At 43.1% G+C, this 202,290-nt stretch overlaps 2 protein-coding genes across 6 annotated transcripts; one reads left to right on the forward strand and one right to left on the reverse strand.

Moving 5' to 3' along the window:
• Window positions 1–37,919: 37,919 nt before the first annotated feature.
• Window positions 37,920–181,786, forward strand: ETV6 (ETS variant transcription factor 6). Of its 5 annotated transcripts, none has more exons than XM_084537067.1 (9): window positions 37,920–38,182; window positions 84,069–84,195; window positions 108,181–108,312; window positions 141,022–141,186; window positions 144,984–145,118; window positions 149,885–150,427; window positions 170,965–171,107; window positions 173,890–173,990; window positions 177,346–181,786. In XM_084537067.1, the coding sequence occupies exons 1-9, from the start codon at window positions 38,150–38,152 to the stop codon at window positions 177,449–177,451; spliced, it is 1,485 nt and encodes a 494-aa protein (XP_084393193.1). In that variant the 5' UTR covers window positions 37,920–38,149; the 3' UTR covers window positions 177,452–181,786. The 5 variants fall into 5 exon arrangements, with proteins under 5 accessions (XP_084393193.1, XP_084393191.1, XP_084393192.1 ...); XM_084537065.1 differs by having other exon boundaries at window positions 37,924–38,182; window positions 84,066–84,195; XM_084537066.1 differs by having other exon boundaries at window positions 37,924–38,182; window positions 84,066–84,195; window positions 108,184–108,312.
• Window positions 181,787–189,259: 7,473 nt separating this feature from the next.
• On the reverse strand, window positions 189,260–193,569 carry LOC311421061 (uncharacterized protein; the record flags this gene model as incomplete). Its single annotated transcript, XM_084492587.1, has 3 exons — window positions 189,260–190,561; window positions 190,718–190,790; window positions 193,563–193,569. 3 exons carry the CDS (start codon window positions 193,567–193,569, stop codon window positions 189,358–189,360), a joined length of 1,284 nt encoding a protein of 427 aa, XP_084348713.1. The 3' UTR covers window positions 189,260–189,357.
• Window positions 193,570–202,290: the final 8,721 nt, after the last annotated feature.

Raw genomic sequence — 202,290 nt, forward strand, 5'->3', positions numbered from 1 at the left:
TCACCAGAGCTGAGTACAGGGGGACGATCACCTCCCTAGCCCTGCTGGTCACGCTGTTCCTAATACAAGCCAGGATGCCGTTGGCCTTCTTGGCCACCTGAGCACACTGCTGGCTCATATTCAGCCGACTGTCCACCATCACTCCCAGGTCCTTCTCTGCCTGGCAGCTTTCCAACCATTCCTCTCCCAGCCTGTAGCTCTGCTTGGGGTTATTGCGCCCCAGGTGCAGGACCCGGCACTTGGCCTTGTTAAACTTCATGCAGTTGACCTCAGCCCATCGGTCCAGCCTATCCAGATCCTCCTGCAGAGCTTTCCTACCCTCAAGCAGATCGACACACGCACCTAACTTGGTGTCATCTGCGAACTTACTGAGGGTGCACTCGATGCCCTCGTCCAGATCATCGATGAAGATATTAAAGAGGACCGGCCCCAGCACCGAGCCCTGGGGGACGCCACTAGTGACTGGCCTCCAACTGGACTTGGCTCCATTCACCACGACTCTTTGGGCCCGGCTATCCAGCCAGTTTCTAACCCAACGAAGCGTGCGCCAGTCCAAGCCAAGAGCAGCCAGTTTCTTGAGGAGAATGCTGTGGGAGACGGTGTCAAAAGCCTTGCTGAAGTCAAGGTAGACCACATCCACAGCCTTTTCCTCATCCACCCAGCGCGTCACTCTGTCATAGAAGGAGATCAGGTTCGTCAGGCATGACCTGCCTTTCATAAAGCCATGCTGACTGGGCCTGATCGCCTGCTTCCCCTTCAAGTGCTGCATGATGACTCTCAGGAGGATCTGCTCCATGAGCTTTCCTGGCACTGAGGTCAAACTGACAGGCCTGTAGTTTCCTGGGTCTGCCCTCCGGCCCTTCTTGTAGATGGGCGTCACGTTTGCTAGCCGCCAGTCGATTGGGACCTCCCCCGATAGCCAGGACTGTTGATAAATGATGGACAGTGGCTTGGCCAGCTCCTCTGCCAGTTCCCTCAGTACCCTTGGGTGGATCCCATCTGGCCCCATCGACTTGTGCACATCTAAGTGCCGTAGTAGGTCACCAACCAGTTCTTCATGGATAATGAGGGCCACATCCTGCTCCCCATCCCCTTCCACCAGCTCAGGGTACTGGGTATCCAGAGAACATCCGGTATTGCTGCTAAAGACTGAGGCAAAGAAGGCATTGAGCACCTCCGCCTTTTCCTCATCTCTTGTAACTAAGTTTCCCCCCGCATCCAGTAAAGGATGGAGATTCTCCTTAGTCCTCCTTTTTGTGTTGATGTATTTATAGAAACGTTTTTTGTTATCTTTAACGGCAGTAGCCAGATTGAGCTCCAGATGAGCTTTGGCCTTCCTAATTTTGTCCCTGCACAGCCTCGCTACTTCTTTAAAGTCCTCCTTAGTGGCCTGCCCACTTTTCCAAAGCTTATAAACCCTCTTTTTCCTCCTAAGATCAAGCCACAATTCTCTGTTGAGCCAGGCCGGTCTTCTTCCCCGCCAGCTCGTCTTTGGGCACGTGGGAACAGACCGTTCCTGCGCCATTAAGACTTCCCTCTTGAAGAGCGCCCAGCCTTCCTGGACCCCTCTGCCCTTCAGAACCGCCTCCCAAGGGACTCCACCAACTAGTGTCCTGAGCAGCTCAAAGTCAGCCCTCCAAAAGTCCAATACAGCGGTTTTACTGGTCCCCTTCCTGGCCTCGCCAAGAATAGTGAACTCCACCATTGCGTGGTCACTCTGCCCTAGACAGCTCCCGACGATCACGTCCTCCACCAGTCCTTCTCTGTTTGTGAAGAGAAGGTCTAGCGGGGCACCTCCCCTGGTAGGCTCACTAACCAGCTGCGTCAGGAAGCTATCTTCCACGCTCTCCAGAAACCTCCTAGACTGCTTTCTCAGGGCTGTGTTGTGCTTCCAGGATATGTCAGGGAAGTTGAAGTCCCCCACGAGTACAAGAGCTGATGATTTTGCAACCTCTGTCAGCTGCCTGTAGAATTCCTCATCCGTCTCCTCATCCTGGTTCGGCGATCTATAGCAGACCCCGACCAGGACACTAGCCTTGTTGTCCCTGCCGATCCTAACCCAAAGGGACTCGACCTTGTCATTCCCAACCTCGAGTTCTACAACCTCGAAAGACTCTCTAATATAGAGAGCCACACCACCACCCCTTCTATGCTGCCTGTCCCTTCTATAGAGCTTATAGCCAGGCATTGCAGCACTCCAGTCATGAGACTGGTCCCACCACGTCTCCGTGATGGCAACCAAGTCGTAGCCTGCCTGCCGCACGATGGCTTCCAGCTCCTCCTGTTTGTTACCCATGCTGCGTGCATTGGTGTAGATGCACTTCAGCTGGGCCATTGCCTTATCCTCCGGCCTTGCCATTGTTCCCCCTGGCACAGCCCCAACAATCCTAGCCTCAGCCCCATCCCCCTTCCTACCTAGTTTAAAGCCCTCTCAATGAGCCCTGCCAGTTCCTGGCCCAGGATCCTTTTTCCCCTAAAAGATAGGGACCCGTCTGCGGCCATCAGGCCAGGTGCTGAGTAAAGTGCCCCATGATCAAAAAACCCAAGATTTCTGCGTTGGCACCAGCCCCGGAGCCACGTGTTTAACAGGTGGGCTTTCCGTGTCCTCTCTGAACTCCTCCCTGCCACCATAGGGATGGACGAAAACACCACCTGCACTCCCGCTCCATCCACTAACCGACCCAGCCCCCTAAAGTCCCTTTTGATAGCCTTGAGGCTTCTCTCTTCGATGTTATCACTGCCCGCCTGGACTATCAAAAGGGGGTAATAGTCAGAGGGGCGTACTAGGTTAGGAAGCTTCCTGGCAACGTCCCTGACCCTGGCCCCAGGGAGACAGCAGACTTCCCTACGGGTAGGGTCCGGCTGACAAATAGGGCCCTCTGTTCCCCTAAGAATCGAGTCACCAACAACAATAACCCTCCTGTCTTTTTTGGTGGAGGCAGTCCTGAGGCGCGGAGTCGACCTCCTCGCTCCAGGCATCCTCCTGGGAACATTTGCTACCTCTTCCTCACACACCGGCCTCTCAATCTCTAGGGCCTCAAACCTGTTGTGTAAGGGCACCTGGGAAGGTGGGGCCGTTTCTAACATTTCTAAGTTAATCCACTTAGAAATGTGAACTATGTGAGCAGAGGAGTTTCCTGGTTACAGCTTTGGAACAGTGTAACAGCACGAAACGGGGAAATGAAAGCGAAGGACTGCAAGCAGAAAGAAGCTGCAAATACAGCCCTGGCAAGCATGTTCTATTGCTCTGAAATACACTTCAGGAGGGTCTGTGGTCAGTCCTCAGTAAAAGCAAAGAAACTTTACTGGGTGTATTCTGCTTGTTGGAATAATATTTTGCAAACACAAATGCCCAGAGTAGTTGACTTCCTCACCAACTTCTTCAGACAGAACCTGTTTATGTAAAGTAGCACAGCTGGGTGAGACGGCAGGAATTGCTTTATCGAGGTGTCCAGGAACAGCAGTCTTCTCTCAGGGCAGCGAGTGTTTCTAGCTATAAATACAAAGACATTTGCTGAAAGTTAGAAACTATTGAAAAAATGGCTGAGCAGATGTAACCTCTTGCTTCTGCTGAAAATGTACCCCCGTACCTCTTTCTCTCTGTGGTCCTCTACTTCCAGCCAAAATGCCTCCTTGTTTGCTCTGACTCTGGTATTCCTCTGACTCCTCAGTAAATTGAGTCAGCTTTCAGAGACCTGCAACAGGAAAATTGGCTGGTATGAGGGAAGTATGAGTGGAAATGGATGTGTCCAAGCATCAGAACAGTTGAAACAACAGCCTGTGTTGATAACCAGAGATATAGTGCAAGGCAGTAAAACTGAGAAGTAACTTATTTCTCTCAAGCCACAAAGACCCATGCTCTGTAGCATAGACAACTTGCCTGCAGAAGACTCTACAGCCTGTACAGCACATCACATACCATTTATTTTCCTGTCACTACAGCAGGAAGGCAGAATATAGCCTTGGGAACTCAAAATAAAGAAATAGAAAATGATCAAGAGAGTTGCCTGAAGTGTATGGAGGCAGATGTAGCCAGACTGTGAAGCAAAAGGGTGATGCCATAGTAATTGCTTGGTCCTGCTAACTTGGGATTTGGATTTGCCTTCCATTTTCTTTCTGGCTACTGTCCTAGATTAATTCCTAATCTTTGTAGCCATTGATCCCTTTGCCATAGTTAAGGGGAGACAGCAGAGGGGAGCTGTGAACGGAGGAGGAAAGAGGATTTGGGTTTCAGGAAAGGCCCTTTTCATTCTAATGAATGAGAAGAAGAGCAGAGGCTTGCAAGGGGCCCACACTCTGTAGAGTTAAACTGAACAGGATTGTCTGTCGAAGAACAGTAAAGGGAGCAGTGTCCTGGGATCATTGGTATTCACTGTCAATACAGGCCATTCTTTTAACACTTGTTCTGCTGTTTCTTCTGGTGCCTTCACACACACATTTCCATTCATGCTGCATTCATATCAGTATGCATATTTCTGTTTAAAATCTGTATGCTTGTACAACTTTAACATAGAGTCACAGCCAGCCTTATGCATAGAGTTTCTTTTACTTCTGTAGAGAAAAAAAAGTCTCCGAAAATTAAAAATCTGCTAGGAATACGTTCCTGTTATGAAATAAAAAGTCAGAATGCAATCTGCTTTTAAGGAAAGTCATTTCCCCAGCAGAGATTTCAAGGAAGGAACAACCTAAGAGGTGAGGCTGCTGCAGATCCATGTCCCCAGGTCCAACCAGCAGTGAAGCTGAAAATGTATTCCCAGCAAGCATGTGCATGCAGAGCACATGCTTACACCACATCTGTATATATATATATATACAGATATATATATATATACAGATGTAAGCATATATATATATGTAACATATATATATATGTATATGTAAGCATATATATATACAGGGGTGGCCACACAGTTCACAGACAGACTTTCAAAGCACTCACATGAATATAAACAGCACCATAGGCCTTCACCTGCTCCCCTCTCTGGTGAGCAGAATGGAAGTCCACCAGTGGGAACATGCATATGTACAAGGTGGGTCCCTCCAGCAGCTGATCCCAGACACCTGGTCTGCTACATAGCTGCCCCTCAATTTCAGTCTTCCCAGCTGTTGGCACCTGGGCTTATGATATGCCAAGGTCACAGCCCTACTCCAACTGCTGGTACAGATGATCATGTAAACAGGTGGCCAGGACTTTCCAGGTGGGCAGATATCATCATCATATCATTAACATTCCCATCACAACAAACACAGTGCCCTTGTGTATGCCACTTAATAGTACAATGATGTGCGAAAGCTCTGGTGATGGATTGCAGGGCTGTCATTCCCCTCCTTTCCCTCCTCCAAACCATATTCCTTGGTATGCAGCAAAGGGGTTCTGCACCCTTTCAGTCAAAAACCCACACCTCTCAATGTGGCACCCAGTTCCACATGTAGCCCTTGACATTCAGGTGTAGATACCAACACTGATACAAGCACAGACCCATACACTTACCAGGTTAGTAAACGAGCAGTGCAGAGGGACTGTGCAAACACAAATCCAACCACTAAAATGTGTTGTAGCACAGCTCTGGTGACTGCAGGGGCTTCAGAAAAGCAGATTTTGGTCTGCTCAGGTTCTTGCTTGGCAGGATCATATATGAAACTGCTCTGCAGGGAGAAGGAGCCCCAGAGAACTAATCATGAAGCACAACTTCCTCAGAGCCCATGAATGGCTTGTTACAGTGTGCAGAAAGTGGAACAGTCATAACAGAAGGACAGTGTGGATAAAAACTGATCTCCAGGCTAAGCTGAGACACAAAAAGGAAATACACGGAATGTGGAAGCAGGGACAGGCTATCTGGGAGTAATACAAGCATGTAGGAACGTGGATATGCATGCCAAGGCTCAGATGGAGCTGGAACCAGTAAGAGAGGTGAAGAGCATTGGGAAGCGTTTCTTTAGAGACACTGGTAACAAAGGAAGGCTAATCAGCTTAACACAATTTCTGATCATTATGAAAGCTTCCTTGCAAAACCAAACCCTTAGCAGATCTAACCACTCTATCAGACCTGGTAAATATAAGAGACAGGATGTATGTTGGAGCTTTTTCCTGGGGAAAGGAGATTCTCTGTAAGCATTTTTACGCGTGTGCATTTGTAAACAAAATCTAATGGGTAGTTCCTTCTCAATAGACTTGTACTTCTTTTTTTCTGTGGGAATACGGTGATTTAGGAGCATTGCACTTCAATATTGTATCACTAGAGGCATGGTGTTGTCAAAGATCAAACATTTAGATACCTTTGAAAATACACTCTTATTGTGCTCTTGCCTCTGAAGAGCACTTGATGTGAAAACATCTCCAGAACCTATTGTACAAACCTGAAGGTTAACTGCTCTCATTGATCTGTTAGTAGGGACCATATAGCCCCTCTTACATTAAACCACCATATACTTTACTCTCAGTTCAGTGTGACATCTTTAACTGTAGCTTGACATCTTTAACTATTGACTCTGACCTCTGCAGAACTTTCAGCTCATCCTCTAAAACATCACCAGTTTCTGTTTGCACAGCCATTACTGAGAAAAGGCAGGGTATAAGCAAAAGTATCTTCATGCCTTCCCTAGACTAAGCAATCTAATCACACCCTCCATTACACAGTGTTCTTCCTGCAGGGTTTAAAGTAACTGTCAGGGCCCTCACCTCCACCCCATGAAACTGGGCTGCCTGGACTCTGGACCAACACTGATAAGCTCCTGCCTGCCCTTTAACAGAGCTCTCTGAGACAAAGCTAGCAGATGTCTCACCGGGGCTGCCCCCACTTCTCCTGGGAACTGCGTTTAAGCTGAAAGCCATGTCCTCAGCCCTTGCTGGAGCTAGGCTGCAGCTGCAGCACAGCCCTGCCTTTGCCTGGCCACTTACCCACACCCTGCCCCAGATCCACAGGCAGACTTCTGAGCTTGACTTTGGACCCATCTTGTCACCATGGCCCTGCCTGGCAGTCTGGGACTCTTGGCTGTGCCTGGCTGCTGTTGTCAGACCTGCTGTGCCTTGTCTGAGTCCTTGGGGACTATGTGCTGTGCCTGGCTCCCCTCCCCAAGCAGAGCAGCCAGCCCTCACAGCTCATGGGTTGGTAGCCACCAAGTGGGGTGCAGGAGTTGCTGGTGATGGGGCTCCCTCTGCTGCACTGCACTGAGGTGTCAGGGTGGCTGTTCTGCAAGGAGCAGGGAGCAGAGTGTGATAGAGCAGAGCAGTGAGTGATCCCAATTATTCTCTAAAAAGCTTCCTACCCCCCTCTCTCCCATGCCTTGGGACATCTCCTGTTACTGACAGAGCCCTGCCACTACTGCATCACTGTACCTGTGCCAGGCTCCTAGGGCTAGGAGCCATCATTTCAACTGTGGCTGTTCAGTGCTTCCCTAGTGAGAACAAAAGGAATGGTATAACATGCAAAATAAAGTCCAGATGAAAAATCCACCAAAAGAGGAAAGTTTAACCATATGGCCCCGAAGTAACAGGCTTCTCAGATGCTGTGGCAGTCATAACTGCTTTTATTTTTTAGTACTTTTTGTTGTTGTTAATAAAAGAGAGGACTTTGTTTTCAGCAATCTAAGCTTTCCACAGAAGTCAGCATAATGTCATGCAAAGCATGAACTTTTTAGAAAGGTTAGCAGAGCCAGCAAGCACCACAAACACATTTGACATAGTTTTCAGCCACCCTGTGGTTGTACTAGCAGGAAGTCCCAGATTAGAAACCAGGCCAGCCAAGCCTGGCAGTAAACCACCCCAGCCTTTCCCTAGTGTCTGGGGAGTTACGCTCACTCAGAATTAGTTGTAAGAGCCTGCCCCTTTGCCTTGAGGACCATTCCTACAACCTATGCAGAATCCAGAGTCACTGTAGCTGAAACTCTGCTGCGTCAGCAAACACTGTGCAAACTTAAGCCTACTATACATGGGGAAGTCTGCTCAGAAATCTCTGACTTGCTTTTGAACTATTTCCAGTCACTGTTTTTGTTGGCTTCATGGTGGAAGAGAATTTTAATAGCTGCCTTTATGTTGTACTTTGTATGCCAACCAGTCCTTTCATTCATCAGCCTCTCTGGACTAGCAGATCTCTACAAGTTTTCCTACTTCAGAAAGTTTTTGTTGTTGTTGTTGTTGTTGTTTTTTTTTTGTTTGTTTGTTTTGTTTTTTTTGTTTGTTTTTTGTTTTTGTTTTTGTTTTTTTTTTCCCCTGATTATTGCCATTTATAAAATCTGAATTCATTCGCAATCACTGATGATGAGAACTCTTTTCTCTATTGCTCCCACTTTGGGGAATACATGTATTGGAGAAGATTTTCAGGAGGTACTCATGGTGTCCAGGGGATGTATTAGTTATGCAGGCAAGTGACTTTCTACATATTTAACTGGAGTTCTGCCCACAGATTTGAAAGGAAATGACAGACAATGCCACAGCTTATAAACAGTAGTCCTTCGCACGCTTCGTTGGGTTAGAAACTGGCTGGATAGCCGGGCCCAAAGAGTCGTGGTGAATGGAGCCAAGTCCAGTTGGAGGCCAGTCACTAGTGGCGTCCCCCAGGGCTCAGTGCTGGGGCCGGTCCTCTTTAATATCTTCATCGATGATCTGGATGAGGGCATCGAGTGCACCCTCAGTAAGTTCGCAGATGACACCAAGTTAGGTGCGTGTGTCGATCTGCTTGAGGGTAGGAAGGCTCTGCAGGAGGATCTGGATAGGCTGGACCGATGGGCTGAGGTCAACTGCATGAAGTTCAACAAGGCCAAGTGCCGGGTCCTGCACCTGGGGCGCAATAACCCCAAGCAGAGCTACAGGCTGGGAGAGGAATGGTTGGAGAGCTGCCAGGCAGAGAAGGACCTGGGAGTGATGGTTGATAGTCGGCTGAATATGAGCCAGCAGCGTGCTCAGGTGGCCAAGAAGGCCAACAGCATCCTGGCTTGTATGAGGAACAGTGTGGCCAGCAGGGCTAGGGAGGTGATCGTCCCCCTGTACTCAGCTCTGGTGAGGCCGCACCTCGAGTACTGTGTTCAGTTTTGGGCCCCTCGCTACAAGAAGGACATCGAGGTGCTTGAGCGGGTGCAGAGAAGGGCTACGAAGCTGGTGAGGGGCCTGGAGAACAAGTCCTACGAGGAGCGGCTGAGGGAGCTGGGCTTGTTCAGCCTGGAGAAGAGAAGGCTGAGGGGCGACCTTATCGCTCTCTATAGGTACCTCAAGGGAGGCTGTAGCGAGGTGGGGGTTGGTCTGTTCTCCCACGTGCCTGGTGACAGGACGAGGGGGAATGGGCTTAAGTTGAGCCAGGGGAGTTTTAGGTTAGATGTTAGGAAGATCTTCTTTACTGAAAGGGTCGTGAGGCATTGGAACAGGCTGCCCAGGGAAGTGGTAGAGTCACCATCCCTGGAAGTCTTCAAAAGACGTTTAGATGTAGAGCTTAGGGATATGGTTTAGTGGGTACTGCTAGCGTTAGGTCAGAGGTTGGACTTGATGATCTTGAGGTCTCTTCCAACCTAGAAATTCTGTGATTCTGTGATTCTTGTCAGCTGTGTACTATTCCAATCCTCGTCACAGGAAAGCCAGATATGGGCAGAGCTACCAACAGTTGGTAGAACCATCGGTTCTTCAAACAAGCAGATACTGAAGGATACATTCATGCCATCTGATGTAAAGCATCTTTCTTAGTCTGTGATTCAGATGGACACTCTAGGGACTACACAAGGAGCCTGAGAGAGCTGACTGAAACATCAATTTATGTTAATGTAGGCAAATGAAATATATTGATTGGTGTCAAATGAGCTGTTGGATGAAGTTTCCTCCTCATCTCTCCAGCCTCTGCCATCACTGCTTGACTGTATTTTTATTCTACTGTTATTGTTTTGGGGTTTTCACTTTCCTCTTTCATTCAAGACAGAGAAACCACAGAAGGCCAGCAGCAATGGGCATAGCCACATTTATAAACCACACACTAACATTCATGGCCTGACAGCTCTGGGTGCTTTCTATCAGAGAAGGCTGGGATCATTGCTAGAAGGTCAATGCATCTGAGCTAATCTGTGCTGTGAGGGTTGTCTCAGGGAAGAAGTGCTCAGTTCAAATAATATAAATCAAAGTCAGGGTCAAAGGGGTTTATGCATTCATTAATGGCACACATTTAGCCACCAATCAGTGAACTATACATTCAGGGTTAATAATGATGAAACAACAGGTAAGAAACAGTACTAGATACTCATAAAATCTCAGTAACTACCAACTTATTTCTAAATATCCTTCTCATACTAATTTTAAGGTGGTCTAATTGTATGTGCACATGCACACATACACACAGTCATGCAGATACATGTATATGTAAAAATCCTCCCCTCACAGGAAAAACAATTCTCCTTCCACCTTTCTGGGAAGGTTCCCCTGTTTGCACATGTATTGCTCCGACCTCTTGGGTACCCGCACCATATCCTACAACCCACTGGTCACACAGTGGGGAGAAAACACCCCACAAGCTCCCATAAACTTCCAGGTGTGGGTCCCTCTGGCTGGACCCATGCTGTGGCTCTGCTGGCTGGCTGCAGGCTCCTCAGCATCCAACAGGAAGGCTGCTCTGTCTGGCCTAAGCAGGAGTCAAGGTGCCAGCAGGGTGACTTCTGTCAGTGCCTAACCAGCTTTTGACTGTTGATGTTTGTGGTCCAAGGTCTGTCCCCTCCTGTTACAAATTTTCATACTTCTCTTCTTTAAATGCTTTTTCTTTGTTTCTAGAACCTCCTTGAAATTCCCAGATTACTGTTTAATCTGGGTGATGGTCATGTTCCTCTTTAGCATAAGCGATTCTGGGCACCTGCTCTCCAGATAATTTTTGTATTTGATCATATGCATGATATAAATTCATATTTTTATTCTTACAGGTGAGCTTCTTCAGGTTATTTGACAAGGCTGGGCCATGAGCACCCCAAAAGAATCTTGATGTGAACTTTACAACTGCAAATCCTCCAGGTAAGCTTATGTCAGCTGTGAAATATGTTCATCTGATTCGTGTCAGTATGGGACAATGCTAGGGCCACATGGTATGATGAATGTGACCTTCTGTCTTACATACCCTTGTATAATCACAAGTCCAAGAAAAACAGAGTGGTTAATATATATAGTTCTTGCAAAGGAATATTTTAGCAATTTGTGTCAATAGAGAGCTTGAAGGGAAATGTGTTTGTAGGCTTTTCCTTGAAGTCTCTGATATCTGGGGGGGTTTCAGAATAACTGCTAACTATTATGACTATTGCATGGGACACTATGCAAGTCTCTGATACCTGGCCAGGAGATTAAGGAGACGGGGAGAGCTGAAGAACAACTAAAAGACAAAGCTTGCAGGGGACGCTGCACAAGTCTCTGACATACAGCCAAGTTTGACAAAGGAGAAGGACAAGAGGGAGGAAGACTATGAGCCTTCAGCACGAGAGACCCCCAGAGACCCCCAGGGGGACCACTGGAGACTGATACGCATGCTCCAGTAGGAGGGTTTGGATTCCGGAAACTAATTATAATAACCCTGTTTTTTTTAGAAGTAGTAATGAATATGTATTAGCCTAGGAGCATAAAAATCAGCTGCTTGATGTAACTGGGGTGCATCTTGGTGGAGCAGAGACTCCCGGTGCACCCAGCACTGTTTGCTTACCTCTATTCCTTTAATAAATTGTTAACTTTGATTATAGTCTTATTTTGAAGACTGAGCCATTTATTACATCAGCCAAAGGAGACTGTGCTAGTAGAGTTAAAACAAAAAGCATCTTTTTCCAATTCAGGTAGGATTCTCATGGTTGGTGGTAGTGAGAAAAGAGGGAAATTTTTCAGCTCTGGATAACATTTTTCTCAACCCTTCTGAGCAAAGAGATGCCAGGGAAAGCCTTTAAATGAAGGAATGTTAAAAGACCATGCATGTGGAAATAACCTCCAGTCTCCGAGAAGAGTATAGCACAGACACTCCTGGAAATTCATTTAACATGTTGGTTAACTTCTTTGTTAATTACCTGGTTGATGGGAAAAAGCATGCCCTTACCAAGCTCACAGACTCCAGGAGGAGCACTTGCAATGCTAAAAAGTAGGCCTGCCACTCAGAAAGGCAGTTGCTGGTTATTAGTCTGAGCCACATATTCACTCTCCTGGCAAACTCAGGGAGCCAACCACACTCTTTTGATGAACTCAGGGAGAAACATTTATGTCACCAGGCAAACCACTCAACTGTTGGTTGATTTTTATCTAAAACACAGGCCACATTCCAGTCCCCTTTGTGTTTAAAGTTAGGTTCCTTGCAACAGCCATGGTCAGTCACGCCCTGCATTCTCTATTGAGAACATATGTGGCCTTCATGCATGCATCGCCCTTGCTCATCTCCATCAAATCTTCTTCCATTGTAGAGGTTTATTCAGTGAGTCACATTCCTCTCCTTGGGGCTTATTCAATGACACAAACCCAAGGAAGTGATCCTGCCCCTCTACTTGGCACATATGTTACTACATTTGGAGTTCTGTGTCCAGTTTTAGGCTTGCCAGTACAAGAAGGATATTGACACATTGGCATGAAAGTAATGGGAGACCACCAAAAGCTGTGTGAGGCTCTAGTGCATGACATACTAGAAAAGGCTGAGAGAGCTGGGTCTGTCCAACCTGGAGAAGACAGGTCAAACGAGACCTTACTGTGTATTCTATCAGAAGTGTTGAGAGAAATGGTTACACAGAAGGAGCTAGATTCTTACGATGCACAGGGAAAGGACAAGAGGCAACAGATCACAAACAAGAGAGATTCTAATTAGATATGAGAAAAAAAACACCCTCATCCAGTGAGGGTGGTAACACACTAGGACAGATGCCCAGAGAGGCTGTTGGATCTCCATTTTGTAGTCATTCAGAGATTGATTAGGCAAGTTCCTGAACAAAATCCATCTAACCTCAAAGATAGCTCTGCTGTGACCAGGAGGTTGGCTGAACAGTCCTCTAGAGGTCTCCTCCAACCTGAAATATTCTGCAATTCTCTAATAAGGGGAAGAGAAATGATAACAGCTGCCACTCTGTAGTGGAAATTTCAGCTTGAAACCTCAGCTAGTCTACTGTTGTGGTTTAACCCAGCCGGCAGCTAAACACCACACAGCCGTTCGCTCACCCTCCCACCTCCCTCTCTGGGATGGGGGAGAGAAATGGGAAAGTGGAGCCTGTGAGTTGAGATAGAGACAGTTTATTAAGACAGGAAAATAATAATAACAATAATGATGATAATAGTACTAATAATAATGTGTACAAACAAGTGATGCACAATGCAATTGCTCACCACCCACTGACTGATGCCCAGCCTAACCCCAAGCAGTCCGGCCCCCCCACCCTGGCTAGTCACCCCTATATATTGTTCAGCATGACATCAGATGGTATGGAATATCCCTTTGGCTAGTTTGGGTCAGCTGTCCTGGGTCTGTCCCCTCCCAGCTCCTGCTGCACCCCCAGCCTGCATGCTGGCAGGACAGAGTGAGAAGCTAAAACGTCCTTGGCTTGGTGTAAGCACTGCTCTGCAACAATTAAAACATCGGGGTGTTATCAGCACTCTTCTCATCCTAAGCCAAAACATAACACCCTACAATCTATGAAAAGGAAAACTAACTCTTTCCTAACTGAAACCAGAACATCTACTAAAGACTCCAACCTTTCAGTCACAGGAATACAGGTGCATACAGAACAGGACAATGAGAAAGAACATGCTGCTCTCATCTGTAGTATCATGTTCCGTGCTTTGGGAGAAGGACTAATGCTTCTAGTGACAACTATTGCTCTCTGTAATGACACATTGACATCTGGGCCCCACTGTGCTGCATTGTCTCCAGCCTCTTTGTAGCTTTCTATGATCTGCCTTTTTGCAGATACCCTTTTTGGGGGGGGGCTTCCAGGGTGTCTTGCTTTCTTGAAAGAGGACAACCCACCTTGTCTACTGCTCTTCTTATCTATGTATGTATGTATCTATCTATCTTTAAGATTCTGAAGGACAGACAGACTGGCCTCTGTATTCCAATATTCTCATCAGCCAGGTCCCTTATATTTGCATTATCCTAGACTACAATTTCCTCCCTAGTTCTGCACAGGTCAAGACCTTCCAGCCATCAGCTAAAGATGTTTGTTACAGTGCCCAGCATGCTCTGCTATAGTCATTTTTCACAGTTGTTCACTTTCTGTACTGTCAATCTCTACAAACACTAGCTAATAGTTACCAGTTGTTAGCATAAGCCTGAATTCACAAAAGTTAATCGTAGAGCAACGGCAGCATGGAGAGCTTCCTGAGCACCTCAGCCTCTCTTCAGCAATCCCCCTTGCTGCGAGATAGTGGGATGCTAAAAATTTGCAGGAGCTTCTTGCAGCACTTTCGGCTAGATGAAATATTATCATGATTTAGGGCCTGTGGAGTAAGCTAATAATAGATGAAAACAACAAGAATTTAAAGAGAAGGGGAAAAAAAACCTAAGCTAATGAAAATGAAACTAAGCTCCAACCCTAAACAAGTGTTGAGTGGTTGTTTTTTTTGTTTTGTTTTGTTTTGTTTTTTATTAAATCCATAGAAATACCAGTCACAAAGGCTGAAAACTGAGTGAAGAAAAAAACTATTAGGAGTAAGAGGGCAATTCACAGGCTAGATTGTTTGTAACAGACCACTAAATCTCATTGTGATAAATTAGTAGGGGTTTGTTCATTGTCCTTGAGAATTTAAAGAGTCTACTGAGGAGATAAGGTTTCACAACTCACGGCATTGTAGCATGGGGACAAAGCAAGACATCCTGTTTTGCCCCCACCTGAACACAAGCACAACGCATGATCACCGGAGGAAGAACAACGACCCCCAACAACAGACTGCGCAATCTCAGGACAGGTCTCGACAAGTCGACAAGTCGACAGGTCTCGACAAGTCTCGACAAGCCGGAACTTCAATGCTATAAAACAGCGACACTGGAAAGGGGAAGTTGCGTGCCGTGGTGGAGCAGAGACTCCCCAGCCGCCCAGCGCTGTTTTGCTTGTGTCTGCTTACTTGATTAATAAAATAATTTCAATAGACCAGTAAATTGTGTGGTCTAATTTATAACACTCATGCTGACAGTGCAAAGCATACAAGGTTGTCACTTAGGTCTTCCTAATCTCTACTTCCAGCTGTAGGGTTGGCATCTCACATAGCTGTGGTACCAGGCTGCAGCGCCTCTCCTCAGTAGGTGCTTCCTGGCCCTGAGCCCCGAGAAAGGAACAAAACCAAAGCAGTGGCTGGTAGGAGAAAATCTGAAGGGCGTAACGTGCCAGAAAAGGAGGGGGTCAAAGACGGGTCAGAAACTAAATTAGGGACCGACTCTGTGGTGGTGACACAGTAATAAAATTGTTGTGTCACACCTTCCTCACTGTTTGTGGGAGAGAGGGAGAGAGGGTGAGAGGGAGAGGATGCAGTAAAAGCAATCCATCCCAGAGGCACGTCTGCTGGTGAGCTTTTGACCACTAGGTGGGACCCGAACTCTTTTCACCGACTCGCTCACCAGCAGCAGGCAGCTAGTCCTAATTTTAGGTAACGCTGTGGCTCCGGTAGCTGTGTGTCAACACCTGTGCTCAGTAGCACAGGGCTCGTGCAGACACAAAGAGAGCGCCCAAATGCGGGTCAATAATTCATTCGCGCCGCTGAGCAGGGATGCTGAATATTCTATGTGCAAACTGTGGGAATGTGACTGGTTCCTAATGCATGACACTAAAAACGCCAGTGATTTGACAAAGAGCTCTGGGGTGCATATCCTCTATGAAGGAGGACACCAGCACAATTTGGGGGTAAGTCATTTAACATGCCTGTGGCTTGGTTCCACCACCGCTAAAGTGAATTTTGAAACCCTCTGTGTCAAAGTGTGCTGGGTGTCAAGTGTGTTATTCCTGAGATGATTTAATATCCTTGGGAAGGGTACATCCTGCTCATCTGCAGTGGCAGACAGAACTGTGGTTGTCTAGAAACTGCTACTCGGCCACAAATCCTGTGTTCTGCCATCCTCTAGGTTTCTGGGCAGGAGGAAGACGAGACTCCAGGCTTACTTCCCTACAGCCCCCCATATAAACAAGCTAAATAAGAGTTACCTCTCATTTTTAAAAGGCAGATACAGTTTAATTGTTATTAAATAACAACCAGTATTAGAGAGGCCCCAGGTAAGATCAGGTCTCTGTTGTACCATATCTTGTACAAATGCAGAGTAAGAGGAATTCCTTCCCTTAAGCAGATTACAGTCTTCATAGACAAAATGTGCCTGGGGACAAAGAAAGCAAGCAATGCCCTCCTAAAAGCAAACAAGCCATCATTTTACATAAGGGAACATAAAGGGAAAAGAGTAGATCAGCAGCTGGTGTAAAGCTGACACAGCACCATTGATGTTGTGAGTTATAGCAGCCAAGAATATGCCTAAAGTAGGCGAGGCGTCTTTCTTAACATCATATTCAAAGTCTAGCCTGGAGTTGAACCAGATCCTCAGAAGCCTCATCACAGGGCTTCTCTTTTCATGTGCTTGCTTTCCCACTGGCCAGCTCTTGGAAGATCAGCTTGCTCATCTCAGACTGTGGTCCTCAAGGACTCAGCCAGAACATCATTGTATGTGGCTTGTACGAACCTAGCTGGGATTTCGTATAGGCGTACATACCTGGAAGAAAGCCTAGTTCAGTAAAAAGCTATCGGTCATGGTTTTAAAGGAAAGATGGAAGGAATGTAAAAGTCTTGCTATTAAAAATTGCTATTTAAAACTTGCTTAGGCAACTTTTAAAAATAAATGCATATTCTAAGCAATGTTTGATCATTAAATGCTGTGTTTTCTCACTGAATACAGAGTGATATATTGCTGTCTATTCTTTCATCAGTTGAGTTAGGTATGAACTGAATGTATTGCTCCAGATGAATTAGCAGCCTACAAAAGACAATAAAGATTATTTTTTCATTAACTGCATCGGGGTGATATTGTGACTATACTAATAGCAGCCATGTAACACAGAACAATATGGAGATATTTGTTTTCTCAAAACACATGGGAGCTGGAGTGTCCCAAAATATTTTTCAACTTTACCTTCCAAATAAAAAAATGGGTATAACCACCGACTAATCTGAGAAATGTTTATGAGGTATTGAGCAGAAGATTTAAAACAAACAAACAAAACAATTTGCATATACAAACAAAAGACATGCCAAGAAATTGGTGAAATTCAATGAAACACTGAGAATAGAGCAGGAAAGTCTGCTGTAGGAGATTGGTGATCCTTCTGGTATATTGTCCTTTAGAGAAATAAAAGCCAACCATCTTAACAAGTACATATAACCAACTGCAGAGTGCATGCAGGGAAAGCAGTGAAGTTAGACAGCTTAAATGAAATATGTGGATTAATAATGGAACAGTCATAAATTGTAATTTTAAAGTTTTTAGACTGTTTAGTCTTTCAGACTTCCAAAATCATATTGTGCGCTTAACATGAATAGCTTATAGAACCTAAGCTGAAGCCAGTGACATTTCCTTTGGAGGGGTTCAGCTGGGACAGTAAAATTTGAAATAAAACATTACAAGGGTGAATTAGTACCATTCACACACACAAACACGCAAAAAGAAAAAAAAAAAAAGAAAAAAAAAAAAAGGTATGGAAAAAGAAACAGGATGAGTGCCATGCCACCAGAAAGCCAATCCTGATTAACAGACCAATCTAAGACCATTGCATTTCCCAGTGTTGGCATTTCTTCCCACCGGTGTAACGTTTTTAAAGCAATACACAAAACTTGTGCTTTGCAGTGATAGCAATTAGAGGAAAACAGTCAAATGAGGTGCTCAGATTGAGAATAGGTTTAACAATTTTATTTTATTTTTTTTTTTGGGGGGGGGGGTGAAGGGTGGTGTTAGTATTTATTTATTTGTTGTATAGAAGCTTGTTCTGCACATGAATTCTGAATTTTCTGGCTTTAGTCTGTGCTGTTCTCCCCCAGTTTCACAAATGCTAACAAATGGACAACTCCATGCTCCAGCTTTTGGAAAAAAAAAAAAAAAAAAAAAAAAAAAAAAAGCAGTTTGTCTCAGACACTTTCTGCAGTATTCTTGGAAATAAGGACGTAAATGAAATGAAGAGAGCAAATGAATTGTGAAAAATAGTAGGGTTGTTGTAATAGTCTAATGTCTAAAAGTCTCAACATCTAAAAGAGACTGTGGCTGTAAGGAGTAATGGTACATTTTATTAATCTGATAAAAAGTGACATAGCTTTAAAACAACAAGTAACATTTTATCAACTAATTTCTGATCTTCCTAAGAGAGTAAATAATAAATGCTCATTCAGCTCTTTCTTCACAGTCATAAAACTGTGTTTTAGAGTGACCACAGAAATACTATCTTCCAGACTGAGACTACTGACATGCATTCACAGCTTGTGCTTAATTATAAAATCCCTGTGGTCATTGCTGGAGCCAGTTTTCCTAGACTTTGGGCTTGATTATTTTCTGTGATCTGCAGGCATCTGTTTGTTGGAGGACACAAGTCCCTATTAAGAAAGCCTGTTACTGCTGTGCAACATTCACAAGTGATTAAGGCTTTACATTTACTTTAATCCCATCCCAATTATTCTGAAATTGTTCTGTCTTTAGGAAAGAGCAGCTAACTGATACTACATTTCCAAATAATAGTTTAACAAACAACAACAGATTTAAAAATGAGGTGTGTTAGCATGTGTTTCTTCACATGGTCTGTCCTCTTAGGCTTGGGAAGGAATTGGAAATTTCGTGGGGGTTACATACTGCAACTGTGGGATCTCACCAGCATCAAGATGCTACTAGCTCTGGCTCTGAACCCCCACCAAGTGAAAAGATGATGAGTGTTGGCATCAGAAGCAAGATGCAAGAAACAGGGGTGGGATGGTTTAGTTCTGGTGATTCCAACAACAACAACAAAAAGTGTTTTTATTTTTCAGCCTTTGGTTGTGATTATGAGTCAAAATCCACAATACTAGCTGACACAGGCCTCTTACACATTGTAAAGCTCTGTCTGACCGGAGTAGGTCCAGTGACAAAGCTCTGCACACAGGACTGAGTCAGAAGAAGTGTGCAGGGTGGCCATGCTCCCTGGTCTCCATAGCAGGTACAGTTCTTGATGATATAGCTGCAGGACCCCAGAGGGTGATTCAGCTGGTCAGCCATGATGTGTCTACATTAGGGTGACGACAAACTTGTGTAGGAATGTGTGTTAAAACAGACAAAATGCTGAAAGGAAGGAGGAAAAAAATAGATTAGGGTAACATTCACTCTGGATTAAAAAAGCATTGATGTTTTTCAGGCATATGGGAAAGCCAATGCAGTCTAGGGCAGATAAGGTTGTGGCATGAAGTAGGAATCAATGTTTAATTTTTTTTTTTTTATTATTTTTATTTTTTATCTTTCCCACAATTTTCCTTCAGATCTGGTCATCACTTGGACAGGCATGGGACTGTTGGCTGCCCCATGTCATTTATAATGGGACAAAAGATCTGTCTCAGGGACACTAAATTTACTGGTATACGTGTTACCTGAGAGTACCAGGTAAAATTTAGATGCACTAGCTAATTAACCTTACTAGGAGAGACCAGGTAGAATCCGCTGGATATGTATAATATGAATGTCTGGAGTCCTGAGTGAACACAAAGGAAGAGAATAAACCTTTCTCCCATCCCATGAACTGTACTGCCCCTGAGCTCCCTGTGACACTTGCCAGCTTTCCCTGCTCTCAGGCAGAACACACCAGGCTTTCTCCTGGGCTGAAACTTTTTCCTGTGCCATAGACAGGCCAGCAAATTAGCCCCTAGACATCTCTCTTGGCTTTCAGCCCTTTCCAGCTTAGGAGAAACTAACAGATGTGCCCTTTTGCTGTTCTCCTGCTCTGAGCTCATTACAGGTTTCCAGGCAGGGGAAATTAGCAAAGTCTCCTTAGCATCTGCCTTTTCCAGCTGAGGAGGAGCTGCCTGCAGAGAAGCTTTCCAGCCCTGGCTATCTGCTTGTGTTTGGGCACACGTCCTCCATTGCCACTTGTGCCAGCCCCAGCTGTTCCTCCCAGGCGTACAGCCCTAAGTGTTTTCACAGGGGAACTATGCTTGCTTGCTCAGCCCCTTCATGGCATTGATTCAGAGAATGTGAAATAAATTTAGATGAGGAGTCAGAAAACAAACAAACAAAAAATAAATCCTCTAAGACTTTAGTTACATTTCTCTAATGATGTAAAAGAAGCTGTGGATCTGTTGTCAATCAGTGGCCATGGTTATTTATTTTTTCTTAAAGCCTTTTTCTTTTTCTTCTTTTCTTGGGTCCTAGAGCCTGGTAATTACTCGAGAAACACAGCTTTTGTTTTAAAATAAATTAAAATAATTAAAAATAACAGCTGTGGATAGAGTGGATAGAGACCTGGAAATATTCTAACATGCAAAACAAGAAAATTAATGGGGAAAAAAAAAAAGAGGGGGAGGGTAGAAGAGGAGTCAGATTAATTGAATGGGTATGGAGAAGGATGAATAATGGCTAACTGGGCCACATCCTGGGTGGCATGTCCCTGCACCAGGTCACCCGAGGAGGAACACCTCAGTACCGATCCATGCGGTGAGGACCCATGGCAGACCTGGTGACGTGAGGAGGAGGGGAAGCACTGTCCCCTCCACTGGGCCATACACTGGAGGCTGAGCCACCCAGGGAGGAAGGTCCCTTCCTCCTCCCCTCTCCCATGGCCATGGGCTTAGGTCCATTGCTTCTCCTGGCTCCTGCACAGGCAGTAAGTTATGAACCAGTGAATTATGAACACTTGCAGAGGGGAACGGGAGACAGGGAATGGTGGGTTAATTGCAGATCCCTCATTTGGCAAAGCAATGCTATGAAGTAAATCTTGCTGGTGGTGCTGTAGAGCTGGCTGTTTTTAAGCAAGCATCTACATGGGGAGCAAAGGCTTTATCGTTGATCAGCCGTTATTGTGATTGATAATCACAGGGATTGTTAACACTGTTGAACCAACCATGACAGTGCCTTAGAAAAAACTATGTCCTGTATTGTGAGACAATGCCCTTGCAGCTTTTGTTTCCTTGGAATAATTACAAAATTAACAACAAATTCTAGAAAAACTCTTTCCCCAGCAGAATATTACTGGGAACAAATATGATACTGTTATGGTTTCTAATGCAGGGGCAATGAGCTATAGGAAACTCCCACTGAGGATGTAGATGAGCTAACTCATGTTGTGGGGTGGGGTTTGAACCAAGAAAGGATATTAATTTTCTGAAGAATTTGGTCCTTTTGAGCCTCAAACTATTGGAGCTTGGTGCCGGAATTAAATGAAATCCTTACATCCTGTGAAATGCATGAGGGTGTATGAGATGATCACAACAGAGGTAGGAGATGATGAAGTCATTGGAGTTTACTGTAGTTTTATGCTGATATAAATCCTTCTATGCTAAGCCACTGGCCTTATTGCAACAGATGTCGTGGTCCTGTAACTGTTCACACCTCAGGGGGAGCCAGACAGCACTGCTTCTCCTGCTGGATATATTTTTAGTCTTGGAAGAGTGTGGTCCATCTCATCTGCCACAGCAATGTAGAACAAAGGCAAATACACTGTGAACACAAATAGGACAGCTTGGAATATGAGTCTGCATGACATTGACTAACTGTTTAAACTCCTTCTGTAGTAAGTGGAGAGAAAAAGGAACTTCACCTATTCCCCTGTCCTGTTTCAGCTGTCTGCGGTAGGATGAGATGAACTTCCAGTTGCTAATGCAAGATCTTCCCTCTCAATGCCACAAAATCATAGGGGAACAACAGATTTGCACCTGCCAGCTCTATTGATTGCAATGATTTTTTATTTATTTATCTTTTTTTAAATTATTATTTTATTTTTATTTTCTGGGTGTTCATCAGTAAAATTGACAGCAGAATTAAACCCAGTTTGAGGAAGGATGGGACATCTGAATTTGGTATGTTTTTTATGTAGGTTGAATTATGCTTGGCCGTAATGAAGAACTGATCAATACTAGATGTGTCTATAGGTTTAGGAATCATCCAGGTATCAGAACAAACACTTAAGAATATTAATAAGGGAATCAACCATTTAGTTTGTGTGAATTTAAAATTATATAAATAAAAATCTAGAAGGATGAGATCAATGGGGTAAATTTTATATTACAGCAATGATATCTGTACTGGGCTGTTCCTTGCACTGACCCAATGACACTCCATGTGGCTACTTTGGAAACACCAAATGACACACTTTGGCCTTTTTGTGGCAAGTGGAAAGAAATATCCAACAAATTTTAATTAACCAAATTACGTGACGGTCAAGAGAAAGAAGAGATGAAACTCTCATATAAAATTAAATCAAATACCTTGTAATATGACACAGATAAATACTTCACAATTACAGGATGCAACATCAGTGCCCGTAGGGAAATACAGAACAATATATTTCTAATGCCAGACACTCAAGAGACTATTTATTTAAATTGTATAAAGATTTACACCCCACTAATCTCATTATGGACCTTACATAGGAAACATGAATTGAAACACATTACATGATACAATTGGACCTTAAAAGATAATCACATTCATAAGGATCTTCTCCTAAATAAAAGTAGCAGGACGCTTTATTTTGCAACATCTGGATCCAGAAACCAATGCTGTTAGAAAACATTAATGCTGTTGGACTTGTTTAACGAGCAATTTATCTTCCAGGATTTCTTTTTTCTATAGAAAACCATCATTAACACCTGTCAGATCCATATAAACACATTCACCTTTCAAATCACATGACCTGGTTGCATTATAGCTTATGTAGGTTCTGAATTTGTGTCTCTGAGGGTGGTAAATTAAGTGACAATATAAACCTTTTCTCCAAGGCAACGATAATACCCAGCTCACGTGCTGTTTTTTTTTTTTTGTTTTTTTTTTTTGTTTTTTTGTTTTTTCCACAGTATGTGCTCAGCTGCTTTGCTGTTATTCTCATTTAGGTTTAACTCTAATAGCTGTTACAGAGAGGTGAACTCACATGTGCAAAATCTCCCAGCAAGGTATCATACCCCAAGATTTTGTGTTCTCTGAGACTCTGGAAGTAAGGAAGGCACACTGCTGTTAACAACGTGGTAATTCTCACACAGTAGTTCTCAGCACACTGCTGATAACAATGTGGTAATTCTCAGCTGTACGGTCTGACCATCTCCAGCATTGACCAACACCTCCACGCACATTGAACAAATTTATGATCAGCAATGGACGAAATGGCAACTGTGATTTGAAACCAGGCACCTAGTTAAAAATACTGAGGAGCCATTAACATCTTTTTTGTAATCAATCAACCAGCACCATTTGGAGGACAATTGCCCAACTGGGCATTTTACCCACTGTGGCTCACTGCATCCATATAATAATGACTTAAAAAAAATAAAAAAAACAATCGATTTTTCAGACCTCAGGTAACTGTCAACCTTCACTGTGCCACATAAGTGCATATTCTACACAGGCATCCAAATTGCTTCAGCTCCTGGAGCTCAGATCAAAGACTTGTGCTTTCCACATGGTGCAAAGAGGCCAACAAGGTCCTCCCCCACAGATAGGAATGTTTCAGCATAAGCATTGCTGGAACATGAAATATGCACGTGCCTTATCAATCTCTTAATTACTTTATCTACAGAATCAGGGTACGGGTACATCCATCATGTTGTAATCCAGTTAGGGCCTCAGTAAACAGCAAAGTTACTGCTGGGACAACAATAACAATTAATCTAAAGCTCTGACCAGGTTCAAGGACAAGAGACCTGTCAAATCTCATAAGGTGAGAGAGAAAATCATGCTCCTGTTTTATCAGCCTCTCTTGCAGCCTTTGAGGTGCAAGGGCTGCCACTTTTCTGCTTTTTTTATTTTATTTATTTATTTTTTTTTTCAGCTGTGAGCTAGCAACTGCAGACCTGCTGACTAGCCATGCAAGGTCTGTGGGCTCTGGAGTCTGTGCAAGGCAGTTGCAGCCCCACAGGGGGCAGGAAAATGAGAAACCTTCCTTGACACCTCTTCCCCTCCAAAGTAACCTACTGTGGAGGGATTTGGCTCTTGTCCTGTCAGGTGGCTAGGAGCATGGCCTGGGTAATCATAGGCTCAAGAGATCGGATGGCCCACCTCTGGGGCCAGCATACCCATGACTTGCTTGTACATTTATTCCCATTTGTCTCCTTACCTTTGCCTCAGCAAAACCAATATCACATCCATGGGGGAGGGAGGAGGGAGTGTAGGTAGACAGGCCTGTGATTTAAATGACTGATTAGTAACATTAAATTTATTAACAGAGGTCCATTGAATTAGATCTTCTCCTGCACAAAATAGATTAAAATACCTTGACTAGATCAGCTGTTTCAATTGTCCTCCTCTAGAAAAATGACATAAGATTATGGCATTTTCCCTTGTATCTTGTTATCTTGTTCCCAAAGATGAATTTAATTCATATTAGTCCTAGTGCTCAGAAAAATCACCTCTTGTACACCTTGAGAGAGTCTTCACAAATCCATGTAACCTACTCTTTTACAAACAGCTTGAGGTAACCTTTTCCATTTGCTATCACTGAAGCATCTATAAACTGAGGATTTATAGACAGTCTGGATTTTAAAATGCTAAATTATGAAACAAGCTTGTTCTGTATTGCTATATTGCCAAAGAGATTCATTGCTGCACCAACCTGTATGCGTAGTTAAACAGTATTTCACCGTAGGAATACAATAGGACTTTGCTGGTCTTGGTGCCAGCCATTTAGCCTCTGGAAGAAGAAGCAGCATTTTTTCATTAAAAAAAAAAATATATTAAAAAATGGCAGCTAAATATTCTTTTGATGTTCTTTTTTTTTTTTTTTTTTTTTTTTTTCAAAATTCTTCACAACCAATTTAGATCATTAAGTGTTTTTAATTAAAATGAAATCAATAAGTATTTTTAAGTATAGGGATTTTTCCACCTACTTCTTTCCTTTCATCTTTTTTGACAGGGAAAAGAGGTGAACATCTCACAAAAGCCAGCCTCTAATTTTTATTTTCAATTGGAGTGAAACTTTTTTTTTTTTTAATTCCCACTTGAGCATACACACATCCTTCAAAATAGCATTTCTGAAGCAAACTGAATATCTTGTCACTTGTCAAACACTCATGGCATTGACCTTCATAGTTCTAGATGATTTGAGTTCTGTCTCTCACAAACTAGGAAGCAACCTTTCAATCAGCATTTTTATTTTATTTTATTTTATTTTATTTTATTTTATTTTATTTTATTTTATTTTATTTTATTTTATTTTATTTTATTTTATTTTTGTATCATAATATGACATTTGGCATCAAAGAAGACATTTGAAATAGAACCAGCTGGTGACAAGTGTTTCCAGGGAGGAAGCCTGGACTTGTGAATTTCCTCACTTTCCACATTATGGATTTGGTGTCTTCAAACTGCAAAGCATAACAGTTTTTCCCACTCTTTCCCCTATGTGGTGTTGGTCAGACTTGCTGGCTGGTGGGCAGCTAGAAGAATTTGGGGCCTAATAAACCGTTTAGGAGCTAGCCTATTGATTTGGGATCTTTCGAGACAAAAATGTCATAGAAACCACACAAGCTGCTGGGGGAAAAAAAGTGTTATTTCTATTGCAAAGACAGTTGCTGGAAGCTTTCCAGCTTGTAAGGAAACTTGGGAAAGGATTCTCTATGTCTGTGGGACATATGCCTTCATCTGTGGGAAGGCATATCAAGGAGGGACATCTAGGACATGCCCTCTTCACTTCTGGTGTCTGAGTAGGTTATAATGGAAGAGACATCCATCTGTGAAGCAGAAGGCTGTGTTGTTCAGCCTTGTACATGGTTTTACCCACTCAGCTAATGTGAGATTTAGAGTCATAGAGCAAGAGAATCCTATCCCTTATCTTGGTTATAACTAGGTGGTGTAATTTCCACCAAATATAACAACTGTAGCCTAACATCTGTCTCTCAGAAGGTATCCACATCAGCTGAGAAAATAATCACAGCATGGAAAATTTCCCTTTTATCAGAAGTTTTACTGATAAACTTAATCTTCTTCACTGGATGGTTAAGTTGTGATTTATTAACAATTTATTATTATTATTTATTTAGGACATCATATTACCAACATTAGAAAATGGCTTAAGAACCAGTCTTCCCAAAGTCAAGCTATAGTGTAAAGAGACAATACCTTTAATTGCCTCAAATATCATCAACGGAAGACAGATTTTCTGTTGGTCCCCAGAGAGGAATGAAAGGTAAAGCACAGTCTATATAAAATGTTCCTTCACCTTTGAAATGTATTCCTTTTCACAGCCTGCCACAAGCCAGTTTTGAGCATGGAAAGGCATGATGCAAGATGTCTCATTTTGCCATGGCTTTGTCTTCTTCTAGGCAGGTAGCCAGGATCTCTTTTGTGGGTGGACATGAAAAAGGGAAAAATGAGTTCTGATGTGTCAAAAGCTGCAGCTTTGAAAGTTGTTTGTTTTTAATTTTGTGAAGCACATTTCCATAGCAAAAAGAAGGGCCCAGTAGATGTGTTCCTCCTCACCCGAGTTTATAGGTTTTGTTTCTTTGTCTTCTGTTTTTGTTCTTTAAAGAAAATGAGCACTTGGCTCACTTGGTTATGGCAGAAAGGTGGAAGAGAGTAAAAGGAGTGGTTTCTTTTTGAGAAATGTAGAGATGTCACTGGATTCTCTCTTCCCCTTCCCCTTTCCTTTCACCTTCCCCTTTGCCTTTGCCTTCCCCTTCCCCTTTGCCTTTGCCTTCCCCTTCCCCTTTCCCCTTTCCCTTCCCCTTTCCCCTTCGCCTTCCCCTTTCCCCTTCCCCTTCCCTTCCCTTCCCCAAACAAATAAAACCCAATAAACTACAAACAAACAATTAAAAACACTCAAAACAAAAAACACTTCCAGCATGAATTGCTCTACCAATAGAAAGTTCTACATACAGATGTGAATGGCTTATTGGGGCAGCTAAATTCTTACCTGATTGAAATGGCCATTTCTGACATCTTATCGAACCAGGTTCCTTATGGGGTCACAGGGACATGTCAGCATGCTGTCTCTTGGCTCCCTCCTATATGCTTCCATCACAAACCTAATAGCATCTTCAAACAGATTTTGGAGATCAGGTGAGGAATTTGAGTGAAGTACCAGTGAGTGCTACACAGTTTAAGCCCTCTTTACCCATAACACTTCTAGGAAAGGGTGTGCCAACCTGTCACCTGTAAGGAGAGGCTGTGACAAGGAAATAATAAAGAACAATGGATATTTTCACTACTTGAAACACAACGTGGACAGAATGATCCTCCATCACTCCTGAACACTTACAAAGCTAGCAAGATTCTGCAAGAAAACACTTTGTTACCTATGTTCTTCACACTTCCTTGTCCCATAAAGGCTGAAAAAATCATTTGCTTGCCACAAAAGAACATCATGCTAGAACATGCTCTTTGAACTTTGAAGCAACCTTTTTGCTTTTGAGCCTGCTTTTATCTCTATGCTTGCTTTCATTGCATTCTTTCTCGCATAAAATATGAAAAGTTGGGAATTTTTTGGCAAAATAAGCTCAGTGTTCTGACTCAGCACCAGTATGTGAAATGGCTCTCAGATTCCAAGTACTTTGGGCTTTGCTCACAAATTCTTTTTTTACTTCTCCAGTTCTTCCCACCCCATAACTTCTTGCTGTGCTTTGGGAAATGAGCTAGTGGTCTCAGTGCAATTTCAGATGGGCAGAAGCTCCCCCCACTGACAAATATATCTGCAGCAGTCTCAGTGTTGGTAGTATCAGTACAGAGTGACCTGGCTGGACTGCTGCGTAACTTGCCATTTTTATAATTTCAAATCCGTGCAATCAAAACCATTAATAAGCTCATGCTGGCAATACCATATGTAAGAGGTAAGGTGTATGATCTCTGTTTTACAGCTGTGTGGCTGAGGTGCTGAAGGATAAAATCTCTTGGTCAAGGTACCAGGAGAAATGCTATTTCGATCTCAAAATGACCCAGGAGCATCTCATTCCCCAGAAAACATCCTTCAAGCAGGAATCAGCTGCAACTCTAATGTGTATGGTGTCTTCTTAGAAGGCGCCCCCTGCCACGTGTTGCCCCGGCAGAGGAAGAACACATTCAGTTATGTCAACCTTTGCATCCTACAGCCAGATGCAATTCCTCTATAAAAAGAAGCAACCAAAACAGGCGTTGTGTAGAGCCACATCAGAAGGCTTAAATCACCACCTCTCTCTCTATCTCACTGAGTATACTGAAAAGCAGCATTCGTTTCACGGAGATGTACGAGGCAGGTGATCGAGTTCAGGGCACTCCCGCAGACGGAGGGCTGTGTTTTTGAAGGTGGCCAGATGGTGGTAGCACTGCACAGCCGAAATACCACGGCCCTCTACACCAGGAGGAGGGAGAGGTGGGGTGAGGAAGCCTCTTGATTCTCCTGTAAAGCTGAGGAAGAAGAGGTGATGAAGTTGGAATAAATGGTGGAAGCTTCAATACCAAATGAGGGTTACTAATAAAAGGCTTTCTCTCTTATACTGCTCTTTCCTGATTCTTTCAACAGATGCTGAATGGGTTTCTTTCTCTCTCTTACTTTATACTGGAAAATACTTCTTTGCCCTTTTCAAATTAAGACAAAAATATCTGTGGCTTCTTCATTTCTTGTGAGGAAAAGGAGGAAGCAGAGGTGAGGAAGGGTGGCTTTTGAAACTAAGGGGAACTGTTGTTCTGAAGCATCTCACTTTCTCAGGCCCTGAAAACACCGTGTTACTTCAGATGGTGGAGTCACCCAGCAATGCTGGCAGCTATTTTCTGGAGTTCCATGTTTTCAGATGACCCTTCTCCTGGTGTGGCAGCCACAAGCTGTCAGACATGTGGATGTACTCTGTGGCACAAAATGACCACAAACAAACGATCCCACTGGGACAGTGGTCAACTGCAGCTTTCAGCTAAGGATCACAGAGAACTTGGGGAACCTAAGCACACTTTGCATTTTAAAAGTCTTCTGGGCTGTAGGTGTGTCTCCATTTTGTAGGTAAAAATTGTTACCATAATTTTGCTGAAAGGAGGAAAGATGAGGAACTGCAGAAATAACTTGCCTAAGAGCATATACCACACCAAAGCCAGTGTCAGGGCAATTGTGTTGTGTACACACGCATTTGTGTGTGTGTGCTTATATTGGAACATCTGCCTGTTGGTATCCCTTAGCCTGTAGTTTGCAGCACAAATAATCCAAATCTCACAGCCTCTACCTGTCAACTTACTTGGCATTATGTATTCTAGAGCTATGAAAAAGAGATTTGGGCTGTTGACTTTGGTTGTCTTTTTTCTTTTACTCTCTTATTCTGTAATAACTGCGTGTCCCTGCCTGTCCTCCTATTTCACATTGCATTTATTGTAATAGTTTACACCAGAATAATTTGTTGGCCTTGCTGGGTGATCATAGGCAAATTTCGTCACTGCTCTGAGCCCTGGTTCTCCCATAAGCGAAGTGACGGTGCTGACAGTTACCTCACTCAGCAGAGCACTCAGATCTGCAGCTGCTGTGCAAGAGAAGACCATCACATGAGTATAATTGGGCAGGCACTGCAAGGATCCACACTTCGTGGCTTTTCTCTCCCCGTCTCCTAGTGCTGCAGCTTTTAAATGCCACTGTACACATTCTCACCAGAATTTCTCCCCTTCCCATCTTTTTCCACTCTCGTTCCTTCCCCACTTCTCCCCTCAGGCCTCTCAAATGTCATAAAACTCTCTGAGAAATCTACCTTCACCACTGACCTATTTTTCTTCCCCATCGTTTGGTTCTGGTTTGTCAGCTCCATTCCTTTCATAACCACCCATATCTATAGTTACTTTATCACCGTTCCCTTTCCTGAGCCTGGCACTTTTCCACTCCCCTCCTTAGAAATTCCCTCTCCATCGTGACACTTTCTCTAGAAACAGCCGCGGGCTATTTCTAACTTTCCTTCTCTCATCAAAGTGCTTGGGAAATCAGCTTGCTTTCATCTCTCGGCGGGGAGGCTGCAACACTGCTGTGGGTTGCAGACCAGCCTCAGAACCAGGAGCTCCTGACTTCTGATGGAGGCACTGCCACTGACTCACCGCATAGCCCTTGGCAAGCCACTTAACCTCTCTCCTTTCATAGTTTTAAAATAGGAGTGATAATTATTCAGTTACCTCACATGGGTGTTGTAAAAATTTAATTACCACTTGTAAGATGCTATCTAAGAGTGAAATATGTCTTTATCTCTCACACAGTAATTGTGACCACTGAAATCTGCACTTAGTTCAGGCTCTGGCATATAAAATCATCTTCCCTGTGTAGCTGAAGCCTCCCCTGCTTCTGGTTACAAAAGTCCCTGCACCTCTGACAAGGACAAGTTCCCTTTGCTCCAGCCCATTCCCTCCTGGATGCCACACAGGTAGGCTGAAGGTCTCTCTGGTCAAGGTTACCACTCCCATTGCTCCTTCACTTACTCTTTCCATCTCTCTTTCCATCTGGTCCAGCATCTCCTAAGCTAGGACCCTGGCCCTCATCTCCTCTCCACGACCTTTCCTATCCTCATCCATTGTCTCCCTCTTCCCTTTTGCTTTGCTGCCACTTGCAGGGCTTGTCCATGCCACGCTCCCTGTTGCAGTACTTCCTGATTGTCCTCTCAGCCTGTCTCAACCAGCACAACTCAAGACTTGGCTTCAGCTTTCTTGAGGCAGTTGCCACACAGATGGGGCTGTCCAGCAAGGGGCTGCCTGCCCATGAGGACAGGAAGGGGCAGTGGACCAAGTGCAGGTCAAGTGCTGGTGCTGCTGCCACCCCTGATGAACTGTGGGTTGTGTGGGGGCAACAAGCCCAGTGTCTGAGGCCTCTGTCCTCTCACACATTCATACGGAGCCCCTGTGGTCTGTGCAGACAGTGACTGGTCCTCCCGCACCAGTAGCCAAACATGCACTGCTACCTTCCAGCAGTGCTCCCCATGACAGTAGGACCAAGGCTTCTTTCCATGCAAGTAAATGGCACACAAAAAGGGCAATGCTGCAGAGATGGATGTTTCCAAGAGCAACGTCCAGGCCAACATCAAGAGAAAAGGGCTGGGGCCCTCCATAGACACCAGAGATGTGTGCACATCTTATGTGTTGGGCCTGGTAAGGACATGACCTTGGCACTCAGTTTCACCCACCTCTGTGCCTCTTCTCAGTCATCTCCCAACCTAATATTGGGGTCAGCTCAAATTTCCGGTCTTAATTATGCCACTCCCTACACATACCAAAGAAAATGGTGAGTGGCTTAAGCTGATTACCACCTCTTTCCCGTAAAAGGGTGACCTATTTGCTCTGATGGAGATTGAAGAACATGCAGAGACCTGTTAGGGTTACAGTTAACCCTTCTGGATGAAGATTTGCTTTTAGAAATGGAAGACAACTATGTAAATTAAGGCCACCTCTGATCAGGGCAATCTGAATGACCTGCAGTTCAAAGGGAATTCAAAAGGGTTTATTTTTTTGTATTCTTGGCCAAAGTCTTTATCTTTGGTGTATATTTGGCAGTTTCCAAGCTAAAGTTATAAATGAGCATGAAGATGGAAAAAGATCTCCGGGTGGAAACTGTTTGCTGTGCAGCTATGGAGAAGCTACTGCCTATCCATAATGCATGCACTCTAAACTATATACATGTATGTCAGACATGATTTAATAGGCTATAAAATCCTACATTATGATGCCACTGGAACTACTGAAAATAAAAGCAGATAAATCACAATTCAGTGCAACAAGCTGTACTCATTCTGTGTTTTTTGTTGTTGTTGTTTGTTTGTTTTGTTGGTTTTTTTTGTTTGTTTGTTTGTTTTTTCCATTTGCCATGGTTTCTTTCTCTACTTTGCTGAACACACACACTACTCTTTATCAACCTTGAATTTCCTTTTCCTTTTCCTTTTCCTTTTCCTTTTCCTTTTCCTTTTCCTTTTCCTTTTCCTTTTCCTTTTCCTTTTCCTTTTCCTTTTCCTTTTCCTTTTCCTTTTCCTTTTCCTTCTCCTTCTCCTTCTCCTTCTCCTTCTCCTTCTCCTTCTCCTTCTCCTTCTCCTTCTCCTTCTCCTTCTCCTTCCCCTTCTCCTTCCCCTTCTCCTTTCCCTTCTCCTTCTCCTTCACCTTCTCCTGAGCTCACTGAGCTCCACTGCCTCAGAGGGTGCAGGGCTGGGCTCGGCTCTGTTTCCACATAGATGAAAACACAGGGATAATTTATTTATTTATTTATTTTTCAGCAAAGCTGAGCGATTGTTGTAAGTAGATTGACTTGCTAATATAATGCTATTCCTCACATTAGATTATGAGCATAAAATCTACTAGACAATGTTAATCTGGCAGCAAAACAATTTATGTTTTACTTTACTTCTACTGCTAGCAAGATATAGAGTTACAATGACATGGATTACAGAGTATACACCACAATTCAGAATGGGTACGAGCACTGTAATCCTGACACCCTGTGGAGAAAAAGATGTAGAAAAAGGGCAGGAGGAGGGGAACCAGCCTGTGAAAATATTACTAATAGGGGGGATTAGGCTTTGAAGAGTTTTGTTCACCTCTTCAGCTGAGCTAAGTGAACTGGAGAAAGAAAAATCAGCCACAGTACCTGTAAAATGTAAATCAGTTTGGGCTTATCTGACACAGAATGAACTCTATACCTTCAGCTTCTTCTTTTTATTTTTTATTTTATATATATATATATATATTTATTTATTTTTAGAATGCTTTGCAGTAACAGCATACAGCTTGATGGCTTTTCTACTTTAACCTTGAGTTTTGTCATCTATTTTATTGTTCCTGAATTCTCCTGGTATGATTCATGTAATTACATGTGAAAGGGTCAGGCAGAGAAGAAGAGAGTGAGGGAAGAATAAGTAAGGAGGAAAGGAGGAAGGAAGAGAAAAGGGGAGAAAGGAGAAGAGGGAAGAAAGGAGAAGAGAAGAGAAGAGAAGAGAAGAGAAGAGAAGAGAAGAGAAGAGAAGAGAAGAGAAGAGAAGAGAAGAGAAGAGAAGAGAAGAGAAGAGAAGAGAAGAGAAGAGAAGAGAAGAGAAGAGAAGAGAAGAGAAGAAAGACCAAAAAGTTTTCTAGCATTCAAAATTTGGGGAATAAGTTTGAAAATGCACTTTACGAGACAAAATCCAGATGTGAGATAAGAAAATGAAGACATATACAATTTACAATTTTTTTCAAAACAATCTTTCCCTTCAAAATCTTGTGATATTGAGGTGGGAGGCAACTAACTTATTTCAAATTCCTGAAGTTGGCAATACTGACATACACTTCACAGGTTCAGACTACGTGAAAACAAAGCAGGTACAGTTTATGTCTGAAATTTTTTAGCTGGAGACCTAGTGCACTGCAAAACTGTCTTCCTGTTTTTGGTACCCCTTTGTGCTTTACCTCATTTACCAGTGTTTTTATGTCCCCTGTGGAGCCTTGTCTGCTCAAGAAATGAGCCTGTACATGTGGAAATCTTTCTGTGGCATTGAGGGCCTTGGACATGGTTTTGTCTGTGCACGTGTGGGTATGTGACCTGTGTAGTCCTACCACTGCACATCTTCAGGTGATGTCAGATCATATATCTGCACATATCTGCATATATCCACATATCTGCACATATCTGCAGATATCCACATATCTGCAGAGATTTAAATTCCATTTAAATAACCACCCCTGCCAAAGTAGGTCAAACAGGGAGGTTTCACCTACCCTGGTTCCTCTGCTGCTGCGTGCTACTGATTTTCCCTCTTCAGTCTTTCCCCGGTTCCTCTCAGCTGCTTCCCCTTCTTGTCCTGACACTGCAGTGGCAGCCACAGCTCAGGGGCTTTTAGCTGTCTGATTCCCAGGCTCCCTCCTCCAGCTCCCAGAAAGGATCAGGCTCTGCTGGGCTTGCTGATCCTTCTTTATGGCTTCCCCTCCTCCTGTGGCTTGGGAAGGAGAAGAGGAGGCCCTGATGGTCTACATGCCAGCCGTTCTTGGCAAAGGACTTCCCTTTGCCCTTGGGTTTGTGTGAACAACCCAGCAAGGCCACAAGTTCACAGTACCCCTGCCAGTCCCCACCTGCTTGCACCACAGTGAGCAGTTCGGGGAACTGAGCTAGGTGTAAACACACTCATGCATGCATACAAGGACAGACAGGCACACAGACACACACACATATGATATATTCCTTGCACCTTCTCACACTGCTAAAGGGAATTGATGGTGTGGCCAAAGGAGGGTGTGCTACGACCTGCAGCATGGGATGAGGCACTGCTATGGGGTGCTAGTCCTGCAAGCTTTGTTTTGTGGCATTATGCTCTCACCAGTACCCCAGAAGAGGTAGCTGAGGGCTTGGCTTATAACCACCTAGTGGTGCCACAGCCTTGCTCCACAGTGAGATGGTCCCGTGGTTGCACTCAGTTTAACCCAATTTGATATTTCAGGTTAGCTATTGCTGGGCTGTTGTTACTGGAGTTGAGTTGTCTTGGGAGCTCTGTCAGGGCCACTCACTGCCTGTCAGTGTCATAAGTGCTGCAACATCCAAGTACATTCCAGAGGCAGCACTGTCAACATGAGTCTACGCTGTGACTTGTGCAAAGAAATCTGTTCCCCAAATGTAACCATAAGCTCGTCTCTCAGAAGAAGTTGCACTGGTTTGAATATTGAAGAGGAGTTAAATGAGTACAATCTGCAGTCCCTTTTCCCCTTTTTTTGTACCAGAATGTTCATTTTCACAGCAGCAGAAAACTGTTTCTCTTATTTACAGGCACAACATACTGGGTGATTCAAAATAATCCAGTATGTGACAATGTGTGAGGATGGCATGCCTTAGAGCATCAAGCATGTTTAGGGTTATTTTTTACATGTATTGGTTGATGGACGAATAGGTGTCACACCAGGATTTTTGTATTTCAATTTTAACTGTCATGGGTTTCCAAATGGGAAAGCTATATGAATACCTCTGATGGATACAGCATTTCTCACTCTAACACCTCAGACTGAATTTCATGTATATTCCTAAAAAGCCAAGGATTAGAGACTTCTACCACAGGAAACATTAGCCTAGCTGAATCTTGGAAAAAGGACTTGCCTGGGAATACGAAGCAAAAGCTAATCTTACTGCAAATGATGAGAAGCAGTGTGACTGATGCACACTAGGGTCATAAAATGCAATTCAGTTTCAGAAACCAATTTGGGAAGGACAAAAGAATCTTAGTGCTAAATGTGCAACGGCGATCCCTTACCAGAGCACATCTGTGCACCAACTCTCATGGATTTCCTGTTTTTTCCTGAGGATCAAAAACTCTGTTGCACGCTAACATCAATGTATGCCTCAATTGATTTCACATTCTTGGAATTTACTACCGTCTCTAACTGTGTTTTGTTCCTTAAGAGCCTGATCCTGTGCCTAAACCTCTAAGAGTAATCTCTGTTGAGTCACATAAACGTCAGCAGACCCAGCTGCAAGGTCAGGATCTGCAGAGGTGAGTGGCAGAAGGAAACCTGAATATGGGCAAGGCCTTAGCAGAGGGAGTACTGAAGGCACAGCACACTTTTTTCCATCCAAGATAACTTAAATGAGAAAAAAACATCAAGTGGCTCTTTGTGTATGCTCAGTCTTTGGAAGGTGAGAATAAAACTGCTAATAAAACAGGAGCAAAGAAGCAACCACCAAATAAGTGAGTCAGTTAAGGTTCACTGGACAAAGATAAAAGCAAGAAAAAGATAACAGCAGAGACACAGTACAATAAGTTAATGATAACTACGGGCACCAGCAACTAATGGGTGCCTTTGCAAATATAAAGAGGAAAAAAAAAAGTGAACAATGTTCCCTTATTAAGAAATGAGGTGAAATCAGTGATTGTTGCATATGTCTGAGGTACTGTTCTACGCTGCTGAAACTGGAAAAAACAGTACACAAAAGGAGAAATGAAAACCTTGGCTTTCAGCTGGATGTAGGTTCCCAAGTGTCTAGTCTTCTTTGGGAAACAGGTTCCAACATCATTGAGAGACATTTGAGAGAATTAGCCCAGCTGATGAGAAAGTGGATGTAGGATGACATTTGGAGTCTCAGGGCTGTAAAAGAGGCCCAGGTGACAGAATCAGTGGAAGCTGGTCTGCAGATACAATGCTGTGGACTGAAAATTACAAGTCCCACAGAAAGGTTGTTTTGCTTTCTTTTCTGCAGGGCTTGCTCTATTTTCAGGGACAAACTCTAGACTGGAAAGTATGAGCTCCCAAACCCAGATTTCCAGGCCACTATGAGGAGGAAGAACATACTTTGTTTTATGGTTTTCTCTTCTTGCTCTTGCCCCACAACACCTCATCCATCTCCCTTTCCTGGGAGAGCTCTGAGAAAGGCAGGAACTTGGTGTCATCTTACAGGCCAGAATGTGGTTACCTTTTGCCTGAATTAGTATTGCTGCCATCAACGCAAGCAAAAAGTTAGGGAATTTCTGGCTAGGGCGTGTATGAAAGGTGTCTCTGTGGGATCATAAATCCTGCTAAAGGATCCTCCCTGGAGATAAGCTAAGCAGTAGCCTCTTGGTGAGAGGGAAGGAAACTAGCTAGGAGCCTGTTGGAGGTTTAATATAAGCTAATGCACTTCCTTTCTGTGCTGTGCAATGTCCACATGGAACGAATCTAAAGGGGAGCTGACAGCAGAAGCAGCTTTCTCCTCACATTTCCAGAGCAACTGTTCTGCAACCACAAGCCATCCTGCTCACCAGGAGCCTTTGCAGCATCTTCCATCTCCCTACGGCGTACCATCCAGGACCACATAGTCTGAGGTCTCAAGAGATGTAACTAATGGAAGGAACTGCAGGAAATCGGGTCAGGAAAACGGGTAGAACCAGGCTGAGAAGGATTTTGGCCCTCCTCATTCAAAGGAGTCAAGGATGTTCTTGAGTCATTGTAGCGAGTGTCTGGCTAGAATGGTTGAGGCATAGCTGCTTCTGCAGGACCAGCGGGCGGCGTGGCCTGTGCTTCCTCCAGACGTTTGCCCCCCCAGCCATCGCGCTCACCTTCAGCAGAGCAATGGGGAAAGGAGTGCAAGGGCTATAAACATCTCCCGCTGATCTGTGTTGCATTCGAATTGCACGTTCCATTCTGATGAATACTTTGAGGTTGCCGCTCAGGTCTGTAAGTGAGCATTGACATGAGGATTGAGCTCCGTGCGGGCGTGCGAGGAGAGGCTGGACGTGGTGCTTGGGGACACGATTTAGTGGGTGACATTGGTGGAAGGGTGGGTGATGGCCGGACCAGATGATCTCGGGGGCCCTTCCCAGCCTTTATGCTTATTTGTTACGATTACTTGCTCTCTACAGGAGACGCACGGTAACGGGTGACTCAGCGCCCGCGGGGGGGAAACGGGGGAAAAAGGGGACACCGGGAAACAAGTGGGAAAAGGGGGAAAAAAAAAGCAGTGAAAGGGGAAAAGGCGGAAGAGGGGAAGCCCCGCGGGGAGGGGGCGGCGCGCCCGGCACGGGGCAGGCACCTCGGCGTCCCCGAACCGGGGGGGGGCCCGGGCCTGCGCCGCGCCCCGCCCCGCCCCGCCCCGCCCTTCCCGTGCCCGCCGCCGCACTTCCTGATGCGGGCCCTTAAAGGGGCCTTGTCGGCGGCGGCAGAACAAAGGCTGTTGTTGTCCACCGCGCGCCGCGCGCCGCCGGGCCCCTTTAAGGGGCGGGGCCGGCTGCCGGGAACCGACGTCGATTGCGGGGATGCGGAACAGGGCAGCGGCGAGGGGGCGGTGAGGGGGGCGGGGCCGGGCGGTGAGGGGGCGGGGCCGGGCGGGACGCCCGGCCCCGCCCCCTCGCCGCCCGGCCCCGCCCTCCCCGCCCGGGCCCGCACACGCACGCAGAGGCCGGGGGCAGCGGGCAGGGGGCGGGCAGCGATCGGGCGCCCCCCGACGAGGGACGGGGCCGGGGCTCCGGTGGCGGCGCCACCCCCGGGCCGCGCCCGCCGCCGGGCGATGGTGGCGGCGGCGACAGCAACTTCCCGCTGAGGGGCCGGCGGAGAAGCGGAAATTTGGGGGGGGGGGGGGAAGGGGGAAGGCAAAAAAAACACACACACACACACAAAAAAAGAACCGAGAGAACTTCCCCCTACGCCGCGCTGCGCCGCGCTCCGGCTGAAAGATGTCTGAGGCCGCTGCCCAGTGTTGCATCAAGGTAAAAATAATAATAAAAAACAAACCTTCTGTTTTTTTTTTTTTATTATTATTTTTATTTTTTTTCTTTATTTAAATCATTTTTATTATTTGCGGTCAGTGCGGGGCTCCCCCCGTGCTACCCCCCCCGCTGTGTTTACGCACGGAGGGCCCTGCCCCGCGCGTGTTCCTTTCATTATCATTATTCTTAATAATAATAATAACAATATTTTCCCCTTTTCTGCTGTTTTTCCCCCCGCGGCGGCGGGAGGCGGCAGCGGGCGCCCTGCGTGCTCCTTTCCCCCCGCCGCCAACTTCGCGCAAAGTTTTGCTGCCCGGGGACGGGGATGGGATGCGCTCGGCGGCGCTGCCGCGGGGGGGCTGGGGCTTCTATTTTATTTCATTTAAAAATATTTTTCCCTTTCCCCCTGCTTCCTCCCCCTCTTTCCCCTCGCTTTATTCCCTGCCGGTGGCTGTGCCCAGCTCTGGCTGCGGTTCCCGGTGTCAGGAGCGGAGACAATGGGAACAAAACCCGGCTGCCTTTTTTTTTTTTTTCCTTTTCTTTTCCATGTGTGCCCAGGAGCCCGCTGGTGGCAGCCCTTTCCCCTCTCCTTCCCCCGGCCGTGCGCTCCCCGTCCTGCCCGTGGCCGCCAGAGCCTCCAGCGGGGGGCGAGCACCCGGCCGGCTTCGCTGCACGGTGCTTGCCTGCCTGGCTCTATTTTGGGGGTCACGGCGGGTGGCGGCAGCTTGCACTAGAGAGGCACCCAGGTTTGGGGCGGCGTGGGGCCGTGGAACACCCTCTGTGTCCCACAGGCTAAGCAAATCCCGGTAAATACAAAGTGAAACGTAGCTGCTTGGTTGCTTGTTTATTTTTAATTTTCTTTCTCCTTGGTGGATCCTGTGGGAACATGGATTTGTAGGCACGAGAAAGCGAATGTCACACACAAAAAAAGTAGCGGCAGATGAGTTGTGTTTCCTTATTTTAGAAATGGGGCGTTTTGAAAATAGGAGGCTTACTTCTGCTCTTACTAGTAACGCTGCTCCTTCCCTAACCCTAAGGTACATAATAGAGTCTTATCAAAGGTGATTAGCTACCTAGCAGGACAAATACATCTTTTGGAGCCCTGAAACGTTTATATGCCAATTTTTCTTAACGTTTAATTAGGCTTTTCTCTGGAGGTTCTCCAAACCCACCTGGATGCGACCCTGTGCAATATGCTGTAGGTGACCGTGCTTGCCAGGGGTTGGACCAGGTGATCTCCAGAGGTCCCCTCCAACCTCAAACCTTCCGTGACTTCATGTTTACATGTCCTGCTGCCTATTTCAAGTGTTGTGCTGAACTTAGTGCAGTCTGAACTTACTTTGTAGCGTGCGTTTTCTTTATGTGCTGACTCTTGCAGCTGTCTGTGTAGAGAGACAGGAACTACCGTCCAGGTGAAGTACTTCAGAGGGTGTCCTGAGGGCCAGGAAAAGGAGAGTAATTGGAATGGAGGAAAAAGTTGAAAGGGGGACAGAGGAGAAAGCGGGGAGAAGTTTTCTTTGGCTTCTTTCCTGGTGATGATTTTAATAGTTTCAAATATGGGAAGTACAAGCTTTTGGACAGAAACGCGTATTTCAGATGGTAACATTTCTTTACCGAGCTGTTCTGGATAACTTTCCCTTCAGTTTTTCACTCACCCCTGTTTTTTGGGGCGCTTGTTTCAGCCAGCCCATGCGGAAGCTGGTTGCGATCAGCAGCTGGACTGGAGGGGAGTTGTTGAAGCCACGGTGTGACTGTACAAGTAGGATGTGTTATTTCCCAGCGCACCAGTCCAGATTGCGCAGCGCGGGGCAGAGGCGGAGGAGTGAGCAGGAGCCATGCTGTGGTGTGGCTGTGCTGCCCTGAGGAGTAGCCAAGTGTGCTGGGAGAGTGTTGCAGTGCTTCGTTAGGAGCCCGAGCACTGGAAGCGGTGGTGCTGGTGGATGTATTTTGTGTTTTGTTTTGTTTTTTTTTTCTTTTCTTTTTCCCCTCCCCTGACATGGGGCAAGACTGTGTGCAGTAGATTCCACAGCAGCTGGGGTGATGAACCATGGAAAGCTTCGACGAAGGGAGTAAAGGCTAGAGCTCCGTTTATGCCGGGATGCTCCATGCGTGGTCTTCCTATCTACCTTATTAGAGAGGCACTCTAATAAGATTTAGGAAAAGTTTGAGGAGGTGAAATTTCGGTATGTATTTAGCTGCTTGCAATCAGTATAAACTTGCAGTAATATCTCGGTTCATGTCAAGTACTTATCAGTGTGTATGTGCAATTGTATATTGATACGTGTTTGCTTTGCGGCAAGTGTGTGTGTTTACTTGCACTAGCTCTTTCTCCAGGAGAAGCACAGGGCTGACATCCCACTCTTGCCAGCGCTTCGGTGTGTGTGTGCCTTCCTGATGGCAGGCAGCCCTGGGAGCCCTGCTGGCCTGGTGTGGCAGGCAGCAGAGTGTCTTCGTGAAGGGTGTGCAGCTGAGGGAGCAGTCTCTGCTGGCATTCTGGAAATAGCATTTTGGGGCTCAGAGGTTGGCGTGGAGGCAGAGCCCTTGGTGTTGGCTACAACTTCAGGCACTGGCAAGCTCGCTGCTGGGAACTGGTAGGCTTTGGGCTTGTGGCATACTCCAGCCTGGGACAGCCCAAGGGCTGTGACTCCAAAGCGGGCTGAGAAGGGAAATGTAGTCTGGTTGTCATTATTGGATGCCTTTTTTGACCCTGCTGTTGGGATGTTACACCGGTAGCAAACCTGTTCTCTGCTCCTGAGCCTTAGTAGTTAACAGATACATTATCATATATACTGTCACGATGTTCCGCCAGCTCTCCCTACCATATGAGCAAGTGACCCTTACGGCTTTGCCTCTTGTCCTCCAGCCAAGAGAAACGAGGCATGGGGAGAGCACAAACATCTTGACAAAGGCTTATTACACCAGAGCAAAGGCACACAGGAGCTAGGGCTACAAGCTTGGTGCCTGGACACTGATGGTGATTTTTGTGATCAGTTAGGATCCATGTGGTAATGAGGTCTGTCTAAAACCCTACCTGGAGCTTTCTGATTGTAAGGGTCTCTCTTTTTTTTTTTTTTTTTTTTTTTTCTTCCATTGAAATAGTAATACCTTAAGAATATCACTGTGCTATCATATGGGGGCTCAGAACTCAGCAGGCAAATAGAAGGGTCCTGAAAGCCAATAGAAATGTCCCATAATATATGTATAAAGACACATAGTTACTATATCTATAAAATAAACCTGGCACTTTCATTTCCTTAGCCTGATTTACCATGTGACCATACAAACAAGTGTGTTGGCACAAGCGCGGAGTTGTGGGAGAACTAAAACCAGGAATATGCAGGGGATTGGCTGCTTCAGATCCCAGAGACCAGGGCTTCTCCAAGCCCAAACTCCCCTGCATGTGTCTAGCAGACGTTTGAGCTGTGTGCTTTCTGTGGGCAGCACTGAATGTGTGGAGCTTTCCTGTGAGTCAGGTTTCACAACTGGCTCCTGTGTCGCGTTGCCTTTGTGAAGCTGTGTGCTGGTGGATGTGAGCGCTCTCCCTTGCAGTGAGCCCCTGTGATTGCACAGACCCTGCAGGAGTTGGCACAACCCTGTAGCTTGAGGATTCATCTCACCAGTGCTCATTTCAGATTCAAGGATGTACTTTGTAATTGTTTAAAAAAAAAAAAAAAAAGGAATAGGGGGAAAAAAAGACTGCTCATGTAAGCCGAAGGGCAAAGAATCAGCACGGTGGTTGAGCTTTCAACCTTAACTGGCTTCCCCAGATTTTTTTTTTTTTTTTTTAATTTTAAGTAGTGCTTTATGTTTCCTAATATTTCATTAATACCATGATGTTTTTGTGGATAATTCTCTCCCACCGAAAGCTTCCCATGCTAAGCAGGGACTTTTGAGCACCAGGCAGACAGAATCCTGTTACCCTTAACCATGGATGAGTATCTGTTAGCAGGGAGTACACTTCTTAATGTTTATTAGTGAACGTGTGTACCAGGAGGCTGATCCTTCTTGTGTTAGTGTCAATGACAAAACTCCCATTAATTTCAGAGGGTGTAGGACTGAATGGGAGAAGACCAGTTTAGAAGTACGTACGTATTTAACGTCTGATTAATCACTTAACTCCTTGGCACCGGTTAAATTTAATCCCTCTGAAGCCAAATTTTACTAACACAGTCCCAATTAAACACTGGTCATTACTATTCACTGTGTCATTATAGGCAAAGTCAGTTTCCTGGGAGGCAACCCATTAAAGCAGCAGCCCCAATCTGAAATGCCCCAATTAAACAGAGGATACTTTAATGATAATTTACATGTATATTACACCTTGCATCTCAAAGTGCCTTTTGAAGGGAGGTGGCTAAGCAACGCTCTGCTGATAGAAATGGTGATAATCAGGAGGTGAAGCCTCATACGGTTACACAGAAGTAATTGTTCTGCCTTTTAGAAGAGTTATCTGGGTCCTCGAGCGCTTCCCAATGGCAGCTTGCATCCTGAGGTCTTCTGACAAAAGGCTTCCATGTAATCTGTGAGAAGGGAGAGCAAGGTCAACCTGTGGTTTTGGACAGCAGTATGGTTCTGACCTATGCTCCAAAAATTGACTGCTTTTTTTTTTTGCTTTTTTTTTTTTTTTCTTTTAATTGTATGCGTTTGCTTTGGAGTTTTAGTGATTCAGTTCCATCAGCTGGGAATCCCCAGAGCGACAGCAAATCATACGCAAGTGCTTCTGAAACTGTTTGCTTTGGCCTTTGCTTTCCCTATCTGTGAAACAGGCATAAAATAGTAATGAGCTCACCTCCACAGGGTGAGGCTGAACGTTGGGAAACAAATGGTGTTCATCACAGACGCCAGTGGTGGGCAGATCCCATTTGCTCCTGGCTTTTTAGGTTGCACAGTGTGCAGGGAGCAATGGTGGGTTTTGGGGGGCAGCAGCGGTGGTTGTTTTCTGGCTGTTGGTTCTTCTGGCTGGGTTCCCCCACTACCGCTGAGCAGTGGGGGCACAGCATTGCAGCTCAGTCGCATCTGTAGGCACCTCAGGCATTGCTTGGGGAAAGCTGGCAGCACAGAGCGGGCACAGGCATCCTACCGCAGCCAGAGCATCTCTGCTACCTTCCACCATCTCTCCCAGGACTCCCTAAAGTCACATGCAAAGTGGGCTGTGCACATGGCTGTCCCAGGTGATGTTTTTCCTGGAGGAAGAAGGATGTAGCTCTCTGTTAAATTCAGCAGCAGCTCATGTGCAGATGCTGCTCTTGAAGAAGTTGGGGACCATAGGGTTGCTGTCCTAGGACTGCACTTCTGCACATGGCTGTGAAGTTGTAAAGTGTGCTTGTTGATCTCAGGGGTGTGCTGAGGTTCGGCCTGAACAGAAACCAAGCAGGCTACCAAAGCTTCTTGTGCTTCTGACAGCAGAGTTATGGCAATTGATTCTACTATTGGGTTGTTTTTTAGGTCTACAACACCAGCCAAATGTAGGTGATGGTGGTTCTGGTGTTGCTGAGCTGTCTTTAGGCAGTGCTTTATTGGAGCACAGAGGACAGCTATTTGTTTTACCTATTTCTTTAGTAGCATATGGAACTCAAAACTAGGTTATACCGTTGTGTTTCTTTTTTTTTTTTTTTCCACTTCAAAAATTCCGCTGCTGGCTAGAAAATAAATGTAGAAAACTTTAGCTGAAGTTGAACTTGTTTATGGAATACTTGGAACTGCAGTAAATAAAGGATTTTGAATGGAGTTAAGCTTTTCACTGATAGATGGTATTGCTTCTCCACTGTAATAGCACTGAGCTCTAAAGTGAACTGGGCTTAGCAATTAAGGAAAGCTATAAATGATTCTTCATCTAAATGATTTTCCAAAGGTTATTCCTTGTTAAACTGCATGCAGTTTTCTTTGCTTCAATGTTGTCCTTGTATAGTTTGCAAATAGTGTTACCATTAAGACGGTCTGGAGAGAGGATGGGTGTGAAAGAGAGACGGACACTCACAGTGGTATTTATGTTGGTGTTCTGTGGAATGTTTGCACATGGAAATAAATGGCATTGTAAATCGTTTTTAGAATGTGTATAATGCCAAGAGTAACACTGGGCGTGACCGAGAGAGTTAAATGTTAGTACAACCCCGCAAAAATACTTCGAATGTGACAACCATGCTTTACATGTTAAAATATTAACAGCTGGCTAATATTAAATCCAGAGTTTGGATTTTTAATTCTATAATAAAATGCTCTTATAAATAGGTGCTATGAGCGTTTTCTTTTTTTTCCCCAGCTAGCCTGGGTAGGATCTGATCAAGCTTGGAAATTATTTATTTTGAAAATTCTTGAGAGTTTAAGCTGGAAGAAGCCAACTGGCACCCAGTAAGGAGTATCCTTAAAACTGATGGGATGTAGTAGAGAGTGGGATTATTTATATAGTTTGTATTTCAACACACTATGGATGAAGTGATTTTTCCATTATGCTTTCAGTGGGTTCCTCCAAAACATCTATTAACAGAAAGCAGGAGTGTTTTCTAAATTGTATGCGATCTTGTGGAAATCCAGGGGCTTGGAGTTCTACCAGATAAATGAAATGTTTAATAGAAACGCCAGAGATAGTACTGCTAGAATTCAGAGACATATTTATCCACTTTGTAGGGCCACAGTGAGGCATTCAGCATCTGCAAACCACGTTTTCTTTTTATTTTACTCCTTTTTTTCCCCCACCTAAAAGGGACTTCCAGTAAAAGAAGTTTCCATTGTTGGTGGGGCACAGTGAAACTACTGATGTGCTTGGAGGTCAAATGGAGCAAACCCAATATTACAGCACTGGAATGGAGCTCCTTCCTGCAATCTAGGAATTCATCTGAGGTCTGTGTTGGGATTCCTCCCTATGACTGATATAATTCTGCTTTCTTCTGGTGGCGTAGACCAGGACAACTTTTTCACTGTACATTGCCCCTTGAATGGTGTGTTCTTACCTTCATAGCTATCCTGTGCTTAAAATTAAAAGCACATGCAGAAACAAGCCTCCTCCAGCCTGTCCTGGGCCTGAGGTTACAGGTGTGTTAGGATGTGAGCAACCAGAGGCTCCGTGGTGAGGCTCCCGCTCCTCAGTGGAGGCCACTGGAAGGTGGGTCCTCTCCTCCTTGCTGTGCCAGTGAGGAATGGCCTTGGGTGTTTCCAGTGGGCACCACTGAGGTGCCGCTTGAAACCCGCAGAGCCACTAGGGTAGCACTGGCAGGTCATCATCAGCTGTTTCACTGCCTTCTCACCGCGGAGGCTCTGATCCCAGCAGCCTCACCCCAGCCCCAGAGGACCAGCACCCTCCAGGTTGGAGCACTGCCGTGCTTGGTCGGACAGCCTGGCTTAGGCATGTGTGGGTGCCAGGTTGAGGGGTGCAGCTGGGGCTGGGGAGCTGAGGAAATGAAGGGCTGAACTGTTTTCACTGAGGGACAAGGATCTTGTCAAGTCCTTGGGTGCGAGGAAGGGCACCAGTTTATAGGAGCAGGAGCACTGGTAGATGTAAAACATTTTTCTCAGTTGACAGTCCGAGTGGTTGTGTCACTGTCAAATGACTCAAGCAAATGCGATCTCTGGAAGAGAATTTGGGGAAGAGTGTGGGAGCAGCTTCCAGGGGAAGAAGGTTATGGGCTGTAAAATATTTCATGGCATGTCGCCTGAGATATGTGTGTGTTTCAAGTTGCACAGTAAACAGTGGGCTCAGGCACCACGGAGGTAGTGCTTTAGTAAGCTGGGGTCATCTTACGCACTAGCTGAGTCATCAGAGCAGTCCATGACTGACCATGTGCTGGCTGTTATTACCTCCTAACTGGGACAAATTACAACTTCCCTTAAACCTCAAAGCAAGAAGAGAGTGAACTAATAGCACACACAGCCAGCTGAACCATGCTGATGGGCAGTAGCTGGGTTCTGCAGGGTCAGAGAAGTGGACAGAGGGAAGTATTCCTGTTTATTTCCTTTTCCTCTTGGTAGTTTTAGTTTAGGACTGTCTTCTGATAAGCCTTCCAGAACTGGTCTTGCACCTGGAACCTGATTTTAGGAAACAGTTTTGTGGACAAGCGAGAGAGAAAATAGCTCAGGTTTCAACTGGGGGCCAAACAATCAATTAAAACTGTAGTAGGAAAAGAACTGAGAGCAATAGAAACGATCTGCCTATTACGTTTTAAATCCATGCTGCGTATCAGTTCTTGTTACAGCATGTGTTTCTTGGTTATTAAGAGGGCTTGTAGTGGCACCAAAAAACAAACAGGAATGAGTAGTGAAGTTGCAGGAAAGCCCAGGGAAACTTCCATAGGGGGCAAAGCTACATTGCGTACGACTTGCCAAACAACTCAGTTTGGGAAAGGAGACTGCTGAGGGAGGTATAACAGAGGTCTATAAAATCACACAGTAGTAGTGTATGGGGAACAATTACTTCTGATAGTACACAACTAGAGTAGGTAATGAAATTACCAGCCAGCAAGTTTGAAACGAGTACTTTTTCCCTCTGTGTTAAATTATGGAACTCACTGCTGCGGGATGCTGTGGAGGCTAAAAGTATAAATGGATTTGAAAAGCAGGGTAGATGAACACACATGAGAAAGATACCAAGTCTGACAGCCTTTAAGGGGAAAAAATACCTGTCACTACACTGGAGAAAGATTGATTTTTTTCAGTCTGTTAAGCCTTTTCTGAAACAGACTTTGTGTCTCTTAGAGACGAGATCCCAGGCGAGATAGATGTACTCTGATGGTACATAGGCACGTAGATGCTCCGATGTAAAATTTAGTTTGCTGTAAGACTGGTCTCAAGTAGTTATTTGTCTCCTCTGAATTGTTTCCAAAGTCTCCATCTCAGCCCCCAGCTCTTCATTTCAAGAACACTTCTGATTTGGGAAGAGAGCTGAGGAAGATTTTGTCTGTGACTTTGAAGGGTTTGTGAAGTCTAGATTGCTAGGAGTAGCAAGAGATTGGTTTTGTTGCTTTAATTATTCAAATGAAGGAGGGGAAAACCTTCAGGGAATACATGGAAGGGGAATTACAGATCAGCATTAAAAAATGGAAGTTTTCTGTTTTTGAGGGAGGGATACTGTTTACTTCTAGGAGCCAAATGTGGGTTGAACTGTACTTTTCCAAAGGTCTCCCAGTTCCCATTATCACCCATGTGAAATGTGTTCCTGAAGCATTAACTCTTTTCCATGTATGTGACAAATCAAATGGTGTCCCCACTGCAGCCTGCAGGGATTGGCATAAGAGTAGCTGCTTTCGCTACCTGACCAAATGTTGTGAGCAGTGGCTGAACTGTCTCATTTGCAAAGTGCTGTCATATGTACAGTCCTTGCATCAGGCTTGTGCTGCAAGGAGAAAAATTAATTTCCAACATAATTTTTGATTTTGATCCATTTTACATGTGTACTTCTTAGTTCTTTTTCCTAAAGAGAAGCTGATCCACGTTTGTGAAGAGCCATTAAAATGTATTGATGTGCAGCTAAAAATGGCCTGTAACCTAAATTTTGTTCTCCTTTCTGCTAATCTATATGGTGTCCATAAGCATCTGTTTAAGTAATTAGATAGCCTTATACAGACTTAACTAAGACTTACCTTTTTATTAAATGTTTTGATTTTGGAAAATAATGAATGACTTTATTTGATGAACGATCAATTTTTATTTTTTAAAATGCTAGATATGATAGACTGCACATGGCTTTGCAGTGAAATGTAGTTACAAGTGCAACCTTCCCCTAAACACCCCTGGGCGTTAAAAGTAAATATTTTTAAAAATAAAATAAATAAATTGCTACTTCCTTTTCATGTATAATTATCTGGTACATTTTGAGGTAATATATCTAATTGATTAAAAAACAAGATTTTCTTATTAAGCAAATGAAATATCATCTTTTTTTTTTTTTTTAATTACACTGATTGTTTTTTGTCATGCTGATTGAATATTAGTAGATTTTGCTCCCTCACCCTTCATGTTTATTTGTTGACTGGAGGAAGAAAGCAAGCTTTCAATTTCTGCATTTTCCGGGTTTGGGTGAACCAGTCATTGGGATGAAATAATTGACTAAATTGAAAGAAGGAAATATTTTCTCCGTACCCGTTGCTAAAAGGTAGCTTGTCTCTTTGGCAGGCCTAGGCTCTAGGTGGATGGCAATGGGTCCCACTAGTTCAAGTGGCGTGACTTCTGTTCTTTGGGATAGATCCGTACTTCAGATTTACTTTGAAGTTATTTTCTTTATTACAGTTGTGACTGGGTCTCAATAGACTTCTTTAGTTTCACGTATAAATGAAGGGCCTTAGAAAAATTATATGTGTTTAGCCATAATGCCTTGGTGGATTTTGAAAACAGCATTAGTCAGAAGGTCCTTCTGGCCTCTGTAAATTATCTTCTATTGTGATTTTTCATCTAATGCTTTAGTGGTAAGACCAATCATGAGCAATGTAGGTCTGAAGCAGTAGAAGATCAGCAGACGTTAGGGGTATTTCTCCAGTTTAGCATCAACGTTTGGTTTTGCAGACAATGGGGAAAAGCAGCGATAAATGTCAAACAAGCTTCCTGGTTCCAAATTAAACTGAAAAACAAAACAAAACAAAACAAAAAAACACCTAACAAGGCTTTGAAAGAATAGGTTTTAACTTGCATCCCATAGTACAGGTGTCTGTATGCTTTCTAAGGTACTTGAAAAACTCCGTTAGTTCAGTGCCCTCATGCGTGTGGTGTTACAGCCAGTTCCTTATGAGGTGGGGAGCTATGATTGCCCTGCTTCACGAGTAAGGAGCTGAATGGCTTCATGTAGTTTCTTGGTACTTAAAGCTGCAGTAAAATAATGCCATGCTCTCAGAGCACAGTCTCCTTGGGTCCCTTGCCTGCATCCTACCTGGGACTCCCCTGTCGCTCTTTGCTTGGCAGATCACGCAGTGCTCAGGGTGGCCTGCCCCATCACTCATGGTCTCCCTTCCTGTTTACTGGGGTGAGCCCTAAGAGAGGTGGTCCTGCTGCTCCTCCCCAGGTGGCAAAGAGCTGTACTGCCATTGTTTCAGCTAGTCAGAGAGAAGGAGAACTTAAATGTTTGTGAAAGAGAGGGCTACTTTCCTTTGGTCTGGAGTGGATTTTTATAATCCCCTATGGATTTATATTTGAAAAATAGATGTTTTTGTTCAGAATTCATCACTGTGAGCTTTCTGAGACAGTTTTTTTTTGACATAGACTTGAGAGCTCTATAAAAATTGTTCACCTGCAGGTTTTTCTAGATGTATGCTGGTGCTGATGAAAGTCCATGTGAGCAATGCTGTACTTCAGGGTTGGAATTTATGTCTTAATTTCCAACAGAGCTCCCCTCATATGCAGCTCAAAGCCTATCCGCCTTCACAGCTAGACAGACATAAATGCACTCAGCACTGCTGCAAGATGCAAGCTTTGACATGGGGTGGCTCTCCACGCCTGTATAGATAGGTAGCTGAACCGAACACAGATTGGGTACTATACCTGCATTAAGCTATGGGACTGTAACAGTTTTCTGGAGTTAGTGGAGGAAGGAAAACATAAGCCAGGAAAATAGGGTGGGATTGAGAATAAAGGATTTAAGAAGTAAAGGGAATAAGTTTGCTGTGACATCAACTACAAGCAGTTGGGCCCATTGCAAGCTCCCCTGAAAATCATGAAAATTTGCTCTGGAAGGAATTTCTCTCTAGAGACAGAGAAAAGCTGAATTGGCAATGTTTTTTCTTGTCATAGGAGAAATCGATTGTATGAGATCTTCCTATGAACTAGGAAACTAGGAGGATCAAATGGAAGCATCCAATAGTTTTAAACAGAAGAAAGGTGGTTTTTTTTTCGCAATGTACAGTGAGGCTACAAAATTTACTGCCAGAAGTTGCAATGTAGGGCCAAACAGGAGACCATTTTCAAAAGACAGCTCATACTAGATGGATCTATGTGGGACCATTAATTGCAAAGGTAAAGACACAGGCCTTGGCTCAGAAAGCCCTGGACCTGTAGATTGCTGGGGGAGCGTGCAACAGGGTTGTTCTTATGCTCTTTCCCTGAGCATCTCCTACTGGATGTTACTGGAGATCTGGTACTAGCCTATAGAGACCTTTGGTGTGACCAGAACTACTGTTTTTCTGTTTTTGTTTAGGCTTTTCATATTTGGGTGCTGTGCTGATACCTCTGACAAGTGAAAAAACAGTAGTGGAGAAAACCACTCGTGAATCAAGCCTTCTACTCCATTTTTTGCTCTTGTCATGGTGTTTCCTCAGCAGAGGCAACCTGACCATTTGAAATTCATGAGGAGGAGAATGTTCTCCAGATTAGGAAGGACTTCTCAGTGAATGTCATTCTAGAAAACTCTTGGGGATTTTCCTGTCCTTGATTCTCCTCCTGGGCTGTGATGCCATTTGTTGGCATAAAGTACTTTGACCTGTTTTATTTCTGTAGGTTTTTCCCAAGATTTGGCTGACAGAGAATGGAAAAATAATTAGATTCTTAGATCATTCAAATGCTACATGCAGTGTCAGCCACACCTCTTCTGATGGTTGATAAGAGACAAGTGAACACAGTTCTTTGCAAGATGAGGGTATGTTTGTTTGGATGACACAAACATGCCACTGTGTGACTGTGTCGCTGATGAACAGGTGTTATACAATACGGGGACAGCTCCAGCACTTCCATTAATCTGCTCCATCAGCGTGCCTGCAGCCTGCTTTGGAGTGACTATCTTAATTTGGTAGTTCAATCTCTTTGCCTTTCGTTCCCTGACTCTTCTTTTCAAGTTCCTAATAGCTGAGAAAATTGAGGAGGAAGTGTTGTTTACTGAGTGCCTGGACTTCATTTTTTCTACTCATAATGATTAAGAAATGAGTAAGCTGGCAAACAGGATCTTCTCATGGGACCCTATATACATAAAATGTTTTCCATCAGTGCAAGTGAACTGTTTCTCAAACCATTGTTGTCCTGTGCTAATGCGGTTAGCTGGCAATTAAAAAACTAGAAAGGTGAGCTGGCTGAAACAGAAGAAGGAGAAGAAAAGCCCTGCAAATATTTATGTCCTCTACCAAGCCCTGCATCTGGAGTGGTGTGCCACAGCAGACAGGTAACAGAGCAGCTAGCTCTCTTGCAGTACATATGTGCTGTCTGTATGTGCTGCACAACCTTCTTGCCTTAAACTGCCTCCTGAAGTGCTCTCCCCCTGCACCAGCCTGATGGTCCCTACAGGGACAGGCTCCTCCTTGGCTCTTCCAAGCCCTGGCTGTACACAGAACCCAAATGTCTGAAGATGTTATACGCACTACCAATGCACAGAAACAAAAGCAGAAGTTCCCAAAAGTCTCAGGTAGTTGAGGGAATTGTTTTCCCAGTGTTAAACACAAGCAAAAGTGAATTAAAATATGTCCATGTACTACATACCAAGTCACACTTAAGTTTTCCTGCCTCAGTGTGTGAGCACAGTAGTAATATGATCCTGTGACCAAGGAGCATATTATTTGCCCAGGTATTGTTGATGATCTTTAATATCCGACTTCTGATAGCCTAGCTAATTGCACTCAACTTTTTAACTTTTAGTTTTCCTACTCAGCCTTATGCTTTGGGTATCACTGTTGTTCAAGGCATCACAGAACTGGGTGCAGAAACACCAGCTGTGGACAAATGAGCATTTGACTATGCACTCTCAAATGCAACTCTATTTTTAGGCTGGGTGAAGCAGGGCTAAATTTTCTAAGGCCAGCCTTTTTCAGCTTTCAGCCTTCTCCTTTCTCAGATTTCCAAATGGATAGTCTGTTCATTCACGCAACAGTCTCCATGTTGTGTTTTTCTTCAGGTTTGTACCTCAAGTTTTACCTCTCCTTTAACGTCACTGGAGCCCAGCCCTGAAAAGTGGTGGTGACAAGACTAGTGGGAAAACACAGCCCTTGAAGATTGCAAAGTCCGTCCTTTTGTTGTTCAAGTCATTTGAAACAGGAGCTAAATAATATGGCTGGCTTTAAAAAGCAGACATATTCTAATCTGATCTTTTCCAGTGGAAAAAAGGCTAACACAAGTGTTTGATAATCTACATGGCAGTACACAATGGTAAACTGGGATTGGTTTAGACCATTAATGGAAAGTACCTTAACTTTGATTTCTTAATGTTGCGTCAGCTGAAAAGGTAATCATAGCCTTTCTGACTTCCCACTGCTGCTGGCTTGCCTAGCATCTGCCTGAAATGAAAGGGCAGCACGTGGATTTCAGTGTGCAGAAGTAGCAGGCTGCTCGCGTGGCCAGGTCGTTAACTTATTTCCCTCCAGTCCTGGGCCTCGCTGCTTTCCATTGTTCCTTCTGCTGGGTGTGGGCTAGTTAAGTAGGCCTGGAAACCAAGCATTTTTCCAGGCGCAAGTCGTTTGTGCCGAGACACCTGATTCTCTCAGGGCCAACTAGTGTTTAGCCTCCTCTTTTGAGTCTTGAATGTTCTGTCAATTCCCTTTTCAGAGGGTAAGGGCATTCTGTCTAAACTCTGCCACGACTCTTTGTTAGTGTAAAAGTGCACGTAGGAGGTCACAGGCTATCTCAACAGGCTATGCCCTTAAGCTGTTCAGTGAGGGCCTCTATGTAGAACTGTTTTCTTTTGAAGCATAGTAGGATTTGGCACTGTTAGAGGTGAGGCACTTCAAGGCTGTGAAGAAGAGTCCTGCTCAACATGTAATGAGGCAAGTGAAAATTGTGGCTTGGTCAGGGGTCCTGGATCTTCATCCTGCACTGGACCTGCAGGTTCCTGAATTCTTTTGTGGTGTGGCTATATGATACCATCCCTTCCTGCCTCAGGTGGAGTCAGAAAATCATTAAGGTTGGAAAAGACCTCCAGGGTCATTTGGTCCAAACCCCCTCCACCTCCCCCAATATTACCCACTAAACCACGTCCCTAAGCACCATGTCCAACCTTTCCTCGAACACCCCCAGGGACGGTGACTCCACTGCCTCCCTGGGCAACCCATCCCAATACCTGACTGCTCTTCCTGAGAAGAAATGTCTCCAAATTTCGAACCTGAACCTCCCCTGACCCAACTGGAGGCTATTTCCTCTTGTCCTAGACGTAGATGTCCAGATGTCCATAGATGTTCCTGCGAAGGGATATTTGCACATGTCCAGCCTGAGGCTGATGTGAAGCTGGTTGCTTCTGCACAGGCTTTTTACCATTTTTTAAAGGCGCTACAAAAGTGCACCATTGCTATTTTGCTGAAGTAGTTTGATGAGGACCTCAGTGCAGGATAAGGTGATAGCACCCTGGAAGATCTTGTCCCACCTTTTCTCTTTCTTTTCCCTTGGGCTGGCACAAAAGTTTGGGTGGATGTCTGCTGGATAGAGCAAGAGACCAGGATTAAAGTGGACAGCGTGTGCTATCACGAGGCAGAGAGCAGTGTGGAGGTGGGAACGAGCAGCTGGGAACGTGTGGAGGGCAGGGCACGTTTTTTCTGTGGTGTTGTCAGTTGATTTGGGATTAAAGTGCTGATGAAACACAGAGCAAGGCTTTGGCCAGATGTGTGTTACCTGGAATTAGAAACAAAGCTTGTAAAGACTCCCACCTGCTTTCTTTATGAGGACTGTCCCTTCAGGCTAGATAGAGTAGCTCCAGGAAGACTGGTCACTGTTAGCTTTTGGCTGTTAAAACACAGTTCTGTGTTTGCTGAGAAACCAATTCTCCTCTCCTTATGCCAGCAGACACCAAGCATCTGAAACAGCATGGGTTGTTCTTGTAGCGTGAAGGGGAGAGCTGTTGCCTGGAGGTATGAGCGAGCCTTCTGGTATCAGTGTGAGGCCCCACTGCTGTCATCTGCAGGCTTCCAACTGTGCTGTGGCTTGCTTTGCATTTCTGCACGCACCTTGACCATGGTGTTTGGGTGTAATTGTAGGAGAATGCTGCTTTAATACAAGAAAGACGTGCAAGTATCGAGTCTTCAGAGATGGACTGAGAACTCCAAATGCCAGCCCCCCACATGTTATGATTGCAAATTTATGCTGCTCTGTAGTGCTGGTGCTGACAGACAGTCTGGACCTACTTAACCATGTGTCAAAGCGTGAAGCCTCTCTGGGTCAGGGGAGGAAGTTCATCCCATGCGCCTAATCTAGAGGTCATTTCAGAGTTTCAATTATCTATTAAAATTGCGTTCCTGAAACATGCAAACACGGAAATGATACGTTCGTTCAGCTTGTAAACACTGACTCTTCATGATCCACATTCATCACAGCTTTCCTGGGAACTCGATAGATGTCTTGTGTTGGCTTTGGCATGAAAGGAATTTGACATCCGCTCTATAGAAAACGAGGGCAGCTTATAGATTTTGTTTTATTTCTCTTATGTTTTATATGCTGGCCTTGTGACACGGTTATAAAAATATACCAGGCTGGCACGTATACTTTGTTATCCTTGACAGGAAGAATAGGCTTAGGTTAAAGGTACTGTACAGAGATATAGGAGGTTTTAGTTCAGTCCCTGCTCTGCCGCTGCATGCTCTGTGTCCTTGAAATCATTTAGTGTGATTGCCCCTCTATAAAGTGAAATGCCTATCAAAATGCAATCTGATCAAGGGTAGAAACTTCTTGTGCCTCTGTAATATGAACAATTAGTAATGATCTTGCTGTAACCCTTACTGGGATGATTTTTTGACTATAATCCTACATTGTGGGATTATAGTCAGTAAGACAAAGGGTCTAACAGTACCTGGGTATGATTCTTGGTCAGTTCACTTTTTGTGTTTTAAACCTTCTCTTTTGAACTGCCTGAAGACTCACAAAGATACTATTGTATTTGTTCACACGTGAAAGGAGGCCTGAGCCATGGCTAGGATAATAACTTAAAATTTAACAAAAATTATGCTCTGCACATTTTAGTATTAGAACTGCTGAGCATCAGTTTGTATTACCCCAGCACTGGAGATTTGGTTAGATTATAGTAAAACAATTCCTTCCAGCTGGTAGGAGCTTAGATTATCATTGTGGTGAAGACTTGAAAAATTATCCTACCTCTTTGAGAGTTACTTGAAAAACTGAAAAAAAGCCACTTCTGCAGCTAAAGGAGGAGGGAAGTCACTCTTAATAACACAGGTATTTACCAGAGATTAGTGGACAATATTTTAGTGGACCTGATGCCTGTGCTCCAATGACTTAAGAAGTTTTGACTGAAGCCTGTAGTGGTAATTGATCAAGGGATAACTAATAACAGAAAACTTACTGTTAGGCAGTGGCACTGGCTATACTGAAAGCTAGTCAAGAGACAGATTTTATGTTACACAGGTGACATAACTGCTTCTAAATTAATTCATCTTCCAAAGTTCAAACATGGGATGAAAAAAAAAGTCATTGGTTAAGAAAGCTTGGATGTCAGGTCAGATTCCTAGGTATTTGTTAAGGAAATTTGTTGAGGAAATTCAGTTTGTCTATTTATTTTTATTTATTTTGAGTTACTCTTGTACAGAGCAGAATGGAATTCTGAGACAAGACACTGATTCATTCTTCAGCTGTTCTTCCTGACTCAGCTTAAGGAAGTTGACTGAAACATCACCTTTCTCTCAGAAAGCAGACCTGTTTTCTAATAGACAATTTCTCATTAGCTCTGCAGATGATGGCACCAACAGCAACAAAAATAGGAAATTGTGGTACTAAGTAGCTTTTCTAATTTAATTTTTAATGTATGAATTTGAAGGCCAGAGGGCCAGTAGGAAGCCACAAGAGGAGTCCATTGCATCTTTTTAATCAGTGTTTTGCATCCTACCCATGGCACCTGCATGGCAGGCAGATGACAAACCCTCTGTTGTTTTATTTTGTTTGTTTGTTTTGTTTTGTTGTTCTTGCCCCTCAGCCCAGCTAGTTGTGCATATTTCACGTCCAGTCTCAAGTGAGGCTGGTGACCTCCTGAAACTGTGCAGGTGTTGTGTCTCTTGAGCTGGCTTGATGTCTCTGTCCAACAGGCAGCCTGTTTGGGCAAGGGGTGATTCGCTGGCTGTTCCTGCTCTCATACATTGGGCAGCAGCCTTTCTGCCTGATGCTGTTGCTTCTCTGCAGCTACAAGAGGTAGCTTGCTCTCTGCTCACCTGCCTCCTCCCCAGCTCAAGATTTTACAACTTGAAGACCAACAGATCTTAAGGCTGACCTTGACTGGATGAGTCAGCTCTCTTTGATGTGTGTGCACTGTTGATGGGAGAGAAAGAAGGCAGGGACGCACGCTGGCTGTGATACAAGGCTGCTTTATGCTGCCCCACCTCAGTGGATCACATGGAGGCATCTTTTCGTCCCAGACCTCTGAACTTCCTGCAAGTTGGAAAACTAGGCTCACAGACTTTGACAGGTTGGATTTGTATTTTTTTTTTTTTTTCCTCTCAATTCAGGAGGGGGGGCTCCTGTGAAACGTAAAACATTCAGGAGGTCTCTCAGACAAGTATGACATTGATGCAGCAGCTATTGATTACTTGGGTGAGCTGCTATCCACTTGTCTTCCATTCACAGAATCACAGAAGTGTTTGGGTTGGAAGGGACCTCTGAAGTTCATCTAGTTCAAACCCCCTGCCACAGGCAGGGACACCATCTACTAGATCAGGTTGCTCAAAGCCCCCTCCAGCCTGGCCTTCAACATTTCCACTCATTCATCTGGCTGTTATTCTGTTAACAGTTCTTTGTGTGTATTGTGATTGGAAGAAATCTCTGATGTTACATCACTTTCTAGTATATTTACAGTGCTTGTCTGTATTGGTTTTGTCTCTGGTCCTATCTCAGAGAAATGATTCTCTTCTCCTTCTCCTCCCCAATCACTTCGCACCTTTTAAAGGTACCTTGGTGTGGAGGCAGACTGATAGCATTGCAGACTTGTTTGATGTGGATGGAATGAAAACTTGTACCAGGCAGTGAAGAGGTCCAGTGATGAATGATTTTGTTTTCTTTAGCATAGGAAAGAAAGGAAGCCTTATCTAGAAGACCTGGCTATTAACAAATAGCCATTAGCTCTTGGAACACTGTAATTATCAGAGAGAACTCCTAATGATCTGAAAGAGTGTTTTTTTTTTTGTTGTTTTTGTTTTTTTTAAGATGAAGGCAAATGATGTAAAAATGGAAATGCTTGATTTAGAAACATAACATCCATGCTAGCCCTGCTGAATGACTGTGTGTTGCCCTCCGTGCTTCTCTGAAATACATCCTACAAGCACTATTGTCTCACCGGTAGTGCCTGTTAAGGGACAGTGGCTCTGTCCTGGCCGTTGACTTCCAAGGATTACTCCCTTCCTCTTCCTTTTCTATGCTAAAGTAGTAAATTTTTGTCACCATGTTTGAGAACAGGCACTTTCTGAGCCTTCAGACTTCTGATGCACAGAATCTGCATCCCTATTCAGTTATTTGAGCAGCTGGACAGAGGATTTTGGAGCTGCCCCTGCTGCTTATGTTTCTGAGAATCTTTTTTTGTTGGATCCATCCTTGAATTAGAGCACTGCTCAAGCAATGTTATTGTGCAATTACTACTTGGGACCAGTATAGCAGACAAGGAAAGGTGTGTGTATGTGTCTGGGAGGATGTTTTCAGCTCTGTAAGTAATAATCTCCAGCTCTTCGTGGGTCTTTCTTTCTGTCCTTTCCCCTTACCACCAAAGACCATTTCTGCATGTTCTGCTGGGGGGCTGAGGTTTTCTCTGGAAGTTAGGTGCCAATGTGAGCTTTAGCAGGAGGTGGTTGAAGTGCTGGGGGGGAGGTCCTTCTGAGCATCTTCTCTTTCCTGTGGGATATCCCTGTGAAGAACTTCTGGTTCTTAAATGCCTTGAGAAAGGGCAGAAGGATAGGTTCCTGGAAGAGTTTTCATTGCCCACGGGACCCCAGAGGAATTTTGCGTGTGCTTGTAGCCATTTTGTGGTGAGTACAAATGTGCCTTGCTCTGTGCTTCTTGGAACTGTGGCTTGTTTACCACTTACATCTCAAGTAGCGGTGCTGCACGTTTTGGTGTACCGTTCTTGACTCCCACAGTCCTGCAGTTGTGATGGATTTTTGGCCACCTGTGGTTTGAAGCAGTGTTGGTGGGGACTGTGTGCGTGTGTGTAGGAATAGCAGATTAGAAAATGAGAGGTTGGGAAGTTCAAAGAGCTTCCTGAAAGTGTGGGAGTACAGGGCAGAGAAAGGAAGAGAAATCTTTTTGAAGCTATATCAGTTCTTTACACGGACAGGAATAGCAGACAGAGCATTTTGACAGAGTGGCCTGAGGATAAACGTAGTCATGTGGCAAAGCAGTAGCACTGTAAAAATCACCACTGTCCACTAGCAAATCATACTCTTCCAACGTGAGTGTAGTTTTACCAGCATGGCTGTGTCCATGGAGTGCACTTCTAGCATCATAGTAGGTCTGCACATGCCTGTTGTGTATGGGCAGCCCTTCTAAATGATGGAAGAGGTTTGAGGGGGAGCTCAGATCGCATCCCATGACATACATCTCCTGTACCTGGGAGGAGCTCTGAGATAGCTGGGTGTTCTCTTGCAGATCTATAAAGTGTATGGTTTGTCAGGCTGGGTACCGGTCCATCAGTGTTAGCATCCTTCCTCCAGCCTCTGTAAGATAAGAAGGGCGGTACTCCTTGCCTTTAAGCCAGCTATGTCAGGTATTGGATGCGTAGTGTGTTGATGGGACAGTGGAGGCTTGCTTTCTAGTCATGGTAGCAACCAGCACCTGAACTTAAAAGACTTCATTTACCTCACTCTCATTCTGAGCTTCCTTCTCAAGAGTTTTCCTGACTCTTTCTCAGCTACGGATGACAGCCGAAGTTTGTTCCCCATAGGGCGTTAAAATGTTATTAGGGCAAACTGCACTTTTTTTATCCTGTTTTAGATTTTCCAGGCATTCCTACCTCACTGCTACCCTCTCTTGGATGGCCCAGAAATTCTCTGTTGGCTTGTTTAGTTAGCTCCTGCTCCTTTTTTATGCGGCATGTAATCCTCAATACTGCAGTAACAAAGCTGCCTTTCCATATGGCGTAGTCAGAGGGGCAATCCTTCCTTCCCCCTTAAGCAGCTATGTAGCCGCTGAATGACAGAGGTCCACTGTCTGCCTTCTCCAGGTTGTTTGGAAAATGCCTTGACACCACAGGACAGGATAAAGAGCATGGGGTATGAGGGAAGTGATCTGCCGGACAGTAACTGGGGCTTGCATCCACAGTGAAGTGAGGCCCAGTTTTGGTTACATGTTCTCGCCTCTCTTTCCAAAGGTGTTACAAGGCAAATCAGTGTTGTTTCCTCTGCTTTCCTAAGTGGGGAAGTGACAGAGAGGGGAAGGCTTATTTGTATATGCCATCCTGAGATGGGAACAGCGACCTAGTTTGTCCTAGCCCAGTGGACTGGGCATCTGTGTAGCACTTAAGCACATGCTTAATGGTAGACATGGCAATCGTGCCCTTGGAGTTCCTTCTCTCTTCGGAACAGCATGAACAGAGCTGTTTGCTGAGCACAGACTGCAGGGCTGTTTCCACTTATGCCAACCCATTAACATCACCCAAGCTTGTCAGCCAGCACAAAGCTGGATTTGCTGGTGTAAAGGATGTCAACATCTGGCCTGTAGAACCTGCTTTACCAGTAAGGATGCATGAGATGAAGCAGAGAGTCATCTGTACCAGTAAGAAATGTTACCAGTTGGGTTGCAGGAGATGGAGACAAACAAATGTGGCCTTGTGGTTGGCTCATGGATGGAGCTGTCTTGAAAAGAAACTCATGATCCTCCAGGTGGGCTCAGAGCAGTCACACACAGACAGCACAGGGTCACTGAGCAGACGCATCTGTACAGCCATGCTGTGACCCCTGTTAGTCATGCCTTGAGCATTTAAACCATGCAGTGCCTCAGTTTAAAAAAAACAAAAACAAACAAAAAAACAACAACAACAAAAAAAAAACCACAACCTAAGAACACAAACAACAAACCCCAAACCAAACACACTGACTTTTTCCATACATCTGCTTCTCTGTCTTCAAAGACAGCTTCAGTCTTCACAATCATCCTGGCATAACGTGTTTCGTGATGATGCTAAGGGGCAGATTTAGGTTGGCAGGGGAAGCTGCTTTAATGAACTCAGAGGTTTGACAGGCAGCCTAGTATTTGTATGAGCAGCAGTTTATTGTTCCAAAGAAAATTACCTTTTCCAGAATCTCAACTTGGGAGCTGTTTGCAGGATGGTGGGATTTCAGTGCCTAGAAAGAGTGTTACAAGTCCATTTGCTGCTTGAGTTCTTCTCACACATCATGTGAGACATTCTTCATTTTTTACTCTGCAGGCCGATCTCAGTTCAGTATATCCCTCTGGACATTTTGATCATCTTGGGGCCTTTGCCATTGATTTTGGAAGGATGTGATTCAAAGCTTTCACCTGGGTTGGATTTATTCAGTGAGACTGTTTACAAGAGGACAAGTTTTAGTATTGTGCCTCTGGAATATATATACTTTTGTTTCTTTACATCTGTAAATCCAGAATTTTTGTAAGCAGTATAATCATAGCATCAGAATTTAATCCATTCCATTTAGAACCAATGGCAATTTTCATTATTTATTGCCAATGAAATAAATTACTGCTCTTAAATTTGGGATCAAAATGAGTCTCTGTTGTGTGTTACTACTGTGTGCTATGTTATGTGCAATATACATTATATACATCATAAGATGGTATGTGCAATATATGTTGTTCTCTTAGGGGCTGTTCCCTGAGTCCTCTATGTGCTCCTCTTCTGTGCCTCAGTTTTCTGTATTAAAAAAGGAGGAATGCTGCTCTCTTGCCGTACAGTGCTGGGAGGCTTTAAGTGTTTTGCAGTCTGCAAAACACAGCAATTCTCAAACATGCTGTTCCACAGAATGTAAGGACAAAGTGGTAACGGTGACGGACTGATGTTGTCTGAGCTGTTTGAAACATGTGGATAACTTAGTTTCCAGGGAGGAGAAGCAAATTCTGTGAAAGATCGAAGGGGGTGAACTGATGTATAAACTGATGAGTGGAAAAGGAAAGCAAGAATTGATATGTGGAAGGAGAACAGAAATTGATCACTGCCATAAAGGTACTACTGAACTGTTAAGGATCAAGTTAATTTAAACTCTTATAATTTTGTAGGCAGAAGGGTTAAGAATTAGTTAAATAACATGAAGAACATAGTCATATTTTGTTCCTCCCACCCCTCTCTCCTTAAGTAGTTAATAGAAAGCTAAAGCCATAGTACAAAAGGAATATTTTCTCATTTCTCTCTTGTTTTGGGAGATGCATGGGGTAGATGTAACTAGTGGTTCAGAAAGGGATTGATCATCTTTGCAACATCTCAGAAGACCAGGATTAGCAATTAACAGAGACCTGCTGGAGAAAGGAATATACTCACCTCTCTTAGAAACTTGCAATTTGTGATGCAAATTGGGGGGAGCACAGATAACCAATTTTGACATTTGTCCTTAACTCACCCAGGTAATTGCCGTATATTAGGTGTGCATCAGAGAATTTTGCTGAACTTTCATAATCAAATTAGCAGAATTGTGCAAGATGTGTGTGATCAAAGGTTTTATGATTTAGGCCTAGCTCCTGTAAACATCTACTGAGATTTTTATGGACCTGTACGTAGTTTTGGCCAAATACAGATTGAGTCTGTTGATGGTTTGGGGGTGAAATAATTGAAAACTTTTATGTTTACAGTGATGATCGTGGCTAAAAGACTAAAACAACAGCTCTTGATCTGAACATTCCCAAATTTGGAAGTCTGAAATCCACATCTGTTTAGAATTTTTAGATGGAAACATTTTATCCTTGAAAAAAAATCACTGATGCTTAAATAACCATGAAATAAATCCATCAAGAAAGACAAAACATTATATGGAGCGTTTTGTTGTTTTTGTTATTTTTTTAAAGTGAATTAATTGCAGTGCTTGTCATCACATGGTATATTTAATTCACACTACTAATTTCATATTGCTCAAGGTAAAAGAAGGATGGTAGGTGAAAGCAAGGTGTATGTCATGGCTGAACAGGCTTTGAGACTTTCTCTTGGACTGTCTCTCACTAAGAAAGTTAAGGGTTAATAATTTACTCTGGCTGCTCTTGATGTATGGATATAGTCTTCGCACACCAAGAACACAGTTCTACAAATGCACACAACTCCCACTGGGTTTGGTGGGATTACTCAAGTGTCTGAATGCCTCCAGGCTTGCTGCTCAGTTTTGTATGATTATTTCTTTTTAGAGTCCTTTTTAAAAATACACAGGAATTTAGCAATTTCCTTTATACAGTGCCTCAGCCAAAGCCCACTGAAGTCATTGCGAAGGCTCCCACTGTTTTTAACTGGCGTTCAGATCTATCCTGTATTCCTTATGGCCTAGTCTACTGGGTGTGTGGGGTGATGGTGGGATGTTTAACTACCTCAGTTCCTCTAGAATGGCTATCCTGCTGTAATTTAGTTACTGTGGAATAGATTACCCACATTACTAGCAGCATAATTATTCTGGAACAAAAATACTTTGATTCCAGAGTTGTCTCCACATGGGTAGCTACTCTGAAATAAAAAATTGGGCAACAGCTTCATCTGCAACAGTTGTGCTGCTCAGTTGCCTTCTGTAGGCAAAGTGTGTTTTAAACTGAGGTAAAAGGTAGCGATATCAATCCCTTTTTATATCAGCACAGCCCTCCTGCTGTAAAGTTTTGCTGAATTGTAGTTATTCTAGTTAAAAACAAACACAAAGCAAGAGAACAACCCCAAACCCAAATGTAGACAAGCCCTTACTATGGACTCTAGCCAAACTTCTGATCCTGCAATCAGATCTGTGTAGGTGGACCTCTGTGCTTGTTACTTCAGTGGGACTCTTTAAATGTGCAGATAGCCACCTACGCCGATCTGATTGCAGGATTGTGGCCCCATACTAGTAAAAGAGCATAAGTGTTGGTATTGCTTTGGGGGTGAACGCATGGAGAATCTGGGGTGTGACCCAGGCAGTTCAAAGCACTGGAACAATGTTATTTTTGAGATCCCTGAGCAAGGTTACCCACTCTCACATCTCAATGGAGATGTTGATAAACAATCTAGAGGACAAATTTTATCTGTCATTGCATTTTTGCACTAGTACAGAACAAGAAAAATACCCAATAAATTAACTTATACTGCAACATGTTTGGATCCTACAAATGGTCTTGGAACAGACCCCAGGGATGAGATTTTATAGTTTGCATTGTTCGTGCCTGAATCCCATGGATCTAACAAGATCCATAGGCCTAAGCATTTGGGGCTCATTTGTAAAGTTTTTACATTACTCCTTTCTACTTTAGCTGTGCCTTTAACCTCCCTAACTTTTCTATTAATGTGAATACTGGCTAATACACTACACTTGTGCACATGCATGATGTTAATTCCAGATACTTCACAAGCCAGTTTTTAGAAAATAACCTACATGATGATGTGCTAAAGCACCCACTTCAGGAATAAAGCAGGAGCTTAGCAAAGCAACAACAAAAAAAGATGGGGGGATTAAAGTAAAACTTACTTGGTCCCTTCCTTTGTAATACACAAATTCATATATGAGTATGGAACTTGCAGGATGAGAAATAGAAGTGGTATTAAGTGGTATTTCCCATGGAAAATGTCAAAAGAAATTATATTTTTATAGGTTTTCCTTTCTAATTAAAAAACATGTTTTTACATCAATTTTCAGAAGAAACACAGCTTTCCATAAAAGCAAGGACTTAAGTTTGTAAACCACAACAGAAGATCAGCCATTTCTCCATCTGCTCTGATCTCTGCTATGAACATCTGTCGTAAAAACTGTTGAGTGCCCTCAACTGTTATCAATTCAAATAGGTAAGGAAGCTTATCAGCATGTCACAGGACTTGGAGAAATCAGGTTGAAGACTTGGTCAGATGTGATGTTCTGTCTGAAACTAACTTGGTTTGAAGAGATGCTGCCTCAAATGCTTCTTGCCACATTATTTGTTCTTTCCACTTCCAACCCCACTCTTACTCTCTCATGTTTGCCTCTGTAGTTGCTTCCTAATCTGTGAAATTATTTGCTTTTTAAAATTATTGTTAATGTGTTCTAGATAATGGATTTTGTTTTATTTTTAATTAGGAAGTTGACATTTTCTTTAAGTTAAATGGTGAAATTGTTTGGGAGGTTGAGGTTCCCATGTTCCTAACTCAACTCTCCTTCCCCTCCTGCCCCTGGCAGCTGTGTATTTTGAGTGGCTTCAACCTTCCAATTTGGAGAATAGGTTAGGAGGATTTACTTCCCTCTGGTCCCAGGATCCCTTCTGATTTCATGAGCCAGGTTTTTCCTGTATTTAAAGCCTGTTTTCTTAGCGGCATATATATATTGATAAATATGTTAATTAAAAAGGAAAGAACTTTAAGACAGCAAACTAAGTCTATTTTAAAAATAGCAGAGGATCTATTTTTCCATTATAGGGAAATATGGAAAGCAGATGACAGGAATTTTTGGCAGCATGTGTTACTTTATTTGCTGTTGAGGAATGGCTTGTTCTGGTGAGGGTGTGGGGAGGGTCTTGGTTTGCCTGTTGAGGTGCTGCACAGCTGCCCGAGGCCTGTCCTGACCCTTGCTGTGGCCGTGGCTTGAGGTGGGCTGGTGGCTACCTAGGACGGGGTGCTGGGGGGACCGTTCTATCACCATGCTGCTCCCCATCTCTGATCCCATGGGATTGCTGGCCAGAAAGCTGGGGCGCACAGGACCCCCGAGGCAGGGAAACTAGCAGCAGTGCTGCTGGCGGTGCCTCCCGCCGCCCCTCCTGTGGGGCCGACTCTGGGTTAAGTAATGGTGTGGAAAATGCCCTGGGCAGCCTGCATCTCTCCTTTCCTTCAGAAATGGTGGTGTTTTCACCTTGTGGCTCCTCAGAAAGCGGTACTTGCAGTGGCAGCTGCCCATGCTGCAGGCTTACCCTATCTTTGCAAACACACTGATGTGGCATCACCACGCTGTGGTGATGGCAGGAGGGAGCTGGGCTGCTTCCCTTGGCTTTGCTGCTGGCCAGAGAGGTGAACCTGGACACACTTTGCTGTCTTACATGCTGTTTTGAGGGGTGTAAGGTGCTATCTCCTTTGTAAGGCACTGTGAGGACGAAGCAGTGATGTTGCTGGCATCGACATGTTGTGTCTGGCTGGGTGTGTGTGCCTGAAATCTGTTCAGGGATGTTGATACTTAATTTGGTGCAAAAGGGATGTTTTGCTGTGAGCTCCCACTTTCTCATAGCCACAAAGGAAACGAAAGCGCACGGACTGAACCCAGAAGTAATGAGCATGGATGCCAGTTATCCTTCCATCATCTGGGCTTGTAGGGCACCTCCACACAGCCAGCCTGCTCCTGCCCTTGGGCTGTACTGCATGGCACCCCAGCAGCCAGGACAGTGTTGTGGTCTCTCAGCTCTACTAGTGCAGGCTTTGCCTTGCTGTAGTGGTGCCCTGTCTGTGGGCAGCTGCAGATGAAGAGACTCCTCTCCCTTGTAGCCTGAACCATTCTGCAGATTTAAGTTGCAGCTGACACAAAGCATGGCTTAGTTTAGGAGCTGTGCAGCTGAAATACTGTTCCCATCTGCCTATAGGCTGGGTTTCAGAGCTGCAGGTAATTGAAATTATCACCCTGCAGCTTTAATCAGCAGGTAATTCATTGCCATGATGTATTTTCTGATCCCAGCCTTGCTCTAGCTGACCTGCTGCCACTGTTCGCCTGGCTTGATTGGGCAGTTACTGCCTGGGGTCAGGAGGTCTTCCATGCAAAACCAGGTTCCTCTGCCTCCATGGCGATTATGTGTGTACTCTGTATGGTAATGTTAATCACTTTCTATCACAAACTCTGCAACGTCTGTTCAAGCTCAATTTTCATCCCTCTGCTATAACTAGTGAGAAAGTGACTCTTCTTTCTAAAAGGCTAGGGAGAGTAAGGAAAAGAGTTAGAAGCAGAGGGTCTCATCAGTCTGGTGGGGCAAAGTGTCCCTTCTTTCAGGCCCTTTCTTTTATATTAAATTTAACTGTTGATGCAATTGTCAAGGCTTGTGCTCAGCATCATGTAGTCCATAAACCATCCCTGTATCGTGCTGATTTCATGTTTTGCTAGGAAGGATGCTGCACAGGACTTCGAGATAGGATTAAGCAATGAGCATTAGCAGGATGACTGTGCTGAGAGACAGGCTCAGTCTCTTCCAGCTCTGGTGAAGGGAGGTGGCTGTAACCCATCCTGTAACAACAGGTTTTTCCTTGAGCAGCAGAGCTATTCTACTGGGCCAGTTTAGTCACCTCCTGAAATTGTCTGGTGCTGAGCCTTTATTAGGGTTTCTGTAATCAGATGTTTATGGTGTGATAGAAGCAGCTGACAGTGGTTTAAAAGGAAGTATGTTGTAGTATTTCCTCCAAAAGGCCAGCAATGAGAAACTTTGGACAAGATTTTTACTTGACAAAATTCTACTTTGACATAATTGAGGGGGGGGAGAGAAGATTTCTCAGTGGCTTTTCCTTGCAATTGATCCTGTCATGAGAACAATGTCATTTGCCTCTTAAGAATCTGTCTGCCCCTGCTGCTAATCCCCCACCTGAAATCTTAACCTACTCTGAGTGACAGGAGACACACTTCAGCAGCAATGAGCTGCCCAGAGAAATGTGAAGTCATCCCCATGGTAAGGAGATTAAGAAAAGTCAAAGTTTGTTTAATCTATGGTTCAAGTACTTCTAAAGGGACAAAACCATGTCCAAGTTGTCTGGAAGCCTGTGTTCTTCATGAAACTTGAAGAAAACGAGGCCAAAGTTCAGCCCGACTCAGTGGGTTTGCAGTGATGGAAGGAGATTTGTTGCATCACTGTAAGTAAAATTTAACTTGAAAAGCTCGTTTTTATTTTATTTTTTTTTCTCCCAGTTTTATTTTATTTTTTTTTCCCATGGGCTTCAGGGGTCTTTTAATATAACTCTCAACTTCTAAATTCTAGCTGAATGATAGCAACAAAACAGCATGTGACAGCTACTGTTTGTACAGATATCCTTAGAAGTGTTTGCACATCATATGGAATAATGAGGTATGGATTGTTTATACAGACCTGAAGTCTTCTGAAGGCTAAAATGTCATTTTGGTCAATGTTGGTATGGGTGCACCAGGAAATCATAACCTCAGCATAGTACAGTGTGAGGACAGTGAGGCTTCATGTGGCCATACCACTTTGACTTTCAAAGCTTGGTCAGGCTGGGCTGCCCAGCCATCAAAGCTTTTTTTTTCTTTTTTTTTTCCTCCCCTATCTACACCAGTGTGTGTCACACAGGAGTTAGCGTGGACAACCACAGCCTAAGGGGTATGTTCAGAAACTAGCAATGGATGGTCTCTGGGTGCTGATGACTTACTGGCTCTTGGCCGAGGCCTTGTGTTGGTGTGCAAAGCGAACAAAGCCACTGTTTTTTGTGTTCACAGCTTCTGGAACTTTATAGGTAGAAAAAGATGCAAAGAAAAAGATAGGCAAATAGTCGTGTGGCTGCTAATGTTCTTTAATGATACAAATTGCACCTGTAATTCTGTGTCAGGGAACAAAGCGCTTGCACCTGGAATTAACCTCATCACTGAACAGGTTAGCTGCCAGGAGTTTACATGCATGGAAATGGGGAAGAGGGAGCTAAGTATTTTAAATGTATACACAATATAAACACATTTGCACTAGAATTTTTGGAGTTGGGGAGTGTGTTGGTTTTTGTTTTAATGATGCAGATTGTATGATGTAACTGGCACTTGTTTTGTGGGAAAAAAAACAATCTCAAGAGAGGCTGGCCACCAAAGATTTGTCCTCACTGCTCTGAGAGTTCATCTTGTACTTCCAGTTTTTCTTCTGCTGTCTCCTGTTTATATGCATATCCTTCCCTCCACCTAAGCACTGCCTTCTCCTTGAGCTTAAGCAGTTGAAACTCCTCTGTGTTGCCGAAGCTCAAGTTACAGACCTGGTTGAGAGAGATCAGTCGTAGTTACATTAACTCTGCAGCTGCTGATGCAGTCACTGTGCTGCTAGCCAAATGCCTCTGTTTAACCTGGGGGTCACTCTTGCTTGGGCTTGAACCGCTACCCCCCGGTGCAGGACTTTGTGCTGGAGTAGGTACAGAGCACTCGCGCTCTGCCTAATCTACTCTGCAGTAGTGACTGCTGATGGGAGGGTGGTAAGGAGCAGCAATTAAACCCCTGCAGTTGTTTGCTGAACCCTGTGCTTTGGCTGGACTGGAAGTTGCAGTCAAGTATAAATTGAAATTAACTAACAGAGTTGTTTAAAACAAACAAACAAAAAAACAAAAAAAAACAACACAAACTCTTCTTTAAGGATGCCTGCTGTGGGTGATTTTCCTAGGCTGATACACCACGTTCTGAGTGAGACTGACGGCACGTCATATGTTTGTTGCAGCACCTGCAATGTCTCTTCTCATGTGTATAGAGATAAATTGGTTTGAATTAATATAGGAGAACAAAACTCTAGATGTGACCGCCAGCACAGCAATGAGTTTTATCATAAGATTAGCATTGAGTTGTCTCCGTATAAGGAATGGGGCTAGGCTTTGTGTAAGTATTTCAGAAGAAGCTGGTGTTAATGAATCCACACTGACCAAAAGAAATCTACAAATTTAGGTTTAAGCAGAAGAACTAATTTTGATAGGGTGTGTGGGTGTTGTAAAATCCATATCATTTTTTTTTCGGAAAAAAGTCTTGCTTTGTTCATCATATTAGTAGGCACAAACATACTTCAGACAACTACAAATTGAAGAAAGCTCGCAAGTCCTAATGAACAGACACTGAAGTCTGCCTGTCTAGTGCCCTTAGATCTTGTGCTTTCGTAAAGGAAAAGAAAAAATCTTTAATAAAAAATTATTTTAAAAGAATACTGTTTTTTCTGACTTTCACACCTTTCATGGTTATACCTTGAAGGTAATAGTCTTTGCTGCTTCTACAGACCAGAGAGCTCATGGGGTTTCCTGCCATTTGCCCTCCTTGGCACCTCGTGTTTCCTTTCCCTGCCCATTGGTGAGATGTGATTCTCTATTGTGTTCTGTGCTATAGCTAGGGCTGGCAGTGTATCTCATTTTTCTCTTCTTCTGTGTGCAAGGGAATATGTGCCCTTAAATCCTCCCCTCTCAGTAACAGGCTTCCTTATTCTTTCCCCAAACCAGGAGAGGAGCTCTGTATACATCTAAGGATCACTTCTCTTGTGCCAAGATTGTTATATGCATCTCTGTTCTCGCTCTTTTATTTTCTTTTCTCCACAGGGTTGATGCATTTTTTTCAGCTGTTCCGTAATTATGGGCTTAGCTATAGCAAGGGGTATTGTCATGCTGCAACGTATCACAGACTATGTCACCAGCCAGCTATTGCAAGTAATAGGAGCAGGTAGTTCTGCTCACTAAAGATACCAGTATCTCCATTTCCCACTTCTGCACTTTCCAGTGTTCAGCAAAACCTGTAGCTCCCTTTTGTCAGTAGTAACACAAATGCTTACTCACAGTTTTTTTTAAGATTAGTTCGTTTGACATCAAAGATTAAGATCTTGCTTTTATTTTTACAGACTCACAGGTTTAGATGAGTTTCAGCACAGGTCATTACTATAAGTTTCAACACTAAGGTTAAAGTTGCAATGGAGGTATGTAATGATATGTATGTACAGCATGCCTGTATGTGCACACATGCAGGCATGTGTTGAAAGATGGATCTCTGCCTGGGAGCCTGTCCGCTCTGACAATGACACCAACTAATCCAATAAAAAGTTAGAGGTTTCCTTACAAACTCTGCTTTTAAATGTGTTAGTAGTTTCAGCATTTCCAGTGTGGGGCCTTGGATCGTTTCTATTTTTATTGGTAGGATTCCAGTCTGGGTGGGGATAGGAAGAGGGAAAAGCTTTTGGAGAAAGGGAAAAAAGAAATACCTTTTTTGTGGCAGTTCACAAAGTTATGTAATTTTAGCACTGGTCACAGTAGAAGCAGATTAGCACACAGGATACAAGTGGAATAGTTGCTGTTTGCGTGGTGAGCAGTTTGTTGCGTGGACATCATCCTGTCACATCTACAGCATGCACCATGCTAATTCAGACCATGTTCTCGTGGTGCCAAGAAGCGCAGTGGCTATGGGTGGGGTGTCTGTGCCTGAGCCCAGAAGTGGCTCAAAAGATGCACGCTACTGAAAATTCTGCATAGGGATTCTTCATTATGCTTGTGCATGTGCCCTGCTGGGTGCTAGGAGGGAACTGGAGCAGCTCAGACAGCTTACAGCCATAGGGATAGTGTTCCCAGGCGGTGTGTGGGGTCAGGAGGGCTGGTGGTTCTCATCTAAGCCAATTTAATTTGTGTTTCTGGTGTAACTGGAACCTGGTTAGTGTTTTCTTTACTTGCAATTTGTTAAGCAGTGGTGCCTGTTCACTTGTTGTGCAGTGAGCACTCCTAAATTGTTTGTAAATCACTTCGGGATCCTTCTGGCTGGCGGGCGGATTCTGTATAAACATATCATCCGGCCCTGCCGCAGCAGCCTTGCGAAGTCCAAGCCTTTGGGAGCAAAACCACTTGCCAAAGAAGCAGGTATGTCAGTACAAAGTGGCCCACAAGGAGCAGCTGTAAGCTCGAACTTTGCCCATTTGTTTGCTCAAGTTTTTATCTCATCCTTTGTTATACAGCCCAGTGAAAATGAGTATTTACTGTGTCAGTTACACCAGGGCCATCTGAATGACAGGCTCCCTGTGTACTAGGTGGCCTTGTGGGCAAGAGCCACACAATACCCCAGTGCTGGAGGGGAAAGCTGTGCTTTCTCTGCCAGAAAGCTGTGCTTTCTGTGCCATCTGAGAAGATAGGGAACACCTGAGTAAACACTGGGCACCTAGTGCCCTGTAGGTGGAGTGACCAGTTTGATACATTTGATTGATTTTTTTATGCCCAGAGCGTTCTCATCCTGTGGGGGAAATTCTGAGAGTAGAACAAGGCAAGAGTGCTCCAAATGGAAAGCCAGACTTGCATGGCTTCTTTTTTTAATTTTGCTTCAGATTTTTGAATGTGGATAGCAAAATTAATATCAAAATAGAAGTTTCTTCTGAGTCAAAGACCAAATGTTCCACTTGGAAAGTGCAGCAGCACAGTGTGCCACTGCAATCAAGATAAGCTATTTTGAAAAAATATTATTATTTTTTTTTTAATGTAGCAATTGAACTAGCTATTTTTGTTGGAATATTTTGGTTTTTAGCAAGGTTGTGGGTGCTGAGAGAAATGTGAACTGTAAAATTTGTTACCGTTTCTGGTCTTCAGATCTCTGGCAGTGGACTTGCCGTTGAACACTTAAAATGGATGATTAGTGTTTGTGTAGTGCATTGTAGGAGGAAAGGAAGCATACTTCTCCGTGTTTAGGAACTATTTTGTGCTGAAGGTAAGGCAGCCATACCCACATAGACTAGGCAAACCTTGGTTGGGAATTAGACGTATGCACATAAGGAAGTGCCGTGACCCACTATCCCTGGAGCTTGGTGGATGATCAGAAGAGCTGCTTTCCTTCCCTGGCTCTGTGTGACCTTGAGCAACTCACTTGACTGGTCCATGCCTCATTTTCCATTTTAACTGCTGCATACCTTACCTGTTTAGATGTCAAACAGTTAGAAGTAGGACTGCTTCTCACTAGTCAGAGAAACTGCTCTGCTTTGACATAGTCCTTACAAGCATAAACAGCTTTGGTTATTCAAAATAAATTTAGGAAGATTCTAGTTAATTTTTGATTTTCAACTGTATTACCAAGGGTTGATCTTTGGACCTATATAACCAAACTTTTTTCCTTATTTGCTTTCTGTTATTCTGCCTTTCGAAGGACTTTGTGGAAAAGAAAGCAGCATAAAAATCACACAACCGGTTTGGCAGGTCCTGTATAAACAGGAGAAATGCCAGGAAAAGTCGCGCGTCTTTGTTGCCAGCTTGAAAAAAATAAAATAAAAAAAATCCGGTTAATTTTCCCCTAACAAAAACCTCGGCCATTGCTATGTGTGAGTGGGGTTGTGGGGAAGGGTGTGTGGTGGGAAAAGTTGGGGGATGCTGGCTAGAATGAACACGTGTGTCCTCCGATGCTGGGAATGTGCTGGGCAATTGTCCTGGCCAACTTCTTGGTTGTAGGAGCAGAAGCAGTGTTTTGCCGTGATTCTTGTAAGCAGTTTGTTGTGGTTCCCCCTCTCTACCCCATCTCCCCTGACAGTCTCACAGCGCAGCTTGGGTGTTAAACACACCCTGCTTGGTTAGACAGGGGTGATTGGTGCCCTCTGGTTTTTCGCTCTGCCCGTGCCCAAGAAATGCTGTGCTGCTTTCCAAGGCACTTGTGCTGTGACAGTTGGGTCGGGTAAGGAAACCTGCCTTCCGAACGGGATCTGTGCAGTTGCATAACTGGTGGAAGGGTTGGGGTGCCTCTGTCCCGATTCTTGTAGCAGAGGAGGGACGTGTTTCTGGAATGGGCTCACAGCTCTCTTTGGTGTAGATGAGCTCTGCTATGTGCTTGCCAGAAGATTTAGGTCGATGCTTTGGCAAGGAGGAGCATTAAGAAGTCAGAAGTGCTTGTGGAGGTTGAGGGGTATTTAAAATCAATATTAAAATGCAAAATGAAATAATGCCTTCTGAGGGCTTTTACATGATACCTGCATGCCACCTCGCCTGTCTGATTTCCCTGAAGTCAGCTTTTCCCTTCAACTTTGTCCTTCTGTTACCAGAGCAGCAGCATAACTGCAGAAACACGACGCTGCGGGTAGAGTCAGGATGGGAAGTAGGCTACTTCCTGCTACTTCCTGCACCTCTGTTTCCTGATTGTAAAATAGGATTCAAAAGTTTTTCTTCCTCTGGTGCTTTTCCATCTCAACTGTTTTGTCTTTGAGCTCTCGAGGGCTGAGGCTGTCCTTCACTGTGTTTCTTCAGTGCCTTGAACAACAGCAGTGTGGTTTGGTTTGCCTCCAAGTGTTATCGCGGTGTAATGGTCAAGTCAAAAAAGCTGGTTTTAGATCCTGATAGTGTTCTTAGGAGAGAATATTATCTTTTAAGTTGTCAAAGTAGCTTTTTGCTTTGTCCTCTGCTCCTGATGGGCTAATCGCCTAGTCTCCTTGTGTTTGGGTCTCTCCGCTTGTAAAGGTGGGTGTAAGAACACTTCTCTTCATTGCAGGAAAGTGATAATGATGTTATGGGGCCTATGTAGATATAGCATGGCGGTGGGGCCTATAAACAAGCTTTCATATTGAGCCAAAATGGGCCCAGAACTAGCATTTCACTCTTTTTCTTAAAGATGACATCGATTTACAAAATTTCAGTTGGCTTACTTCCCAAGCTTGTCATTTCTGTAGTGAGGCAATATTTGCAGCTCATCAGCAATCTTACGGTAACGGTGGAGGGGATCTCACTGCAGTGCCCGTTCCGGTATGAACCAGCAGCTCTTAGTTGTGAAAACAAGCCAAAGACAACCAGAGAGAAACTTCAACACTTCTCTTTTGCCAGGAGCAGTGTCATAACCAGTGTTTTGAGATTATAAGATGGAATAAAATAATAATTAGAGGAAGAACAAAACAAAAAAAAAATAGCAGAAGAGTAGCTAAATTGATGATTTTGCACTTAGTCATCCCAAGGCTCGACAGGCCTGTGGGCTCAGCATTATCCCACTGCCTCCCTGGCACAACAGAGGTTCACAGGGCTGTGGTAATGCCACAACTTATTTTGTAGAGTGAGTTTTGGAACAGAACTTCCCATCTCCTATCCTTTTCACCATTTTTCTTCAAGCCTCTTCTGTGGAGCATGTTTTGTCTTGCGCCCTGTGGTGCAGCACCTGCTGCCCAGCCCCACACAGCAGCACTGTGCAGCGGGTGATCCACTTCTTGTTCCCCTTTGCAGTGCTGGGAGTGCCCGTGGAATTTACACAGTGTGAGGGCTGTGTGGGATGTACCCTGTCACATGGACAGGTCATACCTGGAAGGCATCCCTTGTTTTCAGAGCAGTTGGGAAAGGATTGCTAATAGCGCTCCTTACACAACAGAATATTCACCCGCTTAGTTCATTACTTATTAGCTCCAGGCAGGGACATTGCAGATTCGTTAATGCTAATGGCCAGATCATTAGAGTGTGCAGCATTAGTGGAGGAGAAAGCATTTAATAAAGAGACATCACTCGACCCTGTCATTGTCCCCGGAATACAGACCATATTGTTAAATTCGGTCCCTGCTCTCATCCTATCACCTCTTCTTAAAAGGATGGCCTGCTAGGAATCTTCAGCTTCTTTTCAAGCCCATGTGCAAGCTCATCTTTTCTTCTTATAAATCAGATATGCTATACCATGCCAGTTGTTTCTTTACAAACATATTTTAAAAATCTCCTTAAAGTTCTGCCAATACTGATGGTTCTGTGCTGGAAAGACCATGTTTTGGAGGAAATAAAAGATCTTGCTATGCCTCAAACTACTTCAGGGTAGTTTGTTTACTTTTTCTAAGTAATGGTTTGTATCTGATGTGTTGATCAAATCACCAGAAGGCTCAGTTTCTTCTAGTGTGCATTCTGGTATTCAGACTGCTGTCTGGAGGGACCTTCAAAAAGCTGTTAAGTAGCTTGCTAAAGAAGTTGTTGAGTAGCTGTTAAAAATAAGATGTTTCTTTTACAGGTTAACCTGTCTGAAGATTTTTTTTCTTTTGATGTAACTCAGCTTCCTTCAGTGATCTCCTGTTGAATCTTAATATTTTAATCTTCCTTCTACAATGTCTTCATGGTATATCTTCCCTTTCTTTTGTTTTTATTTCCTTTTGGCTGATGGGCTGTACCTGTCATAACCCTCTTTGTTTCTGTAGCTCCTTTATTCCTTCCTTCTGACTCTTGTAATAGTTGTCTTTCTTGCATACGTGGATATGTGTGTATGTATGTATATATGTGTGTGTAGATATATGTACATATAGGAAAAAATGCAGCATGAAAAGCCAGCAAATGTGCAGGATGCAATATTCTATGAGAAATCCTGCCAGCTGTTTTTTATATACTCTTTTGTCAGAGTTTCCTTTCTGGTCACACTGATCTAATGTTGTTCACTTTAAAGTAGGTGGCTGGAGTAGGTGAAAGATAGTGGGAGGGAAGGATTGTAATTTGATGTTTCTTCCATATCCAGTTTCTGTACAGCAGACAAGGTCAGTGCAAGTATGGCCCTTTTTAGGAACTCCCTCTGCATTCAGTATGCTGGGGTTCAAATAATCTGAATCAACCTGATATTTTATAGCGGCAAATATCCATCTCCACCTCTTTCTGCACTGGCTTATTAAGAAGATCTTTGAGAATGGGTATTTTATGTGGCTGTCACTCTCTCCCTGGATTCTGTTTGGTTTACCTGAGCACCCGAGTGTGTCTGCTTGTTTTATCACCAGCAGCCCTTATTATAATAGCTCTCCTCTTCCCGGGCTGGGGGAGGAGAGGGAGGACTGGCCTAGATTCCCTCTGGAAAGTTGCCTTTACCTACTTAGAGGTGGCGTTGAACAGGAGGGTATGGCACATTCTCTGCCTGGCTGCCTATGCTGTGTTACTTTTGTACCATTTGAACCTTCAGGAGCAGCAACTGTGAGATGTAGGGTTAGAACCTGTCATGGCACTCTCAGGTTTCTCTAGGTATTTATTTGGTATGTCCTCTTTCTTGGGAAGTCCGAGGTGTAATAAAACGCCGTCATGGATATGAGGTGGTGCAGTGTATGCCACGTGTTTCATTTTGCTGGTGAGGTAAGTTGTAAAGACCTCAACCTTGCAGAGTTAAACTGTAGTTTTGTGGGATAATCATTTGGTGCAATTGTTCTCTGGTCTGAAGTGGTCTTCCAGTGCCAGAAGCCAAGCCTGCAGTCAGGGTTGCTTTCTCAGTGCCCCCAGAAGTTGATAACCTCCTTGAAGAGGACACATTCTCATACGAACCAGGGCAGGCACCTACCTGATCACACACAAACAACTTTTTTTCAATTTGTTATAGTAGCTGATTTTTGGGTGTGCCTGTACTTTTGAGTGATAACAGTTACAAGATAATTATGGCATATCATGATGCAAGTTGTTTTCGAACAGGTACACACACCGTTCACCCTCAGGTTCCAACTGATTTCATGTAGATGTGGGGAGAGAGTAAAATAAAGTGACTGTGCTGGGGAAGGTAAAGATTGAGTGAGATGCCTATGTGGGCTTCACTTCCAGTGGTTTCAATCAGGACCAGAACTGCTGCTTACAGAAAGCTACTGGAGAATGTTGCAGGTACAGATGAGAGCAGAGTCCAGCCATGCAGCAGGATTAAGATAGGCCATTTATTATATTGATGGTATTTTAAAAATGTGTATTTTGCAATGTTGTAGCTGCTCAAGAATTTTGTTTCTATTAATGACTGATGGTTAAAAGAAGCTGACTTTTACATGAATTACTCTCCCCTGGGTTTTCTGCTTGACTGATGGGCATGTGGATAATCCATGGCAGTGAACGACTTGAACTTGTCCATGTGGTGGTTCTGACATGGGGTTTGCGCTATGGAAGTGATCGATATCCACTGTCAAGAAAGATCCTGTTCATAGTAATTGTAGGTTCAGTACAAATGTTGCAGCTTTCCCATATCCTGACAGCTCCCTAATGTAACCAAGTAGAAACACTTGAACTGCCATGCCAGTCCGAAGAAACCACAGGGTAGCTCTGGGATTGTCCATTCCCATAACGTGAGAGAGGGCAGCTCCTTGTACACCATGTTTCCCCTTTGTTTTCCCACCTCAGTTTCATGGCCTCCGGAAATTTTGCACTCAAGTGATGAGTGCATGACTCCCATGATGGGTGTTGAGGCTGTGAGTTCCCACGCGCAGGGGCAGGGTTGTACAACCTCCATATGCTAGAGATGAAGCTCCCCAGCACTCCCTGCTTTACAAATGAGAACACACACACACACAAAAAAAAGGCAGTAAAATCCATGATGCGCAGCTAGCTATCTCAGCCTGGAAAGTCTCTCAATTGCTCTCCCTGCTTCTTACTCACTGTCCACAGCACTTTAAAGCCTCGTGTTTTTGTAGCTCTGCTGTAACCTCTCTCTCAAGCTTTCTGTGGTGCTTTGTGCTAAGAGCATGTGCAAATGGGATCGTGGTCTAGGTGCACAAGGGGTTGCTGTTTGGATCGCAGCAGCTAACTTTCACCATATCTTGGCTGAACAGAGGTCAGCAGCAGATTTTTCAGAGGAATTTGAGATGATAACCGCAGTATGCAAACTTTGTAGTCACACGTGGAAGGGAGCCGGGGAGACCAAAAGGGAGCTGAAGTTTCTTCTTAACATCAGGCAGTTGAATTCAAGGTTGACTTCTGCCTTGAAGTAGCAGGTCAGGTGGGCCAATTGTGAGCTTTGCTGCCTCTCTGTGGAGCCTGGAAGGGTCTCCTGCTTTGACTTGGTAAGGCTTTACTTCCATCTTGGTGTCTGACAAGTCCTCTTGCAGTTATTGAACCAGAATTTGCCATATATATTTTATGATGCCTCCCTTGGATATCTATGGACAACAGTCTTTTTTTTATTCATATGAATGAATAATCTTTTCTCGAATCTTACTAAGCTCTTTGCCTGAGTATTATCTTGTAGTTTTACCTGATGTTATCTTCCTGCAGCCTGTTTCTACCCTCTATTCCACCATATTAGCAGTGACCTTAGTGAAGAGATACTTTTTGAGAATGTGGTTCAGCTAGTTTCTTGCTTCATTTATGCTTGCTCGTTTGAGATAGTTTGAGGTGCTCAGACAATAATAGGACCCTATCGTGGCATTTTCAATAACAAGATTGACCTCCACAAGCTGCCTTTTCACAACACATGAGTGCATTAATATTGCTGCCTGTAAGACTTAGATTTAATTAGAGCAGTGGTTGTAATCATTTTGGGAGAGGCATGAACTTCCCTACTGTCTCCTTTCCTCTTCCCTTTCTTTTTCACCTCTCTGTCTTTTATCTGCTTGAGTGAGGATTGAGATGTGAGGGGGTAGCCATCTCCTGCCCCTGTTCTGGGAGATTCATCAGAGGCAGGCTGAAGGGAGGAGGTGGGGAGGAACTGAACTTCACAAAATCACTAAGGTCACTGAGACAATCTCTGCTCCCTGTGTGCAGGAAATGAGATGTTAATCTTTTCCCAGTGCTGCTTTGCATAAGGTCCATTCCAGAGAGCTGTGTTTGTTTTAATTTCTCTAATTACTGATAGTGTGCTGATTATGCTGCTATAGATTTGACGTGAATTGCTGTATTAATGGGATCAAAAATGAGGAGAAGTCTGCTATGGAAATTAAGGAGATGACAGCAACTGGGGGAAGGGAGGGAAGTGGAGAGTTTAATTCATACCCTGATACTGCAGAGCTCTACCTTTCTTCTGGAGCCTGATCCTTCTTCCCTGGCAGCAGTTAGAGTATGCAAGCTACAACATTGACCAAAATCCCACCATATTTTACTTGTATACCCAGAGCTGTACAGCCTCTTAGGGGCTCCGATTTCCTCCCTCCTCCCTGCGTTAGACCCTGTAACTGTGGGTGGTCTCTTGGACTTTTATATCCAGCTGTAGCATTGCACACAAAACACTGGTGAACACTGCATACGTCTTCCTTCCCTTTCTTCTTCTTCTGACTTTCTTCCTTAATGATGCTTGTTCTCTTGCTATTGACCCCTGTGCTGATCTTTGACAGGTTTGCTGGCATAGCCCTGTTGAGTGCCCAGAAATACAGGGCCCTCTGAGGCTTTCCTGCAAGCAGCTCCTTCCCACCAGCAGCACTCTGCTCCAAGGCCATTTTTTCCTGCTGTCTTACCCAAGGCACCTATGCCTAAGAAGAGCCACAGTAGCAAAGGCAGCCCCCCCGCCCCATAATTCCAGGCTCCCCTCGCTCCTGGTCCCTAGAACCTGTCTTGCTATTTTCCATTTCTAGATATGTTTTTTGAAAGAGGTGGAAGCCCTGGTGATGTGTCCTTGCAGAGCTGAACATCCTCTGTGATTTGGGGTGTATGGTTTTATGTGTAGAGCATTGGCTTCTGTGGTCCAGAGAGCTACAACCATACATTCCAAACCTGGATTTGCACAATCCAAGAGTGTGTTACTTCAGGGTTTTTTTTCAGGGCTTCCCCAGAGTCAAAGAGGGCACCAAAATCTCAGCACACCTGTTAGTGCTACCCTCTCTGAACACATCCCACAGATGAGGAACTGGAGCAAGGTGATAGGATGATACCCAGGCAGCTGGGAGTTCCCCTTTAAAGCAGCGTCCCTGTGAGTAAGAACAGCCTGTGAGGACACAATAGATAATGTTCTGCCCTTTTGCTTCTAATTGTTTGCCCCCCAATAGTTACCACAGCCCAGATTTCTGTATCTCCACCTAGTGGTACCACCCACTTCTCATGGGAAGCTGGAGGAAGCCTTGGCCATTTGGAGTAGCTAGGGTAAGTGGGAAATGCAATGAGATGAGCACAGAGTGCTGGACACACACCAGCAGCCTGGGTGGCAAGTGCATATCAACTTTCTCTCTTGGTTGACTTGCCCTGTGTACTATAATTGCATTAAGTACAGGAATAGGTTTTTATGCAGTTTTAAGTCAGCTGCCTTATATCCAACGTAGGATATTTGCAGACAACATTGACCGTTTTGATTTCCTGGAGGCTGCTGCATAGGTAACACATTTCTTTCCTTTATTAATAAATAAAAAAAATCATTTTGGCATACCATTCAATCCAGCTATTTCAATGTCATATCATTGGGATAACATAGGGGCTTGCTTACCATGCTTTCTTGTGTATTTTATTTTAATTTCTGTGAAAATATATATCTTGTGTGTGTGCCATCAGAGGAGACTCAATAAAGGGACAGGACTGTTAGTGTGCAAGCTGGAGAACTTTTGTAATGAAGGTCACTGTTTCAGAGTTTAGGAGGGGTGTACATTTAGCAAAGGTGTGAAGTTTTTTTAATTGTTATGTCACTCATCCTCAACTGTTAGACTTTTTTTTAGCTATTATTTAAAGGTGACTACAAATTAATTTTGTGATTTGGATATACATGTATATTTAAAACCCAGCAGTATAAACAACTTGGATTCCTAACCAGAGTTTTCTAATTGTTTAGGTTTTGTCTGTAAAGTCAGTTCTTCAATGTGAAATCAGTGTGTAGTAGCTTCAGGAGTCTGGTTAGCTGTGCTGTACACTTCCACTATGTAGTCATGACCAATATAGCTTGTAAGTTACCTTACTTTTTTTAGACAAGATGGTTTGATCTGAGGTTTTCTCAGCACCTGGATATTTAGTGTTCTGTACTTTCCTAATACAAAGAGAACAAAAATGTACCTTGTCTTGGTTCTTAAGCATATATATATCAGTCCCTACTAGATTGGGCAGCTGAAAGCATTCTGTGGTCTCAGCGGTCCTGGGTGGTTGTCTCAGTGGTACTGTTGGAGCACCAGCCACTGGAGCAACCCCTGGAGTAAACTCTGTGAAGACTGACCTCCTGTAATCAAGGTGAGATGTCATGGTGAAACTTCCCTGACTCACTGTGAGCTAAAGAAAGCCTTTCAAAAACTATCACAGCAGGCAAGATGCCATTAGTTTTATCTGCTGTGTTGTGGCTACTGGTGAAATATTAGGGATCTGCTATTTTGAAGTTGTTTGTAGATGCTAGGTGTTTGGGGCTGAGCATTTGATTCCTTGTGGGTTTAAGTGTTTCTAGAGTCCTTTGGCACATGGTGAATCTGGAATGCAGTAATGCCAAACTCTTCCCTAGCACTCATCACCAATAATCTCAAAGGACCACAACAAATGCGTATTGACTTAGCCTCTTTTACTAGTAGACTAAACTGCAGCAAGGATCAAGTACACACAATGAGGTTCATCCTCGTTCTGCTCCCTTTACTACCTATCCTGCCTCCCAGGCTGTTGCTTGAACAACTCTGCCATTGAACCATCTATTCTTTGCCTTAATGCAAAGGGAAATATTTAACTGACTGGTTACGAAACTTTTTCAGAAGTTCTAGTAGCAGAGTATCTGGTTGCATAACCTTAAGAGCATGAGATACCAGCCATATTTTGTTCGATGGATCCTGTAGGAAAAGCACCACTCGGTTGCAGAGTTGTGAAGATAAAAAAAAACATTCTCAAACAATCTGTTTTCACTGGTATGAAGACAAGAGGTATCTTGTGGAAGTGTGACTCTTAAGAGCCTCAAAAAGACTGGAGAAACATGTGTGACCTCATGCATTCACACTCCTGTGTGGGCAGGGTGCTGTGTATGGTTGAAGCACAGAGCTATGGTAGGTTGCAGGCCTGGAATGATGTTTGCAGTTCTGCTTCCAGCCATGTTACTGACTCATGCTGCAAACAGGGATGATGTTAATTTTTTCCACCAGCCCAGTGACTTGACCTCCCTGTGACTTTACTATTCCACACCTTTTGGAAATCTGGCCAGGACAGTTACAAGGGCCACTCTTTCAGGATGCACTTGTTAAGTCTATTGCTCTTGAGAGGCACATGCGGTCTTTTTTCAAGACAGCTTAACTCTGAAATTACTTAGCTCATTTGAGCTTTGCTCTTCCTGTAACTCAGATTGCCCATGTGTCTAATAAAAAGAAAAAGACTTAGCTAATGTCTGCAGATTGCTTTGATATGTGGGTTAAAGGTGCTGGAAAAAATGCAGAATTAGTAAAAGAGGACATTTCAAAGGCACAAATAAGAGTCAGAGAGCTAATTCCCCTTTGTACCTTATAAAATGTTTTTTGCAAATATTACCAATTCACACATTACTGGGGATATCTAAGGTACGTGGAAAAAATAACTGGGACAGAATGAATGAGTCTGCATTTCCACAACTTTTTGTTTTCTGCTGTCCTGTTCTTATGAATACTAGGAAACAATGAATCAAATGCATTTACTTAAAACAGTACATCTCCATGCAGCTGTCTTGGTATTAATCAGGTTACCATATGCCTTTAGGAGGTTAATCAGTGCTGAGGGAAAGGCAGCTTGTACTGCATGCATTACATCTTGTTTTGATACAGCACCTTCTCGGTGTTGAGGGAAATGCATTGGATACTAGATTTAGTTTCGTCTGCTTCGTTTACTTTCCTCCTGCTGTTGGCCAGTGAGCAGGCACTTTGAAGACGCTCAGCACTTGGCTTTGCAGTGGTGATTTGAGTATTTGTGTGAGCATGAAGTGGAACCTGAGGTCGGTCTGCACCCTGTGTTCTCCAGGGGGAAAAGGACTTCAGGTCTCCCATCTGTCCTCTAGTGCCTGTTTGCAGAGGAAAGCATCTGTGTGGCTGTGTTTCAGAAGTGTTCCTCTTTCTATAAATATTCAATAAACAAAATGAGCAGCTGCAGTGTGGTTCGATTATCTGAGCTGTGGATCGCAGCAGGAAATGCTAGGAAGTGGCTGGTCTTGTTGCTAATCACTTGTATGTGCATCACTGATGAGAAGGTGCAAATTGCCAGTGAGGCTGCAGGATGTGCTCTGGGCATGGATCTGGACCTCCCAGGAGTGTGAGGCCTACAGTCAGCCATTTCGGGTCAGTGATTGAACTGGAAGCAGAATGTTTTATAGCTCCACAGGTGTGTCTTTCAACCATGTTCTAGTGAACATCCCTGTTGATGAAGAATACCTAAATTCGTAAGAGCTGATGGACAAAAGTCTAGCCTGAGTGGACAGAGTAAGACACTGAAGGACACTGTGAGAGACTGGAACATAAAAATGAACAATTTGTGGTACAAAGTAGTATGTTGAAAGCCAGCTCTACTGCTATTGCCCTTTGCTGGCAATGAGGGTGCTAATGTTATGTTGTACAGGTGCCTCTATCAGTGTCAGTCCAACTCCATGTTACACAGCCAGGATAATGTTGTAGTTTGTAATGGAAGTGATTACTTTCTCTTACTCCAACAGGGCTTGTCTTTTCCACTTGCCAGAGATCAGGGTGAGGGTAGGGAGTTGTGCCTATACTGTCCTGCAAACACTTGGGAGCAAAAGGAGCTCCTTTTGCTTCTACAGAATGTGGATGTAAATCCACGCTCTTTGCACCGCCATCATTAAACGTTGGTAGCCCAGTTCTGGGGCATAATGATTTTTTTGGTTCTACTGAATTGTGGCTATGTTTATTTACAAAGGGTATGATTTATGTTGTGATTGGAGGTCATGTTTAGAATATGGAAGAGTTTTTTCCCATCAGATCAGATGAAATTTCAGTCTTGAATTTCTTGGCAGACATTTTCAGAAGTAAAAAACAAAACAAACAAACAAAAAACAGTGACAATTATGAACCTAACACAACATTCTCAGATTGTCCTTTAACTCTATTTTTCTATCCTTGCTTAGCTGTTTTCTGTATGCTAATTTATTTGGTTGGAAGATAAACTACTTCAAAGAAAGTGCTAATAACTAGTTTAGGTGAGAAGAAAAAAAAGTGCCACATTACTCTGTGGTAGATAGGGTAGTTTTCAGTGATAGAGTTTGGTTTTCTGCAGCAAAGACAAAACTAATGTCTTTAAAATGCTCTGAAGGTGTAAAGTGTTGAATACTTAACAAACATGCTCAGATCTTTGTTAGCACAAGATTAAGTGTTTTTAGTGCTTTCTGTAGTGGTACGCCTGCACATATAATGTAGTTGCTATCAGATTTTCACTGACATAAAACCCACTCAGGCTCCCCATTTCTGTGTCACTTCCCTTTCCTCCCTGAGCAAATTTCTGAGAAAACCCTTGGAAACTTCTTGGGCCTCCTGAAAATTATAACCGTCGCTGTAAAAGCTGCTCAGTCTCTGGCTGCAGGCTCGGAGCAGGCCGTGGTCCAGCCATGACCCCTGGTGCCGTTTGGCTCCACCACGCACACCCTTTTATCCTTCCTTCTGCTTCCCCCAACCCCTGGCTCGGTTTCACACCTCTGTTCTAAAGTTTACGTTGTCCTCTCTTTTTTTCTACCCCCCCCCCCCCCCCCCCCCGCTTTCTTTTTAACAGCAGGAAAGAATTTCCTACACACCTCCAGCGAGCCCGGTACCAAATCACACCTCCTCGACACCGCTACATGTCCCAGTGCCTCGAGCGATCAGGATGGAGGAAGACACGATCAGACTGCCAGCACACCTGCGTGAGTGTCAGCGTGGAGGCATGCTTTCTTCAACTGAGGAGGGTGTGGGGCAGGGTGAGGGGTTGGTTTTATTTATTTTCATGGAAGAGAAGTGGGGAAGCCGTTAGCTTTAGTCTTTTTTTTTTTTTTTTTTTTTTTTTTAAGCTTTTGCTAGTTTGATTCTCTCTATATTATTTTTAAACAATGGAAATCACTCATTTACAGCGCAAATGTTATTTCCTGTCATCTGCCCCCCACCACTTCTCATCAAAGATTGGGCTGATTTCTCATGACAGGGAAAAACATGGAGGTTTTATTTTGATGGGAAGCACTGTGCATCTGTCCACGTAGTAGGAGTTGCTCAGTGATGTACTGTGGCACGAGATCAGAGTTTCACAAACTGTGACAAGTGTATTTTTAGGCTGTTATGGGTCTCAGTAGTAAACATTCCTGGTGCCCAGACACACTCCTGCTGCACTGACAGAAGCAGTGGGGAAGGAGGAAGAAAGGGCCTAGTTGTGCACAAAAGGATGCTGTGAAGGAGGAAAGGCACATCCCTGACGTTGGAACAAAAGCTGGAGCTGGGGGCGAGGCAAGAGCCAGGCACTTCCTTACTGAAATGATTTAATGTTTGAGGAATAGGAAAGGCCAAGGGCTGTTGGCCAGTGAGAGGTGAATTACAGAAGTAGGGTGGAGATGAGGAAATGTGGAATTTTCCTCTTTAGAGAGGAAATAGTTGTGATGTAAATCGAGAGGTTTTAAGAAAACTTTTTTCAGGTGTCACATTCCTGGGGCAATTGAAAAACAAGCAGTAACAAGGCCAGTAGCAAACTAACTGTGTGTTGCTATCCCACAGACGTCTTTGGAATTTTAGAAAAGGAAGTGGTCTTTGAGGTAGTCTTTCTATTTAAAAAAAAAATATATATATCCATGTTTATCACGAGATGTTCTCATTCCTGTCCTCAGCAATCTTCAGGCACACTCCTTTTCTGGATGCAAGCTGTTCTCCCAGCACTTCAGTAATCCTGTGCTCGCTCACTTGCGGGCCAGTGAGTTGCACTGCCCCAGGATGACTCCTTGCCCACGCTGTTTTCTGCACAGTTGTGATTTTGCCTGCTGTTGCTTCTTGCTCCCTTCTGCCTGTGCTGCAGCGTAGCCCAGGTTGTACTTCTGATGCGCAGGAATGCGAGCTGGCACCGCAGCCTTTCTGCCTGGCTCTGGCCTCAGTCACTATTCCAAAGCTCCCAGAGAATGCCTGCCTGTGCATGTGGCTGCTGGCCTCTTTCCCCAGTCCAGGGAGGAATTGCTGTGGCACTTAGAGTGCATTTTAAAGATTATGTCAAAAATTTAGAGAAAAAAATCAGACACGGAAGCAGTGCTTCTCTCCACTTTGAGCCCCTGAGATTTTTTTTTCCCTTTCATCCCATTAGTTGGTGCTATTTAGTTCTTCATTGGGAGTCACTGCCCTTTCCAAACCTAGGATCATGGCTGGCTTTCAAATTAATTATTGCCTTCCCAACTGGGTTTAGCAGATGCACAAGACAAGAAGGCGGAGACGCTTGTTAGTGAAAGAGGTGGGGCACTCAAGGTGTTTACTACCAGCTTCCTTTCCATCAGCTAGCCGGCATGCTAGGTAAAGTGTGAAGTTTAAAAGGTTTCCTTTCAGTCAAAGCTTGTTTATCTGCTATTTTAGGTGTGATTCAACTTTTGCCTCAATTTTTTTAATTTATTTTTGTTTTGATTGGTATATTTTTAAACTTCCGAGGAGGCTTTCATCCCATTAATACTACCACACCAGTCTGATGTGCTATAGTGTGAAAACATAGAAGATTAATCATTAAGCATCTGTGGAATATGCTTCCACAAAGTCAGTGTGGCAGATAATAAACAATGTGAAGCACGCTTACATAGTCTTACTAGTTATGGTGCATGTCAGTATAGTGTTTTTTAGCTCAGTATGCAATAATTGTCACATTCAGAACCACTGTTTAAAGTATACAGATTCATAGCTGAGCCAGGAGGGACCATTATGCATTTCTAAAATAATTTCTGTTATTACCTGAGTTATAGTAGCATTTAAGTTCAGTAAGGGTTTGAGCATGTTATGCATGTTATGCTGAAAGATTTTTTCTCTCCATGTAAAGACTTAAGTGATGAAGAGGATATAAGGCCTCTACATAAGTTGTTTCAATGCTTAATTATCCTCCCTATTTGCTGCTTTTTTTTTTTTAAGTGCCCTATTTATAGTTTGAATTTGTCAATCTTCAGTTTCAAACTATTAGATCTCATTATCTCCTTTCCTGCTAAATACTGTCAAAAGACTACTCTTGATATAGGTGCTTTTAGATAAAGTCACTTCTTAACCTTTTCTTGGCTAAACTGGATAGGAAGAGAGGTTCTTAAAGCTGTCAATCTTCCTGTACAGCTTCTAGATTTCAAATTATTTTTGTATCATCTCCTGTGAACTGTTTCTCACCTAAGACATCTGTCTTAAAATGAGGACATCAGAGCTCAAGATCATATTCCAGGAGCAGTCTTCCTAATACCAGGTATAGAAAAAGCTAAGTGCCTTCTGGATTTCGGGTTGTGAGGTTCAAGAGTTATTAACATGGGATTTTGCAAATCGTGCACGTACCCCTCTCACTTTTTAGAGATGCCTGAGGCACAGATTTTGATCCAAATCTGAACTACCTTAATAGGGAAAGTAGCGATGTTCTAGTTCAGACTCTGCTACTATGTATGAAGACCAGATCTAGATCCAAAGTCTGAGGGTTTTTTAAACCTGAGTTTTTGTTTGGTTCCATCCTTATTATTATTTTTTGTTGATTAGGTAAAGCACTATATAAAGATTATTAATCTTCTTTAACCCTCGCTCCAATGCAACAGGGAAATGTGGTAAGTTTCTGCAGCCGTGCTCCATGCATGAACCCTCTCTAACTGGTAGTTGGAGAGGGCTCCCCTCATTCTCTATTTCCATGAAATTTTGATGATGTTTACCAAACCAAAGGCAAGAGTTCAGTGTCCTAAACTGTACATGTTCATTTCTGCCAATTTGAAAATTCGAGAGCTGTGCTACAAGTACAACTGTGAAAGTAACAGTTTGCCCAAGCACTGATTTTCACCTTCAGTGACAACGTAGGAGGAGAAGAACAAGAGAAATGTTTCAGATGGACCATGAAACGCACTCCATAGATTCAGACTGTGTTCTGTGCCTTCCTGTTAGAAATTTCCCTTTTTCTAATGTTTAAGAGCAATTTAAAGGTGCTAATAGCCAATACTGTCTGAACAATTACTAGAGTGATTTCTTTTGGTTCTATAAATTATTCCTCACTGTTTGGTGAGCACATAGTTCTTAGCTATGCTGAGCTGACTTGATCCAGAGACTGGAGAAAGGAGAAATGACAAGTTTGGAAGAGTGGAATGCATATCCCTCTTAGCTGCAAGCATACAGAGCACTCCTCCTTGCTCATTGGTCAACACAGATTGAAGTCTACAGAGAAACCCCTTATCCTGGGGTTGATGTGAAAACAGTTTTTTCCGTTCGTACACATCCTTTTCTTTTTTAATTTGCAAGTTTCTTCCCATCTACTACTCCTGTAGTATAGAACTACAGTGTAATCAGCTGTATTAGTTATAAAGCTGTGGAATAGTGAGAATGATTTTCTGATAGTGCAACATTTTCTCTGATACTATACTTTTCTGTAAGAGACTTTTGACCCATACTTGTAAACATAGACATTTGCCTAACATCCACTTCTTATCTATTAAATAAGTATTGGAAGTGTTGTAAATAAACTGTCAGTGGGGAGCTGGAGGCTGTTTTCCTCTATTTTAAGTATGTAGTCAGAATGTACAGTCATTTCCAGTTTGCTCTTTGTCCCTGTTGTGTGTGCTGTGGTAACTTTGCAGCAAACCTGATCTACACCAGACTGCACTGAAGTCAGATAGAGAGAATGTTTGGAAAACGGAGATGTTTACCAAGGACTCCAGAGAAGCAAGTTCATTTATCATACAAGGCTCTGCCCTTGGTGTCTTCTGTGACCTTGGGCATCTTGATTTAGCTTTCTTACTCTAAAATGAAAAAATCGTGGTTGCATAGATTTTTTAGAAGTTGTGAAGATTAATAGAGTGTCTGCCCAGATACTGTGATAATGGAGAATGCTGAGATAGGTGAAAGCTGTGAAACTATTTGCATACCTCGTAACCCCTTAACTCCAAGGAAGCTTACTTCATATTATAATGGAGAGAAAGTTTTCTCTCTCTTGTTTTTGTATTAAAAACTATTGTTTTTTTTTTGTTGTTGTTGTTTGTTTTGTTTTGTTTTGTTTTGTTTTGTTTTTTTTTTTTGTTTGTTTGTTTGTTTTAAAAAAACAAACAAAAAAACCTTTTTTATCTGGTTCAGTGTCATTAGTTATTCTTTTTCTGCTGTGGCCAATACCTTGGGGTAAAAAACTCTTGGAGCTGAATAGAGGGAACTTCATTTAAGTTATGGATATGTCTTAATATGCAATGAGTCAGAGAGAAAACAACCTTTTTTCCTTTTTTTTTTTTTAATATACAGAATAAAAATAAGATGTTTTGCCTTCTCTTCTAGAACAGCAACTGTAATTATGTGCTTAAAGGCTTCATGATTATTTTTTTATGTTCAGAGAGAATGTAAAACTTATTTAAGAAGAGACACAGAAATATCAGTGCTGAAAAAGGACTTGTTGCATGCTCTGATCTGTGTCTTTGCCTGTAGAGCAGCATTCCTCCTTGCACATTTCTGTCAATTTATACAGTCTGATTTTTATCTCTGAAGGGCATCTTCCCTTGGGAATGCATGTGTGTTTGTTTAAGGAGATGGACGTTATCTCACAGGCAAAGATTTCAGTGTTTTCTATTGATACAAACGTGAACAAGAGTTCATTTCTTCCTCTGCACTAATTACTCTTCTTTCTTTAGTGTTGGCATTCTTCATATGCCTGCAGCCCATTGTCATAGCAAGGCACGTTGCACATTCTTTTCTGTACACACGAACCAATTATTCTTGGCAGCAACTAACTTTTCTTGCTCTTGCCTTTCTCTGAACTCCTGACAGCCTGCACTGATATTCAGAGTAAAAAGGCACCCCCAGATGTCACAGTACATGCATCACCTCAAAAGGGAGAACTTTTACATGGGTTATATGGTGTTTGTCATCATCTTCACTCACTTTTTAGGGTGGGGGCTTCGGAGGTGGAGAAAGATGGGAACCAGTTTGTAAAATTCTTTGAGAACTCCTTGTTTCAAATGTAAGCTTGAGTTCTGGTCTTTGGTTTTCCAGTCTGGGATATGTTCCATGCTACAGATGATTTTGATGAACATCAGAGCGTATAGTTCAGGTCATATACAGCTAGTCTGATCATGTGTTTTTGTTTTTTTTTTTTATCTTAACATCTTTGTGTCTGTTGTATCTACTGTCTGTTGCACTGCCTTCATTGAGGAGGACAGAAAGGAAATTCGGTTAATTTTCTGACATGATTTTATTAAGGGCTTTAACTTTTAGTGTGTATTTAATAGGAATCTTCCTGCATGCCTTTTTTTATTGGTATTTGAAACTCTAATTCAGTGGAGAACAGTCTGGTGGCCCTGTGCTGGTTGTACATCTTTGTGACCCTAGCTGTACCACATTCTGCAAAAAGGCCCTCTTTGTCATGGTTAAGTCAGGACATGAGTAGAAGGGCAGGCAAAGTAGTTGAAGGGCTTTCAGTTGGTGGGTACTTTAACCTAAGGCATTTATCAGACCCAAAAACAATTTAAAGAAAGCAAGCAAGAGTTTCTTTTTCCTGATCATACGTTGATGTTTATATGCATCAGTTGTTTTTTAAAGGCACCAGTTTTCTTTTTTTAAGGAAATGCAGGAAACAATTAAGAAGGAGGAGGAAACAGCAACACTGTCAGGGTTGCCAAGGATCCATTTTTTCTGTGTAGTGTCTATTAATTATGTTACTCCTTTTATTAATCCTTTGGCACCTGTTAATTATTCTGCAATTTTGGCTAGCAGCTGGAACAGCCACTTCGAAGCATTAAGCATATTGTTATTTAGTTACTAGAATATTCAGTGCGTTGAACTGAAAGTATGTAGTGAGACGGGAAAAAAAGCCCTTCACCCTAAGCCACATTTAGAGCAGCAAGCAATAAAAATATTTGCTTTGGAAGGATCTTTGTGGAACAAAACTAACTGACGCACATTCAGGGAAAATAAAATAAAAGCTTCATAAGACAAAGGGACTGTGCATGGTAGCCAGAATGTTAGATTAATGACTCTGAGACTAATCCTGGTCCCACTGAAATGAGTGCTATGATTCCCACTGAATCTAACAGGATCTGAACTGGCCTCTTTCTGGGATGATTGGCTTTTTCCATACCCCTTTTTGCTCTTCTCTCACAATATGGCCACTTAAACGTCATTCCTCCCTCTTGCTGTCCTTTATAGGCTTGCCTCTCCCCCTCATCTCCTTTCTGTGTTTTGTTTTATTCTCTCTCTGGGTAGCTTGTACTTTTCTAAGAAATCCCAATCCACTCAAAAAAACAAACAAAACACACATACACCAAAAAAAAAACCAGAATAATTGCACTGTTCACTACCACCTCACTGTTTGGAATGTTTGATCTCTTTCCTGTTGCGTCTTCTTTCACCATGGGCTTTTCTTGCACATTTATATTGTGAGCTACTAAGGGCAGGGTCTATCTGTTCACACTGTTTAACGGTGCTTCCCTTAGTAGATCGTAATTCTTTTGTGGTCTTAAGGCACAATTTGTAACTCATAATAATCTATTGACAGGCTAGCTGGACTGCAGAAACGCTAGCTAGCCATTCTTTCAGCCTCAGTGACAATTATTTTGGTCAGCCCTAGTGAGGTGACTGGGCCTGGCTCCTTCATGACTGTGAATTACATCTAGTTGTTAGGATGAAAAGCATGAACAAGGGAGAGTATTGTTTGATAGCTGGCTGAATATAAGCCAGCAGTGTGCGCAGGTGGCCAAGAAGGCTAACAGCATCCTGGCTTGTATAAGAAGCAGCATGGCCAGCAAGGCTAGGGAAGTGATTGTCCCCCTGTACTCGGCTCTGGTGAGGCCACACCTTGAGTACTGTGTTCAGTTTTGGGCCCCTCGCTACAAGAAGGACATGGAGGTGCTCGAACAAGTCCAGAGAAGGGCAACAAAGCTGGTGAGGGGTCTGGAGAACAAGTTTTACTAGGAGCAGTTAAGGAGTTTGGGTTGTTTAGACTGGAGAAGAGGAAGCTCAGGGGCGACCTTATCGCTCTTTGTAAGTACCTTAAAGGAGGCTGTAGTGAGGTGGAGGTTGGTCTGTTCTCCCATGTGTCTGGTGACAGGACGAGAGGGAATGGGCTAAAGTTGCACCAGGGGAGGTTTAGGTTGGATATTAGGAACTTCTTTACTGAAAGGGTTGTTAGGCATTGGAACGGGCTGTCCAGGGAAGTGGTGGAGTCACCATCCCTGAAGGTCTTTAAAAGGCGTTTAGATGTAGAGCTTAGGGATATGGTTTAGTGGGGACTGTTAGTGTTAGGTCAGAGGTTGGACTCGATGATCTTGAGGTCTCTTCCAACCTAGATGACTCTGTGATTCTGAGAGGTCAGTTATGCCTGTCTCTTGCCTAAAAGGCCAGTTTCTACAGTGGCTTATCTGAATTTAACTCATCTACAGGTTTTCTCTAATATCAGGGACTGTATTTTTGTCTGTATTTTTTGCTTGCTTCAGATCGTACCACTAAAGCAAAGGATGTATGCTAAAGCTTAGCAAAATGTAGTTTATCAATATGGCAGGCCTTTGAACTCTTGGTTGGGTGTGTCATAAAGCACAACCTGCCTCCTGGGTGTTTCTTACAGAGAATCTCCAGCCAACTTTGAAGCAATCATACAGGCCAGTAATTTGGTTGGGTGGGAAGCTCAGTCTCAGATTAACTCTTGCACCATGTCTGAACACAGTACAGATGCAGCCACTCTTCTTGAAAGAACTTGATCCAGAATATGCTGGACTGGGAGGGCTAAACCCTCATTACTGATCCAGCTGTGGAAACTGTGACCTTTGCATCAGGAAAATCCTGGTTTACATTTTTCTGACATGTTTTTTTTTTCATCACCTGTGGAAAACTGAGCCCTATGTCACAAGGTTTACAGCGGGGTGACTCGGGGCCCATTTAGGTGTCACGCCTGATATAAACAGCAGGCGAGCTGAACCCTAAATCTCCTTACCGCTGCCTAGTTACTGTTGACAGAGGCATCCAGATCAAGTGTGAAAAGTGTCCTAGAGGGACAGTGTTGTGAGTTGGCTTCTGCTTCCCGAGAGAGTATTGTGTTGTTTTTTTTGTTTGTTTTTTTTTTAAATTTATATATGCATTTATATATACACATATTTTATTTTTGTGTGTGTATATCATACTGTGTATATATGCACAGACGAAGTTAGTGCAGTGTTTTCTGCAGTGATAATCCCAGTCGAAGTGTGTGGAAGGATAGGATCCTTCCTATCCCAGAGAGAACTTGTAAAGCAGCCCCAAGGTGGGAGGGTGAGACCCATGCTTTGGGGCATATACAGCTTGTGGTGTGGGATTCCCAGTGGTACTAAGCCAGTCTGTTATACTCCTGCAAATCTTCGCTTCAGGGTTTTAAGTCTTCAAAATGTAGACTCACCTCTGCTCAGAGGGGAAAGGGAGCATTGTCACTTTAATGTGGGATTCAAGCTGATCCCTAGTGGAATTCCCCTGGAAAGTGTGGGGAGGAATAAGAAGCAAAAGCAGCAGGACATTTATGGTATTGCTGTGTTTGAAGCATTTTTAGCTTTGTCTTAAAGGGATGCTGTCAAGATCACTGAATCTAAAATTAGATTGCTTTTTCTTTTTCCATCCCAAATGTGTCTATTTATTTTTTTTTCATTTGTGTTATGTTACAAATGCTTCTATGTTAATCTTCTTAAGAACTAAAATTAATGTAAAGAGCCCGATATTCATAATAATGCTGCAGTTAAAGACTGCAAAGACAGTCTTTAAAGCAGTCAAGACTGCTGCAGTTAAAGACACAAGACAGACTGTTTGTAAGTCATGACTAGAAACTCCACAATAACAAACCATTTTGTGTTGAGCACCTTGCAACAAAAAACGGAAATGTGGTTAAAAAAAAATAATAATCAGAAGCAACAGGCCATGCATGCTATGTCCAGTCCTGTAATAATAAACCAGAGCTGAGCCTCTGAACATTGGAAGAGAGCCCCTCTAATGCTGGACAGTGGTGTTCTTCGTCTGTGAGGAGAAACCTACTGCAGATTCAAGGTACATGGGACTAATGTAACGAGATGTGTGTGTACGCGTGCACACACACCAATTATTTGATGTCCTTTTTATTGCATTGGATTTCCTTCTGCACTACTTGTATGTCTTCTTTCCCCTGTGCTGGCGCTCTTTCTGATACTTAACAAGTACAGCCTGATAGAATCCCCATTAAATGCTTGATTTACAACTCCTCATTTTACTGCTGGGGCAGAAGGGCTCAGTGATTTGCATGTTCATTGAAGAAATCTTTTGTAAGATGGTTCTGTCCAGATTTGGAGGCCCAGCCACCAACACCTTAGTATAGAGTCTCTTCTCAAGTCACTTTCCAAATGTATTTGGAGGGGGAAAGCACTTGTGAGTCAGCCAGTTCTCTGCTGTGGATGCTTGTGCACTGTCTGCCTTTTGTGGAATGAATGTGTTTACACAAGAAGTGAACATATTTGTTTGAACTTCGTTTTGTACAGGACTAGCATGCTACTATTGATGAACCAGTGATCTTTGTTCAAGATCTGTGGAGTTGTTTATATATTTAGTAGGAATACAATTAGTGATGCTGGGAGTTACTGAACAGTGACCACTGATGGACTTTCTATGGTCAAAGAACTGGGATGTTTGATCAGCTCCAAATCTTTGCTTATAGATCTTTACACATAAAAATCATACCCTGGGAATAGCCTTGAGCAACCTGCTTTATTTATTACATATGCCTGTGTGATTTTGATCTTTGCATACTTCTATATCCCACTGAGTAAAAGTGTCTGTTCTCCACTGACAGCAGGGTCAAGTAACTCTAGAGCAGTTATTCAGACCAGAAGATGAAACTGTCAAATTAAGCTGTGACAAGTTAAAATTAAGTTAATATCTCCAGTGATTCACCAGCTGTCCTTCCTGCCTCCAGAGGCCACAGGTATAGTGTGGTATGTGTTCAGTGGAGGGACGGTATGAGGGACTCCTCCTATGGAAAAGTGCTCAGTGATGGGTGTAGGTTTGGAGACAATGCAAGTCTTCCTATTTGACAGTTTACTGAGTAGCTGCAGATTCACTGTGCAACTCTTGGAGTTACTTGTAGCCCTGTATTGCACATGCTGCAAAAAGAAATGAAGCTATCTCCTGAGGGCAAACGTACTCTACACATTTCCTACTTGGCCTTTGCCCTGTCTCAGTGCTGTGACATGCAGGAGGTCTGGTACCCCAAAATGGGCTTTTGGCCTCACATATTTCCTGCTGAAAGGAAGAGCAGCGGTTTCACTGGCTTTTGAGAGTGAGAGACAGCTTTTGCCAAAATGATAGATTTTGTTAACACTTTCTTTTGAGGATAGACACTAGGAAATTGCATGTTTCAGATAAAAGTACCGTACTGCTGGTAATGAAATTGCACCGTTTCAAAGTCCTGCAGAAAAGGGTTGTTTTCTTAATTATTAATATGTTCTCAGCATTATTCCTCTTTCAGTTCTACAGAAACATTTTTTTAATGTTCTTCTCAGGTGTCTTGAAGCTTCTTGGCAGAACAGACCTCCCAAATGGGCAGTGACCTGGTCAGAGCACTAACTTTTTTATTTTCAACCCACCAGCAGGAAAAAATAAAAAGAACAATATTTTTGAAGGGAAATTTCCTTTTTGGGTTTTTGTATCTCTGAAAGAATTTCCGATGTAGGCAGACAGTAATTCCCAGCTACATGCTTCCTGATAAGGAAACAGCTCCAATAAATGCAGCTATAAATAGCTACCTTTTTATTTTTTAAAATGTAGAGGGACTTGTTTAGCCTTTCTTTCAAACTGCTGGAAGAATGGGACAGTATAGGAATAGCGTCTTAGATTTGGCACCCACTGGATCTGCAGATCCACAGATGAAGTTTTTAATCTGTATTTATACAATTAATTACATTACATAAAGTTTAGGTGTGTGTTTATTTCTGTTTGTCTTTCTCATGCCATTGTAAAGGAAAAAAATGCTACTTTTTTGTATGATTAACGTAAATTGCGTTTTGCCATCCTCATGAGAAAAAAAAATATTACCTGCTTTAAGCAGAATTCACAAGGGTTTTGCTATAAGCCTGCTTTTTATTGGTTCTCTTTCTATATATAGTTTGTTAAGGTGCCTTGTCATCTCAGAATAGGTAGCATGGTCTTTATCTACACCTTTTTTAAACTACTTTATTTTTTTTTATTTTTTTTTTTTTTAGTATTTTCTATGGACATGCTGTAGCACATTCATAGTAAGGCATAAATTCCCCTTTTTCTAAAAGCAACTTGTTGGGATAAATTTGTTCTGTTAGTGTGTAAGCCTTTCAAATTTTCTATATTACCTCCCTTTCTTATGGTTCTTTTTCATGTATTTTTAATGTTGCAGCTTTTGGTTTTGGACTCTAGCTAAAAATTTCCCTTGCTAGTCCTGTTTTTCTTTGTTCTTTTAAATATTTCTTTTAGCAGTGCCAAACACACAATACTTTCAGAAAAGCAAATAGTTGTTTACCTACACAAAAGTTTGTAGAGATGAGTTAATCTGGTGCAAGCAGTAGAGTGAAAACTTCTTTACAGGCTAGATTTCAGGCCAGCTGTACCCGTTGTTCAGATTGCAATTGAAAATGTATACATGTCCACCAGCATGATTTTTTTATGGAGGAAGAGTCCATGCCATAAATCACCCTCATCAACAGGTAGACCTTAGTGTTGGTTTCCATCCTTGCATCTGCCCACGGGCTGAAGCGTGTCATGTGGCTGCTGATGGGTGGCCATCTCCAGCAGCGCCCTGCAGTGTGTCTGAGGACATGCAGCTTTACAGGCAGCATTGGTGGCTGTGTCCTCTTTTCTCCCTGGTTTCTGTCTCAACTTTCCTCTTGATTTTCTGAGGGGGAGCACAGGTTCCTCCATGGTCAAAGCAACTGGATGGGTATGACTTTCTTGCCAACGGCAGTTAGTTGAAAGATGTGTCCCAGCATGGCAGGGACTGGGTCAACTCACCTCTGTTTTCCTCCTTCCAGCAGTTTTGCAGGATCTTATGTCTTGTGGCCAAATCTTACCCACGAGGGTACCCAGGTCTTGGCCTGCTGGTTGTCCTCAGAGCTGGCATGGATCCCATCAGATTGCACAAGGGTGCAGCTGGTAGAAGATCCCTCCTTGCCCCTGTGTGTTATGTGCTGAAGTGCCACTGCAGGGCTTGCAAGCAGCTTGCACAGTCTCCTGAGCACATCACTTGTAATCTGCTCTCTTTGGAGAATACTTCAAATGTCATTACCTTCTCCCTCCTGTGCACTGGGGCTGCACCCAAAAGGTTGATCTGTGTGTGCAGGTCTTGCCACACCTCCTCAACAGGCCTGTGGAACATGCACAATTAATACGGTATTAATTAATTATGGGGAGAAGTCACTGCTGGCACAAGAACCAAAGCTTCCAGCTTATAAAATGAACGCTTTGATGCTGAGCTTTAAAGAACATTTCCACCAACTCAAGCCAACAGAGAGATGCTGTGAGATTTAAGCCCTCCCTCTTCACAGACTCTAAAGCTCAAAGTCCTGCCGCCCTGGGCTTTGATATCAATAATAGTGATAAAGAAAGGTTCAGGAAGCACAATTGTGGATCTACTCTCCTGAGTAAAAATGCACAAGTACTAGATGAAAACATTGGTACTGAACCAGAAAGGGTTTGTCAAGCCAGCTTAATAGATACTTGCAGGGTGAAAAGAAGTGTGTGACCTTCCGGATCCACTTGTCAATCGGAGTTGTCTTTGCCTTAGCAGCTGCCATAGCTTTATTCAGAATGTTTGTGTAGAAATAAATGTGGAGTTTTGTGCTGTGCTTCTACTTTGAACGGTGGTTGGGGGAAGAGAGGAAGGAACGACTGTGCCACTTTGGTCTTATGCAATACTGAGAATTTCTCCCTTTCCACTTCCTCCTTCTTGGTAGTGCAGAAGGAAGTAGCCCTGGTCCCTGCTGGTCCACAAACCAGTTACTCATTTCAGTTCTGCCACTCGTGTGTGTCCTTGTGTACTTCCTAGTGGGGGAAATCTCCCTTTATGTATTCAAGTTCCTCCTTCCTAGTCTCTCTTCCGTTCTGATTTCTTCCAAGCAATCTGTCTCCTTCAGTTTTTAACCTCCTTGTTGGCTTTCACTTCCTCTCTGTGCTTTAGTGAAGGCTTTTTGTCAGAAAAACACAGATACTTCTTTGTTCCTTTTTTTTTTGTTTGTTTTCCCGTGTCATACTTCTTTGTATATTGCTTCCTTGGAAGCTTCCTTAGTCCTATTACCTCTGGGCTTTTAGCTGCATTACTATGGATAGTCATTACTGTGTTGCTGGGTGTGTAATTGTTTAAGGCACCTTGATCTTCTCACTAGAGATATTTTTTTTTTTTTTTACTGCTCTTTAAATACTAATAACCAGTGGTGACAAATACCATTGTTAAATACATTGAGCTTGTTTCATCACTGCTCTGCAACTTGCTTGGTGGTTTTCACCTGTTGAAAGGGAGCATAGCCAAATCACAGGAGTTGTTCTCTACTTCCACGTTGTATTGTTCTCACAGATGCAATGCATGGTGTGTGGCGGCAGCGAATGGGTCACACACAGTAGAAGTTCAAAATTTGGTTCAGAATCAGAGCCTTGGAGCTCAGCAGAATGCAAATAAGGGCTAGCACTCAATGTCGGTAAGAGCTGCAACATTTACAGTCCTCATCCACTTTTTAGACCCTGTCTCAATTTTAAAATCAGAATGTAAAACAAGCAGGGCGACTGAGGGTGACAGCAAGAGTAGCTGTACTTGTGGTGGGCAGACCTGAAGCAGCTAGATTGGTAAAGAGTCAATATTTGCTGTTGGACCCCTAACATGGCATTATCAGCATGTGCAGTAATGATGGCTGAATCTCAAAGTTTGGCATCTGATTTGCTTCAACAGAACACCTAGAGGTAAATCCAAATGTCTTTCTCTCAAATTGGTTGGATATTTAGTATTGTGGTGAGTCTTCCGTAACCGTGATTTTCTTGTGAGACTTCTGGGAGAATCCAGCATGACCGTGAGAGCACTGCTTCCCACCCTGGGCCTTTCTGGTGCTCTGCTGTTTGCAGTGAGAACATGCATGCACAAAAAAAAAATTCAACCCAGATAAGAGTTAGCAGTCAAAATTCATTTCAAAGATGAGAAGCTTCAATTTTATTTTATTTTTTACGTTGACACATCATGTGTATGTACACATTTGAAATACTTAGATCTGATGGAGAAGAGGCTAGCTCAAGAACTTAGGTTTCATACACAGATTCTATTACTCTTCATTTTTCCCTTGAAGCTGACTAACAGCATGTTATAACCACCTCTTTTAGGCAAAGTTGTAAAATTATTGCTTATGATCAGAAAAAATGAACACAAAAATGGTGGACAGCACCTCTTGGGCTACACACTCTCCCCAGTAGGCTCACAGTGCTGTCCTCCCCATATCTCAGCTGCATGAAGCAGGCTCTGGAGAGTTAGCCTGTATTTGAAACTAGAGGCCCAGGTGAAATGATATATCAATCTATTTTTATGAGATCAGGTGCACAGAGTTGACAGTATCGCATATGGTTTGAAATCTGTTAGATTAGAGTTACAGGTGCAGCCCCGTCAGCTGCATGTAGTACTTTCTTACTGAATGCACTCCATTGGCCACTTCCTAAAGACCGCTAATGTGAAGACTAATTCACAAACAGTCTTGTCACTGCTCTGGAAACTGAAATAATCAAGCATAGCATTGCCAGTCTGTTGAGGGAGGTGATTGTTCTGCTCTACTCTGCACTGGTGCGGCCTCACCTCGAGCACTGTGGGCAGTTCTGGGCACCACAGTACAAAAAGGGCATTAAACTGTTGGAAAGTGTCCAGAGGAGGGTGATGAAGATGGTGAAGGGCCTAGGGAGGAAGACATAGAAGCAGGTCACTGGGCCTGTTTAGTCTGGAAAAGAGGAGGCTGAAGGGAGACCTCATCGCAGTGTACAACTTCCTTATGAGGGGGAGTGGAGGGGCAGGCACTGATCTATTCTCTTTAGTCACCAGTGATAGGACCCATGGGAATGGTGTCAAGCTGTGACAAGGGAGGTTTAGGCTGGACATCAGGAAGAGGTTCTTCCCTGAGAGGGTTTGTTGTGCACTGGAACAGGCTCCCCATTGAAGTAGTCACTGCACCAAGCTTGTCAGAGTTTAAGAAGCATTTGGACTGTGCACTTAGTCACATGGTCTGATTTTTTGGGTAGACCTGTGTGAGTTGGACTTGATGGTACTTACGGGTCCCTTCCAACTCAGGATGTTCTATGAAAGTAAATAAAAGTAGCTTATGGTGACAGTTTTATTCTGAAATTACATGGTCACCACTCTGAAGCATTTTTACAATGGTAAATTGATATAACATTGAAAATGCAAAGGCTGTAAAAATACAGTTAAAGTGGTACAAAACCTGTCTCTTAACCAGCTCTCAATTGCATGAACACTTTATATAATTTGAGTCTGAGGAGAACTGCACTTTAATAGATCCTGACAACTGGAAGAGCATGGACATAATCTTTTTCTGTATGAATAAAAGGCCTAGCATGTCTTTACTGCTTGAAGTTATGGTCATCTACTAAATTAACTGCTCCAAGTGTCACTCAGAATAGGGATGAAAGTAAATTATTCTTATTTTAATAATAGTTCCTCATTTCTTCTTGAGAGACAGCACCTGGTGTTTGTATGGGACCACAGTACAGGGAAATCTCACCCAGAAAGATGTTGGGGCTGTACAGTAGAAAACAGTTAAGGATGTGAGTAGTTCATGACATTTTGATGGGGGTTTACTTTATAACCTGTGAATGTCCCTTGAGTGCAAAGTGAAGCAAAGATATTTGTCAAAAATCAGTCACCAGTCTCAATTTGTTGAGCAACTCTGCATCAATTCCATGATTTTGCACCAAAATTGCTAGGAAGTGGAAGTTCCTTATTGAGTCTCGTGGACTTCTAGAGAGTTTTTTTTAACACCTTGTGTTAGTTCAAACTCAGTCCCATTTAGCACGTGGTCTTATCCACAGTGTCGTTTTTACTGTGATAAGGAACCTAACCACAACACTGTGCTTCCCCAGTTTTCTGCTTCCCAAGAGACTAAAGACAGCACTAGGATAGGATTTTGCATTTTGAGGATAAGATAGTTTTCTAAGTGAATGGGTTGACATGGAGAAAGAATGTTAGTTGCCACATGGCTATGAAATCGCATTTGCTATAAGAAGGTGAAGAGATATTCACAGTTCTTTCCAGAACAACAAATCCAGAGAACTGAGGTAAATCATTGGGTAGCATACATAAAAGATACCTGAATAAGGATGCATTGCTATATGGAGGAAATTGTTGCAGGAAGATACTTAGGTGGCTGAAAGTGTGATTGGATCTAAAAAGAACCAAATAAACCTGTGAAGGGGTGGGTAGGTCATTTGGTCAGTATGTTCTACGCTGTATATATATATTTTATATTTTATTTATGTTTATACTATCCAGACAATGCTCTGGATGCAACCACAGCTCATGATGTCCTTAAAACATGGATTACCAGAGACTGAGATAAGCAATGTGTTATAGAAGAGATTACTTAATGCTTCCTTACAACCACTCCCAAAGACATTTGGCAAAATGGGCCAGTGGTCTTTTCTAGTGTGGCAGTTTTTAAATTTTACCCCATCTCATAACCTTCTCCAGTGGCTTGACAGTAGTGTGGCTGCTATCCAAGCAGATATGTATTCAGTATGCATCTGCTATACCAAAGGGCTCTTGTAGGTGATAACTAACTCACCAGTTAGAGGCTGCGGATAAAAGTTAAGTGAGGGGATTTGCCTTTAAGCAATTCTGACAAAAGTCTCTTTACACAACAGCTGACTGAATCACTGAACATAATGCCAAGGGCAGTGATAGAACAAAAAAAAAGTCATGTAAATTAGCTGGCGAGGGAACAGGGCAAAGCTATCTGGTGAAGGAGGGAATGGGAGAGGAGGACAGGCAGCCACCTGCTGGAGCTTTGGTTTCAAGGACCAGATCTCCCATCAAGTGTTGGAAAAACAAATTTTAAAGTAGAAACTGAGGGGGAAAGGCTGAGAATATTTCTTCCTAGTGTATAGGCCTCCAGTGGACTGTAATCGCTCCCTTAGGTGGTTCTGTCATCCCTAGCACATGCTCTCAGAGGGTTGCTTTCACTTTCCTGTTGTCATCCAGCCCAAGATCCAGTTCAGCATGTGCCCCTTATATGGCCCTGTCTCATCCATATAATGCATAATGTGAAATTCAGTTCTGCTTCCTCTCTTGCCCCAGTTTGGGTTTCTGGGCATAGTCATTAAAAAAAAAAAAAAAGTTATTCAGTATTACTTGTGATTTGACATGGTAAATTGAAAACTTACTGGAAGTCTGGCAGTGCTTCTGATCTATGTCCCCTTTGCTAAGGTGCTTCATAAAATGCCGTATGTTGTTATTCACTCTGGCTTGGATGTTCTTGGCTCTCTCCCACTTAATGATTCACAAGATGTCTGTGAGATTCATTTTTGTAAACGTGGTTTTTCCCCCCTCCTTTCCATCCATATATTCTCCCCCCCCCCTTCCACTTTGCTTGCAAATCTTCACTGCAAAAGTTCACTGAATTAAAAGCAGAGTACGTGTAAGGGCCGGAGTGCAGTCTCTGGGGTGCCGTTGGAAGAGCTCTAAGACACGCTGCAGATTTTCCCCCTGATTTCCAAGTTAGGGGATTGGAGTAGTCTGGGAAGTTTTCCTACAGCATACTGTCCTCTTCCACCACGACTTCACAGCAGTCTCAGCTATGTGTGCATATGTCCTGTGCCTCTTTCTTGAACAGAGAGATTTTTCTCTAGTAAAAGCTCAGAAATGGGTCTCCTCTGAGTGCTGTCTCTGGCGGGGGGGGAGCAGGAGAAAAGTCAAGTGCAGTGGGGGTCTGTGCACACCAGCGCAGAGGCAGAACCTCTGCTCCTGCCACACTGGCTGTGGGGAGAAGCCAGGAGTGTTTGCAGGGCTTGCATGCCAGAGCGTCTTCAAACAGCTCTGCTCAAAGGCATGAGCTGGGCTCGCTTCTGAGGGAAATTTCCTTTTTGGGGAAGTTGCTGCAAAGGAATTTCCTGTGTGGGCAGACAGAGCTTCCTGACTTGAAGGCTTCTTGGAAGGGAAACTGTTTCATAATGAAATGATAAATTAAAGACATACCAGCCTGGTTCACTTCAAAACAGCAATTGAGGGAGCTCAGGCAGTACACCATTACACTCCTGCACAAAATGAAAATAAATTGCATCCTGACAGAATTCTCTGTAGCAGAGCATATCCTTCCCCCCAGCCTTCCTCCCTGTAAGTCTCACTTTCCTCTCCTGCCTCCCCCTTTCCCTTTCCCCTGCTATTTGCTGCTGTCTCTTTTACGACCCCCTCCAACCAACAAGGCAGATGGGTGTGATGTTGGAGATGGTTTATTAAATGGAGGAGACACTCTGCTCCTCCTCCCATGGCTCCAGTTTAAGCCCTGCTGGTGCTGCCAGAGCCCCGGACGTAGGACCAAGAAACTGCAAGTGGCTGCCATGAGCGCTGGGTGCCATGGCTGTGCATGTGATTGTGTAAAGTGAAATTGGGGGTACCGAGGAGTTTAAGTCAGTCCCTATAAAAAGGAATGTCTTGGTGTGATCATGAAAATGACTGGGAGGAGGGTTTGCAGATGTGTTTCCTGTTAAATAAGAGAAAAAAAAGGACCTTTGCTCCATCCCAGCCAAGACACAATGGAGGGAGGGCATCCCCAGAGAGCTCAGGCTGTTATAGCGGAGTTTTCAATAGGCACAAATTGGCTCATGTTATTTTCCTGCTCTGCGCCGTCCTAACGGGTTGAAAAGTGAGAAGGGAAGCACTGGTGGGTTACTGTGCCCTATTGGTTTCCCTAGAGCTGGGAGTTCAGGTGAACCGGGCAAAGAGCTTAGATGAGACTGCTTGGGTTGCTGAACACATTTGGGATGGAGTTAGAGGATATGATTTCAGATGGCATAGGTATGGGGGGAACGCACATACAAAAGTTTCAGTTCGCCCTTTTCTGTCTCAACTACTTCATCTGTAAAATTTATTGATCATCCTGCTAATAATACCTAGTTGTACAAATTCATCCGGTGTGCACTGCTAACAAGTGTAGAATCAGCATTTTCTTTTTCCTCCTTTGAGAGTGGGCCTTTATTCCCTGCCTCCTATTCAGCTGGTAATTAAAACTGCTTTAGTACTTTGCTGTAGCCTCCTGAATTGGTGTGTATTATGTGCCGCCTTCTGGTAAGGAGGCCTTCTCCCTTTTTTCAGTAGTTATTTTAGGATTTTCGAGACATTTGAATCATTGGCAGAACATTGCTTTCTGTTATGATTTTATAGTGAGTGTGTCAGTTTGGGATTTTTTTTTCTCTAAAGTTACAGCTGCTGAAGTCACATGACTGAAAGAATTTGAGATTTTATTTGTATTTTTAAAGCAAGTTGCTGGACTGCATAAAGAAAAGCAAGGAAATGTGATTCACAATACTCAGAAGCCAGCTACGAAGGACACCAAAGAAAAAATATGCATGTGTGAGATCGTATCTGTATGACTTATTTTTTGCATTTTTGTCAGTTTTAACTTATTTTCATTGAAGTCCGGTTGCCTCATTTTCAGATATTTGGGTTTGGTAGTCCTGGAGGTATGGAAGAAACAGAACTCTGCTACTAGTTTAGGAGATTGTCTCATCAATGACGACTTGTAATCATTCCTCATATTGAACAGATATGCAAAGTGTAAAGTTCAAAATGTAGAACTTTGTTCATCATGATTGGCATACTATATATCACATGCATACAATGCATGACAGCATTGTGAAAGCAAATCTAACACCATGCTGTGCTGTGGCCAGGGCTGTCTTACAGCAATTAGAAGACACAGTACTGCTTCTTAAATGAAAGTAAGGAAGGATCCATTCTCGGTAACCTGTACAAAGGATGTGCAGCCACAGAGCTACAGCATATAGGTGTTCCTGGGGCAGGCAGGATTTTGGTGTGTGATAGTAGGCTCTCATATTCATTCAGCTGTAGCATTGAGGCACAGTGGGTTGCAAGCTAAGTTCAGAGAAGAAAAATCCTTACCATCACTTGCATTTTGAGTTGCTCTACTTCCTGACCCAATGAAAATCCTGAATGGTTTTAAAAAGACAGGTTCTGCAGCCGAGATACAGACCAGCAAAGAACAGTATGGACATACCTACTTTGTTTTACATATGTTTTGTAAAATACCTGGTAACTTTTACTTGCAGTGCTGTTGCTTTCAGAAGCAGGTTTGGAATTAGAGGATGGCCTCTCAGAAGCAGCTTCCATGCCAGATACAATACAATGTCTGTTCAGCTTGAAAGGTTTTAGAGGCTAAATTGTTAACATTTGGCTAAAGTGGATGACATACCTTGGATGGGGCCTTGTGTGGGTGGTTTAACAGGCTTACTGCTTGGCCAGTTTCTTACTGTTGATTTTTGAGGCACCCAGAAGTGTAGTAGGCAATCTGACTGCAAAGTGTGGATGAACACCCTGCTCAAGACTTTTACGCTGTCCCCACCTTTGATAGCACTAAAGTAATGATTAAAATCAATATACATCATGCTGTTTACATATGTTGCTCCTCTTTCTGTCCTTGCTAACGTATTTTGTTTGGCTAATCTCCACCTAAAGAAACTTCATTGCAGTTGCAATGCCTGCCTGCCTCTGACTCAGGCTAGAGTAAACTGTTCCTCTCTCTGTACTTGATGCAGCCTCAAACAGTTCTGCGATTTACTACCCCTGCTTCCCAGACTGAGAACTCCTAATCTCTCACCTTTCCCCAAAGAACACAGAACTAGTTTCTGTTGTATTTTTCTTTTTTTTTTTTTTTTTTTTGAGTAAAAACTAAACTGAATTACTTCCAATCTAGTCAGAACTAAAATCTAGGTAATATCCTGCAGTGGCAGCAGCCATGGCCACACCAGGAGGAAATCTGAGTGGGAGCACAATTGTTGAGCTGCATGTAGAACAGAACAGTTCCACTCAGTTGAGTGTTATTTTTTTTTTCTTTCTTTTATAACAGAGATTTACATTGTTAATCAGGTGCCACTCCAAGCTCACTATTCAGCTTAATGATAGTGAGTTCCAGTAAAATGGGGGTGGGAGGACACTTAATTTGTGCTCTTTTTTTTCTTGCTTTAAACACACTCTCTGTTTGTTCTTGGCATGATATCAAAAGAGTGCTGAAAGGAAATGAGGTAGAAAAAGGACATGAAAATCACAACCGCACAACTGATCTCTAAGGGTATTGTTCCTGCTTCCACACGGAAAGCCCAGAGATTCCTAGTAGATGTTCTTGCTGGGTTGGCAGAGGATGGAAATCTTATCTTTCACTTCTGGCAATAGTGGGTCAATAGGGATTTCTCTAATCAGCTAAGAACTAGCAACAGTGGAGTTTAAATAAATTGTAGGTAATTCATCCTATCATAGGAATAGCCGCTACAATGCAAGGTCTTAGAGGACAAAGGAAAGACCGAAGAGATGAGGTAGGATACAACTTATTACCTAAAGCCTCTGCTCTTACTGGTGGCATTCTGTGTCCTTATCTTGAGCTCTGTTCCTCTGTGTAGCATATATTTCTGCTTGAAAGAAGAAAGAAGCTGGAGATGGTGAGGTGTATAATACATGTCCCCACAGTTCATTTCGTTACATGCTTGTCCATTTTGGTGGAGCCTCTATGACTTCCCTTGAGAGACAAGTAAGTCTCACCCATAGGAGAATGGCATTCAGCCTCCACTTTCCTTTGGTCATGTTAAGTTTCCATCCTCTCAATTACACTGACTTGGACTGCTCAAAATCTCTGCTTGCATGGTGTTGATACCAGCTGTGTGCAGGCATTTCTCTTACTACACTGCTTCTCCTACAGTGCTGCATGATACATGTGCAATGTTTTAGAAAACTCAGCAGATCTGGTGTTGGAATAGTTGGGGAAAGAATACCTGGGCTAAAGATCATTTCAAGGTAACCATTCTTCAGATTCTTGTCCTATTCTGGCTTGCAGGCTGTCAGGAGAGTAACTGGTATTTTATCAAGCTGGATCTTGCCCTGATCGTTTGAAATGCTTCCTTTTTCACCTTAATGTAGTTTACCATCACAGATCTATTGCAGCAAGAAATGTTAACAGGAAAGATATGTAAACACTGACTCTGTTTGACTTCCTCTAAATATCTATATGTTTGTGTTGAGGGAGTTATTTGATTAAGAATAAAACAGAGCTTCCCAGGGAGTCCTGGGAGAGCCTAACTTTTAGGTGGGTTCTTCTCCTGGGGATCCAGAGGGAGAGAGAACTGTATGTGCAGCAGTGCTAGTTGGTATGTTGCCCAAGCTGTCACCATGACTGCATTGCAACATGGCATCAGCTCTACACCAGCTGCATTTGCTTCCCATGAGAAAATGGATTCTCATAGAAAACCCTAGGGTTGAAAGTGAAAATTATGACTGTGAGTTTCCTCTCTCACACAGTCCCTGGTTTTAGGAGTTTTCAATACCTAGGCCTGATTGTGTATAAAAATGCTAAATTTATTAACTGCTGATGGACGTAATGGTTTTCTCCAGGAAATCTCTGTCCCAGTATTCGAACAAATGTTACTTTCAAATGACATTTAAGGGAAAGGGTGAAAAAAAGATGCAACTCCCCATGCACCTCGCTTTGTTAAAGTGTGAACAATATAGGGAATTGGTACTCTACTTTTTTTTTTAGTACTGAAGACCTGGATTAAAATTCAATATAAGGCACAGTAAGATGGGCCAAATCAGACTTTTCATAGTCTTCAGTAATTTGTGGTTCTCTCCAATGCTGCTCTTTCCATTATTTTTTTTCCAGGGCAGGTGGCAATCCCTGTATCACTAAGCAAGGCTTATTGACCACAGGTTTACTTTTTCAATTATCTCTCAAGACCTTCTTGGACATAGTTCAAAAGACCCCCTGAAGTAGACACAAAGTAGATTTTGAATAGAAAGTATGTCATTTTCACCGAATATCTGCTCAGTTTGGTGGCCAGGGAATGTATCAGAAGGGCAGGAGTTGTAGCACGCTCACATTGAAGAGTAATCTCAAAAAACAATGCAGATCAAGAGCTGGGATATTTGAAACCCAAATCATCTGAATTTCCCTTGTCCCTTTTACCCGTGTCATAGTTAGACTAATGTGACCATAACAAAATTTTTCCAGGGATGGACAGTTAGCATTCCTGCAGCAGGTGAAGAAAGGTGATCTGTCTCAGTAATTTCGTACAGTTTTTCTCAGGTGTAAGCAAAACAAAGTGGTATTTTTCTTAGGGAAATTTCCTTTCTAAGGAAGTTAGTCATATAAAATTATTATTATTATTATTAAATTCAGTATGAGTCGAGGGAGTGCCCTGATTACACATTTCCTGGAAAAGGCCGTTGGTGACGTACCATTGACTAATGAAAACTTGTCTGTTAGAAGTAGCTCCTTTCTGTTAACTATTTAAAAAGGCAAGGGTATTTCAAAGGCATAGGGCTTAGGTATTTCCTAGTTCTGCTTTTTTTTAACCCATTGTCAGTTGGCCTATTATGTCATTAGCAGCTACAGATTCATGTCCCTGAATACTGAAGTACTCTGATGTAAAGTAATGTAACATTACAAGAACAAAAAAGTAAAATCAAAGCTTGCTTGCCATTCTGTTGCCAGCAGTGAGCCCCTGCAGCTTAATGTCACAGCCTGAAAATCAGCTGGGAAGAGCAGAAGCGCAAAAGAGACACAACAAGCATGACAAGTTCAGTCAGATCTCCTATGAAAATCTGAGTGATCCTTTAAATACCGGTGAGTGGCAACCCTCAAGGAGTTCTGTTAGTCCCTGTGTGTGGGTTAAGGATGGACTTTTATGCCTCATTGAGAAAATATGGGCAGGAAAGAGAAGAGCGGTAGAACTAAACTTCTGTGTTCCATGCTAATGATTCAGTTTTTTTTTAGCATGTGTTAAACCATTGTCCAGGAAATCTGGGAGCAGATGAGCCAGAACTTCTAAATACTGTTTTAGCTGTTATGTCTAAGACTCTGGGAATTGTACTGCTTATGCTCAGAAGAGGATGACTTGTGCCTGTGATTTATTCAACCCAAAATGACCTCCAAGCCTTACTGGAAGTTAACTTGAAAAACAACAACAACAAAAAAATCCCCCCCTCCCTTTACTTCTACCAGAAGAGATTTTTCAGTTTTAAAATCATCATCATGCAACATTTTGAGTTTAACCCCAACAATATCAACATGACAGAATTATGCAAACAAGGAAATTTCCATGGGTTGAATTGCACAATTTCAAGAAAGAATCTCAGCTATTAAGTAAATGTGAGTGCTGAGCCCTTAGCATTGAAGGGCTGTGTACTCTCTGCAGCTGTTGGAGCAGAGAGAATAAATATACTTTTCTTCTTCCGTATTCATTGACTGAACACACAAGTGGGCATGAATAGTACCTGCCTAAGTGTTTGTGTGTGGTGCCAAACCACAGGGATTGTTCTGAGGACTAGTGCATGAGATTTACTGTTCAGTTAAAGAACTAGCATTAAGAGGGAGATGCCAGCAATGCTGCTGTAGGTATTAAAACTGCGTGATGAGATTCTGAAGTGCTTCCTAGCGGATCATTTATTTTATTCTACTTCCATAGGGTTCTGTATGGTCTGTGATGACAGCTAGGTCTAGGACATAATAGCAATTTCCAACTCCACCACACAAACTGTGAAAGGTGCAACATACCCTAACCTATCAAAGATTTGCATTTCAGCTTTCAGCCTCAGGCCAGACTTAAATGACATAGCCTCATATTCTCGCCTTAATCTTCCTCAACGGACTATATATGCTCCTACAAATGGTCTAGAGGCTGTATTGTTTTACTGGTGTTACCACTGCATTACTGTACATCAGGCCCTGTAATGCATGATATGTCTGTAAGGGCAGAATGTCTTACTTGTCTCTCAGTACTATCACTTCCATTATTACAATGGTGCTCAGCAATGAGAGGGTTGAGTCTTACAGAAATTAGGATAATCAAGTGATCAAGTAAGTAAAATCTCAGCACCAACCTCTGACTTTGCATGAATGAAAACCAAAACCAGTAATGTCCATGAACAAATAGATCTGGGGTATGTAAGGTGTATAGCTGTCAGAGGAATGAGATTCTAAGAGCCATTCAGCAGGATTAGTGGCTCAAGCAACCTAAGCAGCTGATGAAGGTGCTTTTAAATAGAATTGTCATAGAGAGGATTCAATTTAGTGATACCTTCTGAAGAGTGGCTTAGAGGTCCCTACTAAACCAATGCCTTGTGGCCTGAAAGCTGTGTTCTTCTCCCACAAATCTGGAGTGCTCTGTGAAGTCTTCCAAGTCGAGATTTATGAAGGTGCCTGGGATGTGTAGAACACCTGAGATTTATTGACTTACCTGTGGTTATCACATGCCTCAGAAACCCTTGTCTCATGCAGACTGTAGGTGTGTATATTAGTAGAAGGGATTAGAGTCAGGACCAAGAAGAAGAGAGAGAGGTGAGATGAGTAAAGTATCACCTGGGGAGTTAAGGAAATAAAGAATAGGATTTTTCTGTGAAGCCAAGAGGTGAGAGTGTAATGGATATACAATATACCTTCAGTCTGCTCTGTGAAAAAGGAAAGGCAGGAATCTAGGGATAAGCTACCTGCATTGGGACAAAACATTGGCGTGCTTGGCATCATGTAACTTGCAAATGGGTGCAAAATGCATTATTTCAGCAGAAGTTGTTGATTTTCTGAAGGCTTAGGCAATGAATATGAATGAATCAATATACTCTTACATTTTATTGGATGATAATCAACTGGTGAGACTCATCAGCAGAATGACGGATGTGGTTTCTTTATCTGACTGTCAAACAGAGAGTTTATGTGTCATTCTTCACTTACGTGAATTTGCCCAAGGCTTGCATTATTGATAAAAAAAACTGTCCCATTTGTTGTGTTTAATGATCTACAGGTTATCAAGCCTTCTGCAATCCTTTACTGGTTGTGACACTATTGCATGATGCTACTCACTTTCTCTACCCAGAAAAAGGTCCTTTGCAAGGATAAACACATTAATACTTAGAAAATATTTTTAAATTTGCTGATGAAAGGTTCTTCTTTCCACTATCTCCAGAGTATTAGAAATAATTCTTTCTGAAGAAGATGGAAGAATAAGGAATATGGGTCAAAAGGCATTGACAATTAGAAGCTTATCTACTAGAGAAGCCTGCCTTTAGTATATAAGATCTGCAACCATTTGAGGAAGGGTAGCTAAATGCAGGAGCATGCCTTTGTACTGTGCAGTGTTGAGAGATACTGGAGCTGCACTATGTCTTATCTCATCACATCTGTGTTTCCAAAGTCCATCCCTAGATGGATGGTAAGTCTGTAGAATACAACAATAACTCGGGAGGGAGCAGAGTAAACAAAACTTGATCCAGGGAGATCTTTTCCTTATTTTTAGTTATCAAGACTTTTAATGTAGCTATACATTGTTGTTGTTGACAGCTTAATTCTTTTCCATTGTCCATTCCCAAAATGGTCACAATAGTCTGATTACACTGCAAAAGATGATGGTGGCATTTTGGAAAATGTTTTGGCTCAATTACTGTAAGCAAGACTTGTTGGTTTGTCGTTTTTTTTTTACTGCTAGCGATGATAGTGGTGAGTGCATACGCTGGGAACTTTAGAAAGAGTAGCTCTGACATTGTTTCCTGTGTGGGGTTTGGTTGCAAATTTCTCTTCAAGCACGTAAAAAACAAATGCAGATTTTGTATTTTCCATAGGGTTTCTGTAGGATGAAAGCCAAACTGATCTAATTCATTTTAGGAGGCACTGATTTGAATGTGTTTGATGTAAAGGTGATTTCAGTCTTACTGATATCATTTCAGAAAGACAAAAGTTGAGCAGATCTGCAGCAATGCAGAACTTGTGTAAAAGGGAAAGGAGATTTAACCTTTGGTATTTGAGACCAGTACCAATATTTATCTTTTGTCTTATTTTAAAAGCCTTGACATGTGTTGCATTTAATTACTTCCCTTTTGTTACTTCACGTTATTGGCAGTTTACTGGTCTGGGTGGTTTCTATCAACTATAGACTTCCAACTATTTACTTTTCAGGTAAATATGAAGATGACTGCTAAATACATAAGCATAAACAGATGGCTGTTAAAAGGAAGTAGCTCTCCCTGAAAAGACAAATTCCTTGACAGTGCCAAAGAGGTGTCTTCAACTTTAGAAGACTGACTCAGACTGGCTTGTGCAGAGCCAGTCTACTTCCAGTCCTCTCTTTTCCATGAGACTTTCTGATATTTCTTAAGGTTGCAGGAAGTTAGGAAATTGTCTGAATCTTCAACTCCTGTGGTCCAGGTTGCCCTGGACCAGGTCCTGCTTCGTTGTATTCCATATTTATTGTGAGAGAAACATGGTATAGAAACTGGAATCTCCTTTACAGAGATACTAAAGAAGATGGATGGGGAATCTCAAACTGCCCGGAAGGAATTGTTCCAGTGAGATGACCCGTGTCCTCTGTTGCAGAACCTTTTATACAGCCACAATCAGGGATGCTGAACATATTCAGCTAAATAAGCTCTGGTTGCAAGAGCTGAAGCTGCCTCTTCAACGGCTTTTTCTGATTCATCATATTCCCTTGTCTCCTCCCATACCCCCAAACGCACTGGGATTCAAATGTGTTTCAGAGATGGTGTTCCTTATGTCTTGGTCTTCCAGTCTGTTTTTGTTGTTGTTTGCTTGTTTTTTTAAAAAAAGTTTCTTATCCTGCCCTACTTACTGGTACAGGCTTTGTTCTCTCAGCACCTCACCACCTCCCTTTCTCCAAAATCCACCAGATAGCCTGCCAGATGAGTTACAAAACCCATGAAATGTACATTATTTCTCATTCCAGTCATGGATCAGTCTAGGGGGAGAAATGAGAGGGAGGGGTGAGAAGGGAGAACAAGCTGGCTCAGGGGAACCTTAATAGATTTGGGTTGAGTCCAAATCACGCTAGCAGTGTTTGTAAATAAACACTTGGATTCAATGGCTTCTGTTAAATGAGTGGATGTTCTCTGTTCAGTCCTCAGTGAAGAACTGTCCGTGCACATCCAGTCCACATCATTAAACCAAGTATAAGTGAAGCCATGAGCTGATAGCTGATCTGCCAGGTCAGGAAGAATTAGAGAGCAAAACAGGTTCTCACAGCTCAGGATGGCCTCTCTGTGCCAGGGCTAACACACGGCCAAGGCAGAGACATGTAATATAGATCTTTTCTGTTCTATGGGATAGAGGTCTTGTTGATCATGCCACTCTTCAGAGCTGGTTCTTCATGATTTCCCACAGCACTGACTTCCCTTCTGATATGGAAGTGATATGGAAAGTGATAAAGAAAATATAACTGCATGGTGCAGCATCAGAGAGGGGAGGGAAGCCAAGAAAAACTCACGTCAGCTGAACAAATTAAAAAATAAGCACAAACTCAGCATTTTGTCAGTCCCTCCGCCTCCTGGCATTTCCTTCATGGTTAGGACTTTAATCATCAGTAAAACAATAACAAAACATGCACAAGGAGTCCAACCATCAACAATCATAATTCTCTTCAACACAGCAAGAAGCTCTTCAACAAATAACCATTAAGAGATTAAGCCTCTTTTATGAATAAATTGTTTGACATGCTGAAGGCAATTTGTTTGACGTTATTTTTGCAGAATTAAGGAATCGAAGACCCTGACAACATGCTAATTGTCTATACCTGGCATAGAGGCAATGTTAAAGCCTTGGTAATACTCCATGCCATTGACAAAATAGCATTCAAAGGGGATCATTTGCTAATGTAGTCCTTGATTTGGCTGCTAATAAAACCACGTGAGTTTGTATGACAATGATGTTCTTCATCCGAAGATCCTCAAATACCATTTTTGCTGAGGGTCTTCCCTTACAGTCCCTGCTGAATAAGGTGTTGGTATTATTATTATTACTGTTGCCCATTTCAGAGAAGGTGGAAGTCAAGGCAGTAATTTCCCCACATAGTGTAAACCAGGGTAATGTGGTGTTATATCTGTAAAATGTCAGTCCTGACCTTCTGTTTCTCTGTTCTTCCCACCTGCACATTGGCTACTGACAAAATTTCTATTTCTTCTCTTCAAATATTCAGACTGAGAGATTCCTCTGTGTTGAACCTAATGCTGGGAGAAAAGAGTGAATTTTACCTGAGTCTTTTCCTTGATCAACCTGCTGTACAACTACTTGAATGTTATGTTTCAAGGGGACAGTATGAAAACTGGAATACGAGATGGGAGTATTTTATGTATTTGCTTCCCTTGCTTTCCAAAATGTTTTTAATCTTAAAAATCATGGAAGCTGAGATCACCCCAAAGAAAGTTAGAATAAACATGACTAGAAAAGACCCCTCAGGAAGATGTCTTAATTTGCTGCTGCTGGGTGATTGTAAAAGCCTTGTGCCTTGTCTCAGCAGCTGAATAGGTATCAATAAAGTACATAGCTCAGAAGAACAAGACAACTTCACTTTCTTAGAAGTGTGATGGAGGATCAAAAGAAGTCAAGTGGCAATAAACTCTGTCAGCAATTTGCTGTACTAGGTATCTGGCCAGCGTCTTCTTTTTTCCTCTAATGTGTACTGCAGGAAACAAACAAACAAAAAACACTGCTACATTGCTTTATTTAGTCAAGATCCTTGTTTTGCTGCATTATAAAAGCATTGTTTGATGCATGGTCTTTGTATGTGGGGGGGCATATTTGAACACGCATCGTTGGCTCTGAATGTTCTGACTTTTGGTGCTAACATTGAGAGAGTACTAACTCTTCCCTTGGAGCTGGATGCATATGCAGACACTGAACACCTAGCCAGCATAGGGGGTGTCCTCTGCTGCTTGTCAAAGGAAGCTCTTCCAAAATCCGGTTCAGAGCTGTGGTGCTGGTCATCGCTTTGCAGTAAACCTCACCCAAGATTTTGTCGCTTAAATGAGGGACTTTATGTTCTTTAACAGTAGAGTTGACCCTTGTGCTTTGGATGCCAAAGTTTCTGGCTTTTACCCTTCCATGTACTATGAGAGAGGCTGTATGCTTACTGCACTAGTATGATTTATGTCTACTTTTTTGTTTAGGTAAGAGTAACAGCTTTTAGGAAGCAAAGAGCAGATAGCTGAGGTGATTACTTTGAGACTGCAGCAAGGAACTTATTCCCAAGTGACTCATCACATGGGGAGAGCCAGTCCCAGGAGAGGCCAGAAGATGGGTGCGTCTCTCCTAAGCTCTCTCAGGACTGCCAGAAAACCGCTGCACTGAGCTCAGGTATTGCTGTGGATGGTAGGGTTCGCTCTATAAAGCACATGCAGTTCCCTGGTAGAATGCTGGTGCGAGCAGAGAAGAAAAAAAGCTATAGGATTTTCCTCCTATCAGGCCTGTTTCCGACTGGTTTTCTTAGCAGGGCACTTTTTCATGCTCAGAGGAGAGCATGAAAATCTCTTAGATTGCTGTGCCCCACTCTGAGAGTGCTTCTTGCAACATAACTCCTGATCACGGGTTTAAGCACATTTAATTACATCTCAGCTTTTGTTCAATTTTTCAGTTCGGGGTCTACTCTTAGAAATGGTTGTGATCGCTAATAATAAGCTTTGACCACTAGTATTTCCCTCCAAACACTGGGATGCTTGTTTTTCTGAAGCAAGAATGAGGCACTGAATGAGGTCATTCTACCAATAACTCTTCTCACTTACTGTCTTATGTTGCATTTATCAGCGGCTGATAAATAAGTGAGAAGGATTTTGTTGTGATGTAGATCACAGCAGGTCTCAAAGTCAGTCAGCAACTCCCTGTCAGTGGGAAGGCACGTAGGGGTTATCAGTATATGCACCTAGTGAAACACCGGTGTTCTCAGTTTATAGCTGGACATGCTGATTGAGTTATTCGGGTCATTCATTGTGTGTATGTCTGCTCTGTCAGCTACTGGTGATTCGCAGAAATTTGTTGTCACCTACTGTGGATTTCAAAAGATGAGTCTTGATCAAATAGCCAGTCATCGTCCTGGCTACCCAATGCTTTTTATCTATACTGTGCCCACGTTGGCAACTGCCGCCATCTCCATGGTACTTTGCACTCTACTCCTCTTTCTTTCTCTGTATTTACTTGTAGATGGGTGTGCTTAAGTATATATTTAAAATTCAGTGCCTTTATGCCTCACTGTCTGAGAATGGGAGAGGAAGATAGGGAGCTGCCAATGAGGAAATAGTGTCTGAAAGGCAGAAGAATGGAAATAGTGAGAAACCAGGCACGTTTTTAGACAGCTGTAATTGGGGGAAACAAAATCCTGTTACAAATCTAAATGTCCCTACAAATCTTGGAACTCCAAATGGAAACTAACCCTGGGTACTTGTATGTGTACCAATGATCTGTATATCAAATTCCAAGTCCTCTGTGGATTGCACTGTGCCCAGGACAGATTTTTCAAAATGCATAAGAGTAATGACTTTTACTGGATGGGCTGTAACACTGGCACTTTCAACATAACAAGTTGTCTGGTCCAGAAAGAAAAATATTCCAGGAAATGGTGCAATTATATATTTAAAGAATAATAAAGATATCACTAAAGCTTCCATGGTATTATTAGATGCTTAGGACAATAAGCAAGCACTGAACTGACTGAAGTTGTCCAACTGACAGTGGTGGGCTGAATCTGTCTCGTAGGACAGTTCTGTCACACTGCTTTCCTTGAAAACATCTTTTGTAGTACCTGCTGTTCTAACTGTCTGGCACTTCTTACTGCACTGAATGGCCCAGTACTTACAGAGCAAGCTACAGCCACTACCCAGATGTGTGAGAGTAGCTGACACCTGGGTGCTGCACCAGTACCTGCACAGTCCATCAGGGGTTGCTTGGTGACTCCCCAAAGAGACTTTGTCAGGTAGCATAGAAAGGTTAGCTATAAAGTCTCCTCATTTACTTGGAGATTTGCTGAATTTCCTTTTTTACTTATTCTTTTTTTTTTTTTTTTTTTTTTTCCAGAGATCTTCTCCAAAACAAATCATCTCTAAAAAAATACTTTTTTTTTCTATTTTCTTTAGAGACTAAAGAAAAAGGTTGGTCTCTGAACCTCCACGTTGAGACTCTCTGATGTTGACCAGCCTGATCTAATGTTTGCGATTAGGACGTAACATTTCTGTTGGTGGCATAGAAACATATCATTTGTTCTATCTCAGTCTCCTAGATATGCTAGCGGCATCCTGGACTGCATTAGGCAAAGGCAATCCTTCCCTGTTGAGACAACATCTAGAGTGCTGTGTCCAGTCTCAGGCTTCCCAGTGCAAGAGACACATGTTCATACTAGAGGATGATGATTAAAAGGCTGCAGCATCTAATATATGAGGAGAGTCTGAGAGAGCTGTTGTTGTTTAGCCTCAAGAAGAGGAGGCTTGGAGGCATCTTACAGTTGTGTGTAAATACCAGATGGGAGAGAATAAAGACAGAGTTAAACTCTTCTAAGTGGAATACAGTAACAATGGGAACAGACTGAAATACAAAATATTCCATTTAAACATAAGAAAAACTTCTTTACTGGAAGGGTGAGCAAATACTGCAGCAGGTTACCTGGAAAGGTCCCAAAGTCTCCACCTTTGGAGATACACAAAACCTGACTGGTTCTGAGCAACCTGCTCTAGCTTACCCTGTTTAAGAATGGTTGGGCTAGATGGTCTCCAGAAGTGCCTTCCAGCCTCATCTATTCTGTGATTCTGTGGTATGTGCAGGCTGATGAACCTTGAGAAAATGAAGGAAACCTCATGCTGTTTGACTGTTATCCGTAGTCTGCTGGGTGGCTAAAATAAACCAAACAAAAGGTGTGGAGATAGGGAGGAGAGGACTGATTGTGACTGTAGTTGCTAATGGAGTGTCAGAATAGTCTGTAATCACAAGCAATTACTAAATTATTTGAAACCCTAGTTTACAAGTTATCATCTATTCCCTTTATTTTCCTAATTCACTGAAGTCCATTCAAAAGTTCTATCTTTTAGATGGGAATGGTGAGCTCTAACTCTGCTATTGCTATTTAAGAAAAATTACAGGTTGAAGTAGTTTAAAATTAGAATCACAGGATAATTCAAGTTAGAAAGGAGCTTGGGAGGTCTCTAATCCAACCTCTTGCTCAAAAAAGTTTCAACTATAAGGTCAGACTTGTAGCTGATGGACATTCCATCAGTGCTTTAGCTCATTTGGTCATTAAAACCTCCAAGAATGGAGACAGCACAGCATGTCTGTGCAGTCTGTTCCAGTGCTTGAGTGTCCTCGTGATAGAAGAGATTTTCCAGTTGGAATTTCTTACTCCAACTTTTTAAGTGATTAAAAGTAATCAATTGCTTAAAACCAGGTGTATTTAACCAGTAACCAGGTGCCTTTTGGTATTTTAAGGAGTGTTTGAGCAAAGTAGAACTCATACTCTCTTGGAACTTCTAGAAGTCCTCCTAGGCTCTTACCTTTGTTTTTGAGTGTGAAAGTGCATCTGAAAATCCTACCCAAAGTGTGCTGGGCTACATGACTTTAGTAATTTACCAGTTTGAAAGTAAAATCTCTTTTCCTTCCAAAACTGTTATCCTTCTTGTGGTTATGAACAGTGCTTTAGGATTTGTAGCGGCTTTGATTACAGGAGGATGTGTCTGGTGAAATATAGCCAAAACATTTCTTTCTGAGGTAAGGTTGTTTAGGAAGCCTTATCATTCTGTTGACATTGCTGATGCTAATAACCGTGAGATAAAATCACAGCTAGGGCCATAAGAAATATAAGTTGGAGTTCCTTTCCCAGTGCCTAACATTTCTGGGAAATTGCATGAATAAAATGTTTCAAAAAGGCAAAGAAAACTTGTGTGTGGATTCTTAAAAGCAGTATGTCTGTGTATATCAAATAGGCCTTATTTATGAATAATGCTTAAGGTACAAAACCTCACAAGTCAGCTCCAGGAGCATATATTTTCCTGTGTGACAGAGGATAATTTGGTCATGATTGTTACACTAACCATAGCTGCCTTTTTTTTTTTCTCTTGTCACTGTTTGCTTTTGCTCTGTCCGTTTCTTGTTGTTCTTAAGAACAGATATTTGCCAAAACAAATGTATGTGAGTGATAAAAGCCAAGAGGAATGTCTGTTGGACCACAGGAAATTTCCTGTGCAGGAAGAGATCTTGGGAACTTCCTGTGGAGCAGAGCATTGTGGGCCTGCTGGCAGAAGTCCCTTTACCGCAGCTGCAATTAACTAGAAGAGGGTGGAAAATAGTATTGCCTTTTGCAGGCATGTAGTTCAAGCTAGGAGTCTGAACTAGACAGTTTAAAAAAATAAATAAATGCATGAGTAAATGTTAAATCAGAGTTGTGGGTTTGCAGATGATTGCTCTCATACCCGAAGAAAGAGCAAATAAGAACGGTGCAGAGTAGTAGGTCGTCTCTACTTGTGCTTCATGCCCACCTTATACAGTGCTGACTAACCTGGTGTACATGGGAGTATCCCAGGGTTTGATGCTGCTAGAAGGAGACCTCTTCAAGATTGGTCTCACACCTGAGAACAAAGTCTATCCTCTGTCCCTGCGTTTTGTAGACCACCAGAGTCTGGCACCTTGTGGGATATATGAGACATTGCTAGTCAGCATGCACTGTCCAGCAGGGTTTTCCCTGGATAATAGCAGGAAATGAGTATAGTTCAGAGGGCAGAAAGAGAAGAGGAGAGAAAGAAAAAGACACCAGCAGCACAAATTTTATGAAAAGGGAAACTAGGCATTCTGGAAACAAATATATTTTTCCTAATGGTACATTTAGAGCATTATTAGATCCTAAATGAGGTAAAGAAAAGACTTTGTCTCAGAGGTTGCAGGGTCCAGCTGCGTTAAATGAAGGCACCTGAAGGTCAGTGGCAGTTTGGTACCAGCTTTCGTATGCTGATTTTACAAACTATCTAGGCATGCCCTGGGGAGGGGATTTTCAAAGCAGCCTATAGAGGAGGTTGGGAACAGGGGATATCAGACCTATTATTAGGTGATGGCAGAGGGAGCTCAATATGGATATTTGGCAGTGTGTCCTAGACTTTAATCCCAATTTAATCTGGGAAGATAAAACCTCTGCCTGTACCTGGTGATTGGCCTCGCTGGAGAAGGTGCCAAAGAAAAAGCTACTGAACTGGTGCCTGAGGTTGTGGTCTGTGCTCTCTCCATCCTTGCTGAAAGTGGCATTAAGGCTGTTAACTCTCTTCAGAGGGATCAAATAGCAGCTGACTCTAACATTTGAACTTTAACCTAATGAGCCAAGCTTGAGCGTAATGGTTTCATCTGGTGATCTCTAAGCCCCAGTATCTCAGGTAGCACAGTTCTTCTCACATAGTTCAGGCCCTGTGACCTGGCGCCCTTGCCCAAGCTGCTTCAGCGGTATTTTTTTGTGTTGTTTTTATCCTTTTTTCTTACAGCTGTATGTGTGTGCACTTCTCTTTTGTACCAAGGAACTCTTTGTTTGCTTACTAAGTGCTTCCCCACAGGAAATTTCCTGTGATGGAAAACGCTGGGGAAACTTCCTGTCAGACGAGATGCTGCCGGGAGCAGATAACAGAGACGCTTGAACCCGCAAACCGCAGCAGCTGAAGAGGCGTTGTCACCTGGCGCTTTCTGCCGGAGGAGGTTGGGCGGCAGGAAGAGCCAGCCACTTTCTTGAGTGATCTGGGGCGATAGGACAGGAGAACCGCTCACTGGAAAACCCACGACTGCTTTTGACTGATGAAATCTTTGCTAAGGCTAGCCACTGCAGTTTGATGTTGTTAAGCCCAAGTCCTGGAAGTTAGAGATTCATTTTGTCACATGGGACTCCTTGTGGGTCAGCCAGGTCAGCATTTCTTAAGCTCTGAAGAAGGTGTGTAGTTAAGCATCCTGTTGCAAGCTGGGTATCAAGTATGGCCTAAAGCTCACAAGTTAAGGGAAAAGACATTGCCACATGGAAGGACTCCACCTTTCAAAAACGTTGCCCATCTGTTACTAACTGCTTTCCTGAAGAGATGGTCCTGCAGCCATACCGTTCTCTAGCCTATGTCTGTCCCTGGCAGTCTGTGAAATACGCATTATCACTTACCGCAATTTGCTCTCTTATTGGTGGAAAAAAAAAAAAAAAAAAGGCCTGGATGTTAAGTAACTATTAATAAAAATGGCACCCTAGGCTCTGGCAGAGATCTCTTGCCATTTTGGGCAAGGGATGTGGCTCAGCAAGGCTGAAGCTTAGTGACTTCTCAGAAAATCTGACCTGTGCAACGGTGGTTTGGTTGGTCCAAAGCTGACAGTCTGAAACTTGCTTGGGGAGAGCATCTTGGTGCAAAGCTCTTTAGCCAAATGCACACAATGCCAATGGATGTCACGTTGCTTATGCAGTTAGTTGGGACCTTGGGGAAAGCTGAGGCTGGTAAAGGTACCTGAAAATAACCTGCATCCTTCCACTACTTTTGCTATTTAACTTCACAGTGCCTCATCTTCCTCAGGTGCTAGTGCTTCTTTCTACCCCCATGCCATCTACTCAGTTAAGATCAGTGGTGGCTGTGTAAGTAGGATGTCAGAGTTGTCAGTCTGTCAACATAGTGGTACACCAGCTCCATAAACAATACTTTTGAGATTCCTTCTTACCAAACCACCCTTGCACAGTATCCTCTGCAAGTCTTTAACTGTTTCCTCTGCCCCTACAATACCTCAGCTCTCCATGCTGTCTGCATCTGTACCATACAATGATTTTTACAGGTTCTTATGATGGTGCTGGTTTCTGATAACTTTCCTTATACCTCCTTTCTGTAGTACTCTCATCTCCATTTGTGGTCAGTTACCTAAGTATTTTTTATATGACAGGGTCTGTTTTTTGCATGTAACTCTTTTATATTGATTTATGCCAGGAACCTATGGCAATTTTACACCAAGAGATGGAAAAGAGAATAGTCTTCCAGACGTTCAGACCTGGATCTTCCTGTTTTTCTCTACAGCTTAACCTCTTTAATCTGATGAATACATTTAATTTGCCTCCTTGCTTTTCTGTTTGTCTTATTTTAGAGATTCATGTTGACATCAAATTAATTTAAACTAAGAAGTCCTGAAGGAACTTCTTAAGGTCCACTTCCCTTGGATGAGAAAAGGTAGATTCTTTAAGCTTTTCATTTTCAGTATGGCAGGGTTTCAATAAAACCTTATTTCAAACAGTAGTAACTGTTTTGGTTTGATTAATACTCATAAATGTATGCAGGCTGGCCAGCCAGTCACCTGGGTTTGTGAGATGGGCCAACTGTCTGTCGTTTCTTCATTGATAGGGAACCCCAAATTGCAAGTGCTGCTTCTCAGCTATTGGGCAGACAAGATCAAGGCACTGTTTCTGTTCTCCTGGTAGAGTAAACAAAGGGCTTTGGGGTTATACATAGCCGCCAGTCCTCATGTTGTGTAACATGCCATGGACTAAAGGCATCCAGGAAAAATGACTAGTTCTTTTTGTGGAGTGAATGTTAGCACCACTTATTATTCAGGTTTCCAGATACTTCCCATGACAAGAATTTATTTTTGATAGTTTTGCAACTTCTCTACTTTTTAGCTGCTGTGGCTGATATTTTTTTTTTTTTTGCCAGGACAGAACAGTAAGTTGGTGTTAAACTCTCAAAAGAACTAAAGTCCTAAGATTTGGAACAGACTTGAAGGAAGAGAGGCTGTCTCTGTTGTTGTTTCCACGTCCCCTTTGATGGGCCCTGCAGATGGGAGAGGAATCTGCCTATTCACAGCCAAAAAGGAGCAAAGCTCAGACTCGGGCAGGGGGAAGAGCCTGGAGCAAGAAGGCTGGTAGATGAGATTAGCATTGGCCACAACCAGAAGTGCAGAGAGAAGGAAGGACCTGAAGTTGAGCTAGGAGGATGGATTTCTTAACCTCACCCTTCCTTTGCTGTCACGGACATCTGCATAACCTGCTGGCAAAATGAGCAGGGGTCATGGCAAGTGTTCCATGTCCTACTGCCAGTGTTGGATCCTGTAACACAAGACAGCATATTGCTGCTGCTGTCAGTGTCCCCCTTAGCAAAAAACGGCAGAGGTCTGTAGGTTGGATCTAAAAGTGATAGATCTTCTGCTGACCCATGCAGGTTTCATTATGATGCCAGGGTGGAATTTCTGAACGTTTTTTTTCTCTCCATTACTGATACTTTAAAAACAAGGGAAAAAATTACACACAATATATATATATACTCTGTGTTACAGATAGTAATATCGTAAAGGCGTGGAAATGTCAAAGTTAACATTGCCTGTATGCACATTGATCTTTTAATTACACAAACTTTGCATATGCATTAACACATACAGCATCTAGTAAAGTGGGAACTCCAGGTTCTGCATGAGCAAGTTTACTAAATACTAATAAAGAGGAAGGAGGGTAAGCATATGGTCAGTGGAGAAGATCACAGGAGAAGTTTATTAAGTCTGAGGGACCCTTGGTCTACTCACTGATGTCTAGTGTGATTAGCATTTTTTCAGCTCGCAGGCTGTCCATAACCATTTCAGCTTTGGTCACTACAGCTGGACTGGAATGGTTGTCTTTGAAGTGTGTGAGAGTTTCCTCCAGGCTGTATTTAGTACCTGTGGGTTTGTTAGGTCAGACGTGGTTTGTGCCAATTCACACAGGAGGCCTGTGGCCAAACTCAGGTTTTTCTGGTCCCTTGACCAGTGTCCTTGAGAGAAGCATCTTCCTTTTGAAGCATTGTGCAGACCTACCTTCCCTTCCATTCATATTCAGTATCCCTGTGGCAAATAACTCAGCTGTTTACATGGGAAAGTAATAGTAGGAAAGTATTTATTATATTTTTAGCAATCTGTAGTGCAATTTAGCAGATGGAGAAAACAGGGAGTAGAGCCAGCTTTCTGCAGATCACAAGTATGTGTTTTGCAGGCTGGAGCTGGAGGATTGGTAAGCTAAACTAACTGAGACAGTGCAAAGGTTGCTGAACATATACATGTGCTATCAGTGCACATGGAAATTCACGCATTAGGAGACCTGAGTTCACTCAAATCACAAGAGGAAGGCTTTCCATTTCCTAACTCCTTTAGGTCATAAGGTGTGTGGTTGGGAGATCTGTATGTTAGGGTGTGTGTTTGTCATGCTGTAGCAGTAATACACATACCTTGCTATGGGGTTTTACAAACTAAGTGTGCTACAGAAAGTCCAGGATAAAGCACCATATTGTTCATTCAAAAAATGTAATTTGGTTTTAATAATTCATAATGCTTAATAATACACTAGGAAATGTTCTGTAATATATTGTATAAACATAATAAAGTCTTGGGGAAATGAGAGTTTACTGCAGCTTGGCTATTAAATATTTTCAGTGAAGTAAAGTGAAACAGCTCAAGGCTGCAAAAAATGATCCAACTGGCAGATTAGTAAACTGAGAATTCACACTGTTAATTTGTAAATACAAATAATGAAGTTCAGAAGTGAAGTCATTAGTAGAGCTTATCTGTCAGTAAACTTTCTTGGCATTAATTTTTAATAGTATAAAAGCATCTGTTTTTGAAACAAAATTCTTCTTAGAAGAGGTCAGTATTATACAAACTTTTATTCCAAAATACTCTAAGTTGGATAAAAAGAGATTTTACCAGTGGTTATCAAAAAGATTCTCATAACGGTTACAGAAGATTTTGCTTACCCCCAAACCTGGCTTGCCCCAAAACTCAAAATAGATTCTACAGTAAACGTTGTGAAATGAAAGCACTGAGAAGTGTTTCTGTTTCAAATGCAACAGATTAATACCAGCCATGAAATAATGCATTTTTTGCCTTTTTATTTTTTCAGTGGATCTGATTTTGTATATTCAAACAAACATCGTTAGAGGCTTACCAGTCTCCCGAGTGCCATGAACTCTTTTTTATTTTTATTTTTTTCTCCCATTTTCCCTCACTTACCATCTGTGGAGACAAAGGTGCTGCTTCCTGTAGTACAAGCTACAGCATTACTCCATTGTTTCTGGTTTGTTTATCTTTCATGAGATGGAGATTTGGGTAAAATACCAATAAACTACATCCTCTTCATAGCTCTACGTAGAGATTACAATCTGGGGAAACTCTCTGTAACTTCTCTCCTGTTTGTGTGCTTTACTAAGCACAGTAGGGTCCTGGTCGGTGACTGCAACTGAGAGACTACAATTAAGCAGAATAGTAATATTGTAAATATATAATAAATATTGTAATATAGTAAAAATTAGGCATATTGAATTAGATGATGAGGGTCATTTGCTTTCTATTAGGGCAGTGCCTTCTGGCCCTTCACATGGACCAGGGCCTCATTGTACGAGCTGCTGTAGTTGGTAAAATAACTGTTCTGTCCTTCTGTACAAATAGGACATCGGTCCCCCTGATTTACAGCTACTGGATATTTGTTAGCTGCTGTGAAAAAGCACGATGCAAGAGCTTGTATAGTTAGTGAGAACTTTGGAATGTGTCAAAATTTCATCATAATCCTTTCCAGAAGAAAGAATATGGAATTAAATATACCATTCTAAAATTCAAAAATATGCATTTAAAAATATGCATTCAAAAATATGCATTTAAAAAAAAATAAATAACCAAGAGTGTAAGGAAAAGCTCACAAGCTTTTTCAATTATTTCATTTAAACGATTGCTATCAGGAGACTTTCATTTAAAAGTAGAAAGATAACTCAAAGCTATTTTAGCTGAATTTGAAAGAAACCTATGTGGATAAAGCAGAATTCTTTTTGCACTAACACTGTAGTTTTCTTTTGTAACATTGTGCAAATAAAAATAGAGTTACCTAACTGGACTGGCTATTTATAAGAAATAAAAAATAAATCTAAAATGTATAACTGAATGAATATAGGGATTAACGACATACAAGCTCTTCCTAGAGTTCTCTGACACAGGAAGAAGTGTCTGAGAACTGATGAAGTGGAGAGAGAAGGAAAAAGAAGAGAAAAAAATATATGCAAAGCCACTTGGGTAGAGTTATGCAAATGACCTTATCAGTGTAACCAAAAGGCTTCTCCATTATGCCCACCAATTAGGAAACAGCAGCTACGGACAAACTCAACTCCCTCTTCCTGAGGAGATGCAGCTTTAGCCTGCAATGTTGGCAACCACACCGTGAAAAGAGATTAAAAATCGTCTCCTCTTTTATGCCTTTTTAAGAGGTTGGCAGAGATGCTAAATGAATCCTGGATGGGGCAAGCACCCTGATGGTATTCTTCTTACGTTTTTTCAATTTCATATGGATTCTAGCATCCCAGAACAGCAAAAGGAACCACTAGGCTTTGACAAGGGTACAGAAATAGTCCTGGATTTCTCTGAAGGCCTCACAGAAATTTCTGTGCTAATGTTTCTCTGTTCAGACACTCACTCTGAAGACAGGAGGGAGGAAACAATTTCTGCTGTGCAGCCCAACTCAACGTCCCTGATCCAGGTGTACTGCTCTCCTTTTGTCATATCCTTTATGATTAAATTCACTCTGAAGCTGAATGGAAGCAAAGAAAAGCACTGGCTAATCTTATGCAGCGTTTTCCAATTAGCAGTGTGTGTCAAGATCTATGAAGTGTTTTGGTAATTAACACAGAAGAAAGACATTATGTTCAAAATCAGGAACATGACCTTCTGATGTTTTGGGAAGCTTTTTTGTCCCTTCTAGTGCCTGATGTACTACCCAATACTGCAGCTAAATAGTCGATATTGCCACTGATTTCCACAGGAGATGTGGACATGCTTTTCAGGACTGAAGGCCAGTGTTTTTAAAACCTTGAGCAGGTATTAACTGGTCACTGATTTAACATTCAGCTGAGTGGAGTAAGCCCATATACTGTCTTGGACTCTTTGGCCTTATTATTGGCCAAATATCCAAACCCATTCCTCTAGGTTTCTTCTTCATTAATAAGTTTTCTAAATATTTTTTTCCTCAAAGCTAGTTTCTATGTGGAGTTTTTAATACCCCTTACAAAGAACAACCTGTTTCCTGGTATCATTTCTCTATGTTAGCAATTGTAGTTACTACAAGGATGCTTTTTAGTAGCAAAGGGGAGGCAGTGAAGCGACTCTTGTTATCTACACCAGCCTTTCTCTTATACACAGAGGCTCACTTATATTTCTGGAAGAGAACAGGAAAACAGAATAATAGTGCTGTGATTTTTTTTCTGTTGTTGTTCAACACACTCCTTGTTTTCTTTCTGATAACACCAAGCTATTTACATGCAAACAAAAGACTCCTCTTGCCGAATCAGCCTCCTCCTCCTTCCTCCTACCTGATTCCGTCAGCAGAGTTGTGAAAGCATGACTGTGACAGCACTAAATGAATAAGGGTGAGGTTGGGCTGACAAAAGAAAGCTCCTCTTCACACAGTGTGCACACCTCAGAGGTAATGGGAGGAAGAGGAAATCTAGAAAAAGTTTAAAATGGGGCATCAACAAAAAAAAAATAATCAAAAAGTCAAAAAAATAATCATACTTTCTTTTGAGAGTTAATCTTAAAGTCAAGTTGTGTTTCAGGACCTAGAAATTAAAAAAATGGGTCAGACTAGGGAAGAGACAAGATTGGACAGGACAAGCCCAAGAGCTGCCCATTCCAGCTGCTTCAGAGGAAGGTATAAGAAAAAAATGCTTTGATTTGCTATGGAATAAACAGCCCACAAATAAATCTTTTTCTGAATTTCCATTGTTTGGTTGTCCAAACACCTGAATAATGAGGGTGTAAATCTTTTTAGAAATTGCATTCATGTTCTCAGAAACTCAACATGGTGTCAAACACGGGGAACTGTGTTTTCTTGAACATACAGTATTTGAGTCCATATGCTCTCTGTTTATTATCTGCCAGAGTGGTGTGAGACATGTAGAGTCTGCAGATTTTTTCAGTGCTTCACGGGAAAATTTTTGGCACTTTGCATTCCCTAATGTCATTTTGTGTGAAATTGCTGAAGGAGACTTAAGCCAACCCCTCCCGCCCCAATTGATACTGTGCCGGTGTCTGCATTTCTGTACCATGCTGTCAGTGCTAAGCCAGTTGACCCCAGTCATGTGAAAAAAATAAAAATCACATTAATAAACAAAGCATTTTGCAGAAGTGTTTTTTCACTTCTAGGTTGTTAAGGAGGAGGCAAAGACCTAGAATATCAACTTGCTTTGCACTGATAACGTGTATGTATTAGCTTGTAGAAATTGTAGAAACAGCCATGAAGGGAAGACTTAGGGCAACCTGATAGGTTAAAAGGTATCCTGTCTTCAAAATGTGGTTCACTATCCTTCCCCGATGTGCTTGTTCGCTTCCTACCCTCTTACTTCTCAAGTCTTTCTTTCTACTCCTTCCACTCCCTGCCATCTCCCTCTCATACAAATGCACACTTTAATCCACAGCCTGAGCAGTTTATAAGCAGTTGAAATTTGTGCTCTGGTTATCAAGAAACTTTCCTTCCTTTGTTCTAATACTGAAGAGCATTTCCAAAAAAATGCTGTTGCTAGTGTGGTTGGCAAAAGCAGCTTTCATGGGTGCTTAACTTGTGACACAGTCTACTAAAGCAGAGAGAGGAGAGGCAAGCAAGCGTTTCTTAGTAGGACAGAAGATACTGCATCAGGGATGGCCAAGTTCAAACAAGTCCAGACACATGATCAGTAGGTCCAAACAGTGGATTTTTTAAAAGATGTTCTCTCTTGTGCAAGGTGGTTGTGAATCAGTCTTCCCAGGAGAACAGAAACTTGAGAAGATTTTGAAGTTATGATACTGAAGAATGAAGCTAAACTGGTTTGGACTTTGTCAACTAAGCAAGTCTTGAAGGATTGGAAGAATAGAAGAGAAATGGCTACCTTATAGTGAGACACCTCTGTTGAATTCCTGACTCCAGTGTGATTGTGAATGTCTGAGTTTTTGTGAATAGGAATTGTGTGAACAGATATACATACAAATCTGGATTTCTGCATCAGATAAGAGATGTAATTTGACAAGCGTCTGTCGTAGAGCTGGTTGGAATTTGCCAAAATAAGGGGAAGAGCTACTATGAAAATTTTAATTAGACAAGTTGATGAAAGAGTATTTCAACTACATTTTCAGAATAACTACTTAGCGAAGAGTGCAATAGTTTCAGTTGGTTTCCAGGGGGACCAGCATTGTCTGTACACCATCGTATTGTTCACTTTGCTTGTACATTCGATCCCTTTCCTATCCTGTCTGTTTACATTGTTATGTCCTCCAGGCAGGGAGTCCTTTTTTAATGTTTTATACTAGTAGGCACAACTGTAAGCAATGTAAAGTAGCTATCAGATGTTACTAAATATTTGCGACAGGTGATATCACTTGATTTTTTCACAATACTTAAATGAAAAAAGATAATTGTGCTATCCCCCACCTTTTCAAAAGAGGGGTCACTGTTAGTGGGATTGAGAGGGGTAACTTTCTCACCCCTCTCTTCTGTCACCAGTCAATCTGACCTCAGTTAGATCCCTGATATGTGCCCAGGGACATTTGCCCCCGTGGTGGAGGCCCTGGGATGCCCAGCTGCATATAACACCCCTCTCAAGAGACAGAGGTCCCCTTTCCCACAGCATATCTGCAGTAGGTTGATGGAGATAGCAAGCACTGGCCATTCCATGTGGGAATGTGAGTATTGAAAGAGGGACAGCACGAGATAGCTTCACTGATGTTGAAGTCAGGTGTCTATACTAGCACAATGGGTTTACAGAGTATTAGGAACAGTGAATTGGTGGTGGTATCAGTTACCTGGTATTACTAGGTATGCAGTCTCTGTCACAGCACCTTTACCTCTGCAAGAAACACAAAAAGCAGGATGAGACAGAGCCTCCTTGTGAATTATCTCATCTATTTGTTTTCATTCAAAGCTTGATCCTCTACTGGAAGTGCGTAGGTAAATTATTTGCCTCTATTGACATTGCAGTAATTTTTCCAGTCCTGGAAGCAAGCCTTTCTCAGTGACATCATCAAGATTAAACTCAAATAATACAGTGATCCCATGCATTTTTCAGTGACTTGGTGTGTTCTTTAGCAATAGTAGTTGAAGCATTTTTTTCCTTCTCTGTCACCACATCCAGCTATTATTCTTTCTGTGGTTTGTCAACCCCTCACCGGTTGTGTTGACCTGTTAGTGCAATCTTGAATGTTAGTGCAATTGTGCTCTTAATCAGTCCAGAAAGCTGATCTAGCAGAATCCAGTGTATGTATATACTTAAAAATGGCTTCTCTCTCTCATCAAGTCCACAGCTTTAGCCCCCTGCCAATTTCACTGGCATATCAGAGCAAGGAGCCAAAGAACAATACTAAGTCAGCGCTGCCACTGAGTTCTGAGTGGTGGCCTGAAAGTAGCTTGTTTGAAGGATGGTGTAGAGAGCATCAGGATAGAAATCATCATCTTCCTTCTGCTTCCTTCATGCCAGACAGAATAACAGAAAGGGGGACTGATATCCCAGTTCAGGAGCATATTTCCCTCAAGCACAGAACTCAAACAAGACACCTTTGAAGCTGGGGGGTGAAAATGAAGCACATACATGTATTTCTCACATCTTCAGCTGTCACTGAGAGATAAACATTACTGCAGTCAGGGTGAGTCTTTCACGCCTAGATGTGTCCAAGAACTTGCCAAAGCCATAGTACCACAGACCTCAGTGTGAACTAGCTACCATGGTGTCAGGGAGAGTGTGCTGAACATGTAGTGGATGCTCAAGCCCTTGTTGTGATTGGGACCTTGGAGAGCTAGTTCAGAGGGTGTCCCAGGGATAACATGCCTCTGACTGCAGTGTGCACATGCCTTCCAGACAGACAGCACAGCAGCCTGCTTCTAATCTGACAAGCTGATGAACTGAGGTCTTGCCTTCCATCCCAATTAATAACATTTGTTGATTTCTGATTGCTTGGAGAGTGTGTTCCAAGTGGCCCCAAATGGAAGATCTGTTTGAACTTCATTAGACTTCCACAGAAATATGGGGGGAGACAGATTTTAGGGGTCCTAATATGAGAAGTTACTGAGTGTGCTAACTTCAGAGAAAGCAGGAGTTAAACCCTGAAGAGGAAGCAATTCTCAAGCTGCAGCAAAGATAATCATGATAATTTATCATCTGATAATCAAAGAGCACACACTTAATTTGTTCTCATTATCAATGTATTTCAAGCACAAGTACCTTAATACAAGAAGCCTTTCTGTGCACAGGTTATACTGGAAGGGTAGAGATAAAGGGCCCCATGCAAATGCAGTGCACTTCTTCTGTATGGGAAATGTGTTGTAGTGCAGTTTGGAGTCCATCTTTGTGGCCTTTGCATCCCCTGGGCATGGAAGAGGACTCCCAGCATCTACAGTTGTTGTTTTAAGCACCTGACCTTTCTCTAGGACAGCAGTGTCATCTTGGAGAAATGACTGACAGTTCGCAAGAGCTGCACAGATTTGGTTCATTAAGGAACCATCAAGAAGTGAAGCTAAATCTGGATGTTTTTAACCATATCAGAGCTCTGGTTTGCAGCATCTTGGGAGCAGAAAATGTCTGCAGCACACTAAGAGCAGGCTTTCACCTGCAACCCCCAAGATACGGTTCAAACCTGAGTACATATAGCGTGCAGTCTCTAGAGCTGTAATTTGCACCATTTCCCCCGGTTCTTTAATATTTAATGTCACCTGAAGGCAAGTCTTTCCATAAAGCACAGAAGAACTAATATGCTGGTGGATCGAAGCAGGCTTTTATAGCCCTCCTGGATTAGGAGTCTGAAGGAGAATGCCTGTATGGACAGAGACAGAGGTCCAAAAGTGAAATTGTTTGAAGTAAATATATGACATGCTCTGACCACATGCTGGTGGTAAAATTTGCTCTACACTGGTTTGCTCAGTGGTTACAGGCAAAGCAAGCCATGGGTCTGGCTGCACTGCCAAACTCTGCGTTCCCAGTAGCAGCACAAATGCAGCTGCACCTCACAAGGCTTGGAGCCCCAGTGCTGAGGAAGCCAACGTGTGTCATCTTGCTGTCACAGCATAGACTGTTCTGTAGCGGAGCTGGCCTCACGTTCCCTGGAAACAGCCTGGAAAAAATACTCTTTGTGTACATTCCCCCCTCCCCAGCTCTTACAATCACAGCTGAGTTAGGAACAAAGTCCCAGCCAAAATTCCTCAAGGGAAAGGGACCCAGCTTCATCAGGATATGAGCCTTTGAGAACAAAATCTCCTTGTGAGAAGAAAGCAGCTTCTTAATACAGGAGGATTACAATGTCTTGCTGTGTTGGTGGTGGTGTTTTGCTGGCATGTGAAACTGAGATTTCAAAACTTTCCACTTGATTCAGCTGTGCAAAAAGGACTTCCTGACCTCTCTTCTGAAATGGTAGAATCACCTGTAGGTTTGCAGCCATTTGGAAGATCAAGGTGGTCTAGCTGATATTAGGTTAAACTGATAAATTGCTGAAAGAACCACCTTAATTTTAGCAGTTGCATTGATGGTAACTAGCAACTATTTCATCCGTTTTTCATATTTTTGTGGAGTGCTGATGGGATACCCAAAATCAGGGCTTTCAGTTCCATCACCAGTAATACTACCAAGCATGGTCATAGCCTTAGCACCCCTCTCCACTGCACAGCAATTGGGCAGCAGGCAAAAGACTTAAGTAAAACCATATGTAGGTCAAGACTAGCAAGATCTATTTATTTCTAATTGCTTACAAATATTTAACACCCCAGCCAGGGATCAAGGCTATATTGTGTTAAAAAAATAATAAATAAATAAAAATTATCAATCCATTATAATACTTTTTTTTGGGGGGGTGGGGGAGGGAGGGGATGGTGTTATTTGAAATTAAAATTACTGTTGCCCAGACACCCTGAGTAAGCTCCACAAGAATTAGGAAGGAAATGTGGGTGTTAACTAATGGTGTAAAGGTGCTTTGTAGTTGTCCAGTTGTAAAGAGGAGCAAAATACAGTTCCTAGATTCAATTCCTACTATAACAGATTTGGTGTATGGGCAGGTGTCCAATTAATTTGTACCTCCCATCTATAAAAGCTATAACAATCTAATTTGTCTGCAGTTGTAAGGCACTATGTAGTGTAAATGTGCAAGTAGTACTAATAGTAGTAATTCATGGATGCAGCAGTGACTGTATTCAGTATAGAAAAATTGAGAAGAGTGCTTAGGTCTGAATTTTGACCTAGATTAAGATGAATTGTTTTGAGACAGTAAAGGTTTTCTGAGAAATAAATGATATATATTTTTTTATAATCTCCTTGATTTTTGCTTGCAAAGCCACTTGCTTCTTGCAGCATGGTCTTTTGAGCTAGCTAACCCATGTCATTGTCAGGGCTCAGCTAGTTTTGTTTGGGATATAGTTTTTGCACATACAAGGAAAAAAAGCAACAGAAGACATTTCTTTCAGCCCCTTTTGGAAGGGAGCAGTAGGAAAGCAATGTCTGCTCTGTGGAAAACAGCCAAGAATTGGTTGAGAAGGAGTCAGGAGTGGATTAGGACTATGACTGGGATCAGATCCAAGCCAACATTTCCCCGTTCCCAATCCCCCTGCCAGCTGTTTCTGTTGCACGAGCTGCTGTGGTAGGAATCCCATGGTCACCTGCCCTCTCCGGCTGTGGTCATGAGAAGAGCAAAGAGAGGGGTCATCTTGGACCCAGGCAAGTTCTTTGCTGCGTGTGGTAACTGCGGTAGTGGGTGCAGTCAGCCGAACAGCATTGCGCTGTCAGCAGCTCACTGACTCACTGTCACGCTCTGGCCTTCCCTGAATGTGGTGCCCAGATGCAAAAAGCCTGCCTTCATCCTCCCCTGGAAGGAGCACTCTTGCTGGGCTTCTAAGAAGGTTTTTGCAAACAGCATGAAAGGAAGCTGGAGCCGTTCTGCACAGTTCTTGAAAACTCTTGGACATGGCTCATAGAACCAGTGCCTAGAAAACAGTCTGGTCTTTTCATCACCCCTTTGGATGCTTGGTTCTTTGGCTGGTAGCTTTTCCCTTCCAGAATTTAGAACAGTGGCCTCTTCAGCATGCATATCAGTACCATTTATCTAGACTGATCTGCCTCAGGAAAGAGGAGGGCATCCTGCATGAATTCTCCGTCCAGGCTGCAAACTGCCTGTGTGCAGCAGGTAGGCTGCTCCTGCATTGTAACATTTTCCGTGGCTGATCCCATATAGGGGCAGCTCACAGAGGAAAGAGCACTAAGTCCTAAGGTCTGCTTTTTCTGCAAGCAAACTCCAGATGATGCAGGTGGAAACAGAAAGGAGTGGGACAGCCACTGTGGCTCAAATACTGACTTCAGTTACAAGAAGTGCAGCACAACTGGCCACGTTAAATGACTGTGGCTGCACTTGAAGCTTTATTCTGACATCAGCTACAACTGTGAGGACTTCAGGAATTGGTCTGCATTGTTCAGGGACTTTTCTGGCTGTTATGGGGGCAGAGGGTCTTAGACATAGCTGAGTAATTTTGCATAGGAGAGTTACTTAATTTACCAACCTGTATCTGTGAAGAAAAGGTTTGGCTATAGAGTGAGAATATGTTCTTCATGTTACATCCTGCAGAGTGTGGCCTTTCCTCTCCCCTTTTGCACTTAAGCTGGCTTCAGACTTGGTGGGGTTTTTGTACCGGTGACTTCATCTGCTGTCATTAATCAGCAAGCTATCTCAACCCAGCAAGCTAATTTCAAGTCCTGCTTGTGCATTTGATCAGCAAATGCAAACTGTGTGTAATGTCAGCAGGTCAGAGAGGTGATGGAACATGGGATTTTCACTTCAGTTCCAGAAAGGGCCATAGTTGCTTCCAGGAAGCTGAGCCTTGGCACTGGGTGTGGGGAATTGAAAAGATTTATTTCCCTGTATGAGAGCTCAGCACTTGATCATTCTAATCAAGCATTTTCCAATCAATATGTTTCTTACAGGCTTTCCAAAGGCTGCATTAGAAAAGCAATTTTATTTATTTTATGACCCTGGAGCCCTAAGGGATTAGGGTGTGTCAACTTTACAAGTCTCTGTACAGACAGTGGGAAAAGAAAGGCTGGGTCATGGGGCACAATGCTAGCAGAATCATCATGGAAGAAATCTGTCCCAGTGCTTCACAAGGCTTGTTTCTGTAGCATGTCTGCCTACACGGGGGCCCCAAAGCAGGCACTCAGCACAAAGCATTGCATCTACTTGTGCTCCATCTCCAATACCCTGTTCAACAGGACAGCAGGAGACATGAGCCTATTCCTTTTATTTCAGATTACTATTGAAAAAAGTTGCTTCACCCTCTGTTCCCAGCATTGTGGGAAGCTTCCCTAAGTCTTGTCATTCTGATTACAGGCAGTTTTATACCTTTTTAAAGGACACGCAAGCCCCACCAGGGTCTCTGTTCTTGCCTGTCACACAAGTGCTCTGTTCCCTATCCAATCACTTTTTTCCTGAACAAGGTCTGTAAAGGCACATTTTCTTCTGCTGCCATCCATCTCCCTTGTACCAGTTTGTACTTGCCTCCCAAATAATTCTCCCTGAGGATTAGCCAGGATTAACCTTTCCCTGTTTTTCTATCTTTGCTTATCTGTGGGCCTCCAAACTACAGCCAGCCTTTTACTGTAGGATGAAGCAATCTCCATGGGCCAGCAGCAGCAACTGGCTACTGAGTCTCTGCTGCATCATCCACATGTGTGCCAGCTCAAGGACACTTATTTAGGCTCTCACCTGCATGGGGATAGCTAAGCATGCCCCAGATGTCTGTCACCTGCTCCCCAGCTCTGAGGAATTAAAAAGAATTCCCCGGGAAGCAGAGTCCTTCATCTTCCTGTCCTTACCATCCATAGTCCAGGTAGGCCTAAAGGGCTGCTGAACGCATTCTGGATGGGAGCCTGGCAGCACTGGTAGCAAAGGGAAAGCACTTGCAGTAGAAGATCAAAAAATGCGGCATAAAATTGCACTCTCAGGAGGACCTCAGCGCCCAGCTCGTGATTTAACTTGGAACTTCCTCCAACGTAATCAGCTCTCAGCTGCTGAACTCACTGCTGCAGCCCAACTCGGGGAGCAGCATCTCACAGTTTGTGCTGCCAGGTTCAGAGCAGGGCCCCTGGCTTACATCAAGCATCAGTGCCTCTGAGCACTAGGGGAACCAGGCAGCAGCAACGACAGCACTGCAGGAATATTGAGCAGGACTCACTCAAAGCTGCTGTGCAGCACTTTGCACTTTCAGTGCGCTTCAGATGTTAACTGGCATGACACCTCTGTGCATTTTGGCACTGTAGCTTTCCAAACAAAGAAATAAGGCAGAAGGATAGGACCTTTAAAAAGTCTCGTTCACAGAGCCTGGGAGAAGGATCTGAATCTAATCATACGCCTTTCTTCCAGACCATGTTGCCTTTGTACAGAAATAAAGAGAAAAACACATACTCATGCCTCTGTCTTGTTTCACATGCACCAGTGTATGCCGAACAACATGTTATGCTTTATGGGTATCATGGAAGAATTTATTCAATTAATAACAACAAAGAGAGCTTCAGTTCCAAAAGAGCTAGTTGGTAGCAGACATTCAAATCTTCTGAGCTTTTCCAGAGTTGTTTTCCCAGTAAAGGTTCAAGCACTGTCCTATAGTTGGAGCCAGGCTGCCTGATGCTGCCAGCGTGAGGATGCATCTGTCCCTGGGTGTTCAGAGATCAGCTGCAGATTTGCATGTGCTGGCTGCTTTGCTGTTTGCCCGACTGTGCTAAGTGGCTTTGGGTGTGGGAGTGAGAACAATTCTATCTGCCCTCCAGAAAGCAGGGATAAAGGAGAGGTCTGTCTTTACCCCCTTCTCGCCTCCTCATCCTGCCTGCCAGGCCGCCAGGTGTAGAGGCTGGAGGGCTGAAGTGGAACAAAAAGATACACGAAACTCACTGTGAGTGCTGTTTCCGTCATGCAGGCTGTAGTGTGGCCGTGTCCTCATTTTGAAACTAAAACGTAACAGCAGCTCTCAGTTATACTGTACATGAGACCTTGCACTGGATTTGCATCTTCAGATTGTTCCAGATGAGTCAAGGTGAAAACAGCCTACATTACATTGCACTTCACGTTTCAGATGTATCTGCTACGTGTGTTGTACATAGCAACTCATACCATAAAATACATAGCTTCTTTTCCAAATGAAAGGAGTTGCTAAACATGAGTGCATCGCAAGGGTTCAAGGTTGGCCACATCTTTCTAAAAAACAAAGTTATAACCCCACCAGGAGTCTGTGGCCTGTTGCAAATATTGCTGGCTGACACTGCAGTTTTGTGTGCCAAAGGCTGGTCCAGGTGGTCAGAGCACTGCATTCCAGCCTCAAAACCTGACCGTGCTTAAGTTTCCTGAGGAGCTCACTGTAAAAACAGGAGTGAAGCCTTTAGAGACCATCAACTTAAACTCCTCTTCAACACACCAGTACATTCTGGTGTGTGTGTGTTCGTGCGTGCATAAATGCTTGAACATATGTAAACGATTTTACTGCCCACTCGAAGAAGAAGGTGTAAATTAACCCATCAGCCCCTCTTCTTTGTACTTGTTTTTGCTCTCCAAGAATGTAAAGGAACAGAGATTTCTTCTGCAGTCCAGATGGTTATCAGCCCGTGCCCCTGGAGTGTGAGAATTGATCACTCTTGGCATTTATAAGCTGACTGGTGTAACAGGTGTTAGAAGCAGGACTTCAGGTGAGGAACAAGCAACAGAAGTAGATCATTTACTAAGACACCAGTATACTACTAAGTGCTCCAACCTGCAGCATTAGAAAGGGGAGCAGGAATTTAGCTCCCTGTTTAATGCATATGAAGCTATCAGATCATAAGTGCATTTGTAAATTACTGTAGTTTACTATACAGGAGATAGTGTGTGGAAGCTGATAGAAAACAAACTAGAAACTGTGCTGGGATCTCTCAGAGACAGATTTTGACAGTGTACGTGGCTCTTTTTAATCTGCTTTCAGTTGGTGAGTTCAAGAACTTTTCGTTAGTGTTTATTTTTACACAGAGATGGAGACTGAAGTTGGGAGCGCTTGCCAGATCTGAACTAGTAGAGCAGTGGCAGAGATGGGAACAGTGCCAGGTTTGACTCCCAAGGCAAAATTCGCCCTCTGCAGTCCGTGGCCACACTGGCTACCGAGGGGCAGGCTGGCAGAGAGGCAGAATCCACTGTGCCTGATCAGCACCTACTGAAAGCAGCAAAGCCTTCCCGCTGATTTGCACAGTCAGTCCACCAGGCAAAACTGCAACCTCATTTTGAAGCACAGCACTCTCTTTGCTCACTTTATTCTGCTTGGTAAATATCTTTGTTAGTTCAAGACAATGCTGTTAGCTTTCACAGAGAAGAAAACTGGAGAGATAAAAGAGCCCATTTTCTTCCACCGTGGGTATGACAATAAAAGAGAAGATGGAGAGGGGAAAATAAAAAACAGCGTCCAAAAAAGAAAAAATAGTATAAGCAGGATTAGTTTTCTTTCATGGAGAGTATAGAAAAGCATTTTCAGGACCTACTGATAGCCATTTATGCTGTGCTGTAAAATCCGTTCAGCTGCAAAGCCAACCCTCTCATGCCCTTGTTTTCACAATACCAACAGCTTCTTTGTAAGAAAGGGCAGAGAAGGTGGCATACAAGTTTAGCAAATGCAGTACTGCACATGAAAGAATTATTTATGAACGACAGTTTCTGAAGCACTTTCGGCAGCACTGGTGTGCACCCTGAGGAAAGCCTCCTGTGACTGAGCTGATTCAGCCTCGCAAAGCAAATGGGCATGCGCTGGGGACAGGCAACTACAGAGGGGTTTGTGGAGAAACCAACTTCCTGGGAAGGTGACATGGCAGGGAGAGAAGGAAATGAGAGAAGTGGCAATCCGTCCAGGGAAAAGCAGATAACATATTTTATAGCACTTCATATCTTCAAAACACAATGCAAGCATTGAATTATGGTATCACCCCATGGGTGGAGAGATCTAGCTCCTCCACCCCCTCACTTTAGCACTAGCCAAACTGAATTAGAACGGCTGCATGCCCATTTTCAGTAACCAGAAGTCAGGCGGTCCTAGGACATAATGCTTTTTGGCCTTATTTTTTTTTTTTTCATGAAGACTCTGTCTCCCGCTCTCACAAGCTACAGAGATGCTGCTGAAACCCAGCAGAGACCTGAAGGGCACTGTGAAGCATTGTGTCTTCTTTCTGAGTTGCCAGCACTGCACACCTGGCTCGGGCTGTTTGGTGTCTGGCACTGATCAATCGAAACTCTGTTAGACATGGTACTTTGAAATTAATTGAACGAATATAAAAATATACTGTCAACCAGCACATAGGAAGTCAGGATTGATGTTTGTACAGGGAGTGATTTATGTATCATGTTGTTATCAGTAAGGGAGCATGCAGATCATGTGAAGTTATCATACAGCTCTGTTCATTGCAGCCTGATTTTCCCAGCAATGTTTTGTTTCTTGCCTCATCTTGTGAAGTGTGCATCAAAACTCCAGCTAGATTTCCACATTACAGCATTCCTTTGGGCAACTTACTGCTTGCATGGCATGGCAAAGGGGGAAGATAGAGGCAGAAGCCATGCATTTCAAACTCTTCTCATATGTTTGTTATACCTTTCACAAGTTGTGGTCTGGCTGCATTGCATTTAACTTCTTTCTGTTTTACCTAGCTACAGTCAGTGTACATCCTGCCCAGCAGTAGACTGGGATCTGCAGTGTGTTTTCTGCAGGAATAAGTTTGACGTTTTAGATGACAGTTTGTATGTCTCTGACTGCACTCCCTTTGAAAGGAACGATCCTACAGAAAACTCTGACCTCAGCTATCAGATCCCAATTCAATATGAGGGGAAAGAATTTAAGTCTTTCGTAAATAAGTAAATGCTACTTCTTATGTCTGTGTGGCACTGTGCTACAGGGGTAGTTGGAAGCTGATGGAAACTCTTGCAGCTGCCATGAAGACATCCCTTCCTCAGATCAGCCCTGCCCCTTTTTCAGGCTCGATCTCAGTGCCTGCTCCAGCTCAGATTCAGTTCTGTGTGCAGCTGAGGTGCTGGGACTTTCCAAAGCCTCTGTCTGGGAATCTGGCATAGCAGCAGAATGCAATTTACTCTTGCTAAAACAGAAAACAGGGTTGCCTATCTGTTAAAGCAGTTAAAAAAAAAAAAAAGGCAAAACAAAACAGTAAAACAGTACAAATCTCCCAGATTTCTTTTAGGACTCAGTAAGACGAGGGTAATCAGATTTCATAGAGTGGTGTGCCAGGAAGGAAATTTTTTCCCATGTGCAGCATACAATCAGCCAGGTGCAATATGAGGAAGGGAGGTTCGTCTTCCTCTGAAGCATAAGGTATTAGCCCCTGCCAGAGGCTGTGTACCAGAGATCTGATCAGATATGGCAAATTTGATGTTCCTATGCACAGTGTGAAGCTTTCATTTCTACGCAACACATTGTAACAAGTTAAACAATGAGTCATCTCACGAGGGGGGAAAAGGAAAGAAAGCTTTTATCTCCCAGTGGATTTGAGATAATCTGTCTATGTAGGTATAAACAGCTCTTAACCGTGATGTCTTCTCTCCAGGAGAAGTAGCTGGTTTTAATCTGGCTGTAAAACAAATCTTGAATTGTCACACTTCCCATACCTCTCTGCCTCAGCCCAATGAAGGTGGCTGGCAAAAGATCTTTGACTTTCATGGTAACTTGGTTGGGCCCCAGTGGCTAAACTCCGGGCTGTATGTGCTGCATGGGCTGTTTGGGGGAAATGGAGTGCCGGCCTCTCCTTGGAGGTCTGGAAAATCTATGCCCAATGCAACACACCTGCTACTTTGCAATAAAGTGCTGTACCACCTTCATATGGTCAGAGCTGCACTGGCGGTACATTACTGCTGTACAGGAGGCACAATATGAAGCAGTACTAAAGGTGCCAGAGCCTCAGCACTTACTTTCCTCTCCAGTGTGGGAATAGGAGCTACGAGCCTAACTGCATCTGTGGGAGGGGTGTGCTGGTCTGAAGGCACCTCTCTGAACAATACCCACTTACACATACACTGTTAGAGACGCTATGTGCAGCAGCCCTTCTTTACAGTCCACACCCATCTACAGGGAAGTACAGCCAGAGGTCTCCTGCATCTGATTGCTCTTTGTTATGCTTGATCTGTTGCTTTATGAGGGGCGTGAAGAGAGGGCACTCCTCTCTTCTAGGAGAGGACACACACCAAGGATGAATGGAGCCAACAGCTTAGCCTCCTGCCTGCTCCACACCTCGGGAGGAGCAGGTTGGGGACAATTCCATCTCACAGTGGGCACTTGGAATTCAGTAATATCCTATAAGCTTTGGGGGATGCTGAGCCAGTTCTTGGTTTTCTGAATGTCCAAAATAAACCGTGATGCCTAAGCTAATAAAGTGATGCACAGTCCAGTGCTTAGTGTAATCCTACATTACCATGGCATCCCTCTCCCACACCTTGCTCAGAGACTTTGCATGTTAGGATGTGGGGAGAAATGGGGTTTCACTGGTATTTGCCTATATTCCCATGCCTTGTCTCAATTTTGTAACACAATCACGGTCTCTTCTGCCGCAGGTTTGCAGCCCGTTTACTGGAGCAGGGATGATGTGGCACAGTGGCTCAGATGGGCAGAGAAGGAGTTTTCCTTGAGGCCAATTGAGAGCAACACTTTTGAGATGAATGGCAAGGCTCTGCTGCTCCTGACCAAAGAGGACTTTCGATACAGGTCTCCTCATTCAGGTGAGGATTTCTTACTGAAGCAATGACTGAAAAGAGAGAAGAAGCTGCAACAGCATCTGGAGAGGGATGGAGGAGGATACAGAGTCATATTTGTTAGGGTGGACAGGGCCAAGGAGGAGAGAAGGGACAGAGCTGCTTGCTTGAATGGGGCAAGGACAAAAAGGAACAATGTGGGAAAGAAATCCAGATACACCTGAGTTATAGGCAAATTTGAATGCAACTCTAAAACCAAAAAATGCAACCTGTTTCTCATTAAAACTCCCTGCAGAACTCCACAGAAAGCAAGCTTCTCTGGCAGCACTTCATGACTTCCAGCTCTTTCCCATAAAGGCTTATCTTTTCATAGATCCAACTACAGCAGTAAGTTAATCAAGTGCTCCAGCCTCTTAAGAAGCCGGTATTAGCATTCTGCCTCACAGTTGGCTTGGCTGATGTGCTGCTAAAAGTGACTGCAAAACTTATCCTTGGGGGACCTTTCCTCTATTTTACAGCCCCTGTGGGCTTTACTTTACTTCACCATATTCTCTCACATGCTGGAGTCTGGCCCAAGGCAGAACACAGGCAGGTGTGTGAATCAATCAGCCAGATTATGTCTTCATATTATTATGTCTTCGAATTATGTCTTCATTTATTCACAAAGAAGATTTACAAATGTGTATGTGGATGGCCCGTATTTATATCCCTTGTGGTCTGTCTGCTCCAGCTTTACAGTCAGAGCAAGCCTCTGCCCTCCTTTGTCGGGGATGTTTAACTGAAAAAGAGTTGTGAGCTTTTCTTGTGACCATACAAGGTACTCCTGTTAAATAAAAAGGTTTGTAATTCAGTCACTGTAGGTTATCAAAGAACTTGGACCAAATGGTTGCAGAACTGCTGTTATGAGGCTTCCTCATAAGGCTCACTCAGCATAGAAGTACAGCTGGTGCTGCTTGGCTCTGGCTGATAAACAAGCAGTGGCACTAATTCTGCGTCAAGCTGCTTGGTGACTCCCTCAAACACACCCCTGCAGCCATCCTCCTGCAGAATCTGCCTCCCAAACTATAGCTTACATTGATTCTATACAAAGTTTTCAAGGCATGTGCTTTAAATGAAGACTAAATTTATATGGAAGGAGATGCCAAACATACATGTCTATCACCACTATAATACATTAGTGAAAACTGATGCCTGGAAACATCCTCTGTTCAATATTGGTACACCATTTTGAATCATTTCATTATAAAATAACCCTGCCTTAAGACAAAAGGAGTACTGAAAGTGAGTAAGGACAGTAAAGGACAGCTTTGTGTGTATCTTGTTTGCTACTCCTCTTATCATCCCAGTGCCTTGCTGCCTACAAGTTATGCCTCGACTCTTCCCTTTGTGTGCTGTGATGACACTTGAAATGAGTAGGATTAAAATGTTTGTAGGCTAGAGATAGAGCATTCCCAGAAAGAGCCTCTAGCTTTTAAATATACTCAGTGCAAAAGTTTAAACTCTTGTTTACCTAAATTTGGGTTTAAATGGCCTCCACCCTCTCTTTTTCTCTGCTCTTTTTCTCTAGGTATTCCCTACTGATAATAAGCATTTCAGAGGATATCTCAGTAAGTCCCTAAAAATGTGAGTGACTATAGGTAAAGGAAGATTACCTCAACATTTCCCAGAAACAAACTACATATTACATATGAATTCGAAAAAAAAATAAAAAATGAAATAATGCATGCCATAGAGCTTTAAGTTTTTCAGGAGTGTAGGTACATAAAAGCTGTATCCTTTCCACTCATGGTTAAACCAGTAGAACAGCATCCACTCCCCCCAGTGGTCCTAGCAATAAAGTGGGCTCACAGCCCCACAGCTGTTCTCCTGTTTAGTGCTGGCGAGGGAAAGGGAGAGAGCAGAGGAGGGAGAGAGTAAGAGACTTCTCACTTTTGTAGCTAGTACAATTGCATCTTTGTGGTGCATAAATATAACTGTTTTATTAGGTAGAAAAAGACTGCCAGCTGTATGAACATCTTCACTAATCTGACAGGCCAAATTGAAAGAGGTACAAATTTGCTACCTTATTGCTTGGAGTGTTACAGCACTAGTTATGATTATGCCACTATTGCATTCAAAGATGCAAATTATGTGGTAAAATCACTTTTTAGACTTTCATGTACTAAACATGGAAAAGGTAACTGGGTTCTCAAGGCTTTGTTTTTAATTAGATATTCAGGTATTACAATCACCTCTTTAAAATGCCCTAAAGTCACTGCTGAGACAGTAAAAGCAGCCAAGATACTAAAAATAGAGGAAGCTGAACTGTGGAAAGCAGGATAGCTTTAACTATTTCATGCTAAGACACCAAACTTCTGTACAATTAGAACATTGGCAGTTTGTAGAGAAAACAACTGAATGGCACACAGTTTACAGTCTCACAGGAAAAATTACTAACCCCACACACACTTGAGAAAACTCCTAGAAAATCCAAGGTTTCCTAGTTGAAACTTCACGGAGTTCCTTTTCAGATAATATGCTTCTTCTGTAACCTATTCCTTTATACTATGAGGTATGACAAACAGAGGAGAGGAGGCAGAATTAAAAGCTGGGCGACTTCCTACGCTGTGTATCTTTTTACTTTGAAATGTGCAACCAGTTACATTACACAAAACGTGTAAGTACCTAGGTATTTCATGTAGATGTTACTGAAAGGAGGGCATCAGTACCAGATGTAATACTTAAGAAGACACAAAGGACGCAGTTAACACATTGGTCTCCTAGATAACTACAATGAAGTGTTCCTCTGAGGAAGGATATAACAATTCTGGTGACAGGGAATGGGAGGAAGAAGCAAGGAACAGTCTGCTTGCACCCCTAAAAGAAACAAGCATTTGGATCAAGTCATGTCAGCTTGGTGTAGTAGAATTTACTGCAGACACTTTTGTGGAAGAGTGATACAATAGCAACTAGCAGACTGTATTTGCCCATCCAGAGCACCAAGTCCTCTGCATTAAGCTCCTTCGTATGCATCATATCCCTCTTCTAATATTGCCTGGTACAGTGAGCCCTATACAGATTCTAATATAAAGAAATAACTAGTTTTGGGACCCCATTTGGGCTTTCCAGAAGTCCATCCTGGGATGCCAAGAATGATGTACAGAAGTTCCTAAAGCAGCTGTAGCACTCAAGTATCTCCAGAAGTTGTCACCACAGCAAGGGAGTTCAGGATTGTTAAATCTTGTCTTTTCAAGCCTCTGAGTTCACCCCAAAGTAACTGATCTCCTAGATTGGAGTAGCCAGTAGCACACTGCCTCAGCACTTGAGGCAACAGTGTTGCATGGAAAGGCTTTACAAAATCTTCTTCCTCCTTGCCTCATGAAGCCTAAATCAGTCAGTAATTAGGGAAAAACACCGCATTTGCTCCCAGCGACTCACTGCATAATCATGGGTTCTGTAGTTAAGAATTATGTGTCCTGAGGTGTCTTAGTTAAAAAACTGAGGCTTTGATGAGAGAAGGCGGGACACTGCTTGTAAAGGTTTGGAACTCCTGGACAGGCAATTATGTAGCCTGAAAAGGCCCTGTATTGAGATTATAAGAGACTCTTCTCACACTCCCATTATTCCACAGTCATACACAGAGGTGTGACACGTGGCTTTTCTTTTTCTTTTTTTCCTTTCAGGGACAAATGTTGCAAAACAGTCAACTGCAGGATTTTACTTCAGGCATGTTTGCATCTGAAAATAGCACCCAGGAGCCATGAATTCATACATCAGATGGCTAAATGAGTCTGCTCAGCAGTATGTAGGTGTTCATTTCCTTTTTCCTGCTGTTTGTCTTTCAGGCGATGTTCTGTATGAACTCCTTCAGAATATCCTGAAGCAAAGGAAAGCTCGTATGCTGTTCCCACCTTTTTTCCACCCTGGGAACTCAATCCATGCTCAGCCAGAGGTCCTATTACACCAGAACCATGATGAAGGTAACTCTGTCTCATTCTTACAGGAGCTATTATTAGAGAGGCCACTTGAGTAAGGCTGTGAGGAATGATGTCATTTTCTTGCTCCAAAGTTACTTAAATAGAGCTACTCTCCTCCCTTTGTCTTGATAGCTGTTAACAATCACCTGGTCTAGGGAGTCTACTATTTATTCTCCATTTATTTTCTATTATTCAGTCCTGCATCCAAAGCCTGCTTAAAAGCTATGCCAAATGTAGTTTAAAGAAACATGCCAGAAAGTTTTATTGACCCCATTCATTTCTCCTCATTCTAAGTTGGGTAGAAAAGGTGCATCATGGACTTTTAGTATCCTGTAGGTGCAACTACATGCAATTGTTCGCAGAGCAGGAGAAAAGGCAACCTCAGAGAGGAACGTCTAACTCAAAGTTACTTCAGGTGACAATCTGTCGGCATGCTATTCCTGGCACTGAGCCCATCCTGTTGTTCAGCTTTTGAAATGATTGAACAATTCATTTTGAAAAAAGTTGTTTTTTGTTTTTTGTTTTTTTTTTTGTTTGTTTGTTTGTTTGTTTTTTGTTTTTTTTTCCTGCAGGTTTTCTTTCATTTTTACCATCAGAAGTATTTGCTTAGTTTATTAGTTAGCCTTCTAGTAGTGTCCACACATACCATGCCTGTCATAGGAGGTGAAGAAAGAATAGATACGTGATTGGGGCGTTGCAGATTTGGGCTTCCTTTATTCAGTATCAGCAGAGATCAAAATATAAGCATGTTTCCTTTAGTGGAAATTTTAGTTTTTATTTTTCTGGAAATAAACACACCAAAGAACTTCCTGGTTATCTCCAAACCCAGAAAAATATAAAGCTTAAGCTTTTCAAGAGGTCCTTTCAATGAAAGCACCAAATAGATTTCTTTTTTTTTAAAAATAGAAAATTAAATATATGAAAAATTAGTGTTTTTCCTTTTTTTAAATAAGGAGGATTAAAAACCAGAATTGGGCTAGGGTATCTCCCTATTCTCTGCTCAGCGGAGAAAAGATACACAAATTGTCTCAGAATTCAACATGGGATTGCAAAACAAGATTCAGAGGCACTGTCAGACCTGTACAAGGAGCCCATAGCCAGCCTGAGCAAGCCAGAATCAAAGGGCACCAGCAAAACTTTGAGGCTAAGCCAAGAGCAGGACAGCAGCAGGTGGGATCAGGACACTCCAAAGCGTTTCCACACAGCTGTGTAAATATTTCAGATTAGAAGGGGGTGCTGCAGGTTAGGATGAGATTGAATTGGCAAAGCTGTGCAGGAGAAAATTGCCTAGTGTTTCAAGATAGGCATTTTGCAGCAGCCATTATAGAAACCTCTATTTTTTTCCTGAAGTTTGACATTCACCCATAGTTTTCACTTTAAATTTCAAACAGAAATACTAGCTGCTCTCTCAGACACCCATGCATTAAAGATACAGAGCAGCTGAACAAAATTGTTGAGTTTCAAACTAGAAAACCCAGAGGATTTCTGGGATGTTGAGTTGGTCTTTCACATGTCACTTAAAACATAAGCCCTTTGAATTCTAGTCCAACTTCTGACAGAGTACAGGATGCTTAAGAAACCATTCTCATTTCTCCTTCATGATATTCTCCTTTGTGACTACTAATAGTACCACTGTATTTTTTGAGAGATACGTATTGTTACTTAAAACTTTCCGTACAATAACAAAAAATAGTTTTTGTTTTGGTACAAGAGGAACTTCAAAACAAACAAAAAAGACCACAGCTTGCCTGCCACATCCTCTGACCAACCAGAAAATCTTTATGCCAAAAATGTATAGGCAGGTGAATTTATTTATGTACTTTGACATTCCTCTTTCTTCCTGTTCCACAAAGTCATGTGGGAGAAACTAGCACAATTAAGTTTACCGTTTTCCCTCAAGGGAATGCAACTTAGTTTAAAAAAATAAATAAATGTGAGAGACAGAGTTAAACCCCGCCTAATTTACAAACTGTCAGGTGTTTGTTTGGCACAATTATGAGTGGTTAAATTTCAGAGATGATTTTTTAGAGTCTGTCCTTATTGCAGTGACCTTTTTTATTTTCCTCTTCTGGCTTTCTTGATAAATTATACAATACATTCATGATTCTGCTTCTAAATGCTTAAAGCATTTAATCTGTCATTAATCCAGAATCATCTGAGTCTGGATCAACATTTACATCTAATGTTTTTTTACTAACTCAAGCAAAGTGAGCTTGACTGAAAGCAGTTGACCTTTGAGAATATCTCCAAGGTGCATTGGCATTGGCTTGGAATCTGCCCTCCAGGCTTCAGTCTCTGGCCCTATAGAGGGATGAGCAATGGAGAGTGAATTATCTGCATCGCCAGTGGTCATTCTGATGCAGCACTGAGTCATTTGATGGGATGCCATACAGGCAGCTTACACTGTCATTCCCTGCACTTCTTTTATGGGTAAGCACAGAGTGCCAGTCTTTGGGACTGCCACTGAAGTGACTGCTCACATCCACAGGGAGTGCAGCCCCACCCGTCCCTGTGTGGATCAGATAGGTCAGCAATTTTCCTGAGCAACGATTTCCCTTTCACAGATTTCCCTTCAAGAAAAGACTGTTGGTTGCTCAGAATGAAGAGCCAGACTGAGGAATTAATCTATTCCTGCAGGAAATGATACACCATATGTGCTCAACTCACAGTCATCAGATGTGTGAAGGAATTAATGTGATGAGGATTTTATTCTGTTCAGGGCCATTTGTGGCAATGGAACTGCTTGGAGCTGAGTTTGAGTTTGGGTTGTTTTGTGGTAAAACACTTTCTCTTGTCCTATCCTGGCTCAGGATCACCATGGTTTGGAATTGGAGAGAGAGGTCTGCTTCTGTCTGGAGTTTGTCAGAGCCAACTAATGTTTGCAAAGAGCTCAGTGGAAAGCACAGCAAGACAATCCTTTCTGTTTTCAAGATAGCTGCTCCCCACAGACACGTCACTTCAAATAAGTAGGACAAACAGTACAGTATTCTGGTATACACTTACAGGCCAGGAATGAGCAGCGTGTATTTAAAAGTACAGTGACAGGAGTGGATAGTCTGCAGAAGATAGGACACTGATCACAACTTGGGGGGAAGGGTATGAATACTTTCTGCTTTCTTTCAGTTGTGGCAAAGATTTTAAGAAATGACTGTCAAAGAGGTAGGTGCAGTCGTAGATTAATTCCTTTCCTTTGATCTTCACATCATTTTGGTTATAACATACTAGCTTGCCACATTGTATTTAAAGCTGTTTGTGTTTAATCGAGAACAATACATGTCTCTGGAGTTTCTTTTCCTCCAGGTATTTCATTGTGAGTACCTTAAATAGCTCTACAAATGTATTTTTCTTGTCTGGGACCTCAAGCATATGAAATAAGTGTTCTGAAGCCATGTAGTATCCACACGAAATTTTAGGTTTTCCTGGAGCCTTCAGTGTCCTTGTTTAGATGAGCAGTCTGTTGAGTAAGGGTAAAAGAGTTAATATGAAGGCTGGTACTGTGTCAATGCCTGGCACCGCATTTTCTCAGGACTAGAGCTTTTCCTGTCCATACCTTTCTCTAGGTACATGTTGATCCTGCTCCTGCTGCCTGCCTGGGTTCCTGGACGGCAGGAGCCCCTGGATTTCCTGCACACCTCTACAGGGTCTTCAACGAGTATCACTGCCTTGGCAAGAAAGCAAGAGAATCGTTCTTTTACAGAGGATTAGAGCAAATGTAGTGAACAAACAGGCAGCCACAAATAGGCAGCTACTTGTTTCAATTGTTGACATGTACCCAGCAGTTTCCTTCTGTTATCATCCAAGGCTTTCAACAAACAGCATTGAAATTTGATCTTTGTTTTTCAGATAAAAACCTGTTAGTCAGTGCTCCCTGGTGGTATTTTCCTCTCTGTCAGTAATTTCCCCAGTCAAAATTGATGGCCTTAGCTAAGCTAAAAGTGTGCACTGTTCATGCCAAACATTTCATTTTGTGAGGGGATTATTAGTGTCTAAAGACAGTAATCCAGATACATGATTTATCCCCCCCTAACTGTTAGGAATCACAGCCAAGGAAGTATGCCCATGCAAAAGTGACACTGGAAGTCATCCTGCTGAAGAAATATAAGAGCTTATGTGGGACAAGGCAGCACAAGCTAACTCCAGCAAGTTGAAAATATCCATATGAAGCTATTAACACTTTTAAAATCAAGGCAGGGATACAATTTAGCTAGCATTTCATGAAGAGCGGCCTACCAGTGAGTTTTCTTGGATAACCCAGTCCATATTTCACACTAAGATTCTGTGCCCTGACCCAAGTCTCTAGCATCCCAAGCTTATCACTCAGTATTTTTCAGGAGACATTTTTCCTTTTTTATCTCTGTCCTCTACCTTGCAGTGCTTATTGTACAGTAACAGGAACCACACACAGAGATGTGAATGACAGGATGAAAGTTCCAAAGCAGTTGTACAGAAATACAGTTAGTAGTCAGATCTTACTTTCTTCACAAGTATTCCAGTCAGCTACTCAAAATGGGATTTCTCTTAACACATTTCCCCAGGAGCTACTCATATGTGGTGGTGGATGGAGATTGTTTTTGTGGTACTGATTTTGTTCAGTATAGTAACAACTATCTACATTTACGTGGTATTTTTCAGTGGATCTGTAAGTCACACAAAAAAAAAACATTTTCCAGCTAATAGCAGTACCCAGTAAACCCAGCTAGTAGTTTAATAGTTAGATCCTACAGCTTGATCACAATATAAACTCTATTTTTTTTTGTTTGTCTCCACAGATAGCTTTGTCCAGAGACCTTCAAGACCATCCACAGAAACAGTCCACCACAATACCCCAACCATTGAACTGTTGCATCGTTCTAGATCACCCATCACCAACAACCACCGTCCATCACCAGACCCCGATCAGTGGCCACTGAAGTCCCCTATGGACAACACTATCCGTCGCCTCTCCCCAGCTGACAGGGTGCCAGGGTCAAGGCATCAGCAAGAGAACAACCACCAGGAGCCCTATCCTCTCTCAGTGTCCCCAGTAGAAAACAACCACTGCCCGCCTCCTCCTGAGGTGCTCCAGAAGCCTTCCAGCCCTCGCCAGGAGAACACCAGGGTCATCCAGCTGATGCCCAGCCCTATCATGCATCCTTTGATACTGAACCCCAGGCACTCCGATTTCAAACCTCCAAGGTTGTCTGAGGATGGGCTGCACAGGGAGGTAAAGCCAATCAACTTGTCCCACCGAGAAGAGTTAGCTTACATGAACCACATCATGGTGTCTGTATCCCCTCCTGAGGACCATGCAATGCCAATTGGAAGAATAGCGGGTAAGTGACATTTTCTAGGCTACACCAAAGTTGACACTCTTCATTCATAACTTAAGATACTGTGTGTTAATAGCTTCTCATTTCCTTTTGCCACGGTGCGACCTCCCTCAGAAATTACTGGCATTCTTCAAGTTTCACCACATCTGTGGTTTAGGCAGTTAAGTATGATTAAACCAGTTTCATGGCAGGTAAGCAAAGATACAGTGACATGCTTGTGACCATGGAATGCATGATTAGTAACAGTGAAACACTTGTGTCCTGACACTTAATGCCTCTTTACCCACTAGCAATCCATTTATTTCCCAAGATACCTATCTCCAAAGGCTTGTCCTACAAAGAGTTTTCCAAGAGTTGCATTCACGCTAGTGTCGAGCCCTATAGAAAGGCAAACACCTTCTGTCGGTTGCCTTTGAGACAATACAGTGTCAAGCCTGCTATGGTAGAGATGGTGGGACTAATGAAAGCTCACCTCAGAGTCCTACCTTGTAGGCTTTCCTGTGCTTCTTACGTTAGGATTGTCCCTTTTTACAGAAACAAGGTTGCCTTTGTCCCACGCAAACCACAGTCATTGTCTCACTTTTGTTATCGTAAATAACTGACATCACAACAGCTGAATCAGGAAGCTGAGGTTACAGATATTTTTTTTTTTGTACTTGAAAGGGAACTGTAAATAGACAGGGAGAGAGGGAAGGGGAATCCAAGCACTTCAGAAATATGCTGAATGCCCCAATAACTAGTTTCTTTTGAGAGATGTAAATACATACCACACCCAAAAATGTTCCATGCATTTATGTCAGCAACAAGCTGAAGTGATACCCAGTTCCTGTGGGGTATTACGTGTGTCCACAGAGGTACATCTTAAAATACCTTGTTCATTTCTGTACTTATATGCCTTAAAATTGTTCCAGATGCAATGCTGCCTCAGTTTCAATGAGGTAAATTTTCTATTTTTTAAAGACTTATCACATTATATCAAAAGGTACATATCTCACCAGCTAGTCACACAACAAGCACAAAAAGGATCATGATCCTTTCACCTAAGAGAGAGATAAGTTATGGAAATTAATCTTTTGTCATTCTTGCTTGGCTGACATTTGTCTCTCTCCTTTTGATTTTTATTACCTATACTAATCTCAGCAAGTTAAGAAATATACTTGATGTTAATGGCAAAGAAGATACCCTACAGGTTTCATTACTGAAGATTTCCTTTCCTTGAAATAATATTGGAAGATCAGGAGGATTATTTGTTTGGTTTCTTTTTTTTAGAAGGAAACATCCTCTAACAATGAAGCCTAGACTAGAAAGAATATAAGGAAAAATATGTTTGTTTTATTGTTGTTTTTAATTTTCAGATTTAAACCCCAGAGTTTTCTTGCATAATTGGGAACCTTTGGTTTCAGTGTACATTGTGCTCTGGTTGCAATGTCACCAGCCCTGTAACTAGTACTCTCACATCCACTCCAACGCTGTGTTGCTTGCAGGGCAACAGTGCCTAATACCATGGATATTTGGGCCTAACATGGTTGCTTAGCAAATATGTATAGTAGTTTAAAGTGTTACACACAGCCTGAGCTGCTTTCACGTGCAGTTTAGTGGCTTTGCTCAGACAAACCAGTAGCATGTCTTAAATAGCTGGTGAAGTATTTCATACCAAAAGACCTGAGGCCTATTTGAGCGTTCATTTCTGATGAGGTCAGTACTTTATGGCCAGAGGTAGGGGGGTTACTTATCTGGCACCTGCTAACACCTTAGATTTCTACTGATAAATTTATATTCTTCCATTGCTACTCCATGCCCAATTAAATTGTAAACACCAACAAGCCTCAGCTCCTGTGAAGACACAAGCTAGTGCTATTCTGGTTGGCTTCTCTTGGATTCTGAACTGTAGCTGGATCCTATAAAAGGCTCACAGCCTATTTAAAGCTTGCCAAACTTAAATTACTACCAAAAATGTAACAGCCCGTTTTTCATACCTGAAGTCAACTTTATCTGTGCTGTTCAATTCAATAGCAGCACCCTTAGGTCCCCTGGAAAGAAAGCACACATCTTTCTACCTGCTTCCTGCCATCTCATAGCCTTCAATTTAGAGGTCTTGACATTAAATGATTTCATTGTATGAACATTTCTTTTGTATGTCAACATAAATCTTTTTTCAAGTAAGTGTCCTTATCTTTACTGACACTGCTATAGATAATATGGAGGCTTTTGACGAACCATGACTTGCCACTTCGATTTAAGAGAAACCATGAGCATTTCAACACTTGGCTCTTACATTGTGAAGATACATCAATACAGTTGTATTGATGAAAAGAGCTTTTTAGAAATTACTGGCATTATTTCCATGTTATGGATGAGGAAGACTGATAGGTAGAGTAATGAAAACACTTACCAATAGTCCAGTTGCAGAGCTAAGTACTTATTTACTTACGTGGGTGAGAAGGGAGCCTGGACTTTCTATTGGCTTAACCATTTGCATGCAGGTGATTGTCATGGGAGACAGTGATGAGAAGGAGCTACCAGGGAAGCCCCATGGGCTGCTGACTAAAACATTGAGCTGAGCTCCAAAACATGTTCTATTCCAAGATCAGATATTTTAAAACATAGAAGGAATTCTTCCTGGACTTAAGGTACCTCACAGCCTCATAAAACTGTTTACTTGTAGATAAGAGTCTGTTTTTAAATGCAGTATGCAATTATTTGGTGCTGAGGAAGAAAGCAATGTTTTTGCTTGGTGCTATCCATGAATACTCTGAGAAAGTCAATCAGTAAAGCTCCAGACTTCCTGTCAGACAAAATAATGACCTCTACAAACAGGTTGGTTAATCTTTCCTACCTTTTTATGTAATATAATTTCTCAAAATATTAATTTTACCAGTAAAGTACTTTCTCTTTTACAGCAAAGAATTTAAAATTGAAGGCCTTATTTTCTTGTGCTCGATGGCCATTTTACACCTTCCTACCAAATAAGAGATATAAAGTATTTTTTTTTGTTACTCACTAAGGTCCCATTTATTATTAATTTGTGGCTAGAGTTGATTTTAAAAAACATGTTTAGCTGTCTTACTAACACAATATGCACAAGTCCTTTCTGTAACTTCGACAGAACTAGAGGACATTTGATTGGGATAATCCAAAGTCAGACTTGTTTCCCCTGTAAACTCACTAGCTAAGATTTAAGCTAACTCACTCAGGCATCAATAGTCATGTAGTTATGACATCGTTCAAAAATAGTACAAGTACCTAAGATGGGAAGTTTAGCATAACTGTGTAACAGACAATTTTCCCACTGGAACTTCTAACTGAAAGCAACAACAGTGTTGGTAGACAGCACCTAACTTGAACTCTAGCAAGCAGGCTCTCTATCTGGTGACTAAAAAAAACCACAGTATATCTTGGTTACCCCAAAATCATCTCAAAGAATTCCACCCCATGGAAAAACACCCCTCTCTCTCTCTCTTTTTTTTTTTTTTTTTTTTTTTTTTAAACTCAGTTGCAGTTTTGATCAAGATTGGTGCTTGAAATTAGCTTTTCTGCAGAATGGAAATTCCACTCCCTATACACCTCTAACCGGGAGGGTTTTGCTATCAAATATTTTAGGTCTTTGATATCTCATAAAAGGTACTTCCCCAAGGTACAAGGATAGGCAAGGGTTGTTGCGTTGGCAGGCTTTCTGAGCGCAGCATGACTGAGGCATGCACAGCACCCGTAGTAGAACTATAGGCACCAGAAACTGTCCTTGCAGCCATGCTGAAGTTCTGCACCTATTGCTTTTCTTGGAACCTCTGTTGTTGACTCCAACCAGGGCTGATTTTAACCACAAAACTATGTGTAGGTGTCAAAAATGTCCATTTTCTAATAGCAAGGTCCACTTTAGCTTACAAGCACAAAGGAAAATGGGTGCTTGGCATAGTCGATCTAACCATAAACCTGTCAGTTACCTAAAGGAAAACACAGGTGTCCCTGCAAGAGGCAGTTAAAGGATTATCCAGCTACAATAGGGTTGGTTTAATCCTAACTTTTATCACATAGAGGTTGGCTTAGGAACATGAGAATTTAATGATATGTTGCAAATTACCTCACTTTTGATTCAGTCACATAAAACTCACTGATACAATTCTAAATTTTATTTTATATTTTTTTATTATTATTTTTTTTTTTTTTTTTTTTTGTGAGGGGAAATGCATTGCCAAGCCGGTTTCTGAGATTTCCAGCTTCCAGTATGTTTCTGTACCAGCTCTCTGGGACTGAACAGCTCATTCATGAATCCAAGCAACCACTGGCAGTGGAAATTTGGGAACACACATTGTGCTACCCCTTTGCTCTGGCACTGCCATTCATCCAGTACAGGTAATAACTGAATGACTGTGCAGGTAGGAAAGGCAAGGTTCCAGAGAGCAATGGTAGGTGTGGCTGGATTCGTCCCAAGAGCTCCATGTCCTGTTGGAGTTGGAACCCAATGAAACCCATGAAGCTCTGGGTTCTCCCTGTGCATGCCTAAGCCAATTTGTACAAGCGGCTTGGAAGGACAAGCATAGCTATAGAGCCCCACCCTGCATATTACTTTTGATTTTGTTCCGCTCTCAGGAGGGAAAAAAAATCCAAAGGCAGGTGAGTGTCTTGTGCCTGCTGTTGTCTATTAGTATGCAGTTCTTATCAGCTGGGTTACCTTAGCAACTAGGCTGTATTTAGCTTTATGAGCTGCCAGATTTGTTTCTTCCCCATTAGCAATGTGAGGAAAAGCCAGGTAACGCTTAAAGTGTATGGAGGCACATTGCCTACTCCTGTGTTGGTTTGGCCTGTAAAACTATTGACTGCTGTCAGAATGAAGACAGGCAAGATTCTTACCCCACCAAAATCATGAAAGAGATCGCCCTCCAGCTCTGCTTCTGACTTGCTGTCCATCTCAGTCCCTCGGTGTGCCACAAGCCCAGAGAGTATAGGGACATAGCATGAAACCCACAGGTTTGTATAAGCGACCTCTCAATATAAATAATTTGATTGCCAAAACTGAAAATGCAGTCCCCTGCCTGTTGAGAGCACATCAGCCATGAATGACTCACGTTCTACTGAAATCTACAAAACAGTGCTTACAATGGGCATAGGCTATGTGCTGGCTCTGAGCATGGGGACATCTTTCACCCCAAAGCTCTTTAAAGACAGTAGTTTTGCAGAGCTGCATGTGGAGAAAGGTTGGAGGAGGAATAGGATCAAGGATTCTCCTCTACCTTTGTTTGAAAAACTTAATCACTTCTTAAAAACTTGTGTAGGAGGGGAAAAGACAAGAGGAGTTAACTGAGTGAATCTTTTACAAACATAATGCTTAAAAAAGCTGTGAATCAACTGATACTTATTTTTTTTACTTTGGAGTTGAGCTGGAAAGCTTCTTTTGAAGAAGGATAAGAAAAACAAATTCATCTGGTTGAGCTACACTAAACACTTAGAGTTTATACATTCTAAGTCACTGCACTTCAAAATACTGCAACTTGGTGATTCCTCCTCAATTTACCCACTAGAACTGGAGTCCCAGCATCTGCATTTACTCTAGATTTGTCAGTGTGAGATTTACAACCATGTCAAGTTGTAGGATGATCTTTTTTTTAACTGGTATCTCAGCAAAATCCTTTGTACAAATGCAGTTACACCACATCAATTTTATTTTTCTTCCTGTACAAAACAGCTATAGAAGCATGGTTGCTATACAATGGCTTATGTTGGGTAGTAGGGAAGGAGGGTGGGAAAGGAGACAAAGAGCAGTTATGCCTGTACAGTAATGGTGGTAAGAAACAAAAACTAAGCATAAAGTAAGAATTAAAAGTTTTGCAGAATCTAATACTATTAGCCCTCACATAAGGGATGCAGCTTCCTGTTCCCTTTGCAGTACAGTAGTATCTATGGGCTCTATTGTGCTGATGTCCCTGCCCCAAAGAATTTACTGTCCAAACAGAGAAGGTAAATATGAAGAAAGGAAGGGCACAGAAAGGTGAAAGGTGTTTTCAAGAGTTCCAGCACTGATCAGAAACAGGAGGGAAGAGAGAACTATACTGTATAGCAGAAAAAATGAATCAGTAAACACCGTCTGACTAGTCCCACACTCAGAATTGTAGGTTAAATTTAATTCCAGATTATAATAACTAGTAACACCTTTTGTTATGCTACAGTGCCTCACATTTGGAGGTTCCAGTTTATTTAAAAAAATATTACCCAACTTAAAAACTGAAACAAGTAAGACCCTGCAGTCTGATAGTCCTGCTTTTATTTTTTGCTACACCTCTCATCATAAGAGCAACCTGAGCTAGCCATAAACTCAATACACCAGGTACATACCTTACTGAGCTATCTGCTCCTGCTTTTGTCTATTGCCTATTATATATGTGATAATAGGCACTTGTACATCAATGTTGCAGTTGTATCTTCTATGTAAAAGCAGAACCTGCCCAAAAGTGTGCCCATCTACTACTAGGAAGTAATTTGAACCTAATTTGGCCTTTCTGGTCTTAATTTTTTTTTGCACTATGGATTGCCTACAGGTGTAAGTCAGTGAGCACAACAGGTATGAGTACTAAAGGCTTGAACCTAATTCGTTCTTACAGTCATTCAGTGGTTGGTAAGTGACTTTAGTCCAGAGTGACAATATTGCTTTGTAAGTAGAAAACTTCTAGAAGACAGTCGCTTGCTTTGGACAGACATATCCACAGAGACCTACCATAGCACTTGATACTGGAAAGAAAGCCAGGTTCCCTGTGTTCATGAGCCCTCAAGCTTACTCTGTAGACAGGGATGTGCATCAGTGTTTGATTCGTTACCATCCCCCTTGCAGAGCTGTATCACGAGTTTCATCGTGGTGAATTCATATCTGAAAATGATAGCTCTCTCCTCCTTTGCAGAGGATGAGGACTGATAAGCCAAGCTGCAGAGGCTTAGCTTTTGTTTTATGCCTCCCTAGAGGTATGCTGTTTTCTTTAAGAAAGCACATATCATTGCTAGTGCTGTATAGGAGTCTACTTACACATGCCAAGACTATCTTCATCCCCCATGAGACATGATCCCAGCCATGGCTAACAACATAATACTGACTGGTGAGCTTTTGTGAAGCATGGCCTTTACTGGGGAGCATCTGTGACAAGACCCACCTCCAGTCTTAGGGTTGTAAGGGTTGGTGGTTCAGTGCTTGCTTTCCAAGTAGCTGACCTCCTTTGTATTAGGGCAACAGATCAGAGCCTTGAAAGAACCTGGGATTCTTGATGTAGGTATGTCCTGTCACTCCCATTTGGATTGACAATGATAATATTACTGGCCTTGTTAAATCACCTGTCCTTGCAGTCATGTACAGTTAGATCTGCAGTATATGCCACATCCATTTTAAGCCCTTAGTGGAAATCCAGACTACTATAAAGAGACTGAAGTATGGATGACAATTAAGTTCATAGAGTTCATTTTCATAGGAGAAGTTTTCATTATAACCTTGAGAGTCATCTTAACGTGGCATTAACAATTAGTTTCAACATGAAAGTGTGCCTTCCCTGCCAGTTTAACTAATGACACTCAAGCAATAGCTGAATGGCAATAACTTGGATAGATAGTTTCAGATTTTCTGTGAGGTGTCTTGCTTTACAGCTGCCTCCATGCTGCACAGTTACAGGAGCAGAAATTGCAGCCAGGGCTTGTTCTGGTCTACTCAGAAGCTAGGATTGACCAAGCTATAGGAATGCTCAGCCATTTAATTTAGTCTCTATCATTCTCATTACTGTACTGTAGTATCTACGTGTCATGGCTAGACAGATGTGATAAGTGGGTAAAGACTACCCTCAGCTTTCATTGAGTTCAGCAGGATGTTAAACACTTTTTTATTGAAAACATTACCTTTATTTTCCCTGTATATTTCACACTTTCTTCAGGCTGGAGTTATGTCAGGTAACATAGTAGTCTATTTTAGTCTAGTAATCTGAACTAGAATCTGAACTAGTCTCTGGCCCATCCATTACATATTCTTTGTGATTCGAGTGCTCTTTTCCACAGTCTCATGAAGGGATATGAACCTTTTGGAGCCTCCTACCCCTCACACATTTTTACTGCCAAAGACAGAGCTTGGCCTCATCTTTCTGTGTTACTTCTACAACTGTTCACGGCATGACAGTCTCAGGTTCCTGTTCTCCTTCTGCCTGGTCTCCCACTCAGCATTTGGGTACAAGACAGAAGCAACATACAACCATTATATTGTGTGATCTGGCAACCTCTTTCTCCAGCCCCAGCTTGAATTTACAGAGCTGAACAAACAGTTGTCTGTCAGGTTTCTTCACATAGAAACATTGGCTTTACTATACCAGTTTACTATTCTGCTTCTAACAGCAGACACCATTCATAGAAAGAAAACCATTTTTCCCTTGGTAACCTGGACACAGATTACCAGATAGCGATGAGCAGGACAGCTTCATCTCAGTATCAATGCTTATCCTATCCCAGTGATCAGAGCCATTTAACCCCTTAGTCATGAGATTCATTTACTACTTTTTTGTAGTTTTGTCTTCTAAAATACATGTAATTAAATAGATATTGAGGATGGATTGCTCAGAACTGTCTCAGCACAGCAGTAATCCTACTGTAGCATTTCTTTCTTTCTTTCTTTCTTTCTTTCTTTCTTTCTTTCTTTCTGTCTTTCTGTCTTTGCTGTCTTTAGCCACAGAAAAGGCTTTCAGCAAACATAAAGAAGATCTGATATGGTCCAGCCATATGTCTTCCCTCTCCTCACCAGCTTTATTTTTCTTTCCTCTCCATTTGTGTGATTAAAGAAAGCTAATAAAGTAGTTCTCACCATACTCATGAAATGACTTACAGTATCAGCCAGTCTGGTGAGCATGATGTACCAGCTTGATAGCCTGAAGGTATTTTTGGCATGTCCAGAAAACTCTGCCTGATGCAGAGTTAGGATGTGGTTGAAATGCAATTGGAACTCATCTCCATGGCAAGCCTAAAACAAGTCAGGACCAGTCTCTTCCAGTTTTTTTTTGTTGTTGTTTGTTTGTTTTGTTTTGGTTTGGTTTTGTTTTTGTTGTTGTTTCCATACAAATGAACAGCCATTAACAGCTTTGTGATTATCTGGTTCTGGCTGCAGTTTAAACAAATCCATATGCCCCAAAGTAGTGTCCTCTTTTCAGAGACTTTCTGACCTCCTTGAACAAGGGGAATGATCACAGACTGTAAGCTGAAAGTCCTCAGGCACCTTCTGTGCCTCTCCCTCTTTCCTCCCTATCCTTGCCCACTCTGCCAGTGTAGTCTTGCCACCTTTGTGCTGGCTTTAGCATTCACCAGATTTTCCTAAAAGCAGATACAGCTCTCAAATGGCAGAAAGCAAGCCAGTGTTTTTTGCAGGGTTTAAGTGAATTAAGTCAGCTCACAAAGAAATTAACAAAATTGGAGCCAGCACAAGGTAAGCAGCAGGAGGAAGGAAGGATAAAATAGAAGGGGTGTTGGGACCTTGTCCTCCCAGCAGCTATGGTCAGCTGAAATTTACCAGGTCATAATTGTGATACTGTGATCAGCACCATGTTAACTATCTTAGCCACACTTCAGGTGTGCTTAGAGAAACTAGAGTACCAGAAGTAGTTCTTGATAAGTTCTGTCCATTAGCATCAGTTGTGAACAGCTGTTTGCATGATGTTTGCCTTGCTGTGAACAAATGCAGTTGAAGCACATATTGCCTTGTAAAAAAAAAAAAAAAAAAAAAAGAGGCTTGAGTTTGGGAAACTTTTAAGCTGGTAGAAATCACAGAACCATTTAAGTCAAATGATATCATGCTGGAGAAATTTTAGGCTAACCTACTCAGCAAGGGGTAAGTCATCAGCTGATGTTAGAGGGGAGTGTGACAAAGTTACTTTGGCATAGTCTCTTTGTGAAGCCATGTTCACTTCCAAGTCAGTCATCAGCTAGATTAAATTCATTCTATATAATGATCTTCAGGGCAAGATGTGGGTGGAACTTAGAACATTTCTGTGGTTAAGAGATGATTTTGGTAGTTGATACGTGAAGAGAGTTAGGTCTACTTCAGTGCCGTGGGCCTCATTTAGGCAACAGGGGTCTCAGATGCAGTGTATGTTTTAGGGAATATTGCATTACAGAAGAATGTTATATTCTGAACAAAAGAGGTCTTTAGCATATATGTGCCTATACTGTTAGCAGTGTTACTACTAACAGTCTAAGGGAGCACATATTTAAGAGTTACCTGACCACTGTAACATCATGTGTGTCTACCTTGGCAAAATGATACCAGAGAAGTCATTTCCTAATGACAGGACAATGATCAAAATATTTGGAACCTAAACCCCATAATGTTGAATTTACAGATCATTATGAGATGGTATTTCAAGTCTAAGGGATATATGTATTACCATCATATAGCCATTAGGAAGTATATATATGTCAGTGTTCCTTTAGTTGTATATTCAGAAGACTCAGCCCATACACTTAAAGGATATTTTAAATGAAGATTTCATAATACATGCCTTCACTCACATAGCATATCTTTAACTGTCACAAGGGATTCTTAACAATACTACAGCCTCCCCTTTTCCTTAACATTGCTGAAGGAGTGCTGTAAACATGGGTAGTAAACAGCTTTTCAGCCAGAAAAAATGAGAAACTGTAAAAGAGAAACTGAGTTTTATCATGCCAAGGAGGAGTGGCTGTGGCTTGTGTGCTTCTGCCGCGTGAAAGGGGGGCTTAAAACTAGGGTGAGGAGGCAAGCTTGCTGCTGTCAGAGGGGTTAACAGTCAGTAATTGCTGTTTATGGGATAGATTTCTTCCTGCTCCTCAAACCCCAACCACTCCTCCTGTCTTCTCTCCCTTGCCCTCTCCAGGACTCTGCAGCTGCCTGTTGTTCGTGTGTCTAGTGTCAACCCTGGCAGCCAAGCAGCTACCAGGGACTGGGTGGGCAGGCAGCCCCCAGGCTTTATTCTAGCTCAGCTGAGTTTGGGACTGTACAATATGTGGCTGTTGCTAGCCCAAGTGTGAAACTGCTGCCTCTTGCACATGTAGGGCAGTGCTTATGGGGGACATTCTGAGAGCCAGCTAATGAATCTATACCTCATCACTACCTTGTGCTTAAGTATAAAAATCCCCCGAGAACCATTAACCATGGGAAGAAAATTGTATCCATGCCTTTCCATATGAAGATATAGCTTGCCCTGATTCCTAGCTAATTGCATAGCTCAGTCTTGCCCAGGAGTACAGCTGGGGATATGGTGGGACGTGGAAATGTCTGCTTTCAGAAGCCCTGCCACATTGCTTGAACAGTTCGCCACCTTCCCACTTTGGCTAGGTTGTTTGATACTGCATCACCTTAAAGCCTCTCAGTCCCAGCTCACTCCTCAGGTAAATTTCTTTAGCTTCAGATTGTATGCATTTCAACGATCTGAGTTCACTTGAACAAGAAGTATGTGTGTGTTAGGGGGGAAATGTTGTTTCCTTGTGCTACAGAGACCTAGCTACTTTCTAAGAAAGCTAAAATAAGCCAAAAGACAGGAAATTGCAGCATGCCCAAACATTTTAGGTACCAGCCCTGACTCAACTCCCTGACTAAATCTCCCACACTTGTAAACTTGCCAGGCTTCGGCAACATCCTTGTGCTTTCTTGCCATAGCTCACTAGCCAACACACACCCTGTGGAGAGTCCTACCATAAAGCTGCTCCTTCAGAGGTCTTCTGACATACAAGGAACTGCTTTGGCTCCCTGGAGGCATTCACAGCATACAGAGTTTCTTCAAACAAATGATTTAAACTTCCAAAGCAACCATCTGCAAACAAGTCCCTTTCTCAGTTTCTCCATCCATCATGAAAAAATATTTAACAGTTTTGACCTTCCTGGAGAATACAACTTCTGTATTGCTCTTAGCAGCCTTCTGTGGGGGCATCCCTGAAGCTCCTTTATAGTATTTGCTAGCACTGCCTTTTCGTAGGTTTTCTTGAATTTCATAGGCTGCAGTCTACCCTACATGGGCTCTAGTATACTCTAAATTCATTACACTGGCAAAGAATCATCAAGTAGTCTTTGACTTTTTATTTTTATTTTTTATTTAACTCTGCAAATCATAGAGAAAGATACCCACTTACAAAAAAAAAAAAAAAAAAAAAGAAAAGATTGCCTTTGTTCACATTCTTAAAGGCCTACCATTTGAAACTTGAATTAAGCCAAACTGATGCAGGTACTCTGCAAAGTGCTTCTGCTGTTTAATCCTTTTTATTTCCTGTTTGCAGTAGCTGGAGACAAAATTTCCATTGTTGATGCATGCCAGCTCATTAACTTATTGCAACTTAGACATATATCTAAATTTGCTGATTGACAAGTGCAGCTTTTGAAGACTAGATTAAAATTCATTGTAGGAGCCAAGCAGAATTTTCAAGAATTTTCAGTTTTCTTGTTGAAGCAAACAGAGATTTTAGAGGCAACCACCCATACTTGGGTGGTTGCTGTTTTGTTATTGTTGTTGTTGTTTTGTTTTGTTCTGTTTTCTTGTTTTTGCAATCCTACCAGCCTACTAAATACCTCTGCAAGTCTGAGCAGCTCAGTCAGTTTAGAATACGGGATGAGGCCCTTGATCACTTGGGACTTTCTTATGAAGATCTCAAGATGCAGATCTGAGTTCTTATTTGAGGAATATTTATATTCAAGCTTAGCCTGAATCTATTCTAAAAATTAAATGAACAACAAAAAACAAATCTGTGCTTGAATGTTACCTCTTCTCAGAGTCTGAAGCTCTGTTGTTAGTCCAATAATTTGCCACCCAGACATCTCAGGTTGATTTTTTTTGTACTTTCTTGGTTTTGTGAAGGGAGGGCAGGGGGTGTGCATGTGGGAAGTAATAACAGCCAATGAAAAATAACCAAAGACATTATGTTAGACTAGAATTTACTTGCTAGTCACACACAGGTGAATGTGCAGCCTTGGCAATGCTCATAGTGTGTACAGTTCCAGTCAATTTTTAAGGATACATCAGGTTCTTTAAACTCTTCCAGGGGCCTCTGTACAGAAGACATGAAGAGTCTGCCATTTCCTTCAGTAAAAGTTGCGTTTATACACTTGGAAATTTTCTGGAGCATAGTTACAGCAATACACTATTGATATAACATTGCACATTGCAAATAATGAGATGAAAGTAAAGTTTTGGGCAAATGATATATCTGCAGAAATGTAAATATTAGTTGCAAGTTACTGTAATCAGAGAACATCTGCCATGGGTTGCATATTCAGGAATATAACAGTCTGACATTCACATGTTTCTGTGGAAGTGCCACGCCTCCCTCTGATGCCAAGGAAGTCTACTACTAGTACTAGAAGTGGTGGCACACTGAAATCCAAATGACTGACTTTGGGACACTGACTCTATACAGCACTCTCATGCTGGGGCCATAAGCCCATCAGCAACCTCACTAACCTCCTAGCACAGTCCTGAAAGCACTAGTCCAGCCACAGACCCACGCATCTTTCCTCTCCCGTCAAATTTCTAATAAATTCATGCCTTGACCAAAAAGTGTCTTCTTTCCTTAATACCAGCTAAGTGAATGTTTTGCAATTTGAAACAGCTTCCAGCAAGACAGACCTCTTAGTGGGGCCGGATCAAGCCCAACACAGGTTTTTAGCCCAGTGTGGAACCTATATGCCTCAGCAGAAGCCAGTTACTCCTATGCTGAAATAAACCGTGGAGCATAGCTATGTGGTCAGCCTTTATAGCTGGTGTAATATTTGGGATCCACACGGAGTGCACTGCTCTGACCTAATACATCTCCTGGCTAAAGCACCATTCCTGCCACCCTCGATGCTTAATCCAACTGCAGTAATTAGTGGAGCAACCTGTTAGCTACCTGCAGAGGTGGAAAGTACCTTTTGGGCACATCTGTGTGGACACCAGTTGGCAGATAAGCTTTGCACATGGTGGCATATTGCCCACTGATGGTTTGCGTGGCCTTGGTGAATGATTCACTGCTGGCCTAAAGAATTGCATCACCTTTACAGTATTTTAATGAAGAACCTGACAGAAAAAAGCATGAGGATCTGTGGGAAAAGCTAATCTAAAATGGCAAATTCAGCACAAACCATTGACTGTGACTTTTCAGGTTTTACTGTTAAAGTTAACAAAGATTACAGAGGAGGAAAAATAAAATCTGGTAGTTTTTGGAATGCAACAGTATTACCAATGGTGATCGTTTGGCAAAATATGCCCTGGGGGAGTCAGAGTCAGTGGAAATGAAGGAGAAGGAAAAGAAAAAATGGTGCTTAAAGATTTTTTTAAAAGATTTCTGCACTAAAAATTGTTTTCTGTACAGCCTTTCAGTGAAAGAGCTCAGGAATGAATTGCACGTGTGTCAGGAAACCACTTATGAAGTCCCTTACTACCATATTACTTGAGCACATCCCATGTTATTAAAAGGTGCAGACCAGTAAAGCAATACAATCTCCTTTGCCTTGTTCTTTACAAAAGAATCTAGAAATATATATATTTATTTATTTATTTATTTATTTATTTATTTATTTATTTATTCTAATGCATGCATGTCAGAGAGATTAAGTGCATGTATGGGAAAAATTACTGGTTGAAAGTTGATTGAAGTCACTTCTGCTCAGCACTACACAAGGGGTTAGAAGCAGCTGTGTTTGGCATTTAATTTTAGCCAGCTACCTGCTTTGTATCTGCAGCCATGGGTAGGTGTCTAGGCTACATATGCAACTTGGGATGAGCATAAGGGGAAAGGAAGGTTTCTCTTCATCCCTGCACAGAGAGGGAGCCAGTCTAGGCCAGTCATTAGGGAATGCAGAAAATTATTTCTCAGGCCCTGTTCTGGTCCTAGCTGCCAGTAGTTTTTTTCAACCAAAAAATTCTGAGTGCCTCCTTCCTTTTACACGCTTCTTCTTGTAGAGGCTGTGGATGAGGTTACCATTGCGGTAGGTTTTAGCTAGCACAGAAATCTGCATTTTTTGCCAGGCATCATCTCTTCAAAACACACTGCTTTGTTCTCCAAGTCTATAGTAAGGGCAGCGGCAAACTAAGCTCTGGGTTTAGAGTTAGTACACATTTCAGAGATAACTCTTACAGTTTGAAAGTGGGAAATACCATCAATAATGTTAATATCCCTAACCACTTCAGGTGCACTCACTGAATGTATTATTCATACTCCTTTTCAAAAAGCATTTCATATTCTCATACTGATGAAGATATCATCCCTGTTGTAACACATATCAAACTGAGACAGACAGGAAAAGAAAGACAGGCTAGCAAAAATTCATTTTAGCACCTAAAAGCTAGATGCCTTTGCTTACCTGTCCTTTAACCAGTGCACAAACTGTGTCTCAGAGACTGGCTTTGCTTTCAAAGTAAAACACAACTACATGTCCATTTGAGGGATCTGGCCATTGCACTGTAAAAAAAAAAAAGTGTTGTTTTTGATAGCAGCAGAACACCTAGCTACCTCTGTGCAACTCATTTTCCATATTTCATAGGTGCCAGTTATTCCGTATACACTGTGGGAATAAAAACGTTGTTTTTGCACAGAGTTACTTTGTTTAGAGGGAAGGAATCTGGTATTGAGATATGCTTGCAGTGATAAGAAAGATTAACAGACAACCTTGTAAAATGATCTGGGTTTGAGAATTGAGCCGGTAACTGTGCACAGACCAAGGTAAGAAATATTAAGGATTGCCTTGGGGTCAGGTGAGACTCTGTGTGATGTGTGATTGAGACATACTTCTGTACGAAGCGAGTGTGGAGTCCTGATCCATGGTTCTGTAGCTCCGCGAGGGACATGGCCAGAGACAGACGTTAGTCAAGTGTGAGATAAGAGAGAGAAAGGAAGAGTCTCGGGAAATCTGGTGTACAGTACCCCTCGCATGGTGAAGTGCTTGGCAGTATACCAGGAATTAAGTTGGCCCAGCAGAAGCTTTGGTGAAAGTACAGGTTGGAGAAAGATACAAAGACGTGTTAAAAAGGGTTGCTGAAGGTGTTAAATGTGTGGTATGTAATGTTTGATAGAACTGTTTGAAGTTGATTGAGCAGGGAAAGAGGATGTAGGCATGATCTAAGTAACAGTCTAGAAGCTTTGGTGTATTTGCTGTGGTGTTTGGTCAGTTTCCCAAGTATCAGGGAGGGACGGAGCGGGGGGTGGAGGGCGACAACCTGCTCCACCAGGGGCTTTTCCAGGGGGCCTAACAACCCTTTCAGTAAAGAAATTCTTCCTAATATCCAACCTAAACCTCCCCTGGTGCGACTTTAGCCCATTCCCCCTTGTCCTGTCACCATGCATGTGGGAGAATAGGGGATACCAAGCTGAGACTAGAGGATATAATGATCACTGGGCAATTATTGTATGCACCCAAGACTAGGACTAACTTTGGCATTTGATGATGAAATTGGGCATTCAAATAGTAAATTGTTAGACTGGAATAACAGTGTTATTAATGGAGTGCTCTCAGGCCCTGAGAGCAAAGATATTTTCACCTCTGACTGGAAAAACCCTGAAATGGGGGCAGAAGCAACAATACAGATGGACACTTTTACCTCAGGGGTTTACAGGGCTACCGATTTTTTTGGGCAAGTTCTAGAACAGATTTTGGAGCATTTCCAACCTCACGAGGAGGTGTTACTATTACAATCTGTGGATGATCTTTTATTGTCAGGACAGGAGAAAACAGTTGTGAAGGAAGCTACTAACAAACTATTCAACTTTCTGGGAAAGCAGGGCTTGGGAATATTGAAAAATAGATTACAATATATAGAAAGAGAAGTCAAGTATTTAAGGCATCTAATGTCTGAGGGAAAACGAAGAATAAATCCAGAGATAATCCAGGGAATTATTAAAAACTAAGAAAAAAATAAAAAGTTTTCAAGAGAAAGGTTTTTTTTAAGGAATCAAGAGCCACGAAGTCTGAATGAAAATGGATACTCCCTGATGGGAGAGAAATGCTGAATAAAGCACCAATGAGGCAAATATTAATCATTTTACATCAAGAGAGTCATAGGGAGGTGCAAGCAATGTGTGATGTTGTGCTAAGAAAGTATGTCTCTGTAGGAATATACACTTCAGTGAAGCAAATATGCAGAGGGTGTACCATATGTCAAAAGGTAAATAAAAAGGTCATCTGTAACACACCTAGAGAGAGATGGGAACCAGGGATTCGACCTTTCCAAAGTATACAGGTAGACTGTACTGTTTTACCTAAAGTAGGGAGACTTAAGTACTTGTTTGTCCTAACTGACCACATGACTGGATGGGTGTAAGCTTTCCCCTTGGTATCTGCCACTGCGAACACTGTGGCTAAGGTATCACTGGAGCAAATAGACCCTAGATATGGGATAGTTGAAAACATTGATTTAGAATAAGGAAGTCATTTCACTTCACAAGTACTGCAAGGGTTAATGCAGGCCTTAGAGACTGAGTGGGATTTTCACATCCCCTGAAACCCCTCCTCTTCTGGAAAGGTGGAGCAAATGAACAAGACATTAAAGAAGCAATTAACTAAATTAGTGTTAGAAACCCAACTTCTTTGGGTAAAATGCTTACCTTTAGCACTCCTCCAGGTTCAAACAGCACCAAGAAAGGATATAGGAATTTCACCATATGAGATGCTGTTCAGATTACCCTATCTGGGCAGAAGGGATGAGATACTACAATTCGAAACAAGAGAGCTCCCTTAAGAACTGTATCCTGGGGTTGTCCTCTTCTTTGTCATCTCTCAGGACCCATGGGTTGTTGCCTCAACCCCTCCTTACCATCAACCAGGAAATTGGGTCCTGATTTGGACCTGGAAGGAATCAAAACTCCGGCCTGAATGGGAAGGACCATTTCAAGTACTACTAACCACTGAAACAGGTGTAAGAACTGCAGAAAAAAGTTGGACACGCTATACTCAAGTGAAAGCATCCATCAACCCTAGTACCTGGGACATTGTTTCTACAGAAGACTTGTTGAAAGTTAAAATCAAAAAGAAAAATCTCATAATAGACTGAGCAAGATAAAAGCTTACAATTGTAAACTAACCTTTTATTTTCACAGGTAACTAATGAGTGTGACTTGTGAGTGAGAGAAAGGACTGGCCTATAGGGAATCAAAGTGCTCCTAAGGTGTTCTAGTAGTAGTGTACATCTTATTCTTTGTATTGATAATTATTTGGAAACCTAAGGGTTAAAAATAATATCAGGGAAAAATCGACTATTGATTTTGTTTCTAGTGATTGTAGTCCTCAGAGAAGGCCTTGGTTAACTGGCAACTTGGAAAAGGCATGACCAGATAATAGCAAAGACGGGATACCCTGACAAAATATGGGTGAATGTGACAGAGGGTTATGTACCACAATTTGTCAGGTTGCTGCTTGTGAGGTGTTACCTTGTGGAGATTTGCCTATCGACAATTGAGTGGAGAGAACAAACGTCTCTGTCCTGAACCTAAGACTAGCGGGATGTTTGAAGGACCCCCTTGCCCATACATTACAATGTATGGTAAATGACCAATCATAAAGGGTGGTCACATACACCCATGTCAACTGTTGGCTTCATGAGGTTAAAAAAGTAAAAAAAAAAAGTAAAAAAAAAATTAAAAGAACATATTTAAAGGAACTATTCAGCCCAATTGTCAGCTTCTACAATGTAATCCAGTAACTATAACAATTAGTCAGGCTGATTGCATTACTAACCATACTTACAGTCTCAGAGCAGATGTAACTGGGAGAGACCCAATAGCCAGGATGAAAATAGCTAAATGGAAACGATCCTCTATTGCTACCAAAGATAGGGAGAAACTTGAGGAGAAAACAGGAGGCCCTCTTTGAAATGCAGCAGTTGTCACAGTTAAAGAAATAAAAGATCTTAGGCAAACGTTTGAGATTGAAACAGGATATGGAGATGTGAATGCCTGGATAGAATGGGTCAAATATACTGTCCAGAGTCACAAGCATAGCAATTGTGTAACAATTGCTATGCTTGTGCCTTGGGACAACCGATTGCCCAGATAGAGCCCTTCCCATGGGGGTGGACCAAGGACTCCCAGGGGATGTGATGTATGATTGCATTGTACCAAGAAAAGACTGCCTGGGGAAATGAGGCCTGTAAGTTTCTCCCTTTGGTAGTTGCATTATCCCCTGCTTAAGAGGACTAGTACAGTGGTTAACTGAAACTGCACTATTGAAACAAATGATCATGGATCCACCACCGTACTCAGATAAGATGATGATATTGAGGAGATGGAAAGCAAAGAAAGTGAAGAAGAGGATGATATCTACCAAATTACATCTTAGAGAAAAGTTTTGCAAAAATCAACAATTTATAAAGAAGAAAAGGGGGGAATAGTGGGAATAAAAGTGTTGGTTTTGCACAGTTACATTGTTTAGAGGAGAGGAATGTGGTATTGAGATATGCTTGCAGTGATAAGAAAGCTTAACAAACAACCCTGTAAAATGCAGACAAACAGAACCCTTAGAGCAATTATGTGGAAATCACTGTATAAGAAAGATCACCACCTCAAAGAGTGTAAAAGTCAAAAGAAATTTGACTTATAACAGGCCAGCAACTGAAAGCCATGTATGTGAAGCACCAGATGGATTGTGAACCTGGATTACCGAGTCAATGGGGAAACAGGGGAGGGTCCCGGTCATTGAGGAAAAAAAAAAGTATATAATCCGTGTTATGGAACTAGTAGGTGCACTTCTGCTTGTGGGATGCCTGCCATTGTAATCGCAAATAAAAATGCTACTTCATTGAGATACTAGCCTATGTTATTGGCTACAGAGTGTTTCTCACAACACACATTGCAAGCAGGAAGTAGGAGCAGCTCAGCTCTTGGCTTCCCCCGTCTCAAGAGACTGCCATGAAACTGAAAAACACTAAACTAAGACCTAAGTATCTGTTAGACCTTTAATTAGCGACCTAAGGAGTGTTTGCCAAGAGGAAATTTGAATTCAATTATCCAAATAGAAAGTATTTAACCTCTCAATAGCACTCAAGTAATTATAATACTTGTGATTTTTTTTTTCCAGGAACCTTAAAAAATAAAAAGCAAATTAAAAAATGGCAGAAGGTGTCAGTTTTATGTCATTTCTAACAGTGAAATCCTCTGTTACAAAGGAAAAATGTAGCATTGTCCATGCCTCAGAACCCTTGAGCTGGCACAGAATTGGGCAACCTCAAGTAGGGAGAGCAGGATGCAGGATTCTTGATTTACACCCTGAAACAGCCTGCAACATTGTCAGGGCTAACTGTGATAGTTTTATGTGTGTCAGTGCAACAGTAAACACAACAAAGATCGGCAGGTCATTTCACACAGCTTATAATTTGATAAAGATGCTCAGTCAGTGTCAGAAGGACCAGGACACATCAGAAAAGACTGTGTATATTCCAGTACATTTTGCAAATATTAGTCAATACCAACCAGGTCATTTGCGTTTCAGATTGCAGTAGCAGTTTCAGCCCTGTTCCCCACTGTGCTTTCACTATAAATCCACCCTGAAGTTCCCAGAATTAATTCCAAAGAAAATCATCAGTATTTTCTTTCTTCTCTCTTCACAGACTGTAGGTTGCTTTGGGATTATGTTTATCAGCTGCTTTCTGACAGCCGGTACGAAAATTTCATCCGATGGGAAGATAAAGAATCCAAAATATTTCGGATAGTGGATCCCAACGGGCTGGCCCGGCTGTGGGGAAACCACAAGGTAAGGGAGTAATGCATTTTTCCTCCTACGGCACATCACCTTTCATAACATAACAAAATTTACTTATAAACAGGGGAGAAAGGAAGGGAAACATGTGCATATAAACTACTCCTGGAAGGTCGTAAGCTTGCATTGTACATACATTAGAAATATAAAGCATCCGGCCTCCAGTACTAAAACTTACTCGTCACATGAAGAACCTGTTGGTTTGGTTTAAAGGCATTTAGTTATAAACACTTCTAATTATAAAATTACAAGGAGCATAAGAATTAACGGTCCTTCTCTCTCAAGGCAAATCATTTATTCCTGAAACCTGATGCTAAGGATGTTCTGGTAAGATGTGGTCTACAAAGAGTTGTGTACTACACCTCAGCAGAAGCTTCCTTTCTGTTCAGATTTCACAAAAGGAGATACTGCTGCCCTGTGACAGACATCAAATGCTGCAGGATTATGTATTTCCTTGTAAGATGTTGCTCTTTGTTCGCTGGAAAGCAGTTACTAATATTTGCAGTATGGGGCTGAGTGTGTACACGTATATCTATCTATATGAGTACAGATACATACTCATATCTATATGTGTATATACATATAAGTATAGACATATTGAGTATATGAGTAGTCAGCATAGATTTACAAAGATTTACCTGAGCAACTTGTACAATGAAATGACTAGCTTGGTGGATGCAGGGAGAACAGTAGATATCAGTTATCTTGACTTAAGAAAGGCTTTTGAGACTGTCTCTCCTGTAATGTCAGGCAAACTAATGAATTATGGACAAGACAAGAATACAGTGAAATAGACTGAAAACTGTCTGAACTGCTAGGCTGAAAGGCTTGTGATCAACAGCACGAAGTCCACTCACTAGTGGTATTATCCCAGGGATTGATTCTGGGGCCATTACTATATAACATGTTCATTAATGATGGGACAGAATGCACCAGCAAGTTTTCAGATGATACAAAACTGGAAGGAGTGGTTGATACACCACAGGGTTGTGCTGCCTTGCAGAGAGACCTGGACATTGTGCAGAAGTGTGTTAATGGAAATCTCATAAAACCTAACAAGGGGAAATGCAGAGTTCCACACCTGGGGAGGAATGACCCTAGGTGTGGAACATTCTTACTAGGAAGGTGATCAGACACTGGAATGGGTTGTCCAGAGAGAGATAGGAGTCTCTATTCTTGGAGATTCTTGGAGATGTTCAAAGCTGGAATGGACACAGATCTGAGCAACCCATTCTAGTCGTCCCTGCTTTGAGTAGAGAGATTGGACTAGATGATCTCCAGAGGTGCCTTCCAACCTTAACCATATTGTTATTCTGTGTATGAGCACACATCTTGATACAGTCAAGATTTTTGTGTGTGACATTAAATCTCTCCTAGAGGTTTTGGGCTGCAGCACTGGGAATGGGATGAAGAGTTCTGTGAATGAAGAGTAGTACTGCCCTTGCCTCACCTACATGCTGATAATTAGGCCCTGTGTTTCTCATGTTGGCTGTCTGAAAGTGAAGCTACTTCAAGACATTAGTCACTTGGGACACACAGTGGCCTTTTAGCATATAAGAAATGGAAAAAAAAAAAAAAACAAAAAAAAAACTATTTCAGGGGGCTTCCCATTGAGCAGAGTCTAGATTTTTCAAAGAAAACATTGTCATTCTTAGTGTTTAATTATCACAGGAGCTCTTCATACTTTAGAGGAGGAGTAGAGGTCAGGGCAAGCAATGGAGGTCTGTTACTAGGAGCTATTTTGGACAGGCAGATCAGTCTCATTTAATAAAGGCAGGTCAACACTATAGACTTCTGCCTGATCTTGGATTGACAGAGATATGCCAAGCCAAACTCTTAACATGAAGGCTCACAGAGCAAAAACATGCTTCTTCTAGTTTGCCTTGTTTTGCCTATGGCAAGGCAGCTTCTTAATACTCATGCAAACATGGTTTTGCCAGTGTAGTTCCCTCTCTGCTGGAGTTTCTTTGCCTGCATGGTAACCAGTGATTCTTGTACCAGAAAAATGGTCATCGTGTAGACATAGCCTGAGGGACTGATCCTGTTATCCCAACCCAGGCAAGTACTGTGATGGCGGGCCCCATGCAGCTCTGCCTATGCCCATCACTGCTGCCTTGTGACACTTGGCTGAAGTGAGGTCGTGCCTCAGTCACTCTGCAGTGCTCTGGCTGTGGGGTCAGCAGTTCCCAAACTGAAGGGGAGGCTCTGTCACAGAGGCACATATACAATCTAATGGACCACTTGATTTACACCCCTATAATGAGAGGAGAAACAGTCTCTCAGTCTCCACAGTGCTCAGTAAGCATTAACTAGTTAATGGAGGGGATTCCTAGAGGAACAGCGCTCTTAGCAGGGATTGCTGACAAATGCAGTCTGTTAGCCACTGTTCTTATGCTTTTACAAAAGGTGGGTTCGTTAAGAACAGACCTGTCACACCTCATGTGGCATGAGCATCTCCATCTAATATCTCTTTTTGTGGTTGCTGAAGCCTTTATTTATGTGTGATCCAAGAAACTGTAGAAAAACCTCAGCTGGAATTTTTGGTAGACATTCTAGCTTAAATTGCACTGTATGAAAAGAGACCCATAAAATTTTCCTGATGAGGGCTGGAGGGGCAGGATGGGGCTGCAAACAGCAGAATAATAGAATGTGTAATTTCTTGTACTGGCTTGGTTATTTTAGCTACCTGTGATAGCTCTGCAATTTCTTTGGGGGTTTAGGAAGGTTTTAATGAATCGTCTTAACACGTTTTTCCCTTTTCTTTTGAAAAAATCAGAACAGAACAAATATGACTTATGAGAAAATGTCCAGAGCCCTACGCCACTACTACAAACTGAATATTATCCGGAAGGAGCCAGGACAAAGGCTTTTGTTCAGGTAATTTTTGCTTTTCTTTGACATTCCTTTCTACAGACAATTCATTTTTGGAGATGGAAGACGGAATTCTTTGTGTGATACTTCATTGCCACAACTCTAACATCATTGACAATGGGCATGCATTTGTAAAAGCTGTCTAGACCGGTGCTTCCCAGCTTTCAAGACAACTGCATCAATTTAGAAAAATACAAGCCTGCTTCAGTGATCATTGGAGTCAGTAGTAATCTTTTCACTTGCTTCAAGCAGGCTGTGCCATTTTTTAAGACCTTAGCTAACTGATTTGTCATCTCAGCCAAACTCCTGGAAAATCCAGTCCATGTTCAACTCCTACAGACACAGCTGCTAGTGAACGCTAAGCAGGAATCTGGCATTTCCTCGAGAGCATCAGCATCACAGAAGAGAAGTGCTGATGAACTTGTCTTTGGCAGCAGTGCCTTCAAGGAAGAGAGAGACCTGCAAGAGCTGCTCATAAAACATCAGATAGGATGATACAACCGAGAATTTAGGAAATAGGACCCTGAACAGTGTAAAGCAGAGGGTTAATGAATGAACTTGAGTGCAACTGGCAGAACCACTGAGTGTGAGCACTCCAGTTCTCTGCAGGCAGGATCAGGGAATCCTAGAGCGTAAGTCTGACCCACAGAGTGCTAAACTCAGGCCAAAGGCTGCTTTGGATCTGGTCTGGATTACTGGTCTTGATCCAGTAATGTTCTTGGAAATGATATCAATAGGAAGGCAGTCTTGGAGTTTGTTTTCTTAAATGTCTAACAGAACTGCATTAGTACTCAGACTACCTGAAGAGGTTTCTGTGGAATGTCTTGTTGATACCATTTTAGAAAGAGACTTAAGACAGAGAAAGGATAATGAAGGGAAGAAGGAATCACAGGCAAAATCAACTGTGTTATTTCAATTTTTTTTGGCAGAAAGTTAAAGCAAAAGGAGCCTGGGTTGTTGTGGCCTTGTGTGAAGATTACACTTCCCAGGGGAATTCTGTGATACTGAATAATGCCTGTGCTTATCTTGGAGCTTTTCCTTTGGTGGGAGCACAAACAAAACAGGAGTCCATCTCTCCTCAACCAGGCTGCCTATTTTCTCAGAACTGTAGAAACTTAATACCCTTGGAGTATACCCTCAGTCAGATTTGCCCAGAATTGACCAACAGATTCAAAGGTCACCAGGCAGCATAAAACATGAGCATACAAACCTCATTTCCTTTGGAAACTGGGGGGAAGGGAACAAAGCATTTTTTGCACAATTCCCAATAAGAACTTATTAATGTTGTTTTCTTAGACCTATTTATATCTGAAGAGAAAAAGAAGAACAGCTGCAGAAAATCAAGCCATTAATATGCCTTTCTTGGCTATTTCTCACAATCAGAAAAAAATAGGAAATGTGACTTTATAAGCAACATGCAGGCAGTTGTCATCTGCAGATATCTGTACAGAGCTTTAAGTTTAATGGAGTCAGAGGAGGTCTTCTAATAAATGGGCAGAATGCCTTCTGCAACAAAAGAAGTCATAGAAACTGTTTCTTCGTTGGCAGGTAGTTCTGGTCTGGTTGATTTTTGGTTTTGGTTTGTTTGTTTGTTAGGGTTTTTGTTTTGGTTTGGTTGGTTGGTTTTTCTTTTCAATTTATTCAAATGCTATTACAAATACTTTGGGTTCCATGACGTGACTTAAAACACAGACCAGAAAGAATTCCTGAAGTAATGCTGTACAGTTCTTATCAGCCTATCTTCCGTGTGATTTAGGAAGCAGAACAGACAGAAGGTAGGGGGACAGTGGTATTGTTCCATTTTGATTTCATCCTTACTCAAGATCAACAGGACAAGCACAGGGTTTAAATCAGGGCACAGTCTGGCCTGTAGGCTTTGGTGAGTTTTCACTGGATAGCCAGGAACTGATTCACCACTTTTGTATGCTAGTTTTTGAGCACCGTAACACCATTTATATCGGCACAGTTCTTCCAGAATACAAATGGGAGTGACACAGAAGTGAGTCATAGCTGATTTCTTTTTCATAAATGCATATGTGCACATGATTTCCAAAATTAGAAGGGGTGGCAAAAGGTTAGTTCCAGGCAGTGCTATGCATTTGCTGAGAGGCCCAAACTGAAAGCCCTAAACTTTATAAACTTGGAGGCAGCAGAGTAGGCAAATCTTGCCCGTTAGCTTCAGCAGTGATTTTTCTGTGTCACTGATAGTAATGAGGCTCCTGTCAATTGGTTTTGTTTTCGCTGGGGCCAGGATACTGAGCATATCATCAACCTAAGTAAAATTCCTCTGATTAACACATTTTGTACTGCTGAATGTTAGCCAGTACATAATTAATGAAAAAATACAAAATTTTGTAACACTTCCAGCATAAACATGTCCTATTCTGATTTTTCCAGAAGTACTTACAAGTTAGGAAAGTGGTTTGTGTTTAAACTAGGATTTCATCCTTCCTGTGCCATTTTCTCTTCCTGCGCCATTAAATCCAGAAAGAAAAAAGCAGAGCTCTTCTGTGCTGTCTGTATGCAGTGGTACACAAAAGCACCCTGGCAAAGATCAAGACTGCAGACCTGATCTGCAGGCTGGTGGATGTCCTTTCCCATTTCCTACTGCTGCCATGTCTCCCCAGAGGCAGTTTCTGTTTCTAGCCCCCTGCAGATTTACTGCATCAAGACATTAGTGCTGTGGCATTTATTTACAGAAGACACTGCTACGTTGCAATTACACTTGGCTACAGTCACACAGGAAGATACTGTCTTTGTGCACAGTTCCCTTTTCCCAGTTAAAGCTTAGCCCAAAAGCTTTTTCTCTCAGGGCTTTTTTCATTTCCCAGAGCTTGTTCTGACTTGGTCCTTAGCTTTTTCCAGACCTGCTCTTGTGGTGTTTCATATTCATCTTCACTCACCTGCACACAAGCTGGCAGAAATGAGTAGCCTTATGCCTCTCCATGCCTTGCAAGTGATTTGCTTTGAAATATGTTGACAATAAAGATTACTTACATTTCTGTCACCAGATTCCGTAAATGAGTGGACATGTGGCATGCTGTCATCTTACATGGCAACAGCAAACAATATGAAGAAAAAGAAGTAAATATCATTCTTTGGAAAAGACTGTGGGTTTTGTTTCAGATTTGGACTTTAGAAAAAGGGAGCAGGAGAAAATGCTTGTGATTTTTCTTACTTCATTTCCATGTATGGGGAAGAAAGATACCGGTAGGCTGGGGAAAAGCTGGGAAATACCAAGTCATACCAGAGGATACAGCAAAGATGATTCTGGGGAGCTGCAGAGGTCAGGGGACTCAGCATCTTGATAAGGAGAAAGGCTGAGACCACTGGGAAATCAACTTGTTTCTCTGTTTTGCAGGTTCATGAAGACCCCAGATGAGATTATGAGTGGCAGAACAGACCGCCTCGAGCACCTTGAGTCCCAGGAACTGGATGAACAAACATACCAAGAAGATGAGTGCTGAAGGGAACTGGTGCACCGCCTCTGTGTGTCCATGGGAGAAACATCTGCCTGGATGGCTGGCACAATTTGGGAGGGGAAGCAACAACACAGAAGCAGTACTTGCAGTCTCCACTTGGCTTGAAGACCATGCAGGACCTGAAGCACCTTAACAAAACAAACTAACAGGCAGAAGTGGTGCTGGCAGAAAAGTGAAGGGGAGAAAGCCTGGACTTATGCACTACTTCACTGTTCCTACAGAGTCTCCCTTGAGTTCTTTCTGTCTTTTTGGTTTCATTTTTTTTTGTTTGCCGTTTTTCTTTTTTTTTGTTTGTTTGATTTGTTTTTTTTTTTTTTTTTTTTCCCCCTAATAAACATGCAGTTTGATTTTCCTTATCTCACATAGGACAAGACATCAGATTATGCTTTTTTGGGGGGGAAGGCTCTCCTATGGAAATAGAGCGCTCTTATTTTCTGTGCAAGTCTCATGACGTAACACTGCATAATACAATAGCAACAAAGGAGGGATTTGCTCAAGGGTTCCAGTTTGCTTGGATCAATGCGTATGTGCTGCGACTGGGAAATGTGTTGAAGCTACCAAAAGAATTTACCACACATGTCTATCAAATGAAGAGGAATCACCCTTCATGTATTGGCTGGGATAGCATCCCAGCATAGTTTGGGCTCATGAGTCCTGCAAGTGGCTATTTACTGCTGGCATATGGACCAAAACCAATCACCTAAGTGCTCCAGGGAGGAGAAAAATAAATGTGACAAACCTCTGCAATAGACTGATGTTGACATTGTCCCTCCTTCTAGCAAAGAAGTGATAGAATGGTGTGGGGGGAGAGGGGCAGGAACTAATATAAATATATATGTATATAGAGAGAAACGTTTCATATATATATATGTTTATACGTAAATGCCACAATATATGCACAAAGCAGAATTTCAGCTCAAAGCCTTTGATAAAAAAGCAAAGGCTGAAACATCTGAAATTACAAAAGGGACTTTTTTTCTTATACCTGCTAGCAATTTTGGGGTGAAAGGTGAAGGACTGTTCCTTACATCTTAAGGACAATGCAAAGGGATCCATCATACATGTATGGTTTGTACTACTCAGAAACTACTCCAGGATCACTTTGTGCCACTGGAGAGGTAGATTATTCACCAATCTAAAAACTGGTGGTAGAGAACTAGAGACCAAATAGCTGTACTGATACCTTGGAATTGATTTTGGCTTTGTTTGTTTATGCCTCTCACAACTCTTCCCCACCCCACAGCTTTGCCATCCAGGAATCTTGTCTCAGCTTGCCTGTTTTTAACGTGATTTAAAAGACCAGAAAACAAAACAAAACAAAACAAAACAAACAAACAAACAAACAAAAAACACTAGATAAATGTTTCTTTCTTGGGTTTTGTTTTTGTTCTTTGCAAGGTACCCTGTTTTTTACACCTCTGATTTGTTTTGCATCATGAGGGTGCTTTGCATGAGGCAAAAAGCCACTCCTAGTTTGGTTGCCGGAAGCTCAGCAGCCCTTAATGTCTGATACTAGAGAAACTACTAGCCTTTTTCATTTCACGTTGCTCTGTCCATCATGTCAGGGAAGTCTGTGGTGTCCAGGTATCCAGCCATCCACCAGCACTGGGCCTTTTAGTGGGAAGAATACCTAGCAGCAGAAATGATACTTGCAAAGGGAGAAGATACACAGAGAAACTGCAGGAATCACATGACGTCTGGAAGAAATCAAGTCCACATCAGTTCATTAAAAACAGAGAACCTCTTTATGGGAACATGAATACTAGAAATGGGAAAAAAAAAGAAAAAAAAAAAGAAAAAAAAAAAAAAAAGTGGGTTAATCGAATCCATTCCTACCAAAAAAAGCAAGGTACATTTCCATGATTTCCATGATAGCACTTCTATCAGCTATTCTACTAACATGACTTTTGATCTTACCCTATACTTAACAAGAGGGTTAATCTATCCAGAAAAAAAAAAAAAAAGAAAAGAAAAGAAAAGAAAAGAAAAGAAAAGAAAAGAAAAGAAAAGAAAAGAAAAGAAAAGAAAAGAAAAGAAAAAATAGTACTTGGCAATGAATAGTGGCCTGTATGTTTAAATAGAAATAGTCCAAGCTCACAAAAGACTTTATTGAGTTGCAACTTTAGAAGGAAAAGGTTTGTTAAGGACAAAGATAGGCATCATACAATTAGGAGAGATTTTTCAGAGCCAGCATCTGATGAGGAGCAATGGAGCATACATCTTTCCCTGAGCTTTTCCCAGCCACATTTTTTTATTATATTATAATCAAGATGTTATACGTCCCAGCACACCAAGTGCTTGACTTTTTCTGCCTCAAAAGAAAAGACGCAGGAGTGTCCATAGGAAAGATGAGCAGATGACCTGTCACTGCCATGACTGAAGTTCTTAGAGCTCATGAGCTGTGAGACACAGGGATCCCGGTGCTCACAGGCCTGAAACCAAGTGTTCCTTGAAACCAAGGGGCCAAGGTGATACCTTGCTTACTCACCTTGCTCAAGGGCACCCAAGTTGAGGCTGTGCCACAGGAGCTGGAGTGAAGAAAGTGCTGTGTGTCCTCTCACTTAACATGTAGCATGGAGGGAATTTGGAAGTGTCTTCCTGGGGTGGTCAAAAGAATAATTCAGAGGATATTGTGAATGATAGATGAAGTAGCAACACCGAACTGTCAATGTAAAGAAAGTCTCTTGCTGTTTCTTAGGATGTTCAGCAGTAGAAAGAAGCACAGTTTACATTGAACAATTTGTGTCCATTACTGCTTGGGCTGTGGTGCCTGCATGCACTGCATTATTTTCTTTCTCCTGCTCCAGCTACTGTTAAGAGATGCTGGGGAAAAAAAAAAAAAAAAAAAAAAAAAAAAAGGAAAAAAAAAAAAAAGACAATAGGAAGCTTCTATTTAAAGTGCTTCCTGAGCCACATAATTTTGTTATGGTCAAGGTGCACAAAGCAAAAAATAGGGAACTTGAGATAATCCATCAGTGTAAGCCCATATGCTCACCATGTATGCTAGCAAGAAGTTTGTCTTCAGCACTGTGTAAGGCAAGAAAAAGCAAGGAATCCTGAAATTCCACGTGCCGCCCCATGGGTAAAATTTGTAGGGAAAATTTGGTGCAGGAAATATTCACCTTTACCGAAAGTGCAGTCATTTGCACCTGCAGAATCTAAGTCAAAGGAAAAAGATTATTTTTGCTGACTGTCAGGAACTACCTTCCAATTCACACACAAAGGACATCTTAGGACAACTTCTTCTCCACTGCAGATGTAGGTTTCTCAGGAGGTTCAGGTCAGTTTGGATCAGGCTGTTCCCACAGAGGTGCATCCTGGCAGGTCCTGCCCCTAGTGCTGTGGGGAGGAGCATGGGTACCAGAGGTGTGGGTGATGCTGCAACTGCGCAGGCTGCAGGGGCTCGGGGCGTGGTGAGGGACCTGCAAGGTGTGAACTGCTCCTTGGGGTCTTGTCAGCAAGTTTATCAGCTATGACTACAAAATAAAAATAACTAAGAATAAAAACAGGCTGCAGTAAGCAGATTCCCCTCTACCTCACTTCCCAGTAGCAGATCCGTGGAGCCCAGTGTTCCCATGCTGAGCTTCAGGAACACCTGGCTGCCTGTGTGGGCTTAGCAAAGGCAACATCATCTTTCCACCAGCCCTGACACCTGCCTCTTCTCCCCAGCTTCTGATTTCCCAGTGTAGAATTTGCCAGCAGCACAGAAGCCAAACTTCCTGCCCTTCCAACCATAACAAGCAGGAAAAGGGAGAAAGAGCCCAAGAAATGCCTAGCAAAGGATCGCAATGCCTTACAGTTCGGTGGGACCTCCATTGCCTTCAGCTTGCTGCAAGGCTGAACAAGGCACAAGCAGTCAGGTAGGACATGCTGCAGCTCCATGACAAAATGTTTTCTGGCTTGACATTGGAAACTTTTTGACCGCCTCTCCATCCCAAGAACACTACTGAGGCCCTTCCTGTGAACACTACGCTGCTGCCACCATCCCCAGGTGCATGCATGCAATCCATGTATGCATTCTCCACATCTCTTTGTCAGACTGCAACCCTGTGCAAATCCAGAATGCATCAGTTTGAGGTTTTTTGTTTTGTTTTTCTGATTTTTTTTTTTAAATAAAATTCTAATCTTTTTATTGATGGTGGCTTTTTGTTTTTTTAAGGTGTGGGGTTAAGGGACTGAATCAAATGAATGTAACAAAACAAAAACAAAAACAAAAAAAAGCCTATTCTCAGGGCCAGTGAGTTGCAAATAATTTTTAAAATGCCTGTAATTACATCATCTCAATAAAAAAAGATTTAATATAAAAATGGGAATACCAAATTTTGTTGGTGCAATCATTGCTAAAAGGTCCTTTCTTTTTAAGAACTATGGTACCTGAGTATATGCGGTACAAAGTATCTGCTTTCAATCAGGAAGAGAAACCTGCAGACTTCCCATGCCCAAATGTGTATAAGCAGAGCCTGGATCTTCCCTGGGAAGCTTTGCTTGGAAAAGTTGATGCTGTCCCTTGGAGTATTTACTTTGCCACCTGCCCTTAGAGGTCATCAGAGCACCCCGATATTACCTGGATGGGGATACGGGGGTTCTCCTCCCTTGTCTTGGAGACCATGCAGAAACAAAAAATAAAAAATAATGAGAAGGTGTGCTGATTCTGTTGCAGCTTTTGTGTCCTGCTAAATAGGCCAGCTCAAGGAATTTGAGAAAAGTAATTATTTCTGCAGTATTCATCATAGAAAACTGGTCTAGAAACAAACCCCCTAACGTGCTGCTGTTGCAAAAAAGGGCGTCTTCATTATCCTGTCTTCACCCTTAAGCAGGTGAGACACAAGAACTTTGATGCCACCAGGTCCTGGATGCTGAGGGGACAGCAAGGTGATGCACCATCCACTTCTTGCTGCTGACCATCACTCCCTGCAGGACTGCTTTTCCCCTGTCGAGTGCGGTTACCTGCGCTTATGGCAGTGTGGTCACAACCACCACATGTCACAACAAACACATCTGGTCAGTGCATCCCAGCTGTGGCACGTTGGCCACATCTGGTGCTCCTTGTGGTAGGAGCAATTTGTGGTGGGTTGGAGTCATTCAGATCCCAGCTATGGCTTGGGATGAGCCCATGATAATCTGGCTGATCTGTGGGTTATCTACCCAGCTGCTTCTTGATCAGTATTTCTTCCTGTTTTCCTTTCATTGTTGTTGTTTTTAAACCATGAGGCAAAGGACTAAGTGCTAAACAAACCCTCCTGAACCAAGACATCACACGAGAAGGAAACTGTGTGTTGCTCCACAATTCTGTCCCTTCAGGCCATTGCCCTTCATTTTAGAAGAGGAAATAAATGTATCCTACACACTATCTCAGCTTTCTGTGCATTCTAAACAATGCCACACACTGCAGGTTGAAGGCATTTGGAAGTTCTTGGTGGTTTTGGCTATCACTCCCTTCAGCAATAGGCTTGATCCTGCCTCTTGAAGCCAGAGATCTCAAAGAACACCCTTTGGAGGTTGCAGCACAGGAGAAGCCCAGTAGCATGTGTTCAGTACATTTTTTGCCTTCCCTTTTCAACAGATTCCTCTCTAAAGGGAAGCTACCAAGCCAATACCAGCAAGGGGATCACGGGTGATGCATGTGTTTGCAGACCACAGCTACTGCTGTCTCTACAGTGCCAAGTCCCTTCGTAACACCTCCCAGTGCTGACCAGGAAAGACCTTGCAAGGGTGGCAGAGGACCTCAGCTGCTATGTACACCCATGACTTACCAAGGCTGCCAGTGAGGTACTGACTGCAGCATTTTTTTGATTATGTAGAAACCTATTTTAAAGTACTGCATGAAGGGCTGCTAAGTTGTCCTTACACAACATTTTTACACTAGTCCCTTGGCACAGCCCCTGTGCCACACAGGGCAGCACTGCAACAGCAGCTGTTCCTGGTGTTCCTACCTGTTCATGATGTTCCTACCTGTTTTCCCAAACTACTCAGAAATTATGTTGCTTTGCAGCCAAAGCAGAAAAAGAGAAAGAGCCTGTCTTTCCACCTTCTTCTCTTCAGTCCACGCTTTCCTCACCTCATTGTCTTAAGGAAAGAAGAGGGAGATGAGGGTGCTCAACAGCCAGCTCTCCCTACACAGATAGACATCTGCCAGACACCAGCTTGCTCAGCTGGAGCTGGATTCATCAGTGAAATGGCTTTTTTTCTTCCTCCCTTGTGGCAATAATCTTCTATCCCTGCTTTAACAGCCCTCATTTGGTCATAAAGACATCATTAATGTTGCTTAATGACTGCTTTCCACCATTGATTGCCATAAGCTGTCAACCAGCGTGCTTCTTGACCAGGTCCTCACCCTCCACATGCATCTGGCTAGATGACTTGCTGAATGCTGGCTTAGGCTGCATGTGATGGTTCACTGTGCAGGACATGGGATTCCTTCTTGTGATTCCTGTCAGACAGGCTAAGCATAGAAATGATAATGAAAATACAGATCTGGCAACCGCTATAGAGAATTGGGGCAATGCATGTTTACTTCAGCATTGTCCATTTGTAAGTGAAAGTGTGTGCGTGGCTCCACCAGCCTCAGCAGAGCTCTGAGATGTACCAGCACAGGAGCCAGGCTGGGACACCAATGTGACTCCAGGCAGACCACGCATCTGTGGCTGCACTGAACGGGCTCCCGGGTACTACAACCAACATTGTGGGAACAAAGAAAACACGGAGCCTTCGCCCAAGACAACAGAGATCGTTATGACTGATAAAATCAGTTGTAAAACCTTCAGGGACACATCAATCTTTCTGCCTCCTGCAAACACCTGTGCATAAAGTTTCCCAGCTTCTCAAAGTGTTGGAGCACAGCCGCAACAGGAAGAGTGATAACTGTTCAGGAATCAGAATTGATCTTGTGCCGCCTGATAAACACTGTTAGCCTGGGGTTGTTGATGTGAAGCCAAGCTCTGCTAAATGGACAAAGTTTTCAAGCGAGCCCTTCCTGGTATTTAACAAGGTAAAGGGAAGGAACTGGAGTGAAGACAGCTTGAACAAAGCAGGTATTGTTTCCCCTGGGCTCTGTAAAGACATGAATGTGTGATCCCTCAGATGAAAGCAAGGAAAAGAAGCAGACGGGGCAGATGAAAGCTGAGGCAAGGAAGGAATATGAAAGACAGTCTGGAAAAAGCACAAAGCTGAAAGCAGGGAGTGGTGGTCACCACATGTCCTATGCACCAGAGACCATTTTGTTTGGATTTGCCCTCCCAAGGGCATGGACAAGGTCAGTAACTTGCTTGGCTAGTGAACGCTTGCAGGATATGAACCAGTCTCCATTCAAAGACCTGAAGAATGAGGACTCCACCCCACCTACATCTAAGGTTAATCATCCCTAGCATTAAAATCTTTGACTTCCTTTTGTTTTAACTCTCAATACCACTTCCAATCATTAGGCTTTTTTTTTGTTGTTGTTGTTCTTCCTGTATTCTTTCTTATTCTTTTGCTTCCTGTAAACCACAGTTTTCCCACTCATACACCAAGATCCCTACCCACTGCAATCAGTGTAATTCACGCTCTTCTATTCCAACTAAAAATGCTTGAAATGCAAGGAAGGAACTGAGACTCCATTATACAATAGTCTCCCAGAGGTGCTTCTTCCAAGGCGGTGAGCTGCAGGATGCAGCTATGCTTTATTCTTGGGGTGCTGCTGGGCTGCTCCTGCAGGAAGGGCTGCAAAGGCAGTCTCCTTGAAACCGGCTGACATGAAGCAGAAAGGCAAAAGGGAAGCCCGCACTGAGGTCCCATTTTGGTCTCTGAGAGCCCAGGTAACCCCAAAACCATGCTTGTTCCAAATCTCCAGATGAGGTGTGAAGTTTCCCCTGATCTGGAAACAACCCTTGGACAAATGCCTACAACTAGAGTAGCAAATATGTCAGCAGAAGATGCTGTCTGTTTCCTTATTTCTTTTCAAAATGTTCTTAGCGTTTGTGAATATTCTTGGTGTCGTGGTTTAACCCGGCTGGCAGCTAAACACCACGCAGCCGTTCGCTCACCCTCCCCCCTCCCTCTCTGGGACGGGGGAGAGAAATGGAAAGTGAAGCCCGTGAGTTGAGATAAAGACAGTTTAATAAGACAGGAAAATAATAATAACAAAATAATAATAACAATAATAACAATAATGTTACAATGGTGATAATAGGAAAGTAATAATAATATGTACAAACAAGTGATGCACAATGCAATTGCTCACCACCCGCTGACCGATGCCCAGCCTAACCCCGAGCAGTCCGGCCCCCTCCCCCCGGCTAGCCACCCCTATATATTGTTTAGCATGACGTCAGATGGTATGGAATACCCCTTTGGCTAGTTTGGGTCACCTGTCCTGGGTCTGTCCCCTCCCAGCTCTTACTGCACCCCCAGCCTGCCTGTTGGCAGGACAGAGCAAAAGGCTGAGATGTCCTTGGCTTGGTATAAGCACTGCTCTGCAACAATTAAAACATCGGGGTGTTATCAGCACTCTTCTCATCCTAAGCCAAAACACAGCATTCCACCAGCTACTAGGAAGAAAATTAATTCTGTTCTAACTGAAACCAGGACATCTATCCACCCCTTATTCCATACCATTTATGTCATGCTCAGGTTACACTTTTTTTCATACATTCTAATTAGTCACCTACAGTAGTCATAGTAGTGATAATATACAGTATTATATAGTAATTAACATGGTACAATTCAGTTCATGGGCTATTCTCACCCAGTATTAAATCTCTTTGAGGTACACACCGGACCTCTCCGTTCTTTTGCATCACCCACCAAGTGTATCCAGGTCCCTGAGCGAAAACAATTCCACGAATAGGTTTGCCTTTTCCTGAGGCAGGAGTAGCCCAGACTGTTTTACCCAGCATATTTCTTACATGCACTACAGGAACTTTATCCCCATCTACAGTACGTAACAGGTTTGATTGGGCAGGTCCAGCTCGGTTGGCAGATCCCCTAGTATTGACTAACCAGGTGGCCTTTGCCAAATGCGTATCCCAGTTTTTGAATGTTCCAGCGCCCATTGCTTTCAATGTAGTCTTTAACAGTCCGTTGTATCGTTCAACTTTCCCGGAGGCTGGTGCATGATAGGGGATGTGATACACCCACTCAATACCATGTTCTTTGGCCCAAGTGTCTATAAGGTTGTTTCGGAAATGAGTTCCATTGTCTGACTCTATTCTTTCTGGGGTACCATGTCGCCATAGTACTTGTTTTTCAAGGCCCAGGATAGTGTTCCGGGCGGTGGCATGAGGCACAGGGTATGTTTCCAGCCATCCGGTGGTTGCTTCCACCATTGTAAGTACGTGGTGCTTGCCATTGCGAGTTTGAGGGAGTGTGATGTAATCAATCTGCCAGGCCTCTCCATATTTATATTTCAGCCATCGTCCTCCATACCAAAGAGGCTTTGACCGTTTGGCTTGCTTGATTGCAGCACATGTTTCACAGTCATGAATAACCTGTGCTATAGCGTCCATGGTCAGGTCCACCCCTCGATCACGAGCCCATCTGTATGTTGCATCTCTACCTTGATGGCCTGAGGTGTCATGGGCCCATCGGGCTATAAATAATTCACCTTTATGCTGCCAATCCAGGTCCACCTGAGCTACTTCAATCTTAGCAGCCTGATCCACCTGTTGGTTGTTTTGATGTTCTTCAGTAGCCCGATTCTTGGGCACATGAGCATCTACGTGACGTACTTTCACAGCCAGGTTCTCTACCCGAGCAGCAATGTCTTGCCACAAAGCAGCAGCCCAGATGGGTTTGCCCCTACGCTGCCAGTTGTTTTGCTTCCATTGCTGTAACCATCCCCACAGGGCATTTGCTACCATCCATGAATCAGTGTAGAGATAGAGAACTGGCCATTTTTCTCGTTCAGCAATGTCTAAAGCCAGCTGAATGGCTTTCACTTCTGCAAACTGACTCGATTCACCTTCTCCCTCAGCAGCTTCTGCAACTCGTCGTGTAGGGCTCCATACAGCAGCCTTCCATCTCCGATGCTTCCCCACAATACGACAGGACCCATCAGTGAACAGGGCATATTTCTTCTCATTCTCTGGTAACTGGTTGTACAGTGGGGCTTCTTCAGCACGACCCACCTCCTCCTCGGATGATATCCCAAAGTATTTGCCTTCTGGCCAGTCCATAATCACTTCCAATATTCCTGGGCGACTGGGGTTTCCTATTCGAGCCCGCTGAGTAATCAGTGCAACCCACTTGCTCCACGTAGCATCAGTTGCATGATGCGTAGAAGAGACCCTTCCCTTGAACATCCAGCCTAGTACTGGCAATCGGGGTGCTAGGAGGAGCTGCGCTTCAGTACCGACCACCTCCGAAGCAGATCGAACTCCTTCATATGCTGCCAATATCTCCTTTTCAGTTGGAGTATAGCGGGCCTCAGATCCTCTGTATCCCCGACTCCAAAACCCCAGGGGCCGACCTCGAGTTTCCCCAGGTTCTTTCTGCCAGAGGCTCCAGGTGGGGCCATTCTCCCCGGCTGCAGTGTAGAGCACATTCTTTACATCTGGTCCTGTTCGAACTGGTCCAAGGGCTACTGCATGGACTATTTCCTGCTTGATTTGTTCAAACGCTTGTCGTTGTTCAGGGCCCCATTCAAACTCATTCTTCTTACGGGTTACTTGGTAGAGCGGGTTTACAATCAGACTGTAATTTGGGATGTGCATTCTCCAAAACCCCACAACACCTAGGAAAGTCTGTGTTTCTTTTTTGTTAGTTGGTGGAGACATAGCTGTTATTTTGTTGATCACATCCATTGGGATTTGACGACATCCATCTTGCCATTTTATTCCTAAAAACTGGATCTCTCGTGCAGGTCCTTTGACTTTATTTTGTTTTATGGCAAAACCGGCTTTCAGAAGGATTTGGACTATTTTCTTCCCTTTCTCAAAAACTTCCTCTGCTGTGTCACCCCACACAATAATGTCATCGATGTACTGCAGGTGTTCAGGAGCTTCCCCCTGCTCTAGTGCAGACTGGATCAGCCCATGGCAAATGGTAGGGCTGTGTTTCCACCCCTGGGGCAGCCGATTCCAAGTATATTGGACTCCCCTCCAAGTGAAGGCAAATTGTGGCCTGCATTCTGCTGCTAGAGGGATGGAGAAAAATGCATTAGCGATATCAATTGTGGCATACCACTTGGCTGCCTTCGATTCAAGTTCGTACTGGAGTTCCAGCATGTCCGGCACTGCAGCACTCAGTGGTGGCGTCACTTCGTTCAGGCCACAATAGTCCACTGTTAGTCTCCACTCGCCATTAGACTTTCGCACTGGCCATATGGGACTATTGAAAGGTGAATGAGTCTTGCTGATCACTCCTTGGCTCTCCAATTGACGAATTAGTTTATGGATGGGAATCAGGGAGTCTCGGTTAGTGCGATATTGCCGCCGGTGCACAGTTGTGGTAGCGATTGGCACTTGCTGTTCTTCGACCCTCAGCAACCCCACAACAGAGGGGTCCTCTGAGAGACCAGGCAAGGTAGATAATTGTTTAATGCCTTCTGTCTCTAAGGCAGCTATACCAAAAGCCCACCGGAACCCTTTTGGGTCCTTGCAATATCCTCTTCTAAGATAGTCTATGCCAAGGATACATGGAGCATCCGGGCCAGTCACAATGCGGTGCTTTTCCCACTCATTCCCAGTCAGACTCACTTCAGCCTCCAATACAGTCAACTGCTGAGATCCGCCTGTCACTCCACAAATATAGATGGGCTCTGGTCCTTTATAGCTCGATGGCATTATAGTACATTGTGCACCGGTGTCTACTAAAGCCTTATACTTCTGTGCGTCTGACGTGCCAGGCCATCGAATCCACACAGTCCAATAAATTCGAATGTCCCTTTCCTCCCCCTGGCTGGAGGCAGGGCTCCCCTAATCCTGGTCAGAATCTTCTTCATTTCTGTGTTTGAAGGACTGTCTGCTGGAAGTTGGAGCAGCAAACTTTTCAGAGAATCCCTTTTTCTTGATTGTTTTCTTTTGCAACTCACGTACCCGTGCCTCTAGGGTCGCAGTAGATTTTCCATCCCATTTTCTCATGTCCTCTCCATGGTCTCGTAAGTAAAACCACAGGGTGGCACGGGGTGAGTACCCACCATATCGTCTTCCTTGTGTGGATGAACGCCTACCCCTGATAGCTGAGACACTGCTCTGTATAGGTACGGAGGAGAATAATCTCTCTTCAAGTTGGTGAACCTTTTCAGAAAGTTTCTCCACAGTGTTCTCTTTTGTTCGGTGGACACTGGTTGGTTCAGGTGGGGATGAAGATAGATTCTCTTTAAGTTGGTGGAACTCTTCAGAAAGTTTCTCCACAGCTGAGACGCAGGCCTGTAAGGAAGAGGAGAGACTTTCTTCGTACTGCCGGAGTTGTTTAGCCACTTCATCCACTGTGGGTTCCTCATCCTCTTTCCAGGCCATTATTGCCAATGAGCTGGCATATGATGATGGTGCACTCCGTACAAACTTCCGCCACATGGGTCGTGTACACCTGACTTCATCTGGATCTTTGGATGTTTGTCTGAGGTCTGGATCCTCATAAATCACTTCCCGTATGGCTAATTCCCTCAGGTACTGGATTCCCTTCTCCATAGTGGTCCACTTGCCTGGTAGACATAAAAGTTCTTCCTTGAAGGGATACCTTTCCCTCACAGCTGAGAGGAGACGCCTCCAGAGGCTGTGAGATTGTGCTCCATCTGCAATTGCTTTGTCAATGCCTGCGTCTCTAGCAAGGGATCCCAGTCGCTTGGCTTCCCTGCCGTCTAATTCCACACAATTGGCTCCAGAGTCCCAGCATCGGAGCAGCCAGGTGACAAGCTGCTCACCTATACAGCGACCAAAATCTTTTCGCACATCTCGTAACTCACGCTCGTTTAGGCTCCGGGTAGTTACTGTTGATTTTTCGGCATCCTCATCTTCCTCCTCCTGAACCCTTGATGGCCCAGCGTCGTCGTCGTCTCCGTCGTCTCTATACCTAGATTTGGCAGAAGACTCTCTGCGTTCTAAACGACCTGAATCTCTATACCATTTTTTCACCTTCTCTACAGGGGCAGCTTGCACTGCTACTGCTCGTTTCTCTGACCTTGTTACAGGGTCTGCCACAGAGGTTGGAATACTCTCCGCAGGGTCAACTTGCACTGCTACTGCTCGTTTCTCTGACCTTGTTACAGGGTCTGCCACAGAGGTTGGAATATCCTCTGCAGGGTCAACTTGCACTGCTACAGCTCGTTTCTCTGACCCCGTTACAGGGTCTGCCACAGGGGTTGGAATACCCTCTGCAGGGTCAACTTGCACTGCTACAGCTCTTTTCTCTGACCCAGCCACAGGAGCTGGAGCGGCTGCAGGAGCTGGAACTGGAGCGGCTGCAGGAGCTGGAACTGGAGCGGCTGCAGGAGCTGGAACTGGAGCATCTGCCGGAACTGGGACTGGAGCGGCTGCAGGAGCTGGGACTGAAGTGGCTGCAGGAGCTGGAACTGGAGCATCTGCAGGAGCTGGAACTGGAGCATCTGCAGGAGCTGGAACTGGAGCAGCTGCAGGAGCTGGAACTGGAGCATCTGCAGGAACTGGGACTGGAGCGGCTGCAGGAGCTGGAACTGGAGTGGCTGCAGGAGCTGGAACTGGAGCATCTGCAGGAGCTGGAACTGGAGCATCTGCAGGAGCTGGAACTGGAGCAGCTGCAGGAGCTGGAACTGGAGCATCTGCAGAGTCCACCGTAGGGGTCACAGTGGCCGTTGAATCTGTCACAGGGCTTGGAGTGGCCGCAGGGTCTGTCACTAAGTTGATAGCAGTATCAATGGCAGCTCGATAGGCATGAGCCAGGCCCCAGCATGTTACAATGATTTGTGTTACTTTGGAACTACCAGAATCATGACACCTTTTTCTCAAGCATTCTGCCAGTTTTTGAGGATTTTGCAGTTGTTCAGGGGTGAATTTCCAAAACACTGGGGGTGCCAACTGCTCTAGATGCCTGCCCATATCCTCCCATATTCCCTGCCACCCACAACTATACTGCCTCCGGGCAGATCTCCGGATGAGCTTCCTAAGTAGTTGTTTAACTTTAAGCAGAACCTGAAGTGCATTCAGGAGGCAGAACAACAAGACTATGCTGGTCTGAGTATCCCAAGGATATTCAATATCTTGGAGAGCTATTGTAGCAAGCTCAGAGGGTAAGAGGGTGGTGAAGGAGGAAGGCATAGTGATCCAGGAGGATACAGGGGTGGTGAAGGAGAAAGGGAGAGTAATCAAGTAAGAAAAAATATCTTCCCCTTTCCCCTCCACAGATTGACTCCCTAATGGGAAAAAACAATAGGTATAATTGCTAATAGTTTCCAAGATACAGTTTCCAAAATACAGAGTCGACGATGTTACTGAGTACAAATACCAAGTTAGAGTCATGACCAGATATCTCATCGTCTCATAAGCCATTGCTACAACACTCAGTACCATAATGATCTGAAACCAGGGCCCGGAGAGGATAAACAACATGACAGAGAGCAAATACGGAAAATAATGTACTATAATACTCAATTTGGAAAACAGGCGCAGCAGAGTTGAGATTAAAGCAATCAGCATTATGACAAGTGACTATTAAGCAGGTCTAATACTTACACCAATTTTAGTTTAACACACTGTGGTCAGATCTGCCGTTATCTCAACCTTTCGGGCCCCACGTTGGGCACCAAAAAAAGACTGTCGTGGTTTAACCCGGCTGGCAGCTAAACACCACGCAGCCGTTCGCTCACCCTCCCCCCTCCCTCTCTGGGACGGGGGAGAGAAATGGAAAGTGAAGCCCGTGAGTTGAGATAAAGACAGTTTAATAAGACAGGAAAATAATAATAACAAAATAATAATAACAATAATAACAATAATGTTACAATGGTGATAATAGGAAAGTAATAATAATATGTACAAACAAGTGATGCACAATGCAATTGCTCACCACCCGCTGACCGATGCCCAGCCTAACCCCGAGCAGTCCGGCCCCCTCCCCCCGGCTAGCCACCCCTATATATTGTTTAGCATGACGTCAGATGGTATGGAATACCCCTTTGGCTAGTTTGGGTCACCTGTCCTGGGTCTGTCCCCTCCCAGCTCTTACTGCACCCCCAGCCTGCCTGTTGGCAGGACAGAGCAAAAGGCTGAGATGTCCTTGGCTTGGTATAAGCACTGCTCTGCAACAATTAAAACATCGGGGTGTTATCAGCACTCTTCTCATCCTAAGCCAAAACACAGCATTCCATCAGCTACTAGGAAGAAAATTAATTCTGTTCTAACTGAAACCAGGACACTTGGGAACATGCTGTCTCACAGACAAAGGTTTCTTCCTCTTCACATTCCTCTCCAGCTCACATCCCAATTTGCTTCTAAAAATTCAGTGGCATCAGCAAGAAGAAATAATTAACAGGCAACTGAACTTCACATGGCCAGAACTTCACCCAACATTCAATTGAAATAGTCTAACTCAGTCCTCAAATTTCCTCAACATTATACAGAATAGGAAGAAATCAGGATCTGCTGTTCCAGCATTAACAATGTCATGCATGAATCAACACCTTTGCTCTGGTAAAGCCAATGGAAATTAGGGCTGTATAAATCTGTGTGATACAGAGGCCCAAGCAGCGTCCACAGAAAATAGACTTCCCAGGAAAACCAGAGGGTTTGATACAAAAACAAAACTTAACCCCCACAGCAACCTTCTCCACCAAGCCAGTTACCACCCCAGAGTCAAAAATAATTTTGTTTTGTTTTGATGGTTCTTTGCAGAAACCTGGATTTGGTACTGACCTCCATCAGCTCCCAGCACAGATGAACTGAACACATAAAATCAGATTCAAACACAATTATCTTGGACCAATGCATCTGGGGCTATCGAATCATGTGTTTTCCAACCAGAAGAGTTTCATTAGAAATGTTTTCACACCAAAGGATAAGTCTCTCCTGCAAAACAGCAAGGCTTCATAAAATTAAGAGAAGTTCATCTTGAGACATAAGAATATATGGCCTGATTTCCAAAAGGACTGATTAGCCCACAGTTTTCACTGAATTCAACAGAAGCCACCATTTTTTTCATTTGGAAATCCAACTGTTCATTTAGGCTCCTAAATCCATCGATTCTTTATTTGTGCATGTTATTAACCTTACCTTGTACTGCTCTTTCTAAATTGATCTAGCAGAGCTTTCCTTGCCCAGTGTAAAGCCCCTGCCACTTGCAGGTGCAGACTTGTTTACTTCTTTTTAGGAGCTTTGGTGGAGGAATGAGCACAACGTGCTCAGTGGTGTACAAAGGGTTGGGTGAGGGACTCCCAGTGAAAGTCCCAGCACAAGGGCTGGTCTCTGTGGATAGAGGACAGAAGCAGGACACAAGTGACAAGTGCCGCCCAAGATACCTGTGGTGTAAATGCCTGAAGTAACTAGGAAAATAAAACTAACAGTCACATTTTTAGGAAAAGGTACAGCATTGAAGAGGCTTTCAGGGTAGGGCATAACTGCTTTATCTGAGCGTTCCCTAGGCTCCCAGCCTTAGATGCTATCGCGCTGGGGAAACTTGGTGTGCTAGTTCTAAGGAACAGCACGGAGCATAGAGTGGAGTGGAGACACCACGGCTAGGCTCTGTAATCAGATGAGACCTCGATTGTTCTTGTGCACAAAGCTGCACTTTTTGCCACCCTAAGCCAAAGACCTGTCATGTTTTGACAAATGCTGTACCCTAGTGTACTTTTTGCTCATTATAATATCATTATAATACCAAAACACACCTCCATCCCAAAAGCTACCCGCCTCCAAGGTGTGACCACCCCTCACTGAGCATGCGCTCTGAATTTCTCGGAGCCTATTACTTTAAACGGAGACGGGAAAACTTTACACCAATCATAACTAAGATATGCTTGACTAGAGCCACTCAAGCTCCACCTAAAAGATAGAAAATAATATAAATTGGCCCAAGAGAAAGGGGATGTTAGGGAAGATACCACCGTCAGGGGGGATACCATCCCGAGGACAACATCCTTAAGACCTCCTGACTCCTGGGATCAGTCGACGGGCTGAGCCTCTCTTCCTCCCCCATTGGGACGCCTTTGGGTGAGGTCTGAATACTTGCTTATAAACCTCTATAGAGTCTTTGATCCTTTTAACGCGTTTATTTCTAGGCTGCGCACCTGTAACACCTGTAACATCTATAACATCTGTAACACCTGTAACATCTGTAACACCTATAAACACCTGTAACATCTATAACATCTATAACACCTATAACACCTGTGCATTTTATGCATACTAGCTTGCTTTTGCAGACAGTCACTATCACCGGCAATCCAAAAGAACCTGATTATCTGTTGCTGTAATAAGCCATACTTGATTGCATTGTGATAACTCTCATTGAGTGCAACAAGGGTGAGGGTGGTTATCCGTGATAGTTCAGTGTTCTGAATCTAACCAGACCCACAGGCGGTTAATGCATTTTTGGTGAATGTCTGAACGGACCCCCAGATGGTTAATGCGTTTTTGGTGAATGTCTGAACGGACCCCCAGGCCGTTAATGCGTTTTTGGTGAATGTCTGACTGGACCCCCAGACGGTTAATGTGTTTTTGGTGAATGTCCGACTGGTTCAGTACCCTGAATCTGACCGGGCCCGTAACGGTTAATCAGCTACACCCCTTAACGCAACAATACCCAAGATATCTGGAAAGGTGTGGCAGGATCTGCTGGAAACATTCACTCTTTTGGGAGGAGCCGGGAGCAACATTTAGGACAACCATGATGCCTGCATTCAGGAAACCCAATCTCACCTGGTAAGTCTCATGTTTCCTATGCATTTATCTGCTGTTCGTGTCAAATCATTACATGCTCAAGAAGTAAAAGCTATCAGATGGCACTCAGCTCCTGACTGCAGCAAGGGTCAGCAGTGTCCCCACCAGATCTGCCCAAACCCTCCCAGGGGCCCTGTGACTAGGCTCAGCCTTTGGTGCCTCCCTTTCCCAAGTGGCACTGGTGACGTGCCCAGGCAGGAGTAGCAGCTGTCCAGCTAGGGAAATAACCACATAAAGCATCTTGGTTTAGGAAGTGCAGGTGACACTAGTGAGAGGATAAAACCACCTTTTCACCTTCATGACAGGCACAACCCAACAGTTTGAGGTGACATTTACAGCAGAAGTGGTGCATTGCTTTGGCCTCATGTTTTGTCATAGCTCATCTCATCTCCAGGCCATCAGCAGAAAGGTTGGGGGGTGTGCCTTAACTGCAGCATCTATGGCCAAAGCCAGAGACATGTGCAGCACGAGAAGGGATGGAGTGAGAGACGTCTGGTCCCTGCTGGAAAGCAAACCACAGAGCTACAAGTGTGAGACGCTGATTGGGAAAGAGTAAATATTTATCTGAGAGAATTTTAGAAAGAAGGGGACATTTTTCATTTAGTTGTAACTCCTTCAGGAAATTATTCATTTTTCAAATGAAAACATTTTCTTTAAATTCAAAACAATTGCTTTTGTTTACCAAAAATAAAAGGGAAAAAAAAAAAAAAAAAAAAAAGGAAGAGTCTCAGCTCTGCCCTTTTTCATCCATCATCTAAAAAATGTCAACCAAACCTCACATCTTGAGTTGAGAAGTCATTTTTCAGAACAAAAGCAAAAAAGAAGTGTTGTCAGTGTTTCCCAAGCAGCTATAGCTGCTGCTGTGGTGGGGAGTGCAACAAGATCCCATGTCTTCCCACCTGTTCGTTGTGCACAAGGTTATTTGCATTGAGCTCATTAGTGCCATAAAAGCAAAGGGAAAACAATTGATTCACCTCTTCAAGAGCCACTTAAGCAGTCCTAGCCTGAGAAAATGAGAATCTTTCGCTGACTCCTATTTTTTTCCACTTTGATACTTTTTACTGAAGACGGGATCCTCTTGGGGGTCTGAGCCACGTGAGGTCTGTATGCAGTAAGAGAGCAATTTCCAATCCACAAAATCATCTTTTGTTCTTTTATTTCCCATCTCACAGCAATGTTTGCAGCATCTCTAGGAAGATACAAAAAAATCACAGGCCTCGTGCTATGAATGAGGGCCACTAATATGTTCTGTCGCTAAGCCCGGCTTCCCCAAGGAGTTTGTTCCTCAGCGGCAGCATATGCCCCATATCCTGCACAGGGACTCAAACCAGGAGGTGTTAACCCAGCTTCATAGAGTATCCCAGCTGCTGTAGTAATGACGTGACCAACTGAGACAAACTATTTGGTTGTAATTTTAACCTTATGAATGCAGAAACAAAGTAAAACTGAATATAAATCATGAGGCATGGGCATAGGCAATGTCCCTCAGCATGTAGGCCACCTTCTCCATCTGTGAAGAATAAGAACATTTTAATGTGCAATGAAAGTGAGACCGTAACATGGTAAATCAATCCTAATAAAGGAATGGATGCGCCTGAGCACAAAAGAAGAGGTGCCAACCCACCAGCAAGTATGAGTTGTTGCAAACCAGCAGGAGACAACACATTGCTTCTAGGAGCAGCTGCTGACATGAGAGGCACACACAACTACAGCTGAGGATAACAAGGGGAAAAGCTCAAAAATATTGCAAAAAAAAACAGCTTCCCAGCTCTGACAGGTCCCATGACCCATTCTCTGGACCAACCAACAGAACCTGACTTACCCTGACTGAGAGCAAGGGACCTCTCTCCCTCATCTTTAGCCACAGATGTTATTCTGGTAAACCCAGGTCCTCCCCCCTTCCCATTGCCCTCTTGGTGTCAGCACCAACCCTTTTGCAACCACTAAGCAAACTGACCTAGGCAAAAATTGCCCAAGCAGAAAGAAAAGGATGCATTTTAGCCACTTCAGTTCCCTCATCTGATTCACTGCCTGACTGTGCAAATGCTAATGCTGTTGCAAGATGGGCAATGGGAATTTGCATCCCAAAGTGGGAAGAGGGAAAAACTTTGGTCTGCTTAAAGTGACTGGAAACCACAGCCCAGCTGGATCCCCTCGTGGGCCAGCTCACTGTGTGCTTCCCATGGAGCTCCATGCTGCTGTTTCCTTTGTGTTTCTTGTCATCTCGCCACCCGTCCCTAGCCAATGCAGCTCCACAGCACCTCACTTCCGAGCAAACCAGGCTGGAAAACTGAATTCCTTTGCACATTGCAGGATAATAAAGCTAGCATCTGTCCTGCTGGCCAAGCAGATGCAGGCAGCTGTCTGGTGTCCTTCAAAACAGCCCCGTGCCGAGCATTCATGCACACAGAGGAGCAGGGCAGAGGAGCACTGAAGGCAGGAGAAGCAGCACAGGGCACTCCCACACTTGGCACAGGGAAGCCCCGTTCCCATGGCCAGACACTGCCTCCTTCCACAGGCGTTACCCCTGCAAGCAGCAGAAGCACCAAGTCTTCACAGACAGTGCCACTGCCCTCCAAGGTGGTCTCCTGTGGCAAGACCACCCTAGTGTCGGCTTTAGAGAGAAACCCCATCCTTTTCAAGATAAAATCCCACCAGAAAGAGAGTTCACTTCAGTGCACATTTCTTCTGATTACCCAAAACACATCACAGTCTCCAGGCTGCTGCCTTGGCACTGCACCGCACACTTCTAGCACCCTCCAAAAACCAGCCCTTTCGTCTTGGATCAGGAGTTGGCCACAGAAGTAACCACCTCCACACAAGATTGCAGTAATTCCCAGGCTCTAAAATCCCCAGGATATTTGCTTGCCAGCTCCCACCACTGTTTTGATCTTTACAGCCTCAGTGAATGTGAGCTAGGGGAAGGCGATGGATGTTGCAAGCTCTGCTCGCAGAAGCCGCGGGTACTTTCCTAACGTCCCTGATTGCTCTGAGCAATTCCTCCTTCCTTGAACCCTTCTGGCCCTTGTCTGTGTGGTAAAGTCCAAGAACAGCAGTGAGGGGATTTTGTGGGGTTTGGTTTTGCCATCTGGCATCACATGAGGAGCTCCTGTTGCCACAACCTCATGTGGCAGCTGCCTCCAGAAATCCCCCGAGCATGACCGCTTGCTGGTGCCGGCAGCACACTGGAAGCTGGACCACACCACCCAGAGACCACCAGCCCCCTGGCCTGAGCCTTTCTCCCAGACTGACTTAGCCATGCTCACAGTCAGTCACTTTGCAACCAAATTGTCCTGGCTGCTGGTCCCTCTGCTCTGTTTCTTCCCCTAAACATATCACAGGTTAATTTAATTTAGCGCCGCAGGCTGCTTAGCTTTTTTGCACCCTTGCACAGATATTACTCTAGGTGTGCAGACCTTTGCTTGCATTAACATTCCGTAACTTCATTCTCCTGTTCTGAGCCCTACAGAAAAACATAAATGCCTGCCAAAGACAAATTGTTTTTGTTCTCTTCCCTCCCCCTGTAAGGAGGTGAGAAGGATATTGCAATAGGTGTTGTACTCCCCACCCACATTTTTTCTCACTGCCAAACATATTGCATCAGGAACAATTAGAAAATATTTCTTTGTGTGGGCCCTTCAACTACATCTAAAATGCAGAAACATTTTTCTGGAAAAACAAAACAAAAACAAAAACACACAACCACCACCATCAAACACCTCCCACATGATCTTTGGACTGGCTTTCAGGGAACTGGATCAGCTGATAAGGTAAGGAGCCCTACTGGTGCAATAGCTATAGCCACAGATGCAAAGCTGTTCTTCCAGCCTCAGCAAGGGAGAAAAGGATGCTCAAGAGATGTTTATTCAATGAAGGAGACAAACATACAAGCAGAAAGAGGTTTTTGAGTTACAGCTGTATGCAGTCATCACAGAAGGAGATTACAGAAAATACAGCCCAAGTCTGCAACAACTTCTGCTGCTGTGAACACCTCCGTGTTGTTCCCCAGAGCACCCTCTCAGGAAGCAGGGCCCTATAACCCAGTGTGATAAACTGGCACAGCAAGAGTGAAACCAGATTGACACTAATCAAATGCCTGCCCCAAGAAGGGAACCACAACATCCATTATCACCATGGCATGCAGAAGCAGAAATGCAGCAGGTGCAAGGATGAGAGCCCACCTAAGGTCAGTGCATGGCATTTGTCAGACAGTTGCTGCAAAAATTTCTATCAGGAGCTTAGTTTTGTTTCATGGCGAAGACCTTTGCTTAGGTCCAGCTGGAGATAAGGCCAGAGTGGTGAAGCTTAACTCCAGCTCTGCACCCAGCAGCCTTGGGAGATTTGACTCCTGTGTCCCAACCAAAGTCAGTTTTTGTTTGAGATAAAATATGTCCAAGATTTTTGTTCAAGAGCTGCATTTGGGATGCGGTGGAGGTGAGCAGGGCAGAAACCCTCACTCTCTGCTCACCTACCTTCATCTCCATCCCATGTCAGAGTGGCTGAGCCAGAAGCCTTCACCCATGGGCTGCCATGCGCACCTTGCCAAGGGGCCTCTGGGGTCCTGAGCTCCTCCAGCACCAAAGCACTCCAACCCAGCATGGCTACAGCGAGCACAGACACCCGTCTATCACAGCAGGTTATCACTTTCTCCCCTCTGACACAAAGAAGAAAACTCCACAACTCGCCGCCAGCATCCCTAACCACATCACAAACAAGGAGGAATCCACACAAGTATTCAAAACATCTGGAAGTTGTGCCACCACGGCAATTAAATCCATGCTCACTTTCTCGCGCAGCGCCTGGAGGGAAACAGCATTGCAGGGCAGAGGAGGACACGCCGTGGTGAGCTTGGCTTCCTCACAGCCCAGCTCTGTGTTGCAACCTCCAAACTGATCCACAGCAACAGCCCTCGCCCCAAGAACCAGATCCACCCATTGCAGAGTGGGCGCCCCTCTTCTGGGGACACACCATGCCAGGAGCAGCTCTGTGCCCATGAGGGACTGTGACACCCGGGGTTACCCTGCCTCTCCTTGCTGCTTTTTTGGGAAGTGCTGGGAAAGGGGAAGGGCCTCCTGGGCACCACCAGCACCACATGGGGCTGGGACCACATAGAGGCAGGAGAGCCCAGCACATGCTCCTGATCTCTGTCTGCTGCGGGGATAGGTTTCACCCCAGGTGAGGACAACGGTGCAGCTGAGGTGCTTGCAAGCCCTCTCCCCTCTGTAGCCTGCCAGAACAGGTCCATTGGCTCCTTCCTTCCTTGTGTGCTGCCATGCCCGGGGCCACGGGATGCCTGCCTGCCAATGCCATCCACCATGGAAACTTTCCCATAGAGACGTTTCTGTCAGGAGAAGCAGGGGTGGGGTGGCTGGGAGGAGCTGCGCAAGCACATGCGCTCTGCAGTGGTGCTGCAGCCTTGGTGGCATATCAGAGGACATGAGGTGGGTTCTTCTGCCCCTCTTTGGGCAGCGCAGGTGTTGCCCAGCTGCCAGAGCTGCTCAGGGTGCAGCACAGCTGGCCGGAGGCACCAGCTGGGCTGTCTGATACCCAGACTTCCCAACAGGCACATTGTGGACCCCCAGAAGCACTTTGGAAACTCCCCACCACCACCACCCTCAATGCTCATTTGTATTTCCTGCTTCAGAAATGCCACAGAAACGAAACTGCAAAAGGGGCATTTAATTAATTGTGTTTTGACGTCCGTCTTGCTGCCTGTTCTCTGCAGAACAAAACGGCAAGCCAGCCCCCCAACCTAGCTCGTGTTACCTCCCGGTCTTGCCTCCTTAGCATCCTGTTGCTTTCAATGACTTGGGACAAGGCCCTTCCTCACTTGACTGCCTTTCCAGCAAGAGCTTCTCGTTCATTTACAGCACATAAACACCTTCTTGTTCCATCTGATTCTGTTACTTGGTACAAACAAATGCTCTATATAGCACGAGTAATCTTAGCTTTACATGTATGTGTGGTGCTTAATAAAGAAGGGCCCTGGTTACTCACTGGAGTTCCTAGAAGTTTGCTCTGCAGAAATAAAGAACAATTTGGCAAGTTGGCTGCCAGGCTGCAGGCTGTTGTCCAGTTTGCAAATCACTAACCAACTAAATGAGACTAAAATCCTGTGCTTGGCTTCAGCTGGCTGAAATATTTTTGTGAATATCTTATATGCCAGAAAAAAATGGAATTTCAGAGAGGCTGACAAGATTTGCAAATGCAGGTCAAATGAAATGAATATTTCCAGTTGAAAAAATAAATGGGGGGATTTTTTTTTGTAGTGTTGAAAAACTTTAGTCTGGCATACCCAAAAATTACTTGTTCCAGAAATGTCAAATGGAAACTTCAGGGTGGAAATTTTCATTTTAAAACTGACCTGAATTTATAAAAGGAAGATATTAAAGGAGTAAGAAGGAGAATATACCAGTACGGATCAAGTAGAACATTTCAAGATAACTAATAAGATTTTTAAAAAATATTTTTCTAGAGGAAAAAGTCCTGATTTTCTTTGACTCGAACCAGTACTTCTTCCCAAAACATTTCCTTTACCAAATTAGCAAAGTCAGCAAAAGTTTGATCACCTTTCCCCTGGGTTTTGCAAACTCTAAGACCAGCTCATAGTGCTTCTCCAAGATATATACTTTTGTTCTGGACAACTGGAACCAGAGAGAAATACCTGGTACTTTCAGGGACTTATGATGAGCAAGGAGAGACAGGAGTAAAATCGAGGTCTTTTGATCCTCATTTTCTAGTCAATAATATATTAAATATGGGTACAACTGGCTGACATGCTTTTTTCTCCTGCTAGGTGATCACTTCACTATCTTCCCAGGCTCTGTTTGAGGAACATACTGGAGTCACAGCTTTATCAACATGGGAAACTGAAATACAGAAAGATTTTTGAGCTGCATTTACATAATAAGAGGCCTGGAAATTTGGGGCGCCTGTGTTTTTGGCTGCCTGACTTCAGATACCCGCAGCCTGATTTGCATGAATATTATGCACCCAGAACTCCTA

The sequence above is a fragment of the Aythya ferina genome (genome assembly GCF_964211825.1).
Source record: "Aythya ferina genome assembly, chromosome: 1".
Lineage (NCBI taxonomy): Eukaryota > Metazoa > Chordata > Aves > Anseriformes > Anatidae > Aythya > Aythya ferina.

Bases quoted from the DNA above. Each gene is read 5' to 3' on its own strand.
- ETV6 (XM_084537065.1), top strand. From the start codon at position 38,150: ATGTCTGAGGCCGCTGCCCAGTGTTGCATCAAG. The intron at 141,187-144,983 runs GTGAGGATTTCT...TTTGTCTTTCAG, and splicing joins ATACAGGTCTCCTCATTCAG to GCGATGTTCTGTATGAACTC. The intron at 173,991-177,345 runs GTAATTTTTGCT...TCTGTTTTGCAG, and splicing joins GGACAAAGGCTTTTGTTCAG to GTTCATGAAGACCCCAGATG.